Source organism: Argentina silus (genome assembly GCF_951799395.1).
Source record: "Argentina silus genome assembly, chromosome: 2".
In the NCBI taxonomy this organism is placed as follows: Eukaryota; Metazoa; Chordata; class Actinopteri; order Argentiniformes; family Argentinidae; genus Argentina; species Argentina silus.
The window spans coordinates 10,292,268-10,533,206 of NC_139656.1; the positions used below are offsets into that span (position 1 = coordinate 10,292,268).

At 41.5% G+C, this 240,939-nt stretch overlaps 17 protein-coding genes across 27 annotated transcripts; 6 read left to right on the forward strand and 11 right to left on the reverse strand.

Annotated features, from left to right (window-relative positions):
* Positions 1 to 8,062: 8,062 nt before the first annotated feature.
* Positions 8,063 to 13,727, reverse strand: ypel2a (yippee-like 2a). Its single transcript, XM_083697004.1, has 4 exons — positions 13,532 to 13,727; positions 11,430 to 11,473; positions 10,953 to 11,061; positions 8,063 to 10,114 (listed from the first exon to the last, which is right to left on the reverse strand). Exons 1-4 carry the CDS (start codon positions 13,637 to 13,639, stop codon positions 10,025 to 10,027), a joined length of 351 nt encoding a protein of 116 aa, XP_083553130.1. The 5' UTR covers positions 13,640 to 13,727; the 3' UTR covers positions 8,063 to 10,024.
* A 7,708-nt stretch (positions 13,728 to 21,435) lies between these two features.
* smg8 (SMG8 nonsense mediated mRNA decay factor) lies at positions 21,436 to 25,068 on the reverse strand. Its single transcript, XM_083696973.1, has 4 exons — positions 23,531 to 25,068; positions 23,179 to 23,324; positions 22,197 to 23,063; positions 21,436 to 21,948 (listed from the first exon to the last, which is right to left on the reverse strand). Exons 1-4 carry the CDS (start codon positions 25,059 to 25,061, stop codon positions 21,736 to 21,738), a joined length of 2,757 nt encoding a protein of 918 aa, XP_083553099.1. The 5' UTR covers positions 25,062 to 25,068; the 3' UTR covers positions 21,436 to 21,735.
* A 389-nt stretch (positions 25,069 to 25,457) lies between these two features.
* On the reverse strand, positions 25,458 to 35,046 carry prr11 (proline rich 11). Of its 2 annotated transcripts, none has more exons than XM_083696975.1 (10): positions 34,377 to 35,046; positions 30,883 to 30,998; positions 28,789 to 28,954; positions 28,467 to 28,589; positions 28,083 to 28,346; positions 27,630 to 27,731; positions 27,243 to 27,355; positions 26,856 to 26,915; positions 26,533 to 26,629; positions 25,458 to 26,406 (listed from the first exon to the last, which is right to left on the reverse strand). In XM_083696975.1, exons 1-10 carry the CDS (start codon positions 34,395 to 34,397, stop codon positions 26,347 to 26,349), a joined length of 1,122 nt encoding a protein of 373 aa, XP_083553101.1. In that variant the 5' UTR covers positions 34,398 to 35,046; the 3' UTR covers positions 25,458 to 26,346. The 2 variants fall into 2 exon arrangements, with proteins under 2 accessions (XP_083553101.1, XP_083553102.1); XM_083696976.1 differs by lacking the exon at positions 34,377 to 35,046 and adding an exon at positions 31,182 to 31,316.
* On the forward strand, positions 31,499 to 34,391 carry styxl1 (serine/threonine/tyrosine interacting-like 1). Its single transcript, XM_083697016.1, has 9 exons — positions 31,499 to 31,613; positions 31,921 to 32,045; positions 32,275 to 32,336; positions 32,495 to 32,594; positions 32,817 to 32,950; positions 33,061 to 33,206; positions 33,292 to 33,389; positions 33,509 to 33,621; positions 33,829 to 34,391. Exons 2-9 carry the CDS (start codon positions 31,943 to 31,945, stop codon positions 33,958 to 33,960), a joined length of 888 nt encoding a protein of 295 aa, XP_083553142.1. The 5' UTR covers positions 31,499 to 31,613; positions 31,921 to 31,942; the 3' UTR covers positions 33,961 to 34,391.
* Positions 35,047 to 35,603: 557 nt separating the features above from the next.
* On the forward strand, positions 35,604 to 41,626 carry tmem120aa (transmembrane protein 120Aa). 3 transcript variants are annotated; one of them, XM_083696985.1, is made up of 12 exons: positions 35,604 to 35,717; positions 36,651 to 36,769; positions 36,967 to 37,083; positions 37,280 to 37,339; positions 37,464 to 37,559; positions 37,713 to 37,802; positions 38,263 to 38,328; positions 38,583 to 38,644; positions 38,859 to 38,951; positions 39,246 to 39,310; positions 39,674 to 39,742; positions 40,823 to 41,626. In XM_083696985.1, exons 1-12 carry the CDS (start codon positions 35,640 to 35,642, stop codon positions 40,934 to 40,936), a joined length of 1,029 nt encoding a protein of 342 aa, XP_083553111.1. In that variant the 5' UTR covers positions 35,604 to 35,639; the 3' UTR covers positions 40,937 to 41,626. The 3 variants fall into 3 exon arrangements, 2 of the variants coding, with proteins under 2 accessions (XP_083553111.1, XP_083553112.1); XR_014555003.1 differs by lacking the exon at positions 40,823 to 41,626 and having other exon boundaries at positions 39,071 to 39,310; positions 39,674 to 39,743; XM_083696986.1 differs by lacking the exons at positions 39,674 to 39,742; positions 40,823 to 41,626 and having other exon boundaries at positions 39,071 to 39,383.
* A 167-nt stretch (positions 41,627 to 41,793) lies between these two features.
* On the forward strand, positions 41,794 to 56,086 carry pora (P450 (cytochrome) oxidoreductase a). Of its 2 annotated transcripts, XM_083665424.1 has the most exons (16): positions 41,794 to 41,843; positions 43,201 to 43,399; positions 47,083 to 47,131; positions 47,373 to 47,501; positions 47,602 to 47,751; positions 48,631 to 48,755; positions 48,918 to 49,007; positions 49,648 to 49,746; positions 50,166 to 50,282; positions 50,541 to 50,659; positions 51,292 to 51,473; positions 51,937 to 52,086; positions 52,338 to 52,605; positions 52,773 to 52,918; positions 53,091 to 53,176; positions 53,990 to 56,086. In XM_083665424.1, the coding sequence occupies exons 2-16, from the start codon at positions 43,224 to 43,226 to the stop codon at positions 54,132 to 54,134; spliced, it is 2,031 nt and encodes a 676-aa protein (XP_083521550.1). In that variant the 5' UTR covers positions 41,794 to 41,843; positions 43,201 to 43,223; the 3' UTR covers positions 54,135 to 56,086. The 2 variants fall into 2 exon arrangements, with proteins under 2 accessions (XP_083521550.1, XP_083521551.1); XM_083665425.1 differs by lacking the exons at positions 41,794 to 41,843; positions 43,201 to 43,399 and adding an exon at positions 45,639 to 45,873.
* Positions 56,087 to 56,338: 252 nt separating this feature from the next.
* rhbdd2 (rhomboid domain containing 2) lies at positions 56,339 to 58,924 on the reverse strand. Its single transcript, XM_083665426.1, has 4 exons — positions 58,389 to 58,924; positions 57,718 to 58,122; positions 57,270 to 57,417; positions 56,339 to 57,123 (listed from the first exon to the last, which is right to left on the reverse strand). The coding sequence occupies exons 1-4, from the start codon at positions 58,573 to 58,575 to the stop codon at positions 56,655 to 56,657; spliced, it is 1,209 nt and encodes a 402-aa protein (XP_083521552.1). The 5' UTR covers positions 58,576 to 58,924; the 3' UTR covers positions 56,339 to 56,654.
* A 2,048-nt stretch (positions 58,925 to 60,972) lies between these two features.
* On the forward strand, positions 60,973 to 68,840 carry mks1 (MKS transition zone complex subunit 1). The gene is made up of 18 exons (XM_083685752.1): positions 60,973 to 61,357; positions 61,768 to 61,889; positions 61,972 to 62,027; positions 62,157 to 62,312; positions 63,302 to 63,399; positions 64,199 to 64,327; positions 65,326 to 65,430; positions 65,545 to 65,653; positions 66,051 to 66,107; positions 66,570 to 66,612; positions 66,708 to 66,770; positions 66,898 to 66,968; positions 67,053 to 67,122; positions 67,390 to 67,497; positions 67,621 to 67,754; positions 67,920 to 68,002; positions 68,184 to 68,281; positions 68,379 to 68,840. The coding sequence occupies exons 1-18, from the start codon at positions 61,281 to 61,283 to the stop codon at positions 68,480 to 68,482; spliced, it is 1,683 nt and encodes a 560-aa protein (XP_083541878.1). The 5' UTR covers positions 60,973 to 61,280; the 3' UTR covers positions 68,483 to 68,840.
* Positions 68,841 to 91,592: 22,752 nt separating this feature from the next.
* LOC310800924 (frizzled-9) lies at positions 91,593 to 94,384 on the reverse strand. Its single transcript, XM_083664807.1, has one exon. The coding sequence runs from the start codon at positions 93,707 to 93,709 to the stop codon at positions 91,958 to 91,960; it is 1,752 nt and encodes a 583-aa protein (XP_083520933.1). The 5' UTR covers positions 93,710 to 94,384; the 3' UTR covers positions 91,593 to 91,957.
* A 27,936-nt stretch (positions 94,385 to 122,320) lies between these two features.
* Positions 122,321 to 128,370, reverse strand: fkbp6 (FKBP prolyl isomerase 6; the record flags this gene model as incomplete). The annotated part of the gene is made up of 8 exons (XM_083665158.1): positions 128,133 to 128,370; positions 126,788 to 126,905; positions 126,416 to 126,505; positions 125,723 to 125,925; positions 125,257 to 125,376; positions 124,707 to 124,904; positions 122,492 to 122,601; positions 122,321 to 122,402 (listed from the first exon to the last, which is right to left on the reverse strand). Exons 1-8 carry the CDS (start codon positions 128,205 to 128,207, stop codon positions 122,321 to 122,323), a joined length of 996 nt encoding a protein of 331 aa, XP_083521284.1. The 5' UTR covers positions 128,208 to 128,370.
* Positions 128,371 to 128,590: 220 nt separating this feature from the next.
* Positions 128,591 to 138,790, reverse strand: LOC310801068 (E3 ubiquitin-protein ligase rififylin). 3 transcript variants are annotated; one of them, XM_083665026.1, is made up of 7 exons: positions 138,756 to 138,790; positions 136,340 to 136,518; positions 135,605 to 135,742; positions 133,565 to 133,876; positions 133,053 to 133,263; positions 132,483 to 132,506; positions 128,591 to 131,943 (listed from the first exon to the last, which is right to left on the reverse strand). In XM_083665026.1, the coding sequence occupies exons 2-7, from the start codon at positions 136,508 to 136,510 to the stop codon at positions 131,762 to 131,764; spliced, it is 1,038 nt and encodes a 345-aa protein (XP_083521152.1). In that variant the 5' UTR covers positions 136,511 to 136,518; positions 138,756 to 138,790; the 3' UTR covers positions 128,591 to 131,761. The 3 variants fall into 3 exon arrangements, with proteins under 3 accessions (XP_083521152.1, XP_083521153.1, XP_083521151.1); XM_083665027.1 differs by lacking the exon at positions 138,756 to 138,790 and adding an exon at positions 137,611 to 137,731 and having other exon boundaries at positions 133,574 to 133,876; XM_083665025.1 differs by lacking the exon at positions 138,756 to 138,790 and adding an exon at positions 137,611 to 137,731.
* A 218-nt stretch (positions 138,791 to 139,008) lies between these two features.
* Positions 139,009 to 143,321, forward strand: rfc2 (replication factor C (activator 1) 2). 4 transcript variants are annotated; one of them, XM_083697498.1, is made up of 11 exons: positions 139,009 to 139,149; positions 139,901 to 139,970; positions 140,093 to 140,134; positions 140,281 to 140,387; positions 140,550 to 140,651; positions 140,754 to 140,854; positions 141,459 to 141,616; positions 141,804 to 141,869; positions 141,995 to 142,075; positions 142,650 to 142,763; positions 143,008 to 143,321. In XM_083697498.1, the coding sequence occupies exons 1-11, from the start codon at positions 139,040 to 139,042 to the stop codon at positions 143,107 to 143,109; spliced, it is 1,053 nt and encodes a 350-aa protein (XP_083553624.1). In that variant the 5' UTR covers positions 139,009 to 139,039; the 3' UTR covers positions 143,110 to 143,321. The 4 variants fall into 4 exon arrangements, with proteins under 4 accessions (XP_083553624.1, XP_083553625.1, XP_083553626.1 ...); XM_083697499.1 differs by having other exon boundaries at positions 142,909 to 143,036; XM_083697500.1 differs by lacking the exon at positions 139,009 to 139,149 and having other exon boundaries at positions 140,513 to 140,651.
* A 54-nt stretch (positions 143,322 to 143,375) lies between these two features.
* Positions 143,376 to 149,438, reverse strand: LOC310825068 (uncharacterized protein). 2 transcript variants are annotated; one of them, XM_083697503.1, is made up of 12 exons: positions 149,361 to 149,438; positions 146,601 to 146,708; positions 146,298 to 146,340; positions 145,938 to 145,981; positions 145,678 to 145,723; positions 145,284 to 145,318; positions 145,131 to 145,172; positions 144,937 to 144,967; positions 144,738 to 144,808; positions 144,035 to 144,106; positions 143,658 to 143,711; positions 143,376 to 143,578 (listed from the first exon to the last, which is right to left on the reverse strand). In XM_083697503.1, exons 2-12 carry the CDS (start codon positions 146,704 to 146,706, stop codon positions 143,541 to 143,543), a joined length of 582 nt encoding a protein of 193 aa, XP_083553629.1. In that variant the 5' UTR covers positions 146,707 to 146,708; positions 149,361 to 149,438; the 3' UTR covers positions 143,376 to 143,540. The 2 variants fall into 2 exon arrangements, with proteins under 2 accessions (XP_083553629.1, XP_083553628.1); XM_083697502.1 differs by lacking the exon at positions 149,361 to 149,438 and adding an exon at positions 146,962 to 147,034.
* A 1,380-nt stretch (positions 149,439 to 150,818) lies between these two features.
* mybbp1a (MYB binding protein (P160) 1a) lies at positions 150,819 to 166,872 on the forward strand. Its single transcript, XM_083692287.1, has 27 exons — positions 150,819 to 151,040; positions 151,424 to 151,519; positions 151,656 to 151,739; positions 151,917 to 151,991; positions 152,452 to 152,559; positions 152,696 to 152,886; positions 153,666 to 153,833; positions 154,083 to 154,200; positions 154,430 to 154,719; positions 155,117 to 155,227; positions 155,343 to 155,468; positions 157,031 to 157,237; positions 159,354 to 159,456; positions 159,578 to 159,671; positions 159,976 to 160,142; positions 160,375 to 160,488; positions 161,061 to 161,192; positions 161,476 to 161,649; positions 161,909 to 162,066; positions 162,364 to 162,498; positions 162,731 to 162,824; positions 162,920 to 163,051; positions 163,285 to 163,353; positions 163,434 to 163,547; positions 163,796 to 163,897; positions 165,435 to 165,559; positions 165,750 to 166,872. Exons 1-27 carry the CDS (start codon positions 150,846 to 150,848, stop codon positions 166,078 to 166,080), a joined length of 3,813 nt encoding a protein of 1,270 aa, XP_083548413.1. The 5' UTR covers positions 150,819 to 150,845; the 3' UTR covers positions 166,081 to 166,872.
* Positions 166,873 to 169,063: 2,191 nt separating this feature from the next.
* LOC310801164 (thread biopolymer filament subunit alpha) lies at positions 169,064 to 173,913 on the reverse strand (the record flags this gene model as incomplete). The annotated part of the gene is made up of 10 exons (XM_083665159.1): positions 169,064 to 169,083; positions 169,229 to 169,530; positions 169,680 to 169,786; positions 169,947 to 170,060; positions 170,405 to 170,530; positions 170,905 to 171,081; positions 171,768 to 171,863; positions 171,949 to 172,009; positions 172,452 to 172,663; positions 173,323 to 173,913. 10 exons carry the CDS (start codon positions 173,911 to 173,913, stop codon positions 169,064 to 169,066), a joined length of 1,806 nt encoding a protein of 601 aa, XP_083521285.1.
* Positions 173,914 to 177,836: 3,923 nt separating this feature from the next.
* On the reverse strand, positions 177,837 to 178,444 carry LOC310818512 (uncharacterized protein C11orf87 homolog; the record flags this gene model as incomplete). Its single annotated transcript, XM_083689481.1, has 1 exon — positions 177,837 to 178,444. The coding sequence occupies exon 1, from the start codon at positions 178,338 to 178,340 to the stop codon at positions 177,837 to 177,839; it is 504 nt and encodes a 167-aa protein (XP_083545607.1). The 5' UTR covers positions 178,341 to 178,444.
* A 4,183-nt stretch (positions 178,445 to 182,627) lies between these two features.
* Positions 182,628 to 240,678, reverse strand: ddx10 (DEAD (Asp-Glu-Ala-Asp) box polypeptide 10). The gene is made up of 18 exons (XM_083690026.1): positions 240,377 to 240,678; positions 240,172 to 240,232; positions 239,893 to 240,023; positions 239,563 to 239,721; positions 239,066 to 239,186; positions 238,669 to 238,858; positions 237,361 to 237,487; positions 234,946 to 235,108; positions 234,698 to 234,782; positions 231,718 to 231,819; positions 226,284 to 226,371; positions 222,680 to 222,768; positions 221,914 to 222,247; positions 210,232 to 210,354; positions 209,692 to 209,856; positions 205,553 to 205,609; positions 188,861 to 188,997; positions 182,628 to 183,235 (listed from the first exon to the last, which is right to left on the reverse strand). The coding sequence occupies exons 1-18, from the start codon at positions 240,587 to 240,589 to the stop codon at positions 183,043 to 183,045; spliced, it is 2,538 nt and encodes an 845-aa protein (XP_083546152.1). The 5' UTR covers positions 240,590 to 240,678; the 3' UTR covers positions 182,628 to 183,042.
* Between the last annotated feature and the right edge of the window lie 261 nt (positions 240,679 to 240,939).

The following is a 240,939-nucleotide window of genomic DNA, read 5'->3' on the forward strand; positions in this document are numbered from 1 at the left end:
AACCGCTTCTCTCTTGGAGACATGGCGGCACCGCGCCGCCGGAGGACTTTGATATCCCATGATGCTGCACTCAACATAGCCTTCAATGTATTCGCGAGCGTCAATTAGCGCAAGAGGAGCGCATATTCTGGGGGAAAATTGACAGTAAAGCCTAAAATACTAAAACAAACCATACTTTTGGCTTGCAGTATAACACCGTTAATTTAGGGGTAGGGTTAGGCTTGAACATGATTGGGAAATACTGTATTGTATTTACAAAAAGTATACTTTATTTGTCATGTCCTTAAATGTGTATTTCAGTGTACTTACAAATATTTTACTTTAGTGTCATCTCCTGCAGTTTACTGTGTAAAGTGTCCTGCATTACTGGTATTTAAAAGCTTCCTAATACTTCGTAAACCCAGACTATTTGTAAATTATTTTTAATTTCTGACTGTATGTAAATGTAGTTTACCTTATAGACGGTACGGAACGTTAGGTAACCTGGCTTCAACCCCAATGCAGTTGTTCCTCTAATGGGATCAATTAATTGATCAAATAGAAACTCTGTTTTGACAAGTAGATAATATTGGTAATCTTGGGCCATGAGTAAACCGTTTAGGCTATATACTGTATATTGTGAAGTCCAAATCAAAACAACTGAAATGTAATTTTTCTAGAATATAATGTTAATATAATTTGAGTATATTTCATGTCATTTACATATAACCCAGGATTCTTTTTCTTTCTTATTTTTTAGTTTACAATACCACTTACACTTTGGTTATTTATTGGATTTTGAGATTCGATTATGTATTAACAGTGCCACCCTTCAGTTATGTGTGTTTAGTTGAAACCATAACATAAACGATAAAGGCCAAGATAGGGTATACTAGTCAGGGTATACTAGTCAGGGTATACTAGTCAGGGTATACTAGTCAGGGTATACTAGTCAGGGTATACTAGTCAGGGTATACTAGTCAGATATAATTACAAATCAGAAGCCCGCTGGCCTACTTATATATGTCATTTAGCTGATGCTTTTATTAAAAGCGACTTACATTGCAGTGAGTGTATACATATTTCAGTATATATGGTTCCAGCTGGAATTGGACCCCCAGCCTAAGCATTGTTAGTGCCATGCTCTACCAACTGAACCACAGAGGACCATTTGCTTGGCAATTGACCTGCTACAAGAGTTGAACTTGGTATCATGCCAGGTGTCTTGAGAAAATGGCTGGAAAAGTGAAGGTTAAATACTGTATTGAGAATAAAACATTTACACATGTACTTAAATTCATGCTAATTGAAGTGTCCTTGTGGTATACATTGGCCATGCCAGTGACACATTATTAGACTTCTATTATACTTCATACTATTTCAGAATATCTTTGAATGTGATTATGATTACATTATATGTGTTGAAAGGACATTTAAAATAATGTAGTTTAAGTAATGTAATAAGTTGGGTCATTTTAACATTTTATACTTAGTTGACTTGAAGTATTTTCACACTACTTTAATACTTTAATATAGGCCTACTTTAGCACATCTTAAGCAGTTCCAAAATAGTATACTTAAGTACACATTAAACTCATGGCTTTGGGTCAAAGTAAGAGGTGTTTAGACACTTCTGAAGTATGGCAGACAAAACCAAGCAACCCTGATGTTTCTCTCTCTGCCAGTTTGTGGAATGTCTACACAGGAACCAGCCATGCCAGCCAGGAATTGGGCCTCAGAGCTGCACAGGAATTTCTCTGCCTTGCCAAGAGTTATTATTTCAGTGATTCAGCATTATTTGACTGATGACATAGGCCTTCTAGTATGCTGATTTTTATATTGAAAATGCAGCTTATACTTATGTCAGGGTTGACACAGCTATGTGTTATATTCCCAAACATAAACAGTTAATCTGACCTTTGATACCATATCAGAAAACGGTTATTTGCTTAGAGCTTACCTCACAGCAAAACAGAATAAACCTTTTCTTGGAAGGGCCAGTGTGGGCTACCTATGGTTGTCTGAACATGTTGTAAGGAAAAGAAACATCATCATCAGTTGAATTCATATGAGGCTAGATTGTTAGGACTGATATCTGTCTATAATTCAGAATAAATGTATCATTTGACATGGTACTGTATGATTTGTTGTTTTCTGTGACTGAACTGTTAAAGTGGCAAATTAAATGAATGATATGTAGGGATTGATTCTTGAAGAATATAGCTTCTAAACATATTGTTTTACTCCATTGTTTGTAAACAGTGTAATTGTTAAAAACATGGTATAGCTTAAAAACAAAAAAAGTTGGGGGGTGACTGTGTCATTGTTGTTTGAATCCTAGATTGCCCCTTTAAACACTGTAGAAAAAATGTTTTGTCCATCAATGGCCCAAAGAGTTGTATTGTTTTTTTTGTTTTACCAAAAAACATGTATAAGATCGATATCAATGCAGAGGCAACATTGATGCAAACTGCATTATACTTTCATGTTTGTTGCAGCACTTCAACATATGGCCACCAGATGTCAGTCTCAACCTTATTCCTGTTCCATCCCTTGTTCCACCCCCACCCCCCTTTCTTCTCTTTTACCAAACTGTTGTTAATCTAGCATTATAAAACTACCTGGACTTGTAGGAGCCTTGATATGCCAAGACAGTGGCATATGGTATTACACTTAGTATTATATTTTTTAATATGGGTTGACTCACATTTGTCATACACTGTCATAATGGCAAGAGCATTTGAATGATGTTTATGTGACAGTGGGATAAGTTGAAATTTATTTTGCCTCTCTCTGTAGCTCTCTTTATCTCAGTTAGGTTAACTGAGGGTCAGCTGTCCTATTACAGGTTGTTGGGGGCAGGTGCAGGTGTGAAGCTTATCTCCATTAAATCTGGGGTCAGGGGTCATCCCTTATATCAGTTGGCTCGTGCCGCTTTGGTACTGAGATGGCATGAAAGACATGATGGGGATGATGCTGTCTGTGGGACGGCTGATGCTGTCTCTCTGCATGGAAGCCTGTTGTTCTGTAACACACACACACACACACACACACACACACACACACACACACACACACACACACACACACACACACACACACACACACACACACACACAGCCCTCCGCTTCCCATTCTGGTACTTTCGGAGAACAAAGCCACCCCAATTGGCCAGGCTCTCACTCATTAGCCGTAATCAGCTCTGTGCAGATGGTGCTGGGCTAACCGCTAGGCTAATTGCTTTAACCTGGCTCTGCTTGGATTAGCATTCTGCTGCCAGGCCCCCAGCCAGCACACCCAGGAGGGGCCGGGGCAATAACTAAACCTAATCTGGGTGGAGGGGGCTGGGGCTCATGAGGCGGGTTAAGAAGGCCAACACCATCGGAGCTCTGGGTCACCCTATTTCGATGATTTACGCCCTCTCTCACCAACTGTTTCTGATTTCCCATTGTTTATCAACGATTCAGGTCAGAGAAAAGTACAGAATCTGTAATTAAATTATATTTTTGGGATTTCAATAATATTTAGCAATTATGGCACACATGCAGGATACCACCCTGTAGAGGACCAACAGGTACCAACATATTGGAGCAGAAATCTAGCTAGTTCAATAATGTGATCATTGTCTCCCTTTTTTTTTTTAACCCAGTTTCATGAGGGAGGGTGAATGTGTGGAGTTTGTAGTCTACAGCAAAGCAAGTTCCCGTGGTCAGTCTCTTTGCCCTGCTTCACCCAGCTGTGGCAATGGTACTTACATTAACCCCCTGCCCTCATTCCCCCCCTCCCAACACCATCTGCTACAGAGCACAGGACCCCCCACCCTATCACACCCATAACCCACCCAACCCCCCAGCCCCAAGCCACCCCCCTCTCAGTTTTGATGGGACCCCATTTCAATACCCACAACCCCCACTGTCCCCCTTTTCTTTGTTTTCAGCCCTCAAAGATACTGGATGTATTACATGGTGTGGGGTGACATGGGTTTCTTAAAGTTTATTGCATGTTCAAATTCAGAGCAATTTTACAGTTAAGTGTTATGTTGCCCATTCAAGGATCAAACTTGCATCCATGGTATTTTCTGAGCAATCTAGGCCTTCTTTTTTTCAATTGAAACCATGTTCTGGCTATATTTTGCTAAAATAGGTGTCGCGTACTTCAGCCAATAGGTTGTCTGGTTGGGGAAATGGACTTATACTTGGAAGTATCTAAAAGGCGACAAGGACTTTAGGCTTACAGTAATATTTACAAGTACAATCATTCATCAAATCATGCATGAAATAATAACATAAATTGATTATGACAACACAAATGATATTGTGATATGGCCTGGGACAAAGATATATTCGATGCTTGGCCAATTAAACTTGTCATTTGCAGGTGCATGTAACAGCCAAACCTCCCCTCCCACATAGATGGCATTGAAACACTGACAAGCTTGTCATTCTGCCAGCTGGATACCTCACATCACTGTGTGGTGTGTGTGTGTGTGTGTGTGTGTGTATGTGTGTGTGTGGGGGGGGGGGAGCAGATGGCCTAAGTGCCTCCTGAGCAGATCAGATTAGTAGTAGGCCAGGGCTGGAGCCTGTGAGTCCTTCCTAATTAGACGTGTTTATGTCCTGTGGATCGATTGTCAGAAAGTGGGCTGGCCAGTGCTAGAGCCAAGTCTCTGATGAGAAGGAAATCCAAGATACAGGTGGATCCATTAATGGGACAAGCAATGATAATCATAGAAGACGTTGAGCCGTAATAACAATTTCACAGTACAGTAATATTTGAGTAGAGAAGAGACACTCGCTGTGGTCCAGTGGTGACAGGTTTCGTGGCTGTTGTGTTAGTGTTGCACTGATAACACGTCCTTGTGGCTTGCTACGGTATAACAGCAATCCAGTTTGGTTTATAATTGTTGGCATACTGCTACTACTACAACTATGATTGACAAGTAGTAGTAGTGAAACTAGCAAGGGAGTGAAAGTGATTGAAAGTGCAGCCGTTATTTAGTTTGGAAATGTTCACGGAAACATGAACATGGAAATGAGCCAGCCAGCGGAGACACTCGCATCGGCTAAGTTTCGAACAAATCCCCTCATTCCCCAAACAAAACTCTGTAATGCTGTAATGTCAAAGAGGACGTTTACTAGGAAAAATCATCAGAATACATGTTACAAACGTATATATGCTCACGAAGGCTTCTGTTGCTTAGGTCTGTTTCCACCACTGAGAAATGTTTGCAGCTTTCAGGCAGTAGGTTGCCAAAGAGCCACACACACGCAAGTCGTAGGTTACACGCCCACAGCAAGTTGTAGACGCCCAGAAACGTCCCGAACATTTTGGAAAAGCAAATTCAGGCAGAAGGACAGGGTCTTATAGGTGTACATCACAGACTGCCAATGCATCATACTGTAAGTAATGATTCAGCATGCTTATTTAGTGAAACTTTCAAGAGGAAAAAGCTACATATATTGCACCTTTAATTTTCAATTACTTTTCAATATATTATTATAAAAATAAAAAATAGTATCTAGGTATACTGTATGTTACAATAGTCAGCAACTCAATTGTGTGTGTTCTTTACATTCTAATGTAAACTGAAAATAAAAAGCTTTGGAATTTGGAATTGTACTGAGGTTTCCTGAGTTGATGGAATGATTTCTCCCCAACCCTCCTATACATATTATTATTAAGTTAGCCGCATAAGGAGTTCCCGGACGTTTGTCCAGTGCATCACCAGAGGTGAAACCAAGATGCAGAAATAAACTCCATATTTACAAAGGAGATATTCTCTGAAATCATATCGCCTACACCGGTCCAGTCAAGTTTAACACTCTGTATTCGCATTGAAGCCTCATACTTCAGTGAAGCGAGAGACAATACTCTCTTCTCTGAGACACTACCCCCCACCCCAACACTAATGACATATACCTCAGCAACTGCTAACACACTGGCCTTCTCTGTTCCTTATTAACTTAGTGAAATAGTACTTTGTGGATGCACTGTTCTATCTCACGTGCCAGTCGTATGTGAGTCATGGTTACAGTATTGAACAATGAGCACCTTTCATGGCTCTCTCTCCAACCCCAGAGCTTCTACCTTTGCTCTCTCAGTCACTGCAGGCACACACACACACACACACACACACACACACACACACACACACACACACACACACACACACACACACACAGATTGATTCAGCCACTGCTTCCATCTCAATCTGTATAATCTGAAACCAATGCAGAGATTACAACATCTAATCCAGGGGGGAAAACACAGCGCTAAATCACTGTGATGGGTTTGGCTTTTCCATTTGAGTGCCAGAGGGAGAGGGGGGGGCATACCATACACATTACTTTCACATTTTAACTGCAGCTATATTTAGATGTTTTCTGATTTATTTACACAACAAACCGTTCACCAGGAGAAAGACAAATCAATATAAATCAGGGGAATTTACTTCCTTATAGTTACCTTTTTGTTCATCAACTGTGCTTCATTTGAATGTTTATTACTCTCTTTTAATCTCATATGAGATGAGATGTGCCTAATTTTGCCATCTGATCAGTGTAGAGTGAATTTAGTCAGGTTGAATTGTAACATGCTTGAATTGACTTGATGGCATGTGTTTGTTAATTCACAACAGGCCTTTGTATAGGAACCACTCCTGGGCCAGCCGAGAGATGGTGGTTAAAGGCTGTATTGAGAGAGGGGCTGTCCATGACTGTAGGGCTTGTGTTTGTATGACTGCTTTGCCTTGAACTTTACTATGTGTAATTTATTTGCTGTGGTGTATGGAGCACACTGTGTGTGTGTGTGTCTTTATGTGTGTTATACATGTTTGAGTGGCTGGGAGGGAAAGCTGCATGAGGCTGTTATTTTTAGCAGCTGTGGGTTTCGCTGTTGGGGGGCTTTGACCAACGTCACATATTTGAGAGTGTTCCAGCACTTACCGCTTTCTCTGCCATCCTGAACCACAGTGTATGCCCACCCTGACCTACCACCTAACCCCATCCTCCCATAATACCTCATCCAGTGTCCTGCCTCAACCACACACACACACACACACACACACACACACACACACACACACACACACACACACACACACACACACACACTCTACTGTACTGTACTGTACTGAATTAAAGGCATATCCCCTGCTCCCATCCCCCAAACAAATCCCTTTCATACATATGTTCACTCGTTCCCAAAAAGCCAACTCCACGCCCATTCGGCCTGCAGACTAAATAGCACATGTGGTCCAGGACCAAAGAAAATAGACTAGCAGCTGCAGAGGAAACAGTGCTTTCACTGCTTATGAAGGACTCTCATAGAGAACCATGTGAAAGGCCCCGGCACTGTGCATTCATTGTGTATGACTCTTTGTGTATTTGTGTGTGTTTGAGATTGAATTAGGAATTGAATGGCTGCATATGGGTCAAGTAACAAGATCAAATACACTGGTAAGTTATACAGTGTTGCTGATAGAGTCAAATTGTTTTCAGTTCTATTAAAAACTGTACAAAAAATTGTGTGATGTACATGATAGGTCTTTTGTTGGGAGTCCCGTCCTAACACACAATCAACTGTAATGAATCTAGTTGGGGGATGGCAACCCACAATTTTACAGTGGCGAGGTGCCATGATGCTCTGTACCAACCAGGGAACACTAATGCCAACCATTCACACCGTTGCCCCTGGAACCCAGTTGCTAGGAGACCCTGTCCCACCATCTGCTGCGGCAGAGATAGAGCGGGAGACCCAGACACAATGGAGAGCCTGGTGATGATAACCAGCTGAGATTAATACCTTTTCAGGACATCCACATTTCAAATAGTCAAACCCCAATCTAATCATACACATGATGTAACAGTCTAACAGTCAGAGGTAGTGACAATTACTTTTGTCCATGCTGTTATCATAGCAACTATCAGTGAATTCATAAGTATCAACCATGCCTGATTGCCAGATTGTTTTAACTTTAGCCAACTCCTTTATTGTCCTCCTACCAACCAACTACAACACAGTTGCCTTGAGTAGAAACAAACTGGCAACCAGGCTAACATAACACTTTGACCTCCACTTCAAATCGATCAAATGAGAATCTTTATTGAGTCCCCATATATTGCCATCCATACTTCCTTCCTTTACAAAAAGACACTAAAATGTTAACATTTTCAAATAGTAAAAAAGTAGGAAATCTAACTGTCCCGCGAGGGGGCCCCAAGACAGACAGCAGAGCATACACTAAAATAATCATCAATTGAATAAATGAATAAATAAATAAAACATTGAATATGGCTATTTACATCGTGAAATACAGTTTATAATAATATAATGCTTATGTTCATAGTGAATATACAGGTATTAACATTGTAATTATCTGAACCAAACAATGCATTATTTCACAGAGAAAGGCCAACCTCCAACATTGGCATTCGGCCAATCACAATCCTTAATTCTGTAAATTCCTCATACAAGCAATCTCAGTTGATACATTGTTTGGTCAACTCATTGTTGATGGGAGAGTCTTTGGTTGTTGTGCTGGGACATTTGAAACCCTGGTTGGGTACTTCCACAGTCAGTCACATTATGTGGCTTTCAATTGGTTCTCATGTTCCAGACTTGAGAAAATCAATTTTAACTGTTTCTAATTATCAGATTTTGTAAAAAAGAAAAAAGAAAAAAGAAAAATGGATAAACAAAACAAACAAGCAAGGAGGCAGTGGAGGAGAGTATTGGGCAACAACATAACTTCATAGCTTGAGAGATAGGCTGTCTGTTCACAAGCACCAATTTAGAGTAGCAACACCGGTCCACTGATCCCCATGTAGGATGGATACATCAGTGTAGTCATTTGTTTGACTGCACTGGCTATCCAGTTCAATAAGTGAATCTGTGAAGCAACTGCTTTGAGCTAAAAAAACCTGTGGAAGTTGCCTTAAGGCACAGATCTAGGATCAGCTTTCCCTCCCCAAGTCCGCAAAGTTAAACATTAACAGGACAAACTAAAGACCTTAGATCAATTTCTAGGGGCAACCTAATACCTAATGAAGTATCACCACTTAATGAAAATATGCTAAAATGCTAACTGTTTCTCTCTCTCTTTACCCAGGTGAAATGTTTACCTCTCACATTCTGCTATTGTTCCTTGCACACACCGACGTTACTGGAAAACATTCAAGGAGGGTCATAATAATAGCATACTCAGAAAGGCAAAAGGACAACACAACGTGAGTGACCTCATTTGTAAGATTGCTACCATTGGTAGAAGTGGAGAGGGGGGAACCACAAAAGCTGCTACCTTTCAACATGGGTGTGGGGGGATTGTCCCCAAACAAGACCCACTTATTTAATAAATACATTTAATAACTTAAACACATGCTCAAATAAATAAAAAAAAAATCTAAGAACAGCAAATATGTTTCTTTCGGATGAAAGTCAAGCAGTTTGATTTCAGATCAGTCTCAGTTTCATTTCTCAAATAATAAGGTGCTGATTTGATTGAAGGGAGTTTTGGACGAGGGGGGGGGGGGGGGGGGGCGGTTCCAAGCAGGGTGGTTGAGAGATTGTGGTAAGAACCAATTTGATGTGCAGAAGTGAGACTGGCTGGGGTGTTGGGACTGGGGTCCAGCCTTTTCTGTCCAGTGCCATGGTCATTGGCTTCCACCCTGGCTGTCCATTCCAGGACAAGCGTCAACATGCTGAGTGAATATGAATGCTTCTCTGTGCCACAGTGTGAGTGTGTGTGAGTGTGTGTGTGTGTGTGTGTGTGTGCGCGTACATGAATGTGTGTAAGCAGCATATCTACAGTATACAGTAGTCTGGAGGTGATCTAGTTTCTCTCAGACATGCAATGTCTCTTTCATTCTGAATCTCTCTCTCTCTCACACGCACGCACCTGTATTTGTGTGCATGGGGGGTAAAGAAGCTGTATATCAGGTGGATGGGGCCATATGTATGAGCAAACAGTAAACCTTGTACGTGAGTCCAACATAGAGTCACACGCCCTACTGCTAAGCCATGCCTCCACCATTCTGGGCCCACCCACTCAGTCCCAGCCATTATCCTTGATCATGTGGGCCAGCTCGATGATGAACTTCCCCTCCTTATACTTCTGACTGCTCTCAAACGCATGCTCCTGAGAGAGAGAGAGAGAGAGAGAGAGAGAGAGAGAGAGAGTCAGTCACAGACACCAGCGAATGGATACAACTAGAGCATTTTCATGAATGTAGACAGTGTGCTCTGACGTTTCCATCTGGGGTCAAATGTAATCTTCCTTTTTTGTTGTTTTATTCTTAATCCTAAATGCACTGTGTGTGAGTGTGTGTGCGAATTTGTGTTTGTGTCTGTATAAGTGTACTAGGTCAGCAGCACCTTTGGCAGTGTGACAATGCGACAGGAGCATCAGGCCTTGTGGAGGGATATTAATAACTCCTCCCAGATGGCAGTGCTATAAAACACTATGAGGCCGCGTGCCACCAGTGTCTCTCTCCTGACCTCCACACACACACACACACACACACACACACACACACACACACACACACACACACACAATACTTACATATGTGCATAAAATACCCACTATGTTGATTAGCCCACATAGTTAACCCACAAACGGAGCCAGGAACAACAGTAATGTAGAGCAGTCCATCATCATGTGTTTGAATGTGTGTATGTTAATTATGTCTGTGTGTGTGCTCTAACTGTTTCATTTAGTTTTTAGTGCCTACAGTGAGTCATTTCTGGGACTTCATACCTTTATTCTGGAGGGTATTTTTCAATACAAGCATATTCATAGATGATGGTATGCCAACATTTTGAACACTACACATCACCTGGATGTCAAATGTTTTCTGAGCCCCTATCTCCAAGATACCAACTTCTTCTGACACCTCAACTTAAGATCCTGTTATGCCTCCACTGAAAATCAGCTTGAATAAAGTATGTTGGTGCACTCATCTTCAGTTACTCACATATTTCCAGCCCAACGTGGTTTTACAGTTTTCACAGTAGATGTCAGCCACGGCGTGTAGTCCTGTCAACAACACCCTCTCTTCTGCTGGCCCACATCCGACGTTCACCCTGAGGGAGGAAGAGAGAGGAGAGAAAGGTGGAGAAAAGAAAGAATGAGAGACAGAATTGGAGGGGTTGTTAAAAAGGTGTTGGAAGGAAGAAAGGAGTGGATAGGAGTAGGCAGACATTGAGAAGACAACCTTATTGCTAGTCTACATATATTATCTTGCTAGATACACTACCAAAAACATTGAGAGACTGTAGCTGCAGCGTTTTAGCTAATCACTACAATTGGATGAAAGTCATAGCCAGTTTCACTGTATCAGATGATCAATGGATCTATGCTGCACAACCAACCTGATGACCACACAAAAAACGATATCTTTGTCTGTGTCAAAGGACTAATACTAGTCTATGAGGATTGTCAGGTTGCTTACACTGAGTTGAATAGGTACGCTCTGCCTTGACTTCCTTGGAAGGACTGAAAGAGAGAGAGAGAGCGAGAAAGGCATTAGAAACATCATCCACATACAGTACCCTGCGTAAGTAATGGGACAGTTAAGCATGTTTTCTTCTTTTGGCTCTACACTCCAAAAGTTTGGATTTTAAATCATCATTACAACAACTGAAGATGGCTGCAGTACAGGCCTGGCAGAGCATCACCAGAGAAGATACCCAGCGTCTGGTGGGGTCAATGGGTCGTAAACTTCAGGCAGTTATTGCATGCAAAGGATTGTCCACTAAATACTAAACATGAGTGTTTAATTTGGACATTTGATAAATCTGTCCAATTACTTTGGGGTACCCTGAAATAGGGAGACTATACACAAAACGTGGTGTAATTTATGAATGGTGAAACCAATATGCACACAAATACCATCAAATAAAAGCTGAAAATCTCTACTTTACCCTCATAGTAATTCCAATGTTTGATTTCAAATCCAAACTCTTGGAGTGTAGAGCCAACAGAAGCTTCACTGTCCCATTACTTACGCAGGGCACTGTATACTTGCATCACGGAGTGGTCAACGTGGCAAAGGTGAGTATAGAGCTCATTTCTTTTTTTCTTTCTTTTGTTTTTACCAGTACCAAACATCGATATTCGCCTGAGGGCAAACATGTGACATGGCTAATGTTACTAAACAAAATAAACCTACAATCCATTTCCTATTCACATAGTTATTATCTTTGATCCTCTTTGTACCATATCTAAATCTTATCTTTCAAATCATAGAGAGAACATTTTTCATTTTTCAATGAGTTCCGATGAAGCACATTGAGTTCCCAAGGTCGGTCCTACCATATGGCCATTGAGTAGAAGACCCCAAAGCGAGAGACATTCTAATTGGCTGCCTCCCCCGAGGGCAGTGTGATAGCTACCACCAGGACCCACTCATAAGCATGAGCACAGAACAGCCCGTGCACAGGGCAACTGCCACATCACAGCCATATGATATAGTTACATGATATCTATGCTGTCAACACTGTGTAACTGTACGTGGAGGGGTGCAGGGATAGAATAGGAATGGTTCAGTGAGCAGTTGGGCCATAGAGGTCTTGAGCTACTTCAGAGATAGCTGTTATGTTTTTCAGCAGACTGGTGCTGTCACTTGCTTTGAGACTGTTTTAGATCTGTTCAGATTGGCCAGTGCTCAATATCTACATATACAGGTGCAGTGCAATATTCAGTCTTCCCTCAGCAGTCTGAGGCTTTTCTCTTATTCTGCTAGTATACCTTTCTCTGCTTGAACAACAGACATTTTCTCATGTTACTACATTACAGTATCAAGACTTTTGTTTTTTGGTCAGACTTTTTGTCTTATAATAATAGTCAAGTATTCAATTGTTGTCCTTATTCTGGTACAGTATTATGTTGGCACAGTAAAAGTACCCAGATTTGGTACCCAGGAAGTGGCAGATGGCTGTGACTCTGGGCGTTGGAGAAACGGCTGTGTTCCACACCAGGCACTGAGCACGAGCCAATCTGGACGGGGCCAGAGCGCAGACAAAGGAAGTGGGTTTACATCCTAACGGGACCCAGTGGTGTTCTTAACACCTGCAGGGCCGAATGTCTCCATGAGGAGGATTCTGAGAATCCTGATAGGGGTACAGATGTGAGTACTTCAGTGAAGTACACTGCTACATTGAATCCTATATAATATGGACCCCATAGGGCCTCCATGGGTTAACTGGCACAGACATAAACTGTATGTTTTCAGTAGTGTCTTAACACATGATCTCAGTGTACTCTCAATTAAACACACACACACAACACACACACTCATGCACGCACACACATGCATGCACACACAACACAACACAACATGACTGAAGGACATGACTGACTTGACATAGATTACCTATTGTGTCCTCCCAACTTACACTTTAGATAACATTCATTTCAACTTAAGAGTGCTACTAAACAAATAGCTCCTGTACTTGCTTATCTATTCTGGCAACGTAGCCATCTTTGTCATTTCTAACATCAGGGACCACCATGGTGACCTCACTGAATAGCCATCTGTGATTGGTTAGTTACCTTGGAGATGAGCTCATCATGATTGGCCAAGTGCGCTCGGCAATGGATGCAGCTGTAGGTGCGGTGGCAGTTGGGAAGGTAGGCCTGGAAGGTCTTGGAGCGTGTCATGGTGGCGGTTGATGGGGCAGATCGGGTGGTCGCTGGGGCGACGGCGGCGGTGTTGGTGTTGCTGGGCGGGGTGGGGGGGCGGTGCAGGAAGGGGCTGCCAGCCCAGGACGGCTCGCAGGGGAAGCACCGCAGCACACAGGTGAGGGCCGTGGTGGGGCGTGGGGAGGGAGGCACACACCTGGGACACATACAGTACGCATACACATACAGTATGATGTTTATCGTATAGGAGTGCTTTGAGAGTAGGCCTTTTCTTTTACAATATAAACAGTTGTACAGCTACCATACCTTTAAGAAAGCCAGCGAAAAACCAAACCATGCAGTTTTGCAAAAGAGAAGTTCTCTTGTCTGGCTGATTAAAACGTATTAAATTCCCACAGAGTATCAACCGACACAGAAAGCACCTTCATTAACTCAATCTTTACATAGTTGTACAAGAAGTTCTGTCCTTAGCACACGCACGCACGCACGCACGCACGCACGCACGCACGCACGCACGCACGCACGCAGGGTGAATGCTTGAAAGAAAGATTCCACAGGGACACCACTGACAGACTTACTACAACTACACCTGCTATGACACACACACACTCACTTAACTCACATATGCACGCCCGCACGCCCGCACGCACGCACGTCTCTGGACTGAAACAGCTGTAATATATGGAAAACATGTGTACAAAGTTGTCTTTGTAAGTTGCTTAGAAGTTTCCTTTTTTGGTAATAATCAAGTCACAACGCCAACATAACACAGCGAGAGACATAAGCATGCTGTAACATATGGCAAGAAGATATGACAGAAACGTGTGACTAACTACCATAACACTATGTTCTTGTGTCTTGAATGTTCAGAGGTTTTTCACTTTTATTTTAGTGTTTCATGCATCGCAGATTCTTCATTGTTGGCATACATTTGATCTGCTGTTATGTTCTATCATAAACTGTAATAACATATATTATGTCAATCCATGCAATGACATAGTACAGAATTGGGAAACGTAATGACAACGTTGACATAATAATCTGAGAAACATCAGCATCCAATTATACAGTGTCCAATAATGTGACAAGAGCCAGCAGTTAATTGAATGGAGGGAAATGCTGAGCTAATCAAACTTACAGTATGTCAAAGAGATTAGCAATGTGTGTGCGTGGACCACAACACACACTGACACACACAGACGATTAGGAAGATAGGATCTTAGAGGGCTGTGACATCAGCACCACAAAGTCTAAAGCCGCAAAGCCAGTTGTCGAGAGAGAACAGCAGAATAGTTACGTTACTGCACTACATCCAGTTATCACATTGAACACCTCAGTGAACAAACATTTCTCAAGGACATGTGTTACGAACCCAACGTGATAAAGAATGAGTGTCAGCTTCATACCAAAATAACATTCCATATTCCATTTACAAATATTTATGTATGTATAGATCTTCCCTTCACTAGGTCTATTTTGCATTTGTTGATAGGTCTTGTTAGTAAGACAATAACAAGTAAAAGCAGACACTGACTGGCTCTCAGATTCTTATCAAAAACGTAATCTTGATTTTGACGTTTTCATACAGTGAGGGTCTACCTCATTCACTTTGCCACATACAAAGACAACATCTATATTGTCCTATGAAGTCCCTCCATAGGGCCCCTTGTATAGGTAGTGTGCTAACAGTAGGCTGCCAGAATGCTCACTCCCATGTCCCACTCAGCAGTTCACACTAGGTAAGCGGCTCATGCCATGTAAGCCTGCTGTTAAACCTGCTGACTCAGGGCCCAGTGGCACTGGCTGGCACAATGTGAAGGGGGCAGTGGGGCACCCCCTGAGAGAAGAATGGAAGTGCTGAGGCCAGACCTCTCAGGTCCGAGGGCAAGGGTCACTGTGGTGGTCAGTCAAAGTGAGAGCCGTGACATTAAGGGCTGCTCTTTTTTCTCCCAAGCTGTCACTGAAGCAGTGTGTGTGTGTGTGTGTGTGTGTGTGTGTGTGTGTGTGTGTGTGTGTGTGCGCACACAAGCAAGTGAGTGAGAGAGAGAGAAAGAGATTAACCATTTAGCATGGTAAACACAGTGACAGCTTGGAGAAAAGATAGTGGCCCTGAATGATCAGAGTCACTGAATCAGTCAAGACTGTTCAAATAAACACTTCCCCTGGCCTTTTGACATAATCAATGTTGAAAAAGAGCACACATCCTACTCATATCAAAAAGGACTGTCCTAAATGCTATCACCTGTCTAATCTGCCATCCTGCCCATTCAGTAGATTCAATCCATCATGTATTGCTTAGCTAAACCATGTCAGCCCGGGAAAGCGAAAAATGACACTCGTCTCCAAACAAAGAGCTTGGCTAGGGCTGTTGAAGCCATTCATTGTGAGCTTTGTCTATGGGCAACAGCTGCAGCACCTCACACAGCCTAAATGTGTGTGTGTGTGTGTGTGTGTGTGTGTCCACCAGTGACACCAATGGGCAGACCTCCCTCACTTTCTTTACCCTAACACACCATTGACAGCCTCTGTCCAAAATGTCTTCCCTCAGGGCAAAACCAATGAAAACAAAAAGCTGGCCTTCACTAACACGTGGTACACTGTTAATGTGACTGTCTGGATTAACAGCTACTTCTCCTCAGCATAAATACTAAACAAAGAGGCAAATAGTAAACAACAAACACTGAAACAATACCTTGATTTGTCGACATGACTAGCTAACATGGTTGATGTGTTAACAACAGACGAATCAGCAACCATTCAAATAGAACTGAGCCACAGAATAACTGCATGCCTGTCTGGCCTATCATAAACATATGCCACAAATATGTTAATATCCAGTGGAGAGAGATATGGTCAATGTCCTTTGAACTTGATGTAACACACATAGTGGCTTAGCCCATCAAAGGAACTTGAGGGGTTCCATCAAACAAACTGGATTAAGCTATGATGAGACACATTTTGCCGCCAAAGCAACTGCACATAACTCCAATTACTCAAAAGCGGTATTCTAATCATATACTTATCAGTCCCTTAATTGACCCGGCATTGACACTGTTGTATTAAAATAAAAGTAATGTCCTATTCAACCGAAGGGAAGAGAAGTTGGTGACTAATTTGAGTGAGACTCATTTTTCACACAAGCTGTCATCAGTTAACTGACAGATACTGTACATCTGTTTGTGAGGTTGTGTTTTAAATGACAACAAGAATTACAACATAAGCCAGAGATGTTGAGCCATAGATGTTGAGATGGGTATGAGAGGGAAAACACAGAAGCGTTGGGGATGAAAATGTTCATAAGTGTGTCATTAAAAGAGAAATGGGGAGAAAGATAGATAGGTAGGAGAGTGTCAAATAGGAATCATATATTGAAAGGTAAACACAGAGAGGACAGAGGTGGAGGGATACATTAACGGCTAATAGAACAAGTCAGCAAGAAAAGTAAAGGGAATGAGAGAATAAGAGAGGGAATGGGAGAACAAGAGAGAGAGTAGAAGAGAAAGATAATGAGACAGTGAGAGAAAAATAACCAAATTAAATACAGAAAGAGTGAGAGAAAAAATAACAAAAGAAAAGAGAAATGTGTGTGCGAGACAGACAGAATAACCAATGAATGAAAGAGAGAGGGAGAACCAGGTCAGTGTCTGATGCAGTGGCGGGAGCGTCAGTGTCAGTTGCAGTATGTCTATATGACCAGACTAGGCTGCTGTCTGTATGTAGGCCAGGGGCTCCTGTGTCACCAGACTGTACATGGCACCCACTAGCTCAGTGCTACTAGGCTAGGCTATATCTCTCACCATCCAGCAACACAGCCCAGCCCGGCAGACCAATAGGGTCAAACCAGAGCACTGAGCTTGGCCAGACAGCAGAGGGGCTGGGTCACTGGGCTGGGGATGCATATACCTGTACACACACACACAAACACAGACATTGACAAGTGGACAGACATACACACAAGCACACAAGCACACGCACATATGCACGCACACACACACATAAATGGACTACTACTTTTTATGTGGCATGTTTTTTTTAAGGTAATTACAATCCAGCCCAAAAAATGTTTTAAACATAGAACTTCAATGTCCCAAATCCTTCACAATACCGGCCGTGTGAGGGGATGGGAGAAGGGGGTTACTTCTCTTCAACGTCCCAGCTGGTGTCAATGACGGGCAGGAAATAGGTGTGACCAGTTAGATGTAGGTGTAAACATCCCCGATGCATATTAGCATTGGATGAATGCGAGTGTGTGTACTGTATGCAGACAGTTGGTCTGTGGATTGATTTACAGCCCATGAGCCCTCATCAATGTCCTTTCTATATGGAACACTTACACAAGAGGCTGTGAGGAGAAGACACATGGGGTCTACTGTAACTTACGGTGTGCATCGTATTGTACTGTGTTGAACTACCAATGATTTGCATTGTGAAAGGTGTACAGTAGTTATTCATAATCTTACCAATATAAATACAGTATATCCCCATGATTAACACATAACAACTAATCTGACAAGTAATTGTGTGGTAGGTTAACACAAAGTAAACCATCTAATTGGTGGAAAATATAAGTGAAATAAAACAATAATATTCTCTTTATCATGTGCATTACCTTCCTATACGCATGGGGACAATATGTTCCCTGATCTTGATAACCTTCTGCTGTGGTAATTCAGTGACAGAGTGAGCCATCGCAAACCATACTGTAGTCTAGCCATATACAAACACTGCATGCATACAGAGCAGCAGACTGACTGAAACCCACCTACTCAGACTGCCCAAGGGCTTGCAACACTCCCACACATCAATATATCTCCAGCACCACTCAACAGCATGGCACTGGTTTCATGGAACATATCTGATTCTGTGCTTTTTTTAAAGGCACATTTTGTCATGGTGCATTGTAAGAAAAGGGTGGCTGTCACTGAAGAGCTTTTGATCAAGAAAATCTATTACTTCCACAGGTTTCAAGGATAGGTCAGTTTAGTTGGTGGTTTGGTTACTTTGGTAACATACTGAGTGCATCTTCTTTTGACATTTGACCTTTAGCACTGACTGTAGCTACCCAAATTGGATAATAATAATGAAATGTGATAATATACCCAAATTAAACTTAATCAAAGTGTCTACCATCATGATAATAACCCTTTCATTTAAATTGGTCCAGTTGATATAGCTTTGCTAATCAAATGGTCAGCTGCCGCCACCTGTCATTTGCACTTTAGGTAGGTCAAGACTTGTGAATAACAAGGTGTTGGCTATCTTCTGATATGCAGTATATTAGTGAGGGAATGCTATGTATATAAATAGATTAAAAAAAAAAAAAAAAAAGCTATGTTACGTCATTAATGAAAGACTGTCTAGGGTAGGCTATAATAATGGTCTAACAAGGCAAACCTGTGCGCAATCACTGTTACATTGTTGCAGTAAATAATTGCCAACATCTTGAGTTGCTGTTGCTGCACCAAGACAAGCAAGTCAGCCGCAGATAACATTACAGAAGAGGGATAAGAGATTGACAACATTGGATAGAGAGTCGGTTGTCAACAGGCTCAGAAGCAAAACAATTTCATAATACTCAAGCTTCTCTTTGCGACTTCCCCTTTTGTAACGCGCATGCACCACAGCAGTGTTTGGATGCTGTCCTATAGCATACAGTGCAGCTGTGGTGCAAAATACGCCACTGCCAACTTTGGGAACGATGTGTAAACCAGCGCACCTAACGCCACTGCGGACATCCATCCCACCAACAAAAGAAACTCGCATGTCACATACAATGCGTAAGAGTAAGAAAACGTATTCACGTGCAGGCAGAATTGTCATCATAAACTTTCAGAGCCAAACGCAGTTTAGTTCTGCAATAACAATTACAGACCATTCCCCCAATTACCTTTGGATAAAGAAAATCACTATTAGCCCCTTGTCCTCCGTAGATTGGAACTTTATGTGAGGCAGATCCTTCTCATTCCATTTGAAGGTTTGGTTCTATGCGTTCACTTCAATGCCCGAGCAGTAGAGGAGATCCATCGGATAGTGTACGCACCACTTCAGTTGATGTTATTGCGCAAAGACAGTACCATGTCTGGGGGCAGACTGACAGTCGAGCTAACCAATCAATGTAACATTACGGCATAGCAACACTCTGCTCATTGGCCAGTGATTGCAAGAGCTGACCAATCGTTGCTCGCAGTGCATAAAGAAGCGCATTCTACTGTTTTGAGGACGTTTAGGTAAGGAACCACAACAGCCGGTGTCGTGTCAGAATGTGTTCTCTTGTCAGATAGTGTTCTATTAATTGTGTTTTAATATAAAATATTTAATTCAGAACATTCATTGATGTTAACCTGGTGTCAATTTAACAGAAAAATGAATCAAAATGTTTGACTTGAATGATATAAGATTACAGATGCAATCAATAATATGTCATCTGCAAGCATCAGCAATGTCCAACTGAATGAGAAATATGCATATTTGGAATACATAATTATATTCATACAGCCGATCTTAAGTGTCATGAGAATATCAAAATCACTGTCATAATATTTACAAAAATGTGATGAACAAGTGTATAACATGACTGACAATCATTACTGAAGTTGTAAATAATACTAATTGCAAAAGACGAGTAATATAACATTAATATGGTATTATCATTAACTGTAATTAGTCATCATGAAACTGCTTTGGAGGACCAAGTGTCATAAGTTTAATTTTCATTAGATTAATCGGGAACATTAACTGACACGACACCGGTTCGAACCTCTATTGCACCCTTATAAAAACATTTCAATGGAAATAATTAAATTGACATTCTAATGAACAAACTACGTAAATGCAATTGTCCATGACGTTGAAAGATGATTAGGTTATATTTATGATGAGGCTATTTGCACCATTACATATTATTAATGTTCTAGTCTAGACCGATTACATGCCTACCATAATTGATTATTACTCAAATCAGCAGCAGACAAAGGCTCAAGTGTTAAAATTAATTACTGTGCCTTGATGCAGAGCAAGACAATGTTTCAATAAAACACAGTCAGTAATTTGGCATTTAACTGCATACAAAGATGGTGATTTATTTTCCAAATCAAATTCTTGTCACTCAGTTTGAGGGCCATACTGAGAATTTTCTAGTGCCTTTATAGAATGTAAAACTTGGCTAACAGCGACATCTGCTGGGTAATGCTGCATCTTTGTATGTCAATACAGGAGACTCATTCTTCAAATAAAATAAAATCAAAGTTTATTTATCAAATACATATAATTCAGCCGTAGACAATGCAATCAAATGCTTAGGGCAACAACTCAACAATGCAGCAAACAACAATCACACAATCAACAATGCAGTACAATATAATAATAATAATAAACAACGACATAAAGGTGGCAAAGTGAATAGCAGCAATATTGGGCAGTAGCAATAGTAGTGGCATAGGAGTGCAATGTCTTTTGAGAATTAAAACTTGAGGTATAGTTCCTAACCCTTGATCACTGTATGGGTGTGGTGTGACCATGTTAAGTCCTCAGTGATGTGGACACAGAGGAACTTGAAGCTGCTGACTGATCACATCAACAAGCATTGAATGACGATTTAAATAAATATGTAACACAGCACTAACACACCTATGTATTTCAGTAATATATTTTACTGACATGTGAGATCAATTAAAAAAAGTAAGGTGAATTAGTGATGGGCCGGAATAAATGTCTGCACACCTAGTAGCTCTCCAGGACCGAAGTTGGAGAAGTCTGGTGACAAGATTGTTTTACACGAGTTTGCACGGTATCAGTAAATAAATCTGACACAAAAGGACAGTCCATTAGATACTTTTTATTCTCTCTTTAGTGGGGAACACAGTATGAAGACACCATGAACAAAGAAACAAAGATCTGTAAACAAGGTCTATATTTCAACATTTCAAGACCACCGGTTTCTGTTTGGGGCAAATCCTTTCTTCTTTAAAGATTGCAGTTCATAATCAATTAATTCAGTCAAACTCAATCGAGTCCATTGCGGAACCACCACAAAAACAGGATGAAAAAAAAGATGAGACTACCAGATTACAGTCCCATTTACTTGAAGCCTGGTGGTGGTATGATTTTGAGTGGGTTTACTGTGGTGGTGGGCTGGCCGTGTTGGCACGCAGGATGCCCCGGAGGACTTTGTAGCTGGCTAAGGGCTGGTTTTCTTTAGGGGGGTAGCATGGGCCACGCTCTGTGACATAGGAGTAGGGGAAGCGTAGCACCCAGAGGCCATCAGAGGGCAGCACTAGCTCTGTCTGCTCCGGGTGGAACACTGGGCAGGGAGGAGGGCCATGCTGCACCTGAGGTAGAGGTAGAGATGGAAAAGGCTGGTTCAGGCAGCTATTTGGTCAAATGGACCCAAAATGTAACTTGACAGCATGTTGTGACTATTGATAACTCAGTTCAGCTATTATTGTACCACAACTTTTATGGCTAGAGTGATAGCAGGATCACCATTCCTCTCATGTTGTTAGGAGTGGGAAACAAAACCCCATAAGGAAACATTCATAAAGACATTTTAAATAAAGCTGAAGAGAGAATAGCTTACCTGCGGGTTTAGAGTAATCTCCAGGGGGGCATCAGGTACCACAATGAACAGCCGTGTCAGTTGGGCGTAATGTGGCTTCAATCCACGGCCCTGGGCAGGGGACGGTATGTAGAGGGGCATGTCAGTGTTCAGTGCCCTGGTAGCCGGCTCCTTGGCCCCTCCAGGCCCCAACACCTTCACCACCTTATCAGGCCCGGAGCTGAGGAAACGGCGCCCCCTACTGTCCTCATACTCAAACCCCACGAAGGCACGGGCCACGTCGTCTCGCCTACGCCCCCGGCCCAGTCCACCCGCGCTTCCCCTCTTCCCTGCCAGGGCTTTGTTGGGGGCCGGCCAAGAAGATGGCCCCCCATCCAGGGGTTCGGCTAACCCCACTTCCTCCTCAGAGCGGGAGCGAATAACTACGTCCCAGGGCAGGAGGAAGGAGGAACCAGGGAGGAAGCCTGGTTGCTCCAGGCCTGTATGGCAGTTGTAGGCCTTGGCCGGGCCGAGTTTCACCAGTGACCAGCTGGAGAACTTGGGCAGCAGGCCCTTGGGGCAGCCTGAGTGGAGCATGCCCGGGAGGTACTCTACAGTGGAGGGCTGGCGGTCCACCAGGCTGGGCCTCTTCTCTTGGCCCTCAGTGGCACCATCCCCGTAGGGCCCCAGGCTGTCAGTGGACTGGCCTAGGCTGAGGGCAAGGCTGAGGCTGGTCCTGTCCCCTGGAGTGTGGGTGGTGGGATCCTTCAGTCTCTCCGTCTCCCCCGGCCCTGCCACCTCAGAAGGCCTTGGTGCTTCGTCGCAAGCTGGTGCTGGGTCTGGGGTGCTTGGCTGGAAGACAGGGAAGTCGATCCTCTCCAGTTTCGCACAGCATTTCTCCTCCAGCATCTATAGGGGATTTAAAAAATGTGTGAAAGTCACTGAAAGACTTTTGGGGCCTCAGAGGTCGTTAGCTGATGTTTATGTTGATTTCTACTACAGTTCGATTTAATAGAATACTGACCTGATAATAGTCATAATTGGCAGCCTGGATGTCAAAGGGGTCCTCGCGAGGGGCTTGTTTGCGGCCACAATTACAGGAGCTGGTGGAGCGCCCCCTGCTGTTGTGATTGAGGATGGGCGGGTTGCGGTCCATCTCTGGCTTTTCACCTGCAAAGAGATAACAACAACAACATTTTCAGGATATCACTGAACTACACTTTGAACCACTATAAGGCTCTCCTGCACCCAACAGTGTCAGCTGTGTTTTAAACTTAATGACACCAGAGCCAGAAGCAAATAACTAGTCATGGCCATAATTAATAACTGATGCTAGCAGTAATTGCCATTTCACCTGTGGGGTAGTGAGGCTTTACCTGGCTGTGGTAGCAGGTGAAACTTGTGCACACAGTGCTGGTCTGTGAGGCTGCGTTCTTCACACAACTGATGTCCGTTACTCCAGAACTTGTAACAGTCCTCATGCAGCTGCAAGGCGTAGCGCTGAAAAGCTACACCACGCGCATGCTGGCTGTAGACCCGAAGTGCTTGAGTCAGTTGGTTTTTGTGTACCGTGGTGGTGTAATTATGGGGAAGGTTAGACTGGTAGGCACTGTGCGCCAGGGGCAGGGCTTTCTGGCACCGATTCTCAGAGAACTTTGCGTCTGCATCCAGAAAACCCTCCATTACTTTTAGTTGACTCTGCACTTTGATGGCTAACTCTGCAGTTTCTTCCTCTGTGTTGGTTATCATTACCTGGTATAGTTTGAAAGCAACTTGTGCCCATTTAGTGTAGGTCGGCAGCTCAAAATGGGAAGGCTGTGGATTGCGACCCACACTGTCGTCAAAGCCTTTCTTGGTCAACACAAGCTCAACGTGCTGCCATAGGAATTCCTTCAAAGTGCAGTCCACCAATTGCCCACCTGATGACAGACTGCTGCTTTCCACTGTAAAGGATGGTTGTCTTGCTGAATGGCGCATCTGTTGGTAGCGCCTTGGTCCAGACAATGAAGTGTTTGTGTCATTTTCCCACAGGGTGCAGTTTGAGCGTAGTTGTCCAAGCAGGGCACCCACTGGGTCCTCTTCTGGCCCAGGCACTACATATACAAACGCCTGGTTAGCAGGTACAGTGAACAAGCAATTGCTGCTTTGGTTGGTGAGGACTCTGCTTTTCCGAAAAATTCGATATATTTGGTCCTCCAAGGCGTGTTGAAGCCGTCTTCGTGGAGAATGCTTCTTGGGCTTATCATGGTTCCCTCCTGAAGGATCTGTGCCATTTCCACCTGAACCACTGACTCTCAGAGCACCATTCATCTGAAATACGAAGAGCAGGCGGGGGGGACAGGGGCGGCAGTTCACCTTCCATTCTTTGGATATGGTGGAATCTTTGATGGCAGCGCGCAGTAGTGGGAGAGCTTTCTGGCGAAGCGCATCCAGAGCACGGAACAACCTGTCATAGGTGACGTCAAAAGAGGACGTAGGGTGGACTAGTAGTAGGACATGGCACAACGAGAAGAGATACAGCAATTGCAAACAGTGTTGTTTATCCGCCCCCTTCCAAAACTCGTGCGCATCGGAGTGACCGATCCCCGCGTTCAAAGACTCACATGCACGTAGAAGCTGTCGGTTGTCACAAACTGAAGTGAGAACCAAATACAATACGCGATTCTCCTGGCTGTAGTACGCCTGAATCAGACTTCCGCCGCTTAGAATGTCTGTCTCGTCGAGCCCACCGAAGAGAGGGAAGATGTGCTTGTCCGCGAGCGTGTTGATAAGAAATTCTTTTGGCGACCCAGGTTGCATTGCACTTTTACCAAATATCCCCAGAACACAGAGACCTTCATCTTTGTACAGTGAATCCTCTATAACCTCCGATTGAAGGAGCGATCCTACACTCACGGGCAAGGCCATTTTTACACCCCGATAAAAAACAAACGTAAGAAAAAAAAAAAAAACAGCGGCGCACAATACGAACTTCCGGGACGTCAAGTAAAATGTTTCGTGTAGAAACAAGAAATTCTTTCTGCCGTGACTCACATCCAATTCAACCATTTATCTCCTAAAACAGCCATCTAAACTTAGTGAGAAAAAAGTGTGAATATTAGGTAAACATGGTTGTTAATCAAAGAGAGATGTTTTTGAAAATATCAAGCTAAACATGACCATTGAACAATAACAAATGAAAGTGAAAATTAAAAATCAGTCTGACATCCATAATATCAATCAACACCATTCAAACTAGTTCAAACAAAATGCCAGCCTAAAAGAATGCACACGTGTCAGGACATTATACACGTTTTTTTTTTTTTTTTATTATTATTATAATAATAAAGCACAATAGTGGTTAGGAAACTTTGCAAGGCAATGCATACAAAATGTAAAGCCTTTTTTCTTTGGTTTCAGTTTAACAGGTCATGGAATGCAAACTTGTTTGAAACAGGGACAGATACCAATCACGTTTTTCAAAACATGAAATGGCTAACAAGCCAATCTACAAAGAAAGTTGTTTTTAGCCAATGATAACAGATCATAGAGTGGCAACTGACTTCCTTATTAACATGTCCTGTACTCACGAGGGTACTACTAGCACACAAAAATGAGTGATGCAACTCACTCGGTTCAAGTTGCTCATCATAGATTTTCCTACCATTCTCCTATTAATAAAATCTATGTACAATTCTGTGGTGCTACCACAAAATTGTATCCCAACTGCAAGTTCGCTGGCTAACCAATGTGAAGCATGGCTAAGCACGAGGCAAGACCAGTGCTTTATAATTAAAATTTATCTCTGAAGCAGCAGTGGGTTTAAACAATCCTATATTAGATAATATAGTAAGGCCATGGTCACCAGGGCAAATCCAATCCAATATAATCTGATGAATGAAAATGACTCTTTTGAATCTGCTTGGTTAAGACCTTTAGTGACTATTCTAAAAAGTGGTCCATGCATAGAATTAGAATTAGTCCTATGGGTCCAAGACACAACAGTATTATCTGTTCATCCACCATCACCCTATGAGTAACCAATTCATCAGTAGCAGCAAGCATAATAAAATTAGCATTTGGTCAATTGTTTAAGCCATAGCTTACAAAACAACATTGGAGCATTTCTTTAACAGCCTTTTCATTATCTATTACACTTAAACTTCGTCGGTCTCAATCGTCGGCCATGTATACTTCAACCAACGTCTCAGTTTTAATCAAAGCTCCAATCGACATTATTTGATTTTGGAGAGCATCCTCTCGGTAAGGCACTCTGAGGAGGGAACACAGCAAGGAACTGGTTATAAACAGGTTAGACCATTACACCTTACATACAGTAAAATGTGTTACATACATGTGTTCTGTGCAATTGTGGTTCATTGTGGATTGAGTGACATACTTGGAACTTGCGTCGCAGAGCCTGAGTCATGATGGGGGTGAGGCCAGTGCCTGTCTCAATGTTCTCCTTATCAAACAGTGGAGTGCCACCTGGACTCCTGCAGATTGGAGAGAATTACAGTCAGACAGGGAGTTACAACCATGAAAGGGAAAAACTATTGTCACTAGAGAGGTTGAGTTGTCAAGCATTGCACATCTCATATTCATGTAAAGCTCAATTTGACTTGAATACAAGTTCAACAAATGGTACCACATATATTACGCCCTTTAACACTTTGGAACATAGGAATAAGGCACTGTTGAATGTTGATATGTATTACCTACCTGTTGATTTGCACCCTCTTCAGCTGTGTACGAAGATTCAAAGGGCTTTTCGTGGGTGTTCTAGAGGTGAGATTCAAAATGTTAAGACAGGCAGCAATAGTTTCAGGTAGATAGAACAACAACTAATTACTTAATATAAACGATGACCAATAACAACAAATCCTTCAGGGAAAACAAATGTATTAACACCTTGAATGCTCTAGATACACTAGTGTAGTTGTCTTCAATCCTAGTTCTAGACACCCAAAAAGTGAGTAAAAGCCTGTAGACCACATGGGTCCTCAGGACCAGGTCTAAAGAACATACCACCCTGATAATCGGTTGTGATCTCCTACTAATCACAACAATGGCAGCAGATGAGAAAATGGGGAATCGTGACTGGTTTACCTGCAGAGACTGAGGCGGAGTTTGGGGGGCAGATTGCAGTGGGAGCGTCTCAGATGGACTTTCTGCAGGTCTGCTACAGTGACCAAAGGTGCTCGAATCTGGTCAGGAGACCTCTGCAATAAATACAGGCCCATTGTCAGACATTCAGAGTAGCTCTAACATTCATGCTATAATTACTCCAAAGTTTTTTTTCTTGCAATCTAACAATTGAGCAAATAAAACAAACATTGTTATAGCAATCAAGAAAAACTGTTAGAGAATTGCAATCTGCAATCTTATGTAACAGCAATGTTACACGTATGGTCTTTTATTGAGCCTTGGTTGATTACGTGTATTGTAAAAAATGTTCTGGTAAAAAAAGAGCCAGCTGCAATTGTTGCCTCTTACCTTTGCTTTACTGCTGTTGGTAACAGTGACTTTTCTTAGTTTGACAGCCAGCAAATCACTGAGGCTCACGGCCACAAGTCCATCCTGCTTCTCCTTGGAGCTCTGATGGTTGTAAGATATAGTAAATTAAGTATACTGTAAGAGAGATGATGAGACTGAATACTGATGCTTAGTTGGAGCACTGAAAGTCAGAAACAGTACAAGCAGCAGTCTGCAAATGCTTGTCCCTGGAAGATATAAACAATATGTCCCATTCAAATCTTTTTATTACAAATCAATTTACAAATGAATTCATAAAACAACTTAAAACTGGCTTTGGAACTGAAATGTATGTGATTTTCCCAAAATCTTAGTAGCACTAAGATCATCTTTCATCAATATCCTTCAATCGCTTTAAGATTATTAAATAGGAACTGGCCCCTGAGCATTTTCAAAATGTGAGAGAGTTATTACCTGTAGAGTATCTGAGGCCACTCTCTTTTTGGGTATAAAGGGTTGCAGGACAGTGGTGAATGGAGGAGGAGGAGGAGGAGGAGGAGGAGGTGGTGGTGGTGGTGGTGGTGGGACTTGTGCTGCAGGAGATAGGATTGCAGGGAGAGGGTCTCCACTGCCTGACAGAAGAGGGGGAGGAGGTGGAGGTGGGGGCAACAGATGGACTGAACTGCCAGCAGCCGTTCCATGGCATCGGCATGTGGTCTTAACCCCACCACCTTCTAGCTGAAAGAGACACAGTGGATTGATTGACATAGTAATTGCATGGTTGCTTTACAAAAACCGTTTTTGTAAAACCTTGAATTTTATGTGTTAAGTGGTGTCTGTTTATCTTTTGTGTCTAACCTGAAGAGTAGAATGCAGGACTCCCATCTCTCGCTGCAGCTCATCCATTTGATTTTGGAGGGTCTTAATTTCCATGGCATAACCCCGCCAGAAGAACAAGGTATTCAGGAATCTATCATACACCTGTAAGAGAGAGGTGAAAACAAAGACTGCATTAGACATGATGCATAATCACAATATTCTGTTCCTCTGTAAATGGCTTTGCATCCACATTAAGAATGTCTTGATACCATGCAAGAGTGCATACCAGGATAAAAAGATAGCAAATCAGTCTGAATTATCCGATATCCCTCTTGTACCTAATCCTATTGTAGAAACATACCTGACTAAGTCTGTTCCTCCAAATGTGGCATACACTGCCAACTGCAAGCAGCAGCACTCTGACATCCATTAACTGAACCCATTTCTTAACAGTCTTCCCATGGGTGTCTTCTATGTGGGTTTCGCTGGTTTGGTTGATCGTGTCACAATGTCCAGGTCCAAACAAACTACACAAACCACAAGGACACCATCAAAGTGTTAAAGTTGCTAAAAAAAAGAGGTTGGGTTAACATAACTGCATCCTAAGAGTGCTAGACATATGTTTGCCACGTTTGGTAGTAATGCAACCCACCATATACAGTGCCCTGTGTAAGTAATGGGACAGTGAAGCATTTGTTCTTCTTTTGGCTCTACACTCTAAAAGTTTGGATTTGAAATCAAACAATTACTATGACATTAAAGTAGAGATTATCATCTTTTATTTTATGTTATTTGTGTACATATTGGTTTCACCATTTTTTATGCATTAAAATAAAAATGTATACCCTATTTCAGGGTACCCAAAAGTGATGGGACAATTGGCTTCACAGGTAATTCTGGTTTGTCAGATGTGTTCGGTCATTTATGCAGTCATAAGACAGCTCTCTCTGTCTAGTATTGATGCTAGGCTTTTGTTTGCCTTTGGAGTCTGGTATTGGTGTCTGTCAACATGAGGACCAAAGAGACGTCAATTAATGTCAGGGAAGCCATTATGAGGTTGAAATATCAGAAAACAAATCTATCAGAAACATAGCCGGCAAACGACCTGGTAAGCCAAGGAAGACTTTTACTGTAGATGACCGATGAATGCTCTCCATGATTAAGAAAACCCCCAAAACTACTGTCCTACAGATCAGGAACACTGCAAGGTGCAAACCACTAGTTAGTCACAAAAACAGGACGGCCGGTTTACTGTTTGCTCAAAAGTGCAGAGTTCTGGAAAACGGTCTTGTGGACAGATGAGACAAAGATGAACATAAGAGTGATGGCAAGAGTAAAGTGTGGAGAATAAAAAGGAACTGCCCAATATCCACAGCATACCACCTCATCTGTGAAATATGGTGGAGGTGGTATTATGACTTGGGCAGTCAGAGTCAGAAACATCTTGTCAGCCCAAGTACAAGCAAATGCCTCCAAACTCATTGGACAGAGCTTCCTCCTACAGCAGGACAATGACCCAAAACATACTGCCATAGCAACTAGAGATTTTCAGGGCCAAAAAGTGGAAAGTTGTTGAATGGCTAAATCAATCTCCAGATTTACATCCTTATAATATTATAATTATTTCAACTTATCTCTGGTACCAGTCTACTCTGCAACACTTCTAGAATATGGATCAAGTGAGTTTGAGTCTAAACCGGTGTCTTACCCAATGTTGATGGCTTTTTACCGTGGCCATACAACTCAAAGTGCCATATTTGGTCTGCATAGGGCACATATAATGGCAGAAACAAACAAGAAGTTAATGACTGAAAAGCTAGATCCATTTATAAGTGAGACTACTCTTAAGTCTATTTTGTCAGATAATGCAACATTTGGAGATTTCAAGCATAGAACTCCAGGTAATACTGTCTTTATGCTGACTCCTGATCGGTGGGAGAGGGTCGACTGACTAAAAAGTGGTACGCACTTTAACAGATATTCATAGCAGAAAGAGGCACTACTGGACAGAGGGATGATACAACAGGAGTTATATATGTTTATGAAATCTGTCATGAGGACTCACAAAGCCAGTCTAATTGCAAGGAAAATAGAGAATACAGTTATTCTGACTCAGATATTTTGTGTATAACATCAAGTGAAAGGTTGCCCCCAAAGATTCTGGATCATGCGTTTCCTGTCTTGATATTTCAAAACCTTACAACTGCTTTGAAAGAATGCTATGAAAGACTACTAAGAGCTGAATAATTGCATCAATCTTCACAGTTTAGAGAAGTTATCTTGCAACTATTTGCATTGAACTCTCAGGAGTCAACTTCAATACATTGTTGTGTGTGACATAATAAATACAATCCATTATATGTTCCCTATGCAGTCCAAGTATGGCACTTTGAGCTGTAATATTTTTGTAGTCCATTATATGTACAGTTTATATTGCAATTTGTTTTACACTCACTTTGTGGTTATTTGTGTGATGGGCTCTTGTGTTGTCAGCGGTCTTTTGCTCGTTACAGCCCACCGTCTGCTGCTGGCCCTCTTCTTCTTGCGCCGCAGAAAAGCTTTGCTTGGTCCCTGTAAATAAAATGTCCGCATATGATGATGAGACTCCAAATTTGTGTCAATGCACACAGCACACCACCAGTATATAGATAGAAATATAGTTAGAATTGTTTGGCGCACATCTACACCGTATAGCTACGCTAGCTACTATCATGCAGACTAGCTACTAAATGGCAAAGTTAGCTAGCTACATACCCATACTCCAGCCATAAAATAGTAAATTATTAAATCAGATTTTTAAAAAAAACGGTGAATTCCTTAAACTCTTTACGCAATCTTTGGTTTACTAGCTACCAAGCAAATAATTTCAAAATCAACACCTAAATCACTTTAGCAAATAAGATAAGCTGTTACGAACATCTGGAAAAAATGCGCGTTTGGATAGGCTATTGAAAAGGGCAGGAAATCACCAATTCACCAATCGCAAATGAGCATTTGCCAACCAACCGCAATGTCGGATACTGTGTTTCCAAGCAACATAAGTAACAGAACTTAAACTCGTTTGTTCAGTTGCCTGGCTAGACGAGTTAGCCAGAAACAAACAGTCAGAATATTTGAGTTGCCTGATTTAAAAGTGGAAAAAAATCTCCTTCTCATTTTCTTATATAATCATAGCCTATGACACAGGTAAGTGTCAGTAATAGATGAAAACATTGGTTTCAGCAACTATTACTAGTCAGAATGATTCTGGTATTTAGCTAGCTTCAAACAATGTCAACAACGTAATTATTTGAGTGAGTCATGTCAGAGATTATTTATTGGCGTGCTATTAATTATTCATGCATGCAAACTAAAACTGAAAGATCCCACCTGCAGATTTTTTTGTAATTACAATTCCTTCAAATATTATTCTTCATGTAAAAAAGCTAGCTAATCAATGCTTTCAAATAGGTGGGGAGAAACACTATTTCAAAACACTCACTGTTATTTTCAGGTTGTGAGACTTCCTACAATCAATGGCTGGAACAGTTTTTTGCGAGGCCTCTGAACTGTACAACATTCTTAATCAGTACACCCGCCTGTCTAGACTAGCAGAGTTCAACTACCTCTGTTTAATTGGTAAGAGAAAGGTAGGGGTTTTGATTTGATTTGATTGTTTTCAGTTCGTCGTGATTCAATCATATCCATCATCTTCACCAACATCAATTAATCAGGATCAGGAGGAAGAAGTTATGGTGTTCAATTTTGAAAATTGGTTCGGCCTATGCCTTTTGTATATTATGCTCAAAGAAGTATTATGAAATTATATTATATTTATATTAGACTTTTCTGTTACTTCTATCCATAGATGCTCGAGCTAATGGACAATACAATGCAAGCCATATCATCACTGCCAGAAATGCAAAATGGGTACTTTGTTTACACATAACACCACCTCATCCAACTCCAGTTTGAAAATGCCAATGTCAAAAATCATATACTCTCCAGTCCTCTTGTGTCTTAACATTTTGGAATGTACATAAGATCCGTAATGCTGATAGATAAGATGTAGCTGTTTTATTCTACAGGACTTAAACGGCACATTTATTATGCCTATGGGTGTGGAGGTTGAGAGTATGAGGTATATTGTGGTTTATGACAGCAGCACCAGTTCTTTGCAAGGTTCAGGTGAGTTGAAGATCAACAGTTTGGTAACTGATTTTGATTGCTCCCTTTAATCAAACCGGTTGGGCTAACGACAATATATGTTTGGATTTCAATAATTAAGAAATAGTTTTGGAACAAAAAAGAAACTCATCTTGCACTCAACCTGTTGTATTTTATTAATGATCAAATGAGCCAATCTATGATATGAGCCATTCTTTAAAAGTAGCTTTCTTTCGTTTGTAGGATTGGCTATTGAATGTGCTGAGGCCCTAACACAATCAAGCCGCTACCCTGTTAACATTCTGAAAGGAGGTTTTCAGAGGTTCTCAGCCTTCTATCCTTTCTTTAGAACACAGACAATCCTTTACACCATCAAGGTAACACCTCCCTATCAACCATGGCATCATATTAAATCTCAGACCTTTTTGAGTGAATGCAAACCTGTTATTATGTGATATTTAAATGTTTAATGAAGGTGATATTGTAGGAGTTGGAGAGCCTGAGGCCTTATCCAGTGGAGATCTTGCCGGGTCAACTATACATGGGCGATTACAAACATGCCACCAATTCTCACATCCTCAAAGACCTGAAACTGAGCGCCCTGGTCAATGTCTCTGAAGACAACAGCTACGTGTAATTGAGAGTCTCACATTTACATGTTTAAAGTGCATGTTACTGTGTTGATGATGATTGTATAAAGATATATGTATTTTCTTAGGTTTGCAAAAGGAAACCACTCTATCCTTCACATCTGTGTGGCAGATTCAGTGGAGGCTGATTTGTACTCCAGTTTTGAGAGGATTTGCGCTTTCATTGGTAGGTTTTTTTGTTCAGTAGTTTTAGAATTAAATGTTCAGTGATGCTCAAGATTTCTGTGCCATTTTTGTGATCCCGTGAATTGTATAATTTATTTTTCAACCCTGTCCTTATTTTAGGCTCCCGTCTCAACACTGGATCTGCCGTCTTGATCTTTTCCAGTTACGGAATAAGCCGCTGTAGTGCTGTGGTGATGGCTTTTCTTTTGCATCACTTGAAATATACTTTGGGGGCAAGTTCTATTTATATATTGTACTGTCTTCTTTAGAATTTGCATTAGAAATAGAATGTGCAGTTCTGAAAGGCTGTTGTAATCTAGTGACATGATGACTGGCTGAGTGATGGACAGTAAGTGAGCTTTTATCCTTTCTATTACTTCTGTTACAAATGTTTTCTAACACTCCTCCCACTGACACTGATGCCACTTTGCTCATTGCAGGAGGCCTGGGAGCATGTTCTACAATGTAAAACCAACACAAGGCCAAACCGGGGGTTTGTGCAACAGCTCTCTGACTGGGAACTGCACACACTGGGAAGGAGAATGACTGATATTTCTGAGCCTCGCTATTGACAAAAATGTATGATTTAAATTAACAGAGAGATCATCATGGCCCTATAATTTGCTTGGATAGTATTCAATCACTGCAAATAAAAACGCATGGATATTTTCCTCACCCCTCCTACATGTGGGCCCACTTACGACATTATTTTCTTAGCATTGCCCAATTTTCCATGGATTTGCTGAAATATTTCACTCTAGGGATATTCTAACATTTAATCACACATTCAGAAATGTGTTCTGTTGATATGCTGGATCTATACTTGTTTTGACAGTTACCTCATCACCAAAACTATCACTCAAGCCACTCACTCCACCCTTGCTAACTGTCTGACATAAAGTCCAGGATGCAATGCAACTTCCTCAAACTGAACTGCAACAAATCAGAAATCATACTTGTTGGCCCAAAGTCCCTCTACCACACCTACCCAAGACTTCAGCCTCAGCATTCATGGCTTCACTGTCTCCACATTAAGCCAGGCCCGGAACCTCTGCGTCATCCTGGACTCCACCCTCTCATTTGAACCTCATCTCAAACACATGGCTAAAACTGCCTTCTTCGACCTCAGGAATATTGTCTGTCTCCGATCCACCTGTCCTTGACTGATCCAGAGGTCCTCGTCCATGCGTTTGTTACCTCCATGCTGGACTAATGCAACAGTGTTGTATTTGGGGCCACCAACAGAGTCCTCAACAGACTCCAACACTTTCAGAAATCATGCCTGCCTGCTCACTAGAACCCACATCAGTCCAGTCCCCCAAAACCTCCACTTGCTCCCAGTCCGATTTAGGATTCAGTTTAAGATTCTCCTCACCACCTACAAAGCCCTCAACAACATGGCACCCTCCTATCTCTCTGACCTCCTTCAACACACCCCTAACCGCCTCCGGTCAGCTGATGCCAACCTCCTTATCTCCATCACCAGGACTAAACAACTGACCTGGGGGGGACCAGGCTTTCTCCGCTGCAGCCCCCACTCTTTGGAACACTCTCCCAAACCACATCAAAGTATTCAGCACACTCTCCTTTGTCAAACAGTCCCTCAAAAACCATATTTTCAAACTTGCTTTTAATCTTTAACTATTTTTTATTGTTGTTTTTACTGACTGTGCTTTTGTTTTACTTTTTTTTTTTTTTTAAATGTATCTATCTATTCTTGTTTTCTCCAGGGAATAGTGTCTTTGAGTACTGAGAAAAGCGCTATACAAAATAAATGCATTATTGTTACTTTGAGAGGTGTCAGATATTTTGGAGGTATTATTTGCACCTGGCAGCTGGTAAAGCACAATCATTCCGATGTTTCAAAATGTAATGCACATCTATTAAATATTTCAGAAGAAGAAATGGTTGTTTAAAAGCTATAACATAGAAGTATGGTGGATGACTCAATTACAGTTTTTATTCAACTGCAAGTGCAAACTTTTCAGTACTATGTAACTGTAGGGACAGAACACAGTGGCATATATTGAACACGCGTTTGCTCTATAAATACAGAAGGCACTCAGAGGCAGTCCTCAAGCAGCTGTTCTATTCGAAGGCGTTCATTGGCTCATGCATGGGCGGGGAAAACTCCGTGCAAATAATCGGGCTACTTCATTGGTTAAAATAGTTGGGAATAGTGTGTCGTGGAGGTGACAGGAATTTCAACTGTTGAACATATTTTTTCCTCTGCCCACAAAGGAGTATCAACATGTTGTTCAACCCAACTGGTTTTGCTGAATGCTTACAAGAATGGGAGGGCCTGGAAAAGGACTATCAACAAGTCCAGGTAAGGGGCTAGTTAAGCAAACGTAAACGGCAAGTCAGCTGGCTGGCTACACAGCGTCAGCCACCATCCATGGCCAGACAAGGCAGTGTCAGCTAGCTAATCCGACACCCTAACGTGTGCTAGCATGTAAAGCTAATAATGGCATGAAAATAATGCAATAACATGATATCTATCAAACCAATATGGCTGTCTATCCATCGGCAACAATACTCCAATGTTGCTGGCAGAACCAGCGAACCGGTTATTACTAGTGATCATATTGTTTTGCCAGTGCATATTACCTTTCCTTGTCTGACATGAATATGACTACTCTTTCTAGAATATATACTTTAAATTTGATGGGAGTAACACAGTCATATAAAAACTTTCAGTCACTGCATATGCTGAGTCACCCTCACCAACAACAATAACTGAACTTAATCCAAACCAAGAATGTAAGATTCTAAGAGGCATTTCTTGGTTTATTCTGACCCTGCTAGTTTAAGTAGCCTTCTTCTAGCAAATTCACAGCAGTCTCTTCTTTACCAGCCAAAGCTGTTTTCATCAGGAGAGGAAAAGCCTACAGCACATTTTTTATTTTACAATGATGCCCTGTTGGTTTGGCAGAGTTGTACAGTTAGGACAACATTTTGATACAAGAGCAATACATCCACTTTAGTCTGTACAAATGTTAAGGTTATTGTGAAACAGGGAACTTGTGACACTTACGCAGACACAAAGTGAATAAGCTGGCTAATGGTACAGCTTTATGGTATGACTATGGGAGTTTCTGAACACTTTTCAGCTAGCCTAGTAGCCTCCATTCATTTGAATCCATCCCTACTGTTAATGGCCCTACAACATTGCTGTGAGGTGAGGGAGATTACAGAGGCATAGGCCCAAGTGACATAGGGATGCTAAATTGTCATTTACCCACTCTGTCATTTCCTCTAGGAGACCCACCGTCTATACAAACAGAAACTTGAGGAGGTCTCAAAGCTACAAGACAGCTGCTCCACTGGCATCGCAAGACAGAGGAAGAAAATAAAGGCGCTCACTGTGTCACTTGAAGAGTGTGTACAATTGATGTCATAAGGCATTAATTTTTAACCTTGTCAGTGTAATCTGGTAGTGACAGTGCTATATATTAGACCTATTAGGCTAGTCATTATCATTCTATTGACTTTGCACAGGTGTGCCTGATGCTATGTACTGTAAGTCTATTTGTCTGCTTTGTTCTTATATATCGATATGATGCTTTCATCTTTAGATGCAAAGACACACTAAGTCCAGAGGAAATTAATGCAATAGATGGGATCCAGGAATCTATCAAGGACAGGCCAAATGTTTTCTTTGAGATGGAAGCTTTCCTACCAAAAAAGAATGGGTAAAATTAATATTGATCTCTTTTGCATGGCAGGTATACAGTAACTCACAATCTACACCTTCAGTATTAGGTTATCTATAATCCCTCAGCAGACATTGAAACATTAGATTGTTTCGATTTTGAGTATATGCTGGTTGTGCTGTGCAATACAGCAAATATGACAAAAAAATCTAAAATAATGTCCTCTGTTGTTTAGGTTATACCTTAGTCTCGTTCTGGGAAACGTTAACGTAACACTACTCAACAAACACTCCAAGTAAGCTTTTTCGATTCATATTAATTTAATATAATGGTATTGTTATAATGCATCAACATACAAACTCACTCATGCTAGTGTGCCTCTTGGTGAACATATCCTTTCTCTCTTTTCTCACCACCAGATTTGCTTACAAAGATGAATATGAAAAATTCAAATTGATCCTCACCGTCATACTCCTCTTATTCTCCTTCACATGTAGCTTTGTAGTCAGTTACAGGTAAGAGCGACCTCTCCAATGACCTTTACTCAATTATGTTAATCCCTATATGCCTATACCATGCGTATTGTTTAACTTTTCTGCAATTAATTATTGACTTTTGTGATTTGGCTTCATTGTTTGCGCTGTTCATTCTTTTTCTTTGTTTGGCAGAACCCTAGATGCTCTTTTTAACTTCCTGTTGGTGTGGTACTACTGCACACTGACCATCCGGGAGAGTATCCTCATCAGCAATGGCTCCAGGTCATTATTCCAGTATGCTGAACGCATACTGGTGTGTGTGTATTCAGTTGGAGACACTGCACCACTGTTTGTCCTACACGTGGCCCAGAAGGACAGCACACTACTGTTTCTGCCTCATTACATGGAGTCCTGTGTTAATACCGCTTTGTCTCTCCAGCCTATGCAGTTTTGTGACACAATGTTTCTTTGTCTGCACTATAGATTCAAATATCTGTCATTCTGCTTTATCCGCCTTATATCTGCAGTGTATATTGATATAATTGTACTGAAATATATATACTTTTTCTGGTACAGTACTATTGGTGTTTATGTGTGTGCACTGCCCTACACATCAGTGTGCAGCCTGCTACATTTGAAAAACCCTGCAAACAGCTTGTTTTTACAAGCCCCAGAAACATGCAAGTGACAGGTAACTGTTAACTGCAACTGCAGTGTGTGACTCTTTTCTATGTTGTTTCAGGATTCAGGGATGGTGGGTGTTTCATCACTATGTTTCCACCTTCCTGTCCGGGGTTATGCTGACTTGGTGAGGGCACACTCTTCTTTCCTTTCCTTAAGAGGGATAGGACCACAGGGTAGCACCAGCCTGCACTGCAAAACAGTTTTTACTGTTTACTATTGAATAATAATAACATTCTATTAAAGCAATCCTACCAATATGCATGAAATAGGACATTTAGAGGGTAGCATTAATAAAACATTAAAATAAATCAATGCATCATGTATAGTTTATGGCACACTTGCCTACATTTTCAACTAACTATCCTCTCTGTCCAACAGGCCTGAAGGTATGCTCTACCAGATGTTCAGGAATCAATTCCTCACCTACTGCTTATACCAAAGTAAGAGACGAATACAACATTAGAAATAACATCATTACTTTAGAACAATTGTATGATCAGAGGCTACACTAGGGATTTCTACCAAATGGCAATAATGTCGAGCCCAGCATTTACAAAATGATTACTTTATGCTTATAAAGGGTTGTGTTTATTTTCAACAAAAGAGGAACAGTATTGGCATTAATCAGGATTTTTATCCATTTGTGTAATGTAGGTTTTGTACAGTTTCTACAGTACTATTATCAGAGTGGCTGTCTGTACAGACTGCGAGCACTGGGAGAAGGACACAACATGGACTTGACTGTTGGTGAGTAAAATAAATCCACCATTGCGAAGCATTATGACTGCCTAACAGAATTTTGTATTAAATGTGAGCAAGCGTAAGCGTACAATTATTTATAACCAGACAAGTGTCTCCTTGACCAGTGTTGTTTCAAGTGAACATGACCAAAAAGTTAAAAAGTGGAAGCACGTAACGGACATCAACCCTGAGGGAAATCAGCACTGTAGCGGAATAGTCTACAACATGTACAGGTATATTGCATGTTTATTACATTGTATTACAGATTTGTGAGTGATAAAAACATTCCTCTTCCTCAAGAGGGTTTCCAGTCGTGGATGTGGCGAGGCCTAACCTTCCTCCTGCCCTTCCTTTTCTTTGGTCATGTGAGTATCACAATGTCATCTTCCCACAGTAGTGCTTACCTGGTCAGTTTTCCTCAGTCTAGCTTGCGTGCATGGCACCACCATTTGAAACCAGCCTGGTTATACACCTTTATCTGTACTGTCTGCAGTTGAGATCAATGGAATGGCCCATCCTCTGTCAATTTGCTCAGCAATTTAGGAAGTGGGTATACACAAGGTATTCATTAACTGAGGTATCCATTGATTGCAATGGGTGTTTTGTGTCCGACTTTGAAAGTACCAATTTATTGGATGTTGGATGCTACTGGATGTTGTTGTCTCTGCACTTCTGTGTGGGTGTGTCATTCTCTATGTGTGGGTGTGTCATTCTCTATGTGTTTGTAGTTCTGGCAGCTCTACAACAGCTTGACACTCTTCAAGATGGCCCAGCTGCCGGAGTGTAAAGAGTGGCAGGTCAGTGTAGTTCACTTCACAAGTTTTCCTTTGGTAATGTAATCTTACCAACAAAACTACGGAAATCCTAAAAACACTTTCGAGCTACCAACATTTTGGCAGGTATATGTGAAGAATTGGAAATAAAAACACTGAAGAATAGAGGACGAGCTAAGAATAAAAACACATATTTACTCCCCAGTACAACTTCAGACGGTTATGGACATGATGAACACAAGTGGTCACATGACCAACTAACACAAGTTAACATTTGGTGATATCTGACTCCAAAAGATATGTCATGGTTAATAATGATTGATAATGATTTGCGCATCCCTGTGTGACAGACACTCGATCATATCGGATCCTAGATTCCATTAAGAATACCCAAAATGCTATTTTACCATGCCCTCAAGTTAAGATGAATCACAAGTTTACGCTCAAGCCAATACCTGAAGCCGATGACTCGAAGTGTCGTTAACGATGCATGTGAACATTAGACATTAAATGGGAGAACCTGGTCACGATTATGTCGTGCTGATTTAACAGAACCGTTATCTAGCGCACAACATCACATTAATGCACATAGGAACAATGAGAATAGAGTATCAACAAATTAACCAATTTAAGTTTCAAAGCAACATATGACTAAGTTTAACCATACGTTTAACGCTATGTGTGTCAAGGACAACACAGGAGACCGGTGCCCATAGGCTTAACCCGAGTAACTCAAAGGACATCTTGCTGTCCTTGTCCTTAAATACCATCCCAACAATAGAACATAGGTGTGAGATACATTACAATAGCAAAGGAATTGACAAATGGCAAGGCACGATTTCTTCAGGATGTCCAGCGGCATGCTTGTTCAACTGTAAAGAAGTATTCCGGGCTGAGAGAGGGGTCATTGATCACTGTTCGCACTGGAAGATCAAGCGATCACTGTCTTTGTCTCAGCCACATTTAAACACATTTAAATCAAATAGCAGGCACCACCTAATCCGTCTGCATATGCTTGTATACTCAAATGTTTTAAACATGGTCTTTTAAACATTTTTGTCCTGTTTAGTCTGTGTTGTGACACAATGTCCCTCTACCCATCAGGTTGTTATGTGTGGCAGTTCCTACCTGGTGTTGTTCATTGGAAACTTCTTCACTACACTCGGAGTGGTTTACCACAAGTACACGCACAACCAGGACAAATCCAAGAGCCTATAAGACTGGAAAAGAGAAAGATATTTGGACATTATGAACATAAATGTTTATGTAAAGGAATATGTGCAAATGGTGTTATATACTAATGCACTTTTTATATGTCTGTTTTATGTGTTTGAATTGTAAACAGGTTACATACCTGTAGCACCTTTTTTCTAATATGTGTTTTGCTGTGTTTTTTTGTTCCTGTTACATCCAGCATTTCTGACATTACTGTCTGTGAAGACCTGAATAAGTTTGAGTGTTAGTAATATGTATTGAACAGTAAGACAATATGTAAGCCATACAGTAAGTGCACTGACAATCATATACCCGTACAGTCAGAGACTGGGAGAATATTAAAAGAAATGCGATTCACCTGTCTGAGTGGCACCATAGCCTACTCCGCAATAATAATAACCCATTGAGTCTGTGCTATCGTTCAATAAAATGCTAAACTAAACTGCCATTATTACATTGTTATCGATATATCACTATGTAGATATTGTTAGCTTGCATACTTTATTTTGTCCTTGCCTGATTTGAGGTTTTATTTTCGGCTATGAGAGACGACAGGAAAACGTAAGAGAAGGGGTTATTATGCATTATATGATTTAGGTTAAGGGTTTAACGTTATATGATTTAGACGCATAATCAGTCTCTGGCGTCACCGAAGAATCTGCAGCTTTATTGCGATATTTATTATTTACTGGAATTTCTAACTTTACACCACGTATGAACGGCTTTTACTCCGGTGTGGGCGAAAATCCGACTTTCACTGCCAAATCGGACTTTCGCCCACACCGGTATGAATTAACGTGAGAGGCGTGACCATGCTACAAGCGACCGCTCAGCGCACATAAATGACGTAAGAACGCTATGCCTTTTTAATATTGCACAACATTATAGTGCCTGAGTACAGAAGTGAAAGGTAGGATATCGCTGTTGGATAGCTTACTCTATTGAATTACCGAATTATACAATGTTTGAATATGTTGAAGACGTTAATTTCACGTCAGGTTACTATATCATGCATAGCAAAGTTGTAGCTATTGTAACTAGGATAGCCAAGCCGGTTATGTTAACTAGCTAACTAGCTAGCTGCTCTGCAGAGCAGGTTACAAGTGCATTGTTTTGTATTTCGATTAGATCAAAATGGCTATTTGGCTGTTTTATGATAATGTGGCAGTGGTGCTGCCAACAAACCTCCACTAGTTAGGTGTTACTGTGCAGCCAGGAAACAAATTGGTACCATCCTAAGCTTGTGTACTACTACTACATTGTAGGCTACAGAATGTAGGACTAATGCTGGCAACACGATGATGATAATTCATAGTAAATCTTTATTGTCTACGTCACTTGATGTCATGGGGGAATTTAATTCAGTTGAAACTAGTCAACCAAGACAGGGTTAATTGTTTGCATTAACTTCTTGGCCCCACTCCCAGACTGCATGCGAGAAAATGTAATGTAACAAAGTCATCCATCAAACTGTCTCACAACTTTAATAGAAATACCAGATATGAGACTAGCTAGCCTATGTATATTTACCCACAGAACTGTTGATATTGTGCAAATCCTTGTCATTATTAGCCTACAAAATTACAACAGAATGCTTACAAAATTCTCATTCAGTCAACCAGTCTTCTTTGATTTCTTTACCCATAGCATGTGTTTCTTAATATTTGGTGTTAGTATGCCCTCTTCTGTTCAAATTTAGAACTCCACCTCCAATAAACTGGCTTTGTGTGTTTACATCAGTTGACAGACAAATGTTTTGCTAAACAATTAGAAAATAGTGGGGAAATAAAGTATGATCTGCTTTTAATTGTCATGCATATGGCATGAAATACTTACATAGCTCCATAGAGGAGTTGTTTGTATGACTGCATCTTAGTTATGTGTCAAATATTCATCCCCCTAACCATGTTCAGCAGTTGATTAGATTAGACCTACATGTCAAGTCATGTGTTAAAGCAATAGGAAACTTTTTAGCCTAACACTGGTATTAGGCTGACATTGTCCCCTGGCTTGTAAATGGAGCAGAATAGAGGCTTATCCAACTATTATTAAATGATGTGATGTGTGTGTTTGGCTAGTTTAAACCTTTTATATTTTAACTCCACATACCATTTGGGTGCTACGATACATATAATTACCTTTCCATCAAACTGCTCAAAGCCCTCATTGCCGCAATGCCTTGAAGCAACTGTAACTTTGCAAATACTTAGGCCTTACACCAATAGGCCTACATTTGATCGCATTATCAAAAGTAATTGTGTTCTCAGGTCTTCTCCCTCCCCTGGTGGACATGGAGGTAGACAATTTGGCCCCTGAGGCCCCTGATGTGGACCCTGAGGAAGAGGAGCCTCTCTTCAGTAACCTGGACATATTCCTCTTCTCTCTCATCATTGGCCTGCTTATCTACTGGTTCCTGAATCGTAAGAAGCCTGAAGTAGTACGTGAGTTCAAGAGGCCCACCACTGTGTAAGTGTGAATTTTGACAATGTAATATGTTGTTCTTTGCTATAAGAATTGTTTGACAGAGTTTTCTTGGCAATGATTATCTCAGTGTAGAATAACATTTTTTTAAACATTTCAAAAGATTATACTCAGTTAAATTGCTCTTTTTAATGACATTAAGCATTTGGTGGATTTAGCAGTACTTACTCAGAATGTCCCCCCCCAATAACCCTAGGAAATTCAAGCACCGACTTGCGACCAAAAGTCATTTGTATTTTCTTACCATGGAACTTGGAGCTGGGCTGAGTTGAAAGCAGACATTGGCAGTGTGCTTGTGCATGTGCTGCCTAGACCACACTGTGGTTGGACCGAGCAGGGGTTCCAGCATTTTAATGTGTTGACCTCATGTAGGCCTAACTGATGGAATGTGCGTGGTCACATTAGTTTACAATTGTTGTTGTTTTTTTTAGTAGTGGTTGAGAGCCTTGGATGCTTGTATAGCCAGTGTGATGGTTAGGAATGACAAGAGTTAGACTACATGCAGAAAGTCATGTACTTTGGCAATTGCAATTGTTTTAAATGTCATCTCACCTACATTATAGGGTTATCTGTTTGTCTACAAAGTCTTTTTTTTATGAATTAACTGCATGAACCAAATATGACTATTAGGGGAAACTATGAAAGAAGCGTTGAAAGAAACAGGCAGTCCTTTGTGTGGAGCATAAGTCAAGTGCTTAGCTTCCACATACTGTAAAAGGCAATGCTGTACTGGTATTACATAGGTAGTACAGTACTGTAGGCCTACATAAGAATTTAAACAGTCTGAATAATAAAAGCTACATCATCCTATTTTGTCTTTAACATCCTTCGAGTATTTTATGAACAAAACCATTGGAAATGGTACATAGTGTTTACTTGAAAGAGACACTCTTGAAACCCTTGTCTTGCCAACGTTAGTGAGAGCCTTGTTATTTTTATTGTCCCCTCTTGGCTGCTGCCACAGCATAGGCGGGTAGAACTTGGCATCGGACTTGATCAATAACAGTTGCCCATGTTCATCTGTAGGCATCTTTGCTCTGTGTGTTTGGATCAGTTTTCCCCCCACAGGGAAATATTCAAGCCCTAGTCTCCCTCCCTCCCTAAAACAATGGATTCAAGGGGATTTTAATTGTTGGAAATGTTTAACCAGAAAGACGCCCACAGGTCTTTCGCTCTCTCTGTCTGAATGGGAACAGTGTTGAGAGAGGCTCAAACCCACCAGTTAATTACTGGACCTAACTCAACACCCTCCCCGGCTCCCCTCCGTACCACCAAACTCCACTGAAGGAAATATGCAGGAGGAAATGGCCCACAACTGAAGCTATGAACATTCCAGGAAGGAGGTTTGTTTCGGGGGTGCAGGAAAAGGAAAGCTACCTTGGAGTTTCCTTGTGTGCCCTGGCTCGCATTTCATTGTGGTACTTTTTAGAGGAGAAGACTTTTCTTTTAGTCTTTGTGGAAGCTTTTTGTCTTTGGTCATATTTGGACCAGCACATTTCCACTGTGTGCCAGAAGACTCAACGGATGCTCTTTTCCCTTTGAAAGCTCTCCGAGGTGGAAAGTTGAGGCCAAAGTCCAGCAGCACTCTCTGTTCAGCCTTCTCTTTGCGGAAGCCATCGCTAATTTGCCTTTGAGGAGCCATGAATGGAGCAGGGCTGTGTCACAAATGGCGACCTTTTATGATAGATTAGGTAACCATAGCGACACACTCCCTCAGCCCCGGGGTTTGAAATGCGCCTCATTCAAGCTTGCCTTGTCTCTCTTTAAAAAGGAAAAAAGGGCCATATTTACGCTGTTAATGGTTGCCAGGGGGACTCAGGTCTTGTAGTCCCTACAGATTATAAAGGAAAAGAGGAGGGGGATGTAGTGTGTGATGTGTGTACAGTGTGTGCGTGTGCTGGGGCATGGCAGCATGTTTTCATGTATGCGTGTGTGTCGGCTGCTCATGAAGGAGGATTTATAGGAAATGTCACTATGTTCTCGGTGCCTTCCCAGCCTCGCTGCCAGATGTGGGTTGAGCCCGCGTGTGAGTGGGTGAGAACGGCCAACAACACGTCCGCGCTGAGGAGAACACAAGCCCTGGAGTCGCCTGGACAGCCAGCGAGAGGCTCCTGCTGCATAACAGTCATGGCTGCCTGCGTGTTCTGATTCCACCCTGGAGAGTGCAAGAGAGGGAGAGCTTGGGTGGGGGTGTGTGCGTGCGTGCGTGTGTGTGTGTGTGTAAGGCTGGGGGGGGGAGAGACTGAAAATCGGCTCCTGCATCAGCATATCGGGTATGGAGAGGCCGGCGGATAGTTAGCTCTTTCACCCCCTGTCCCCCCAGAGGGGTTTACTCACGTGCGTGATCAGATCGTGTCCCACTGTGGATCAAACAACTGTGTGGGGCGCTGGAGAACACTGCCTCTAGCAATGGGATGCGTGTTCTCTCTGCCCAAAGAGAGACAGGCAGCAGCAGCCAGGTCAGTATGTGTATATGACAGCTTCTTCTAATGGGTTTCACTGTCTATCGTGTTGATCTCAAGGGAAGCGGATGCTATTGCTGGAAATGACAAGTCAACAAGGATTTGCTGAGCTTTCTGTTGCAGTTCATTTTCTTGTTTATTTTTTCCGATCTGTAATTCAAACAACAACAAAGCGGGCTCTCTGCCACTTTTAGCAGTGTATTTTGACCATTGAGGTGACCATGAAGAGGGTATAATTTTTGGGATGACAATAATGTTGAAGAATGTTGTATGACAGCCTGTCATAGAATAGTCTCCATTGAAAGTGCAGTACACAACTGCACTTTTTCTGGACTGCAAATTCCAAGTAAAGAGTGGTCACTATGCCTCTTATTATCCACTGCTACCATTGACAAGAACATAAAAGCAATCTAGAAAATGTAGTACAATTGTCACTTTCTGAGTTATATTTGATCCTTAATTAGCCTAGTTCAGATTTTCCTATGAATAGGTAGAAATTAGAAAAAATAAAGCCATGGCTGACTGCGGAAAGAAATCATCTTTTTGATTTGGTTAGGATAGGTCCTAGATATGGGAATATGGTAAGAGGAAAAAAATGGTAAGAGGATGCAAATTTCATTTAATGCTCTGTTTGGCTGTGCAATGCTCAGAATGATTGCATGATTACATAGACTGACTCCACAGACTGACCTATGTAATCATTTATTTAAATTGCCTATTTGTGCACTTTTCTGGTTGTTTTTTGATAGTGTCAGAATGTGCAAGAGTGTCAACCCAAAGTCTTCTTGAATACTGGGATCGCATCACTTCCTCTTGCAAATTTCATGCAACAAGAGCATTAACAGCCTAAACTGTCCACATATCTCACTGATCCATTTCTTTCTTTAACATCCGTTATCTTTTTACTGAATTGTAAAAGGTATTATGTACTTACAAGGGCTAGGCCTATTTTTGTTCTGCTTTCCATTACTTGAGAACGGATTTCAACATTGTGGTACATGTGAATGGGTGTGACCCGTAAGAAAATGTCTCCCATGGGGTCAGAATGGGTGGAGAATGCCAGAGTAAAGAACGTTCTCTGCTCTCCCTCCTCAAATGGCCTCTCATTCTGAGGCAGCATAGCCATGTAGTGGACACTGAATAATTAAGTTACCATGCCAAAGTTTAGCTTGCAGCTAACTTCCGCTTCATGCCATTTTTTTTCAGAGTCACCCCACAGCGAGAAACCAGCTTCATTGAAAAGATGAAGAAAACGGTTAGTGCTTTTTGCTGTGACCAAAATAGAATGCCATTATTGTCAATCAACAGAAAATGATGTATTGATTTTGTAGGCACAGAAAAGGATATCCAAGTGCCACTTAACTAGTCAATATGTGCTTGGTGTCTGTCTAGTTCATATCCATACAGTCTATTCAAACTTTGTGGCTAGTAAGGGTCTAGATGAGAAACCTCTATTAATGATGACTATTGAAGAACCTCTTACTTTGCCTCTCCAGAACAGAAACATAGTGGTGTTCTATGGCTCCCAAACGGGGACTGCTGAGGAGTTCAGTAGCCGACTGGCCAAAGACGCCCAGCGCTATGGAATGAGGGGGATGTCAGCTGACCCTGAGGAATATGACATGGTATTAGTCTTATTGCCTGCTTTTTCATGTGTGCATTAATTAGCTTATGTCTATTTATCCAAATGTTTAATGCAAAATGTATTCTCCTTCCTTTCCTCAGTCAGAGCTGCCTCGTCTTGCCGAGATTGAGAACTCCATGGCTGTGTTTTGTATGGCCACATATGGGGAGGGAGATCCCACAGACAATGCTCAGGACTTCTATGACTGGATGCAAGAGACAGATGAGGACCTCAGCGGTGTACATTTTGCGGTTGGTAACTTATTTGAATTGAATGTACTATAGTAATAGGTTGTTATCTTCAATTCTGAATTTAGTAGAATAAGCGGCCGGTGGTAGTGCAATAAGATGCATGGACTTTTGCATTCATGAGCGGTACCACAGGGCCTCATGTTTAACACTGAAGGGATTCACACACAATGAGTCATGTTGCATCCCTAACAAGGGATTAAGATGTCTGTGAGGCTTTTCCCATGTGAAGAGCTCTTTTGGAATGCACACTTTGCTCAGTGTGCCAGTTCCCCTCCAAACTCGCTCACCAAGTGGAAACATGTGGTCCTGCCAAACAGAGCTCTGGGCCTGGCGAGCCTCAAGGCTGCTCTGGGCCTGGCGAGCCTCAAGGCTGCTCGGGCTGGAGAGCCTCAAGGCTGCTCGGGCTGGAGAGCCTCAAGGCTGCTCTGGGCCTGGAGAGCATTGGCAGTCTGTGGCTTGCAGACTATGGAGTCTCCATTTTGCGTGTTTTCTCATCGACATCACCACTGAACAATTTAAACTGTGGCTTCCTCTAGTTCTTTGTGTGACTCCCCCTGAGACAGCATTGTGATGTGGTTGTGTTTTTTGGAGTCCACATTTTCTTATTCTCAACAATGTTATGCATCCATCTATAAAAAGACATTTAGATTACAGGTCTGATCCATATGGTGTAATTTAGTAGAGGTACAAATGTATGGAAATACTGCTACTGCATTTATTGTCAACTCAAGTTTGCATCATAATATAGCTATAGCTAAGGCTTCAGATTCATATTTACATTCAAACATGAATTGTGTCACTGTGACATTCAGTTAATTGATTATTATGGGATTCACTGATTGCTAATGCTATTTTACCTCTTACTCTACATGTTTTTAGGTGTTTGGCTTAGGGAATAAAACCTATGAGCACTTCAATGCCATGGGGAAGTACACAAATAAGAGACTGGCAGAGCTGGGTGGCAAGAGGATCTTTGACCTCGGATCCGGGGATGACGATTGCAAGTGAGTTCTGAACTCCACATAGTGTAAATGGAACAAATACATATTCATAAACAATGAGTTATTGATTTCTCAAAACAATATATTGAGGATTTTTTTATGTACTGCATTTCTCTAAAATATTAGTGTTACTGTGTTACAAATCTCCCTGACCCTCTTCCCCAGTCTAGAGGAGGACTTTGTGTCGTGGAAGGAGCAGTTCTGGCCTGCTGTGTGTGAGCATTTTGGAGTTGAGGCCACAGGGGATGACACGAGGTAATGGCTAGTTGACTCTTTTCTGGTCAGATTTGTTACGAGCCACAGTCACACACAATGGCACTACTGCAGCAAATATAGTTTTAGATTTTAGAATATAAGTACATATTTACATGTTAATATGTAAAATACATATTTACATGTTAATCATTGAACTGACCAATTCAGATTTCATTCATTCTGATTCAGTACATTTACTAAAATCTAATATGATGCAAAAGTGGACTGTCTTATACTGATATTAGCTCTGAAATGCCAATGTTGAATTTGAAACAGTACTCATTGATAGAGCATTGCTTGCATGTTTCAAGACAAAACAGCCATTAGCTTCATTTATAAACAACTCCAGCAAGAAGTATCTTCAATTTCACAATTCAAATTCAGTTTATAGGCATAATAGTCCGAAATTTGAATGCCTCCTATGTGCTTTGAGGCCTTCCACTGGGTCCTGTTAAAACACATTTCTATGGCACTCTTTTGTGACACACATTTGCATCACAGAGAGCAAACCGTACGAGAAACCTGCCCCTGTCTTTCGGTCCTTAGCTGCATTGGCAAGACAGTTATTTTTAGACTTCATAGGTGAGAGTGGCTGAGATGCAGAGTGGAAGTAAACCACCTGTGCTTTTCTATCCTCTAGTATCCGGCAGTACGAGCTGGTGGTTCCGACTGACATCAACATGAATAAGGTGTACACTGGGGAGATTGGCCGCCTCAAGAGCTTCGAAACCCAGAAACCGTGAGTTTGTACACACACAAGGGGTGTGCGGACGTGATAGCAGAGCTGTATCAGCTTGGCTAATGAAATGGAAAAAATATATTATTGTTGTTGCTCAGGGCACATAAGGGAAGACTGTTGCCATGACGCTGACCTGATTCAAACAATTTATCTTGGGTTGCATCTCAATTCTCTATTATTTACATGTCCATGTTCAATCCATGTCTGAAAAACTGGCCCATAGTGTTAAGTGTCACCAACTAAGGTGTTGAATTGACATGAGAGGATGTCCATGTTAGTCCTTTTCCTGCATTTATTATCTCCCATTCATATAGGACAATTGTAAATATTAGAAACTGGAATTACAACCTATTTTAGAATAGCAACTTTTGTTAATTTACCATATGCTCTAAGTGATTAGCTTTGCAATTTGATTACAGGCCTTTTGATGCTAAGAATCCCTACCTGGCAACTGTTTCTGTCAACCGCACACTGCACAAGGCAGGGGACCGGCATCTGATGCATCTAGAGCTGGACATTTCAGGGTCAAAAATCAGGTAAGCTCATTCCAGGAAGTAAATCTTGCTATTACTATTAGGATTGCTATTAGGATATCTACTGTCTGTTAATAATGATATTTCGGGACCATGTCAATAGTGGGTTGATGAGAAATATACAACAAAAATTCTGCTTTAATAACTCAATGTTATTTCTGTCTCACTATGTGAACATCTAAATGTGTAATGACGGTGGTGTTTACTTGTTTGATAAAGATTAATGTTCACTCATACCATTGTTTCTCCCTCTCTGTGTAGATATGACTCTGGAGACCACATTGCTGTGTACCCTATTAACGACGTGTCAATAGTGAATAGAATAGGCCAGATCCTGGACGTGGACCTTGACACTGTTATCTCACTCAACAACCTGGATGGTCAGTTGTAAATTATGTCTTTGGGATATGATGTAGGCTGCTTTGCATCGATATTTGCATTGGAACAGATATCCTTTCTGTCAGCTCTTAAACAATGTGCCCACATGAAATACAACATTATAACAGTGAAAAGCAATATACACATTGCTATTCTTGTCTTAACAACATAATGAATAGAAGCATTCCTCCTCCAACAGTTAAACCCCACGCTGAGTACTAATGCGACAGTATAAATGCAATTCAAGAGATGCTATGGGATAATTTGTATAATTTCAGCCTATAGTTCTAAAAGTATTGCTTATGAGAGAAAATGGGTCCCAGTAGCGTGTCTTGCAGTCTGTGCATGTGGTGCGTGGATTACACTGAGCCCAAGCAACAGGAACGCGAGCCAAAAGTAAAAGTGAAAGTATGCTTCAAAATACTGGCGCTGATGAACTACAAATTCTGTGACTGAATTAAGTAAGACAGTGATTCTGTTCACAGATTATATTTGTACAAACTATACATTGACCATCCAGGCACAAAAGGAGAAGTTTAAAAATGATAGTTGCGAAGATCCTGTAACATCTCTTTAAGATAAAACAATGTTTCAGATTAGGTTGAGCTTTTCTGTATCTATTTCTAAATTTCAGAGGAGTCCAATAAGAAGCACCCCTTCCCTTGCCCTACTACCTATCGCACGGCCTTGACCCACTACCTGGACATCACCAACCCCCCTCGCACCAATGTGCTGTTTGAGCTGGCCCAGTATGCCACTGACCCCAAGGAGCAGGAGACCCTGCGCAAGATGGCCTCTGCCTCCCCCGAGGGCAAGGTGAGTACCCCTGACTCCACCTACAACCCACAAGTTCAGGATGACTAGGATGGGACATTATTCTTTCTACCATTTGATTGCTTATCTTAGCTTACAAGGAATGGTGCTGTCAGTTTTAACGTTTAGATATTCAATGTCTTTTCCCCCCCATTTTAAAAACATCTGTCCTTACCCATTCTCTGTGGCACTATGCTGAAGTAGGTACTGTTGCATATTGTAAGCCTGTATGATACCTGCTGTATGATATGTACACCTGGCTCCAATTGACTCAAGCCACCTCATCTTCTCAACTTCCAAATTACTTATTCAACCCCTCTATTATCCTCTGCAACTTCCTCAGGTCGTTACTATAAATGAGAATGTGTTCTCAGCTAAGTTATTTGATAAAACGAGTTCATAAACCTGCACTGGTATTAACTGTATTCTCTCTCTCTCTCTCTCTCTCTCTCTCTCTCTCTCTCAGGGTCTGTACCAGAGCTGGGTGCTGGATGCTCAGAGAAACATCCTGGCTGTGTTGGAGGACATGCAATCTCTCCACCCTACCATAGACCACCTTTGTGAGCTCCTGCCCCGCCTGCAGGCCCGCTACTACTCCATCGCCTCTTCCGGCAAGGTAACCTGACCTAGCATCCCTACCAGACCAGCTGCTTAACACCTGCACCCTTTAGAGAGAGGCTTCAGTGGCTTAAATGCCAAATATCAGAGATAAGCTTACAGTACATTCACATCAAGGTCTCTCCACTGGCCAGTTATTATTAAGATGAACAGTAAGATCTCCGTCCAGATTATATGCCTCACTTATAGTTTAAGCAAATTTTTCACATTCAGATTGACAGCACCAAGCATTACTGCTTATCATTGCAGGTCTACCCCACTACTGTCAGCATCTGTGCTGTGGTGGTGGAATTCCAGACCAACACAGGCCGCACATTCAAGGGCGTGGCCACCAACTGGCTGAAGAACAAGGTGGTGACAGACAACGGGCATAAGGCCACCGTGCCCATGTATGTGAGGAAGTCACAGTTCCGCCTGCCCTTCAAGGCCAGCAACCCTGTGGTAATGATCGGACCGGGCACGGGCATCGCCCCCTTCATGGGCTTCCTCCAGGAGAGAGCCTGGCTCAAGGAGCAAGGTACTACTACTGTATAACCAAACTACCACTGACATGGGCTTCTCTAAGTGGGTCTGTTGTAGTGCTATAGGCTTCTGCTATTTCTAGGTGGAGACGTAGACTATGGCTATGTAGGGAGCTAGTACAGTACTTTACAACCTCTCAAATGTTTTGTGTTTCACCATCAGGGAAGGATGTCGGAGAGACAATACTGTACTTTGGGTGTCGTCACCGAAGTGAGGACTATCTGTACCAGCAGGAACTGGAGGAGTTTAAGAAGACTGGGGTACTGACTCAACTGAACGTGGCCTTCTCCCGAGACCAGGAGCAGAAGGTATGGTAACAAGAGACCAACACACCAACGCCTTTGTAAATTCTCTGTATGTTGAAGTTGTGAGGTAGGCTATTGTGAGGTATGAAATCTATGGTGCGCTACACTGCATTTAACACTGCATATCATTCTTGAAATAAACTGTAGAATTGATTGTTACGTTTTCAATGCTCAGGTATATGTGCAGCATCTCCTGAAAAAGAACAAAGAACATTTGTGGAAGCTGATCCACACTGACAATGCTCATATCTATATATGCGGGTAAGAGCCATTTCATCCCACTGATTTGTATGCATTTCAACTTGTACTGTATATGTGCAGCTAGAAAAGTGCTCTCAGAGGAGATGAAGGAAGTACAACACATGCATGATATTGAACCACATTGTAAGATTTCTCAAAGAAAGAACCTCTATTGCCCTGAAAGGAATTTGCTTTAAACACAGACAAGCTTCTATAATCATTGTAAAAATACTGAACACTTTATTAGGAACACTATACTAATACTGGGTAGGGCCTCCCTTTGCTCTCAAAACAGCCTCAATTCTTTGTGGCATTGATTCCACACAATGTTGGAAACATTCCTTTGAGATTCTGGCCCATGATGACATGATTGCATCACGCAATTCCTGCAGATTTTTCAGGTACACTTTCAAGCTGTGAATCTCCCGTTCTACCACATCCCAAAGGTGTTCTATTGGATTCAGATCCGGTGACTGGGAAGGCCACTGAAGAACACTGAACTCATTATCATGTTCATGAAACCAGTTTGAGACAACTTTTGCTTTGTGACGTGGTGCATTATCATGCTAGAAGTAGCCATTAGAAGATGGGTAAATTGTGGCCATGAAGGGATGCACATGGTCAGCAACAATACTCAAATAGGCTGTGGCATTCAAGTGATGATTGATTGGTATTAACGGGCCCAAAATGTGCCAAGAACCATTAGACACCATTAGACCACCTCCTAATAAAATGGTGTGTGTGTGTGCGCGCGCGCGCGCAATAAAGAAACAAATGATACACTTGTGAAATGTGTGCCCTAAGTTAAACATGGCTGCCACTTTCCTTCCTCAGGGATGCACGGAACATGGCACGGGATGTGCAAAACGCCTTCCATGATATTGCTGATGAGGTGGGAGGCCTGACACACACCCAGGCAGTGGCTTACATCAAGAAGCTGATGACCAAGGGCCGTTACTCTCAGGACGTATGGAGCTAAAAGATATGAAACTAACACACCACCTTGTTCCCACAACCCCTTATGTCATTTGTGGTAGGGGTTTAGGGTTATTGTTCATCACCTTTTGGCTGTCTTTGGAGGTTAACATGTCATCTGCACATAATTACTAGATGAAAGATGTATCATTGAATTATTTTTATATCCAAATCTGTAGGTTTATGGCCTCACTGAAGACTCACTGAAATTTGATGTATTCATTCAGGATGAATTTTGGTTATTTAGTGTGATTTCTAATTGGTGTCATCTAAGGGTTGGAATGCACTGATTGCTGAACAGTGTGGGGCTATATGGGTAAAATACTACAGTAAATTTAAAATACTGCTGACGTACTGTAGGCATTACTGGTACATCAAATAAAATGAGAGCGGATACCTATAGGGTTAGTGAGGTGTTGGATATTGTATCCATGAATGTTACACTTTGTAAGTAAACCCAGAAGTGCATACAGTTTATATGTTTGACGGTTATGATGTGAAGCCTCTAGACATATGCGTATCATGCTGTGAAGATACTCATCCCCAGAGGTGGATTTTTATTGTATATTTTACAAGAGTTCACTCCAAAATCAAAGTTGGTCAGATGTTTTTAGACCTCAAAAGTTATCTAATGTTGAGATGATTCCATTTATTCTGTATATTCAGCTATTTTGATTGGTTGATTTTTATTGGGAGAAACACAAAATGCACACAGATTGCTGTCCCAGACAACGTATTTCCACTGCGGTCCTTGTTGGAATACACACTAGACAGACAAAAAACTAAAAGAAACATTGTAGAGACAGCCCAATTTATAACATCACACAAAAATATATTAAAAAAATTCAAAATACTATTATACAAGGAATAATAAAATACCTGCCATAGGCTCTGTATACAACTGTAAAACTGTTAATAGAAAAATTGGCACAGGCCTTGGCTGCCATTCTCCTAAGAGTTCATCTGTCTCCTGAGCTCTAACCTATCCTTTAAAAACACCCCTGGACTGGGGCTGTTTATTTGGCAGTGGGAGGTTATTCCACAGAATATATAACTAATATCCCCATTATGATGCCTGAAAACATCGGACTGACTTAATGGCAAAATGCATGGTGTACTTTATTTAATGTCCTTTTACAGATATGTAAAACATTGCTGTCTGTGAATTATTTTCATGCACTAGAAGGCTCATGTTAATACAGAGAGCAGTGCAAAATGTGTCACATATGCATAACACATTGTACCTTGTATTAAGTTCATACACATCTCAGATAATGTCAGAAATTGCAGTAACTGTTTAATTCATTAACTGCTACAGGTATGTTTCATCTAGTAGTGGTTTACTGTAAAAAAAGACCTAGAAAACAATGTTAAGATGGACTTTACCATGGCATCAAGACTATTCAAGAGTTGTTTGCAACATAATACATTAACTGTCATTTGTGTTTGTTGAAATACAGTAATCTTTATTTCTAGTATTTGTCTGAAATTCTGGGCTTTGTATTTTGTTTTCTTTTTAAATTATGCTGAGGGTTGGAGGCCTAATACAAAATGTTTACTTCAATTTTCTGAGGTTTCTGTTTCTGTATAAACTGTATGAGATGAAAGTGTGTGATCTTGCTTTCCAAATCCCATTGCAGTGTCATTTTTGCAGTGTGTCATTGTTGTCTCTTTTTCTCAATGAAACCTAAACCCCCTAATGTAGTGATGCAGTATAGCATCACATATGGCAAAGGGAAACCTCTGTGTTGAAATGTATGTCATTTTATAAAAACATTGGTGCCTTTTAACATTTTGGTTTTCTCTTTCATCCACTGATGTCAGATAACATGTTTAAACATGCCCTCATACCACTTGATCCAATTTTGTATGCAAAAATAAGTCATTTGTATATAAACAGTATAACTTGAAAGCATGTGTTTTTAAAGAAATAATAAATGGAGGTCATGGATCAGATTTTTTTAGTCTGTGATGTTGTTTATGGCTCCTCTTTACTGCACACAACTGCCTTATTTCCTGAAGGTTATAATCGTTTAGTAGTGTCACATGACTCCCATGTCTGAATCTATTATGATGCATTGAAAGGTGAAAGGCAGACCCCATTAAATTGATCTAATTTTAGGGTGAATGGATGCTATGTGTAAGTAACAATAGAAATACTGATATTACATCTGTGATATTAAAACTGCTTACCCCCTTTTAACCAGAAATGTTTCCAAAATATTTATTGTTTGATTAACATTTTCAACAATGCAAGAGTTGACAGGCCATTTGCAAGATGGGCAGTACAAAAAACACAATGACAGATTTTAAACATTGGGGGGGGGGGAGTGGTTTTAAAATCAACCTTGATTGTAATATAACGCATTTTCACAGTTTTTACATTTATAGCCTGTCTTGTTGTCTTCAAGCCAAACATATCAGTGCAGAAACAGTGGAACTTCAAATACTGCCTCAAACCCCTCCAAACATATGACATTTGTATACAGTATAGTATTATATACTGTGTGTCTATACTATGCATCTATGGAACAGGTGCCCCTGGGTGGACAGTCACAGAGGCTGGAAGTGACTCTGGCATATTTCCTGGGACATCTGGGGAAACTGTTGGCCAGAGAGGGTCACTGGCAGACTGACCAGCAAACACAGTCAGTGGACTGAGGTGAGAATGCTGAGAATGTGACTGCGGACCCACCGGTGTCCAGTGACTTCTTGTCTGAGGGGAAGCAGCAGGCAAATGCCCAAGCCCAAAGTTGTGTTCATGACTATGCCTGTGACCTTGGCTATGGCTGTGATTGTGACTGTGGTTGCAGCTGTGCTCGTGACTGTGTCCGTGACTTGCAGAGGGGGTGATAGGGCTACCCTGGGTGTAGTAGGAGTAGTGGGGCCACCCTTCAAATGTTTTTGGTATGGTCCCTGTAGCCTGCATGCTGAAGGTAGAAGACAAGGGGGCATAGGCCTGGACTGGGTAGGACCCAGGGGTTGGGATGACTCTGCGGTCAATGAGAAAAAGAGAGTAGCAGACAATGAAAATTAGGCTACATGGACGTACTGTATATTTTTAGTAATCAGTAAGCAGTATGAATGTTCAGTCACAGCCATACTGTAGGTGACTGAGTCCCCTCTTTTCAGTACTCACCGTGGATGGAGGGTCTTCCTTCTCTCCTCTAGTAATGCAGGGACATAAAGGACACCAATGCTCCTTAGAAGCCTGAAAGGCATTTTCTTGTCCAGCACTGCTGCCCTGGCCTCAGACATGTTGAAAAGTGACAACCAGCCCTTTCCATCTGTCCCACTTGCAGGTTAAGGAGAATGTGTGTAGGAATCACATGGTGGTGCAAGGAGATTTTCCTGACTGGACAAATTCAGAGATAGGGCAGAGAAATATTTTTTGGTGGCTACAGGAGGGACTCCTTTGTCAAATATATTGTCAAGAGAAAGTTGAAGATTCAATTCAAGTTTCACAAAAACATTTGTTACATAGTGTAGGTCTACACCTGACCTCAAAACAGTTACTGGGTATACTCAACTACCCTCCTAAGTGCACTTTAGAGGGAGCCTTTCTTTTCAGGTTGAAGTAAGGATACAGATCCACCCTGTCATGATGGCCATGGCATTGCAGAGGAAGACTGTGTGTGGGATGAGGAGAGTTATGATGAGCAGAAACAGCCAGGGTAAGGCTAAGGTGGGCACACTCACCCCAAAAAGAAAGGCTTTGGCCATGCGGGAGTGCACAGTGGTCACACCCATAAGGGCGAGAGACACAGGGACCAACCCCCCCACCTGGCTTTGGGAGGAGGCATCAAAAAGTAGCAGCTCCAGTAAGGTGTACAATACCCCAGTGCAGATAGAGAGGAGGAGAAATAGGAAGAGGAACCGGACAGTGCCCACACTCCTCTCAAAGCTACTGCAGAGGGGCACCAGAACCCCAATACTAAGCAGTAAATGGGTCACACTCTCGTGGTAAAAGGAGTATGTCAGGAGCTTGTGCACTGCAAAGGAATAGAGTGAACACATAAATGACAATGTAGACCTATACATCAACAAAGTGCATTGAAATAGGCAACCATAGGCTAGCAACCTGACCACACACACAATTCAAAATTCACATATATTTCACATGTAGACTAGATTATTTTCTTATGAAAAGAAGGACAAAGAATTGACAAAAACAGGAGCTATATCATTTGTGGTGTACATGCATGCAGGTCCATGTAAACGTATTCTCAGTACCTCAGGTTTTAACTGACCAACTTACCATGCCCATTGACAAAAACACTGGTCCCAAGACTGAAGACATCCTCTAATATACCAAAATATGAAGTGATAGTGAACAAAACAAATGATACTGCTATCACAGCTAAAATTCCACTCGTGAGACTGAACTCAGGAGTGAAACTCTTGAACTTCTGAAATACATCTTTCAAAACAATTCGGGAGATCATTTTACTATATAATTATATATATATATATGCTTTATATATATATAATATTTTCGTTTTGACAGTTTTACTGGTGTGGAAGAGTGTGGCCACAATAAAGCAGCCTAGCTAAAATTGGACTTCCGTGTTGGTGCATGAAAAACATGCACAACTTTTGCGCATGTAAAATCCTTTATCAATAAAATAGAGCGTGTTTGAAAGGATCAATTTTGAGCAGTTTCCAACCAGCGCCTTTCTACTTGTTGCATAATGGCTATCAAATATGTCCGACTTGCTCAAATATTTCGGTTACTTCAGATTTAGGAGAAGCTCGCGCAGTTTTTAGAACGAGGCGCAATGCAGCCCCGCATTTACTTTTCACAGAAGGGGAAGTTTATCCGAAATCTATTTTCATGTGTATTTCTGTGTATGTGAAACGCGAGCTCTGTGTTTACTCCCTAAAAAAGTCTCATGGCTTTAAAATACGTTTTTGCACTCCGACCCTCTACTATGACAGTGATTCTCAGATAGCAGCAGGCGCTTGGCTATTGCGCTGTTCAACAGAAGGACCAAGTGTGGGAGGAAGCGGAGAATCTTGGGAATTGTAGGACCAAATTGTAGAATCTTAAGAATTGACTCAAAAGGGCAATTTGGAACATCAGGGCATTCAAAGCCAGATATCTATATGTATCTATATATATATGACTAAGAGATCGTTTTAAAACTATGTGTTTGTGAATGTGTCTACTATTGACTAATGAAAACAACAAATCCACTGGATTACAGGGTAAAATGATGTGTCATGTGCACCTGAGTCAGACAAAGCCCTATATGCATCATTATGGTATTTGAGAGATCTATTGTACATAGGCCTATATGTTCAGTTGATGGTTGTGTTATGTGGTGATTATTCAAAGGTAATTCATAAGACGTTTTATTGAGGATTTCAATAGCCATCGGTAAGACAGGTGTGTTCCGTCACATCATTTGTTCAGGCATAAGAGAGCTTTCAATGTCAAGTATTAATTAGGCTTTGCATTTGCCTTTGGAGTCTGCTATTGGTGTCTGTCAACATGAGGAAAAAAGAGGTGTCAATAAAAGTCAAGGAAGCCATTAATAGGCTGAACAATCACATTTTTATACACCTTAGGCTTGACAAAATCAACAGTTTGGAACATCATTTAAAGTAAAATGAGCTGGTAGGCCAAGGAAAACTTCTACAGTGGATGACCGAAGAATGCTCACCATAATTAAGAAAACCTACAAAACAAGTGTCCCACAGATCAGGAACACTCTCCAAGAAGTAGTCATGACTGCGTCAGAGACTACCATTTGCAGAATATGTCACCAGCCGAACTACAGAGGCTTCACTGCAAGGTACAAATCACTAGTTATCCTCAAAAAGGATGGTCAGGTTACAGTTTACTCAAAAGTACCTAAAAAGCCTGGAGAGGTCTGGAAAAAGGTATTGTGGACAGATAAGATTAATATGTACCAGGGTGGAAAGTGGAAAGTTTTGAGAAAAAAAAGATCTGCCCAAGATTTACAGCATACAGTATCACCTGTCCATAAAACATAGTGGAGGGGGTGTTATGGTTTGGGCATGTATGTATGTATAGAAACATCTTGTCTGTACAAGCGAATGCTTCCAAATTCATTGGATGGCGCTTCATCATACAGTAAGACAATGACCCAAAACATACTGCCATAGCAATTAGGAACTTTTTCAGTGCCATAAGGTGGAAAGTTATTGACTGACCAAGTCAATCTTCAGATTTAAATCCAATTGAACATGCATTTAATTTCCTGAAGATAAGATTGTAGTCAAAAAGTAAAGACAGCTGCAGCACAAGCCTGGCAGAGCATCACCAGAGAAAATACCAGGCATCTGATGGGGTCAATGGGTTGAAGATTTCAGACAGTTATTGCATGCAAAGGACTGTCGACCAAATACTAAACATGAGTGCCTAATTTGGACATTATATGAATCTGTCCCATTACTTGTTGTGCCCTGAAATAGGGGGACTATGTATACATAACTAAATGGTAAAACCAATATTAACACAAATACCATCAGATAAAAGCTGAAAATCGATACTTAACCAAATAGTAATTGTGTGATTTCAAATCCAAACTTAGAGGCAAAAGAAGTATAGAGCCAAAAGAAGAAACAAATGCTTCCCATTACTTACGCAGGGCACTGTATGTAGCCTAAACAGTCGAAATAGGGCACTTTGAGCGGTATGTCCACAGTAAAAAGTCATCAACATTTGGCAAGAGACCGCTTTAAGTTGCCCATCCCTGCGGTCTCTCTGCCTCGCATCAGCACCAAAAACGTGGAGTGGGGGTGTGGCGGGGTAACTCCGCCTTTTCCCTCTGTTACCACGCAACCAGACGCTTCAGTGGACCCGTATGGTAGAAAGGCAGCTAGCTACGCGCTAGCTTACCATCCGGAATGACTTACACAGTGCATGCAACAAAGAGTTTAGCAAACATAGAAAAGCTTTCCATTTTTACTCTCATGTTTTCGTTTTACACTGCACTATCAGACAGAATAGAACCCACGCACTCTATTTCGCGCCTGCGCTGAATTAGTTAGCTAGCTAACAGTTAATTGTCGCTAGCCAGGATTAGCTAGCTAGCTTAGTAACTTGTCTGCACATTATTAACACAACACATTTGATTGGAAACCAGCCATCAAAATACTACTTGCTAGTTAGCTACAAAATATGGCAGACGGCTGGAGCACCGACACTGGAGAGGCTGTCTATCGTTCCCGGGATGCTGTCAAAAACCTCAAGATAAAGTACGTTTGTGGTAGCTGCTAGCTAATGGTTCAGGGCTACTACTACCAGGCTAGTTGGTGGTGTGGTATTGTTTTCGCTTAGCCTACCTACACATATCTAACAAGCTTTCAAAGCTGTAGCTATGAAAGAAGCATTTAACATTATCTGGCCCCCGTGGTCAATCAGTCAAGTTAACTTAAATGAAAAGTTATGCACTGCTTAGCAATTACTTATGCACTGCTTAGTGCAGTCTTCTTCATTTCAGGGTTATTTCAGGGCAGCACTAGGTAGTTAACCAATCAAGGGCTTGAGGTGTGTTAGTGACTTGGATAAATGCTGACATGCCCTGTGTCGTCCTCAGGGACAGACAAACATTACTAGCAATGTTGTGCCATCATGTTGTTCACTTTGACTATGGTGTCTGCCACAGGGTCCATATTCAGAGGGTCACCTCCACAGCAGCCCTCTCCCAACATCTTCAACAGCAGGTTTTGGCTCAGCAGGAGAGGGGCGTTATTGAGCTGGACACCCTCAGCTCTCAGGCTCGATCAGGTTGGCAACAGGATGTTGTGTAAGACTACTTAGTGGAGTCACAGATTTTATGAAAGTGAATAATAAGGGTATATATTTTCAGCTGGTGATGATGAAGAGGAGCTGGTAGTAGGCTGGCAGGAGAAGCTGTTCAGTCAGGTAAAGCAGTACTTTGACCATGCAGTGTTGTATGATTATGTGTGTAATAGTTTCTGTATATTAAGTCAGGTGTGTGTGTGTGTGTGTGTGTGTGTGTGTGTGTGTGTGTGTGTGCGCGCGCGTGTGCAGTTTGAAGTGGACTTGTTCCAGAGTGAGTCTGTGTGCCAAACCCCACTGGAGAGACAGTACCACACAGAAATCATGGCTTTGGACCGGACCAGAGGCAGACGGAATCGCAGGATTTTCACCTACACTGATTTTGACCGCTACACTAATTGGGAAGGGGTATGGGCTTTGCAATTGTCTAATTTTTACACTCTCTATTCAGTACAATTTTCTCCTCTTACAAGACTCAGGGCAACATTACTATGCAGTGTTGTATTACTGCTTAGCTTCTAAAAAAAATATTGTTCATGTCCAATGTGACTTAGGGTATTTTCACATGTATTCCTCTTGAAGTGAACCAGAGGGGTGAAATAAAAGTAAAATATTCACACTGCCCTTCTGTTTGAATGAAGACTTATGGCCAAACTATACCAACGCCGCCACAGTTTAACAACTCACGGTGATCTATGAGACATGCTAGAACACATGCAAAAGCAGCACGTCTGCACATGATATTAAATTCATGCAGCGCATCTCATCTTGCTCTTGGTGCACCGTGGAAACTGTGTTAACAGAAATATGACGGTATGCTCTCGTTTCAGTGTCGGTGTAGTTTCGTCATTAGTTTTCTTGCTGGTCGATTTCAGCAGTGATGGGGTCTCAGTCCACTTTGCTTTCACAGCGCCATCTTTCATTGGAACTCGGGCCAATTAATTGCTTTGCACCTTGGGTACTTTGATTGAGCAAGATGGCAGCTGCACTGGATTTGCAATTTGTGCATTGTTTTGGTATTTCTTAATTAAAAGAGGACTGAATTTGGTTTACCATTTGTTTGTTTGTTTTGGATTTTGTGGGTCCAGTAGCATGTGACATGTACAGCAAGTCCAGAGGGCCAGGAGCATCAGGCTAGGATAGGACAGAGTGGTTCCAATGACAAGTGGACTGGGAGTATTTTGTGATCATATTGCATCCAAAAAAGCCCTAAAGTGGAAAGAACTCAGAGCACCTCCCGAGATGGAGGGGTCTGAGTTCACAAAATTTGGCTGAAAGGGACTAAGTGTGAAAATACCCTTATTTGAAGAGCACAGTAATAGCAACATAATAGCTGTACTGTCATAAATAAACTGCCATCCTCTTGTCCTAAGCTGTTGTTCTGATCCTGCCTGCAGCACTCTCAGAGTCTGGTGACCCAAGCCAAGTCCAACCCCACCTTCCTGGCTGAGAGGATGGCCAACGTCAGACACAGACGACAGGACAGACGCCAAGTGTAGGTCATGACAGAGTGAAGCAATTGTCTCACCAAGACAAATTATTATTCATGTATCTGTAGCAATGGGCTCAGACAAGACTTCTTTGAAAAAAAACACTCAGACGCATGTTGGCATGGCCTTCGTCAGGGAGTATAATTACACAGTGTCTTTAAGCAAACCATGTTCCAATCAACCCTGATTGAAAAGAGGGAGTGGCCAGAACTGTCAAAGATATACATCACATAGTCAGATACAATAGTTCACAAGATGGCAGCACAAAACACAGACAATAAGTTGTATAAAGGGGCAAGAGGGGAAATGCACAGTAGATGGCATCACAGTTTTATCAAACTTAGACCTTACAGGAAAGGTGTGAAATCCATACTTCAATTATTCCTGGGTGTAAGGGCTTGCCAGAGTACTGTCTTGCCATAGAGTAGTCCTCATTCTCTACACATACAGTATAGCATATTTATGCTCTGCCAAGGAGACCTGGAGGCACCTCTTTGTCCGTACAATATAGAACATGCTGCACTGTGGACATTCTAATCTTTTTTTTTTACAGTTTATTGAATGCTTGACTTGATACCTTGTGTTAGAGGGTATGTCAACAAAAAACAATCTGCAATACTTCTGCAATGGTTGCACTGGTGGTATTCTTTGAATAGATGAAGACTGTTCTCATAGGTTGAGAAAATAGGCAAATATTTCATTAAATGATAATAAATTTTATTGAATTTATAGTAATTGTCCTTTAGATGTATGTGGGGAATCTAAGGTTGTTTTACTGAGATGTTCTATCCTTCTGTTTTGCAGGGACACCAGCATCCCCAAGTCCAGGCTCATCACTTGGGAGCCCTCAGAGGACTTTGTGAAGACCAGCCATGTGGTCAACACTCCCCTGCAGACCATGCACATCATGGGGGACCTGGGACCCCCGGGCAAGTGAGTAGCACAGGCAGGAAACCGTTTTGCCTTGTTATTACTATTATTTATTACTACTATTAATTACCTCTAGTGCACTGTTATTACACTATAGGTATATACTTCACCTATTGAAACCATTGTTGATGCTGGTGAATCAAAGTAGGGTTGGGCAATAATACGGTAACCTGCAGGATTTGAAAATGCCCACGGTGAGCTTTTCAATACCGTCATAAGATTTCTGCTTCATTATCTTTTAAACTCCCAAATTAAAAACTGTTTGTCAATTCGTCGACCTGCCAGCATGGGAAATAATACCAATATTATACTTGCATTGCTTTCATTTCCTAACTTATAGTTGAGTTTTTAGTCACGTTTACATGCTTATTTCTGCAGCTAGCGCAGTTAGTTGCCTTGGTGAAGTGACAAATTGGAGTTATGTCTCATGTCTATTTTCTCATGCAACAACAATGCAAGGTGATTCTCTAGGTAGGACGGCAAAAATAAACACTTAGATATCTGAGTTGGGAATTTACGTTTTGGTGCAGTATCATCATTTAATGAAAAACCCGAACATTTTCCGATGACAACCTACATTCTTTCCTATAACATGTTAAAGTAGAGAGTCATATGTTTTTGACCCTCCATGGTTTAAGTATTTTATGCTTTAACTGAGTGAAAGTGGGCGGTTATAGTAAGATAAAGCTCCTGCCAGCAACATTATTTTTTATTTACCACAGTAATACCATATACCCCAGGAAAACAGTATTAAGGTGTGAAAAAATAGATACCCCCAACCCTAAATCAAAGTTCACTTCAATGAATGACCTTCCATAGACAGTGTTAGCCCAAAACTATAGATCTATTGTTGTTATTACCTTGAGACTTACAGTTCTAGCTGCCCACTTTGATTACTGCATCATTACAGCACAAGAGGTCATACACTTTAAGACATGTAGAAATACAGTATATCAAACTGTATGGCTTTTGTTACAATGTAGTGTCTCTGTGTTTATCAGACTGGGCCAAAAGGAGAAGGAGTGTTTGCTGTGTACCATAAGAGCTGACGGCAATGGAGTGGTCACCATCAAACCAGACTTCAACAAAGGCAAAGAGCCCTACAGGCAAGTGAGCAGTATTCCAAGCACAATTATCTCCCAAATAAGTATCAACATTGAGAGCAGCAAACATTCACACTGAGCCAGACATTAATTTGTAATGACTGTGCTCTGACCCAGGGTTGAGACGGAGGGTGAGAAGAAGGAGGTGTGGCGCCTCACCCTGGAGAACATCTCAGTGGGCATCAGCCCTGAGGAGAAAGAGAGGGAACAGCGCATGTACAAAGACGTGAGTGACAGAGAGAATACCAACTGTGTACCAATTCAATATTTCCCCTGATATTCGCTGTTTCTGCTTAGCTCATTGGGATGAAGCATATCCACACACACCGCACAGTTGATTGAATGTTGTGAACTCTGTCTGCACACATTGGTTACCATGACATTTAAGGCTGCACTGTAGTTTCTTTAAATGCCACTGACAAAATGTAGCTACAGAAGTGTCTCTGGTACTAAGGGGTGAGGTGGGGACACTTTCCACAAAATTATATGGCACTACAAAGTCACCTCTATGCTGCCATATCTTCTCAGTGTTTAAAAGAGGCAACTGTTTGAGACTTTGGGGACAACCTTAATTTCTCCCATTATTTTCCATTTACCATGGGTTTTATTTTCCCCCTCAACAGCTATATGTACGTCACAAAGACTACCTCAACAGTCTCGTTGGCCAGGACTTTGAAATGGTATGTATGTGATCTATGATTATGGATTCTTGAGTACACTACTAATTTACTAAAGCGTATAATAAGAAGCAGTCAACCCCAGTAAATTATCAATGTTATCTAACAATTGTAACCGAGTTCAAAAGGTAATAAACTCACTCCTCAAGTTGAAATACCCCCACCCGCGCCATCAAATTGCTAGCTTTTCGATGGCGTAGCTGGTTAACATCGGGTGTGTCGGACGGCAGTCACACGTGTTGACAATACAGAGGACTTGGTTCGAGATTCATGTGAGCTTGTGTACGAGGAACCAATATTGTTTTGCAGCAGCGTGACACCTGTTACACAATGATGCCTGGGAACTCAAACCCTTTCAAACCCCTTATTCTGGCCTTTACTGAAATGCTACGCTGGTGTATAAAACTACAGTGGCATGAAGTACTTATCATATACACCTAATTTTTGTGTCTGTTTGTGTTCCAGCCTCCCCCTGGTATTCTGCGTCTGCTGGTTAATGGAGAGATAGGTGAGTAATCGTAGAGTCAGGTACTGAATGACAATCAGTATGTTCTGAGCATTTGGGCTCCAACAGTTCCTAATTTTCCTCTCCTCTCTCTCCAGTCTCAGCCAAAGGCTTTGAGTACGACAACCTCTATATCCATTTCTTCATGGAGCTGCCTAACAGTGAGTTAACCATATCTGTACACACATATACAGAAGCCCTGCTTCTACAGTTTAACAGTTTGTTGTTCTATTGTTGGTATCAATAAGTAGATTCTAAGTTGATTGTTATCCTGACTGTTCTGTCTAGATTGGTCCAGTCTGCCATTCCAGTCTCTCTCAGGGGTGACCCAGACATGTCGCACAAAGACCATAGGGAAGGTGGGTCGAGACCTGAGGTCTTCATATATCTAAATCTTTACACTGAGACAAGAGTTAAACCCTGTACATGTTTTATGCCTGCAGGACAATGTGGCTTTCTTCAGCTTTCCCTTCAGTGTCGAGGCGTTCTACAGTAAAGAGGATGTGACAGAGGGTGAGAGTTTACAATATTGTTGTCTTTTTTCATAATTACATTCATGATGTACATAATATATTCATTCCTCTCTTGTGAGGAACCTGAGTACTGTAGCTAGTCAGTCTCTCATGGTGGATTCAAATGACAATTAAAAAAATCCATTTGGTTGATCACAAATACTATTGTCAGAAATAAAGCCTAAAGTCAATTTGGGTCAAATTCATGACCTGTGGATCAATTTCACTTGAGAGTTAAAAGACTTAAAACAATTAATTATTCCCTCAGAATCCCTTCCCCAATGGCCAGTGCTGTACTTTAAGGTCCTCTCCCTGGACTTCTGGCAGCGCTACAGAACTGAAGGCTATGGTTACCTGGTCATGCCTGCAACCCCTGGTGCGATATACGTATCTAAAGAGCTGTGGATTCAATATTAATATATAGAGTACTACACACTGGACGGAGGACACTGTGGCTTACAAAGATTTGTCTGTCTGTCTGTCTCTCTCTATCTCACAGGCAGGCATACGATAACATGCCACACATGGAGACCCCTGCAGACGGGCACTGTGTCAGAGCTAAGGCGTTTCTTCATTGGAGGATCTCCTGAGCTGGAGGACTACAGCTACGCCAGAGTACCAGGGACCTTCAAGGTGGGCATCTCCATTAAAATAACTACAAATAAAATCTGCTACAGTATGCTCGTATGAATAGCTTTTGGAGTTAGATTATATAATTTGATACAGTATCACTAATATGGTGAAAAATATTTATTTGAAGGCAATTATAGCTTATCCTTGCCTCCTATGTCTATCTAGGGAGAAAGGCTGAGTCGGTTTGGCTTTCGTACACAGACCACAGGAAGCGTAACCTTCACACTCCATTGTATCCAACACGCCAGGTGAGTCTGGTTTAGAGTGTTGTAGTTTGTACACAAATTACAGTATGTCCATATTAGCACATAGTATCACCCTATTTTAGTATGAAAAATAGCAATGGCAGTAACTCATTCTTTTCATTTCAAACATTGGATTTCCGATGTAAAGATCACATTTTTCCACCTCACTGTCTCTTGTATGCAGGGCGTTTGTTGATGCCAGCACACTGAAGAAGAGGAGACAGAGTGTTCTGGACCAGCTAGGAGGATTCAGTCAGCAAGGAGCTGTCTATAATGTCCTGGGTAAGTTAGATGTGCCTCTGAAATGTGTATGTTCTCAGGATGGTATAGTTCTGGTTGTTAGTTGTTTTTTTTGGTTCTGATAATCTTATTTCTCCAGAGGCATTCCAGAGGGCTAGGAGACGGATGCAGGATGCCAGAGAGAGTCTTCCCAGAGACCTTATCAACACTACAGCCCAACTCAACTCTGAGTCTACCGCCTAGAGAGACTGTTGTACAGTTCACTTATATATTTTGCTGTGTTTAGATATTCTAAAAGATGTATTTTGATTGCCTTTTGATAATGTATTTTTATGACATAGCGGTATGTTTTATACATTTTTATCATAGTTTTTCAATGGATTTTATTATAAAACTCTCAGAAGGTTATTTATTCTCTTTATTTGAATAAAATAAAATAATAGAGATTTCATGAGATTTGCCTCTAGTGGTGTTTTTGAGCCAAAATAGGTCCTCTAAATAGTCAGAAATGTTGTCCAGAAATGGACATGTCCAGAATGCTTTAATAAGGCAAGAAATGTATTGATATTGTATCTGAATGAGTATGATGTATGACCATACAGTGAACACCCAAGCAAAGAAATCGAGGTAAACAATTCTATAATAATATCTAATGTAAACAACAAAACTTTCATACAGGAGGTTCTGCAGGCGATGAAGAAGGCATTCCATGCCGAAACTGAAATAAATTCACTATCTATGCAGACATCTGACTCCTCCTATTTCTCCTGGATAGTCACAGCCGTGAAGTTTTCTAGGGGGTAAGAAGTTCTACAATGCGCCAGGAAACTGTCAGTGCTGGCACTCCCCGCTGCCTGTCTGGGCGCCTGCTGCACCTGCCTCTGTCACCAGCCTTGCTGGCACGGTAACAGAGTGACCTGACGCTTGCCCGTGATGTGAACGAGGTCTGCCTCGTTTGGATAATGAAACTGTACATGGCGCCTTTTCAAGGACCTATACAGTAGGTCATACTGGCACATCTGTACATTGTCAAAGTCTGACTGCTACTGTATCTAGGATGGTGACAATTTAAAATGCTTTAATTTATTGATTTGATAGGTAATGTTGCCTTTCTCCTTGCATTACAGGTCTTGATTTCAATCTGAATAAGTGTTATGAATTAATAGATTGAGTTTAGACACCAAAATGTCATAACCTAATGCCATCTTATGCAGTGCATCTGCGATGGATTTGTTGTTTGATATACATATTCATCTTTTATGTAGGCGTATCCCAAAACTTGGACATCTTACTATGACTACAACTACTTACAGAATATGTGTTGCCTATAACTGTGGAGATGACCCCTCTCACACCTGACTAACAGTCACCATGCTCTATTATGAGGCTGATAGGGCATGATCTTACATGACAGCCCAATGAAGGGATGATAAAGTTACTACAAGCAGAGGGAGGAAGAGAGGGGAGGATTACTTTTCCACACTCCCCCTCTCAGTTTGCTGATAAGTGTGTGTGTGTTTATCAGGGCGCTAATGTAACAGAGTGCGTGCTGTGAAACATGTCTAGAGCTGATTTACATAGACTAGTCTGCTACTACCCAGCTACAGTTGTACTGGCACTCCAATCTGACGGTCGAATGTACTCCTAAAGAAGGCAAGGTTTACTCATTCACCCTGGGTCTATTGCAACCAAAAATTAGAGCGGGGAGCTCTTGTTAAATCAGATACAGGTGTGAAAGAGATTATCTTAATTGCAACCAAGATTCCCTCTGCGACTAGAGCATCAATTAGTATACACCAGGGGCTCATCTCCTTAATAGATGATCCAGTTGCTACCAAATATTTGCAAGGACAGCCCCCTCCTTTCACAGGCCTAACCATAAAAACACTTTCATTCACAGCAGCTTTGCTGTCATTAACATTATTTTCTCAAACTCATTTTTATTAATCATGCTTTCAAATAGAATTAAATAAAGGTCAGAAATGTCACAACCACGGCAGGTAGCTAAATGATACATGGGTTGCGTGAATGTGAGTGTTTTTTCCGGTGGCTATCTTTCGGAATGCTGATTGAAGTCGGGATCCCCTGCCTCCGTGGATTAACTAACCAGATGTAAACACTCAGCTAATCCACATGTCAGATAGTTTGGTTGCAAGTGGCCCTAGTGTTTTAGTCTCTGCTCACACTTCAAACTAAGACCCTGCTATCAGGCATGGAAGAACAATATTGTGATTTCATGCTGCTTCTTTCAGGTTATATAATTTAACGGCATTAAAGTGTGCTCTGATGCCCTCTCTGCATTTGAAATGCATGGCACTTGCCGCCTGCTTGCATCAGAATACTGAGAACAGCTAGTGGTGACAGCTACATTCTGGAAATGAGTGTTGCTCAAGCCAAGTGAAAACGATTGTAGGTTACCGTGACAAAGTAAATATCACATCAGAGGGTACTAAAAGTGGCACTACAAATATTTAGCATCCCATTGGAGACAATGTAGCCTCTTGTACTATGATATCTGGCTTGGATGTAATGGTTGTGGCTTCAATGGTAAATAAAATCCTCTTATGGAGTAATATGGGGTCCAAAAACAAGTCCCCACCCCCATTCCCCTTCCTCCCTCTACTTCAACAGGTGCAGGGGCACTTTTATCAGTCATGGATTCTCACACAGACCCTCTTGTTGACAGAGTTGGCACCTCCCTCTGCACACACACACACCATATCTTAGGCCAGCCTGTCAGACGTGCCAGGCATCTTCATTACAGGCCTCGCAGCACTGTGTCTCCTGATTACCAGCTGACCTTGGGGGCCCATAAGGAGGAGACGACCTGGCGCTGGCTTCTCTAGCCGGGGAGTCAGGCGACTGACTTTCATAACTCTTACTACAGTGACAACCACAGTGTGTAACCCACAAATAGCCTATGGTCTGCAGTCTGCTCCAATGTACAAGAGGCCTTATAACCAGCACTCAGAATATAGAGAACCCCCAACTGAGAACCAGGAGGAAGGAGGAACAGTACCTGCTTGAACCAAGGATCATGGTCTGAGAAACATAATGGGGATTAATCCTAGGAAGGTAGCTCCAGAGGGGGAGATATCTGATGGGACGGGGGTCCCCAGCTGTGATGATTGATGTTTCAAGGATTGTGAGAAGTCTCAATTTCTAGTGTGAACCCAGCCCAGTCAGTCCAGCTGTGACGATGTCTTGGGTTGATATGTGACAAAACAAATGCATATTTACGTCCTCTAAAAGTTCCTCACTACACTGCAGCAGAACAGGTGCTTTTAGTACTACAGTGAAAAAGCAGATCAAGAACAAGACAAACAAACAAGATCAACAAACAAGACAAAATAAAATGGCCAGAGCAACTGTGTTACTTTAAAGGAGCAGGGCATAAGTTTGCCGGAAATCTGCCACCTCTAACCATCTCGGCGAAAATCAGTTCAATGTTCCAAACAACAACATCCTCCAAATAATAATATAACCCCCCAAATGGACTTGCAGTGGCATTAAGTGTTGTGTTTCTGCATGCGCGCTTGATTAAAAGAGGCTGGCACTAAAGGTGAAAATCGGTGAGTCCACTCACCTAGAACACTCCTGGCAGTAACAATATGTACATGTATTATGTAACCGAGTGTCAGGTAAGACACTCCATTTTAGAAATCGCCTTTTGCAGACCAAAACAGCGATCATAAATGAAATATGTCTTTCAAGGGATCTCAGTCCCTGGTCGCAACTGATTAAACATAGTCATTACAACCATTAAGAAGCTTTTAGAAAGCTTGAATGTTTTCTACTGGACTTTTAATAACCCATTTCAAACTCCACAGATATAAGCAAGCAACACAGAAAATAAGTTCGTGTTATCTCCCATATACAGGCGGTACTCCTTCACAGCTTGGTACGATAATGACCATTCATGGATTTCCTCTTAGGAAATATGTTTTAAGAATGCTGTGCCGTGTTCTCATAATTACCAGTAGATGTCACTCTTGTTTTAGAGAAGTGCAGTTTTGAAATTGATTGTGGACAGAGACGGTCACGCTTACCACTCAAACCATATCCAAGCCATGGTGATGATTGTATTGCAATTATGAGTGGAAGATGATTAATCTATTGTTTATCATCAAAGCAAAATCCTGTACATTTGAGTTAACAGAGCACCAGAGAAAATACTGTATATGCAGTATGTCATATAACTATGATCAATACAATTTGAAGCTTAATCTAAAAGCTATCAGTAAAATGAACCTCCTCAACAACATATGAAAAGCCTGAGGTGTGTATATCTGTGTCTATGTGTGTGTATGTGTGTGTGTGTGTGTGTGTGTGTGTGTGTGTGTGTGTGTGTGTGTGTGTAATCACCCCAGCTGTGCCCTGAACACCTGCCCAGTGTTTAAGGACCTGGATGTCAAGGTCAGCTAAAACGCGACCTCCACTTAATTAGCCCTCTCTGCTGTGGGCCAGCTGGCATCGTCTCCACACACACACACACACACACACACACACACACACACACACACACACACACACACACACACACACACACACACACACACACACACAGCTGCCATATGGGCACTCTTCCCCACGGTAAACTTCAGACAATATCAGACCATAGCCCTCTTCATGGATAACCCATCTAATCTTATTTTCCTTAGAATGGAAATTAGGACTAATACAATTATCTCTGTTATTCTTCCAAGGAGAAGAGGTGGTCATATGATACGTTATTGTATCTCATGGCCTAAAGAGAGCCCCACCTGTACCTCACATTTTCCAAAGCACAGAACCTGTAGTTCAACAGGGTGTGTACTAGGTTGCTCAGTCAATTCAGGAAATTAATTAAAATTCAGTTAATAAATTATATCACCCATTCCAGTATGATCAATTCCATTTAGTTTTTGTAATTAAGACTAACTGGATTGATTTGTGATTCAGATGAAGAACATTTAAGGGTTTTTGTTTTATCATCTTTAGATTATCTACCTGTTTATCCTGCGACTGCACCTCTAAAATGGAGAAATTCCCTGAATACTGTTATCGAGTGGTCCATTAGGCTGTTGTTTAGTCACCCGCCCTATCAGCAACCCCAGTCTTCCCGTCTGTAGCCTCCCTCCCTCCACAGCTCTAGTGACAGCTAAGCCCCACCCCCAGCCGTTAGAAAGTGTCGGCATCCCAAACATCCCCCCTTCTGCTTATCAGTGGGCCATGTGGGCATCGAATGCCTTCAGCCAAGTCTCATCACCCCCAGAGACCCAGAGCTAGCAAAACACTGGAGCAGACCTTTGGATTAACAACTAACATTGATATACTGTACCACCATAGGCAGACAATGACAGAGGTTATGTATATGTGATGTTACGTATAAAGGGCCCCAATATGCTTCTGCTAAAGAGCGCTGCGCAACACTACATTTGTAGTGCCATGGCTGCTAAACTGGTCATTTCGTTCAGCAAAGTTTGAGTTAGTGCAGAGGCGGAGGGCAGGTTTATATTTTTTATCAAATACAATTACCACAGTTACAGTTTAAATGAAGTGCATATGATATCATAATCTAAGCACACAGCAAGCTTAGAGTGGGCGCCAAATTCAACCTGAGAGTCTCCAAGCGCTGTAGAACAGTTTAATAAACCTGATGCAACTTTTTTTCCTTCATGCATTTCATTACATTTACTTAATTTACCTTTGTGTCCTCTCTGTAAATGCTGTCATGACTGGATGGTTGTGGTTATTAGAATTGTAGCCTATTAGTGGACAATATTGTGTTGGGGACTTGCCGTTGGGCCTCTGTGTGCGTGTGTGTGTGTGGTAATGTTAAGTGTTGGTGTCCTTCAGTGACAGCGCATGGCTCCCTGCCTTTATCTGTGCCCTAAACGCCAGCCTTGATCCCTGCCTTGTAAAACACTCACTCCATACGCTATGTGACCCTAGGTGGGACTTAATCCTATTTTTGACAACGCACACACACAAAGATAAACATACACTCACAATATACAGTACCCCCATACAAACAAGCCACACACACAAACATTCCCAGTGGATACAACAAGCCACGCGCGCGCGTGCGCACACACACACACACACACACACACACACACACACACACACACACACACACACACACACACACACACACACACACACACACACACTATGGCAAGTCCCAGGATCCCAAAGGCGTTGTGCTTCACACACACAAGCCTTCCATGATGAGGGATGGTGTGAGTGGGGCTGTATCTCTGCCAACATGTGGGGATTAGTGTAGTGATGGCCCACTGCCAGGCTATTCCCTCATCATTCCCCTGCATCACTTCTCTCACAACACCAGTGCTGTGTGTAGAACAGCCCCCCTGACAGATTTTGCTCCACATCTCTATCTGAGACAGGGTGCTAACTGGTTACCATGCCTAAATTGCCACCTCTCCCTGCCCAGAGTGCATATATCTGTTTGTCTCGAAGGTCAAATATTTTGTCCCAATGCCAGCAAGCCACTCCAGACATCTTGTGGGTGAGCTTGTCACATGTATTCAACAGAGGGGTTGCCAGTCACATGGTTTGTGTGTGTGTGTGTGTGTGTGTGGGGGGGGGGGGGGGGGGGGGGGTGTTGGTGAGTTGGTGTGTAGAGTTGGGCAGAGTTGAATTTCAGCTGTATGAAATTTGTTTAGTTTCCGGGTCGTCCTGTATCAGAATTCTCAAACCAGTATACCTTCCCGCCAAAATATCTGCTACATGCAATACCTCACAAACAAATTAAGCCACCCGGACACGGCACACACGGCACAGTGGCACACGCGACTCGTCAAAGAAGCCCACCCAGAAGTTTTCCTCTGGTATTTTACGGAAGGTGCACAAGCAATCTAGTGGCCTATTCAATTAACAAAAGTAATAGAGGTAGTATTCTGTCATGTGCTTTACAGTTAATATTGAGTTACATTTTGAAAAGCTGTTTTTAGCTACGTAGGACTAGCCTCTACATTGCTAACGTTCACTAACTGGCTACACACATCGCAGTCTGCTGATTTGAATCAGAAAGTGTTGCCACACTGGAGCAGTCGCATTGCATAAGCCGTTGTATAAACGTCGGCTCCTGCGCTTTGTGAATGACCTATATGCTCCCCAAAGAGCAAAAGGGTTTAAGTCAAATTAAGTAAGTCCTGCGCTTGGCAGGTGTAGGCTAATGGCAATATGACGGTGTGGCAGGAATTATACCGGTGTAAGATGGTACATGTGTACAAGTGGTGTGTGTACTCTATGTGGGAAATTGTGGGAAAATGGGGATGATATGCTCAAAATGCAACCTCATTTACTCACATTGTAGGACAACTAGCAAACATGAGACATTGCTGATGGTAAACTTTAAATCTGACATGGTTTGTCATATGGGCCTCATAACCATTTGTAAGTTTAGTCTGTATGGCATGTTATGACAAGTCATTATGTTTTTTCACTTGTTTTTTAAGCAAACAATACTGGCATTATGACAGACCACTAAAGCATGGGCCAAGTTAAACTGAACGTCTTTTGGCAGCTAACATGAAACTGTCCTCCACAATGAGCCCAGTTCCATTGGTTGTCCACAACCTCTCTCTTTCCCTTGAGCCCCCTTTTCTCTGGTGTTCCCTCTCTCCTAGAGGCTGGGTAAGGGCTAATGGCTGGGCAGCTGTCTGAGCACCATGTGGTAAGGAGACAGAGAGAGAGACACGGCTCTCCCTTCCCTTCCTGGTGACAACTGGGCTTGCTGAACAAAACTGCTCTGTGAAAGATGGCACTGCCAGGAATGCCACGCTCATGCCACCCGCCCCCCTCCAGGCAAACTCCCACAGAACAGAGAGCAGTCTACCAGTCTTCCTCCTCACCTCAGTGTATCTCTTCTTCTCTGTTCTCCAACATTGTCCTTTCCCAACACTGGTCACTATGATTGATTCAAAGGTGCCTTCACAATCATCGCTTTGAGGTATTTTCTTTTGCCAGTGACACCTTTTGATCAAGTTATACAAAATGATGATACAGCTTTGGCTTGTGAGAATAACATTGCACAATATATTTCCACAAATCTAACAATGTTGATCGATGATATTCCATCTAAACTGCCTCTTTTCTATATACAGTCATTTTTTATACACTTCTATTTAAGCAACCAGAGCTTCTGGCTCAAATCTAAAGGGATAGATCACATTTGCCTGCTGGACAGAGGACTCTGAGTCACTCTCTCAAAAGTGATCAGGGCTAGGGCAAGAGGATTCAGATTCACTAAAGAAATCATCCGACCAGCTACTATCCGACAGAGTCCTCTGAACCTCATTATCAAAACAAACAAAAAATGACCAACAAATGTGATGCCTTCTGGATTATTTCCTTGGAGTGGTCTGGTCAATGAGAAGAGAGAAAGCAAGAGATAGAGAGATATAGCCAGCTTATTAAATGTTAAACTGGTTTGGTGTCTCAAGGGACATGCTAAACCCATTCCAACCCTGTTAGCTCCCCACGCTCTAGTCCCAAACAGCTGGTCCCGGCATTCCGGGCTATTCCCAGGGGTTGGCCTGGAATCTGCTGGCCGCTGAGGTAAAGCCATAGGTCTGGCCTAGGTCTTACTCAGCACCCCTCAGCTGGCTGGTTGTGTCTTATCAGGCCTCCTTATCACACCACTGCCACTTCCTGTGCTGCTTCCTGTCTCTGGAGACAACACAGTGTCAGCCTCCAGATTCCAGATTGCTTCATCACTTTATCACGAGGGGGACTGGCTATCGTCAGTGATTAAACCCCTCTATGGGTTTGGTTTGTGGTGCAGTGCGTGTGTAAAGAGCACCTTTATCAGTGATTTACAGAAAGTGTTAACAACAACTGTACCTTCAGAAATCCAAGTGAATCTTGCCATGGTTGACTCAATACCACTGAAACTAAACAACAATTTCATGACTTGACAAAGATCTGAAATCTATTCCACTATAAAGCTCCACAAAAAGGAACAATTAGAGTAAAACACTTAAGCCTTGGAATTGCATTTTTAGAACTGTGTTCTGTGTTCTCACTCTTAAAACACACTGATATCTATCTGGTGTCATGGTCGATCACGGGCCTTTACATACCTATTTTATTTGTTGTTTCTATACAAGGATATGCACACAATTTCTGCTATTATAAAACGTGGCATATGCAAGTTTTCTAATTTACATTGTGGCCAGAGAGGGCAACAAAGCTCAAATTCGCAAAACAACATGCTTCACCGTTAAGTCAAGTTACCTGGCTGTGAGTAACCCTGCCATGCTGTGACAGCAGCTGAATTCCAAACCACACAACACTTCTCTCTTTCTAGCACTAACGGACCACTGTTGACACTTCATTCTTTATCTACAGTTCGGTAGACTGTGGGCATAAGATACTAAAATGGTTCACAAGTGACACTTTCAAGTTAAAGGGAAACACCATTGTGTTTCCAGGCTGAATAACGGGGTCCAAAAAGGCCAGTGGTCGGGATGTACCGTTGGCTGTTGCTGGTGTTGAGGTCAATGTAGCTGTTGTTATCATTGTGGTAACATTGTTATCAATTCAACTAAATTGAGTCCATCTTAATGCAAGGATAATTGGTCATGTGATTTTGGAATTAATATCTTTGTTTTTATAGGGTCTCTGATTTGCATAGGAATCAATTACACACTGTGTGGGTCAGGTTGTCATTACAAACTGAGCAAATGGAGAGGAACAAAACTGCTCAATAATGCTACCCTGAGGCCTGGGAGACTTACAAAAATCTACGAAGTTGAATGGTGGAGAGGAAAAAGCACAGTTGATGGGACATCATCTCAGTCACTCTACAAAATTGGTCTATAACAAAGTGGCCAAAAAGAATCCCTGAATGGGAAATAATATATCTCACATCCATAATTGTGTTTGCAACAATGAATTCAAGTGATACAGCAAAGAAAGTGGCTGGAAATGTGTTTATTTGGTTTCACTACAAAGCATTAAGTTTAGTGCAACTCCAGCACAGTTGCAGTTTCCACACCATCCCTTGTGTGAAGAATAGTGGTAGCTGCATCATGTTATGGATATGTTTGTCACTGGCAGGGGCTGGAGAATTTGTGAGGATCAAGAGAAAATGATGACATTTGCTGAGTTGGTAGTGACAGCCTAATCCACACAGTGTGTAATTGATTCCTGTGCAAACCAGAGACTCTATAAAAAACAAAGGATATTCAAGATATTCATTCCAAAATCACATGAACTATTATACTTGCACTCAAATGGACTCAATTCAACTTGTTGAGTGACTTGTTGAAGAAATTTTTGCATTTGAGCAAATAATAGTGTCATAGCAAAGGGTCTGATTACCAATGTAAATTAGGTATTTCTGTATTTCAATTTGAATACATTTGCAAACATTTCTAAAATGTGTTTTCACTTTGTCATTATGGGGTATTGTGTGTGGATTGATGCAAAAATATACATTTAATCCATTTTAAATTGGGTCTATAACACAACAAAATGAGGTGCGAATACTTTCCAAAGCCACTGCATATGTATATGTATGTATGGGTATGTGTATGTGCATATGTATCTATACATACCTATAATTATAATTATAATTTTCTTTTCATGTCCTCCAATTAGGGGCAAAAAAAAGAAAGAAAGAAAAGTCAAGTCATGTGAATGTCACGCATGAAAACACACACATCAGGGTTTTTTTCTCAATCAACCGCACAACACAGACTGAATGGCCACAATTCCCAACAGTGACAACCGGATGTCACCTCATTTTAGCTGTGTCCATTTGTTTTACTCTACTTAGAAGACCGTAACCGTTCTCTTCCATAGCTCACGGCCTTAGAGAATGGCCTTCCCTTAATGTCTCAGTAATAAACAGGCTGGTCCCCTTATGTGTGCAGAGTCCATAGCCCACCCCATGCAATGCAGGCCTTGACTCACTGCTCTCTCTCTCTCTCATTCACACACATACAGTACACACACACACAAACACACACACACACACACACACACACACACACACACACACACACACACACACACACACACACACACACACACACACACATACAGAGCTTGGGCACTTCCGTAGTGCATGAGCACTGTTCTGGTACTCACTGGGTCACAGTGTAGCAGATGGCTCCTGCAGTGACTGGAGGCAAAATAACATGCACATATAGAACCAGGGCAATTAATTGATTTACATTTACATTACATTTATGGCATTTAGCAGACGCCTTTATCCAAAGCGACTTACAGCAAATACATTTGTTTAAGTAAGTGAATCATCTATCCATCAGTCATCATAAGATAAAGTAATCAATGCTCAGACCAGGGGCCATTGGCAGTCACAATGCGAGAAGATTTTTTTTTTAACAGGAGAAAAACTTGTACAGGGGGGTAGTGGGGGTGAAGAGGTCTCTAGGGTTAGGGTTAGGGTTAGTACAGGGGGGTAGTGAGGGTGAAGAGGTCTTTATGAGGCTTAGTTGATTAGTGATTAGTTGATTGATTAGTACCCTTGCTTGCAAAGGCTTAACATGGTCTTTAGTTTACAACAACCTGAACCCAATACCCATTATGGCCACAACACACATTTTTAAGTTGCAATGAAAGTGGATATGGCATACAAATGCAGTTGCAAACAGGATCTCAACATACCTAACCTACATATCAATCAAGGGTTCATGGAGACGGTGATATTAAGACCTCAGGGCCTCCTCTGCCTCTACTTGAGGATTACTGCTAGCATTAACAGTGACAACTGATGAGGGGGTTCATGACAAGGAAACAAACAAGAAATGGCTGCCCCCCACCCCAGAGCCCCGTCCCCTTAATCCAGCTTGGTTTCCTGCTGACAGATGCGATAACGTGAAACTGCAGGCTACGGCTCTGGCGCCAACCCGTTTTATTGCTCGCTGGGTGCGCTTGTAATCTCCTCGGGGTCGGGCGGTGGGCTGTGTGTGGTGAGGCGAGCGGCCGTGGGTCAGGCTACCACTGCGAACCGTTTGACCAATCCCTTGAGGGCCCGGGGCTATGCCTGCTGGGGCCTTACACATGCTCACACTTCATAAAAAGTGAAGGCCTTTGTTTTGCATTAGCATGTGTTGTGAGATTATAGTTCTCTCTATGGGAAAGAGCTATGGCAGAATTATTCTTTACTATTATTCGTTACCTTTTCTCACTAGTTATTCTCTAACCTAGATGCCAGTCTGTTTCTACTTTGCTGTTCTTTTACTGGCACAAAAACCTGTTTCCAAAATCAGATGGGTAGATGTCCATGCCCCCCTCTGCCACCATCTGCAGTGGTGCTAAATGAGCAGAATGCCAGGGGGCGAGACTGTGCCCTCCAGGCTCTGTGTTCCTTTGCCAAGATGGTACCATTTGCTCCTCTCGCTGACTGGAGGGCAGAGGACGCCTGTGAGGACGCCTGTCTGTGTGCCAACTCCTGGAAACCCAACTCGGACTGAGAGCCCCCTTGCTACAGTAGCGTGTGAGCGGGATTATGGGTAATGCAATAAAGCAAAGCGGGTGGCTCAGTGGAGACGGTGTCCTCTCTCTTGCGTTTGTGAAAGCTGAGAATCTGTTGTTGAGTGGAACTGATGGGGTGGGGGGGTATGAACCATGAGATGATGTTTGGTTGACATTGAGATGCTTGTTTGGTGTCCACATGCGAGCAGAGACGCTCAGGGGTCTAGGGGCCTAGTGTGGTCTGCTCATAAAGCTCATAGGCTGGAGCATGCAGGTTGAAGGTTAGATACCAGCAGAGAAGGACAGCTCACATTAAGCCATAAGCATGGAGTCGTCTGGTCTATGGCCCACTGTCAGCATCATTAAACTGATACCTTATTTAACAAGGTTGTCAGGTCAAGGGTACAACAACACAGGTCTGTTAGCAGGGAGAGCTACATTGACTGCAAGGTAGCAAGCTTTTGAGTCATGCCTCTTTTCCACAGTGTAAACTACAAGTATGTACAGTATGTGGGTGTATCATTATGAAGTATCGCTCAACACAAATATGATTCTATCCTCTTTGATAGAGTGAATGTTTCACATTTACTAAGTCAAATCAAAGTCATGTTGTTGTTGCATTTCTGTTGAGTAAAATCACCAAAGCGCCAAAATGTATCTCTCTGCTTTGATATTCAATTAATCTTTGTCAATACATTCATAATATCTCGCTTCAAATTATGTTGATATGTTGTGACATGGCCCACACATATTTTTTGCAAGAGAAACAAACCCAGAACATCTGGCAGGCTATCATGTTTCCCACATAACATTTGTTTGCAGCAATAATGTTATTTCCAGCAGATACTTTTAATAAATGATGCAGCTCCTGTTTTTAGAAAGGCACATAACCTTTTTTGGAATGTTGTTTTTATAGTGTTTTTATTTTGGTCTACACTCCCCTTCCATCATTCCCTCTGTGGCTATAGCATGCTCTCAAACTTCCTCTCGATTTGCACTTTCACCAGTACAGAAACACAATACCATATTTCCATCTCTCTAAGGACCAGGGACTGGACAACTGTGTCTGGGAAAGCTAGAGGCCCCTGTATTGAATTGGGACACAGATTCACTGATTCCGATGATAGCAGTTGATGCCAGGTGCCAATACTGAGGTGCTGTTTGAGAGAACAGACTAAAGGAAACCTCTCCCAAAACAAGTGTTTACAGAGACCCCCCCCCCAATTAATCTTAAATTAAAGAGTCATACCGATCTCTATACACATCTGATTCACGTCAGCTAATATTTCACCATGGCTTTTAGCTTTTGCTAATGCTTGAGGGTCAAAATATTCAGGCCTGAAAAACGTGTAGTAGTCAGCCATCTCAAACAGCCATAATGTTCTGATAAACACATGTTATAAACAAAGATTTGACAGAACAATACCGGTCTCACAAAAGCAGCTTTTCTGAATCTGCTGAGGTAAAAGTGTGAGGCCGGGGCCATGTGTGCCTAATTTAGCTAGTAAAACACAAAATAGTGCTGCCCTGGTCAGTACATGCTGTATCTTTTCCTTGTCCCGCTTTTCCCAATAACTCAGCATTCTTCCTGAGCCAGGCTGGGGTGGAGGGGAAACCACATCCTCTTGGCTGGGATTCTGTTGGAGCCAACACCTGGGAGGGAGTGAGTCCTATCACCTCTCCCCCTTTGTCCCTCCGCTAAACTGCCAGCAAGACTTGTATTCAACTTATTTCTCTTGAAGAAGCTGCACGGCAGTGCACAGGGCTTTCACCTTTTTTGTTTTGGACTTATTTCTCTGTTCAGCTATTTGTAGATATTTGTGTGGACAGGGACAGGCTCGTGCAGACACATACTGTATTTATACATACACACACAAACACACACACACACACATACATACACACACACACACACACAAAAGCACACATCCACTCAAAGGCACACATCCACTTACATGTACACGGAGACACAAGCACTCACATTCACAGTATGTATGGTTAACCGACCTAGAAGTCGTTTTGTCGTTGTAATGGGATTGTGCAAGCCACATCGTACCATAGCCCTTTATTTGAGGTAAAACCAACTAGAGAATGCAGGACACCAATGTATAGTACCTCAGACGAAAAGAAAGACTGCTCATGGCTGACTTCTCCAACAAACTACTAATCCTATGTGACTAGGTGACTGTGGCTCTCGGTAGTTTGATAAAAGGAAATGGAGGGGAAAAACTGGCAGCACTAAAGTCACACGCCACATCGTAATGCCCCTCCGCCTTCAATCAGCTAACTGTTCCAGTCCCAGAAAAGAAAACAGACCTATATCAGTGGATGCAAATGGAAGGCAGGCTTTTCAGCTGAGGTGTGAGTCTATGTAACAGAGCCCTTGATGGCGATGAAGATCTTAATAGGAAACAGTCTTGCAGATCCATAAAGACTCTTTTGAGTGGCGGGCAGCGCGTCAGGGCCCACTAATGCAGTGCAGATGGGAGAGAGAGAGAGAGAGATATTGTGAGACTAGACCAGCTCCTGGGCTGAGCGTCCTTCGAGGGCCAGCCACAGCGAGCAGTGGAAGCCGCAAACATTGGCACAGGCCTCCGCTTTGGGATTCTTGGGGTTCCAGACAATGGGATTGGCCCTCGTGTCTGGCACGGTCTAGTTTCTGGTATGTTTTTGCTGTACAGGCTCTGTGTCAGACAGGTATGGGGATATATACAGGCTCTGTGTCAGACAGGTATGGGGATATATACAGGCTCTGTGTCAGACAGGTATGGGGATATATACAGGCTCTGTGTCAGACAGGTATGGGGATATATACATGGTGTGGTGTGGTCGGCTATTTTTGGTGCTCTGAAATTTGGTCTCTGTGTAGACAAGCTGCCCTGGATTTTCCAGTCAAACTCATTGCACCATATTGGGCCTGTATGAGACATTTGATTTCAATACCTGTGAGAGCTTCCTTCACATGTACACTAAGTGGGCTGAGTCTGAGCTAATGTGACACGTATGACTCCAATTTCAAAATACATCTAGATAAGCATATCTAAATGCAATATCAAGCACACATTCTTTTATTTAGCAATTTAGTTGGCCGGGACAGTACACATTAATGAACATATCAGTTTACACATCAATGATTGACAGACCTGTCTGCCTGACCATAACATTGACTATGTATAGAAAACTTCCCCTTGAGTTTATAGTGACTCATGTGATTTATTCTGACAGAGGGACCACATTGACCACATTGATTTGTATTTTAATGGCAACTCCAGGTAGATCCTTCATTTCCAAACCATCATTTGGACAGAAAAAGGCTTCAGACATGCTGAGCTAGCCTATCCATATAATCATGCTTCATAGCTTGAGGAAATGGAATGGCTGACCACAGATGTCATGTAGCTCCTTCTCCACAGAATGTGTTGTAATAATGATGAGTGTACTGTGGTGGGCCGAGGGGGTGGGCCAGAAAAACAATGGACACATTCTATCACCCAAGGTGCTCCAGATGGGAGAGAAGCAAGAAAAGACAAAAAGAAAGGAAAACAAAAACAAGAAAGAGTTTTTTTTCACCCATCAGCATCTTCGGTGTGGCCCAGTATACGTTCATGCCCTGGGGCGCTCATTTTCGCCCCACGTCTCTACTCTCTGCTGTGGGGAAAGAAAAGCCACCCCACCCCTCTCCTTCCAGTCCTCCATTTTCACCTCATTTAATTAAACACTGATAAGAAAAACAAGCCTGGCATGAGGAGCTCCTCTAGCTCCCTGTAACAAGAGGCTTGCTGCCATATGGAGCTGTGTTTAAGATAAATACGCAGGAACTGTTCTCTCTGCTTTTCCTTCCAACATGCCTGATTAAGAGGGGCTCCACAAACACAGGGACCTGACAGGACACCTAATTTGGGCCTCGACCTAAGCACGCCACTCTGTTTACCTCCTTTTTTTTTTTCATTTCACCCCTTGTTTCTTCTGTCTGAGTGCACCAACAGTGCGTGTTTTCTATTAAAACAGTTTTTGGAAAAGGCTGTGGTACATGTTACAGTATGTGAGTGTGTTGAGTGTAACTTCAACTATACTTCAAAGTAATATGAGTAAGTTCAATATCATGATTCTGTTCCAATTTACAGTACATTACAGTACATTACAGTTACAGGAAATTCAAATCGAATTTGGTATACTATTGACCTCGTTCAGTGTATTCCCTTCCACTTTTCCCACAACATTACAAGGGCAGGAAACAAGAAACACTAGTCTGGATCTAATTAAACCACTATTAAATGTGTCTTAAAAGTTGTACAACAAATTACTGACTGAGAAATCTCTGCATTAATTCTGTGGTCACTATAAAGGATGGGAAAGGAAATGGACAAGAGTGAGATTTTGTTGGGTGGAGTAGACTCATGTTATGAGACTATTTGAGATATTGAGTATTTGAATGTGTAGGCTTCGCCTACCATAAAAAAAAGAATCACAAGCCATTAGCTTCTTGGCTAGTAAGGTCAAAATAACAGGTACCTCACTGGAAACTGTCGGTACTCTCAACTCTGCAGAGTTGCACCTTCTATGCTCTTCGCAACATTTTTTAAAATTACATTGCATCAGAAAATATAGCAAATGACCAAATCTGTACATCACCACAATTTAATCACCTGCCCCATTACTCCTTAAACGTGGAAAAATTGCACCACTGCTAATTCTCCAAAATGACCGCCTGTTAGCATTGGGACACCTTAATTGTCTTTATGTTCCTCTTCCTGGAAGCAACGGCAGCCAACGAGCTGTCTGGCCAAGCGGAGGGCAGTAAAGCAGATGCAGGACATTGCTAGCGTGTTAAACCGTCATATCGTCTGTACCTGTCTCATCCGCCTGGCAGGGCCATGATGGCAACTAGACCCAGTACTCCAGGGGATGCCATGCTGGGTGCCAGGGGAACTAGTCCGATGTTGGCGTGAGTTGAGCTAATGGGCTACATATGGCCTAGCGGGGCTGTTTTTTTTACGACCACACCAGAGTGTCTGGACTCACTAATAAGAGTAATACTGACACAACCCCCATGGGAAGTCATGTTTACGAGGTTGTGTGTTTTTCAGTTTTTTTTTTTTTAAGTGTTTGTGTTCACAGGCCCAGACATAACACACACACACACACACACACACACACACACACACACACACACACACACACACACACACACACACACACAAGCTCTAATGAGGTTGGGTCTTTCCATGCTGTTGCTAGATTCTGTATTAACAGAGGAACCGTTTTGGCTGCTGTTTTAAAGTGGATGGGAAGACCACGTCTGAGGCTGACAGGCAGGTTATCTACTTAAGATAGGTTTCTGATAAACCTCTCCAATGTGACACACTTTAGTCCTCCCATTAGGCAAGAGCTCGACTAGTGTAACCCTAACTTTTTTTACCCAAAAGTTGTGTGTGTGTGTGTGTGTGTGTTTGTGTGTGTGTGTGTGCAGCTGTGCATGTACCACAGCTCACCAAAGTCATAGGTGCAAAACTCAATCCACCGTTGTTGTCTGGCCTTTCTAACATGTCACCCTGCACCATTGACGTGCTCAGTAATTAAAGACTAAAGTGGGGGCAGTGGACAGACCTGGCAGCATCTGGCCGCTTCAAGGTTTACACTCCCTAGTGGACGTCTTTCTCCCTGTCTCTTTCCCCCTCCCTCTCCTTCTCTTTCTCAGTACAAAGCATTCTCTGTGCTATGCATCTCAGGCTAGGCCAGAGCAATGGTCCTTTGTTTCCTGGTTTTGAGGGTTGCCTAAATTACACATGCCTCTCAACCACTGTCAACTTAAAAGCACAGCCTAGCCCAATGTTTATCTCCGATCTACTTTAAGAGTACGACTTTGGTCATAATTTTGCACAAACATCCCATTGGCAACTGAGCACAAAAGTACCTTTCTCAGAGAATGACCACTAGACAGAAAACCTGGATATATCTGACCCCCACTATGAGCGAGTGACATCACCTACAGTAGTTCGCCAGGTGCAGACTGGAATGCCACACAATGACTCTACAGCTGGTGACCTCAGTTCTGAAGGCGGCAGTGTTTGCTTGTTTCATGCCTTGGCTCTAGATTGATCGGTTTATGCCGTTAATTGTCCAGAAAGTACACTCACCTGGTTTCCAGGTCTAAATCATTTATTAATAAATGAGAGATGAATGAAAGCAGGCAAACACTGTTGCTCGCAAGGACATGAGTTGGGGGCTCTTGATCTAGTATGGGGTTCTATCTGTCATATAATTGGACAGGTATCTGAAAAATGTCATAGCCATGGGTGAAGATATGTGATCGCAAAAACAGCACATTTTTAATCAAATCACATTGTACACATACAGTACAACGAAAGTGATGAGTTTACAATTTGCTAATCCCCAGTGGTATAAATCTTTCAATGGTAATATATAATCTGCTGTGCCTATATGCAAAGGTGTGCGTATGTGTCTATTAAGGATAATGTCAGTTGTAATACAGGGCTTAAGACACCATTGTGAAGTAATTCTGAAGCCCAGTCAAGAGAAGAGAGACTGAGCTGTGCCAAACATGTTCTTATTTGTTGATTCCTTGGTTAGTCCATTCCTGAATAAATTGTGTTTGTTTTATTTGGTCTGACTGCTGGGAGGACAAACAGAAAACTGGAGAAGAGGGTGTTATCTGGAGCTTCTGAAGGACAACTGTGTTTGCTCACAGAGTTGCCAAATGCAAAGGCTAAACATAGAAAGCGAGAAATTGTACACAACATTAAGAAGAGATGTACAGCCTACATAAAAGCAGTCATTGACATATGCATTACTGAATTGTGAGTATCACTGTGCATATATGCTGGAGAAAAAAAAAACAAGAGCCGGTTGGACACACACACACACACACACACACACACACACACACACACACACACACACACACACATACACTTGTGATACAGATATAAAAGATACAGCACCTCATACTCAGAAAATAACATTCACCACCAGTACACACACAAATAAAAAAAAAAAGTAGCAACAAATCAAATACATAAGTAAGGACAAAAACACAGGCATACAGGCAAGGATGGCCAGTCTAAGAAGTGGTTGGGAAGAGAGGAGAGAGGCAGAGATGGAGCTAGCTTCATAAGAGACAGAGCCCAGAGGGATGGCTTTTGATACCCAAGCATGAGATGAAAGGAATTTGGGATAGAGTGTGTGGGTGTGGGTGTATACGTGCGTATACACAATGATCCTACTGCATCTGTCTCACTCAAGTTATACTATAACAACACCTATGGAGACATCCAATAACCCCACCTGTAGTCTGTGTTTGTGTGTGTGTGTGTGTGTGTGTGTGTGTGTGTGTGTGTGTGTGTGTGTGTGTGTGTGTGTACATTCAACTGTCAATCTGTCCTACCATCTTCTAGAGTAAAAAACACACTTCAAACAGCAGCTAAAAAGAAAACGTACATCAAAGGTGTAGTTGCATGGATGGACAACCTATGAAAATGTCATGGACAGCAGTTGACAGCCTCACTGCAAAATAGGGTGGGTAGGAGGGAGAGGCTGGGCTCTTGAGCGAGTAGTTAACAGCATCACTGTGTTACATTTCTGTTCGCCTTTGAAATTCTTTATAAACAAGTCATGAATAGAGCAAGCACTGCCTTCATCCACTTTAGACCTCTCTCTCCTCTCTTCCCTCTCTCTCTCTCTCTCTCTCTCTCTCTCTCTCTTGCTCTCGCTCTCGCTCTCTCTCTAGGGGGAGACTTTGTTATCAGAGTGGAGCGAGGAGCTGCCTAGCAACCAAAATCAAAATGGCAACTTAAGAGGGAGCAAACTCCCAAACATCTGACCTAGATAATGTGATGTCTTTGATAGTTGTCTGTGATTAGGAGATGAGAGGCTGATGTGTGTGTGTGTGTGTGTGTGTGTGTGTGTGTGTGTGTGTGTGTGTGTGTGTGTGTGGGTGTGTGTGTGTGTGTGTGTGTGCGTGCGTGTGCGTGTGTGTGTGTGTCACTTGGCGATAAATATCTGCTCTGTGCCGGATGGCTGCCAAAACGACAACCAAGAGATACCTCCCTGAAATAAACAAAGTTTGACATTGAATTGCCTGCACTATATAAACGATAAACAATGCTTGGCCTGACATTTGTATCTATATACTTACAGTATGCACTGCCCATAAGAAAAAGGTTATTTGGCTTGTTCTAGTAGAGAAACTCTTTGGTGCCTTTGGAGTCCTCTATGGATGGTACAATGTTGGTAGGTGCATGCATGCATGCATGCTCTTGTGTGTCTGCCTGTGTTGGAGAGTGCAAGTAACACAAGGGTGCACAGCAGGTGGGACGTGGCTGAGGATGAGGCAGTGGCACACAAGACTCTGGGGGATGGGGGGTGGGGGGGTGGACACATTTTGGCGCTACACCCTTTTTAAGGGCCTGCAGCTTTTCAATGGGCTTTTTCAATAGACTCATTTCCACATCAAAACCAGTGCAGGAAAGGGATACTGTCTGGGGGTGGGGAGTAATGAGGAGCTCTCTTTCTCTCTTTTTCTGGATTTTTTCAAAGAGGGGGGAAAAAGCCCAAATGCTTTAATGATCTCCTTTAATCAAACACATGGGCAGACATAGGCTTTTCCTTTCAGAGAGCAGACAATTACACAGATACTTTATCTTGTCCGCTCTCTTACAATGCCATTAGGATTCTCTATTATGGTGGTGCCTCCCTAAGGGCTTCTTTGTGAATAGTTTCAGCTTAGATGTATCATAAAAGCTAAAATGTCAATGTGAAACATTTCAGGGGTTTTGATTGGCTGAATAAAGAATGCTGTTAAGAATGTTTAACTTACAAACTCTGAGACAGTAAATTGCACATTATTGTGTTCCATCGTCATGTGATGTGATCACTATTATTAGAGAGTGATCAGAATGTATAAAGGTCTGTGTTGGGAATGAATGCCCCCCAAAATGTATTTATCATGACTTCAGCATGCAGTGACTGTGTGAGTTATATTGCTCAATTCCTCTCCTAACATTACGATGGAGATCTATGGTTATATTCCCTTTGGGAAATAAAAGATTTCTGGATTACAAATAATGGAAGGCCTACTCTTAACTCAACTAAAATAATGGCCACATTTATTTAAATTAACAAAAGCTTAAAACTGACGAACCATCTCTTTTTTTTTTTACAATGGTATGCTAATTCTGCCAAACAAACATATTTTCAATCTGTCCAACATCCCCTCACCACAAAACTAGGAGCAGGCGGCTTTAGTATCTGATCATTAAAGGCTTTGTCAGTTGTAACGCTTGACGCAGAACAGACTGTTATTGTTATGAGAACTGAGTGTTTATGTATGTCGCCTGTGTATAAACTTGAAGGCAGGCATGCATTAATTGTGCTTTATTGTGACTGGTACATGTGGTTTACACACCACATGGTCCCAACTCGCAGCTCCAAGACAAATACAGCTTTTTATGATGAAATGTAACAGTGGTTTCAGCTCCAGGGAGGGAAGGGTGCTGCCAAGCCATGTACAATGTCTGCACAAGCAGGAGGCAGCCACCAGCGACAGGGGAGAAGGGGGGGGGGGGGGGGGGGGGGCGTGCAACTCAAATGGCCTTCGTTAAGGATAGGCTGGAAGGAACAGCACAAAATGTAAACTTCATCAGTGTTAAAGGCCGAAAGTAAAATTATGAGGTGTGAAATAAGACTGCCTGTAATACAGTAGCAGTTTTACATCTATATAACAAAGATAAGGTAATGTATACAGTTTAAGGCCCAAGATTACGGATTTCATCACAGCCAACTGTTGTATTTTACATATGAAAACTCCAACATGTTCACTGTTAGTGTTATATTTGGGCAACAAAACAGACAAATGTGTTCTTAAAGACAGTATCATGACTCACCAGCAAAACTACTGCACTCTCTTTCTCTCACCATGGAATGCTGTCACCCCATGTTAGTTATTATTGCTGGAGCTGATGATGTTTCAATGGAAAACAGAGAGTTCAGCATAACTTCACAAACACGGGCAAGGCAGAGATCTAGGCCTGGAGGCGCTGACGAATTTCCGCCACAAGCTAGACTGCAGGTTAGAATAATATTAATGCTTTTGTCAACCGACCAGAAATTTGGCTGGAGACTGGACTATGCTGAACACACAGCTTTTTGTTCGTGTTTTAGTCAAGCCTTTTGAATTCCACAAATCTGACAGTATACTGATGCAATGCAAGGACAGAGTTAACATGAAATGACATACCACATTAACATCTGATGTCACTTGGGAAAATATGACTAGTTCTGCCAGTAGAGCTTCATACTCTAGGTGGGTCCACAAGGTCATTAAGTTCTAATGAATAAACACAGAATTACATTTTTCTCCAAATGTGTGCCTGAACATCATACTGACATAATGACCATAGTGTATTGAAACAGTCAAGTCTGGTTATTTTCTTGAACAGAGATCATTGGATAGGGGAACAGAATAATTGCCCTTTGAATATATATGTTGTATTAAACAGTCATTGTAGGATACTTTTCACTGATGAAAATGAATTATTTTGTGTGTTTTACTGTGCAATGCAAAATAATGAAATGTCTATTTACACATCTTGTATCGTTATATCCTATGCAGTTTGGCCGAAGCACAGATTGTATTATTATTACACTGGCAAATTAAGATTCAAAACTTCAAAAATGAATTACAGTAGCTTAATACTTATTATATTATATTTTATATTATATTTTTTGATATTTTCAAAGCAGACATTCAAATCATAGTTATAGAGGGACTTTTGTAAAATCATAAAACGCATGTTTTCAGGCATGACAGCTTTTTGACCATTATCTCTGTAATGCATAATTTGCTAAACTGTAAAACTCACTTTGAAAAGATCAAGTTAAGTCATTGATGAAAATAAATATGTTTAATTGGCAATCACTTTTCTGAAAAATATGACATTTCAAAGGCACTTATACATCTCAACAGGCCCCATATCAAAAACGCATAACTCTTCTTGTAACATGTGCTTATATACAATATACAAAAAAATATAGAGAACCTGCAATTAAATATTCAACACAATAAATAAACATAAAGGATGGACAAACAAACCAAATGTTGATACATCCATGCAAGGTCTCTTTTGCATTTATGTCCAGTTTGTCAACCATAAACAACCAACTCTATGGCATGCTATGCAGGAACTGTTCCCTCTCTTCCTGTATCTGTAGCTGACACTGGATAAGTGCCCACTTGAGGTTACAGTCTCAGACATGTGTGGGGCTCTCTAGATAGGAGTCTGTTTTGGACATGTGGAGCACCACGGCTGGAGCCTTGTAGTGGCAATGGGAGCTGCTGCAGCTGACACTACCGCAGGGCTTCCTGCTAGTCCGCATGGCCAACTTCCTATTACACAGGCCCTGCCAGGTCTGCAGGGTCTTGGAGCTCCACACCCACACACCACTGGTGATGCCCACCACCAGAGACATGAAGATCTTCAACATGAACACAGCCACAGTGGGAACAGACGCGTCCAGAGAGCAGTCCTCGTTCCGGCGGCCAGGGAACGCCACACACTTGCTCTCCAGTGCCCGAAACTTCCAGTAGTCCATGTTGAGCCTCTCGTAGAAGTAGCAGATGATGACGCATGTGGCAGGGACCGTGTAGAGGATGGAGAACACACCGATCTTCACCATGAGCTTCTCCAGTTTCTCTGTGTTGGTGCCGCCGGTTTTCATGATCTTGCGAATATGGAAGAGCGCCACGAAGCCTGTGAGGATAAAGGAGGTGCCGATGACAAGGTAGCAGGAGAGTGGGATGAGCACGAAGCCTGTCAGCGCATTGACGTCCAGACTGCCCACGTAGCACAGCCCCGTCAGTTCATCGCCCGCAACCTTCCTCATGGTGAGGATGACGATTGTCTTCATGGCAGGGATGCCCCAGGCAGCCATGTGGAAGTAGCTGCTGTGGGCCTCGATAGCCTCGTGGCCCCACTTCTTCCCTGCAGCGAGGAACCACGTTAGTGTGAGGATGACCCACCAGATGGACGAGGCCATGCCAAAGTAGTAGAGGATGAGAAAGACAATGGTGCAGCCTGTTGACTCCAGCCCTTCCTGGATGATGTAGAGCTCACCATTCTCACGGTCACAGGCGATGTTCTCCGCCCCGGCCACCGAGCGTATGACAAAAGCCACCGAGTAGACATTGTAGCACATGCTGAGGAAGATGATAGGCCGCTCTGGGTACTGGAAGCGCTGCGGGTCTAGGAGGAAGGTGAGCACAGTGAAGGCAGTGGAGACAAAGCACAGAGTGGACCACACGGCCATCCAGATGAAGGCAAAGTCCTTGTCCCGCCGCGACCAGAAGACATCCACCGCTGAGGAGCAGCGTGGCGCGCATGACTGGCTCTTCTCCACATACTGGAATTTTTCTGGGTTCTCGCACGAGCCGAGGCTGGTGCCTGAACGACCGACACTGCCCGAGCCTGGCTGTCTGGGCCTGGGGGGCACTGGGAGCATGCCTTCCCCCTTCTTGGTCTCCTGCTTGGTGTCATTCTCGGGAGCCTCCATGCAGAGAGAGTTGGGGTCGTTTTTGGTGGGCAGTTTGGAGCAGTCTAATGAGTCAGGCCAGCCAAAGCTGAACTTCTCCATAATGGGGGAACACTTCTGTCTGGCCTGCTCACACATGGGCCGGCAGGCTGGGATGGTGGTGGACACTTTGTCAGTGCACATTGGAACGTAGAGGGAGCAGAGGAAGAAGCGAAGGTGCACGTCACAGCCGTACTCCACCAGAGGAGAAAATTCATTCAGTTTGATGCTGGCCTCAGCTTGGCTTTCGTATTTCATGAAGTTGGGCATTCGAGTCATGTTGTAGCCAATGCCCTGACACATGGGGATGGTAATGGGTTCACATTTAGCAGGTCTGCCCCTTTCAATATCATATGCTCCGATCTCCAAGCTGGAACCAGTAATAAATTGGCACCAAAGTAAAATGACAATCCTCAAATGAAAAACATCCATGGTGATATCAGAAAAATTAATGTATCACTTAATACAAAATGTATCAGAAAGAAAATAATAAAGTAGAATATTTCATCCCATGAGGAAAAAAAAAATATTATTAGGTGAGTAGACTGTTGCAACCCAATTCCGAAGTGAAGACCCAAAATATGCTTAACTGTCCTCACTGTCAATTCTGATGAAATTACTGCAAGTTCAAAGGTGGCAAAAACTTGATGAAACAGTTCACAGTAAGTCCCCGATCAATGCGTCTCCTCTGGACAGACTTACACACCTCCGCAAAACGTGTTTTCTTTGGAAACCGAATCCGAATTACAAGAGGGAATAAAATGTACGTATCATTACAAGTTCCAATTCGAGGCGAATTTTAAACCAGGGTAAATTCCTCATATTTAACATCGGCGGCACAGGGATATAGCCTATATGCTGTGCTGTATCTAGAATGGAAAACAATTAGCCTATACTACCGGTAGCACGCATATTAAAATCTCTAGGCAGAATGTCCAGTTGAACCGTTATTTAGTAAACCTTGGTAGTCCTTTGTTTCCGAACAGGATTGACAAAAAAAAACTTAAAATCCCTTATTTCTACTTCTCATATCCACATGAGCACACAGAAAGCGGGATATTCGGTCGTTTGAAAGTAGTTCTCCAGCTACAGTAGCATGTTACTCTCCCTCCATCGCCTGAGTGCATTATAACTTTCCCTCTAGCCTGCTCTGCTCTCTCTGCCTCTTCAATAACGGGGCGGGAGTTGGGTGACGAACTTGTTTCGCCCCGCCTTTAAACTCATTCTGAAATGCCCTTTTCTTACTGCCTTTACGCAGAAAATACGAGCCACGAGCCATAGGGGACCACTATATTTTGCTGGAAGGTGTGAATTAAAGAGTTGGCCGCATTCTGATTTGGTTGCCTCTGGCGTGGCAATGTAATGAAAGTGCGGATATTACTCCCTGTTAAAAAATGTAGTTAGGGCATTCCACACAGTGGCATTAGAAACAGCCGCATGTATTAAACACCGTTATACGGCCAAAGATTTATAAATAGTTTACCATTTATTGCTTAATGTGACTTTGTGACTTATTTGCAAATGACTGAAATATCTATTCAAACTTTGATTTGATATTTGTTGAAGCACCCTCTTATTATGTGTTAGAAACATAGATTATTAAGACCAAAAGTGTTATAAACATGGATGCAGTTATAGATAAAACTGTAAGGATATAGAAACAACAGGCATCTTAGCTATGACATTCAAAATATATCCAAACCTCTCACACCTTATTATTATTACTATTATTCCAGATGCTCTGAATGTATGACTAATGTTTTGGGCTGTGACTAACACTAACACTTCATAGACAGTGCTTCAAGTAATGTGTGGAAACGCTTTGCATCATGTCATCTCTATACCTATGTAATAATGCTGTATTTACTGTAGTAATAACGTTGTAATAACATGTTGATACAGTATTTAGTCATTATACAAGTGGGATAATAGTCCTCATTCTACTTGTGTTATAACACAAACTTCTTAAAATGTACTATAAAACTATTTTGTGTCAACTGTAATTACAGTGACTACATACGTAGGCTATAAGGGGAACGTAATGTAAAGTATGACCTAATTGGGGTAACTGACTTGCAACAACAAGACTTGCCCCAAAACACAAACTTCCCTGCTTCCTGACAGACTACAACCTTTGGCAATTATTAAGACAATCTGTGCCTTTACAAAACAGACATGGTCTTTGACGACATACAGAGGACATTAGCATTCCAGACCATATGAAGTATGCAACAGCTGACAAATGTAGCTAAAGGAAACATCAGAATACATTTCAATTAACATAGAGCCTGCAAAACTCTTCTGCTTGGATGCAGGCTTTGCCTTTCACAGGCAATAGATGATTGCAATCTAAATTAGTGAGTAAGCTCAATAAAGTTAGGACTTTAATGATGGCTCTTTCTATTTTCTCCCAGTCAGATCGCTGTATAACTCAATTACTGTACAGGGCATGGCATGCAGTGGGTTACATAGAAGAGTGATTGTTAGGAGGCCTGATAGGCTATTGTTCCCATCTAGTGGTCACTTTTCACACAGCATCCCTCACATTGAGTGTTACACACAAGGAGGGCTGTTGACAGGCATACCCTCCTCAAGGAGAGCCAAAAGGTGCGTAGGCTTTTGCTGTAGCCTAGTGAAACACACCTGATTAGACAAATTAGCTGCTATTGTGGACCGTGGCCCTTTTTTAAATTGTTAGAAACTCGATTCCAATCCAATCAAGTTTCTAACAATTGAGAAAAGGCTGTTGATTAGCTATATCAGGTGTGTTAGTGCATGTCTGGAACAAAAAACTGCACAACCTGTAGTTCCCTAGAGCCACTTTTACACTGAAAAGACACGGAGGCCCAGATACGGCACTGTACCGCTATATAATTTTGTGCAAAGATGACCAGCCGTCCAAAAGCCGTCCTAAATATCAAATATCAATAAATATCAATAATAACAAATCGAATATCAAATAATAGTGTATTTAATGAGGGAAGAGCAGAGAATAGGAAAAGCAGGGTGGAATGGCAAACGGGGTAGGGCAGGCAGGCAGGTAGGTCAGGCAGACAGGGCTGGCAGAGCAGGCGGGCAGGCAGGCTGACAGGCGGACAGGCATGCAGGTGGATAACTAGGTTGAGGTCCTGGAGCATAAAGAGATAATGATCAGACAGAGTACTAAGACACTAGGATTTTAGAATCAATACGAAACTAAGCGGCAGAGAACGAGACTAACCTGGAAACAACAAACAACGACCTGGCGAAGACTGGATGGGAAGCAGGGGGTTTAAATAGGTGATGAGGAGAGAGGGAGGCACTGGCACGGACTACGTGGAAGTGGAGGGCGTGACAATATCTTCTTAGTATAAAGATGGCTCTAGTACCAGAGTACTAGTACCTCTGTAGTGGCATTTTGTCAGTGGAAATTAAAGAAGCTACAGTGCAGTCTTAAATGTCATGGTAACCTTTGTACACAGAGTTCACGTTCTATTGCGAGTGGATGTGTTTTGTCCCAATGAGCTAGTTGGGACGAAACATGCCTCCTATGCCTCTATTGTACTCTTCTACAAGTTGTCGAAGTTGTATTTTGATTTTTGTTTGTTTACCGTGCGATCTCAACCACTGGCAACATCAGCTTCCAGCATCAGTGTGTTCGCGAGAGATATTGTTACCTGCGATTAGTTTGTATGTGGAAAGACATTATGCCATCTTAAATTGCCGAAATAGAATGTTATAATTACAGTGGCACTGTGATGGCTTTTTATGGCGGCTCAGCAGTGTAAAGATGGCTTAGGAGTAGAGTTGGCCCAAATGGCCACCTCTGTTGCAGTCTACTACCGGTCACCCCACTATTGCTCAATGGTTTTATTCAAATGGGAATGTATGAATTAAGGAAAACTGCTATCTGCTTAGTGACATCTAGTCCAACTGAACATTGGCTTTGAAAATCAATAAAGTGGATCTGACTATCTACTACTCAAATGATTCTTATTTATGAATACTGGCCTGTGGAAATGTAAAAAATCTCTGTTTAAATAACATAACCATAGTCAAGAGACCCTGCAAATGGTGGCAGAACACACTCTTTTCTATGGGCTTAGTCCACATGCCTTCCCCTCTCTCTTCCTCCCTCAATAAGACACATTCACAAAATCCCCAGTCTTTTAGTGGTAGCTTCCTTACTATATACACAGGATTGCTTCATTATAAAACATTTTAGGACAAAATAACTTGGGTCATGTTTTCCATATGAAAACCTCTCCCACTGTCTCTGTCCCTATGTCTAGGCCTATATGAGGCCAGGGTACCGTCTCTTACACTCTATATTAGCCCATATCGATTGCTCGCTCAGCCAAACTCAAGGTTGTTGGGGTGACGAGAGCAGCACCTGCTTCCCAGAGCCCATCTCTCCACTCCATTCTCATGCTAAATAGCCCTTGCACAGGGGAGCACATTCTAAGTGCTGGAGCGAGGATTCACTCTTCCCCCCAAAAACGACCCGTTTCCAGAAGGCACTTAGGTAGCAGGCCACTTGTCACGTTCCCACAGACTACAGGATCGGTTCCCCACTCTTTCAGCTTTTTTTGCTCTCTCTCTCTTTCTCCGACGGGTCAATTTCCAGCTCATATAAATGAAATGGGATTCCTTTTGGCGGCTGTTTTTGTTTTGGCTAAGAGCTGTTTAAGCAGCGCTTTCCACGTCCTCTGTGAGTCTCCTTCAGCTTGCCATGAAAGGGGCTATTCTCTGTGCTCGCTGAATGAGGAGTAAAATAAAGAAAGGGAAACCACAGCTACAAGGGCAATCAGTCAATGTTACAATAGTAGGCACAGGATTGGATTGGGAAGAGCCTTTTCCATGAGCTTAACTATTAGGCAAGATTATTTAAAACGAATAGGCTGGTGCACCGCCACAAAAGGTATGTGTGTGTGTGTGTGTGTGTCTGTGTGTGTGTGTGTGTGTGTGTGTGTGTGTGTGTGTGTGTGTGTGTGATCTTGGAGGACTAATCTACAGTACCTATGTGGGGGCTCATTGGTGTGATTGCTGGATTTCAGAAGGGCTTTGATGAGTACACAACAAATGGTATACCCAGTCTATATCAAGATGTACTGTATACTCAGTTCCAAAAAAACAGAGAGTATGTGATAGGCTATGTAACAATAGCACACAATTAAACAATTATGTATTATGTGTTGATGGCAGAGCCACAGGTCAGATACTTCAGCATTGACCATATACCTACATGCTCATCTTTGCCAATTACAAAGTCTGATAGTGGCCCTAACAATGTTCATAGCTATGCTATGCTTATCCTATTAATAGCTAAACCTCTGGCTCATATTTTCAACATCACAATTATCCCCAAAGTATGGGAGGCGGCCAATATACTCTTCATAAAGAGGGTGATCGCAGTGATTTGAATAGTTACCGCCCTATCTCAAGGCTTTCTTGTTTAGCTAAAATATTGGAGTCCCTGATCAATTCTCAGATGCAGTCCTTTTTAACAATAAATTGCATTTGAATTGTGCACCAGTTAGGTTTTAGGACTGGACATCGCACCATCTCCTATGCTTCCCTTGTTATAAATTATATTTCTCTCTGGATAAGAAACAGTATTGTGCAGCCCTCTATATTGACCCTTTTGAGACTGTTGATCACGCCCTCCTATTGCAGAGGTTATCTGCCATTGGTTTGGATCAGTTGGCCTGTAATTGGTTTCAAAATTACCTGCAGGATAGGACTCAGTGTATCTCAGTTGATGGAGTTCAGTCTAGTTTTCTCAATATTAATAAAGGTGTTCTGTAAGGTTCTATTCTAGGTCAACTGCTGTTTACCATTTACATAAATAATGTTGGTTTGTCCTTAAACAATTGTAAATTACATCATTATGCTGATGAAATTGTTGTCTACTCCTGTGCCCCCTCAGCTCAGCAGGCCATTCTTGACCTTCAGCATGGTTTTGATTCTATTCAAAAATCACCTGTTGATCACTTGCTGGTGCTGAATTAGGACAAAACTAAGTTTATGTTTTTCTCTAGATCCCGTAATATTGATTACAGTGATCTGCATATTTGTACTTTGATTTGTACCTTATTATAGGTACCTGGGTATTTGGATTGATGATAAACCTTCCTTTAAAACGCATGATGAAAAACTGATCAATATTTCTTTTCTTTTTTTTTAATAAGTCCAGTTGACGCTCCTCCCTGTCCACGACTATGGTGAAACAATTTACATGCTCACGACAGTCTCAGTTCTTAAACCACCTGACTTGGTTTATCATTCTGCTCTGCGGTTCATTTCTCTGGATATTTTCCCCACCCACCATTGTCTTTTGTATCAATCTGTAGGTTGGGAGTCTTTGACTTACAAAAGGGCTTATAATTGGATTTTATTTGTATATAAAGCAGTTCTTTTAAAACTCCCATTTTACCTCACATCATTGCTTTCATGGCTACCTACAGTAGTGGTGATCAGACACACTCAGAATTAGGAAAAACTGCTTTTAGCTACTGTGCTCCTCTGACTTGAAACGATCTGCAGGGTAGACTGAGGTTGGTCCCACACAGTCGTTTTAAGTAGTTGAATAGGGACCAGCTCACAGAGGCATGCTCTTGTTTTGATTAATTAGAGTGTATATTTTGTATTTTATTGTGTTATATATTGAATGTGTTGTTTTGTAATTGTATTTATATTGTACACAGGGCACACCTGCAAAAGAGACCTTGGTCTCTGTTTTCCCTTGATACATAAAGGTTAAATAAAAATCAAATGGGGCGCTTAGTGGCGTAGCACACTAATGCGCATACCACGTAATCGCAAGGTTCCTGGTTAGATTCCAACCCCCGACATATCTTGCATGTCATCCCTCCTCTCTCTCCCATCCTTCCTGTCATCTTTACTGTCTCTATCCCAATAAAAGCAGAAATGCCCTAAAAATATATATATTTTTTAATATAAAAATCAAATATGGAGTGTTACCATTATTCCTATTAATTTGAGGGTGAAAAGATGTGTATATTTTAGTTTGCGGTGTAAGATTAAGACAACAAACATAAGTCCAGAAACAATTTTGATAATGTCCAAATCATATAATACATGATATTGCTTTAGGGAAATGAAATAATTCCTGTATCTCTTCTCCCTTAACCCACAGCGGAGAAACAAAAACACTCTCAGAGTAGCAGTTGGCACATAACTTTTTTTTAAGCCCAGAGAAATTTGACATTCTAATTGGTCGACACCCGTGGTAGCTAGGATTTCAAGGGTTAATCTCTTCACCACCCCATTACCCATCTGCCAGCTGTCATACTCTCAAACACTAAACCAAAAGTGTACAGAACACAACATAACACACAAAACTACACACACAAAGGACCAACTGTCTCAATAAGAGTGGAAGTATTTACAAGGCAAGTAATTGGTGAGACTGGAGGTAGGGAGACATGAGAGCAAACATTGGTGAAAAAAGGCTGTAATGTTTTATATGAGGTTTAGAATACAGTACACACTGTACAGTATGATCATGAATGAAGCTAGATCAGTCATTTAACCTCTGAGTGAAATTAAATTGTTTAATCAAGATTCAAAGTCATAATTGGAGTTATTAGTCCTCACTGCCTCTGTCCATGTTTTAAAGAATGAAAGTTTCCAATAGTGAAAAGTAAACACTACTTCAAACCAAGGACATATGGTAAAACCTTTGGCAATAGCTAATTAATCGCTTCAGAACCACTCCTACTTATTAACTCCTACTTATTAAAGCCAGTCCACCCAAGACAGACGACATTTCAAAAGGTTGTTTCCATTTTGGCTAAATGAAAACTCAATATACCGGTATTCCTAACAGAAGGTGTCTCCAGACAGACCTGCCTTTTACAGTATGTGGTGTATTTTTCCTGCCACTTGTTTTCATAAAGGAAGAGCCTGTTCATGTAGTGTCTCGCACTAAACGCTTTAAGAATAAGTCATCGATTTCCCTCATGAGTGACGGGCCAAAAAGTGAGCCAATTTGTTGTGAAAACACATCTGCCTTCTTAATCAAACTTGGTGTGGCACCACAATTACCTGTATGGCTTTAGGTCTGGGGGGCAGATCAAGTGGAGAAGGGGACTCATGAATATGCATATTCTGACCATAATAAGCCAGGACTGCATGGTACATTTGGTCTTCTGTTGGCCTCTGCTGCAAAAGAGAGCGACTCTGGCACCCACCACACACTTTTGGCCTCCATAGAACTATGAACAGAATGCAGGATGCCAAGGAAAGCAAACACTTTTAGGAATTTGAACAGAAATGGGCAGAAGTAGTCTGGGGCTCTGGATGTAGACTCCATTAAAACGTTACTGGAAAAAAAGTATCTTTGAATATGATATTTACACAATGTATGAAACAAATGCAGCCCTCTCTTTTTCAGGTCCATTCAAAGCAAGGTTGGGAGAAGGGGCAAAACATCGCTGTCTAAGAGGTCTCAACTCCTCGTTTGGAAAAGGCAGCACTTCCTAAGCAAACACACACTCACTCTTGTCCCCCACTGGGACCTGAGGGATGGAAACACACACTTCTGTATGGCTGTGGCTGCAGCAGCTAGCCAGACAGAGGAGAGGACAGACAGAGGGAGGGAGAGAAGGAGGGGAGGGGGAGAGTGCACAAGGCAGCACTGAGTGCATAGTGGAGATGCCTGGCAGTCTTTGGAGACCTCATATTTCCATGCACTCTCATAGGTTGGATAAGTGAGGAGAAACCAGCCCCACTGCGCTCACTCTGACGACCTTTGGCCTGGAGGAGAGACATGTTCCCAGATAGTACATGCTCCGCAGGGAGGCCATGTTCATTGACTCAGGGCACAGTTAATTTGACCTTTTGGTTGTGGGCTCAGGAAACAGCTCCCATTCTGGCTCTTCCCAGGAGGCCCTGGTTGAGCCAAGGTTTGAATGAGCCAATGGGATGGGCCTATTTGAGGGGGGGGCAATACTCTGACGACTGTGGTCCCTGTCACCTGATTGCAACCCGAAAGTGTTGCACTTGGGACCCCACAAGTGTGTTTCCTGAAAACAGGTTAATTGCAGGGACATTCCTGAACTGTGGGAACTTTCTCCAAAATACATGTATTACTTTTGTAGTTGTTCAACCAAAGTTGATATATGTACAATTAAATTCAAATACTGTACATGGTTGATATTCTATTGTGTCTCATAAGGACTTCCACAGCCATTGATTACTATGTCTACTATTGTGTTGAGAGGTGAGAAACCTGAAAAACTCTGTGGGGGGCTGAACAGGCCAAGGCCCAAAACGCAATAATCCAGCAAGCCTGTCCGTCGTTAAATCATCCCCCACTGTCAGAACTGTAAATAGCTGACAAATCGGTCCAATTAACAGGAAAATACCTAGAATGGGTGCCTCTGGCTCACCCGTCACCGCCTCTAGGGCTGTCTCTTTACCCAAGGGCAGTCTATACATGGCACGCACACGCACACGCACACGCACACACACACACACACACACACACACACACACACACACACACACACACACACACACACACAGTGCTGTCTCTCATGCCTGAACAGACAGCAGATATTTATATCACAACCCCGGGAACACATTTAGATCATGAGTCGGCCTGTCGACTCCATAGGGAGTTACAGACACTGGGCATACAAGCTCTTCTGGAGCGTTACACGGCAAACGTGTTTTTAAGAAGAATATGGGTGAAAAAGAGTGATGCTTTTATAACATGTGTATGGATCAGCTGACTAGACATGCATCAGTTAGCAGAAACTATGACCACTGTGTTTCAATTAGTTACTCAATCAACAATACACCACTTACAAATATAAAAATTAAGGGAATTGATGAAGCTAAATGTAGCCATAGGACTAGCATTGCACATGATCACCAGATCAAAATAACCTTATCCATATAATGATCGTAAAAAAAATCACTTTCACCATTTCAACTAACCCTATTAAGCATAAATATGGTAGGTCTTCTACACTTGTACTATTGTTTTATTCGGCATACAGCCTCAGCAGGGATAAAGACAAGAGCAGAGGTGAGAACAGGGGCTGTGTGGTGACAGGGTGAGGGGCAGGCTGGGGAGTTGTGGGCCAAATGAGCTCCAGCTGATGTAAAAGGACACTGGCACATGAGACGGTCAGAGGACAAGAGAGGACTGCCTGATGGCAGCTATATTTTACAGGCAGATTAAAATAAATCTCCCACCTACCCTTTCATTCCCCCTCCCTCTGTCTCTCTCCCTTTCGCACTCTCCCTCTCTCCTCCTCCCCCATCTCCCTCTGTCTCTCCTGTCCACCACCAACCAACCTCTCTACCCCCATTCCCCTCGACCCCCCAGATTAGGTTACCAGCAAGGCAGGCGCACCAAACAAGTCCTATTAATACAGTGTGGACGGACAGATGGGTCAGGTGGCATCTCTCTGGGCTGGCAGCGGCTTGGCGAGGGTGTGGCGGGCGGCAGCAGCAGGGGGGGGCAGATGGTGACAGGGGGCCAGATATGTGTCAACGAGGCCATATACAACCCACCGCTCTGTTACTGGGCTGACATTTACAGGAGAGGGAGAAGGAGAGAGAGAGAAGAGAAGAGAAAGAAGTGTATAGTTTGTGGAGACATACAGTATGTGGGCATCTTTGGGGGGAAATACTTTGATAGAATTAAAACACCTATAGAGCACCACCATTCAATAGTGCTACCTCTTCTAGTGACACATGATTCATTGTACTTTTTCATCTTAAAAATAATTGCTGTGATAGCAACATTTGCCACACACTCACTCACAGATGCAAGCACACACACACAAACACACCCACACACACACACACACATACACACACACACACACACACACACACACACACACACACACACACACACACACACACACACACACACACAGTGGACTGTGTAGTTTCCCACCGCTAACCTCTTCTCAATGCTGTCTTTGACTGAAACCTCGGCGCCATCCCTCAGCTCTCAGGGTGTTTTCCTTGGAGCAGGAGGCTCCTACACCATTTCAGGTTCCCAATTTACTGTCACTCAAAGAGGCCTTTCTCCCTCTCTCTCTCCTCTTCCCTCCTTTTTTTCTCCCCACCCTGTCCCTCCATCTCACCTTCCTTCCTTTCCCAATCTGGTGCCTGACACCCCCCACCCCCCCCACCCCCCTCTGTTCCACCTACCGGGGCTCTTGCATAAACACCATGGCTCTCGCTCGCATAAAGCTCCAATTCTTTTCTTTCGTGTTGAGAAAAGGGGGGGAAGCAAAACATATATGGTAATTTTTGGCATAGGATGGCGGGGCCATACAATGTCACCCCTTGTTCTCGGGAATTGCTGCCATGCTTTCAGCAGAATTATGAAGTAGAATGAAGTCTATGTTGCCTGCTAAAACTTTATGAGTTTTAGAGTCAAATTGTTTTTCTTCTCATTTGTTTCAGTGTGGGACACAAACTTGGAGAGTTTCTGAACACCTTGAGGGTATTGTGCCTTGAACAGATATAAGATTGTTTTCAGGGTGGCCATGTGGGACAAGGAGTGGAAGAGAGAGGGATTGTGCTGAAAGACAAAATTCATTATTATTACTATGTAATGGGTGAGTAAGGTCTTACATAAGGGTTGAAATGTTGAAATGTAGTCAAGACATTTAGCATTAGCATTTAGCATTAGAGTTAGCATACTAATAATACCTCTTTCGCTGCGCTTCAAATTTGAAAGATGCGAGTGGCATGTTCACTTCTCATAACAACAACACACCAAAGCAAAGTTGCACCAGCTGACAGGAAGTTATAATGCGCCAAACATGTTGATAAGTAGTTCCCACTAGACATGTCCATTGAATACGTTTAAACCATTTTGGGGGTATATTTATTTATCTAATTACAGCATCTGACTGAATACATCGATATATGCCATCATATTGTTCATATTGTTAAAATTCAATGTTTTTGTAAGTAGACCCCTTTCGGGTCTTTTTGAAGACGCATTCTGAATGTCGACATTAGGGCCAAAATAGAGGCCAGCCAGCACGGACGCATATAGGACGATATTTCGATGTCCTAAGTCCGTCAAATGTTTGTTGGTGAGGTCACTGCAACCACAGCCCGTCTGTACAGCCAAGCTCAGTGAGGAGGCTGCTCTGCTGGCTTGGCAAGGCTGTCTGAACATGTCTGTGATAACACTGATAACATCCTGCTATCTGATCAGAGAGGAGATGACACCCTGTACACAGATCCCTGCTGTTTCCAAACTGTGCCAACATCTCCGCCCCCACAATTGGGCACCTCCTTGGACTAGTACAGCTCAAACCTTACAGTTTGGACCAATGCTTCATAGTTTGGGAGGGGGTTAAACATAAATGCCAAGAAATCTCATTTTGAACTAAAGTTAACATTGCAGGTCACTAATACTGGACACGTGATTGGAACAATTATTCTGCTTTTTTATTAAATGGCCCCTTTTTATAGGTTATTGAATACAAAGCATGTATTCAGTTGGAGCCAGTAGAAATGGGGCAGTTGTGCTGCAGGGGGCATGTAAAACAGAAACTAGTCTTACTCTGGTAATTGTCCTAAATGCTGGTGACTTGAATGGGTATTTAAGGTGGGAAAGTAACAGTAAACATAGGAAATAGACCCAGGGCGTAATTTTACCATGCTACTTGCTGAGAAAATCTTGTTCATTTTGATGTGTCTGTACATAGGCAAGAGCCTCAACAAGTGGTCTCAGATGGCCTAGGAAAGCTGTGAGGGGGAGTTTTGGCATTTGGAGTAATAACCTCACTCTAGACCAATCAAGAGGTTGAGGTGAGGACTATCTACACTACAGTATATGTGAGCCCTTAGGGGTACATTAGACTGTTTTTCTCTAAACCTCTGAATGCTTTTAACATTGATACTGCCAAGAAAGAAATCACAATAACCTTGCACAGACTAAATATTTTTCTTCCTTGCAAGCATTTTGGGATATCTGAAATTGACATTCCATTACTGGGTATACTCTTAAATTTCTTGTTTATTTTCTTTCTCCTAGTCTGCCCATCTATCCTAACTTTATAGAAAGGGCCCAGCCAGGACAAAACTGACATTTCACCCAACCTCAGTGGATAATGCTTGTTTAGCCCCTAGTCTTGCAGTTAAGCTTTTGGGCCACGCTGGATTTTGCCCGAAATTCAATATGGCAGGCAAAATCCAATATGGCTGCCATAATACCATTAAATGGAGGTCTAATCATCTACACCTACTTTAAAAGAATTGTGAAATACTGTATATCTGTGCCCATACAGTCTATTTTGGTGTAAGTTCTCATTACTGTGAATCCAATATGGCCACCATAATGAGCTGTACCTCTGCCTTTGTACAAATTGCCTTTGTGTGTTCAAGACTAGATTCTCATCTCCTGAAACATTTGCTATATGGTTTTTGTGACATGTTGGAGAAGTTTTTGCGCAAAAAAGAACAGCCGTTTTCTGCGGTTCACCTTCAACGGCCTAACCTACAAATTCTTAGCCTTCCCATTTGGTGTGTCCTTGGCTCCAAGGACAGTCAGGAAGTGTGTAGAAGCCTCCCTAGACCCCGTTGGGCGAGAGGCTTACGGATCCACGTGTATATAAACGATTGGCTCATATGCACGGACACCAGGGCGCAGGCTGCAGTGCACATGGCAATGCTGGTGGAGCATCTGTCTAGCCTAGGCTTCTGGATAAATTATGCCAAAAGCCTTCTCATGCCGACCCAGTCATTGGACTTCATAAGTCTCTATTTGAACTCAGGTTGTCTAAAGGAGATGAAGGAGACCCATCACCTCCATGCCCCTCTTCCCACAGGCTTGTGAAGAGAAGGTTTGCAGAATGACGGCAGTGCTTATCAGCATTCAGCACTGGGAGGGGCGACCGTGCCGCAAAAGCCTCCTAGCCTGTGCCTGGCGTGATTGAATAGTGTTTCAGGGAATTAGGAACGTGTAAGAGTGCAGTCCCATAGTGAGGGGTCTCCCGCATCTCCTTCAGAGAACCTGGGTTATTCAGTGCCCTCCACAAATATTGGAAAGAGGAAGCATTTTGTCTTCTTTTAGCTCTATACTCCAGCAGTTTGGATTTGAAATCAAACAATTACTATGGGGTCAAAGTAGAGATTCTCAGCTTTAATTGAATGTTTTTTCAATGGGACAACATCATCTCAGTCAATCTACAAAATTGGTCTGTCACCAAGTGGACAAAAAGAAGCCCTTAATGAAAGGAATCTCTCTCATATCCACAATTGTGTTTGCAACAATAAATTCAAGGGATACAGCAAAGAAAGTGGCTGGAAATGTGTTTATGTGGTTTTACTACAAAGCATTTAGTGCAAATTCATTTGCATTTAGTGCAAATCCAGCACATGCAATGCCGTTTCGGCACCATCCCTTGTGTGAAGTATAGTAGTAGCTGCATCATGTTATGGGTATGTTTGTCACCGGCAGGAACTCTGGAGTTTGTCAGGATCAAGAGAAAATTATGAAATTTGCTGAGTTGGTAGTGACATCCTAATCCACACAGTGTATAATTGATTCCTATGCAAATCAGAGACTATAAAAACAAAAGATATTAATTCCGAAATCACATGAACTATTATCCTGGACTCAATTCAACTTGTTGAGTGACCTGTGAGCAAATTTTAAGAGGGTCTGAATACTTATGTACATGAGGTATTTCTGTATTTCAAATGCAAACATTTCTAAAAATGTGTTTTTCGCTTTGTCATTATGGGGTATTTTGTGTGAATTGATGTAAAACATTTATTTTTATATAATTGAGTCTTAAATTGAGTCTATAACACAACAAAATGTGGAAAAAGTGAAGGGGTCTGAATACTTTCCGAAGCCACTGTATATTACAACTCTGAAAATAGTCTTCATACATGTTTTACATTTGTAGGTTATTGAATCTCGATTCAATGGTACTATGGCAGCCATATTGATTTTGGCCACTATATTGAATTTGGGGCAAAATCCAGCGTGGCCCAAAAACTTAATTGCAAGAGGGCTAGACATGCACAACACACTGAGAAAACTTTGACTGGACGAAATGCCAGTTTTGTCCTGGCTGGGTCCTGTCCCTCTCCAGCATCTTTCCATCCACAGGCTGGCAGGGGGCAGTGCCACCCAACCCTAGGCCAGAACAAACAGCACACCAAAGAAGCAGCATCGTTTACATCAACAAAGACCCTTTGTGCCCAACAAGGTACCCATGTTGGCGTCAGCCCGCTCTCAAGAACCAATCGCCTTTTTGAAATATGAACATTCAAGATGGAAAGGTTGCAGTCTTTGTAAAAACTAGCCTAGCTCCATTTGAAATCATTCAAGAAAAACATGAGGAAAAGCTGAGCTGTCAAACCTGCAAGTAATTATACAGGGGTCCTTAAAAAAGGGGCCCTCCGCTTCATATGCAAGGAAAAAGTTTGAACAAAAACACCACTGTTTTGATAATGTCCCCCTGTAGGGTTTCTCCGCCTCCTAACGTCTGCATATACTTAACCCCCCAACCGAGAGGGGAGCCCTCATCCCATATAGGCTTCTGTAATGGTGGCAGGAACTGAATCTCTCAGATAGGACAGATAAGCAATCGTCTCCTTGACAAAGTCACTGCTGTATCTGGGACAGGGAGAATCCTCTTTTTTTCGTCCCTGCCTCCCTCTCTCTACTCTATCTTTAGAGCGCTTGCTATTGCAAATGGCAGGGAGTGTGTTTAATCAGTAGTGGGAATGCAGTGAGAGGAAAAGAAAACAAAACCTTTCCTAAAACCTGAAAAATTGGGGGGGTGGAGAGGCACCACTTTAGATGTTATGAATAGGACATTGATCTGCCAAAAGGGGTTGGAGTGGGGGGGGAATGTGCGCAAATGGCTAGGAGTGTTTTCATAAATTATGACTCTGTGAATCATAATAATGCCAGGCAGTGTTGATTTACGAATGGGCTTTGTGTGTGTTTTCTCTCCTGAAATTGTTCCCTGTGTGCCTAGTTTGACATGTTTCGGAGGCTTCTGCTGAGAGTGGTTGTCTTGGCCATGGTGCTGGGGCTGTATTGGCTGGCTGACTGACATGGTTGGGTCTCTTGCCCTGTGTGTGTGCCGCAGCCCTAATGCTCTCTCTGGCTCATTGACTCCAGGGGAGTGAGGGGTCACTTGTATACACACACACACACACACACACACACACACACACACACAAGACAGCGTTGTGACACTGCATAGTGAAAGAATATACACACAGACAAGAGCTCACACATCTTAAAAGGACATGTTTCTGTCAGCACTAGGGGCATATTAAACTAGACCCAGCAGAACAGGCTCCTCTGGTCATCCAACTCCCAGGACAGAGCTAATCTTAGGCCTTCACGCCAGCTCCCTTTGATTTGCCATCATCACTTGGGTGACTTTGAATGCACAGCTACACATCCCAGGAGAGAATAAGCCATTGGCTGACGGTAAAAGCATTTGTCAACTAAACTGGCATTGGTCCTTGCTGTATGTTTCTAGTGGGACAGTTTCAACTTGTTACATTATAGGCAAGGCACATAAGATTTTGCACATAAGGTGCAAGACATTAGAAATTAAGTCCAGCCCTAACATCATGTCTCCGTTTGGTGCAGCCTTCCTCACAGAGAGTGAATGGTATCTTAGGCTAGCCCTGATAGCATATTTACTGTTGTTGGTTGGCTCTGCCAGTCCTGCCTTCCAGCAGACTAACTGGCAGTGCTATCTTATCTTGCTAGCCTTGCTCTATGGTTGCTCATTGGACACCGTTGTCTCGCTCTCATGAACAAACTAGAGCCCAAGCATGGAGCTGATCCCTTTGTGTCGACCTTATCAGCCTGTTCCATCTGAAGGTGCTATCAGCTCAGGGTTTGCACGAAGGCCTGTGTACACACATACACAGATCTGGCTGTGTTGTCTTGGTGATGACAGGGTCTCGACATGCCACAGGCTCACGTTAGTAGTAGGTCTAGGTTTAACCAATTGCATCTTTATATATAATATCATAATGATGAACAGTAAGTATTGAGACTACAGTGGCACACACAACAGTAGGGTGAATCTTAATAGTTAACCATCTGCACTGTCAGGTGAAAGCAAATTCCATGCCACCTCGTCAGATAAAGGAGAGGAGACAAACAAAGGGAGTTACTTAAGACTATTGATATTTCCCCTCCCTTCCTAGAAAACCTACAGTAGGTGCTTAATAGACAGACCAACCTTTTAAAAGGGTGTCTGAAGGAACTACAGTATTCAAGCAAAGAACCATTGGAACAAAAAAAGAGGACCAAAATCTAATCTCAGCTCTTTGGGGTCAAAAGACACAGAGGATATGGAGGGGCCTGGGGTGACAATTTAGGCACACTTTGAGAAGGCTTAAGATGCAAATCCTAACTATATCCAACTTTGTGGGCAAAGTCACCTGTGATAGCCTTCTCAGCTTAAAAGGGAACTTATTATGTTAGAGTAATCGGCTTTCACAAATCTTGAATAGGTTAGTAACTTGATGGAGCATCGCGAAAGCTTTAGGGAACCTTTCCAGCAATAAGAAACACATGCACTAAGCCTCTTACGCAGCAGACAGTCTTCTAAGAAAAAGGGGAAAGGGGGTGGGGTATGCCTCTGCTTTAAATGAACCTACCTTTAAATGAAAATACAGTATATAGACCTCCTAAAGACCTCTTCACCCCCACTACCCCCCTGTACAAGTTTCTCTCCTGTTAATAATAATTTAAAAAAAGCCCCTGGTCTGATTCACTTAAATATGAATATACGTACCTAAATAAATGTATTTATTGTAAGTCGCTTAGGATAAAGGCATCTGCTAAACGCCAATGGTGAACACATTCCAAACTGTAAATTGTGGCAACCGTGAAATATTGCTGATGTTCAGGTATTCCTTTAATGTGGTTAGGGGGGAGAGGGCACACTTTTGTTGGCATCCTCAATTTTGGATGCCAACAAAACACAATGCCCCCCTGCCGTTCAACTGCAATCCCAAAATATCCAGTATTTATTTGAAAATACAATTAGGACCAAAAGAAAACAAGGTTCCATTCAACTTAACTGCACAACCCCTAGTAGGACAAGACTTTCCTTCAACCTTCTGCAAAACAGCCCTAGGGTACCCCAAGTAACTGAAGAGTGGCTTGTCTGACTGGGTTAACACCCATCACCCCAAATGTCTTGGTGTGTGTGTGTAAAGGAATGGTGTTGAGAGTTCATAAAAACAGCATTATATGGACTGACCTCTAACTAAATGTGTTGTAAGGGACACGGTCACACACTGTCCCTGACTGCAGAGCTAGCAGAATAGAGTGGTTGCGCACCACCACTAGCAAATGTAATGCATGCAAATATATTCACAACGGAGGAAAAACTCTCCTCATACAAAAGACCTGAATCCAAAGCTTTTCAAGTCCCAAAGATGAGGGTACAAAGCCTAGTGTTCTGTCTTGATCACTGAAAGACAAGCGCTTCAAATGCTTTATGTTAATGGTTAGACTTCCTAAATCTCATACTACATCCTACCTAAGCAAATTCCCTGTCCTACTTTTATCCTTTACAGCACTATTCAATACTGTATATAACATTGAAATATATCCCTAAAGCAAAATCTAATAAGGGAAAACAGAACAGTTTTTTTTCTTTTTTAGTTGATAGCCTGTAATCAACTGTAAGAAATCTCAAGTAATAAAACTGTAAATAAGCAAAAATCTGATTACAGAGTTTAAAATGATGAAAATAATGTAGTTTACAGGAACTCGCTAAAATACCAGTTGCTGGATTTCTTTAGTCTGGGGCAGATTAACACAGTTTCCAGTCATTGAACAGGCCTTTATTACAGATCATGCAGGAAATTAGTTACTCCACATGTAAGCAATGATTTATAAAATTATTTGGATGTGCACCCTCTAATACAAAACACAATGTTTTCACTCATTCATTTGAAGTCCACATTGACAGGAACAAAACGGGGTGACAACAAAATCAACAGGATAATTGCATTGAATATAATGGAGAAAACAACAGATTCAAAATTATAATTTATATTTCTTATTTAACCTTTATTTATACAGGGCAATCAAATTGAGATGCTGGTCTCTTTCGCAAGTGCAACCTGCCTGAACAATATACAAAACACCAAATACACACATTAAATACAAAATACACACATTAGGAAACAGCTAATCAATCAAAATGTGCACTCCTCCATGAGCAAGTCTCACATTTAAAAAAATGTTTTAAAACAACCATAGGGGTCTAGGTTTTCTAACTTCCGTCTACTCTGGAGTTTATTCCATGTCTGAGAGGAACAGAATTCAAATGCGGTTTTCCCTATAGGGAGGTACGAGGAACATCAAGGATAAGCCAGTCCTGTGAGTGTCTAAGAGATGTCTCGATTCAGAAGGGATGTGAAACACATTAGGTAGGGAGTTTCTTTAAAACTGCTTATACACAAATAGAAACCAGTGTTGGGACCTTCTAGCGGTCAGAGAAGACTAGTCTAGCCAAAAGTGAACTTTTTAAATCCTCACCTGAACTGGACTGCAAGTCCTATGCCTTCAACAAAGACATTTTGTTTCTGCCTTTTATTTTCTTTGTGTGAAAGACTTGTGTCTTGTGTGGTGGACTGGTGGCATGGTAGCCCTGAACATGCCCTAGAGAAAATTGCATGTAGGCATGCAACCACCTATTCATGGTGCCTGTCTCACCTTTCTAGAGACCTTTTTGGACTGCTAGCATCCTTAACGTTAGATATGTTTTTGTCCAAAATTGAGCAGCAAAATTTTTACAAGCATATTTTGTTTCCTCTTTCCTCTCTCAAGTTAATATTCTGCTTGCATCCTCAACTCTGTATCGTTTGACATTTTAATGTCCAGCAAACTTTTCTGAGCATATTTTGTCAACTGCTTCTGCAAATACAGTGTCCTTCATAAGTATTGGAAAGAGGAAGCATTTTGTTTTCTTTTAGCTCCAGACACAAACAGTTTGGATTTTAAAGCAACAATTACTATGAGGCTAAAGTAGAGATTCTCAGCTTTAATTCAATGTTTTCTTTTTTCAGATTGTTTTCACCATTTACAAGTTACAACCCTTGTTATACATAGTCCCCCTATTTTAGGGCATCAAAAGTATTGAAAAATTGGCTTTATGGGTGTTTCTGGTTGGTCAGGTGTGTTCCGTCACATCATTTGTGCAGGCATAAGAGAAAGAAAGCACTGGTGAGCTCAGCAATCGCATAACAGACTGGTAGGCCAAGGACGACTTCTACAGTAGATGACCGAAGAATGCTCACCATAATTAAGAAAAAAAAAAAACAACTGTCCCACAGATTAGGAACACTCTCCAAGAGGTAGGCGTGAATGTGTCAGAGACTACCATCCGCAGAATACGTCACCAGCTAAACTATAGAGGCTTTACTGCAAGGTACAAACTGCTAGTTATCCTCAAAAAGGATGGTCAGGTTACAGTTTGCTAAAAAGGCTGCAAAGGATTGGAAAACACTTTTGTGGACAGACACAACGAATATTATCATGTACCAGAGCGATTGCAAGAGGAAAGTTTGGAGAAAAAAGGATCTGCTCAAGATTTACAGCATACCACCTCATCTGTGAAACATGGTGGAGGGAGTGCTATGGTTTGGGCATGTATAGCTGCCACAAGATCTGGCTAACTTGTCTTAGTTGATAATGTTACAGCTGACAGCAGCAGCAGAATGTATTCTGAAGTGTACAGAAACATCTTGTCTGCTTGAGTACAACCAAATGCCTCAAAATTAATTGGATGGTGCTTCATAATACAGTAATACAATGACCCCAAACATATTGCCATAGTAACTAGTGAGTTTTTCAGGGCCAAAAAGCGTAAAGTCCTTGACTGGCCAAGTCAATCTTCAGATTTAAATACAATTGAGCATTTAATTTCCTGATGATAAGATTTTAGGCAAAAAGACCCCAAAACAAACAACAACTGAAGATGGCTGCAGTACAGGCCTGGCAGAGTTTCACCAGAGAATATACCCAGCATCTGGTGGGGTCAATGGGTCACAAACATCAGGCAGTTATTGCATGGCAAAGCATTGTTGACCAAATACTAAACATGAGTATTTATTTGGACATTATATTATTGTTTTCCAATATTTTTGGAGCTCTGAAATAGAGAATATGTTTAAATGCTGTACATTCTAAATGGTGAACCCAATCTGAAAAGAAAACATTGAATTCAAGCTGAGAATCTCTACTTTAACCCCATAGTAATTGTTTGATTTCAAATCCAAACAGGTAAACTCCAATACTTATGGATGGCACTGTAGATATCGGGAAATGGCATGTTGTGCACACTGTTGTCTCTGTCTGTCTGGCTGTTTGACAGTCGCTCCACTGAAATATCACCCAGGTTTAGTTTTGCGCTAATATTTTCAAATGGTGACCAAGGCATTTCACTTACACAACACTAAAAACCACAAAACAGTGGCTGGGTGGTGGCTGGGTACTGATTGCGTGGTAAAGTAGAATGACCAGGCAGATCTCGATAATCATCCATGGTGGGTCGCAGACTTGCTTTGTGAACTAGGAACTCGCACAGAACCATGACATGGTTTCCTGACATCCCCTGGTCAATCCTGAAACGTGTAGGAAAGCGGTGATGGATTCACTGTAAAAACATAGTTCACAAGGTAGAATATGCCCATGTACCAGATAATGTAGTTAGTATCTGCTTCACAAACATCGTATGGGTGCTGACGAGCTTAGAGTCAAGAAGCAAAAATGGCGTCTCTAAAGGGTTGTAAAGTATTAGAAGACCCTGCCCTATAATACTGATGAGAAGGACAGCAGAGAGGTCGCTGTGATACATGGGTAATAGTGAATAGTTGAGGTCACATAATGCTAGAATGACCTGTCTGATCCAGGTGGCAAAGCCATTTGTCCCTGCACTGAAAAAAAAGGTGCAGGGGGACACCGGAAGGGTCGCCCTGCTAAGCAGGCACCGGGATTGGTTCAGACACATAATTTTAGATTCACATAATGCTAGAATGACCCCCCGTCTGACCCAGGAGGGAGGGTCACCCTGGTAAGCAGGCACCGGGATGGACACACAGTTGCATTGGTGTTGGATGGTTCTGTTGTTGGGGTGTGGAAAGTTTATGGGCTCCCCACTATAATCCCCACTATAATATTGTATTTAATGTTTTTTTAAGCTATTACCTGACTGAAGTTTATGAGCTATGGCCTATTACAGAGCGAAGCCATCCAATTACGCCAAACCTAATATATTACCATTTTCATTAAACTTATTAAAACAACGCAAGTGTCCTGACTGAACTGTGACCTGTCAATGGAAATATTAACAAAGCAAGGACCCATTTAAATGATTGAAAACCTAGATGAAGTCATCACAAAGAGGGAACCAGGTCCTAGAGGTGAAGCTGAGAAAGACCCTTTGTATTGTTCACAGCGCATTGACTCATGCATTGATAAAGCAAACTTCAATATCAAACAAACCACAACCTAACTGCAGAGTGAAATAATTCAGTTAAATTTCAGGAAAAAATGATTCTTGAACATAGTTCAAGTTAATTTTGAAACCCACGTTCAGAGAATTCCAATAATTGATCATATCCCAGCAGAGACCCAGAATGAAAAGGTTGAGTGCCTGACCTGACCTGCCTGACCTGATTGACCTGATTGACCAACGACTCAAATCACCACCACAAGCGGCCACCTTAGCCTTCATCTGCTGCAGTATTTGATTCTCCTCAAGATCACACAGAACACACTGAAATATATGTAGATATTCTACATGGAAATGTGTCAAGATAAAGCCCAACTATACCCACGTTCCCATACACTCACATAAACCTATAATTAAACCTATAGTATATCAAGACACCGATTTAAGACATGCATTAAATGAGTGAAGCAAGCATATTGGAGGTCCGACAAACTGCTTCAAGATCTTCAGTGGAGTTTTTCAATTTCCCTCTCATCCTGAGCTGTAGCTCTCTGACAGGCCTCTCAGAAATGTGAGTGATCTAGTGTGATTGGAACCCAGAGGGAATGGAGAGTGGCTCTAGTCTCCACAATGTCTTTAACCCTAATGTCTAAGGCCTCTTACAGTAGGTCTGATTACATAATAATCTATTGCCTCCATCCTGCTTCATAGACATTGAAAAATGAGTGCCTGTAGCCTCTTAGACAAGACTTCATTTATTCTTAACTCCTAACAGTAAAAATGTCATGGTTTCCTTTCCAATCATAATACAGAGTAATTGGAATGGCTCTGGGTCCATAATGATGAATGAGCCATCTCACGATCCGTAACCACTTCAAACAAACACAGGGTGAGAGTTTTTCTCTGCCCAACATGTGTGGTTAGAAGCCAAACACTGTTTCAAAGAGAATCTCCAACACAGATATTCTCATAGGCACACTCTGACAACAGGCATGGCACGATCACTTCAGGATGACGGCGGCAAAGGGAAGCCACATTGTCCACGGACCACCAGCAATCCTGTCCTACGGCCTATTGGGCAAAACAGGTGAAAGTCGAGTTCCTCCCCCGTTGAAATCATCTACGCCAGGCTTGGGGAATAGGCTCTGCCAAGGCAAATGGCATGGCAGGAAGCAGAATGAATGGGGTCTTCTTTGAAAGACCTGGCCCAGGTCTTGAGGATGTAATTAGGTTCAGGGGTACCACTATCGAAATAGAGACATAGCTTCCACACTGCACACACATATTGAGTCAAAGAAGTGAGAGTCAGACTGAAAAAGGTCTACAGGACCACCATTGAATCGATACCTGTAGTGGTGCTGCTCTGGTAGCGACTGGCAGCAAGTGTGTTTGTGTCTACATGTCTTTTGTTTGTTTGCTGTGTACAAAAGTTGGTTTTGCCGGTGTTGTATGCAAATGACATTTGTTTTTACATCCAGTTTGTTGAAACAAATCGTCAACATGCATCTGCTTTTCATAGTCACTTTATGGACTTTAATTTATCATGCCCAGAGTTTGGATCCTCAACCACACCAACCGATAAACAGAATCTGATACTCTCCAGAATTGTTAATGAAATGGGACGATCCGAACCGTGTGAACATGCATATGGACCCACTTTGTATTCAGGGGTTAAATGCAGAGATCCTGAGACACAGAAGTTAGGATGGGACAGAAATTACTGTACTAAAGTGAGAAAACATGGGAAAAGGCAAAAACTTGGGCACATCCCTCTGAGTCTGTCCCTGCACTGGACTCCCCCCTGTTATCCTTGGAAATGTCCAGTCCCTCAGAAACAAGACTGACGAGCTGCAGGCAAACACTGACCATCTACAGTGCCTTCGAAAAGTATTCAGACCCCTTCACTTTTTCCACATTTTGTTGTGTTATAGACTCAATTTAAAATTGACTAAATTAAAAGAATTTGCCATCAATCCACACACAATACCCCAGAATGACAAAGCGAAAACAGGTTTTTATAAATTTCAGTAAATTTATTAAAATTGAAATACAGAAATACCTCATGTACATAAGTATTCAGACCCTTTGCTTTGCCCTTGAGGTATTTCTGTATCTCACGCCAGGTCTCAGACTCAGACTATTAGTGGCTTTGGGGCAGTAGGACAGGGACGCAAAAGGTACAGGGAAATCTCAGGGAGGCGGCATCTGTGTGTACATAAATCAGCAGCGGTGCAACAATGTTACCATCAGAGAGACAATATGCACAGCTGACATTGAACTGTTGTCAGTTTCTGTCCGTCCTCTCTATTGCCTGCTGATACCATCTACAGAGTCACACATAATCTCTTTCTCCTGATGCCCCTAGCTTAATACTGGGAGATTTCAATCACTGCAAGATGAATAAATCAATGAACTACCAGTATATCACCTGCCCAACTAGGAACAGTTAGACTCTGGATTTATGCTATGGGTCTGTAAGAGGGGCATACAAGGCTTCTCCTAGACCTCCCCCTTGGTTTATCTGACCACAGCACCATCCACCATACCCCTGTTTACAGGCCAGTTCTGAAGAGGGAGAAGATACATACAGAAAAGGTTAAGGTTTGGTCTGATGATTCTGCTCTTGAGTTACAAGGATGGTTTGCACACATCAGTGTTTACGGACTCCACTTCTGATATTGATGAACTTAGTGATGCTGTTTGTAGCTATATTACATTTTGTGAAGATGCTGTTATTCCCAAGAAACATGTAAAAGTGTATCCAACAAAAGGGAGGCAAGGATAGAGGTCAGATCAGAGATTAAGAAGGCCAAGTTACAGTTCAAAGACAAACGAGAGGGGAAATTATACAGCAACAATCTGAAGGCAGCATGGGATGGAATGAGGAAAATGACAGGTCAGCAAGCAAGAGAAAGCCTGTTAGTATTGTGGGCTATGATTGCAACCCAGACCTAGCTGAAGCACTTAATAGCTCCCCCCCTTCAAAGTCGATGTTGATGTTTGATGCACAAAGTATCAAAGCTGTATTTCATCAGAATAAGACTAATAAAAACTCTGGGCCAGACAGTATCACAGGAAATCTCCTTAAGTCTTGTGCTGAGCAACTCTGTGAGACTTTCTACAACATTTAGGAATGTCACTCGACCAGCAAAGGGTCCCAAAACTGTGGAAAGAGTTCATAATTGTCCCGGTAGCAAAGTGTAGATCCCCCAAGGAGTTAAATTACGTCAGACCAGTTGATGTTGACATCACTGGTCATGAAGTTATTTGAAAGGCTAGTCAAAAAAGTCTTCTTGGGAATGGTTGAGGAGCCACTGGACCCCATGCAGTGCAGTTCGCCTATAGGGCTATTAGATTGGGGTGGAACGGTAACCTCAACTTTCTTTATAAACACCTACAATGTTCCAAAACACATGCTAGACTTTTACTTGTGGATTTATCGTCTGCTTTTATTACAATCCAGCCACATGTAATAGCCAACAAATTGCTTGCCAATTTTAATCTTGATGTAAACCTTGTGGGCTGGATTAGACTTTTTAACATGCAGGTCTCAGAAGATGAGGGTTAATGGTGTTCTGTCAGAGCAGCGCTCCTCCTTAACAGGCTCTCCTCAGGGCTGTGTCCTGTCCCCAATACTCTACATACTTTACGCCAATGACTGTAGAAGTGAGTATGGGGACAGGCACATCCTGAAATTTGCTGACAATTCAGTCATTGTCAGTCTGCTCCAAAATGCCAAAACTGAGCATGGGCCTGTGATGGAGGAGTTTGTTGAATGGTGTGATGAAGCTTTCCCCCCAACTAAATATTACTAAGACCAAAGATATGTCTATTGATTTTAGGAGACAACCACTCCTGCCATCTCAGACCTTTATCATTGAATTTGTCGATCAATATACAAATCTTGGTACAGTAATTGATGACAAATTGAACTTTGATTCCAACAGTGACGTTGTCTGTAAGAAGGGTCAGCAACTTCTTTATTTCCTTCGAAAGCTAAATGGTTTTAATGTAAATAGGACAATGATATCGCTGTTTTACGAGTCCTTTATTGAATCTGTTCTTACCTTCTCCATGATTGCTTGGTACTGTAACCTTAATATCAGGAATAAGAACCACCTGAGCTCTATTGCCAAGGTGGCTGGCAAAGTTATACGTGCCCAACAGACCCCCCTCACTGTCATCTTTGACCAGCATGTTCTCCGTAAGGCCAGGTCTGTATTGGACAGTGAAGGCCACCCCCTTCACTCTGAATTTGAAACACCCGGGTAAAGTGCAATAAACTTGTTTAATTTGCACATGTAAACTTGCACTTTACATCACTGAGGTCCTCCATGATTGTTCTGTTCTGCGTAATTGTATTTGTATATCGTATGTTTTTAATGGTGACTCCTGACTGCAAGCCAAGTTTACCACCTGAGACAATAAAGTAAACTGAACTGTAGTTCTCTCCAGAAACCTGATATGATCTTAGAAAAAAAGCCAGACTTAACATTTTAACCGGCTTGAAGCAATTCCCTGTTTATGGCTTCTGAAACAGCAATGCTAATTTGGTAGATGATGTGATAATCCTTAGCCACAGTCAATGCCCAGAGTTGTGTAGTTTCCAGTGCTCACATCACATTAAGGGAAACCACTGTATGTAAGCTAAGCTTAGAGACTAACTGGGTAACACACCAAACATAGGACTACACTGACATACACAATCAAAGACTTACCTACATTAACATGTTTAACCCAGGTTGCACAGGAATACATTTTATTGTTCTCTGTCAAACATTACAAAACCTATTGGTAGATTTATTCAAATGTAAAAGGCATTTGAAATAAATAACAAACTGGCATTGGGAAAGTTGGCAATATCTGTTTTTCAGAAAACATCTTGAACCAGAAAACTAGAATGAGACTGGAAAGAGGCTTTTACTTCTTGAATATCTCAAACAATAATGCCACATGAAAATATCACAAGATGAACATACAATTAGGATGTTCATTATTAAGAACTTTCACTTGGTGAATCCAAAGTTCAATGTACAAAATAACTTTGTATGAATTTTGGTACAATAACTGTGTCCATTGCACTATTAGACATTATTAACAGAAACATTTGAAAGTAAACATAAACGTTAACATATTTACAACTTGCAGGGCTGGAGTGACTCTTTGGCGTTGACCTGACATCCCCTTACACCATCACCGCCTCGCCTGCAACATGTGATGTTGGTATGAGACTAGAAATCAAAGCTTGTCATTTCATCTCAAAACACTTTCTCTCTGTGTGTTAACACTAAAACACACCGGGTGGCACGCACGCACGCACGCCGCCACACACACACACACACACGCACTTTCCTGGCAGGCTAACAGGATAGATCCCACCTAGTGATAACGGTGAGGATGCCTCAGCAGAACTGGAGTGTGCTAAAGCTCTTTAAAGAGCGCCCAGAGTGTGTGGTAGTTAACATGATTCCCAAATTACATTCTGAAGCCTTTGATCTGAGCGAGAACGCTGCCACTTGAAGCTGAAAGAGAAAGCAAGGGCCCTTTCTGCCCGGCTGCCATTTTCCGCTGTGTTGGGCATATTGTGTACAAGTGCCCAGGCCCATACACAGACATTATTTATGTACGGAAAAAACATGTTCAGACAAATCACACTCCGATTTTGTCTGTCATCGGGTTCAGTGCAGACTCAAATATCTCTTCATGTGAGCCTGCCAGTGGATCTCATGTTGCATCTTCCAATTCCACATGATCTCTCTCTAAGCTCATAGCACACTATCATGGCCATTACACTTCTTAGCACCACTATCTTGCCTCTCTGTGGAATTATCGGTTGTAAATATCTATAACCCTGAAAATGTCACAGACGTTTTTCCACTTATTAAATATGAAAGATGCATTGATCCATTCGTCATGTTTTACATTTCAAACATGTTTTTTTCAGGGTTTTCGGTTTTGGTGATTGGTTTTAGGTTCAGGTCTGGGTATTTTAGCCTGGGCGCATAGTGAATATTTCTCATGCATGATTTCATAACAAATCAGGACAGAATTCCAATGCATTACAGTGAAAGTCCAAAGCTCACTTCAAAGCATTGCAGATCAAAACAAAAAAATCTGACAAGCTCTAGTATATTGTACTGTATATTCTTAAGGCAATCCGATACCAGAATGTATCTACTGTATATACAGTTAAACATTAAATATTTCCCTAAAAACAATATAATCTAATATTCACACTAAGAATATATTAAACAATGGGGAACATGAAAATATAACTAGAAGTTATGGTTGGGACAAATAGGGCTGGAATCTGGATAGTATTATAATCATCTTCGGTGCACAATAGACCTTGTTTGAACAGCAGCACAGGGTTGCATCGCAAAATGTTTAGTGTGGAACGCTTCTGTGGCAAACATTAACCACTGCTTTGGGTTGCACAATCTGTTCATATAGCTCCATCCTGTGGTAAGCACAGAAATAACAACTACAGGCAACTTGTAAATTGCTGCGCAGCATATTATGAATGCATGCATGACCATCAACAGTAGCAAAGGACATATTCTAATTACACTAAGGCTTACCTTTACTTCTTCACTGTGCTATTTAGGTCTGCAAACATCTTGGAGTACATCTCCTTCTCTTTGTCCAAGCAGTCCTTGTACTGTCTGCAAATATCATGACACATTGTTATGTGTGCTAGTTCTCAGAATAAGCCTAGCATTAACAATTAATGCAAAGAAAAATAGAAACTTGCATGGCAAGCTTCCTTAGTAAGTTGTTGATGTCAACGTCGAAAGGCTTCTTAGCCTGAGCCATCATGAGGTAATCCTGGGCCTTCTCATAGTTGTAGATCTCCAAGTACGCCTGAGGAAGAAAGTGTAACTGTCTCACTGTAAGTGTAGGTTATATTTAAAAAAAAACATACCGGTAGTCACATTAAATGAGAAAATGCATCACATAAAGTTGCACATTAACTAGGTGTGTGACAGTATGAAATATTCTCAGTACGACAATTCAGTCACAATACCATATTGCTATATACAGTGCCCTGCGTAAGTAATGGGACAGTGAAGCATTTCTTCTTCTTTTGGCTCTACACTCCAAAAGCTTGGATTTGAAATCAAACAATTACTTGTTTAGAGGTTAAAGTATAGATTCTCAGCTTTTATTTTATGGTATTTGTGTACATACTGGTTTCACCATTCTGAAATTACACCACTTTTTATGCATAGTCCCCCTTCATTGTACCCAAAAGTAATGAGACAGATTTATCAAATGTCCAAAATAAGCACTTATGTTGAGGAGCATTTGGTTGACAATCTTTTGTATGCAATAACTGCTTGAAGTCTGCGACCCATTGAAACCACCAGACGCTGGGTATCTTCTCTGGTGATGCTCTGCCAAGCCTGTACTGCAGCCATCTTCAGTTGTTGTTTGTTTTGAGGTCTTTTTGCCTAAAATCTTATCATCAGGAAATGAAATGCATGTTCAATTGGATTTAAATCTTAACATTGACTTGGCCAATCAAGATCTTTCCACCTTTTAGCTCAGAAAAACTCCCTAGTTGCTATTGCAGTATGTTTTGTTTTACTGTATGATAAAGCAAGCAATGAATTTGGAGGCATTTGCTTGCACTCAAGCTGACAAGATGTTTCTGTACACTTCAGAATACATTCTGCTGCTGCCGTCAGCAGGTACATCATCAATTAAGACAAGTTAGTAAGTTCTAGTGGCAGCTATACATGCCCAAACCTAGCACCACTTGCACCATGTTTCACAGATGAGGTGGTATGCTGTAAATCTCGGGCAGATCCTTTTTTCTCCAAACTTTCCTCTTGCAATCACTCTTGATAATATTCATCTTATCTGTCCATACAACCTTTTTCCAGACCTCAGCCTTTTTAAGTACTTTTTAGCTAACTGTAACCTGGCCATCCTTTTTGAGGATAACACGTAGTTTGCACCTTGCAGTGAAGCTTCTGTAGTTTGGCTGGTGACAAATTCTCCGGTTGGTAGTCTCTGACACATTCACGCCTACCTCCCGGAGAGTGTTCCTGATCTGTGGGACAGTTCTTTTGGGGGTTTTCTTAATTATGGTGAACATTCTTCAGTTATCCACTGTGGATGTCTTCCTTGGCCTACCAGCCTGTTTGCGATTGCTGATTTCACCAATGCTTTTTCTTTTTTTTAATGATGTTCCAAACTGTTGATTTTGGCAAGCCTATTTGTTTTGGCTATGTTTCGGTTTCAGATTTTTCAGCCTAATAATGACTTCTTTGACATTGATTGACCCTTTTTTGGTCCTCATTTTGACAGACACCAATAACAAACTCCAAAGGCAAATGCAAAGCCTAGAATCAATACTAGACATTGACAGCTCTCTTATGCCTGCATTAATGATGTGATGGAACACACCTGACTTACCAAAAACACCTGTCAAGCCAATTGTCCCATTACCTTTGGGTACCTAAAATAGGGTGCATAAAAAGTTGTAATTTCTGAATGGTGAACCAATATGTACACAAATACCATCAAATAAAAGCTGATACTCTACTTTAACCTCATAGTAATTGTTTGATTCAAAATCCAAACTTTTGGAATGTAGAGCCAAAAGAAGAAAAAATGCTTCATTGTCCCATTACTTGCGCAGGGCACTGTACATCCCATATCTATTGCAAAAGCGCAATTACAGTCTAATATGGACAACAAGGGCTTCTTGGAACAATATTGCTGGCTTCCAATAAAGTTTCCTTATCCCGAAGTGTGCTATTGACTCATTCACTCTCCTTCATGGATTTGCAACAAATTAATTGGTGTAAAAAATGTGTTGAAAACTCCCTCTAGCCAATGCTTACACGGATCCAAAGCTTTTAAATCCATGCTGGAGAGTGAACAAGTGCACTCTTCAAGAGGGATAGAGAATTGGAATATCAATTTCAGCATGTGAGGCCTATGTCAGATGGTCTTACCTGTCCACATCGGAAGAGAGCCTTGATGTTCTTGGGGTCAATCTCCAGGGCCTTGTGGCCGTACTCCAGGGCCCTGAGGGGTCTGTCCAGGCGGAGCTGGGTCAGGGACAGGTTGAGGTAGATGGGCAGCTGCACCACCCTAATCCTCTTCTTCTCCTCCTCATCAGCTGCCTCCCAGTTCCCCAGCAGAGTCACTGCCTGGATTAGGGTCAGATATCATGCTAACCTCATAGAGAGATCATACAAATTCATAAACTCTCTCCCTGAAGACCTTATCAACCGCTTGCTCTTACCCCTAGGTACTTGTATAGACCTAAACTGATTGGACAGATGAGCAAGTTAGCGAAAATGATATTACCAATCTAAAATCTATCCAATCCCCTCACATCTGCACATGTGTAGGGGGTAAGGGTTTAGAGTCAGGGTTCCTCTCTTATGCCTAAATGAGATGAGGGAAGTCTCTAATATTCTGGATACTGTGCCAATACCCACACATTGAATGAAAGGGTTCATATAAGGATATAACAGGGCATGTGTTTCCTAGTGCTACCTGCTTGTAGCGATCTTTGGCATCATCGAAGCGACTCTGGTTGAAGCAGCGGTTGCCAAAGTTGCGCTCTGTGTCGACCACATTGAGGAGTGTGGACAGAGGAACAGTGTTCTGCTCCTCCTGAGGAGAGGGAAAAGCATGACATACAGCCAACATAACTATCAGGAAGAGAGAGACTATTCCCAAATTGATTCAGCCCAAATTAAATGGTACAACCACCAAATGTTTAAAAATAAATGTGATTACCATATCAATTAATTTAGCTACTTGTTTTATGAGCTAGGTTAATTGAAAACATGTTCTTTACTTAAAAACAATGTCCTGACCAACAGGTCATAGTGATAAACCACTTAAGATTGAAGTTAAGAACACCATAAACAATAGTGAACAAAAAAAGATTTGTTTCATTTTGTTCCAGTTTTTTTTACTACCATGAAGAATGCAATTACAAAACCTTTGTCCTTACCAGACTCAAAGCAAAGAACTCATCCACTTGTGCAGAGTCAAGGAAGTCGAGGACCTGCACCTCATACAGAATAGTGGCTACAGGAGGGATGAGTGGAGGGCAGCCCATCTCCCCATAGGCATACTGAGGCAGGATGAGGAAACGAGAGAGCTCTCCTTTCCTCATGGTCAAAAGACCCAACTCCAGGCCACACAGAGTAATATCTGTGGAGTATAAGGTAAAGAGAATAGCATCTGTTAAAGGAGCTGTGCGTAAGTCTATTTGAAATGTGCCACCTCTGGACACCGAGGCGAAATTCAGTTTGAAGTGCCAAACAACAACATCCTCCCCAATAATAATATACCCCCCCCCCCGAAATGGACTTGCAGTGTCAGACATTAGCTGTGGTGTTTCTGCATGCGTGCAATATTTAAAGAGGCAGCAACCAGAGACAGAAAGGTGACACTCCCATAGAACACCTCTGGTCAATTGAAAACAAACTTGTGTCGTCCCTAGACACTCAATTTTAGGAAGCACTTTTTGGGACCAAAACAGCATTCGTAAATGAAATAAGGATCTCATTCCCTGATCACTACCGATTAAACAGTCATTACAACCATTAGAAAGCTTGAATGTTACATATGGCACCTTTAATAAAGAAAGATTGTTTACAAAACTACTGCTGAAATATAGTGACATGGCAATATATCTTACCCCTCCCAATTTTGAGCATTCGAGGATACTTCAGGTGGTTTGTGGTCTCGAAAGGTCGGTCAGAGTATTCCAGAAACCCAGAAAAATGGACTAAGGACAGATATCAGCAACTGTTTCAATTGTGTTTACTATGGAACATTCACAAAAAAATGCATATCACATGTACTTTCCAATACTAGGGGAAAACACAGTAGCCTTCACTAAAACGACCAGTTTAACAGTAATAGGAAATAGAAAACATGGGTCTACATGTTACTAAACTGTAGGCTCAATTGATAATCATGGATAATATCACAGCCCTTACAGTATATTGACATCCCGTTACAATCATGTCTCATTGTGAAACAGATATAGATGGAATAATATTAGTACTTGACACTGATGAATCTCTGGGTATTGGGGGGCCCTCTCCAGGTTGGACCACTTCTTTCAAGATTCCTCCATCTCCCAAAATGTCCTGCATCTGCTGGGCCAGGAGGTGAAAAGGACTCTGGCAATGGCATCAACAGAAAATGTTAGCCAGCTAAGGTTGCCAGTGCCCATGATGAACATTGATGCTCAACCTAACTTGCAACACATTAAGTATGGGTCACAACAAGCAGAACTTAGACAAATAAGATAGATAGCTACAAGGTATGTTGAATACTGTAGGCCTACTGTACTTTGAAATAACTGGGCTGCACTTGATTTAGTTTGTCTGGTGGAACAATAACAATCTATGATAGTGCCAAAACAGTCCAATCTAAATAATGCACACCTCCAATACTTCCAAGTATTTGCCATGTCATGTACACTCACTGAACACTTTATTAGGGACACTATACTAATACTGGGTAGGGCCTCCCTTTGGTCTCAAAACAGACTCAATTCTTTGTGGCATGATTCCGCAAGATGTTGGAAACATTCCTTTGAGATTCTGGTCCATGATGACGTGATTGCATTGTGCAATTCCTGCAGATTTTTCAGGTGCACTTTCAAGCTGTGAATCTCCTGTTCTACCACATCCCAAAGGTGTTCTATTGGACTCAGATGCAGTGACTGGGAAGGCCACTGAAGAACACTGAACTCATTGTCATGTTCATGAAACCAGTTTGAGAGGACATTTGCTTTGTGACATGGTGCATTATCATGCTGGAAGTAGCCATTAGAAGATGGGTAAATTGTGGCCATGAAGGGATGCACATGGTCCGCAACAATACTCAAATAGGCTGTGCCATTCAAGCGATGATTGATTGGTATTAACGGGCCCAAAGTGTGCCAAGAAAACATTCCCCACACCATTACACCACCTCCACCATGAGAAGGTGTACAGGTGTTGCTAATAAAGTGCTCAGTGAGTGTATATGTTCCAAGTTTGTTGTCATTTCCTTTACTACTTTCAGTGCAACTGAGTTTGCCAATAAACTCCGCAAGGTGGCACGCGCCGTGGCCGATTTTAAACTACATCCGCGTGGCTGTTTGAACATAGGTTTGGACAAAGAGGTACTCTTTGGTTTGGACCATATATGATGTTTCAATAGAATGTTTTCGACAGGATTGTGTCCACATCTGTAATTAAAGGCTATGATCTGCTTGCGCAGACGTCCACGTGTGAACGTGTTAAATGATACAAACAAAAAACTTTACACTATAAAATATGTTATTACTTTTCAAAGAAGTTTGTGCTGAATGACTGACATGTAGCTAATTAACATAGCTAACAAGCTCGTCAGCTTACCTGATCACCTGCTCTCATCCTCTCATAGGGATCTAAAAACTGCAGGACTCTGGACGACAATCCGTTTACGGACATTTTCGTTCGATGGGTGATTAATAAAATGTTTTATTAGCTTTGAATACTTGGTATAATTCCTTATATGCGACGATTAACGAGACTCGAACAGCAGGATCTCGCACAATAAAAAGAGATTACCAACTGCGGATAAATGCTCAAATCACGTGCGGCCCTCTGAACTACTCAATTGACACTAGTGTTCTATTCAGTCAAATCCGGAAACAGATTATGGGGTTAACTAAAAACAACAATATTCAAATGTGGGTTATTCAATTTAAGTAGGCTTAACCAAAATGTTACAAATTTACTATAATTTAATTATATCAACGAAACTAATCTAACATTGCCATTTCTTTTTTTTATACTGGTTAATAACAATTATAAATAAATAAAGTGTCAAGTGTGTTGTAGTACTTTATTATACCTTTAGCAATATAAAAATGTCAAACAAAATATATGCACAAGAGAACATCAATATCATATATTACATTTTCAAAAATATATGTTTTTCTGAATTATAAATCCTATTAGCTTCCATTGTAGTTTTCAGAACAGATCCAGCATTTTGCTCCTTTAGTGCATACAGCTGAATACATTTTCAAACTACAACAAAGGCAATAGTCCATGCTCGTAAATTGACAAATGTACAACACACTCAAACATATTTAAAATGATACTGTGGCATGGGATCATTTTATACAATTTCACAATTGGTGAACAACAAAAAAGTTAAATATGAGTTTACCAAAACACAACAAAGAATTATCCACATGTACAGACAAACAAGTCATTCCAGGTGTCTCAGAGCCTTTTTTCAATGCATGCAGATCTCTCCATTGAAGTTTAACTTCATACTAATAATGAACCTTTTTTCTCCCTGGGGAAGGATAGTGCATCACTTAATTTCCATCCTCTAATCTAAAACTGGTGGGGGTGTTATTTAACGCTTCTTGCACAGCACTCCAAGGCAATACATTTGCTAGAATTTCGACTCACTGATACTGTAGCATCAAAGATACAATAAATGTAGTCTGATTATCAATATAAAGACCAACATGTCAAAAGTCAAAAACAGTACATTGTCTTCCAAATTCAAAAACACCTGCATTTTAAAATCACCAACCACAAATTCACATGGATATCTAGTCCTCTGATAGCAATAAGAACTACAGAACTCTCAGGACAGATTACACCCACACACCAAAATTCAAATTGAGGCCTAAATTCAACATTACACTGAAATCCCATCAGAAAAAAGGCATCATTTAGAAGCCATTGTTTTAAATACTTGAATAGGTCTGTCACACATTTGATATACTTTAAGAGATATCAACAGACCTTGCCTTTAAAGTAAATCTGATACTCAAGCAGCAGTAGTAGTACCATACTACAACATTAAGTATACTGTATGGGGAAATTTCTCATGAGCTGTCTTTATTGAGTGAGTGTTCTGGAGGTCTGTAATTTGCTGAATATCCCAATGTTGAGTTGTTGCAAAATGTACTGTATACATTCCTGGTTTTAGCTTCTCACATGTAAGGGCAACTCTCCACAAAAATAGAGTGACTTAACCAACAGCTGATCCTGTAGACACTGAAGACCCATGTAGTGGGTAAAAACAAAATAGGAAATGAGATGTGAAAAGATCCATTATTGTCCTTGCATGATATGAGCATAGTCATTGACAACAAACATATCAAAACGGGCTATTGTAAAAATCTATTTGCGATATTGGCAGTCACAGTTGGAGCGTAAGAAACAGTTTTGTTATTGAAAACAACTTAAAACCAGTTACATTCAGTTCAGGCAGACCAAGTATTTGGGATGAGTCTATCCCATTAGAAATGCATTCCTAAAACAGACATAGTAATTAGTATGTTCATTTTCCCATATGAGTTTTGTAGTACATTCATTACCTACTGGACATGTAGAAAGACCATTGAAAAGTAACCCATTATATTTCTCCATGATTTAAACAAAGTTTGACAAACCACAGTTTGAGAGTTGGGGTTGATACCATCACAATATTGAATTTCCACTCATAAATTGAAAACCGACCCTAATACTGTATCAATTAATTTCTTGAATGACCTGAAGCTGGAATGGAATTGACCCCAATCCTACTAAAAACCATTCACAAACTTATTCAAGTGCAGAAATAGTTGTTTCCACAATTCATTAATTTGTCATTAGGGAATGAGTGTGTTCTGTGGAAGATATTTGCCAAAAAAGTGCCTGCTTTGCCAATGAGCATTCTGTTCCAGGGCACTTGCTGAAAGGAGAGAGGTCGTAAAAGCCTTGAAATTAAAAATGTTGCCAAATGACGTCAGCTCTCTTTACCCCAAACTAAATTTGCGGTAAGGTCATGGCACCCACTTCAAACTACAGCAAACAATAGCGTGGGAGTCGAGACCAAATGACGTTCGAAGAACAGAAAAACAGCATACAAGTTTCTACAGTATATAGTTTGCATTTTAGAAAAAAAATGTTTGCTTATGCACAGTACAGAAGGGTGCATATTATATTCCAGTTTGGATACAATATCTGCCTGTTAAAGGGTAGGTTGACGCCTTTTGGATGAAAGGGCAAAAGAAACCAAACCTTATCACTCCTTGACCCTCAAGTACTTTCGATGAGCTACAAGCAGATACTTGTATTTAAAGGGTTATTTTCCCTCCTGGGATTCTATGTCCCACTACGAGCACAAAGCTTGTTGTATCTAAAGGATAGTGAATAAGAGAGATAAGACCTGGGTTCTATGCTTAGCAGAACTGTAACCTGAAGATAGCTCCAAACCAAATAACACAACAGCTGGGCTGCAGGTATTGAAATCTGAGGGTGACATTTTTGGACGATGCAAAAAAAACTGCTGTCGTCAAAATGGGGCCCTGAGTGTTCTTCACTGGGCAGATAGCACCATTCCAGTCACTCAATCTCAGTTTTATTATTGATATGTATAGCAGAGCAGCCTCACTCTCTTATAACTATGAAGATTCAGCGCACGGTTATGTGTAAGTTCTTCAGAGTGAGAACATTGTTCAGTTACTCTCTACACCCTCTCTTGTAAGGCCCCCCATGTTCCTCAGCTATGAACCTCTCGATCCATACACACTTACAGGCATATAGACAAAAGACAGGAAAATGCAACGTAGCCTTGTGTTGTTTAGAGAAAGATAGAAGCCCTTCCAAATGAGCTCATGCCTCCCCATGCCAAGTGTCAGTATTGTTAGGTATGTGGCACCAATGAGGATACATGGGATACCTCTAACACCATGAAATCTGCTAAACTTTTTCGGAGAACAAAGTTGATTTAATTGATATGGTAAGGTCATTCCCAAAATCGCTTTTACAAAACTGAACATAAGCCACCACGATGCTAATTGTTATTTTTGAAAAATTTGTGGATAGACAGGTAATTGCTCTGGAATGCTATTAAGAAGGTGTAAGAGTGAATGTGTGTGTGTTTGCTTGCTTTACTGTAAAATAAGCCATGAGCCATCTCTGAGCGGCGATGGCAGCAGTGCCATTGTATTTTGTGTCCAACATGTCATTACCCACGTGTCCCCCATGCATCAGGACCTGAAGACGTGCACGGCCCGAACCACATACTGCCTGCAGATGGGGCACTCACTCATGCGCTTGCCACACTTGCTGCAAGTGACCATGTGGCCGCACTCCAGCAGCACGCAGTCGATGGGTGAGTCCATACATATCCGACAAATGTTCTCCTCTAGGCTCTTGGGTGCTGCAGAGTCTGAGTGATAAAGACAGGGGAAAGATTTCCACTGAGGAATTTCCAAATAACTCTATTTGGGTCATCATCCTCCATTGTTTCAGATTTGGCAATTTTCCCTTAGCAGAATAATTGTAGGCACTGACTGTGAGGGATGAATGCTTTGAGATATATGCATGTACAGAGCCTTCGGAAAGTATTCAGACCCCTTCACTTTTTCCACATTTTGTTGTGTTATAGACTCAATTTAAAAAGGATTAAATTAAAAGAATTTGCCATCAATCCACACACAATACCCTAGAAAAACAATTTTTTAGCGAAAACAAGTTATTTTAATTTAATCTATTTTAAATTGAGTCTATAACACAACAAAATGTGGAAAAGGTGAATGGGTCTGAATACTATCCGAAGGCACTGTATGTACATACTATTGACAGAAGTGCTTGATTCAAGTTACGTGAGTGGCTCTTTAATTAGGATTCAGACCTTCTCAAGTAGACCTGTAAAATGTATTTGATGATGCTAGTTCCTTGACAGTATATGCTTAAAAAGACACTTACCTTCTTTATTTCTGGTATTTGAAACTGTAGGAAAGAAACAATATTTAATTTTAACACCTCAAAAACAGGCTCAAATTCTATATCAACGCGCAACTGAATTGTCGCCTGACACTGCAAATGAAATGCCAAAGAGGAACAACTACTTTTTTTCTTTTCATTGTTTGAGGTCAATTGTTTTTTGTTTTTTTAGGTCAATTGTTTGTTGTAGCGCAACAGGGGACAGAACTTAAAGGGATGCTCCACCTTTTAAAAAATGTTCGTTGGCTGTACTTGATTAGCCCAGACAGTTTTAGTTACATATTTTGCTTTCTTAGATACTGAGTGGCCATTCAGTGTCTGCTAGGTGTTTTGGACATATTTTCAGAATGAATGGGGCCCTATGGGGCCAAAATATGACTACTCAGTATCTAAGGAAGCAACATATGTAACTAAAAACTGTCTGGGATAATCAACTACACCCAAGGTCAGGGCCAAACCAGGGAAAAATCTTAAAGAAGTGGATATCCCTTTAAGGACTGTATCTTTACAGATCAACAGATGTATTGCTGGATACACAAAGAAAATTCTCACCTAGGTTCTGGAGGTCTTTCTGGTCGTTGTAGAGTCTGGTTACTCTCTCCATCAGCTCCCACTTCTCGCAGCAGCCCTTGAAGTTGACAAAGTTGCGGGCCAGGATCTCCTTGAGCTGACGCACACTCAGACCCTCAATGTCCTCCACACGGTTTAGGTCTGAGAGGGAGGCCCTGCGGCCTGGCACCAGGGTCTCCTCACTGTCTGATGACTACAGGTACAGAACAGGAATGGAGGTAGGTCAAAATCAAGCTGCTTTACAAGACTAGATTATATTACAGGGAGGTCTGACTTTGACATGCCTGGTAAACAGACTGGCACAGCCCCATGGGTTAAAGTACAGTTGTTTGGGAAAGTCAAAACCAGGACCAACTTAACACTTTAATTTGTCTGGTATGTTTGTATTTTGTTTGGTCTGTTTGCAGCCTTTACTGCTGTCTGACATTGAAGTTCCCTAGGGGGTCATTAAGAATCCATCCATCTAACAGCTACTAATCAATCAATTTGTACACAACTTTTACCTCCTCATCCTCCTCTTCATCCTCCTCCTCATCAGAGATCTGCTCCGACTCTGGCTCAGCCTCAGGCTCCAGTCCTGGTGTTTCTTGCTCCTCTGGTGGTGAATCGTGGCTGGTGGGGCCATCATTAGGTGTTGTGTCCAGGGAAGGGACGTTATTGTGAGCGCCGGGATGAGACACAGTCTCACTGCTGCTGCTGCTGCTGGGGGTCTGCTGGCCCAGAACCAGCTCCACCAGCTCCTCCTTCTCCCGACACGTCTGCGTGGGCACCTCATGCAGGTGGAGGTAGTCGCGGAGCTCCCGCACCTGTTTGTGAGAAATTATTTCCTTCTTCATGTTGAATTTCATATGAAATATTTAATGTTTCTAAATGTACAGTACATAATCAACAAAACATAACAGACATGCCAAAATCATACATAATCAACAAAACAAAGACATGTCAATCAAATCTAACATATTACAGACAACACAAACATACAGTGCCCTGTGTAAGTAATGGGACAGTGAAGCATTCTTTTGGCCCTAGACTCCAGTAGTTTGGATTTGAAATCAAACAATTACTATGAGGTTAAAGTAGATATTATCTTCTTTTATTTGAGGGTATTTGTGTAAATTACACCGCTTTTTATGCATAGTCCCCCTATTTCAAGGTACCCAAAAGTAATGGGACAGATATATCAAATGTCCAAATTAAGCACTCATGTTTAGTATTTGGTGCACAATCCTTTGCATGCAATAAGTGCCTGAAGTCTGCGACCCATTGACCCCACCAGATGCCAGGTATCTTCTCTGGTGATGCTCTGCCAGGCCTGTACTGCAGCCATCTTCAGTTGTTGTTTGTTTTTAGGTCTTTTTGCCTAAAATCTTATCATCAGGAAATGAAATGCAGTATGTTTTAGGTCATTGTTTTACTGTATGATGTAGCGCCACCAATGAATTTGTAGGCATTTGTTTGCACTCGAGCAGACAAGATGTATCTATACACTTCAGGATTCACTCTGCTGCTGCCGTCAGCAGTTACAATCATCAATAAAGACAAGTCAGCCAGTTCTACTGCACCATGTTTCACAGATGAGGTGGTATGCTGTAAATCTTGGGCAGTTTGGGCAATCCTCTTGCAATCACTTTGGTACATGATAATATTGATCCTATCACTCAACAATACCTTTTTCCATAACTCTGCAGGCTTTTTAGGTACTTTTTAGCAAACTGTACCCTGACCATCCTTTTTGAAGATAACTAGTGGTTTGCACCTTGGAGTGAATTGTGTGTAGTTTAGCTGGTCAAGTATTTTGCAGATGGTAGTCTCTGACACATTCACACCTACCTCCTGGAGAGTGTTCCTGATCTGTGGAACATTATTTTTTTTATTAATTTTGGTGAGCATTCTTGGGTCTTCCTTGGCCTAACAGCCAAACAGTGTTTGCAATTCCTGAGCTCACCAATGATGATCCAAACTGTTGATTTTTGGCTATGTTTCTGATAGGTTGTTTTTTTTCAGATTTTTCAGCCTAATAATGGCTTCCTTGACTTTCATTGATACCTCTTTAGTGCTCATGTTGACAAACTCCAAAGGCAAACCCAAAGCCTAGAAGCCATAGTACATATTGACAGCTCTCTTATGCCTGCACAAATGATGTGACAGAACACACCTGTCTTACCAGAAACACCTGTCAAGCCAATTGTCCCATTACTTTTGGGTACCCTAAAATAGGGGGACTATGCATAAAAGTGTAATTTCTGAAAGGTGACACCAATATGTACAGAAATACCATCAGATAAAAGCTGATAATCTCTACTTTAACCTCATAGTAATTGTTTGATTTAAAATCAAAACTTTTGGAATGTAGAGCCAAAAGAAGAAAAAATTTCCCATTGTCCCATTACTTGCGCAGGGCACTGTACATCCCATATCTATTGCAAATGTGCAATTATAGTCTAATATGGACAACAAAGACAACGTTTCAATCAGTTTAACAATCAACATAGCATAATGGATTGTATTTGAAACTGCTGAATTAGGTGACAAACCTTGAGCCTCATCAGCTGGGCGCGGTCGAAGAGGGTGCCATGGAAGCGCTGGCATGTGTGGCACAGGCGGGGGCGGGGTGGCTCCAGCTGCACTGAACAACGTCCGCAGAAGCTCTTTTTACAGTCCACACACACATGCTGAGGAACAGGGACAGGACATGATAGGTACTGAATTATATTAGGTACTGTAATCTTCTCCCACAGGATGAATACAATTCTAACCTGAAGCAGAGATCCAAATTATGTTGACATGTAATTTATTACAAAGACGCGTTAATGACCTGACATCAATGTAAATTGACATTGTTTATACAACAGAATCATGATATGCATTACAGTATGATCCTGTTACAAGTAATTATAAGGTGATTTGTGTACTTTGGACGTGAACTTGTTTGTGTTAGGCAAACATGTTAATTGCAATACAGTAAATGTTACAAACATGTTAATTACTGTACAGTTAACAGTAAAATGTACAGTAAATGTTCTTACGGTGTCATATATGACTTTCCAAAGAAATAGAATATACAGTAACTGTTTAAACATTTGGGCCCTGTCATTGGCATAGTGAATCATAGTGACTCTGGTGAGATGATAAATAGTTGCTTTGGAGTCTGACACACTTTATGCTTCCATTCCATTTCAAGTCACTCTACAACCCACCTTTGGAAAGAGTTGGCCTCACTCTACAATATTTATCAGTGACACATTACCCATTGGTTGGGTAATTCTTACCTTTCTAGCAATGGTGTCAAAATGGCCTCCACAGGCCTTGCACAAATGTTCGGGGGAGTTTGGGGATTGGCTGTAGCCCGAGTTTGTGTAGGCCTGGCGCCATGAGCTACCGTTTTCATCCACTGTGGCGGTGGTTTCCAAACAGGACCAGCTACAACAGGATGTCCACATGCTCCTGCCTGTCCACACAAACACACACATATAGGAAATGACTTTCACTTTCTTGTTACTCTGATGGGGACATTTGCATACAAAGTTTAATGGGAAGATAAAGTGGACCAGAAGCAAAATTCAGTGCTGGATAGTGTGTCTAATGGCTTTCAGGTGAATTATGCAGATTGCATGTGATGTAATCTTGTGAAAACATTACTTATAACAAACTGACTTGATACACATAACATTGAAGGAGCAACATTTCAATAAACCATTTAAACCCACTGTAGTCAAGAATTTTCAGCTTTAGCAGTTTAAAAACGTAGACTTTAACTGCCTGTGATTAATTGCATGCAAGGGAACGATTGTAATTAAGTACTATACAACATTTCCAAGAAACCTTCAGCCACCATTTTAGATCTGAAAGTCAAGAAAATGCTGAGGTGATATATCCTGTGGATTCTATATGTGACTTGAATGTACACAATTCTTACTTTCAAAAATAATACAAGAGCCTTTCCACAATGGCCTGTAATATTCTCCTACGCCACTGAAACCACACCATGGGAGAAAACAGGAACAAGTGTCGGATCAGATCTGCAGCCAACTGAGTTCAGGAACAATGAGAACCCTGTGTGTCATTGTTCTCAAGGCCTAGAATTATGCATGGAAATGCCAGATCCTCTCCCTCAGTGGAGAGGGCCAAATGGACGAGTTAGAAGAGAGCTCTTGACTGTTGTAAAGTAGGGGAGGGGAGTACATGCTGATAGCTAAATGATCTGAAGGTATACTATGGCATGTGTGACGTCATATTCAAATAGACTTTGGTTAGGGTTAGACTTGTGGAGCTTTCATTTTCATTATCAAATGCTGTCAATTATTTTATAATTTCTTTAACCCAATGAAACTGAACAAATTTGACCATGGATTTCTTGCCCCTGCAACTTTTTACCATTACAGGATATGCGTCCCAACTTCTGGCACTGAACCAACTGGTTGAAGTTCGATTCCTGGTATATCAAGTTGCTTGTTGCTACTTGCCAACTGAACTGTACACTAACAATGTATCTGTAGCTCTCCAAAACAAACCTGTCGACTCGCCAAGTGAAAATTCTTACCTCAGCGTCGACAGGTAATCACACAGAGAATATTAACTTCTGATTCACAGAAAACAATAAAGTGTATTTTCCTAGAGTCGTTTTAGGAGAGAGGCAACCAAACAACTTTTCGATAATAGCGAGCTCCAGGAAGAGGGCGACACAACAAACCCTGCCTGCTCCCTCTCCCCGCCTATCAACGCCTCCCAAGACGCACACGCCCCGTGAAATTGCCTCATTGGAGGCTGCAAACTTGGCCTACAGTGCGCCAGAAAAAAAGTGCACTTGAGAGTCACAAACATGTCTCGCCCTTTCGAATTGTGACATTATTTATTGTCTCTCGGCTAATTGGTATGGCAGTACATCTGCACTGAAGCCCATTCTAGACATAACTAATAAACTGACCATAGGCTGCATAATTTCTCTTGATGAATGAAACATCTTTAGTAAAAAAAAAAAAAATTTAGGTGTATTTACAACCTACTGATATGATCATAAAAGATGTCATGACTTTTTGCATCTTCACCTAGAACTGTGCAGACATGGATCAAATATCCACAAGGGCGACTGGCTATACCTTCTGGTGCATTGGAATCTTTTTGAAAAAATGTCAAATTACATGTTCTAAATAGGCCAACACCTAAATGGGCTATGATAACTATTTCCATAATAGGGGGGCCTACTAAAAACAATACGTCTTTCGCAAGTCTCTTATTGTTGATGGAAATGTAGGGTAAACCGGGTGCATTGTGCAGCAGAATTGTATTCATAGCCCAAAGTGCCTCTACAGTGATCAAGCAGTGTGGGCATATGAAAAACCAACTACATTTCAAAATAATGCATACAAAATAGCATTTACTATAAAGAGATACATCAATTGGACTATCCATGTACATGACGGTCTGAGGGTGTGATCGTTTCTTTGAGAATAGTACTGAAGCTGCATGATGTTTCATTCCACCCATGCCATTTCGAAAGGTTCTATCCATATCACAGATTCTTGCAGACCGTAGGGAAATTATGGGTGGAATCTTAGAAGAATTTGAGATGTTCAATTTTCTGATGAGTCGACACGATGCATTTAAAAGAACATCTCAGTCACTCCAATTTTTTTACAAGCCAGGAGTCGCCGGCTTGACAAACCACTGATGTGCAAGCGACCTTACCTGGGTGACCCGGAGCAAATCCTTTTTGTAACGGCCATCTCTCACTGTTGAGTTCAGGTTAGCATTAATGTTGAATCAATTGGACACTTGCGTGCTCTAAATAACACGATCTTGCCCTTGACTTGCTCACTGTGTGCAATGTCTGGCCATAACTGGCTGGCACGAAACTCTACTGATGGAGGGGGACGGCTCGCATCTTCAAGGAAGTGACGCATCCTTACTGCCAGCTGTTTGGTTCCTGTCGTGGCGGGAAAACGTGTTTACTGCTGCAGAGCTGCGGAAATATGGATGCGGAGATAAAAGAAGCTGATTCTGACCAAAGTCAGACAAACGTGCAGCCGAAGAAAGATGGTGCCTCGGCGAAAGGATCAAACAGTGCATATGAGCTACCATGGTAATGTTCGTGTTTTGAAATGAGTTTATGCATAGTTAGGTCTTGCTGGCTAGTATTGGCTTAGGTAGCCATGTTAGCTCCATTTGTGTGACTAGACTTACTACGTTTTACATTTGGATGTTGTATAAGTCTAATCACAGATTGGTAGGTACGAGGGGATGCGGTTATTTAGAGTCAAAGCTAGCAGGCAGTTAAACGACGACTCACATCGCGGATTTTAAGACATTTCTACGAGTAATATCGCCTAAAGCATTCCGAAAGATGGCCGGCGACAGCGAAAATAAAACCTCGCATTCACGTGACCCCGCATTCACGCCAGCTTCGCTGTCATTAACATTATATTCTCGAAGATCTTGTTTATCAATTATCAAAAGTAGAAATGTCACAACCACAGGACAGGTATGTAAACTATGCACCTGTCACGTGAATGCGAGTTTTTTATTTTTTCCGGTAGCCATCTTTTGAAATGCCAATCGGTGACTAGGGTTCTACAACAGCCAAATGTAAAACGTAGTATGTCTAGTCACAAATGGCACTATAGCCTTGTTATCTGAACTAGCAGTGGCTGCTTGACAGTAGACAGATTTTAGAGTTAGTTAGCTAACTAGGTAACTCGCTCACAACTGTTACAACTGATAAACTGATAAAGCCACAGTTTTTTTGTTTATCCCCAAATGTTGTATAAGTTCAAGTTATTGTGTGAACTGTTGTGTTAGTATGTAGCTAACTCTTCATCTTGGATATCTCACAGGGTTGAAAAATACAGACCTCTGAAATTGAATGAAATTGTAGGCAACGAGGAAACTGTTAGCAGATTGGAGGTGAACATGCTGAAATTCATCCCTTTGCTTTTCAAGGCTGGCTTGACGTCACTTTATATTTAATGAATATGAATTTATATCTAATGCTCATAAAATGTGGTAATGTTGCTTTTTTCTCTCAGGTGTTTGCCAGAGAGGGTAATGTACCCAACATCATCATTGCAGTGAGTGACTCAAATACTGTCATAATTGTTTGGCATAGTGACATGTCTTATCACTGATATTCTACTAGACATCACACTACTGATGGCACAGCATTATTACCTGCTAGTTGAGTGCAAAGGGGGGGGGGGGTCTCTGTGTGTTATAGGGTCCTCCTGGCACAGGAAAGACCTCCAGTATCCTGTGTCTAGCGAGAGCTCTTCTTGGCCCATCAATGAAAGATGCAGTCCTGGAGCTCAATGCCTCTAACGACCGGTGAGGGCTTCAGAGGTTCTTCTCGCTTATAGCAATGCACTATTCTAATGTCAAATTAAGGCTCAGCCAAATCCAAATCTTTCTTGAAGTTATTTTTTCTAGTTTTCTTTTCAACAATATTGAAGGTGTCCGATCTGAATGTATTCATCCATCTTCCTCAAGAGGCATTGATGTGGTCCGAAACAAGATCAAGATGTTTGCCCAGCAGAAAGTCACCCTCCCTAAAGGGAGACACAAGATCATCATCCTTGATGAGGCTGACAGGTAAGGCCCATGGGGCTCTTAGTTCTTTAGTTGAAAGCTGTTCTATATCTATGATCGCAGTGTCTGTGAAGGGATGCCCTCAATGATTGTGCTTGTCTCCAGCATGACAGACGGAGCACAGCAGGCCTTGAGAAGGACAATGGAGATCTACTCTAAGACCACACGCTTTGCTCTAGCTTGCAACGCTTCTGACAAGATCATTGGTGAGGGTTCTTTTTAAATAATGCTGTGTCGATGGCATGGCAGTGAGGATAATTCTGGCATGAAGACAATTTAAGTTCTTGGTCACCCATTACTCAAATAAGACTAGAAAAGAAAAAAACTTCAATAGATATTTCATGCAATTGTGTACTATGGTCCATGCACATCCAACTCACTCTGAGAACTGGTAGTGTAGAGCATTTTATAATAATATCAGTTTCCGCGCGAAGGTTTGTCTTAGACTTTTGGCTATATTCTGTTAATGGCAACGCATATCTAATATTGATAATCTGACTTGAATGTAATTATCACCATGTGCAAAGAATTGAGTTTGTGCTGATTTAGTGCAAGAAAGGTCAAATGGAATGAATCAAATTAGGCTTTAATGATACTGTAGGCGAATACTTAATAGAAAAATGTTACATTCTGAGAGAGGGAGATCGGGGGGGGGGGGCAGAATTGATTCTCCCCCTTCAGTAGCATCTACATCTGTGATTGTTGTGGCTGAGGTGTACTGTAGAATGATTGTGTTGTGGCTGAGGTGTACTGTAGAATGCAACCATAAATTAACCAATCTCTCCTGTGTATTGATCTGATGGAGCACAGAGCCCATTCAGTCACGTTGTGCCGTGCTTCGCTACACCAAGCTGAGGGACGAGCAGATCATGATGAGGCTGCTGGAGGTGGTGGAGAAGGAGAATCTTCACACAACCAATGATGGCCTGGAAGCAATCATCTTTACCGCTCAGGGGGACATGAGACAGGTTTGTAGCTTTAGGCAGACTGTCCTCCATGTTGGCATTTAACACTATGACAACAACATTCTACTCTTAGACAGAAAAATGTAATTGGCTGGGAACTATTATTGCCAACATGGAACCCCAGTAATGTTAAGGCCAGCTACTATGGGACATGCAGAATAGGGAATATAAACTGTCTTGCGTTTCTCAGGCACTGAATAACCTGCAGTCCACCAATGCCGGATTTGGCTACATCAACAGTGAAAATGTTTTCAAGGTATGTTTTACTTTTGTTACTTTCTTAATATGTTTAGAGGACTACATTGGCCAAGTGTTTAACTTAGTCACTGTCTAATTAATGGATAACAGAGTGCTTTGTGTGAAGTTTGTTTAATTTTTCAGGTGTGTGATGAGCCACACCCCCTCCTAGTGAAAAGCATGCTGGAACATTGTGTCAACAGCAACATTGATGAAGCTTACAAGGTATGGCAAAAAGTTCCATATTCAAAAAGTCTAAACCCAAAAAAGCACAACCACTTGATTGAGTAACAGGGAATCTATTTTACAGAGACAAGAGTGTACCGTCATAGTTTCTTCATGTTTTTCAGGGTATGTGACCAGGGGTGTGATGAGAGGGACAATATGCTATCTGAAACAATAATGCTTTTTATTTCTATTTTATTAGTGCTTCTATCATATACCCAGAGCACTTCTTGGGTCAAGCAAACAAAAATATAAGTAGGCTATCTGAAAATAATTTTGCCTACATTTCACAACTGGAGGCTATATTCTTGCAACTTAAACAATACATCAGCATGTCATGCATGCTTTGGGGTCCAGTGTGTCACATTGAGTTGTTTCAACTGCGGCTCACGATTCAAAGTCCGTACGGTGTCGTGATGGCGGTGGTGTAGTTTGGCCATAATACTGATCAATATTTTGATTGCCTACACCACGGTCTGCTTTTCCCTGTTAATGTCATCACATTTGTTTTATTATAGTTTAGCTGCATATCTTTTTAATTTAGCTGATCATATGTAATGTGTGTCTCTCTCAGATTATTGAGCACCTCTGGGCACTAGGTTACTCCCCTGAGGACATCATTGGCAACATCTTTAGAGTGTGTAAGACTTCCCAGATGCCAGAGTATCTTAAGCTGGAGTTTATTAAGGTAAGAGCCATACCCACTTACTGATTAATAAAGTAAACTAAGGATTTGAGCCCAAATTCTGTCACAATTGTAAGCATACATTCTATTTTGTTATGCCTTCTACAGCAACTACTTTGCATTAATGGCCCATGTGTTCCTTCTGAAGGATTGAATTTGGAGGACAACATCTTAACCTACTTGTCAGATTAATTAAAATGAAGTTGAACCACTTCACTCCTGCTCTCCTATCTATATACACACTCAGGAGATTGGCTACACCCATATGAAGGTTGCTGAGGGCGTCAACTCCCTGCTGCAGATGGCAGGTCTCCTGGGTCGACTGTGCAGCATCCCTGGTGCCAGCTAACACCACCACCCACAACACTGCACCTACCACCTGTCTCCCCAACCTTACAGACAGCCTTGATGCATACCTGATATGATGGGCTTGTGTGTTACCTACTTGGGAATTGTTTGCTAATGAAAGATGTTGTACAGTATGACACTTTTTTGTATTTTCTGCAAGTGTAAATGGCCTCCTCTTGAATCACTTCTGTAATAAAATGTTTTTCGTCCTCATGCCTGTACATGCATATTTGGCAAAACAGATGAATTAAGAGTTTTACAAGAATGTTAGTGGTTACGGATTTATTTATGAAAAAGCCTCTCATTTTTACAAATGTCTCCTGTTTTCATTTTGTACCACTAGACAGTGACTGCTACACTGAGCTTTATTAAGACCATTCCCAAGGATCATCTGCTGTACCTGCTGCATGTGGTTTGTTATCAGGCAGGTTCTTAACTGTCAGGCCCAGCATTCACATAATCTGGTTCATCTGTGGCAAAGAAGAAGTATTTCAATTCCTCGTTTACAGCATTAATGACATTTTGTTTTAGAGTGAAGAGCGGGCTTACCTTCTTGCATCTTCACTTGCTCAAGGAAATCAGAGTTCTCGTAATCTGATGTATCTGTAATTTAGTTGTATGATGAAGAAATGGCTTGATTAAAAAAAAACATATCCAAATAATAGCAGTCTCAACATTTAATGTTGAGTAAATTCAGTAATTAAAAAAACATCAATCAATATGGTCTGGACTGGGGTCACTTGGTCTGGGGTCACTTCAGTCAGTACTGGAGAATGGCCATGACAAGTGCTGTTTATTATTTTACAAGATGATTTTTCAATACTTGAATTGGAATTTCAATTACATGAAATTTAGCCCTGAAAAATTATTCTAAAATAAATGAAGGATACATGTACTATCCACTATACTGTAGACTCTGCACATACCAGAGTCAAGGTTGGTTGTATCACTGATGGGTAAAGATGGAAAAACATTCTCATATGGACACAGATATGCATCTAAAACAAAGGAATACATAGATTTAAAATGTAATTTCACATGTAAATTTGACTTAATATTCACTTTGAAATGGAGGCATAGTAAATAGTGGGGCAGAAAAGGAAATATTTTGGAACAAAGATTTACAACACTGAGAAACAATATGTAAATACACCAATGCATGTGTTGATCACCATGACAGTGAGTATTGTGTTAACCCCTTTATCAAGATTATTATGCATTGTTGTCTGTACCTCTTGATGGTGTGGTTTTGTTGAAGCTCAACATTTCTTTCAACTGCAGATATCTTTACCTGAGAGGATGTCATCTGACTACGTCCCCCATGGGGCCCCAACTTGCTTGTAAAAAATTGGTAAAATTGCCTTTAGCCTTATAACAACACCTTTACTGATCAAACTGCAACTGCAACCAAATGTCATGGTAGCACTTACACAAGGGACCATTCACCTTTTCATTGTGTGTGATTCCTGTTGTCATGTTGAAAATGAATAAAGAATGTGATCACAAAAAAGTATGTGTGACTCAAATGTGAATGTCAATAGGGGTTAATAAAAAGAGAAGAGTGCAGATGCTGATATCTTTTTTTGCCAAATTGATTATTTAAAGACTCATTCATGCAATTGTACTTACCGGTGTCAGAATTTCTTCTCTCTGCATTGGTCTCATCAAGATTCTGGTACACTAATGTTGGGATTGGATCTCTGTAAAAACACACATATTTCTAATTTATTTGTATTAAAACAACATTTAATAAGATTAATGTGAGTGTATCATGTTTAATATTTTCAATTGAAAATGTATACCATCAAAGAATAAGATGAATACTCACACATATGTTGGCTCAAAGCTTCCCATTTGAGCTGATAAAACACAATTTAAAGGTCACAAAATTAGTACTGAGGCACATTGTGAGTACATTGTTTTGGCAATTGTTTGTTCAAAATGGAAATATTTTACATTTACAGTATACTGTAAATATAACTTATACGTTGTATAATTATTGATAGATAACTATCAACTTACCATTTGTGACATTTTGATACTTGGGTTGGTCCTCACTTACAGCTGTTAAGGTAATTAAGGGTTAAAATACACAGGTACACATTTCTGTTGCAACATCTGTCATGGTAGTAATGTTAAATTAATTAGTTAATGTTTAGGTTTAAACATGCTTACCTTGTGATGTTTGTGGAGATACCACTGGGGGCTCCCTAGAAAATGTATACAAAAATTAAAATAGTTTCCCACCTACAGTACCTAGAGTTAACCTATCTATTCACTTTCTTATCTAGTGTAGATCAACCACTATGCCTCAGGCAAAAAGACCCTAGTCAACATGTGGTCAGGGTAGCAGGGAGGCCACAGTGTCAAACAATACACACAAATAAGGACATGGGCAAGTGGAGGGCAAGGCAACCAGTGAAGAAAAAACAATACATTTGTTTGAGTAAGTTATATTTGTTGTCACTATCAATCTTGTATTCATGAGTTTAACAAATATGTGACTGGAAAATGTAATTTCAGCTGTCACTATGATGGAACTAATGAAAAAAACATTTATAGTACTTACTCTGGTGTTGGAGGCAGTTGTCTTACAATCTGGTTTGTTTTTGTGACTAGAAAAAAAAAAAAGATTAAACATATGACATATGTCTCATAGTCAAAGAACAATCATTACCATAGACTGCTATGCAAATCAATAGTAATAGAGACTTCACAATGACTAAGCAGAAGTTTGTGAAGTACCAGTTCAACTCTTTTGCACCCTGAGCATTACTCTAAATTCTTCCTGAAAGTGATCTTTAAGGTTATGATTAATCACAAATGTACCTGTTTTAGATCTCATTACTGCAAATCTGCTGCCTTCACGGTGGCTGTGGAGACAGAGTTATATGATGGAAAAATCACATTTTAATTGATTGTGACACTGTACTTTTTTGTATTACTTACAAGTCTTCGTTGCTGTCTAAAAATGTATGAAGAGCCAATAATGAGGATTGATGATTTCAGATGACTGGTGACAGTTAAACTTTTTAAATTTGTAAATCATGTAAGGTGTTTATGGAATTACTCTTCTCATATTCAGTTTTAACCTTTACCTTATACCAATACCGTACATATTTGGTTTTATCATTTACATCATATTTACATTTGTTTTTGAATTAATAGTCAAACTGTATCAATACTTACAATATTTGGGGGTCATAAATTTGATTTTCTTCATGTATTATATCTACAGAGGAAGAAAAGGAGTACAATTCTGTCTTAAGGTACACTCAACAATTCACTATTACACCAGGTTGTCTTCTATATTGTTTCACAACAACTGGCAAAATAGTTGTTAGAAAGAGTTAACTGACTTTAGTTTTACATGACGTGACCATGACAACTGTGTGGAATAGAGGTACAGGTAGAAATTATTGATATATAACACATGTGATATGTAATAATAATATATAAGATAAAATATGTGAGAAAATGACTCTCACTCACTGGATTTTCTCCTGCACCACAGACAGAAAGCAGATAGCATACTCAACGAGGCCACAGACACAGCTGCCAGTACAGCCCCTTGTGGGCTGAAGAAGATGGTTATCATTCCTAAGAAGAAGATAAGAAACAACTCTTTTTGGTTAATATTATCCATGTTTGATCCAAAAACCTTACATGAATAAATTCACAGAGATCCTTCTTACTACCTTTTTTTCTTGCTAAAAATTACTGACCAGCCTACATTAATAATGAATACTTGTTATTAAAATGCACTATAGCTTCCTCTCTTTTGCAGTTGTACTGTATGCTGAGCTTGTTTCCACAGGCTACACAACTCTGACAGTTCAAACCTCCAGCGTACTCATTGCTTTCTGAAGAGACTTGCAAAGATTCCAAGATTATTAGATGTTGTGGACTATGTCAGCTTCAATGGCCAAGGGTGTAATTAAAGCTGCGATGAGGACTAGGGTACTAAAGTGTAGGCACTCAAAACGAAAGTAAATAGAAAGCCCCTCACTTGGGTGAACAAACTGTTTTCCTGTAAACAGAATACAGCTAACCACAGGATGTGTGTGGTCATAACAGTACTAAAGCCATAATGCGATTGTGTACAATGTCACGTCTATTCAGAATTGTGTCATTGTTTCAACTCCCCGTTTTTTAAGGGTAAATGAAAATGAAATTGTGTTAAGTAATTCAACCCTGATTCAACCAAAGATATCCATGTGTAACGTCTCACCCTGCTCCTTAGTTTATGTTTGTCTTTGTTTCAGAATCAGAATCAGAATCAGAATTCTTTTATTTGGCCAAGTATATTTGCACATACAGGAAATTGACTTGGTGAGGACATAAAAAACAAATAGCAAATATTGACAAGAATTTTACAAAATAGCAAAGTATTAACAAAATAGCAATAACAAATTTACAAATTTACAAAAGAGAGCAGCAGAACAATACATCTTGTAGGCACAAGAGGCTGTGAAATGGTTGTGGGGCATGTACACTATAAGTTAGAATAATTTTAAATAATTACAAATTACACTGTCAGTGCATTGTTTGTGTGACAGGGTGGTGGTGGGGGGGGGGGTCAGAGAGAGGCAGGGGGCTTGGTTGTGAGTCCCACTGCCATGGGGAAGAAACTGTTCAGGTGGCGCAATGTTTTAGTCTTGATTGACCGGAACCTTTTGGCGGATGGAAGTCTCTGGAAGAGGTGGTGACCAGGATGGGAAGGATCAACGATGATCTTTCCTGCTCTCTTACTGGTCCTGGAGTGGAACAGGTCCAGGAGAGATGGCAAGTGGCAGCCGATGACCTTCTCGGCTGACCGAATGATCCACTGCAATCTACCTTTGTCCTTGGCAGTGGAGGAAGCGAACCAGACGGTGATTGATGAGCTGAGGATGGACTCAATGATGACCGTGTAGAACTCAACCATCACTTTCTGCGGCATGTTGAATTTCTTCAGCTGCCGCAGGAAGAACATCCTCTGCTGGGCCTTCTTGATGGTGGAGGTGATGTTCTCCACCCACCTGAGGTCCTTTGAAATTATTGTCCTCAGGAATGTGAATGACTCCACAATGTTAACTGGGGAGTCACACATGATGAGGGGGGCGGTTGGGGCTGGGCTTCTCCTGAAGTCTACTACCATCTCTACAGTTTTCATGTCAGTCATTCATTGTTTCCTGTTTTATGTTATTCTCACCTCATCTCTCGTTTCAGATACTTCACTTCCTGCCCTTGTGTGTGACCCTGTGTGATCCTGCCCTGATTGGTGTCCCCTGTTCCTCATCATCCTTCCCTGTGTATTTAGTCTGTGTGTTCCCCTGTCTCTGTGCCAGTTCGTCTTTGTACCTTCGTGTCATATGTCCCAGCATTTCATGGTGATAAGTATTCCTGGTTTTTGATCTCCAAGTGTATTTCTGGCTTTGCCTTTTGCCTACCCCTTTTCAGATTATCTGCCTTTTTGAACTGCCTACCTGTGTACCAAACCCTGCTTTGGCTACCCCCTTCATGGATTATCTGCCTACCCATTGACTGCCTACCTGTGTACCGAACCTTTTTGAAAGTAAAGACTATTGTATTGGATTTAAGTTTTTGTCTCCGAGTTGTGCATTTGAGTCCTCTGCCTAAGTACAACAGCCATTACACTCTGCACACTATTGTTAAAACAGTTAGGAGATTACCAAATGTATTGCTCTAATAAAATAATTAAGTGGTATATTTTGAGGTAGTTAAACAACTGTCTACATTTGGATATTTATCAGTTTTGGGAATCAAACATTATGTGATCTGCATCTGCAATTAGTGATTAATAATATAAATACTTGCATGATAAGTATGTTTACACAATTTTACAGTTAGTGTACACATCCTAATATTAGACTGCTTAAATTGTAGGAATGTAATTTTAAGTAAGTCCATTGTATTAACCTTTAGCATCAAACCCCTTAAAATTCTTAAAAGACTTAGGTGATCTTGAACCAACCGTGAACCATCATAGTAAATCAATGTATTATACCTTTAGGCTGATGAGGATGCTACACACTTCTTTTTGACAAAGTCCAAAAACATTTGAGATGTCATAAAACATGAAGAAATACACTAAGTGGACTTCATATTTGGTGTTAGGCTGAAAAACACACAACACATCCCTCTCTCACTGTACCTCCTTAAAAATAATGCATCCTCAACCCTCTCCTACACTTCAATTCACCTGTAACCTTAGACATTTTAAACATGATGATCTTGGCTTTGTTTTACCTTCAGTGAAACGTCTTCAGACTGTCTCCATCATCCCATACAGCTACACTGTATGTGACAGAGCTGTGGGGTAAGCAGAAAGGGCTTCCTGTTTCAAACTGAACTATTCACCACATCCGTCCCTTAGCGCACTGGACAGAGAGGCGACCACCATGAAAGGGTGCCCTTCATACCTGTTGTGCAGGGGGGAGGGCGCAATAAATATCATCAGAACAAAACATCCAGTTGTAAGGAAAAGAAATATTAAGATTAATTTGTTACCTTGATAGACAGAAACAGGTATAATCACAAAAGGCCAAAACAGGCCAAACAGTTTGAAGACTTTTGTTCTCCTGTGTTCTGAACGTTTAGGGGAGTCAATAAATCATATAATTTAAATGTCATAATATATGTAATAATTTAAAGAAAATAATCATTGGTATCTTTTACCAGGGGAACACATATCAATATAATGCTTCAGGAGTCAAGACAATAAACTAAAAGTGATGGTTAATTGTATTCATGGGGCCAACATGTCTTACTGAATATGTGAGATATTATAAATATTATAGATCTCATAATTATAAATATCATATAAATCAGGTCACAGACATAGGAGAAGCTAAAAACGTCTATAATCTTTGATCAGGTACAACTGTATCATTGAGAACGCACAAGTATCACAGGTTGACTGCACAGTTTAAACCTCTCTGGCAAAGTGCAGAAAAGCAAGGATGGGTCCCATGTACCATTTGTTCCTCAGAGAAGGAAACCCTTGAGCACATGTTTTTTCAATCCCCCTTTTCAAATCCTGATCTTTAATTGTTCTAAATTATCTTTCCACAGAAATGAAATATAGGCAATGTCATACTAACAGACTTTCATCTCTATGTAAGACTACACTTTTGATTGTAAAACCTGCTAGCATTATGCTAAATGAGGTTCTCTGGAATAACTTATATTCCTCTTTTTACGTACTCACATATTCGTTTTTATATAGAAGACATTCAGGTCGATAATTCAGTGAACATCATTATTATAATGGTTAAATATCATATTCATGTTTGCAAATGGAAAAGTATCAGACCATCTTTCACCTTTTTTTATTATAGATTTCACCAATTTTAAATCCCAAAAAATTTATGAAAAACATGTCTAGAAATTCGAAAATATATCATTATATATCAATTTAATGTGTAATTTAATGTAACGTTAAATCGCTCATTATAGTTATGTACCTTATTGTCACAAATGTATGTGTATCTGTTTTCAACTTGATGTAACCCCCCGTCTTTGTTTAGTTGTTTTGTTTCATTTGGAAATGTATTGTAAAATGTAGTTTGTAATTTGTCTTGTATTTTATGCATTGCAATAATAACGAAAACAGACTAAGATATGCTCGAGGAGAAAAATAGTGACATCCGTTTAACCCGGAAGAATAATCGTTTTTTCCTCTCCTGCGGGTCACCCACGTTTTCTGTCCACAGTCACACACGGTACGCATGCATGGCAACGAATATGCATGTAGACATGGGGGAGATTGAAAATGAACCAGTACGACCGAAAATCATCGATGCCAAAGGTATTCTCCAGCAGAATCGAGAGTTTCTTGACTTCTTCTGGGACATCGCTAAACCTGAACAGGACACACGCCTGAAAGCTATTGAAAATCTCATACAGTATTTGAAAAAGAGTGAAAAGGTAAGACTAACTTTTGCCAGCTAGCTTACCTACATAGATAGCGAGCTACATCGCGAGTATCTTGCAAGCCATGTGATTTATTGTTTTGTATGGAATAGTAATATTCGCCTCAACATTTAACCAGAGATGGTACTAGGAACATACTTGGAAGTGTAGGTAGCTAAAGGCGCTGTCGGCTAGCTAGCCTCAGCAGTTACCGTCACACCTGGTTATCATAACTAAAGTGGAAGGCTCTGACATCAATTCATTGTTTTTAGGCAGGTCAAGCGTTCTGACCGCAATACTATCCCAATAATACAACAGTAGCTATATGTACATTTAATGTAAACCATGCAGCCTGTGTGATTGATGTCTTGCCAATGTATCTGTTTTGTCTACTCTAGCCGGATGAGTTGAAGTACACCCTGAAGAGACTGGTGGATGGCCTAGCTCACACCAGAGAGGCTGCCCGACCAGGGTTCAGCTTGGCTTTGGGACAGGTAATGCTATCATCAACATCAGTGCAGCAGCATCATCATCAACGTCAGTGCAACAGGTTCATTTTAGGTGGTGAGCGAGGTGAGCAGAGAAGGGATTTACAGGAGGAGTCATCACGGTTATTGTTTTGGTTCTCAGGTCCTGAGCGTGTTTGAGGAGATCCCTCTGCGTACTGCAATTGACCAAATAAAGGAAAAGCACAACTTGGAGACAGTGAAAAAGGTAAGCGTGTACAAGCATTGAAGGTATTTAATTCTAATGACTCGTCCTAATTAGTAATGTCCAACAATACCACCTGTAAATCCATAACATTTCACACAAAACTTTACCCTAACTGATGTCTTGAAACAATATACCATTTTGTCTTGTCTTAATTGAAATATCTGTTCTCATTGGCAGAAACTCATAAGAAATGCTACTTTTGGAAACTTCTTTGGTGTACTTGCCCTGTATCAGTCCACCCGCCTTCCAAAGGTAAGAATGATTTCCACACTTGTCTGTCAGAAAATGAAAACGGTTTGCTTAATCTGTAATTTATGGATACAACAGACTAGTGTGGCCTGCATAAACTGTATATACAGTACACATCACGTACATATCACAATATATTGTAAACAGAACTTAGATTGAAGGCTGTGGTAAGACTTACGGTGCATTTTGGAACCATAGCCATGTATGTGTCTTGTTTGACATGAGGGGATATGAAGGATTTTTATAGATTCCCAGCATGTGACATAAGGCACAAATTAATAATAATGTGGTTAGCCTGACCCAGAGCAGGTTAGAGCTTGAAGATTCATAGTAATTTACCGGGCTAAAAGGTGAGCCACCTTTGTGACATGGGTTAGCCCAAGTTGGAGCTAAATTAACTTGTTAACTCCCATAACTCCTTATTTTGATTTGTGACGGACCCGTCTGTCTGTCTGTCTGTCAGGAGCCTCTGGTGGTGCTGGAGTGTGTCCAGCTCCTTCAGAGCCTTTCACAATACACAGAACACCTGAGGGATCTCCCCCGGAAGACCATGGTGGACATCCTGTCTGAGGTGAGTTAGTCCATATCATTCCTCTTACAGTAGTATGCTGGTAGTCTTTGTGACATGTATTCACAAAGACTACGTTCACAGGTTCATCTCAGATGATGTTTTTTCAGCATGAAATGTGTGTTTGTGTGTGTGTCAGACATCAGAGGAGGTGTTTGAGGAGGTGCTGCTGGGAGCCCTGCAGAGCGACCTGTCCTCTGCCTTCAGCACCCCAGAGCAGCTGCAGCTTCTTCTAGTGGCGATGCAGAAGTTCCCCCAGGTCCTCAAACCCAAGAAACTCAAGAAGCTTCTGGGCACCTCCAGTATCATCACCACAGAAAACATCCCAAAGTAAGCCCCCCCAGCATTATTACAATCTCTTCAAAACCATCAAGTCATAATATTTCATTTTTGCTGTCACGTTCATCACAACTTTGAGTGCGTGCATAAATTGCCTTATCAGAATAAGCTGTTTGTTAATTCAAAACACCTCCTTCATGGAGGCCTTCTTTACAGAGGTACAGAGGTAAAGAAGAGAGGGAGGAAGACTATTCCTCAAAATGTAGGCTACAGTCAGTCTGTAAGGACTATAAAGCACTATTTGCTAAATTAGCCTACTCGGGTATAATCAGGTCAGGACTAGAACCATAACGGGTTTCGGGTCTCATTGTTCACGGGTCCATTCGGGTATGACTGTTGACAGGTCTGTTCGGGTTGGGGTGTCTTTATTTCAAAAATAAGAACGGGTCCATTCCGGTAGGAAATCCACATTTCGGAACTGGTCCACATTTTTGGACCTGTGAAGACCTCTACCTCATACATTGCAGGGTTCTCCCTAGGATTTTTGAACAGCATGGCGCAGGATTTCATTATCAAAACTCGTGTTTGTTCATGTCAAAATGCGCAAAAAATACAGAAAACTATAACGCTGAATTCACAGAGGAACAACGATGTCGTTGGCAATCAAAGACAGTAACTATCATTACTAAATATATAGTTTAATTTGCCTTGTAACGTTTACATAGTAAACATGTTTACACAGCTTGGTGCAGCAAAGTAAATTTCTTGCCCTGCTTGCATTGCAGTATATTTACCATTAAACCGTTGTCTTCTTGTCTTGTCCTTAACAGGTTAATTGAGGTTCTCAAGATGGCGGCCCAATCGGTGAAGAAGGACCGTCTGCTGCCGGCCGTGGCAATAGATTTGTTGCAAGTGTCTCTGAGGGAGGACAGCTTTGAGCTCTTTTGGAGGGAGACCATCGTCAATGGCATGCTGAAAGACAAGCCTGGGCCCACACAGTAAATATTGGACCAGGATTAAGAGATTTGTCTCCCCATCTGCATTTAAAACCCCCAAACAGAATCTTACATGATTCGACTAACCCTCCCCCACTCCTGCCACTTTCAGCTTTCCAATAACACCACCTCTATTTTGAAGCCTCTGCATTTTCCCGAATATGCATTTCTACAAACAATACATGCAGATCGCCCTCACAATGCAAAATGCCCTCACCTGTGTAATAATGACGTTGTCTGTCTGTGCTCCAGTTACCTGAGCTACCGTCTGCTGGGCAGTGCCCTGCCCCTGTTGTCTCTGGCTCAGCTGAAGCAGGTGATGTCAGGGGAGGTGATGAAGTACTACGGAGAACATGTGGTGTCTGCTCAGGTTGGTTCCCATCTCCTGGCCTTCATAGAAAATTCACAGTAAAAAGCTCATAAACAGATGAGCAGAAATGAGAGCAATGGGATAACGTCAGTAGTGAGGAGTTTGTACTACTCATCACTGACCCTAACCATGATATTCTAAATAATGTGTTGTGCTACAACAAACTGAGATGGCTGGGTTGTTGACAACTGACTTAAACACACTTTACGTTCCGTTCCCCTTCTCTTAGCTCCCAGACCGTTTCAAGTTTGCCCCAGAAATGGAGACATATGTTGGCGACTTCCTGCAAGGCTGTGACGACCAGGAGAAGCAGCTCACGGTCATGTTGGGCTTCTCCCTGCTCACCAACCAGGGCTATCCCGTCGTGCCCTCTGTCTGGAGGGTTGTGCAGCACCTTCGGCCCCCGGCTCTGCAGAGCTACGTCGACTGGCTCAAGGACATGTTCCTCCACCCTCAGATGGAGATGTGCCTGGACTTCAGTACCAGCAGGCAGAAAGAGAACCAGGAGGGGAGAGCCCAGTGAGTAATAGTCTAGGAGGACATCATAAAGTTTAAAAGATCCACCAATCCATCTTAAACATGAGAAACAATTCTGGAAAAAAAAGGATGGTGATTCCCAATCGTTTTGTGGCCTGACCCATCTAAAGCCTTTCAAGTTCACCAGAGACCCCAGACAATGAGAATCAAAATGTTGATTGAGCAGCCCTCTTACCCAGTGAATTGGCCTTGTCCCACAATCTAGGGAACACTCGAGATACCCAGACCAGCACATCACTCCTCTCTATTGTAGAGAATTTTATCATGCTCAATCACGCAGTACACAACAATACTTACTCACCTCCCACTTATACCAGCTATCACTGACTTTGAAGTTTATGTTTGTTTCTCAGCTCTCTCTTACTAATTTTTTCCTCAGGAAAGATAACTGTATATTTCGCCTGAGGAAGTGGATTATTCCACGCCTCATCTCCATCGTGGAGAACAACCAAGTGAAGAAAGAGGAGGATCTGGTCATGGATATAGCCAGGTGAGAAGCTGTCACATGTCATGCAACCAATACAAACAGGATTTGCTTTCACTAAGTTTGTATTCAGTCATATATCATGGATGCTAACCTATCTTTTTGTCTGTCATTGCACCAGGTTTGTCTTTTTCCATGCATTCTTCAATGCAAAGAAGGCCACCCCTGACATACCAGAGACAGAGGGCACACTATTAATACCCCTGAATGACACAACCAGAACCACCCTCGTCAACTCCTTCTTTGGGTGAGATTATCAATCCTTGCTATGCTTGCAACGATCACTTCAGTAAACACACACATACTATGGGGAATGAGGCACTTGTTACTAAAGGCTAGGGAACATTTCAAACTATAAATTGTGTTCACCATGGAGCCACCAACAAGCAAGAGTTTCTCAAACTGTTTGGGGGTAGGGGGGATTATTATTATTTTTTTTCCAATACAGTAGAAATACAAAACCTGTGACAGTAGAGGTTCTGGGTTGCTGCATAATTCAGCTCCCACACCCAGACCTACCACCGCGGCGTGAGTGTCAGTACTAAATATGTTTGTGTGATTAAAAAAAACCCAGTAGATTTCCGCTGCATCTTACCAAGTTGTTGAAAGATCTGTTTGAGAAGGGCCTAAAAGAACCTCTACTCACCATGCAAAGCTAGGTACTGTGCTGGTCCATTACAAAACGGCTCTTATTGGTTGGGCAAACAGCACACCCGTTATCTGCACAGTTAAAGGTACCATTAAAGGTGCAACATGTAGCTTGTAGCTTCTGCTGTAAGGTGCAACATGTAGCTTCTGTGACAGTGCGTGCACCTGCCAAGAGTCTGCCCTTCTTCCTGAATTTGCTTTTCCAAAATGTTTCTGGGCGTCTATCATTTGCTGTTGGCATGTAACCTGCAACTTGCTCATTGGCTACCTACCGCCTGATCTGCAGGCAAGCATTTGTCAGTGCTAGAAGCTGACCTAAGCAACTGAAGCTTTGTGTGCAAAAACTTTTCTAACATTGTATTCTGATGATTTATCCTAGTAAGTGTCCTGTTTGCCATTACAGCCCTGTCGGAGTTTTGTTTGGGGAATGAGGGGATTTGTTAGGGTTAACTTCGGGATTAGCGGGATAAGTTAGCCAGTCACGCACCCTCGCCTTCGGTGACTGACACGGCTTCACAAAGCTGAGCTGGCGAGTATTTTAGGGAGATAATGGGACTTCGGAAAGGCGTAGTGTGCGGTATCCGTGACAGGGTTTTCTGTCGCAGTATGAATGCACAGCTGTTGGTAAAGCACTCGTTTCATGTGAAATGTGAGTGTCTCCACTGGCTGGTTAATTTCCAAACTAAATAACAACTACATTCCAACCATACAGGTCCTTTGCTAGGTCTGTTGCAAGGTCATGTAACTAAGACATTCGCTGGATAAAAATGTAAAAATGATTGACATACATTGTTTCAGAAGTAATTTGCATTGAGTGAGGGGGGGAGGGAGAGAGGAGGAGACACTTCTGAATTGACATTGCAATTCCCATTGCAGTGAAAAGAGGGCGCATTCCTGCATATGGTGCCTTTAAAGGCAAACATCTGCATTTGTATGTCAGACTCAGCATAATATAATGCATCAATGCATGGTGTTCTGAGTGTACAATTTCAAGTAATAAAAATAGAATTACCACACAAACTGTGTATTCACATCATATAGTGAAATTAATATTGCTTGAATACACTGCAGTTGGAGTGGTTATGTACACTACACATTACAGGTAATTTAGGTCACATTCCATGGAGTATTCATGGGCCTCTCTGCACTCCCACTCCACAGACTCTTGCACTACATGAACCACCTGCCGGTGCTGGGAGACTCCACTGAGGTGGCAGCACTCAACCAGAGGCACGTCCAGGGCGTGACAGCTGACGGCAACATCTGGATCTACTGCCTGGTGAAATACGCAGACGCCCTACTCAACCAGCCCAAATACGTCCAGAGTACCCAGCCCTTCAGCCCTGCACAGAGACAGGCCTGGGACAAGTAAGGATCATAATGTATAGAGAGGAGAGGTGGTTTCGTCAAAATGTTGTCTGTGAACTTACTCCGGTTTAAGCCAAAAATCCCCATTCATTTTTCCCATCAGGATTTTTTCAAAAACAATACAAGTGTTGTGTTACACAGGTATACACTTTGTTGTATGTTTTCTTGTCCGATTAACTAGCGTTTGGTTCTGGTAATGTTTCTCAATTATTTTATCTCCATGTCAAAACTTGAAAATCAGTTAGCTAACTTAGAGACTAATCAAACTCTAGTTAATCATACAAGAAAACATACAAGAAAGTGTAAGCCTTTATGCAACACAAAGCTTATACTAGCACTTCCAGATGGGGAAAATTAATGAGGATTTTCGTCTTGAACCGGAAGTAAGTAAGGACGTTCTGACGGCACACTTTAGAACTCTAAGCAATGCTGTCTAAATGGGTGGGGGTTAGGTTGTCACATGAGAGGGAGATGGCAGAGGTTATACAGTGCACTCCATAAGTATTGGAAAGCATTTTGTCTTCTTTTAGCTCTATACTCCAACAGTTTGGATTTGAAATCAAACAATTACTATGAGGCTAAAGTAGAGATTCTCAGCTTCAATTCAGTGTTTTCTTTTTTTCTCATTTAGAAATTACAACCATTTTTATACATAGTCCCCTTATTTTAGGCCACCAAAAGTATTGGGAAGTTGTCTTGACAGGTGTCTAAGGTGTGTTTCATCACATAATTTGTGCAGGCATAAGAGAGCTATCAATGTCTAGTATTGATTTTAGGCGTTGCATTTACCTTTGGTGTCTGCTATTGATGTCTGTCAACATGAGGACCAAAGAGACATCAATGAAAGTCAAGGAAGCCATTATGAGGGTGACATATCAGAAATATCCATTAGAAACATAGCTAAAATTCAACAGTTTGTAACATCATTAAAAAAGAAAGAAAACACTGGTGAGCTCAGCAATCGCAAATGGGCTGGTAGGCCAAGGAATACTTCTACAGTGGATGATCAAAGAATGCTCACCATAATTAAGAAAAAACAAAAAAACAACTGTCCCACAGAACAGGAACACTCTCCAGGGGGTAGGCGTGAATGTGTCAGAGACTGCCATCCGCAGAATTAATCACCAGCCGAACTACAGATGCTTCACTGCAAGGTGCAAACCACTAGTTATCCTCAAAAAGGATGGTTAGGTTACAGTTTGCTAAAAAAAAAAAAAGTGCTCTGTGTGTGTGTATATATATATATATATGTATAGCTGCCACAATAACTGGTAACTTGTCTTAACTGATGATGTTACTGCTGGCAGTAGCAGCAGAATCTATTCTGAAGTGTACAGAAACATCTTGTCTGCTCGAGTACAAGCAAATGCCTCCAAATTCATTTTATGGCACTTTGTCATACAGTCAGACAATGACCGCAAAGATACTGCCATAGCAACTAGGGAATTTTTCAGAGCCAGTCAAGAACTTTCCACTTTTTGGCCAAGTCAATCTTCAGATTTAAATCCAATTGAACATGCATTTCATTTCCTGATAAGATTTTAGGCAAAAAGACAAAAACAAACAACAACTGAAGATGGTTGCGGTACAGTCCTGGCAGAGCATCACCAGAGCATCACCCAGCGTCTGGTGGGGTCAATGGGTCGCAGACTTCAGGCAGTTATTGCATGCAAAGGACTGTCAACCAAATACTAAACATGAGTACTTTACTTGGATATTATATGTTGTTGTTTTTTTTTCTAATACTTTTGGAGCCCTGAAATGGTATGTTTAAAAAAATCAAAAATAAAATGGTGAACCCAATCTGGAAAAAAACATTGAATTAAAGCTGAGAATCTCTACTTTGACCCCATAGTAGTTGCTTGATTTCAAATCCAAACTGTTGGAGTATAGAGCAAAAAGACAAAATGCTTCCTCTTTCCAATACTTATGGAGGGCAATGTATACCATGCGATATAGCAAGTGAGAGGGTGTTCAAAGTATGTTTTCACTTTCTAATGCTTGCACCTCTAACTTAGTGTTACTTAGTCAATACTGATGACCAGAGTTGTGTTCTTGTGGTTAGTGTAACAAAAAGTGTAAAAGTTGATAACCTGTGATTTTGATGCGTCTACAGTATGCTGGCATCTGTGGAGACTCTGATAAAGAAGAAAGGCCCGACTCCAGCGACGTCTGCTTTCCAACAACTATTCCTGCTTGTTGGCATTCACCTCTTCAATGTAGGCTAATCTACTCAGAACAGATGTGGATAGAAACCAAAGTATTCTAGAAAGTTGGGAAGTCAGCACCCACTAGTTCCAGAGATTTTTTTATTTTAATTCTATGTTTACTTCTACGTAGCCCCCAGAGGATTTGGTGGACCTGATGCAGGATTTGCAGAACTGCATGAAGAAGGCCCAAGAGAAGAAGTCTAGGAAGAAAAAGAATGCCACAGGTAAGTCCCAGTGTCAACAAACAGTGGCACAGAATCAGTTTAGATTAACCTTCCTAAAGCTGAAGATGAGCCTGAAGATATGAGTTTTACTAACTATTTTTAATCAGCAAGAACTCATCAGTTTCTACTTCAATATTACATTTTTGGTCATTTTGATGCCATACTGCAGATTTTGTGTGCTATATGAACACATGTTACTTAATTTGAACCTACTGTGACCATGTTGATGAAGTTGGAACAACAACAACCCCCACTATGTTCAGTGCTGCAGCCATTGATTCTATCCCTCTCTGTCCTTCCCCAGGTGCAGCAACAGAAGAAGAGGAGGAGCCCCACTGGGTGGAGGTGGTGGTGGACATCCTGCTCTCTCTCCTGTCCCAGCCCAGCCGTCACATCCGCCACGTCTGCAAGACCGTCTTCACTGGAATCTGTCCCCATGTCACTGCCAGGGCCCTGACAGCCATCCTAGATGTAAGTAGTGGCACAGAGCTCGCAGGGACAAGAGAATGTGGAGGTGCGCTGTGTGAGGAAAGAAGAGAGTATTGTTATTGTAGCACAGTTGCTATATTTGTGATGCACCAAGAAAACCTAAACACCATATGCTAATATTATGTTGTCACTGACACAAGGCTAATCACACAAAAAACAACTTTTATTTCTTTAAATATTGTATATCTTAACATTTGAAGCATTTTATCCACAGGTTCTTGATCCAGATAAGGATGAGGAGGACAGTGCTGTTGTGGTGATCGATGAAAAAGACTCAAAGAAAGGCATAACAAAGAAAGGAGAGGAGGACCAAGATGAGGAAATGGAGGTTAGTTCTTTCTCACCAGTCTTCACATTAATCTACTGTGTATGCTAAATATTTCCAACATTTCCAAATTCCACTGGTAACCGAATGCTAGTCATTGTATTTAGTTCTGCTTATCTCTAATTGGAGGAGGTATGCACATCCTACTGTAGCTACATAAAATAAAGAAATAACACACAAGGGTGTGCTAAAAACAGTTTCAACGACCAGCTCAGCTGTGCTAAAACCATGATTTAGCACACCCTCAAGTGTGTTATTCACCAGATGTGACTGCTGCTGCCACTTGTTGCAGATCAGTATGACAAGAGAATCACTGATGCACCCGCGACTCAAACTAAATTGGAAACATTGTAACCAAGGTTTGCTGTGCTGGTAGCCACAAATCATGCTGATGTAGTAAGCAGCCTGTCTTTATTTTCCATGGAGGCAAAGTAGACATTTTGTGAGATAATCCTAGGAAGGGAGAAATTATTATGTTGTGCGCACTGATCATTCAAATAGAACGATAGAGGTTTTGCTGTTTTTGTTTCCCTCTCGGCTAATCATAATGCTTGGTTGTGTAATTGCTTTTACAGGATGAGTCTGACACATCAGATGATGATGACGAGGAGGAGGGGGATGAAGCCATGGTGGAAGAGGAGAACGAAGAGGTGGACCAGAACTTCCGTTTGGAGCTGATGAAGGTCCTACAGAACGAGAATGCTTTGGTAAGTGTCTTAGCCTTGAGATTTTTCCTAGACAATTGTTTGGTTTCACTTAATGCAAGCATCACAAGAAAAACCTTATGTGGTTGCCTGCTTCCTTTGAATGTACCTAGTTGCTCCAGATAAGAACCTACCCACTGTCAATTACTAAAATTATCACTAATATAGTATTTTTATAATTCCATGCAGTGGTTTACTCAAGTGCTGTGTGAGGAGGAAAGTGTGGAAAAATAAGAGATGCATGTTATTGAAGATAACTGGACTGGTCTTCCTTTCTCGGTCTCAGGCCACTGAGAAGGATGGAAGTGATGATGACGAACTGGACGATGAGGCCATGATGAAGCTAGACGACAATATCGCAGCGCTTTTCTTAGAACAGAAAAAGAAGATCCAGGCTAAAAAGGACCAGAAGGATAAACTGCGCAAGGAGAAGACCCTGGTCAGGGACTTCAAGATTAAGGTAATTACAAGAGAAGAGACAACATCGTTTCTGACTGATCTGTTTGGAAAGCAGAAATTGTGATCGATGATTGGCAATGCCAGATATTCCACTCATCTAGTTTCCCAGGTCTGAATCAGGGGAATGGTGAAAACCAGTATTGCTATTGGACCTGGATTAGAATACCCTCGCTACAATAGGCACAATGTTAGTCTCTGACTGCTGCCTTTCCCATTGCTGCCTCTGGTGATGTGGTCCTGTGGTTATATGTGGTGTCCAGGTGCTGGACCTGTTGGAGGTGTTTCTGGCCAAGCAGGGCAGCAGCCCCCTGGTACTGGGCATGGTGGAGCCCCTGCTCAGTGTCATAGAGAGTGGCATGAGCTCCGAGAGTGACCAACAGGAGCAAGACTTCCTTCGCAAGGCTGCAGACATCTTCAGGTACTGTAGACAGACTAACAGTCTAATACACACAGACACACACCTCTGTCTCGGGATTTTACCTAGGCTAGCAACCGCTGTAACTCTTCTCTTAGTTTGGTGCATTTGACATGAGTGAATATGTTAGTGTTTGTGTCTGCCCTTGGAGTGTGTAGTCAGCTAAGTAGATTAGATTGCATTACAGAACTGTCACACCTTGCAAACAACGCTGCCTTTATGCAAACACCAGTGCTAATACCCCCACCGTTATCATTTTGATACAAATGTTAATGATTGAACAAAGTATCCTTCTTCCAGGAACCAGCTGTGTCGGGCCAAGCAGTACTGTAAGACTGTGGGTGACAGGCAGGGGGAGCTCCACGACCTGCTGGAGAAGCTTATGACTAAAGCCCAGAGACTCTCTGACTCCTCAGTCTCACTCTTCTTCTTCAGGTGAGACAACCAGCCTGTTTTAAGATTGGATGGATGGATGATTTAAGCGTCACTCCACAATAATACATCAATTGACAGTACAAAAATACAGATTTAAAAATCACATTGTGAACCACAAATACAATGATTAAAAGGACTTTTAGGCACAGGCATATTTTTACCTCATCAAATTTCACATTAGAACAAAAGAAATCCTGTCAACCCATTTTTTTTTTAATCCTGTGTGTCTCAGTGCGGCTCTATACCTGGTCAAAGTACTGAGAGGCGGTGTGCCCACCGCAGTGGCCTCAGCAGACACAAAGACAACAGATGTCACTGCTGAAGAGGTAAGCCCCATAGAGGGGATGGGATTAGCTGATATAAAGGTATGGGAAGTGTGTTAACCTGTTGAAATGATGACCTCCCCTCATTATGTTTCCAGTTGAGATACATGGGGAACGTGGATGTGGAGAGGGTGACAGCAATCTTTAAAGAGGCGCTCTGCTCCTTCATGACGCGCAGGAAGAGTCCTCTATCAGGCCTCATGTTCATAGACCTCTTTACCCGCTTCCCAGTGAGTCAATCCTGTCAATACACACACCTGGCCTCAGACTGTCTGAATCAGTAGACAGCAGTTAACAAAGTGCTATAGAAAAATTTTAATTAAAAAAACATAACATGGGTTCATGTGTTCCACCTATTCGATTAGCTTAATAATTTTAGCATACAGATGATGCCGTCAATATGCTGGTGTAAATGTAATACAACTTGATCATTGGATGTTTTTTTATCTTGTGTACATGGCAGGTTCTCTGTGTAAACCTGCTGGAGACTACAGTGGAACACATCACAACAGGAGTCAGAGAACACCAACAGGTGGGGTGTGTGTATGTATGGGTGGGTCAGTGGCATCTGTCCATTGAGGGTTTCACATTGATTTGGTGTGTGTGTTGCAGAGCCAGGCCTGTGCCATGGTGCTGCGGGCTCTGCAGAGCAGGGAGGTGCAGCAGCTGTTGGCGGGCGCCCCCTGGGCAGAGCTGTGTCACAAAGCCGTGGGCCAGGTGTCAGTGGTAGGCATCAAACACCATCACTATCTCATACCAGCCCAAACATGAAAGAATGTTACAATAGGAAACATGACAGCTCACTGCAAACCAGATGAATCTATCAATCTCTATCCAACATAACAAATGGTAACCCCAGCAATGGAGATTTCATTTTCCTCTAATTTCATAAGTAAACATACTTGATTTGAATGTGACTAACATGTCTACAGCTGACAAATGATGACTACAATGTTGTTCTTTCTTGTCGTCAGAGTCTGCAGTCTGTCGTCCAGAGTAAGAATAAGGTGGTCCAGGAGAAGGTGCTCAAAGCCTTGGAGCTCAGCCGGTTCCTTGTCAACAATGTCCACCAGCAGGTAAACAAACTTCTTTACAGCATTGTCCCTTGGAAATGGGATTGTTATTTATAAATTAATATACCCAGCAGGGTAAAATAAGATTATCATCACCACTTACACTTCTATGGTGACCATATACTGTACAGTGCACTGTGTAAGTAAGGGGACAGTGAAGCATTTGTTCTTCTTTTGGCTCTATAGTCCAAAAGTTTGGATTTTAAATCAAACATTTACTATGAGGTTAAAGTAGATATTCTCAGCTTTTATTTTATGGTATTTATGTACATATTGGTTTCCATTTAGAAATGAGTCCCCCACATTAGTCCCCCATGTAGTCCCCCTATTTCAAGCCACCGTAATTAATGGGATTCATATATTGTCCAAATGAAGCACTCATGTTTAGTATTCTATGGTGATGCTCTGCCAGGCCTGTACTGCAGCCATCATCAGTTGTTTGTTTTGAGGTCTTTTTGCCTAAATTCTTATCAGGAAATGAAATGCATGTTCAATTGGATTTCAGTCTGAAGATTGACTTGGCCAGTCTGCTTTTTGACCCTGAAAAACTCCCTAGTTGCTATGGCAGTATGTTTTGTGTCATTGTCTTACTGTATGATGAAGCGCCATCCAATGAATTTGGAGGCATTTGCTTGTACTCAAGCAGACAAGATGTTTCTGTATACTTCTGAATACATTCTGCTTCTGCGTCAGCAATAATCAATTAAGACCCTTTTTCTCCAAACTTTCCACTTGCAATCACTCTGGTACATATAATATAAGATAATATTCATCTTATCTGTCCACAAGACCCTTTTCCAGACCTTTGCAGGCCTTTTAGGTACTTTTTAGCAAAGTGTAACCTGACCATCCTTTTTGAGGATAACTAGTGGTTTGCACCTAGCAGTGATACCTCTGTAGTTCCTCTGGTGACATATTATGCGGAAGGTAGTCTCTGACACATCCATGCCTACCTCCTGGAGAGTTTCCTGATCTGTATTCTTAATTACGGTGAGCATTCTTTGGTCATCCACTGTAGTCTTCCTTGGCCTACCAGCCCATTTGCAATTGCTGAGCTCCCCAGTGCTTTTTTTTTTTCTTTTTAATGATGTTCCAAACTGTTGATTTTGGCAAGCCAAATTTTATTGCAGCCTAATAATAGCTTTGGTCTTCAGACACCAATAGCAAACTACAAAGGCAAATGCAAAGCCTAGAATCAATACTAGACATTGACAGTTCTCTTATGCCTGCACAAATGATGTGACGGAACACACCTGACTTACCAGAAACACCTGTCAAGCCAATTGTCCAATTACTTTTGGTGCCCTGAAAAAGGGGGACTATGTATAAAAAGTGTTGTCATTTCTAAATGGTGAAATATGTACACAAATACCCTCAAATAAAAGCTGAGAATCTCGACTTTAACTTCATAGTAACAGTTTGAAATCCACACCTTTGGAGCATAGAGCCAAAAGAAGAAATACTTCACTGTCCCATTACTTGCACAGGGCAATGTACCCTATATCACATTAACCATGCATGTCTGTCTTGTGTTGGACAGAAGTTGGCAGTGGACCTGGAGCCTCTCCAGCGGGTTCTCCAGTCCATGACCCAGGTGTTGGGCTTCAGGAAGACAGGCCAGCTGGGTGACATCTACTGGGCCAACATGAAACACTTTGGAGTCACGTGAGTAACACAGTTATGTTCTTTAGAAGAGTTTACAAATGTTATTTTTTGTTTGTTGTATGTGCACCATACATTAAGAGTAGACAGCAGTAAATGTCTGTCTCCCTTTTGTGTGGGGTCTATAGTGCAATTATATCAATATATGTATTGTTATGTTTTGCTCCTGTTTTTTTTAAATATGTATATACAGAAAACCCAAAATTAAGAAGACCAAGAAACCCAAGGAGGAGCAAGGCCAACAGAACGCCCTCAAAAAGAAGAAAGGCTTCCTGCCTGAGACCAAGAAGCGAAGTAACCGCAAGAAGCAAGTGCCAGTCTCTGAGAAGGGTGCTGTAGCCACCTCTGACTACCCAGAGGGAGGAGAAGAAGGACAGGGAAAGAACAAGAAGAAGAACAAGAAGAGGAAACAGCCTGGAGGACGAGAGACTCCTGCACAGCCAAGTCCAGCCAAGAAAGCCAAGACACAGCCCACAAGCCAACCCAAGAAGAAGAAGAAAAAGCAGCAGGGAGGTGGAGAATGATATGGACAGAAGTGCAATCTGTGTTTGTGTACAGAAGATTGGCCCCTGTGCTCTGGTTTTGTAACTTGCTCTGTGAAGAGCTCCTGTTCAATATCCTTTACAAGGGCCCTAATTTGCTTCCGCAAAAGAGCTCTGCACACCACTAAAACCATGTGCAAAGACTGTTTTTGCTGTTGAGAGCCTTGATCAGTGTAGACAGAGTCGCACTGATGTGAGAAAATGGTGAAATCCTGATTGGCGAGGACAATGGATATCTTCATCTCATATTCAATTATGACGTTAAGTAAAATTTTGCTGAAGGAAATTACAGATTTAGCCATTAAAAACTAAAAAGTGTGTTGCGCAGCACTCTTTAGTGGAAGCAAATTCAGGCCTTGTGTTCTGGTCATTACTAGTTACCCCCCCTCCCCGGTTTGAACCCTCCCAATTATGTTTGTAGTCAGCTGATATGAATTAAAGTAATTTGTAACAGTTGCCTTATTATTTGTGGGTGGTGTCTTTGTTGCACAAGATAAGAGATCTTTTAATTGTCAAAAAATGTGGCTGGAGTAGTCTCTGCTGGTCTCCTCACCAAGCTCTCTTGCTGATGGATGCAGACTTGTATCCTCATGTGAAGAGTTTTAATGCATTCTGATTACGTGTCAAACCCACGGCCACCTTTCGACAAAAGTTGAACCTTTTGTGGGGATTTGGGACAGACACGCAAATGTGAGTCCACATAATGGGACTGTAGGCTTAAAGTATGGACAGTCATGATGGTAAATAAGACTGATGTGCAAGAGAAAATAAACATTAGAAAAATAAGTGTTATTGTGTGTAAGTGTGTATTTGGTAAATGACTGGTGGGAGTTCCTGACCCGATACGGTAGGTGTGCAAGCATATGGATATGGACTTCAATGATCAAGATGTTGGCTAGATTATTTAGTAAAACCTGATGAAAAAAAATTATATATACATATGGAAATATGAAAGGCTACTGCAAATTGGAATTCTGGCCTCATTGGGTGGAGTCATGAGTCATGCCAATGAATCATACAGAGCTTCTGTTCTTTTTCTTGTACATTCGAATGGAGCTAAATATCCAAATTCAATGAAAAAGATTAGATCACAGATACAGGCAATTCTGAAAGATGCATTTCAGAGTTAGGCAATTCCATGCTCATAACAGTGAAACTATGTTTAGGAGCTCAATAATCCCCCTACAGGGACTGGGAGCGATGGTGGGGAGGCTACAGTAGACACCTGGCAGTGGTTCATTCCCATGCATGAAGCAATTGGGGACAGGCTATCAATGGTGACATCAGTGCAGATCGGTAGCTGTGGACCTGACCCTACACTACCCCACCCTACAAGCCTGGCCCCAGTAGCAGCCCTGACCCCAGCTGCAGAGGCATCATAGGTGATGCTGATAATCGGGTAACTGAACCATGTACAGTCGAGCTTTGAATAGGGTTCCTACCGTCTTCAAGTCATTGAATGTGAATACAATTAATACGAAGCCTCAACACTTGCAAAAACGTCCCTGGAAACAAACAGGATTGTACCATTTACTGTTGAGTTTACTGCCGTTTACCTGCACCATAAAAGAGACAATTAGCACCTATCCTGCCTTCCTGCTTCGTATACTTTAGATATAGTTATTGACTTAGTACTCTTATTGTGCCTTACAGTATTGTCTATTGTGTATTTAATTTGTGCTTCTGTGATATTACTGCACTGTTGAGAGGAAGCTTGTAAAGTAAGCATTTCATTGTACAGTTTACAACTTGTATCCTGTGCATATGACCAATATACTTTGACTTGACCCCATTAACCATTAGAGCCACAAAAGCGAATCAATACAGCAGGACTACAGAAAGCACTACATGAATGCAGAGTATTCAACGTACTGTAACAGGATGTTGTGTGGGTGGGTGTTGTAGGGCCATTCTCTTTATAGGTGATCAGTAGAATTACATTGACATTCACTGTGAATAGCACAGGCAGCCAGTGAATCAAAGACTTCACCTTGTGTTTGTTAGAAGGCTTGAAGCAGAATGTTCAGCAACATGAAATTCCAGGACGATCTTTGTTCTAACCAATACAACTAAGATATGTGAAAGACAATAAAAACAAGGTAGAAAAGCTTGCAGGTGAGGTGAAAAATCCATGAGGGCTTGTGATAAAAAAAAAAATATATTAGTCCAGCTACCACCCCCTACCCCCCCCCCCCCCCCATCGCAGGACCTACAAAAAGTACTTTGTTGTATTGGATTTTACAAATACATTTTAACATTTTTTTATTATTCTATTTTTCACACATTACATTTCTTTCATATGTGTAATTTCAGTCCTTTATGGTATATTTGGTATTATTTCTGGTGTACATGCAAAGATATTTTTTCATTTGAACTGAGAGTTTATTTAATCCCACACCTCAGCCCATCCCACCTCTCTCGCTATACCACTCTCTTAGTTTCCTTGTGCCATATACATTTCAATTGTGCTGTGATGTCTCAATGTAGTTCGTGAAACTTTCTAATTGTAGAGCTTGCACAGATTTAAATGAGATAAAAATGAATATTTTGCTAAGAGTATAATTATATTGATTATTGATTGTCCATCAGATACTGTCACTCAATAGTGCTCTTTGTAGGGTTATTTTTAGGTTAATATTGTTTTTTGCCAGGCATTCATGAACCTTAGACCAAAAGTCATCCACCTGAGGGCAATACCAAAACAGATGTTCATCATGTGAAAACTTGTTAGAAATGAAATACCACTGTCTCCTACACAGCACTATGAACAGAGAGACAGCATGGTGGTGTGCATGTTTATTGCACTTGGAGAGGCTTATCTGAAAACCAACAATTGCCATTGTATAACAAAAGGGAATACCAGAAAACCATCAGAACTGGAAACAACTCCAAGGTCTTCAATGTTTCAAAGATGTCTCAAGCATTGACAGACAACAGAAAATGTTTTGTTTATTGTTTATTTTCCTTAGTACACTGTTGAGGACACTGGAAGAGAAAAGAGTTGTCCAAATTGAGTTAGGCTGCAATAAGTTGTAAAACTTAGCTGTATTTGTGATTAAGCCTATGAGAAAGCATTCAGGTTTTTTTTAATATAAATGTAAGTAGTTCAGAGAGGAAGAGTTGTACTCACGTGCACTGCTGCTCAGACTGGACATAATGCTGCTCCCGCCCCCAAAGGAGCCGGCCCCTCCTACCAGACCTAGACCTCCGTAACCTCCTCCAAAGCTACTGCCTAGACCTCCTCCTAGACCGCCTCCCAAGCTCAGGCCCAATCCGTATCCACCATCGAGGCCCAGGCTGCCACCGCCGCCACCGCCACCACCACCACCACCACCACCACCAAAGGCAAAGCCAGCCCCGCCTCCACTTCCACCACCTCCTCCAATGGCTGACTTGGACATGTGAACAGTCACGCCTCCTCCCGACTTCAGTCTGTAACATCACAAATACCACATGTTACTGTTACTTTGGAACGCAACTATTATAGATCAATTTATCAATATCACTTCAGTTTGCATCAATCAACACAGACGTGATTTGTAAGCATGATGATATATGATCTAATGACCATATTTGCTTACCTGTTCTCCTCACTGTCTAAGAGTTTCTTGTATGCAGTGATCTCAACATCCAGGGACATTTTACTGGCCAGGAGCTCCTGGTATTCTTGACCATAGTGGGTTATTTGCTGTAGAAAGTGCAGAACACATTACTTTTACCTTAAGAAGGAGCGCTGCTCTTTCAAAGTAGATTTGAAATCATAGTAATTATGTGCCTTGTCAGTGTTCCTGTATCTGTACAGTATGTTTCCATTCAGCAAGAAAAATCACTGTGGACACAGTCCTTACCTTTCTGATGTCATCAAGCTGTGACTTAAGTGTCAGCACCTGCTCCTGATAGGTCTCTGTGTGTGAGCTGGAGTGGGACTCGGCCTCATCCACCTGGGACTCCAACTGGATGTTCTGAAATGGAGATGGAGTAAAGTCATGAAATAATCAAGACAAACAGAACTGTGACCATGAAGTAACTGTGGGATTCTCATATTCATCAAGACATCATAATATTTTCCTCACAAAAGCCTTCAGCTGGCATTATGTCCTATGTAACCTCTGTTATATGTTCATTGTTTGTTCATTATTCATTGTTTGTTGGAGAACAAATAAAACATCTTTATCTTTAAAAAAAAACATTGGCACTTTAATGAGTATCATATACACAGCTATGAATACATTGCTCAACTTGGATGTGGTCACTACAACTGGAGTGCACTGTATCTGTGTTTGGTTAGATCAAGTAATAATCTTACCAGGGACTTGAGCCTATCTATCTCCCTCTGCACTGAGTCGATCTGGAGTTTGTAGACACGGAGCTCCTCTTTGGTCTGGGTCAGAGACTGGGTGCTGGGCTGGGTTGTGATGGACATCATGGAGATCTGGGTTGGAAATGAGAGAAAAGGTTCATAGAGTGTCTTGATATGTGATAGATGTTTTAAAGAACAAGAGATATCATCTCTTCCATATAAGTTCTAACAGAGAGGCCTGTGATGCCCTGTGATATTGTGAGCTGAGTTTACGACCAAGTCTACTGCAATACCAAAAACATCCACTTGAAGGAGACATACACATATGAATAGGATAGACACAATGAACATCACCACATCCTTTGGCTTATGTGATGTTTCAGAAGAGATGATGTACAGTAAGTGTAGTCTGTGCAGACAGAGATGATACCTGACAGGCATGAGATAATGAAGAATAGACTTGAGCTCATGCAAGATAGACTGTAGGATACTGGGAGGCAACCTACACTGTCCTGCACAGATGCCATGGCATCCTGTTTGCTGCGCTGGGCCAGGGCTTCGTAGTGACTCTTGACGTCCGCCAGTGCTGAGGTCAGGTCCTGGGCTTGCGCCGTGTTGTCCACCGAGATGGAGAAGGCTGACTTCACACTGCCCGTCACAATGTTCCTCACCTCCCTCACTTTCTGAAAATCAAACCACAGCAAGACAGGCAGGGTTAGGGTTAGTAACTAGTGAATAAAAATTATGTATTCATAATTTCCTGTCTCAAAGATCCACAGCAACAATATAGTCCATTTATTTCATAGCACCAATATTTCCCTGTTTATATCAATACAGCTGTGTTGGTATGCAGAATGGCTTCTGAATGAGTCATAGTTCGTGTGATGTGAATTCCTAATGTTGTGAACACACTTCTGGAATGTACATTGCGCTGTGATCATCTGGGTGGTTTTAGAGAGAGAGAGAGAGAGAGAGAGAGAGAGAGACAGAGACAGAGAGAGAGAGAGAGAGAGAGAGAGAGAGAGAGAGAGAGAGAGAGAGTAGCGGGAGAGAAGGAGTGACAGAAGGGAGAAGTAGTGGGGCTTAGTGTTGAGTGCAGGCTCTGGGCTTGTCTGAATCTCCATAATTGATGGGGAGACATTTTAATGCAGTGCCTGGGCAGGGGGGGGGGGCATCTCTGGAGCACTGGTAGAGAAACGCTTTTACTGTACAGGAGCAGACATGAAACACTGCATATGTAGAATTCTAATAAAAATACATCTTCAAGATGAACCAAGAAGAAAAATTGTTTTGGAAGGGAGTGTAAAATTGCTCTTCTGAATAATCTTACAGTAAAATAGTTGGTTGTCACACTGTATACAGTACTTACAGCATTATACACCTGCTTTGAGAGAGTGATCTGATCTTCCAGTCCGCTAATGTTGGTCTGAAGTTCAAAAATGCTCAGGTAAAGATTGTCGACCTCCTGTAACAGCACACAAGTCAGAGACAAGTCAGAACTATATAATTCTTTGTTTTGATCATTTTATGCCAACATTTTGAATCCCTACCTCTTTGAATGTGGTCCAGTCCATCTCTAATGACTTGGTCTGGCCTGACTCCTCTTCATACCTTTCAACAGAGTCAATAATAGGTTTTCCATCAACAAAATTCCAATGAAATTGCTACTTACTTTTGTAGCCTCATGTATGAAGCTGCATATTGATGGGATACAGTTTCAATAGGTGAAAAGGCTCCACATCTTGCTTGAGAAATGAGTAAGCTATTGGATTCTTCTCAGCATTAAATCAATTGGTTAGCTGAGGTAATAATACAGCACAAATTAACATTCTTCAAGAAGTTGAGCTTTCCTCCTAAAATTTGCTGCAGATTACTCAATTGGCCATTAAATTGTTGAGCAACACAGGCCAGCAGACTATCTGGAACAAGGTTATGAAATACAGCCCACTGTACTGTACCATGGGGTCACAATTCACTATTTTTGTGGATCATTGTATTTAGTGCATTTTAGGGTCACTTAACTTTTTTGTGGGCCACTATTCACACCACCAACCTGGTCTGGATGTCGTCAATAATGCTCTTATAGTGCTCAATCTCTGCAATGATGGCCTCCTTAGTGGCGGACAGGCCGTCAATCTGTGTCTTGTAGGTGCCGATGGCGGAGGTGAGGAGGATTGTGGTACTGGCTGGACCACCCTGCTCTGGGTTGGTAAACATGGAGATCTTGGCCCTCAGCACGGCGTTCTGCTGGTCCAGAGAGCGCGCCTGCAGAGGAAGAAGGAAATAAATAAATAATGAAAAAAAGCACAGAGATTGATTTAGATTAGATTTTCACATATTATGATGAGTTTCTCCACTAACTTGGGACTGACTTTTGATTAGTTTGATTGATTCTGAACATTGACGTTCATGCATTGCTATCAGCCTCATCTGATCTTATTTTTGTGAGATTGAATCATATGCAAATCGTTTTCCTCGGTACATTCATATTATAAGATTCTTGCATGTAAACAGTGTTGACTGCCAACATAAGCACTGCTATCAATTCCAAACAAGGACAATCTGATTCCACTCTCTCTATTGGGTTTGATTGGAGCACAGCATAAGTATAAATTATGTATGAATCAATCAACATCTGTATGAAAAGTCCTCACAGGTTAGAGTAGGTCATGTCCTCTTGGGTAAAGAATGTTGACAGGAAGAGGATACCGATCAACATAACATTGATAAATGTGCTTGTTCAAGCAGATACACAGATATTGGATTAGATTAATTTGTTTGTTTCAGTAGAAGTACAAAAATTTAGTTTGTAAATTTGTTCCCATAATAACATTATTGATGCATGAACTAGATGCAAAAGCCTAGCTAATGCCTGCCCTGAATGGATGTGTTTTGGCACGGGTTTGTGTGATGACATACTGTACCTTGTCGATGAAGGTGGCGAACTTGTCATTGAGGATCTGCAGCTCCTCCTTCTCCTTTAGGCGGGTAACCTGGACTGTGTCAAGGGAGGGCAGTGAGGGGTCGATGCTGGGGACGGGGCTGACGCCTGTTTCCACACTGGTGGTGGTGCTTAAGAAGGAGGGGTTGAATCCGTAGCCCCCGATCTTGAAGACACGACCGCCCATGCGCGCCCTAAGAGGGGCCACTCCGGCCCTGAACCCTGCCCTGCCACCTCCGCCCAGGCCTAGTCCCAAGCCGCCCCCTAGCGCCAAGGCACCTCCACCCATACCCAGTACCCCTCCTCTACCACCACCACCACCACCACCACCAATCCCCATCCCAAGCCCCAGGCCTCCACCCATCCCCATCCCCATCCCTAGCCCCATGCCTCCCCCTCCTTTCATGCCGAGCCCCACACTGCCTCCTCCCCCTCCCATCCCGAAAGATCTGGAGAGGGCCAGCCCGGCTCCACCGCCACCTCCGCCATTCCTGCCCGAGAAGAGCCTGTTTCCCCCATAGGTAGCCCCGAACCTCACCGCCCCCCCACTGATTCTCAGGTTAGTCTCTGCCATGTCTACAGCAGAAGCAGCACCGTGTTGGAGCTCAGAGAGTAGACTGACTCTATGCAGCCCAGGGACTTATATACAGTACACCTAGGTGCTCTCAGGGGGCAGATCGCCTCCAAGGCTGCCTATTCGCTGGGGTGGGCTGCCCACGTCACTCCAGATAGAAGGGGCTGACAGATAGGCCAGCGTCTGCCCGACAGGCACACAGCTCCCACTGACATGCTGGGCGTGATTCCCCTGCCCCCAGGCAACCAGGAACTGAAGCCTGTTACCAGAAGTCAGAAGTTTTGCCTCCCTCAACTGACATTGGGACTGCACTGGTAGGATGTTTATCATGGTTTCCTCTCTCCACACGATTGCTGCATTCTTACCTCAGCTGGCTCCTTTGCTTAAGTCGTTAAATTGCCTGGCAAGGACTGATTTCCATTTTATCTACCAGTGTCGTGCTATGAAGCAATCTTTTTAAGAGATTGTAGCGCCTCACTGACAGCTTGGCTCATAAATCATTCCCCATGCTTCACCAGTGAAGGGCAGGTGAATATTATATCACTACCTGCCCCTAAGGATCAGCAGCAGGGGTTTTAACAGGCATATGGTATGCAACATACTGAAACAGAATGAGAGTTGTGGATTTATTCTTGTAGCATTGGGTCGAGTTCAGTTCTAGGTCCTTTTCCCTATCTGATCCACTGAGTTCTCACTTGGCCTGATACTGTATATATGCCAATCTATGGTGAAAAATAAAGAGCTTCATTTCTCTAGTGAATTTCTCTAGTCACCTTCCCATACGTAACCTTGCCATGCAATGCCATCACAAAGAGTAAATACTGGTGCTTTATTTGTCCCCTCAGTCCCCAAAGAGACTGTCTCACATCAGCTCCATTGGGAGACCCACAGGAGCAGGCAGCATACCCAGTAGGAGCTGGAGCCCAGCCAGAGACAAACGCCCAGTTTGAGGAGACAATTAGGAACATGCTCTCCTGGCACCTGACCAAAGTACTAAGTCTGAGTCTCACTGGGTACTGTAGGTAGTGGCTGCTCCTGGCCAACTGCCATAAAGTTCGACTAGAGTAGATGTTGTAAAAGGACACCACTACCCAATGAACCAATAAGAGCGAGTATGGGCGTGGCTATGTCCCACTGTGGTGAAGATAAAGCTTAGGGCTGAAGGTGAGGTTAAATTGGGTTCAGAATGGGTGGTGTTACTCACCTTGAGGTTATATGATCTACACAGGCAAATGGTCATGACAAACTGCACTCATAGGATAGGGAGGCACTACAACATCTATTGGAGAGGATACAGTATCCTGCGTAAGTAATGGGACAGTGAAGCATTTTTTCTTCTTTTGCCTCTATAATCCCAAAATTTTAATTTGAAATAAAAACTAATACTGTATGGTTACAGTAGAGATTCTCAGCTTTTATTTGAGGGTATTGTGTACATATTGATTTCACCATAGAGAAATTACAACATTTGGAACATCATTAATAAGAAAAAAAGCAAAGCAATCAAAAATGGGCTGTAGGCCAAGAAAGACTTCTACACTGGATGACCGAAGAATGCTCACCATAATTAAGAAAAACCCAAATCAACTGTCCCACAGATCAGGGACACTCTCCAGGAGGTCTCTCTGTCAGAGACTACCATCCGCATAATACGTCACCCGTCAAACTACAGAGGTTTACTGCAAGGTACAAACCACTAATTATCCTCAAAAAGGATGTTCAGGTTAGTTTGCTAAAAAGTACCTAAACAGCCTCTAGAAGTCTGGAAAGAGGTCTTATGGACAGATGACACATATTATCAATACCAGAGTGATTGCCTGTGGAAGGTTTGGAGAAAAAGGGATCTACAGATTTACAGCATACCACCTCATCTGTGAAACATGGTGGAGGGGGTGTTATAGTTTGGGCATGTATAGCTGCCACTAGAACTGGCTAATTTGTCTTAATTTATGATGTAACTGCTGACGGCAGCAGCAGAATGTATTCTGAAGTGTACAGAAACATCTTGTCTGCTGGAGTACAAGCAAATGCCTACAAACTCATTGGATGGCGCTTCATCATACAGTATGACCAATGAACCAAAACATATTGCCATAGCAACTAGGGAATTTTTCAGGGCCAAAAAGTGGAAAGTTCTTGACTGGTCAAGTCAGTCTTCAGACTTAAATCCAATTGAACATGCATTTCATTTCCTGATGATAAGATTTTAGGCAAAAAGACCTCAAAATAAACAACACCTTAAGATGGCTGCAATACAGGCCTAGCAGAGCATATATCCAGTGTCTGGTGCGGTCAATGGGCAGTGATTGCATGCAAAGGATTGTCAACCAAATACTAAACATAAGTGGCCAATTTGGATATTATATGAATCTGTCCCATTACTTTTGGTGCCCTGAAATAGAGGGACTATGTATAACATGTGTTGTCATTTCTAAATGATGAAACCAATATGTACACACATACCATCAAGCTGATAATCTATACTTTAACCTCATAGTAATTGTTTGATTTCAAATCCAAACTTGTTTCACTGTCCCATTACTTACCCAGGGTACTGTATAATGTGATTCAAAAGGGGGAGTTCTTAAACTCTACTTACTTGCAATCTTTCACTTTTTTTGTTTGAAATTATACATGTTTTGGCAAACCAAACTTCGCCACAGTGGCAGTAAGCAAGGTGCAGAAATGTCTTCTTTTGAATCAAAGGAGCTGGTTTTGCTTCCACATGCATATCAATGAATCCCACATCTAAGGAAATATATGTTTACCAGTAGATAGGATCATGAAAATAGAATTTCTTGTGAGATATGTTGTAATCTGGTAAAAGATACCTAATGTGATAGATTTATATTTCACTTTGCATGGGAATGAAAATAAAACATTAAGAAATACCTTTTGGTTTCAATGAGTCCCCATTTATTACATATCAGAGGATACATTATAAATACTGAAAAGGAAATATTAGGGCTTAAGTTCACCATCTGCCACAGTAAAGTAAAATCTGTAACTGTGCATTTAGGCCTACTACAACATTATTAGTTGTGTCCTACACGAAGTAAAACGTGCTACCAACAGTACTTTTTAAGAGCAGATAACGACATACTTTATATCAAGTCATTTGAAAATATCTTAACTCTGCAAACAATTATTTGAGGCTATTTCTTTGCAGTTTGGACTGCCTAGGATCACAACACAACAAAAAGCTCTGTGAAGGGTGTCATAGCACATGCCAAGGGTACTATGGAAAACATAGTAGGCTACAACACAGGATCACCACAGCATGTTACATAAAATGTACTATGTCACCCATTTGAAGCATGACAGTAGTTTATAAAGCAAAGCCGCATATATGGTTTAAGGTTTAAATGACTTGATAAGAGTGAACCTTTTAGGGAATAGTCCTTTAAGCAGAAATCAAACTTCTACAATGTGCAAGTCTAAGTCTACTATATGCTAGTAGTTAAAACAGTCCCTGAAATAAATACTCTAGAATACTTGGAGAACAACTAGCAATTTACATCTACACAACGAAATGTGCCAGCTATAGCAGCACACGGATACGTGAGGAAAATGTATCTACATTTCAACACCTTGGACAGCGACCCCTCAATTTACAATGGCCTCCTGTCCCAAGTTCCCCGCTGCTGAAATTATCCCACAAAGGTACTCTAATATATTCACTTACTCTACTTTTATACACGATTTACAAACGCGGCACAATATTAATCCGATCATGAGTCATGATGAAAATGTCAAGCATAGGCTAATAGTTCCTTGAGGTCATGGTGTTATTGTTGTGCCATATTGCTTTTCCCAGTTATTCCAAGTAATTGTCGAGAGTATCTTTCAGTCAGTCACCCCTGAACTATAACGTGGATATTTGGTCTATTTACAAAGTCCCATCAGTTTCGAACGCAGCGTTATCAAGACGAGGCCACAGTTTCCATCAGTTGTCCATCTCCCTGTTCAACGTGTACAGTATCCAATTCCGGTGCGTTCTCTGTAATCGGTAAGATACCACGCTCCTCCTTAAAATGACAACTGGTATTCTGGTCACCTTTCTGGACAGCAGAGGAAAGTGGCCGGTGCTCGGTATCTCTTGGTGCCGGTCGGACAATGATGCACGGTCTCACGGTCTCCCTCTTCCCTTTGGCGGACACGGGGCTGCGGTTGTCGCGCTCGTATTCCTCCTGGGCACGTTGAATCTTCCTCATCTTCATCTTCCTCTTGTGAAAATGAAATGTTGCCAGGGAAACGAGTATTATCCCAATGATCATGGCCACCAGCACGATGAGCGCAAAGGTCGAGGAGAAGGGTTGGAAGAAGCGCTTCATTTGGTCCATGCAGGTGCCGTTGGTTTGGGAAGCCCCGCTGTAGATGCACAATGGTATAGAGAGCCCCACATCCTCAGACGCTTTGGTCGTCATTTAGTAGATTTTCGGTGGGCTTCGATTTTCACTTCGGGATGGGTAGGCTGATGTCCTTCTCTCCAACCTCAGCGTGACGAGGCAAACGGAACCAAACGCCTTAACTGTTCCATTAGATATCCTAAATGGAAATTTAAAAACCCCATTGAGATCAAGGCGATAAAATGTTTCAAAACGTCAATTACATTGTCTATTACAAGGACTACGGTGCATTTCGCCCTTCAGTGCAGGCTACATCACGGCACGCCCGATTGAATGATTTAAATAATTGAAAGGCGTGGGTAATTGCGCGACATTTTGAGATGACAACAAATTCATGGCTCTAATGAACACAAATTAATTTCCTAACAATTCTATTGAAACACCATTAAATTCCATACACGTTTATCGTTTTAACGTAGGCTAAAAGTTCCAAGGTGAACACTAGGAAATGTGAGAAAAAGGATGCAAGGGACTCAATAAATGTGGCTATACATGCAATACAGTAGCCTGCATTCCCTCGTAACAATAGGCTACTAAGGAACAAGACATTCTTCAAGATGAAATTTCAAGAGGCAAACATGAGTAGAGAACAACATGCAGTCAATATGTATTTCAGTCTCTCAGATTTCATATTTAGAGGAACAATATATAGGTTTTTTTTGTTCATACCTGATGAAATTGTCTGATGGAAGCCGTTTCAGAGCCGAGGACCGTCCGGAGTGGCGATATGGGGAGCGGAGAGAATTATCACGGATCGCAATGACGTATCACACACTGTGAAAGCTGTACCCTGTCTACACACACACACTCACGAAGGATGCACATCTGTGTCCAACATTCATCACTTGAGTCTGTATTGGAGGCTCTGCTTTTTCCAAATCATGAAAGAATATAAGAATGAAAGAATATAAGACACTGAAACACATTTCTGAAACAAAGAATCCACGGTAGCCTAATACACAATCAATAAAGTATGAAATATTACATATATTTTTACTAAAATCGTTTGCACCTCGTAACCCACGTAGGCTACCGTGGCCATTACATGCGCACGCACTTCAGCACTACCATATAAAGTAGTGTGTGGAACTGTTCCTGCGCCGGTGCTGAAATAATCTGCACAACGTCACAACCAAACACTCAGCTATGTTCATTGCGTTTCGCGCCCTTATATTAGTGTCATGCATACATGATCACAGATGATTAGATTGGGAAAAACCAACGCAAAGGCATTGACCTCAAAGTGACCTTATCTTAATGTATTCGGACTGTCACGACACAGGTTGGCTAAAACATATACATTTGATCTCAGCGTAGTTGATAGAGATTAATTAATTTATACACAGCATGGTTAGTGAAGGAAAGTGTATGCAAACCTTGAATTCAACTACTACCAGACCAGTGATCGATCAAATTATCAAGTAAACGTTTAGTAGGATTCTATAGCTTGAACACAGTACAGGACCATGTTGCTATATGTGAAACAGCTCAGTAGAATTACTGACAGAGCTGAGTGGCAGATATATTTTGACATGCCCCATTGAGATATCAAAACATTAGTGGGGTACATGACCCATTGTAGAAATACGATTTAGCTGAACAAGGCCGATCTCAGAACAAGGCTATCATTCCTCAACCATATTCTGTCTCTCCATTCTGTCTCAGAAAAAGAAAATGCCAATGAGTTGAAGGGAGCTCATTAAAAATTAAAAGGAACTTTACTCCACTTCATGTAACACATGACTGGGCAAGTAAAGGAGAGAAAGTGGTCTATGAATTCAACTTCATCTAGCCTTTAATTAGTAATTTTCCCAAAACATCCCTTCACCTTCATATTTCACTGTTATTACTTGACCAATATGAATAAGCACTGTGAGTGTTCCCAGGCACTGTTTACATAATCAAACCCTTGACATCATCATATTGTGCATCCTCAAAGTAGGCCTTATAAACATACGACAAAGGGAATAAGAAAATAGCGGAAATATAAGTCTTCTTGATACGATGCCAATGCTACGAGCCCGACATGGGGCCTGGTCCAGGGCCAACAACGTCACCCTAACATAATGCATTAGTAATATTAGGACAAAGCGCCTATTCAAACAAACAGTATTTGGTAAACAAAGTTGGGCTAATAAGCAGTCATATGACAGGACATCCAGACATTCCTTACACCAATATGTGGATTAGGGTGGGTTGAACTTGCCTTCTATTCAATGTACATTAAAGGCCTGTGTCTCAATGGTGTGTCAAGGCATCTGGCTGTCTGGCTGGCTAGCAAAAGCGAGTGGATAGGGCACTTCATAAACACAACACCCAGCACTGATGGATGACTGTGGACCCAGACAGTCACAAAATAAAGGAACTGGCTCTATCTGCCTTCCCCCTTGCACACAAACAAACTTCATCAGCTCCATTCGTCACTGCCGTGAGCTGGGCTTCTGACTGTTTGCAGCTCCCGCAAAGTTTGATAAGGTCATTGTGGGAGAAATGCACTTCACTGCTCCATCTTCTGCAGTCTCCAACCCCCCCTCCCTCTATAATTATGTAGATGTATTAGTATGAGAGGACAGACAGAGGACTCTGCGCTAAGACCCTCTAATCCAGCCTTCCCTGAATCACTCACTCAGAGCAGAGCAAGGGGTGGGGGTGAGAGTCGATGCTACTTCTGCTTAATTTTCAAAAATTAGGGACTAACTTCAAGTGGTTAAGATATACATTTTGCAAATGACACAGGCAGGACACAATTAAAATGAAAGGGTAGCATCAAGACGTTTTGCTTTTGCTATAGAACCTCTCCTGCATTTAATTGAAAGCTTTTTATAATATTCTGCTCTTTTAAGAAGTGTTTAAAAGAGGACCCAAATTGCTATGCACTTGTTATGAGAATATATCTTTGAATGGCCTTCCCACTAAAATGATACAATTACAATGATAAAAAGGAGGCCATTTTCGGCAGTGAGGAAACAATTGCAATTTGGTGCCTTTCTATTTTGAGAGTGCATTACTGTAAAATGGCTGTGTGGATGATAATACTGCTCCCGTGTTTAACTGAGAAACTAACAGACTACAAGACTGTGTTACAAGGGGAGTGAGAAGATGAGTGCCTATGGGTTCTCAAAGACAGAGAACGTAATCCAGAGGAAGGTGACCTCTCAGGTACACAAAGTCAGATATTACGGATAAGTTCCAAGTTCCTAGCATACAGTATCGCCATGGTAAATTCAAGTAACCTTAACACAGAGTATGATGAAAAACCCCATACCAGTATTACAGATCTTCTAAATTAAGTTACGTCAATCACAGGCGGATTCTGGGCAAGGCCTACGCCCATGTAATCTTTGAACATGAAGTGCTGGAGCAGGTGGTCTGAAAGCTGCCCCTCCTCTGGCTCTAAGCCAGAGAGCTTCAGATGACTTCAAACCACTTCCTCCTCTGTGAGAGGAATCATCACTGCTGCCAATAATAGTAATGGAATACCTTAGAGTCCCCGTCATCAACTGTGCCCCATTATCCTCAACAAATATCTGGAGTATCTCTTGAGGGGGTGTGATTGAGTGGTGGGGGTGGTGATACAGAAAGAAGTGGCTTAATTGTGAGGTCCCTCCATTTCCATCAAGCTTTGTCATACATATTTTTATATTATTCCCTTCCCTCAAGGAAGACAACAGCCAAACAAAAACAACTTTAAAAAATAAAAGCAATGACAGGTAATAGGGGACAGATGGTGACTGGGACTTAGAGGTATTACATTAGTTTGTTGGCACCAATGGCGCAGCCTTTTAAGCTTCACACAGGAAAGGAAGTGTTTTGCAGTCATCTGAGGCAGTGCTGGCTTCAGGCCAGAGGAGGGGCAGGCTTTAGACCTGGAGAAATAGGACACAGAGCGATGGAGGGAGAAAGAAAGACATATAAAGTGAAGCAGAGAGAGAACAAGTGAAAGAGAGAGAGTGTGAGAGAGAGATGGAGAGGGGGGGTTGGGGGGGTCGGGAGGTGATGGGGAAACAGTGTGATGGAGTAAAACAAGAGTGCCACTAAGGCAGCAAGAGGGAATTTAACACAAAACAGTGAGAGAGGGAAAAAAAAACTGGTCTGCATAATGTACATCTGTCAGCCTGCCAGTCCCTCCTTGTGATGTGTTGGAGGAGATATACTCTGATGGGACCACAGGGGGTCGAGGAATTCGAGATGAATTCCCTTCTAGAGTGCCAAATTAATTTACAATTCAAATTCATTTGTAAAATGGAAAACATGAAAATGGGTTACAGGCTTTATCAAGTAACTGAATGGAGGTCGCATTACACCTGCATGGGGATATGATATATTTAATAATTTCAGCCAAGGTCCAGCTATTATATAACAATATAATTACTGAATACATACATTATATAACCATCATTAGTGAAGTAGATTACTGTTATTTGTTTGAGAGAAGTCTACCACAGTGAACTAATAGACACTACGTTAAAACACCCTTCAAGAGCCAATTTGGTTTACGTTAAATAATGTTAACATGGAAAAAATATCACAGGTTATCTCAATACAACAATCTCAAGTTACTTGACTGGAAAACCTTTATTTGACATGGAGAAGAATGTCTCTAAATCTTGATAAGGTTCTACAAATACTGAAAAACCTCTGAATAATGACAAGACATGTATCTTCAAATGTATCCTCAAATACACAGAGCGCTGGGTAAATGTCCTCCATTTTGGGGCCTCTAGCTCTGGTTCCCCAGGAGATGCAGCACCAGCTCCTCGTCCTCAGCCAGGGACAGACCAGTATCCAGGGGTTGAGCTGCAGAGGGGCCATCATGGTGCCTGGGTTTCTTCCTGCTTCCTGCTGTTGGCTCCTTCTCTTCCTCATCACTACTGTCACTGCTATCACTGTGGCCATGTTTCCCACCAGGAAGGCTTTAAACAGAGAGAGAAGCAATGGTTAACACACAATGGTGTGCATCATCTGCAGCATGATCTGCAGCATCATCTGGGAATGGGCACTGAGCACTAGTAGATGGTGATGGGCTTTGAAAGACATACCCTAGGTCACTGGGAATCTGTTTAGGACAGATGTGTTGGATGGTCGAAAATACAAAGCTGGGAAGCATCTTGTTAAAAGTCTTCCCATGCCATGATGGCTTGGGCTGCTCACTGTTGTTCATGATATACTCTTTGTAATTGAGAGGGAAATGGACATCTCTTCTCATCTGTCTCTACTGATGGGGAGATTGCTTGGCCTCAAACATGGGAGATGATGCGGAAAACAGCAGCTCCGCTGTAGAGGAACCCTGGACTCTCTTGTCTCTGGACGATTGGCCACCAGCAATGAAATGATGGATTAAATTAATCGAATGAATGAGCCGAACAAAACATGTCTAAAACTTGGTGAACAAGACTAAACTTTGATGAAGTCAAATCGTTAATAAAGGGAGAGAGGAGCGCCATCCTGTAAACAGGGAATAGAGTCTAGTGCTGAGTCACTGCTGATAGAGCCGTCTCTCCCATTATGAATGACATACTCAGGTGTTTAAATTAGTGAGATGCGGGTTACTTTTACAGTAGCTTTGCCTACCAGACATAAATCTGCCTGTATGTACACAGACTTTTCGCTATACATAATTAGAACTGATTTCCACCTGAAGTAAAAGAGAGGGGGAAACCTGTGGTACATTTATCTTGCTTTGATGTTTGTTAGTGCTGACAGGGTGGTTTTCCCTAACCTTAGTGCATGGTGAACACCGTGCCAAAATGAAAAACTGGTCAAAATGAAATTTTGAATATCTGTTTGAAGTACACTGCTCAAAAGAATTAAGGGAACACTTAAGGGACACATCAGATCTTGATGAACGAATTATTCAAGTTGAAAATCTTTACTGATGTACATTGTATAATTTGTTGAGAACAAAATGACGTGACAACGGTCAATGGAAACCAAAATCATCAACCCATTGAGGGCTGGATTCCAAATCACACCGAAAATCTAAGTAAAAAATTCAAAATCACAGGCTGATCCAACTTGTGTGAATTTTATCACGGCAACTCATGATGTGATTCAGTAGTGTGTATGGCCCCCGCGTGCCTGTATGCACTCCTGACAATGTCTGGGCATGCTCCTCATGAGTCGGCGGATGGTGTCCTGGGGGATCTCCTCCCAGACCTGGATCAGGGCATCAGTGAGCTCCTGGACAGTCTGTGGAGGTACTTGGTGGCGTCGGATGCACCGATACATAACGTCCCATAGGTGCTCAATTGTATTTAGGTCAGGGGAATGAGAGGGCCATTTAATGGTATCAAGGCTTTCTTCATCCAGGAACTGCCTACACACTCTGGCCACATGAGGCCGGGCATTGTCCTGCACTAGGAGGAACCCAGGGCCCACTGCACCAGCGTAAGGTCTGACAATGGATCTGAGGATCTCATTCCGGTACCTAACAGCAGTCAGGGTACCGTTGGCTATGACATGGAGGTCTGTGCGACCCTCCAAGGATATGCCTCCCCAGACCATCACTGACACCACCGCCAAACTGGTCATGCTGGATGATGTTACAGGCAGCATTACATTCACCACGGCGTCTCCAGACTCTTTCACGCCTGTCACATGTGCTCAGTGTGAACCTGCTCTCATCTGTGAAGAGAACATGATGCCAATGTCTGACCTGCCAATTCTGGTGTTCTCTCGCAAATGCCAATCGAGCTGCACGGTGCTGGGCAGTGAGCACAGGTCCCACTAGGGACCTCATGCCACCCTCATGGAGTCTGTTTCTGACAGTTTGGTCAGACACATGCACACCAGTAGCTTGCTGGAGGTCATTTTGTAGGGCTCTGGCAGTGCTCCTCCTGTTCCTTCTCGCAGATACCGGTCCTGCTGTTGTGTTGATGCCCTTCTACGACCCTGTCCAGCTCTCCTCGTGTAACAGCCGGTCTCCTGGTATCTCCTCCATGCTCTTGAGACTGTGCTGGGAGACACAGCAAACCTTCTTGCGACCGCACGTATGGATGTGTCGTCCTGGACGAGCTGGACTACCTGTGCAACCTGAGTGGGCTGCAGGTACCGCCTAATGCTACCAGTAGTGACAAGGACACTAGCAGAACACAAAACTAGAGAAGAATCAGTCAGGAAGGATAAGGAGAGAGCAATTGTCTGTGGCCACCACATGCAAAACCATTACCTTTTTGGGGGTTGTCTTGCTTTTGCCTCTCCAGTGCACCTGTTGTCACTTTCATTTGCACCAAAGCAGGTGAAATTGATTCACAATCACTTGTGCTTCCTAAATGGGCAGATTGATATCCCTGAAGTTTAACTGACTTGGTGTTACACTGTGACAATTAAGTGTTCCCTTAATTTTTTTGAGCAGTGTATAAAGCAAGACTGAGAAGTTGGAAAATGGTCTACATATATTCTTAGTAATATAGTTACAGTGCCCTCTGTAAGTAATAGGCCAGTGAAGCATTTTTTCAAGTGAAGGCTCCATAGTGCAAAAGTTTGGATTTGAATTTAAACAATTGGTATGAGGTTAAAGTAGATATTCTCAGCTTTTATTTGATGATATTTGTGTACATATTGGTTTCATCATTCAGAAAAGACAACACTTTTTATACATAGTCGCTCTATTTCAGGGCACCAACGGTAATGGGTACAGGCATAAATGAGCTGTCAATGTCTAAGTAGGCTTACCAAAATCAAGAGTTGGAACATCATTAAAAAGAAAAAAAAGCACTGGTGAGCTCAGCAATTGCAAATGGGCTGGTAGGCAAAGCAAGACTTCTACAGTGGATGACCGAAGAACATAATCACCATAAACCCAAAACAACTGTCCCACAGATCAGAAACGCTCTCCAGGAGCTAAGCATGAATGTGACTACCATCCGCAGACTACCATCCACAGAATACGTCACCAGCCGAACTACAGAGGATTCACTGCAAGGTGCAAACCATTACAGTTTTTCTAAAAAAGGAGGGTTCGGTTACAGTTTGCTAAAAAGTACCTAAAAAGCCTGTAGAGGTCTGGAAAGAGGTCTTGTGGACAGATGAGACGAATGCCATCATATACCAGTGACTGCAAGTGGAAAGTTTGGAGAGAAAAAAGGATCTGCTCAAGATTTACAGCATACGACCTCATCTGTGAAACATAGTGGAAGGGGTGTTGGTTTGGACATTTATAGCAGTCACTAGAACTTGCTAACTTGTCTTAATTGAAAGTGTTGTAATATCTGAATGGTGAAACCAACATGTACAAAAAATATCCTTAAATAAAAGCTGACAATCTATACTTTTACATCATAGTAATTGTTTAATTTAAAAACCAAACTTTGCAGTATAGAGCCAAAAGAAGAAACAATACTTCACTGTCCCATTACTTACAGAGGGCACTGTAGATATGCACATAATGTACATGATCAAGCAGTCCAAGGCATTCTTCTTATATGTTCATTTACCCCGTTATCTGACATTGTTGGCTTGCACTTCTCATAAGTGGTTCAGCTGTGAGGAAAGAGTCAATTGAATACCTGTAGCCTCTAGGTCCTGTGTTCTCAGTGTTAAGTACACTCCAGAGCACCATATCATACCAGTCAAGTAGTGTTTTACACACAGACACACTTGGTTGAGAACAAGAACCAGACCAGTGGAAAATAAACAACCAACAACTGTTTCTTGACCAAAAGTCCCTAAGGAGAGCTCTCAATAACTGGTTGGCTGGTTGTAAATGCTGATGTATGCATGAGTGCAGCCATACACTATATATTTCTGCCTGGATTGTTTGGTGAAATCATGCTCAACATCATTTCACTGTTGAATGATTTAAGGCGTTTTCTCTGGTGGATCCAGATGGTATGTGGTGGTATATAATGTAGAGGCTAGATTGAGGTCAACAACTGATAGCAAGAATGTTTCATTTGATATGTATGGTATGGCCCTTGTGTCAATCAAGGCTAGGTCATGCCGCTATCCCCCTGGTGGTAATACATAATTAACACAGAGCTAGAAAGTGTGGGAACGAGAATTGCTGATGGCTGTACATTGATCAATTGCTCCCCTATGGTTAGAATGTTGCAATACCACATGCTTATTATTGTCAATCCATGTAAGACCAATTGGCGTTGCGTCCTGGGGAGTGTGTGTGGTATTAGTGACATCAATCCATCCCAGTTCCTATACTACCCTATAATTCATTTTCCTGCAAGCCATGACCAATAGGCTTAGACTCTGATGACATCAGCAAGCAGCAGTGCCATCGTCATTCGTTACCACAGGATGCTAGCGATAGTCTGAGAAAGAAATGGCCAATGCAAGCATGGAGTCGGGGAAGTGCCAAGAGTGAATGGGCAGTGTAGTATATCCTCGCTGCACTGTAACAATGGTTAAGCCATAAAATAGCAGCACAGGGGGGGGGGGGGGGGGGGGGGTTCTGTGGGTGTGTGGAAATGTGCCAGCGGAGAGCTCTAGAGGTGCTGTTAATACACTGGGAGCAGGAGTGAGCAAAAGAGAGAGGGGATAGAAGAAAAGAGAGTGAGTGGGAGAGAGAGGAAGAGAAATAAGAGAGAGACTGGGGAGAAGGTGACGGTCATAAATAAGATGGTGGTGTTCTGAGAAGCCCTGAGCTCCATCCCAGTTATAAAACACCCTCCCAGGAAGAGGGGCTGGCGGTAGATCTCCGTGGTAACGGGCCAGCATGGTCATGCAGTGAACACTGGGGAGCAGAGTAGGAGCAAGACTGTAAATCTGCCTCTGGACTAGGTTTACAGAGAGAGAGGAACATCATCTACTCCTACACACAGTGTGAAAGAGTAAGAGAGCGAGAGAGAAAGAGAAAGCAAGACAGAGGTGGGTTGGGGAGTGAAGAGAACATTTTTTAGAAGGAGATAGGGAGAAGTGTTGATGAGGAACTGAAAGAGAGAAAGGTGAGAGATTGAGAGGCTCTGGAGAGATTGGTGGACAGCTCACAGAGAGAGAGCAGAAAGAAAGAAAGAAAGAAGTACAGACCAAGAAGAGACAGAATTCTCTAGGAAAAAAAACAGAGCAGGAAACCTGCCTGTCTACCTTCTAAATTCTTGGTGCAGTGCCCTGTAGCGAGAGGCCACATTGCCCTTCACCCTCGGCTGCCACTTTAAATCTGCCTCTAATTACACACTTTATAGCCTATCTGCTGCCCGCCCCGCGATCAATGCTTGGCCACGGCAGGCTACAAAGAGTCCTCCCTCATGTAGAGGTATAATTCTGCTCCAGAGGCAATTATACCCCCCAATCCCAATAACCCCAGGCAGCCGAGCAGTGATACAATGCTGCCGAGCTAATGAATCCTAGGAATGCTCGATAAAAACAAGTCCTCTACACAGACTGCCAGGCTTATAATGCTGAGCAGCTCATTATTTCCCGATATGGATTCTTTGAATAACGTTAGACTATTGTCTAATCCCAGACCCATCACTAGCTGAGCACTTCTTGATACCCTTTCATTGTTTTGAAAGTAGTGAATATGGCATATTGCGTTGCATATTGTGTAGCCCTTTTTAAGCCTAAATCCCCATTGTAGTTATTACCTGCTCTTGTTATCCTCTTCTTCTGAGTCTGAACGTAGTTTGTCTGGGTCAGGTAGTGTGCTGGGGTCAAACACCTCTCCATCAGCACCGTCCAGGTATGCCTCCATCTCCTCCTCCTCCTCATCAGACTTCTGCTCCTGGGACAAAAAATAGAGATACACTGTTAAGTCAATGGATCGGTCAAATAAGCAGTAGACCAATTGTGTGAATGTGGCTCGACTTAGCATTGGCAATGACATCACTAAATTAATTAAAATGGCAGGGGTTGAAACAACCTAACAGTAATGTATGAGTTCTGATGTTAGTGTACCTAATTACTGGAAGTTATCTTTCATAAGGAAGCAGCTTGCAGGCTTGCCAAGGCACACCAAATTAAACCCCAATATGAACACAGTGATATACTGTGAGCCTAAGGCTGGCAACACTGCAGGACTGACATAATAGCATGAAAATGTATTCACAGTAAAAGCTAGTGGAATACAAATACCTCCAAGGTTAAGGCAGTATAAGATAAGGCAGACTTCATCTCTGCCTTGTCCAAGAGTAGGTTAAAAGCACAGGGTGAATGATAAACACAAGTTGGAACAGAGGTTTACAGAGATGGGCATCATATCGTACGCAGTGTAAACACAGAATCTGGAACATGACACGATTCTAATCCCATAAGGAGGTAAAGTGTGTGTGTGTGTGTGTGTCTCTACACTATGTGGCTAACAACCTGTGAATCTCCAAATTGCAGATATAGACAAGGTTCTGTGTGTATGTTTTTATATTGGTCTGTGTGTGTGTTAGGTGTGTAAGCCTGCATGTGTGTGGCAAACATCCTATAGATCTTTGTTACACACATTGAATGGCCTATACTGTATATAAATGTCGACATTGAGAGAGCAATAAACACAGTTTTACTGTGGTCTTTAATCCATTGAGAGAACAAGAGATGAGGAGGGAGAGAGAGAAATAATTGATCTACTTAAAATGGATGAAACTGCCCAGTGGAACGCTCTTGTTAATGAGCTCTGGTTCTTAGAGCCGCCAGGCCTCCATCTTGAGAAAGATCTAGGACAAAGAGCGGCTGTGGTAGATTTCTCTATGGACTGCTATAATGAGCGGCCCCATGTTTGTTCCACATACGTGAATCCCTGTCTCCAACCATTATTTTGCCCCACTAAGCCAAGTCAGACAAATGGATTCTGGAAAGTCCCAAAAAATAAAATAAAAATGTTTTCGCAACCTGATGAAACCAGACGATTAAACTTCGTTTTCTCAAGGTGGTCTGTTGAATTTCACCTCACAACTATTATTAAAATACTGCTTTCCAAAGCAACTGCTCTTTCCAGACGAAACATCTCATCAGGCCATCCTACTAGTATATTCATTAGAATAACAGCTGCCCCCTGAATGTTTAAAAGTGACAAAGATCAAAACATATCATGACACAGGCCATACAACAATCAGATAAATGGCTTTACTACAAAGGATACTGCAGGAAACAAAGAACACCATGATCACTTGCTGTTACGAGAGCTAACTGAGGCAATCCACTCAACCCCCCTCCCAGCTCCGAATAAGAACATGCAGCATCGATTTTCAAACAATCCTCTCGATAAAGAAATCATGTCGTCAAATACATCAATGAGATGTTGCCCTTTCTTGATTTAACCAAGTGGTGTCCACATGAAATGGTACGGAGCGGTCTAAAGCATAGTGACATTAAAGTTACAGCTTCATAGGTAATACTGTCCATATCATTATATAAAGCTAGTATGCAGCTATTCCAAAGGCCACTGAACACAATTTATCCCTTTTGTTAGAAATCCAGTCCACACTCTTCTACTTTCACTCTGTCACACATTCCACACTCATACACACACAGCATTCATTCTTTAAAGGGGCAATCAGGATTCAAACAACAACAAAATGTACCAATCTTTGATCCCTTTAAAAAAACATAACTATGAAACTTTTAAAGTGGGTTAGCGGGGGGTGAGGATTTATTGTAAAGATGCTATCGGGGATGACATCTAATCTTTGCTTTATCTTAAGTTAAAACAGTAAGAACCAATATCATCTGCTCTTTCCTGTGGCCAATCTTGATGTGCAGGGAGGGAGATTCAGTGTCTGTGTGTACGCTGTAAACCAATCTTGTCTGAAGACCTGGCTTTTGTGCGATTCATTTGAAATTCTGCTGACAGAGACTTGCGGTAAGAACAGTCCTGTCTGCGTGGAGGGAATAGAAACAAGAGTTCGCCCTCCCGCATGCTGACATCAGGGAGATTTAAAGAAATCAGCTCCCTTAAACAGAAGAAGAAGAAATTCAATGATATTTATTCAGCACACTGCCTTGGTCTGTCTCTGGTCATTGAATGCAGATAAGATGACTTTGACCTGATCATAAACTACTGACTATACAATTACAACTGACACTTTAGGCCATATGAGCATATTTCATCATTCATATCCTTTCACTTCACCAAATACCTTAGTATTGTTAGTAATAACAAAGCCAAAGCTAAATATCAAAATGTACTGATTTAGGGGAAGGATATAATTCCATATCACCATGTGTAAGCAATGTCTCACTCATTGTCTTAAACACGGTCTTGTAGACGGATTGAGGTGACAGCCATTTAGTCAAGTGCTTGCTTGTGTGTGAGAACCAACAATTTTTTGTCTGTTTCTTTGACCCAAGCGAAAAATCTATTGAAAATAGATTAAAGGAGTAATTCACGTACATCATGTTTTTCTAGACTTACTTAAAGTACACTAAAGTTCTACTGACTTTGTACTTTTGTGTACTTACTTGAAGTATACTTTAATTACATGCTCTTCAATTTATGGTTTAGTGTACTAAACGTATCCTAGAATTGAATGTACTTTCAATTATACTTTAGTAGACTTAACCTTCACTTTAGTATACTTACAAAAAGTATACTAGAATGGAATGTATTTTAAATTGTACTCATAAAAAGTATACTTTATTGTCATGTCCTTAAATATGTATTTCAGTATACTTACTTAAAAGTACACTTGAATGTCACATCCGTAAATGTGCAGTTTATTGTCAAGCTCTTAAATATGGCTGGCAGTATAGTGACAAAATATATTTTGTCATATGCCTAAATGTGTACTTCAGTATACTTATAAAATAGTGTATTTGTATTTCAAAGATTCGTAATCCCATACTGTACTTACAGTGGCTTCGGAAAGTATTCAGACCCCTTCACCTTTTCCACATTTTGTTGTGTTATAGACTCAATCCAAAATGGATTAAATCAACATTTTTTTGCCATCAATCCACACCCAATACCCCATTATGACAAATGGAAAACACGTTTTTAGACATCTTCGCAATTTTATTAAACTTGAAATACAGAAATACCTCATTTACATAAATATTCAGACCCTTTGCTATGATACTCGTAATAAGTTTCTTCAATAAGTTGAATTAAGTCCATCTGAGTGCAAGGATAATAGTTCATGTGATTTCAGAATGAATATCTTTTGTTTTTTTATTGGGTCTGTGGTTTGCATATTAATCAATTACACAGTGTGTGGATTAGGCTGTCACTACCAACTCAGCAAATTTCATAATTTTCTCTTGATCCTGACAAACTCCCCAGTCCCTGCTGGTGACAAACATACCCATAACATGATGCAGCTACCACTATTCTTCACGAGGGATGGTGTGGAAACTGCATTGCATGTCCTGGACTTGCACTAAACTTAATGCTTTGTAGTAAAATCAAATAAACACATTTCCAGCCACTTTCTTTGCTCTATCACTTTAATTAATTGTTGCAAACACAATTATGGATGTGAGATAGATTATTTTCCATTAAGGGATTATTTCTGGCCACTTGGTTATAGACCAATATTGTAGATTGACTGAGATAATGTTGTCCCATCAACTGTGCTTTTTCCTCTTTGTTCAACTTTGTAGATTTTTGTAAGTCTCCACAGGCCTCAAGGTAGCATTCCTGAACAGTTTTGTTCCTCTCCATTTGCTCAGTTTATAATGACAACACAGTGTGTAATTGATTCCTATGCAAATCAGGAAACCAGAGACCCTATAAAAACAAAGATATTAATTCCAAAAATCACATGACCTATTGTCCTTGCATTAAGATGGACTCAATTCAACTCATTGAGTGACTTGTTGAGAGTGTCAGAGCAAAGCGTCTGAATACTTATGTAAATGAGGTATTTCTGTATTCAATTTTAATACATTTGTAGACATTTTTAAAAACGTGTTTTCGCTTTGGCATTATGGGGTATTGATGGCAACATTTTTTAATGGAATCCATTTTAAATTGAGTCTATAACACAACAAAATGTGGAAAAAGTGAAGGGGTCTGAATACTTTCCGAAGCCACTGTACAGTATATACAATTATTTTTCATTGACAACTGAGTCCTTCAACTTTAATGCAGTTGAACCTCTAACCCATCTCAGCAACAGCTTTGAACAAAAACATTTATATAATATCCTGAAAAAGTCCCTATAAAGAAATATGAAATTAAGTATGTTTAGAATATAATGTTACTATACTTTTAGTATATTTCATGTCATTTACATATTACCCAGCATTCCTGTCTCAAATGTAAGTTGTGTTAACAATATCACTTACAGTTTGGTTATTTATTGGATTCAATGGTCATTTTGAGATTGGATTATGTATTAACAGTGCTACCCTTCAGTTTTGTTTACTTAGATTCCTGCTATCCCTCAATTATGTGTATTACTGTAAGTTGCTCATCATAACTGCAAATAATTAGGATAAATAATTAAGACCAAGACAATGTATGCCATTTAGCCCTATGCACAGTACAAGTCAGAAGCCTATCTGCCTCCTTGTTTGGCAGTTGACCTACATACATCATTTACAAATACAACTTAAATACAATTTAACCTGGGTCATTTTAGTATCCTTAAATATATTTAAGTGATATGATATTCTCATTCTTCCTATTTTGCCTCAATCTAACAGTGTTAACAGTTCTGCTAAAACAGCATGACATACTTGTGACAAGCTTTTAACATAGGTTCACTTCATGTCATTGGTTAGTGTAAATAGTCTTAAGACTTTAGGTATTGCACTCAGTACTGTACACTAATAGTTGATGACACAGATGGTCATGGGACTAAGGTGTACTTGTATTTCACTGAGTATTCACTGATTTATTGCAACTCTTGCACAGCAAAAGCATATTGCGATTCTGGTCTGTAGCCTATGCTCAGGTATAAGTGTCTGTCACGCAGGGATGAACGAATCATTATCAATCGTATTATCTTTTGGAGTCAGATATAACTTAATGTTAACTTGTGTTACTAGGTCATGTGACCACCATTATGTAGAGTCCGCTTTATCATGTCCATAAATGGAGCATAGCGGTAGTTCAGGAAGGGCACCCAAAAGTCAAACGGCACAGCTGTCCATGCCATATTGTATATTTGTATGTTGTGGTCGTTTAACTCCAGGCAGGGGGCTCTACAAAGCGGAGCCATCAAATTACGACAAGCTTATATGTATTACCATTTTCATGTAATAAATGGTTAAAATTGAGGTGAGTGTCCTGATTGAACAGTCTGAAATTTATTAGGGAATAAATGGACAGCTTTTTTGCACTACTGTGCTTCAGTCTCAGATGTTCTATACAGCCAAAAGATACCATTAGTGAGTGCAATCTGAGCCACCCCAAAGGAGACTTACACTCACCGGCCACTTTATTAGGTACACCTGTTCAACTGCTCGTTAACGCAAATATCTAATCAGCCAATCACATGGCAGCAACTCAATGCATTTAGGCATGTAGACATGGTCAAGACGGCCTGCTGAAGTTTAAACCGAGCATCAGAATGGGGAAGAAAGGTGATTTAAGTGACTTTGAACATGGCATGGTTGTTGGTGCCAGACAGGCTGGTCTGAGTATTTCAGAAACTGCTGATCTACTGGGATTTTCTCGCACAACCATCTCTAGGGTTTACAGAGAAAGGTCCGAAAAAGAGAAAATATCCAGTAAGCGGCAGTTCTCTGGGCGAAATGCCTTGTTGATGCCAGAGATCAGAGGAGAATGGCCAGACTGGTTTGAAATGATAGAAAGGAAACAGTAACCCAAATAACCACTCGTTACAACCAAGGTATGCAGAAGACCATCTCTGAACGCACAACACGCCGAACTTTGAAGCAGATGGGCTATAGCAGCAGAAGACCACACCGGGTGCCACTCCTGTCAGCTAAGAACAGGAAACTGAGGCTACAATTCGCACAGGCTCACCAAAATTGGACAATAGAAGATTGGAAAAACGTTGCCTGGTCTGATGAGTCTCGATTTCTGCTGCGACATTCAGATGGTAGGGTCAGAATTTGGCGTAAACAGCATCAAGGCATGGATCCATCCTGCCTTGTATCAATGGTTCAGGCTGGTGGTGGTGGTGTAATGGTGTGGGGGATATTTTCTTGGCACACTTTGGGCCCCGTAGTAATTGAGCATCGTTGAAATGCCACAGCCTATCTGAGTATTGTTGCTGACCATGTCCATCCCTTTATGACCACAGTTTACCCATCTTTTGATGGCTACTTCCAGCAGGATAACACGCCAAGTCACAAGGCTCACATCATCTCAAACTGGTTTCTTGAACATGACAATGAGTTCACTGTACTCCAATGGCCTCCACAGTCACCAGATCTCAATCCAAAGGAGCACCTTTGGGATGTGGTGGAACGGGAGATTCGCATCATGGATGTGCAGCCGACAAATCTGCAGCAACTGCGTGATGCTATCATGCCAATATGGACCAAAATCTCTGAGGAATGTTTCCAGCACCTTGTTGAATCTATGCCACAAAGAATTAAGGCAGTTCTGAAGGCAAAAGGGCGTCCAACCCGGTACTAGCAAGGTGTACCTAATAAAGTGGCCGGTGAGTGTATGTCCAGAGTCATAACAAGACTGCCATATTTTTCTGAATACGCATCAGTGTTTCCTTAGAAACTGAAAACCATTTAGGAATACCACAGATACTGAGTAGAGAAGAACTCTAAAAATACCCTGAATACTTTTAGTTAGAAATGTGTTTGTTAAACACATGATATGGCATGTGTGGTCAGGATATTTATCACTGTGCCTCAGAGCAATTTCATATTAAGGTCAAAGTAAAAAGCTGACATCAAAATCTTGCAATGTTTATTTCCCCTGTGTGATATTTTGCGTGCACACAGCCTTCTTTTACAAGCATTTACTGTGTCAGCTGCTTTAACACACATCCCCTTGGGATGTTTCTATTGATTAAGATGGCAATCTCACTCACACGTGCACACACACCTAGTGCCAGTCAAGAATGGCTCCAGAATGGCTCCAGCCAGCACTATATAACCTATGAATATTTAAATAAATGCTGTAATCACTTAGCATTTAGGACACCATCAAACGTATGTGACGCTTTAAAACGCTAGAATACCGGGCATGAATTTTTCAGCACACGCTCATCCACAGTGAGTTCATCATCCAGGGAGCCTCATTTCTGCCTATTCATTTTTCATGGAACAGAACCCTGCTGGAGCCACAGTATGTCTACCATTAAAGAAGTAGGCCTGGGAATTCTTACAAAAAGTGTAACAAGGTCATTGATACAGCACAGGGAGAAAAAGGTGGATTGCAATTGTTCAGAAAAAGTCTATTGACACACAAATGGGCTGTGTCAGCAAACCTTCAATACGATCTACTGAGTGCACATTTCTGTTTGTTAGTTCCAATTTAAATACGTCTTACTTGCTGCATTCTCAGTGAGAGAACACATTCACAACAGTCCCCAGACATTCCATACTGTACATCGGGTGTCATCTAATGTCTATGACAGCAAACAGAAAGTACTTTAAGTGAACACAAACACTACTACAAATGACATCAACATTCTAATCTACTATGGTGAGCAAACAGTGCTGTCTACTAGTTACTCATGTGCAGAAGCAATTGCTACAGAAAAACATCAATACCAACCTCAATAAAATGTGAACTTAAGAGGTTTGTGTCACTACTAGACCGTGCCAAGTAAGTACCAAGAAACACTAATAAAATGTTGCCACGTCAGGTTGAAATCCCACCGCAGGAGCCATGAATGAGATGGACAGTTTGATGCGATAAGACCTCTGATAGCACGGGCGTATTTCTGGAGGAATTCTGACATGCCACCACAGCTCACTCTCCCTGGTGTACTTTTATCAAATCTCTTCAGGCCCCTGGTGAAGGATTCTCATTTAGAGCCTCATCTCTGAAAACTCAAATTCCAAGAAAGTTGAAAGCATTTTTAAGCAGCATGGAAAGGACATTTATTCCAGAAGTGTCAGCCTAACCCACTCACAGTTCATGTTACCCCAGGCATTTCACCTGAGGATAACATAAAAGTGACAAGACCTATCACTTGACTTATATGCAGATAGTAAATCAATGAGGGTCTGTTTAAAAAACAAAACAACATAGATAGATGGAGAGAGCCGTTTAAGAATATTTCTCAAAACAGTCATGTCTACGAGTTGTGAGTAAATATAGACCAGATATCACAAAGATCCGTTCAGCAGTTTTCATTAAAACAGATTGTGTGAAAATGTTGCTTTTTAAAAAAAAAAATTATAGCAAAGGTTTTGCGGACATATAACAAAAAAAATACATACTGTATAGGCCACTAGAAAATATGGTAGTAACATAAAGCAGTGCATCGAAATGTCTAGAAGTTCAAATATGCAGCAGTTTTCATTAAAATCTATATTTTGCCTTTGCCTTCTCATGTTAACTCAATGAGCAAATTATGTTTCCATGAAAACAAATGCCACCATAGCTAGCCTGCACAACTCGGGGGTCGGTGCCATCTAGTCCCCTCCCTGGATAAAACCATTAGTTACAACAATAGCCAACCAACTCACTCATAAGATGGTTCATGTAAGCAGAAATTACTGTGACTGTTGTTGGCAATTATCAATTTTATTTCCATGGCTTCCCACCATAAGAGGGACCATATCGGCAGTGGTCATAAGTGTGCTAGCTACTGTCTCAGAGCAGACATAGCACTGCCTAGAAATTATCATCAAGCCTTCTTTGCAGTAATATCACTCACACAGACACAATTTGCTTTGCACCAACATACACAGCAATGTTATGCTGCTCGCTAGAAGTACAGTAAGCCTACTGCTGGCTACAACTTAAGCTAGCAATGACAAAGCTAACCAACGGTCAACTAGGGGGACATACTTCAAGTGGAGATTTGCCATAGCCAGCAAATGATATGAATGGTGATTACAGTAGTATTGGCCAAATATCCCTGTGTGGCAGTACACCCTTACGATCTAGCCTTTAATTTATGATATCACATTAGGCATAACTTCTTTAAGGTATCTATTCTAGAATCGCTGTAGATACTTTTGCCACAAGACCATCATTGTTGTAGCTACTTGTACAGAAAGGCTTGTCATAGGATGTTGATTGAGCATAAGGAGTCACACAATAGGATATTATTGACCAATAATTTATTTCACCAGTTAACGGTATCACTAGTTAACAGTATGTCAAATTCAAGCTTGCTAAAAGCTTCCTAATGGTTGTAATGACTATGTTTAATCGGTAGTGATCAGGGAATGAGATCCCTTGAAAGAAATATTTCATTTACGAACACGCTTTTGGTTCGGAAAAAGTGCTTTCTAAAATGGACACTCGGTTTGCATATAAACATGTTGTTACTGCCAGGGGTGTTCTAGGGGAGTGGACACACCAATTTTTCCCTTTCTGTCTCTGATGCCTGCCTCTTCGAATCATACATACAGACAGAAATGCAACAGCTAATGTCTGATACTAAGTCCATTTCTGCTGTGTTATATTATTATGAGGGAGAATGTTGTTTGGAAGTTCGAACTAATTTTCGCCAAGGTGGCAGATGTCCAACAAACTTATGCCCTGCTCCTTTAACATAACTAGCGATATCCATCATTTCAGAGACAGATCAGACAAACTATCAGTATTCTGACATTCTATCGGTGTCACAGCAGCTTGAGGGAGGGCTTGGATAAATCATTATTGGAAATAACAGAGTTTGGCAACAAAAAACATGTTTTCCACAATGTACTTGTTTTTGGGAATAAAATTAAACTTCTACAATTTAGTGGATGATCAGACTATGCCACAACATAGTGATTTTTGCAGTATCAATGTGCAGTGCACTGAACATGTGAAATTCCCATTTGGCATAGTAACTATGCACATACATGACAATCAACATCAATATCAGACCTTCTGGTTAAAAAAAACCTGGAAATGGAATGTAAAAAAAATTGTTTTAAGTGATAAGATTTTATAGCCGAAAAATACAGAAAATTCAATAAAGCCCCAGAAATCTACATCCTATGTGCAAGGTTTTCCAGCACCCAAGCTTTGACTCCTGCTACAGTAAACTAAACAACATACACCTCTCAAACACCTGAATATTTACACTTCAGAGAGGACCTTACAGTGGACTGCTTTCAGAACCTAGGTTTGCATTTGGGTATATGCCAAAGAACAGATTTGTTGTTATTCTGTGGTCATCCGTAATGGTTCATAGGAGTGCAGTAGTAAACAGCAGCTAAATAAAAAGTATGCAACTTATAGAGCAGCAGTAGAATGTGGCACTGGCTCAGGTACATAAGACACATCTGTGATTATGAGCTCAAGAGCCACTTAGACATATACATCACCGCTCTGAACACCAACCGTGAAAGCTAGTGAGAGTGGTCTGTTGAGTGCTGGGATGAATACCTCTTCCGTACAGCAATGCAGATGCATCGATCGGATGATTAATTACTGCGTCCTCACACCTGCATTTGCATTTTCTTGCTCTGCGAGTTATCCCCCAGTGAGGGTGGGAAAAGAATAGACATGACAGCTGCCATCTTGAAACAGTGGACAGGCCTCCTGAAATGGATGACAACGGCTGCTTTCCAGGCGTCTCTGACTCTGTCAGATACGACTATTCCGGTGGGAACAGAGCAGCACTTTGGATTGGCTAGAAAGCTGCTGCCAAAATACTCTGCAAAGCTGACTTTTAAATGGCGACAAAGAGCGGCGATTCCCTTCCAACTTCATCTTCTGATGCTGAGAGCTCAGCCATTGTGCTCTTTTGGCATGTAATCACGCTAATACATTTTTCCTGGGTGGAAGTGAGTTGAGCAAAATGCCATCTGTCCAATGTAGGGGGCTTTGTTTGATTATTCTTGGTCTTGGGAGATCTCTATTTAAAAAAGTGAGAGTGAGTGGTAGTTCATCTGCTCCCATTGGTGCTTTAATCAGCTACACTCAAATGTCAGCAAGCTAAGTACACTCAATACGACTGATACTGTATCTAAATGTTCATGTTAGTGTATCTCTGTTTGAGGATAAGGGGTCATTTAGGTTTGTGTTAAAGTTATGTTACTTGTCAAATGTGTTCACACAACCTGTCCTGTCAACATTATCAATATGACATAAAGCCAAGATGAGAGAAGGCATGAAATGAAATGTTACCACCTATTGCTTTGAATATCATCCTCCCCCTTTAAAAGGCACCAAAGCTCTTTTCCAACATGTCTTTCAAATCCCTTTCCTCTGCAGATCAACAAAGAAAGCAGCAGTGGAGTTCATAAGAGCCATATCCCCTTGAGGATGGTCAAAGAGGCCAGGAGGGGTGTGCATATTTTTGGCTGCCTCCCACTGCTGACAAAAATAACAAGGCTGGGGAAGAAAGACTAAAGGACCCATATAACTTTTAGCTGCGCACCACAGTCTGCTCTGCCCTCCCTACCATCAACCTACAGTAGGTTTTTCTCTCACTGTCATCAGTCTTGTCTGATAGGCTACACAGTAATATGCACGACAGGTTTGCACGGGCCGCCTCCAAGACAGACGTTGCAATATTCTCCAAGCCACTTGTTGCTATGTTTCTATATTCTCTAGGGCTGTGTAGGCGGAATGTTTCCCTTCCCTGGCAAATAGCTATAATACAGAGAGGCAAAAATTAGCTTTTTTTATTAATTCAACTATATACTTATTTAAAACTTCTATGAGTAAATAAGTTGTCATCAATCCAGATGCCAAGATACTTGTAAGCACACACTTTCTCAATTTGGGAACCATCTAAGATGCAGATCTTTGAAACAATGGCCTCAGATTTGTGAGCCCTAGCAAAAAGAATATACTTTGTTTTGGTTGCATTCAGTACTAATTTGACGTCAATAACTGTACATTGAATGGTATTAGACAAGGCACTATCTGCAGGTTAGACAAGGCACTATCCACAGTAGAGGTTGGAGAATCAAGAACAGTATTATCTGCATAGAAATGCAGTTTACAGTCCTTAACTAAAGGAGACAATATTATTTATATACAATGTAAACAATAACAGACCCAAAACAGAGCCTTCTGGCACTCTCTTTGTGACCTCTAGAAATTGTGACTGAACATTGTGAACATTGTGACTGAACAAATAAATACAGAGCCAATGACTTCCTCCTCTTCTAAAACTAAGACAACATTCCTCCATCTGTTTTTAGAAGAGCCACCATAACTTAACATAGAGATAATTTATTGTTTTAGGCCACAGGTAAAGACAAGCTGCTGTAGCCCACTGGCATGCAGAACTGCTCTGAGGTTGGTTGGGCCTGGTGCCTAGGTGACAGATTGGGTGGCACAGATTTTATGTGCAGGTGGCCGATACCAAACACATGATTAATGATGCATCAATCTAACGGCTTCAACATATTCCTGTGGCTCAAAGAGACATGTGAGATCGAGTAAAGTCGTTTGTCAGAGTCAAATCTCCTATTCGGCTTTTAAAAACAGGCAACTCTTGTTGTTTGCTTTAAGTAAATTAGTTAAAAACGGTATGTGTCATGGTATGTTTGGTCGCACATCACATTACAGTGCTTGTATTATTATGTAATTACTTTTGTAATTTGTAATTACTCATTGTTACACTTGTTATACTGTACATTGTACTGTACTTATGGTTACTATAGGGTTTGGATTAGGGCTAAGGTCATTGCCGTTAGTACAGAGTAGTGATGAGTTTACGATGATTGTTGCACTGATGTATGTACCGATGTATGTGAGCAGGTAAAGAAACTTGCATTGAAACTTAACACACTTCTCTAAGTTGATTTAGAGGATACTAAACTGCCTTAACACAAACTATATCTGACCTGAAGCCTTCCTGATTCTATCCAAATCCTTAATGAACCTTTGAAGCAATAACACTTTACATTTCTTAATCTGCTTTAAATCTGGCTAAATCTGGCCTCCTGCTTTATTGAGGCCACCCTCGTTGCCCTCCCAGGCTTTAGGGAATGTGTTAGCGATGATAAATGAGTGTATAGTGGAGAGCTGAAGGCCTGTTGCCCAGTGGAGACAGCCTGTAATACTCTAATTGTCTTTGTCTGCGAGTGGGAGGACGGCAGCCGCAGAAGTGTTCAGCATGGTGGAGCATGGGTCAATACGCACAGCATCTCTCTCTGGGAGCAAGAGATTGGGGAAACGTCCCAGTTTGCAATGCCCTGATAAAACATATGAACAGACTTTTGAGGCGAAAGAAACTAAAGTAGCACCATTAAAATGAGAGCAACTCTACCTGTGAAAGGGAAATGTGACTTCTGAAACGATTGAGAGGTGGGATATTTGGGAACTGTTAATCAATGACTGACCTAACCCAATAAAAGCTCTTTGATCGGGAGGCTTGCTGAGTTGAATGAGGTCAGGGGGTACAGGAGGTGTACGATAACCCCACCCATCATGCCGTTCAGATGTAGCCTTTTCCTCTTATCCACCCTTTCTGTGGATTTGTCTCCCACATTGCTGACCAGGCTAAACAGAAGGGCTAGAGAGAGCGGGAGACATGAGGCATATACACATGTGGGCTGGCTGCAGGCATCAGAAGGCCAGATGAGCTACCGGAAGATGGATTAGAGAAATGCTGCACTAACAACCTTCGGGAGCTTCACTACACTCACAAAATGTGATAATAATAATGTATAAAAAAATTAGAGAAAACTACCTCTGAGGAAAGAATAAAATGTGCTATACATTGGCTGCACTCTATATCAGAGCCTGCCATCAAATGAGAGAAAAGTAATTCGATAATCTACCGCATTCCCGATTGTGTACGTCTCCATATTTTACGATAGCATTTAATTATCCAGATATTCACTACATCCATGTTTGGGTGATAATTAGCTATGTAGCCATTTATTATTATTTAAATCATAACTGTTACTCGTTAATACTCACTATTTCTTGAGAGAGAGAGAGAGAGAAAGAGCACGAGATAGAGAGTGAGAGAGACAGAAAGAAAGATAGAGGGAGTGCAAAAGAGAGTGAAAGAGAGAGACAGTACTGGCATGGGTAATCCTGCTGGGGCTGAACAGTTTCGCTTTTTACATTACGCAAGATGAATCAAGCAGGATTGCAGACTGACACATTGTGGAAGGGGATTTTAATACATGGAGAGGAAGAGAGGCTCTCCTCTGTTGAGGACCCCCCAGATGCTTTCTGACAGGGGCCTTACATAAGACAAGGTTTTTCTCTCCCATAATCTCTCCATCTGCCCCTGTCTGAGATATCAGGAGTGGGGATGCTGTGGCTCAGTGGGTGATAGGAAACATCTCACACAGCTACAGTATAGCATGCACCCTTCGGTGAAGATACAGTCATGAGAAAAAGCTAGGACACCCCCCAAAATATTAAGTTATTCTCTTAAAAATATGGACATATCAATATGTTATCTTCTTTCTAACAATGTCTATAGATAAAGGGGATGTAATTGAACAAAAAACTATGAAAATGTAACTTTGTAATCATTTATTTAACGAAAAATTAACAATAATGCCAATTCCTACTGAGGAAAAAGTTAGGACACCCTATGCCCTAATAGCTAGTATTGCCCCCCTTGGCTGAAATAACCTCAATTAGACGTTTCTTATAACTGTCTACAGGTCTCTGACATCAATTGGGAGAAAGTTTTTCCCACTCCTCCTTGCAGAATTCTTTCAGCTGTGTGATGTTCGAGGGGTGTCTTGCATGCACAGCCAGTTTCAAATCAATCCACAGCATCTCAATAAGATTAAGATCCGGGCTTTGACTTGACCATTCCAGAACTCTCAATTTATTTTTCTTGAGCCATTCCTTGGTAGATTTACTGGAATGTTTTGGGTCATTGTCATGTTGCATGGTCCACATCTGCTTCAGCTTCAACTTTCGAACAGATGGTCTCACATTTTCCTCAAGCACCCTCTGATACAATACAAAATTCATAGTGGATTCTATGATGGTGAGCTGACCAGGCCCTGCTGCAGAAAAGCAGCCCCAAACCATGACATTTCCACCCCCATGCTTCACAGTTGGTATGAGGTTCTTGTTCTCAAATGCTGTCTTGGTTTTGCGTCAAACATGTCTACTCTTACTGTGCCCAAATAGTTCAACTTTGGATTCATCTGTCCAAAGCACATTGTTCCAGAAGTTCTGGTCTTTCTCTAGGTGTTCTCTGGCAAACTTTAGTCTTGCCCTGATGTTTTTTTTTGACAGCAGGGGTTTCCTCCTTGCACACCTCCCATGTAATGCAAACTTGTTCAGTCTCTTTCTTATGGTGGATGCATGTACTTTGACATCAATTGTGGCAAGAGATACCTGTAGGTCTCGTGATGACATTCTGGGATTGTTGGAGACTTCTTTAAGCATCTTTCGGTCAGCTCTTAGGCTGAACTTGCTTGGGCGGCCTGACCTGGCCATGTTGGTGGTGGTTTTAAATGTTCTCCACTTGTAAATTACTTTCCGGACAGTGGAATGGCCAATTTCGAATAGTTTGGAGATCTTTTTATATCCCTTCCCAGACTCATATGCATCTACAATTTTTCTTCTGAAGGCCTCAGAGAGCTCTTTTGATCTCGCCATGGTGATGCAACTCACTTCAACAATCAAGAGCAAACCAAACTAAATATCTGAGGCTTAAATAGGACAGGCTCCTCCAAAATCCTCTGTAACGCTGTTCTAATCATTTGCACCTGATGTGGTGCTCTTTATTATAATTTTAGGCATTTTAAGTGGAACTAAATGTGGGGGTGTCCTAACTTTTTCCTCACAAGAAGATTGCATTTCTATTAATTACATTTTACCAATCATTTTTTAAATAATTTGTTTCAGTTGTATTTGTTTAGTTATATTACCTCAATTTTTCAATATTGTTCAAATGAATATCAAATGTCCATATGTTTGAATATGTTGAAGAAGACAAAGGTTTTCATAGGGTGTCCTAATTTTTTCTCATGACTGTATAACACTTCAGTATGACTCATCATGAGAGGGGCTGACACTGATAATCCTGTAGTTTACCATTGTGCAAGTCCATTCTCCCTGATATTTAATTGAAATCTAAAAGCTAAGTGCTACGTGACAACAGGGGACTGTGTTCAATGTCTGACATAGCAAAGAGGAGAGAATGTTGTGAAGTGTCCCATACTTTTACCTTCTGCTTCCTGTGGAGCTGGACTGTAGTTCACTGGTGGCATCCTGACAGTAGTATCGCTTTAATAGTTTAATCTAGCATGAGTGAAGTGGAGCTAGTTCCTGGAGTCTAACCCATTCAGGGTGTAATTGATATGCTGTTTAAGAAGGAAAAAAAAACCTTGCTGTAAAATGGAGGACAGAGACTTACCTCTGTGTGCTGCTTGCTGGCATCTCTTCTGGCAGCCTTCTCCTTCAGCCTCTTCTCCTGTGGAATAAAGGAGAAGGAGAGAATGAGCAAGGAGCAGTTTTAATCATTATTTTTCAAGGCAGGTTGTTTGCAGAGAAGTAGAGGTAGGCCTCAAATCTGACTGGATTTCATAATTGCGTCAGAGCTTTGGTGATAGCAGGGACACTATTGTTTTTGTGACCAAATTTGTATTGCTTTTTAAAACTATTTTCTAGGCCAGAGCAAATACAGAACAATAAACAAGATTCACAATTAACATTCTTGCAGAATCAACAAAAGCTATAAGAGGGAAAGAGAAGGAAAAGAAAAACAATAATGAAAACAAATGATAAGAAAATAGTGTAATACATTTTTTTTTTTTTTTAAATAAACCACTACTGCTATTTTACAGTGGATGCATTCATCCCATATGCTCTACCTGCACCCCCCATTGTAGTTACAACCTCCTCCCATTCCCCCCATATACACATACAGTGCCTATATAAAGTGTTTCACCCCATTTCTAAATGTTCACCTTTTGTTGCCCCAGTGCCTGGAATTGAAATACATGAAATTATGATTATTATTTTATTTATTTATTATTATTATTATTATTTTTCATGGATCTACATAGCCTACTGGACACCTTTAAAGTGAAAGAACATATATTTTTACACTTTCAATAATTTCTTAAAAATGAAGAAAGAAAAAGTCTACACACCCCTTGTTGTGGCTCTCCTACAAAGAGCTTAAAAGCAAACATTTCTTAAAAAAATTCAAACTCATTTAATGTATTTCGATTCCAGGCTCTGGAGCAACAAAAGAGGCTGTAGACTTTCTATAGGCACTGAATGTGGGTCATTTCCCAATTAGACATGTCATATTCTGGGTTAAAGCATTACATCGTACATTCAATATATCCCATATTCAACTCATACAGTTTGTTCCCCTCCAGCAGAAACCTTTATTAGAGACTATACATATTTTAATATTTTCTACTGAAAACTTGTCTCTACAGTTTTTTCCTTGGATCCATTCACCGGAGCAATACAGTAGAAAGCTCTAATGAAAGAATGTCAAGGAAAGACAATAGCCATTGGCTTGTGGAGAGCTTGGGCACCCCCATTTTAGGATTAGGGTTCCATCTTAGGACAACCACAGTCTTTTTTTATGTATATTTAAAAGGGAAGGGAGGACAGGTCACAATCAGAGTATTGAGAGGTGACAATGTCCTTTATGTGGGGAAATGAAAGAGCAAACAAATCTCAACAAAATGCTGGCTTGCAAACAGTGCCCAAATTAAAGCTGACCTCCGCCATCACCATTTGGCTCAAAACTGCACATTCAGGGAGAAAACTGACCGCAGCGAATGACTGCAGGGAGTGAAATCCCTGTTTGATGGGGAAAATAAGGCTGGAGTGTGAAAACAGAGGCCTAATGAGATGCATTGGGAGACTGCATTAGGATAATGTCAGGAGCTGATTCATTTCTGCTCCAAATGTCTCCCAGTGAAAACCATCTTTTGCGTGAGAATGTGGGAGGAAAATGTCTGCCTGACCTTCAGCCTGTGTCTCTCTCATTTGTCCCTGGCAAAGGGAAGGACGGCAGGGGCTAGCTCAAATTGGTGTTCGGTTCGAGGGTTCTATGAGAGACGGTGTGTCTCAGGGGTTTCTAAAGCTTTTATGTCGCTGGTGAGGAGCACTCCGCCGTGACCAAATCAAAATATGGTAATCTACCCTGGCCCAACCTGGAGAGATGAGGGAGAGAGAGAGAAAGAGAGAGAGAGAGAGAGCATTAGGATAGAAGAGTAGAAATGGAGAGAGAGAAAAAGCAAAAGCAACAGAGGGTGTTGTGACTAACCAATAAGTTAGGCCTCTATTAGAATGGCCTTAAGGAATGAAGGGAGGAATACCAACTCCCCAATAAACAACCCCTCCCTTGGTACAGTCCTCCACTCAGCCAATCTAATCAATCATCTGTTTACTGTAAACCATCTTAGTTTACTGTCATTACTATAGTCTAGACTCTAGAGTAGTGAGTTGGCAATATCAGCTATTGTAAGGCCTAAAGTAAAGTAGAAATTAAGAATTACAACTATCCCCTAGTAGTCAGTAAAGTAACAGTCTGTGTGACAGCCTGTCAGCCAAGAAGGAATGATTCATGTGCTGGTGCGTGCCGCTAATTGATTTGTCAGAGGCAGTGAAGCCACGCAAAATTAAAATGGATTTTAAAGCGTCCGTTTTCTCCTTCTTCACACGTCGGCCGCCCTCACAACACTTCTTGGCAATGCTTCCCGCACACGACAATTGAATAGGACAAGGCGTTAAACACAAAAGCTCAGCCTAATAGACATGAGTGCGGGAGGAGAACCTCAGACATAACTTAATTTTCAAGATGACGGGCCACTTGAGGTCCGTGCTTTACACCTACACATTGCTTTAGCAGGGCCAATACATGTGTGACATTGTTGATGACCGACAACCCTCAACAAGCTAGATTGATTTGGCTTAGTTTACAAGCATTTTTGAGGTCTAAGGGATGGATATAGGATTTGAAATAAAAGCCTCCCATAATACCTCAGATAATATGGGTAGGCTTTTTCGCTTTGCATCTTTCTTGAGTGAGAGGTCATTGTGTATTTGAAAGCATAAGAATTCTTCCCTTACCTACTAAAACAACGACTCCACTTTGCTCACATTTCATAAACTATGCGCAATGTTTTGGCTCATCAATATTCACCACACAACACTAGGCCAATGATTACTGCCTCCAATCAAATCATACGATAATCGCTTCATTAAATCAAAATAAGGTAGAAGTCGGCAAGGGAGAAAAGATAGAATCCAGCAGTCAATATTTATCCACTGGCGAAAAAAGTACTTTCTCTGCAAATCAGATAACCCAGGCAAACTTTCTGCAGCTCTGGGGGGGGGGGGGGGGGGGGAATGAAGCTAGTTCTCTCCAGCCCAATCTCCCTCAGTCTGCCTGCAGATTCCCAAGCTGTGTGCTAGACTCAGCTATGTCAGTTATTTTCATTTTGGTTACAACCTGCAATATATTGGGATATATTGGGTTATATATATAGCTCAGAGTGGGAGGGAGAGGGGTGCGCCAGGACAGGCTTTGCCTTATCCTCTGGGCAAATCTAGAACACTAGTATGCAGGAGTTTGGGTCACGGTACAAACAGAAATGTGAGCTCTTACATTGCAGTAGATTAACTTTTTGAAGCATACTTAAGTATTAAGACGAATGCCAATGAAAATATGTGTATTCAATGAACGCCAGTTTGCACGTAATGACAGACAAATGATACTAGATATCATTAATCTAAATGTTTGTGCGCAAACATAAGCTACCTACATGACTAATGAAGACTACCTGGTCTGTAAAAATGTGTATTTACTCCCCTTATCTGACAGGTTATTGAAATGAATAAGCATTTTGAACCTCAATGAATGCTCAGCCTCTGTCTCCCTCTCATCTGATCTCTCCTGGGGCTGAAGCAGCTGCTTGAAGACATTCCAGAGACCCATCTGGCCTCTGCCTCTCCTCAATCACTTTGAGGTAATAACCTCAGGGTGTGTGTGTGTGTATGTGTGTGTGTGTATGTGTGTCACAGCTGTGACATATCTTTTTCATATCTGCTAGTACAAGGGGGAAGATTAAGTTTGAGCCTTCAACTGGCTCTATTGTCAATGACACCAAGACAGCTGAAGATACCTGGGATAGTGTGTTCTACACAGGTTCTGAGGAATAATGTAAGGGAGAAAAATATATAAAGTATATTAAGAAATATATTGCATAATGTCCATTGCGATTATGAGGCTGCACTGCTTCTACAAAGTTTGCTGTGCAGTCCGTTAGCAGCATTAATGAAACTGAGACCAATGTTTACACCCTTGTGATGTTGAGCCTTCTCTCCACAGAGCACCATTAGGACAACATGCTGTCTGCCCAGTAATGCACAGCAATTCTAGACCCTTCTATTCCACCCTCAGGCTGCTGTATGGGCTAGTGGCACAACCGAAAGTTGTTGCAGCTGTACTCAGTAGAATGACTTTGCAGTTGTACCAGTCTTGCCCTGTGTTTCTGTTGAAGTGTATGATTGAACTAGTGTTACCCTGTGTTTCTCCTTGACTTTGCGGCTGTATTCCTGTTTGTCAAATGCCTGGTCCTCTCGGCGCAGCCTCTCTCTGGCCTCTTCCACGTTGATGCCTGATGCCCCATCATCTTCCTCTGTGACTGGCACGGCTGTCCTCTGGAGCGGGGGCCACTGCTGCACCATCTGGAGACGGCATTGATTGACACACACACACACACTTCACTACACGACACTGCAATGGTGCCATCTAATTTTCAGCTGGATAGGTTTCAACTAACACGCTCACATTAAAAGTGTCTCGCAGAGACACACATGAACTAACAAATGCATGCAAGCACACACACGTATAAACATGTACAGTTACAGTTAGTGGGCCTCAATAAACACACATCTGAGTCTAAACATCACAGGTGCCACCTAATTTTCTCTGAGTGAAAAGGCTAACTTATGACAATAGGTGTCCCTCTTGTGATGCAGTGTGTATCAGCACTATAAAGGGCTATGATTGCATTTCGCTCTTTGTGGGGGGAAAACAAATATAAGAATGATTGTACAAACCTCTCCCTCTTCAGTGAAGGTCATTTTAGTGTTGACTTGGAAATTTCTTTTTAGGACTTTCTTGGCCTCTTTGAAGATTGTATCTTTTTCAGTTTTCTTTTGGATATTGTCACTGTCACTTTCCTGAGATGAGAGAGAGAAAATTATTAGAACATATCTCTGAACACAGTTCTGTAAATCAAACATAACAGCAATTTGAATCATTAATAAGGTTGATAATAGTAAGAAAATATTAGATCTTAGCCCACTACAACCAGTATGCTTTACAGGGTTTAACATCAAACATCATCCCAATGCATCCCAAGCAACGACACTAGGGTTGGGCGATATCCACATTTTATTATTCACAATATTACTTTAAAAAATATCACAATATCATTCATTGCTGAAGTATGGTGGAGACCAGCGTGAGGAAGAAAATACTCAACTGCGGTGCATAGAGTGTATGGCTGGTGCAGTATAGATTCTGGTGAAACAAAGGGACATTTTCTCACTGTGAGATGTGCCTTGCCTTGCAGAGAGCGGGACACTGCATACAGTGCCTATAGAAAGTCATCATACCCTGTGATGGGTATACTCCAGATCAAAACACCAGGCTAATTGCCCCCCACCTGACATCAATTGTAGTGGTTTTGATTACTTCAGAACAAAACCAGCTGTTTCTTGAGGATTCCACTACTAGAAGTGCAAAGAATTCACCATGGTTGGAAAAATACTTTCAAAAGGCCACCGGGATAAAGTTGTAGGAAGGCACAAGTTAGGTGAAGGCTACAAAAAGATTTCGAAGGCTTTAGCTATCCCTCTGAGTACCGTTCAGAGCATCATTAAGAAGTGGAAGGCGTATGGCACCAACACCTTGCCTAGATCAGGCCGTCCGTCCAAACTGGATGACCGAGCCAGGAGGACATTGATCGGAGAAGCTACCAAGAGGCCAAAGGCAACTTTGAAGGACTGGTCTGTCTGTGCATGTGACAACAATCTCACAAGCTTTACACAAAGCTGGCCTGTATGGCAGGGTAGCAAGAAAGAAGCCTTTTCTGAAAAAGTGCCACACTCAGTCTCGTTTGTGCTATGCAAAAACACACCTGGAAGATTCTGTTGCCATGTGGAAAAAGGTTTTATGGTCAGACGAGACTAAGATTGAACTTTTTGGACTGAACTCCAAGCGCTATTGTTTGGTGAAAACCAAACATAGCACACCACCCAAAAACACACCATACCTACTGTGAAGCATGGTGGTGGCAACATTATGTTGTGGGGATGTTTCTCTTCAGCAGGGACTGGGCAATTGGTCAGGATGGAAGGGAAAATGGATGCTGCCAAGTACACCCAAATTCTTGAGGACAACCTGCGTCCCTCTGCTAGACAGCTGAAGATGGGCAGGTCATTCACCTTCCAACACGACAACGATCCCGCCAATAGAACAACGCAGTGGCTTAAGGATAGAAAGGTGAATGTCCTTGAGTGGCCAAGTCAGAGCCCTGACTTAAATCCAATAGAAAATCTGTGGATGGACTTGAAGAGAGTTTTCAGGCTGTACGACAAATATAGTAACTATTTCAAAGCGGTATGATGACTTTCTATAGGCACTGTATATCTGGGGTTTTAAACACGTGTACAGACTATTTTCTGTAAGAACAATATCACAATATGCTCCAAATATCACAATATTTGATAACACAGAATATCGGCCCAACATAACATAAACAAAGCACTCTGAAGTACTTTCAACTGTTCATCTTTAATTTTTATGCCTGTATCTGCATTTTCAAGAATTCCTTTACATGAAAAGCGAGTATGTGTCCGAGAACACATGATTCTCTTGACAAGACCAAAGCTGAGGGTGAATATACTTTTCTTGGCATATTACAGCTATAGTCCTCTCATATCCAGAGCAATATAGAGAGTGATTTTGCCTTAGGTGTTAATAAAACAAGCCCTTGGAATAGGACTTGAGTTTAACCAGCAGTAGACTCTGCTGAGTTGGCACTCAGCAAGAGGCAAAAATACTGCATGCAAAATTATTACGACACTGTTTTCAATCTTGAATGACCCAAGGCGATGGTTCATCTTTGGCTGGGTTTCAGACTTGCACATTTTTACCACACAATTTATATCAGAGCACTTGCTAAACCATATATTGACGTATTTGGGGCCAATTGGCATGGTTATGCATTTTACGGTTCAATAAATGATGTAATTTCTCCCTTGGGGACATTGATCGCCACCCTCAATTAGAAATAACAGATTTTTGTAAATGCATTTGCAACTAAGAAATACGAGATTCAAAATGATGCAGTATTTCACTGAATTAAATACAGCCAAAAGAACTTGTGAAATATGAAACAATTATTATTATGTTGGGATGCTCCGTCATGTGAAAAGATGCTCCATTTCCCCCAAACCGAAATGAAGAGAACTATTGTTACTACTGTTTCTCTTCTCACCATCAATCTAATTAAAGCTCACTTTACAGTCATTTTCATAGAAATGGATTGGAAATCTCCAGATTGCACCATCAGGAGGTAGTGCTAGTGCCATACATTCTGAGAATCCTATTCAAAGCCACATTGGCCATTCAGAATACATTAAGAAATTAAATGAACTGCTCTGAACAACAATGGACACTGGCAAAAGAGCAGAGATTTGTGAGAACATGAGGGGAAGGCAATAACGTCTGTGGTGTTGCCTCATTTAACGTCTGCATTCTGTGGCAAAGGTCACTTCACAGACTTAGCAAGGTGATCACATCAGCAGTACCTCATAATCTGAAATTCTCTTTGTCCCTCTTCTCTTGTCAATAAGTAGGAATCTACAAATCCTTATAACTCCCTGTCATCCTCCTCAGTTTCTATCTCCCCACTGAAAAACTCACTGGGAAGAGGTGGAGTTGTGCTTCTCACCTCAGGACCTAATTTCCTTAACCCTCCCCGTTTAATAAGAGCTTCCCACAGGAGGCACAGAAACTCCTAGAGATTCTGAATGAGTCGATGGAATCTCTTTGGGGGAGTTATTGCACTGCATTTTTAATGGCAAAATTATGGGCCCCTTAAATAAAAATTCTTGGAGAAACCAATTTGAAAAGAAATCCAATATCAGCAGTTTCCAAAGGCGCACAGCTTCTGTATGCATTTGAAAAGATTTAAGGAGATACAAGCCATGAAGTAAATTCTAACCCCTCTATATTTCATCATCTTTAAAAACAAAAATAGTGTGAGAAATGTTTGATCCTGATTTAGTAGAGCGTCCGATTCACAGTGTTCCTGAAGGCTTTGGGATAGGCAATGCCACAGGATTGCTGATACAGCCAGAGCCATGGAGACATTGGTTTTGGCTACATGATCAAATGCCCTCAAGGTCAGTATGTTTGCATCGGCTAGTAGATATAATATAAACAGATATGACAGGCAGATCATGCCTCGTCACACAAGTCATGTAAGAGATGTCATCCATAACTTTCCACCACATCTACAGTTTTCTAAAAATTAGTGCTGTCAAAATTAACGCATTAATTCTTGCGTTAATTCTAAATATTTAACGCGTTAAAAAAAATGTAACACAATTAACACAGCTGCGTTTTGTTTACTTCCTGTGGCGGCTGACCTATGTGACGATGTGTGCCACCAAACCATCCTGGCTAAAGATGGATAGGGACGAAGTTTTAGGCGGAAAGTTTCACTTGCCCGACGGATCTTTGGAGAAAACAAAAGTAATCTGCACAGTTTGCAAAGTCGAATTTAATTACCACAGAAGTAATTTGTCTTTGAAATATCACTTCAAAGCAAAACACCCTACCCAAACTATCTCTACAGGGCTTCGCCAATCTACATTACAGGAGTGTGGTACTCGTGGGCAAATAACAAAACCTGTAAGTGAGAAGGTAACTAATGCTTTGGCTAACTGGATAGCTAAAAACTGCCGCCCAATTAGCATAGTAGAAGATGATGGACTGAGAGAAATCATTCAAATTGCATCGGGAGACAACTCTTATAATCTAGCCTCGACAGGAACCATCATGTCAAGAATACACACTTTGTATGAAGGTGAGAGGGCACGGAGGATGAACATGCTTAAGCAAGCAAAGGACATTGCTCTTAGAGGGGACCATTGGACTCCTGTGAGCAATGACAACTACTTGGGCGTCACAGCGCACTTCACTGATTAAGAATGGAATCTGCAATAGTTTGCACTAGCTGCGAGTAAAACAGAAGAGCGACACTATGCTGAGGCATGTGCTGATCATTTTCTGGATGTCGCAAAAGAATTGAAAATCAAGGAAAAGTTAACCACACTTGGTACTGACACTGCTCATAACATGGTTGCAGCCGCGACACTACTTCCATTTGAACACCTGTCCTGCACGGCCCACAGTCTGCAACGAACGGTCACGGTTTCCCTTCACGACAGTGGATTCTAAAGTGTTCTGGCCAAGCATAGTCCATCACATGCTCAGGAATTAAGAGAACAGTAAGTTGCACTTGGACAGAAGCAAGAATCACTCGTTCAGGACGTTGCAACAAGATGGAATTCTACCCTAGAGATGGTCCAGCGTAACAAATTTCCACTGACCATTTCCATGGTTGCCATGTTGACTGCACAGGAGCTTGCCAAACTGCAAAAGCTGGAGGAACTACTTGAACCTTGCAGGTAAGTTAATATTTCTTTCTTCTCTCTCTCTCTGTCTGTCTTCCATGTGTGTGCTGTTTTTCCTCTCTCTCCCTCTGTCGTGTGTGTTCTCTCTCTCTCTCTCTCTCCCCATCTGTGTTGTGTGTGTGTGTGCTGTCTGTGTCTTCATTGTGTGTGCTGTTTTTCCTCTCTCTCCCTCTGTCGTGTGTGTTCTCTCTCTCTCCCCGTCTGTGTCTTCTGTGTGTGTGTGTTGTAGCTCTCTCCCCATGTGTGTTCTCGCTCTCTCTGTCCTCTTGTGTATGTGTGTTCTCACTCTCTCTCTCCCTGTACATGTGTTCTCGCGCTCTCTCCCCCCCTGTATCTCCTGTGTGTGTGTGCGTGTATGTGTAGCATACGGACAGGAAGGTTGTGAGTGTCTTTCTCTGTGTAATAACAATTTACTGACATGCTTAAAACATCTTGTGCTTTCCATTGCCAATATGTGACTTAACTGCTGGGGGGAGAGCAGTATGTCTCCTGTTCAGTGGTGTTGCCAGCCTTGTGCCACTTGTTCAGAGTTATGGAGCCCTCAGACGATGATCCAATCTACATAGTGAGGTTCAAGACAGTCTTTACCACAGACCTAGCTAAACGGAAGGACAGCACCAACCTCATGGCTGAAGATCACTACTGCACTTGACCCCAGGTTTAAGGACCTGAAGTGTCTTCCCAAAGTTGAAAGGAATGAGGTCTGGGCTTCAGTAAGCAACCTAGTGATGGGAGAGAGGCATGCACAACAACCATCTGCAGAGACAACAGAGAAAGAGCCGCCAAATAAGAGGAGGATGTCCGTCTTCTTGTTGGTTTCTTCTGATATGAATACAGATGAAGGGGAAGAGTCCATAGAACAATGTGTGGACCGCTACGAAGCAGAGCCCAAAATGGACATGGAGGGGTGTCCACTACAGTGGTGGTCAAAGAGAGAAGGAACACATGCCAGGCTGGCACGCATTACACGCAAGTACCTGTCAACCCCTGCAACCACAGTGCCTTGTGAGAAGTTGTTCTCACTCTCAGGCCACATCATCCAAAAGAAGAGAGCTGCTTTGTCCCCTGATAATGTAAACAGACTGGACTGTCTCAGTAACTGGCTGAATGTAAAGGAGGACTAAGCTGAAATATTCAACATTCTGAACTCTCAGCAGAATCTTCCCTTGTTCTTTTTTCATATTTGCATGGACTATTGTGGACCTTTTTGAAATTCAACTGGCACGTGAACATGGAACACATTTTTTGTTGTTAATTATCATTTATATTAGTGCATATAAGAAATGATTGCCTTCTAAGCTGATATCTAATTTTAATTCCTTGATGGTTTTGAAATTCAACTGACACTAAAATCCTAGAAAGCTGGTTTCACAAACGTCTTATAAAGACCCCAGGGAACAGTTTTAAATACGCAAAAAAGAGTAAAATATGTCCCCTTTAACATACAGGCCTGTTTTTTTATTATTATTTCTATTGGTGCATATAAGAAATATGCCTTTCAAGCTGACAGTCAATTTTGATGGACTTAATGGTTTTATTGGAAATCTGTAGTTCACTGGAGATAATCTGTGTTCAAAGTTAAAAAGATGCTATTAAACAATAGTATTTGAATTTAAATGTACTTCCTTTGTGTTGATTCTCCGTGATTTTACATTTAAATATCCATTATTACAAGCTTCAATCTTAAGTAGAAGAAAAAGCGCTTAATCACAGCAAATTGTGCGATTAATTAGTTTTTTAATCGATCGACAGCACTACTAAAAATCATTGTTAAAGAAATATTTACTTTTCAGTATTTTGACAAATATATTCACACTTAAACAAACAAGCATTCAGAGATTCAAGACTAGAGGCATAATGAAACATAATGCTTGGACACATTATCATAGCATATCATATCATAGTAGAAGTTTACTAAAACTCATGGAAAAGGTGATTTATTGTTTGTTCCATCCTTGGACAATTCTGCACTGAGAAACATTCCTCTCCTTGTCAGCTGCGGCTGCCTGTCCTGACACAAATGGCTAAGGGCCAATTAATCAATAATGTAGGAATCAGACACTCATCAATCAATGGATGAATCAATCATTGGACCAAACCAAACAACATTGTCAATTGGTGGTGGTGTTGGTGGTGATGGTGATAGTGGGGTGGGGGGGTTAGAATTACTCTTATCTTGTGGTCTTACCTTTCCTAAGACCACTGACCCACCCACTCCTTCACCTATCACTGGAAAATAGATTCAAGGGGATGAAAATAGAATCATGTAACACTATTGAGATACTGCCCAAGTTCCTAACACCAGTGTTACTCAAATTTGAGAAATGCCTAACTTACATTAATAGTCTCTACCCCAAATACCTGCTTGCAAGTCAAAACACTGCATACCTGCGCCTCGTGCCCATGACCGCATCACAGCCCTTCAGATATCCACAATATAGCACACCCTATTGTATGGTATTGCTTAAACATGCCCTGAAGTTTGCAAGTGTAACAAATGCCACATGTGAACTTTAGCATTCCCCAAAAAATGTTGATACTGGTATATTCTCTAAATGACTTGGGAGAGATCTACAGGATACTGTATAGGGGAGGATGATGTACAAAGGGATTTGGGGTTTTGGCAAAATACAACTGTCTCCTCAGAGTGAGGGTGTGAGGGATGACAAGAGTGCAATTAGCATAATGGAATTGCCATGCAGTACGTTCTCGATGAAAGGTGTCATTTGACACAGAGGACTGCAGACAGGCTCCCGTCCTCTCCTGAGATTGTTATTGCAGGCTGAGGGGCTGCTCTCAGTAGATTGCTTCAATCAATCTTGCCCTCACAAAAGCTGCATTTTAAAGGACACATCTCCCAGGATATGAATGATATCGCTTATTATGTAGGACTGTCACCACCCAAACTCGGTGACCGAGAAAAACGACAGCATCCAGATGCGAAACATTAATAGCATTATCGACATAAACATATTGAAACAGCTGTCCAAAAAGCACTGGCTATCAACTAATGCTTATCAGATTATTGGATATCATAACGCTAATAAGGCCTATCGATATCAGACACTGCACATATGCAAAACATTAACAGCATTATATGACTGACTTATTTCCTTCAAGCTGTGAACAGTCGCTCATGTTGTAGAAAGATTCTACCTAAATGCCAGGAACACACACATAAACTATAAATCATTATTGACATGTTTGATCGTTAAAGAGGTATCAAGTAGCAAGCAGTCAATCAATACAACATAATTCTTGAGACGCCTCTATCTAAAGGAACTTCCTAACCCCTCTAGGGCCAGATCAGGCATGGAGACAGTGGAAGTAAAGTGAGGGGGCTCTGTTTCCTTCAGTCCAATGACAATCTGAGGTAATTGAGCTGAACAGATTCTGGCGGCTGGGGATGAAAGGCTGGAGTGATAGGGGTGAGAACACCCTGATCTCCTTTATACAGAAAGAGATGAAAGAGCTCCTCTCCTAGCCCATTGAGTCTTGACAGAGTGATAGAAAACGCGCTTTGGTGATGAAATTTCACTTCCTAATGTTATAAAAATAGGTTTTACCAAAACCATATGATCCTTCATGTTGTGAATCGTTCAGAGGGGGATTTCTCTAACCTTTCATTAACATTGTATCCAAAAAGTCTGATTTTGTAAGCTAATACATCCGATAATAATCATTGACCACTGACCATTGACAGAGTGGTGGTTGTCATGTTGTGGTGGTCATCTTCAAAGTTGTTTCTGCTGGTCACAAAAAGCTAAATAGGGATGATATGAGCTGAAGTAAAAGGCTAAAAAGAAATCCTCGGCATATGCTCAGTTGACAAAGAAACATCCGTTTTTGTGAGAAATCTTTGAAAAAGAAGACTCATTCCGCGTTAATATAAAGGCTTATACTAGAAAATACTATACGTCATGTCTCAAAATCAATATCGATCTTACCTCTGTATTGCTTTATATCCTACAGATTCAATAAGAAAGATGACGAGTTCAATAAGAAAGTGAGCCTGTCAGGTAGCCTAGTAGTAGTAGCCTAGAGCTAATTAGTTGGGATGCTATTTTCCAGATTTTTTACCACTTTTTCTGTGGCCTCATGTCACCCTTATTTTGTCCATTCTTCAAGGGTAAACACTCAAACAACTTTTTTTATAAAGCATTTCTGCTTTATTCATTGGGATAGAGACATTAGAGGTTGACAGGAAGGATGGGTGAGAGAGAGGAGGGATGATATGCAAGATATGTCGAGGGTCGGAATCGAACCAGGAACCTTGTGATTATGTGGTATGCGCATTAGTTTTGCTACGCCACTAAGCACCCATACACAAATAACTTTTGAAGGGATTATGATAAACATGCAGTTTGGACCATTGGTTTTCTTAGAGGAGAGTCCACACAATGAAAAACGTATTATCTTACCCATTGGTCAGAAAAATGCATTTTTGATTGAACAGGTTGATGGCTAGGCTTTCAGAGGAGATAGCTTACTTAATGAGATTGACGTCAGTATCACCTTTAATAAAAGTTGGGCAGTCAATTATAAACACTTCACCATGTCCATTCTTCAGGCTTTCATTTGGAGAGTAGAATTGCTACTAAAACGGTCTTTCCAAATACAACAAATTAAGTTAATTGAAATGAAAAGGGGTCAAGTCAACAGGAGACTAATTTCATATAGAATGCTCCCACGGGACATGCCTGTACAAATTGAAGAAACTGCACAGTAGTTATGTAATGCAAGTGGTACCATTGCCTTCAATCCATACGGATGAGGAGCAGAATGTAAAATCCTCTCCACCTTGTTTGGAGAGTGAATCATGTCTGACTAGAACACCACTCTATAGCCTCCCACACATCAGCTGAAGACACACTACAGTAGCAGCGACCCTCAGCCACCTTCATCATATTCTTAGCCCACTGCAGAGGAGTCAATGAAAGAGTGAGCTAAACTCCCCATGACCTCTACTCAATCTCTCTTTCTCTCTCTCTCTCTCACACACACACACACACACACACACACACTTTTTGCAGGATAACTGGGATGTTTTATTTCAAACTTCACATGGGAGCTAGCCCAATTTGTTTGCCCCAAGGAGCACAGCAACTCCAAATATAAAAGCAAGAAAGGCTTGGAGGGACCCATTTTTCTTCCAAAAAGGAGCAATTCTGAGTCGGCTGACCTCTATTCCTGAGAAGAAGTTCATGAATCTGAATCAGACAAATGTACACTAAACTCATGTCACACTTGAAACAAGTGCAGCTTGGTCTGAATGAGTAAATTAGTAGCCCACTTCTACATGATGAAACGTAGTTGGGCACCGATAGAGATAAGTTCTCTCTCCAGGAGAGAAGTACCCTCTATCAAGAATCTGAAAACTGACATCAATGTGTATACACTGCCAAATATGCACAGTCATTAAGGCCTCTTGTAATATTATGCTTTGATGAAGGAGCTTGCTCCAAAAAGCGTCAGCAATAAAACATTTTTGAAGGGATCAAGTTTCCGTCCAGAATCTCTTTTCTATATACAGTGCCCTAAGTAAGTAATGAGACAGTGAATCATTTTCTCTTCTTTTGGCTCTACACTTCAAACGTTTGGATTTTAAATCAAACAATTAATGTGAGTTTAAAGTGGAGACTCGCGCTTTTATTTGATGGTATTTGTGTACATATTGGTTTCACCATTCAGAAATTACAACACTTTTTATGCATAGTCCCCCTATTTCAGGGTACCCAAAAGTAATGGGACAATTGGCTTGACAGGTGTTTCTGGTAAGTCTGGTGTGTTCTGTCACATCATTTGTGCAGGCATAAGAGAGCTGTCAATGTCTAGTATTGATTTAGGCTTTGCATTTGGAATTTGCTATTGGTGTCTGTCAACTTGAGGACCAAAGAGGTGTCAATGAAAGTCAAGGAAGCCTTTATTAGGCTGAATAATAGAAAAAAAACACAGCCAAAACCTTAGGCTAACAAAAACAACAGTTTGGAACATCATTAAAAATGAAGAAAAAACACAGGTGATCTCAGCAATCGCAAACGGGCTGGTAGGCCAAGGCAGACTTCTACAGTGGATGACCGAAGGATGCTCAGCATAATTAAGAAAACCCCCAAAACAACTGTCCCACAGATCAGGAACACTCTCCAGGAAGTAGGCGTGAATGTGTCAGAGACTACTATCCGCAGAATACTTTACCAGCTAGACACTTCAGTGCAAGGTACAAACCACTAGTTATCTTCAAAAAGCATGGTCAGGTTACAGTTTGCTAAAAAGCCTGCAGAGGTCTGGAAAAGGTCTTGTGGACAGATGAGATGAAAATGATTATGTACTAAAGTGATTGCAAGGGGAAAGTTTGGAGAAAAAGTGATCTGCCCAAGATTTACAGCACACCACTGTGTGTGTGTGTGTATATATATATATATATATATATATATATATATATATATATATATATATATATATATATATATCAATTTGCTAGAAAAACAGATGGTTGTAGGTGTGTACTAGAAACGCATGTAAAACACTATTACAAATGTATAGCCATCTATGTTTCCAGAAAAACCTGGACAGAGAATAATGTTCATACTTGAAATAGCTGAATCATTGGCCATGGTTATAAACAGATGCTTATTTTGCCTGACTGTTGAGATGAATGTTTCTCGTTTGGCAGTGGGACTGGCTCCTGAGTGTGCTTTGACGTTAATTGTGGCTGCTCACTTATTTGGGCATGCTAATTCTACTGTTCCCAAGGCCTCTTACTGTTCACACTGGCTCTGCTGCATTCCAAAATTAGGCACAAAAAAAAACACACCAAAAAAAGCCCACACTTTGAAATGAAGCTTGAAAAGTGATAGCGATATAAAAAGTAGGCCTTGGCTATCAATATAATCTGCTTAACTGAAATTGTTGAAATGTGATGATGTCAACGGTAATTGTTCTTTTGGATGATAATATTAGTTAGGACTAAGCAAGAATTGAGCTACATTACTATTATGATTGACACTACATTAGTAAACAGCATCTCACCTCATGGTCTTGTTCACCCTCCTCCAGACTGAAGACGTCTTTTCGTTTAACAGTCAGCAAGTCCAAGTCCTTCAGATCATCATCCTCCTCATCCTCATCTGGATCAAATAGGAGACCCGTCGGCCGTTTATCTTCTCCCCCCTCCTCCTCCTGATCATCATCCTCCTCATCATCTGAGCTCTGTGACTCTTGGCCTTTCAAGCTGGGGCCCTCTCCTTTGAGCTGGGCCTGAAAGCTCTTCAGGACCTCTTCCTCCTCTTCCTGCCCATCTGCCTTTTGTTTCTGGGCTTTGTTTAGGAATCGCACCCTTGGAGCTACCGCCAGGCCCAGTGAACTGTCAAAAGAACCAAAACAAAAACAAAGAAGCACAAGTAAGACAATCTACGGTTGGTTTTGTTCATTTAAGGATTGATGACAGACAGTGATTGATAAATATGTGTGTCATGTTATAGTCAAAAGGCTGCTCGAGCAAACTACTGCTAAGGCAAAAGCTAATTCTGTGGGAGGCCTCTCCTAATGTACCCCACCATATTCTCTAAAGATTCTCCTCTGCAAAATGCAGTCAGGCCTTGTGCATAATGTTGTGCATTGTGCTCAGTGAACCATGTCATGCACAGCTAACAAGCATATTGTGGCCTGTGTGACATTCTCTCAGGATTGGGACTGGGAGGGCTCAGAACAATTAGAACAAGATATAAGGAAAAGGCTTCAACCAGCAGAGCGATAGCTAAGTGTTTAAAAATGACTTTGTCTCTGCCATACTCACACTGCGTACTCCTGAAGCTTGAGCTGGAACACATCAAAGACATCTTTGTTCTTCATAAGGTAGACAGAGCGCAGGTAGGAGACAAAACACTGCAAATGAGAGCGTGAGGAAAGGTGAGCAAAATTGACGCTGCAATCTCCACATACAATACAACACAGCCAGAACAGGGAGGCGATGAATCACACGGAATGGTGCAGGACTGAGATAAGGCCCTCTTTTACTTCAAGTGAGCTCTTTTCCTCAATAGAAATGTGTTGCCCCATCTCAAATTATGATTAGATGCCTGAGATGAAACAACCCGATGATGCATGAAATGGTGTAAAATAACATTGTTAAAAGACCAAAAAGATTGTGTGCAATGATCATAGCGTCCATGCAGGGATGTTTGTGACTAAGATAAGTGTAATTTATATCAAATCTCATATAAGACATAATGCAGCAACAGAGTGAATGAAGGCAACAAGGTGTCTGCGCTGGAGTATTGTACTGTGTGGAAACATCTATGCTGCTATAAACATCTATGCTGCTATGATAGAATCAAAATTACCCTGCATCATTGAGATGAATTAGCCAATGTGTGTTGAGTGTTCTTCTGCCAACATGGCTTGCGTACAAATCCAGGTGGGAATGTGAGGGCGGTGGATAGGGTGAGTTACAATGATTTTAGCCAGTCCTAAATGGAACCCTGACATCTACCCCTCAGCATTTTCTGGAAATGAATTTCATAGGTGTAAGCACTATGAGCCAAAACACCACCTAGCCTACCAAAGTGCTTAGGTTAAAAATATTACTGATCCTTTCAGGTCTACAAGACATGACTTGGAGCAGGGGTTAGGGGTTCCATTTGAACTGTGGCCAGGTGATGGGGCTGATCATCTGCATTGACAAAGAGATCTAATTGTGTTTCATCGGTCACCAGAACATTTTCCCAGAAGGTTCTGTGCACCAATAAATTGAAATTAGAGCTTTTTGGCAATGCAGATCAGCACTATGTTTACTGATGACCAAATGAAACATTCAAAGAAAAGAACTGTTGTGGGGTTGCCTTGCTGCCTCTGGTAATGGAAGCCTTGAACGTGTGGATGGTATCATGAAACTAAAATATTATCAGGGCATTTTGGAACAAAATGGACACAACCAGTGTCTAAAACCTGGGTCTCTGTCGAAACATACATCCAAAAGCAATGGTTCCGAATGAAACACTGGTGTAGTCTGGAGAGGCCAGCAATGAGTCCTGATCTTAATCCCACAGTATAGCAAAAATCTACAGTATGGCAAGATCTAAAAACAGCAGTTGGTCAAAGGAACCCTTTAAACATCCAAGAATAGGAGCGGTGTGCCACTGAAGAGTGGAAAAAGTGGAGCAAATTGCCAGTAGCAAGGTGCAGCAAGCTCACTGATGTAAGATGCGTTTTGAGGGAGTAATCTTCGCCAAAGGCTGTGCAACAAAGTACTAGCTCTTAGGTGGTAACACTTATATCCAGGCTAATTTGGGCTAAAATGCTTAATTCTAGTTTCAGAATGTTATTTTTGTTCTGTACAGTTATTAAATTAATAATTGTATGAAGAACAAAAGTTAGTTCAATTTTTACTTATTTTTGAAGAAACAGCTAACATTCTGGAGGGTGCCAACACAACTGGCCACAACTGACTATGAACTAAAACCAGGGGATCAATCGGCTGTCTGGCGGGCATGCCACAAAACCTTGTGGCCACTCGTGGTACCGTTGTAGTTCTCACTTGTAGTTCCTGGCCAAATGAGGTTGGTTCCAGCTGGACTTTCATGTTCTACAATTACTTTCAAATACATAAATTCAGACCTTGGCCATCGTAAATGTTTATAGCCCAGATTAGACGATAGAAGCATTTCTCTTACTTCTATAAAGTGCTGACGTCATATGTTAGCACTTACGCCAGCCAGAGCACACACAGAGAATGTGTGAGCAGCTTGAACAGCTGCAACTAGTAGGCTACTGTACATTATATTCTCTGTGCAGTATAGGCCACTATATGAAGCCTAATTATCTTGTATGTTCTCAACAATGGTTCTAACTTGCGACTGCAAGATCATAAGACTAATAGAAATTCTGCAATGATGAAGGAATGATTGTATGATGTCCTGATGTTCTAAAATTACAACTTTGTGATGATGAACCAAGTTGTGAAACGATAATAGAACATTCAATATTATAACGACATGCACAGCTTCAGAATAGTCAGTGATGGGTTATAAGTTTCATAACCAGGCTTAGAAGAGAGACGTTTTTAATGAGTCGACTGATCTAATAATCTTGTCAATCGATGAAGCAGGCCTTGCTTGACGCCATTCGTGAAATCAAGGATATTTGGACCATTAAACTGTGGATTACTTTGCATGATGATAATGGATTATCACCCGTACACATCTGAAGGGATATGAGAGATTATTTTCCATTAAGGGAATTAATTAAAATAATTTTTGGCCACTTGGTTATTGACCAATTTTTGTGACTGAGATGATGTTGTCCCACCGACTGTGTTTTCAACTTTGTAGATTTTTGTCTCCCCAGGCCACAGGGTCGCATTCCTGAGCAGTTTTGTTCCTCTCCATTTGCTCAGTTTGTAATGACAACCTGATCCACACAGTGTGTAATTGATTCCAATGCAAATTCCAATGCAGAAGTCCTATAAAAACAAATATATTAATTCCAAAATTACATTAACTATTATCCTTGCATTAAGATGGATTCAATTCAACTTAGTGAGTGATTTGTTGATGACATTTTTGCATTTTAGCTAATTTTAAGAGTGTCATAGCAAAGGGTCTGAATATTTATGTACGAGGTATTTCTGTATTTCAATTTTAATACATTTACTTTTTTAAATACGTGTTTTTGCTTTGTAATTCTGGGGTATTGTGTGTGGATTGATGGCAAATTCTTTTAATTTAATCCATTTTAAATTGAGTCTATAAAACAACAAAATATGGAAAAAGTGAAGGGGTCTGAATACTTTCCGAAAGCACTGTATGCTCGTTGTGATTGTTATTATTGGCTAAGGCATATTTGAATCATAACATGAACATTAATTTAGGATAGATTATTGTTTAAACATTGAATATGCTTGCATAGTCTACACTATAAATTAGATAGTTATTATTAAAGCTGATCAAACTTAATATCTCACTAGAATAAAGGCTGTGCTTTGGGAGTTGGAGCTCCATCTGTGCCTTCAGAAGGTCTCTCTTTTTTCGCCAGCTTTAAGTTTTTTATTTCTTTGCCAAATGTCTATTTTTGATGTAAATAGAATGCTGTAGACCGGTAATGACAGTTTTTTGTGAATTTGCTTGGTTTTGAGAAACTTAACCCACCAGCAATACCCCTCATCAGGCTACAATAGAAGCGATAGGAGTCCAGATGAGCCTGATGAGGAGCATCACTGGTGGGATACATTCATGAAAACCAAGCAAATTCACAAAAAAAAAAAGTGTCTGTACCCTTCTACAGCATCCCATTTACATAAACATTTTTTAGATTTGTTTATATATATAAAACATTTAAAAAAGTTAATTTATCCTTTAAACCAGGCAGTCCTAGACCAACATTAACACTGGGGAGCTACTGACCCTCTGTGCCCTCTCCTTCTGCTCTTTCTCCTGGGCTAGGAACGCCTCCAACTTCTGCCCCACGCTCTGCAGCTTCAATGGATTAACCCTGAAAACAAACCACATGCACACATACAGTCATGAGAAAAAATTAGGACACCCTATGAAAACCTTTGTCTTCTTCAACATATTCAAACATATGGACATTTGATATTCATTTGAACAATATTGAAAAATTGAGGTAATATAACTAAACAAATACAACTGAAACAAATTATTTAAAAGATTATTGGTAAAATGTAATTAATAGAAATGCAATCTTCTTGTGAGGAAAAAGTTAGGACACCCCTACATTTAGCTCCACTTAAAATGCCTAAAATTATAATAAAGAGCACCACATCAGGTGCAAATGATTAGAACATCGTTACAGAGGATTTTGGAGGAGCCTGTCCTATTTAAACCTCAGATATTTAGTTTGGTTTGCTCTTGATTGTTGAAGTGAGTTGCATCACCATGGCGAGATCAAAAGAGCTCTCTGAGGCCTTCAGAAGAAAAATTGTAGATGCATATGAGTCTGGGAAGGGATATAAAAAGATCTCCAAACTATTCGAAATTGGCCATTCCACTGTCCGGAAAATAATTTACAAGTGGAGAACATTTAAAACCACCACCAACATGGCCAGGTCAGGCCGCCCAAGCAAGTTCAGCCTAAGAGCTGACCGAAAGATGCTTAAAGAAGTCTCCAACAATCCCAGAATGTCATCACGAGACCTACAGGTATCTCTTGCCACAATTGATGTCAAAGTACATGCATCCACCATAAGAAAGAGACTGAACAAGTTTGCATTACATGGGAGGTGTGCAAGGAGGAAACCCCTGCTGTCAAAAAAAAACATCAGGGCAAGACTAAAGTTTGCCAGAGAACACCTAGAGAAAGACCAGAACTTCTGGAACAATGTGCTTTGGACAGATGAATCCAAAGTTGAACTATTTGGGCACAGTAAGAGTAGACATGTTTGACGCAAAACCAAGACAGCATTTGAGAACAAGAACCTCATACCAACTGTGAAGCATGGGGGTGGAAATGTCATGGTTTGGGGCTGCTTTTCTGCAGCAGGGCCTGGTCAGCTCACCATCATAGAATCCACTATGAATTTTGTATTGTATCAGAGGGTGCTTGAGGAAAATGTGAGACCATCTGTTCGAAAGTTGAAGCTGAAGCAGATGTGGACCATGCAACATGACAATGACCCAAAACATTCCAGTAAATCTACCAAGGAATGGCTCAAGAAAAATAAATTGAGAGTTCTGGAATGGTCAAGTCAAAGCCCGGATCTTAATCTTATTGAGATGCTGTGGATTGATTTGAAACTGGCTGTGCATGCAAGACACCCCTCGAACATCACACAGCTGAAAGAATTCTGCAAGGAGGAGTGGGAAAAACTTTCTCCCAATTGATGTCAGAGACCTGTAGACAGTTATAAGAAACGTCTAATTGAGGTTATTTCAGCCAAGGGGGGCAATACTAGCTATTAGGGCATAGGGTGTCCTAACTTTTTCCTCAGTAGGAATTGGCATTATTGTTAATTTTTCGTTAAATAAATGATTACAAAGTTACATTTTCATAGTTTTTTGTTCAATTACATCCCCTTTATCTATAGACATTGTTAGAAAGAAGATAACATATTGATATGTCCATATTTTTAAGAGAATAACTTAATATTTTGGGGGGTGTCCTAACTTTTTCTCATGACTGTATCATTACAGCCAACATGGAGGGCATTGAAGCAGGCTACAGTATTTGCTTGGTTCATGACTGCATACTTTATTCTTGGTCATCAGGACCACAGACAGGATTCTTTGTCAATAATTCTACAGTTGTAGTTAGGGCTGTGACAGTTACGTGGTTAAACGGTTACATGAGGACGACCGTGAAAAGAAAAAACAACGACCATCATAACCGTTGAAATACATTGATTTTAGGATTTTCACATGGATTTTTATTTTCATGTAGATATTCTTTACCTAATATCATGTGTAAAATAATTATTATTACCAATTGTTTTGCGAGAATAATCAGTCTATCAAACTTTTGTATTTTGAGGGAGAGAGAGTATAGTTCTTATAGTTCGCCAATTTTGCTATTAAATAGCATGTGTTTATTTTGCTCTTTTAGTCTGTTATTTTAAAAGGACACGCACAACAGTCGATTTGCACTGACTATGGTAGACTTAGCGTGTGTTTTGTGTTTGTAATTGTTCTATTTATCAAGCGCCGGCTGCCTGCTATTTTATTTGTGTAGACTATTTATTAAAAAGCAATATTTCTATTCCACGCATTCACATGGCAGGCTCTTTTGTTAAATATGTGTGCACTTTATTTTATGCCTGATGTTCTTGCTTTCTGTTGAATCAATAATGACATCTTCTTACGGTGAAACGGTTATGACGGTTATAATGATTATTTGCATTCCATGACCGTCACAGCCCTAGTTATAGTCTGCGGAATCACTTCACTACATACTACCTGCAGTCCAGTTAGTGCAACACTATTCGGTTGAGTTTAATTAACTTCCATATAATTTCGGACGGAAATGTTACCTTTCCATATAGAACACGTCTATATCCAAAACATGGATCCAACACTTATTTCTCTGAGAAAACCCAGCCCGGCTCAGGCCATTTGTGACAAATTGAAATGGATCAACTCCCTCTCTGTCAGGGTCTAGTGAGTCACACACTGCCACAATGGCACCTTGTGCCAAATCTGCGGGAGAGAGGGCACTTGTAGAGGTCCATTTTCCTCTCCATTGCCCACCTCAATGTCAAAGAGGCCACAGGAGACAGGGGGAATACCATGGTAGGGATGGCATAGAGGAGTTTTCCTCACTGTCCAAAGACATTTACAACAACCAGTGTGGCTATGAATTGGGACCAGGGTAAGGGTCCATAGCAACTCAAGTCTACATTAAAAAAAAAAAAAGTACATTTTCAATTCATGGCATTAATATCTGTTCATCTGCTGAATTGACTGTACACACACCGAAACAGATGAAATGACAAAAGCATCCGCATTTTCTAAACATAGAAAATTCAACTCATTCTGAGTTGACAAATGTACAAATGGTGGATGGTTGTCTGTCATCTCAGCCTTCAATCAACATGAGAACTCCATAGAAATATTTTTGGCTCAATCTGTTTTTGAAAGATACTAAATATCTGTGTGTAGTGCCCCTGAGTTGAAATGGAGTTAACCCAAACCCTGATTGTGTGTGCTCTTTGTTTCCCGACAGCAGCCTTGTGGTGTAGATTAGTGATCATATCTGTGTGGTCGAAGATCAACAAAAAGAATAAAAGAGGCTGACATGGAGGTTAATTAGATGGTACTCGTCATCATCCATCTCCCAGAATGAATTCAACATTCATCTAATTTCAAATAACTTTCCTAACCTTATGAGCTTGAGATAATTGGCAGACTTATTAAAAATACAATGCAAAGTTGAGTAAGTGCCCCACTAGCTGATTCGCTGGGGCTGTAACCATAAACTTCTTCCCAACTCCCCCCATACAAAGCCAAGAGCCACAATTAGGAAATAAAACACTTTGTTGTTCTGTCATACATCAGGTATTGGGGTGCAGAATGGCTCAGAAGAAATGGTTGTGGGTTGGTGGGGGGGGGTGGGCGGTTAATGTGGACTGGGTAGCTGGAGTGGCTTTCACTTGTGTGAAATATGTTGTATTTTAATAAAATGTATACTGTATATATTTTTCAAGTAATTCAACAAAAGAAAGAATCTGAGGATGTTTCATCAGAAGACTATTCCTATGCACCGAAACACAAACACAGACAGACAATCAGACACACAGGTAAAGCTGCATTAAGCACTATCCATCCTGAACGTCCCCCGGCCTCATTCCCATTCTCCTCACGCAGCTCCACTGCCAGGTGGAGAGACGCTGACGACCTTGCAGCCTGCTGATGAAGCCACACAGGCCGAGCACAACACGCACCCTCAAACACACCACACCACATTACACAAGCACTAAATACCGGTACACACAGACGGATGCACGGACGCACTTCCCTCAAATCCTGCCCCATAACCAACCACAAACATCTGAAACCTTATACACCTCACAAATTAATTCACTTGCATATTACTGTACGTCCACATAACCCTAACCCCACAAACATCCCACACCAACATCAGCAGCCCCCCCCCCCCCCAACCCAAACACCAGGGAAGGAGGACAAGTTCTCAGTGATAACCTGATCTCAGTGATAACCTCATCCTTATTCTCAATCAAAACAGATGCTCCGACACACACCTCACTGGAGGCTACTCTACTCTGCCATTACCTCTCTCTCACTCCACCCTCTCTCTTTCAATAGAGGCCTGTGGATTTTCCATTAGATAAGCAACTTATTATGTCGTAGCTGCCATCAGGCCAACAATACAATCAATATGAATAAAAAAACCATCAGAGACAAAATTTTCCCCAATAATACATTTTCATCTTGTCTGTGTACATGTGTTGTCTGCATTATGCATTAATAATAATAGAATGGATTTCACTGCATACCAAAGTGGCAGTGAATGGCAGTGTCTAATCAACCGTAATGAGAGTGTGCTTGTAAGGCATGCATGAGAGACTGTGTATAGCGTGTGTATGTATGAGAAAGAGAGTCTATGTTGCATGCATCTGTATGTCTCTGGTGTATATGTGTGCATGCATGAGTGTGTGTTTAGACGAGCGAGAGAGAGAGAGAGAGAGAGAGAGAGAGAGAGAGAGAGGTGTGTGTTTGACTTACTGCTTCTGCATAAACAAGTGTGCCTGTGGAGGGCACCATGCAGGGCCCAGTGCTTATCAGCATTTAGCCAGAGGGGCTCAGGTCTGGTCTCCACTGTGAGAGCAGAAACACACATGCATGCACGCACGCACGCGGCCTACTTACTACACTGCTTAGAGACCCTCCCATATCCACTCAGCCTCTGACTGTCTCACAGTCTCAAACCAGACCCCAGTCTCTTACTTTTAGACCTGAGTGGTCGGACACAACAGTGATGGCACGCACTAGACTGTCCCTTAATCACACACTAGGGATGTATTTCACAAAACGGGATAAACACATTTGCCAGCTGATAAACCTCAAAGCACAGTATGATAAAAGAGCGATACGATATAGGCTATAGCATAAATACAGAGTGGCTCCTGAACAGAGAAGAGAAGTTAGCTGGCTTACATGTTGACTCTGCTTTGTTAAATATCCCACTATGCAATGAATTTCAGCAGGTGAAAGAGCAGCATATGGTAAAATGTCACTATTCCCACAGGGCTTTATTTGTTTGGGAGAGAGCAAGGAGATAATAATCGTACAATAGTAGTAGAGGAATACAATTATTGGCCAGATAACTAAGGTGATATTGTAAGGTGTTATACTGTAAGGTACCTACTGGATTCTGTTGATGGGGACCTTCTTCTCCTGGAGCTGAGTGATCATGCCCTTCTCCTCTGAGGGCAATAGGACCAGCAGAGCTTCTCCTCCCTCCTTATATCTGTATCAAGAAAAGAACAAGTATGTATTATACATAAAGACAGAAAAGAGCAGGAAATAACTATGACTCACTCAGTTATGACGTTGGTAGTCTCAGACCAAAAAGGCACAGCAGTTGTGGAAAGAGACTGGTAGTATGACAACAATGCTTCAATAAATGCCCAAAGAGAACACTGCAACAGTAGTGTAGCTACTTAGATGCCACTTGCACACAACATTGAGTGAACTATTGCACAGTGAGGTGATTCTTCTCGTCAAGTGCCTCATTGCAAGGGTGTGTAGGTGTAATGAAATCAGGATACTGCTGCAACAGAGAATGAGAGAGAAAGAGCAAACAAAACATACAGGAAAAGACAAGAGAAAAACAGAGAGTGCGAGAGAGAAAGCATTGCCTACATTCTTCTTCTTCACGCCCAGAGGGGTCTGGAAGACATGCAGAGTCAGGTTTCTCTGTAAAGCTAGAGCTGTGAGTGAGGTTAGCAGTCTGGCAGCTGCTACTGCTCTAGCTGAAACAGCCAGCCAACACCTGCACGGCTTGGCCTGGCTTCAAATTCACTCACTCACTCACTACCCCCCAATCTAATAACAGCAGAAGCTACTGGGGGCCAAGCTCCACTCCTCCGGCAGCATATTGAACAGCCTCCAGACAAATACAAAAGCCTGATAATGGTGAGCCTGGATACAGTGTAGCCTCCCAATCCTGTCTGCACAGGAGAAAGCAGTGGCACAAAGAAAGCACAAAAGCAGCGGCCAGAATTCCTGAGCAGTTTTGTTCCTCTCCATTTGCTCATTTACAACCTGATCCACACAGTGTTTAATCGATTCTTATGCAAATCAGAGACCCTATAAAAACAAAGACATTAATTCCAAAATTACATGAACTGTTATCCTTGCATTAAGATGGACTCAATTCAACTTATTGAGTGATTTGTTGATGACATTTTTGCATTTTAGCTACTTTTAAGAGTGTCATAGCAAAGGGTCTGAATACTTATGTACATGAGGTATTTCAATTTTAATAAATTTACTGAAATTTCAAAAAACGTGTTTTCACTGTCATTCTGGGGTATTGTGTGTGGATTGATGGCAAATTCTTTTAATTCAATCCATTTTAAATTGAGTCTATAACACAACAAAATGAGGAAAAAGTGAAGGGGTTTGAATACTTTACGAAGGCACTGTACATGTTGCACACTTCCATAAAAAGGACATCAAGGGATTTATCTTCATCATGAAAGAGTGCACTGGCACATATGGTGTGATGTCCCTTAGACAGACTCTGAGGATCCTTCCCATACCAGTTGCAGACAAAAAACATTTTCATTTTTCAGGCATTTCTTGGAGCAGATTGGGTGTGTCTGTGTGTGTCTACACATGACATAAGCCTACTTGTAAACTTGTTTTTTTTGCTGCCAAAGGTGTCGGCTATTTTTTTAATATAATGAAGAAAAAGACACTGAACCACAAATGTCATTGGTGTAAATGAGAACCTTGATGAGAGTGTCTATTGTATATGTATACCTTTGTACATGATGATGTAGCTAAAATAGGGAAATAGAAAGACATATAAAATCCAGAAATTATGCATTTCTGTAGGGGACCCGTTTAGTAAGTAAGTAGTCATTCTGTTACCAGATCTAAATCCACTTCACTTATGGAAGCTAAACAACCAAAAGAGATATTTTCAACTCAAGGTATCATATGATACCTAACACCCCACTCTTTCTGCAGACATATTTGAATCTTAATTTGGAGCAGATATTTTACAGAGTTTTGGGGAAACGTGTTACATAAACAACCTAGGGAGATTTTAAAGTCATTCTGTTACCGAACTTTGAAACTGCAGTTCTGTGTTTTTTTTTTCTTTTCTTTTTTTCAGTTGTTAGAAGTAGTCCTTGTGCATAGAGTTGTATAGTTTGTTAGACTTTGCTATCAAGGGTTTTTGTTTGGCATACATTTGAAAGTGAAAAACCCCAGGGTCATTCTGTTACCGTGGAATTGCCCACTAGTCTTTTTCACGCCTCCCTCTACTCCCTCTGAGAGCTGCTGCATTACCAGGGTGCTATCAGTGTGTGTGATCACTTCACCCCCCCGCCCACCCACCAATGAGTCAGCACTGCAGCTGGGCCAATAGTCAATCATGGTGGAGATATTCTCCTTACCACTCCACTGCTTCCAAGTGTTATCTATGAGTAGCATAGCATACTTGAGTATACTTGAATGAAACACTGATGGTACCATGCAGCCAGAAAACTGATCTTCAGAATCAGTATATTGTATCTATGAGGCTATTTGGTGTTTTTCTCTCTATTAGCACGATATACTGCTATGGTACCCGCTCATGGTTGTATCTGGCACAATGGTGCAGACTAATGCATTGCCAAGTTGAAGCACAGCCCTGTATTTCCCTGTTCAGAACAGTATTCTATGTCACCTTGGTGCCAGCAGGTTTTAGAGACAGACACATTTGAGGTCCAGACTCTTGATAACACTGATGCAAAACAACTGCGTGAAGCTGTGAGATACGTTCAGATCAGGTTATAAGAGATGGGCAAGGCAACACTGCCATCCAGTGGGTGTGTTCACCATTCGTGATTTGTGTGATATGATGGGCTTTAGATAGGCTCTTTAGGCCTCTAAATATCCGTGTGGAAAGTAAGCCCTGAACTGTTGTCAACTGGGTTCTATGCATTCCAAAAGTGTCCTGAGGTAGAAAAACAATGTTGCACAGTGCACACTCTGCGGGACGGTTTCCTGGACACAGATTAAGCAAAATCCTGTACAAAATCACACCTTCTAAATTGTCGAGTTAGGCTTAACCTACATCTGGAAAAAGAGCCCATTGTCTTGTCAAGGTACACACAGTGATGTGGCATTACCTAGCGGTTCGTCCCACTCGGTGGATGTACGTGTTGGCGTCCTCTGGGCAATCAAACTGCAAGACCCAGTTAACAGCAGGGAAATCTACCAATGAGAAGAACCAAGCACTCACAATTTGACCATCATGACATTTTACATAACCAAATTTGCCAAATGTAGACTTTTTTTTTTGCACCATGTGTCTTTATCCCAACTGAATAAATGAATTTCAATACAGCCAGTAATCCAGACTGCTTATGTGTCTTACCCAGGCCTCTGGCGGCGATGTCGGTGGCAAAGAGCACAGCATTCCTTTTCTTAATGAAGTCTTTGTAGACCTCCACCCTCTTCATCTGCTGCTGTTTGCCGTGCAGGGCCAGGATGGGCATACCCGGCCGCAGACGACAGAACACACGAAACATGTATTGCACCTATGAGCAAAAATATGACAGCAGTGTTCAGCACTGAATGTGTATGCTAAAAAGGTGAATCCATTATTTTAATGTGTGTACACATTAGGAGAGTACACATGGCTATGTGCACATGGCTATACACATGGCTATGCTAGGCTATGGCCAAGCTTTATATGGCTGTCGCAGGCAAAGCTGAGGGTTTAGGTCTGTGTCAAGAGACTTTGTAGAAGCATTACTCTTCATGTTTATACACTGCGTGCACAATTATTAGGCAAGTGAGTATTCTGACCTTATCATTATGTCTATGCACATTTTCCAACTCTAAACTTGAATGCTTAATGGATTAAATCATTTTCAGGTGATATTTACATTTACGGCATTTAGCAGACGCCTTTATCCAAAGCGACTTAGAACAAATACATTTGTTTAAGTTAGTGAATCATCTATCCAACAGTCATCATAAGACAAAGTAATCAATGCTCACACCAGGGGCCATTGGCAGTCGTAATGCCAGAAGGCATATATATATATAAAATTATTTTTACATTTATTTATTATTTCTTTTTTTATTATTATTTATTAACAGGAGAGAACTTGGACAGGGGGGAAGTGGGGGTGAAGAGGTCTCAAGGGTTGGGGTTAGGGTTAGTACAGGGAAGGTAGTGGGGGTGAAGAGGTCTTAGGAAGGACTGTTAAGATGTAGCCTGAAGAGATGAGTTTTCAATCTACGGCGGAACTTGTATGATATGTATTTGTGTAATGAGGGAGGGTTTGGCCTAAAGTGATTAACACCTTATATTAAGGTGTGCATGATTATTAGGCAGCTTCATTACCTCAGGTAAAATGGGCCAATAGATTTAACTGACACTGAAAAGTCACAAATTGTAAAATGCCTTTCGGACGGATGCAACACTCTTGAAATAGCTAAATTATTGAGGCGTGACCACCGGACAATCAAATGTTTTGTTGCGAATAGTCAACAGGGTCTCAAAAAAGGCATGGAGAAGAAAAGGCTCAAATTAACTGCAAAAGACTTGAGAAGAATTAAACGTGAAGCTACCAGGAACCCATTATCCTCCAGTGTCATCATATTCCAGAACTGCAACCTACCTGGAGTGTCCTGAAGTACAAGGTGTCAAGTGCTCAGAGACATGGCCAAGGTAATGAAGGCTGAAACACGACCACCACTGAATAAGATTCACAAGTTGAGTCAAGATTGTGCCAAGAAATACCTGAAGACAGATTTTTCAAAGGTTTTATGGACAGATGAAATGAGAGTGACTCTTGATGGACCAGATGGATGGATCACTAATGGACACAGGGCACCACTTCGAGTCAGGCACCAGCAAGGTGGAGGAGGGGTACTGGTATGGACTGCTATCATTAAGAATGAGCTAGTTGGACCTTTTCGGGTTGAAGATGGACTGAAAATCAACTTCCAAACCTACTGCCAGTTTCTGGAAGATACTTTCTTCAAGCAGTGGTACAGGAAGAAGTCTGCAGCATTCAAGAAGGCCATGATCCATCACATGCATCCAAGTACTCCACTGCTTGGCTAGCCAGCAAAGGCCTCAAAGATGACCGAATAATGACCTGGCCCCCTTCCTCACCTGACTTAAATCCTATTGAGAACTTGTGAGCCCTTCTCAAACATCAGATTTACAGTGAGGGAAGACAATACACCTCTTTGAACAGCATTTGGGAGGCTGTGGTTGCTGCTTCAGCAAAAGTTGAGCGTGAAGAGATCAAGAAACTGACAGACTCCATTGATGGAAGGCTCATGGCAGTTATTGAAAAGAAGGGTGGCTATATTGGTCACTGAATATTTTTGAAAGGCCAGACATGTTATTTAATTGTCATTTTGTGTTAGTTATTTGTTAGACTTACTTGTTTAATTTAGTTGCCTAATAATTCTTCACACTAATAGTTGCCTAATAATTCTGCACACTTATATATTCCCCTGAGAAAGACAAAACTCACTTTTCCTTTGTTAAACATTCAGGTTTGAGGTTCAATAACATTTTGGATTGACTGAGAGCATTGTATTTGTTCAACAATAAAATTAATCCTGAGGAATACAATTTGCCTAATAATTGTGCATGCAGTGTATATTCATATTCCTCTAAACATCGGCCAATGGAAGTGAACATGTTTTCTAGGACCAATGTTGCAACATTGTCTATAGACTCACACACTTGTTTATTGGTATCCTACCAAGATTAGGCCATACTGTCTACTTGCAGTTTACACAAGTTAGTAGCTACCCTTACCTCTTTGCAGCAGGCGAAGAAGACAATGACTTTCTTCTGCAAGTGGCTCCTTATGAAGGAGAATAGCATGTTGACCTTCTGGTGCAGCTCACACACAACATAGTTCTGCTCCAGCGTGGCTGGTGTGCTGGGGGACACAGAGTAACAGGAAGCTCAGGGGGGGAGACACACACACACAATTGGCTAATTGAAAATGGACAATTATTGTTGGGCTCGAGAACTTCAAGAATTTAAAATGCACATTGTCCCCAAACACTTTTCCAGCAGATGTCAGGTTCAATAGATCAGTAGTGTCTTTGGGTAGCCATCCTTATGTTAACTATGGTAGACTAGTAAAACATGTTTTTAGACTAAACACACTACCTTTCCTGAATTTAACAGAAAATGAAATGGACCCTGGTACTAACAGTTAATACAACTGAGGCTTTCTGAAGACTTCAGGAGAGCTGAACCATTTGGAGTTGCAGCAGCATTTCATTTTGCAGTGCTATTGCACCAAACATGTATACAGTAGAGAATGCTGGCTAAAACACTGTACAGCCTGAGGAGCCCTGATAAGGCTGACTCAGAGAGAGACTGGTTTCTCTATCTCAAACACAAACCCAGCTTATAAGCAAAGATGGCTACAGAGGAGGTAGAGATGGAAAGTGGCATAGAACAAGAGATTTAGTATGATCAAAGTGTCAGCATCTAAGGCTGTGGATTGAAGCTGCTAACATTCAGATAACACACTATCTTGGTGTGAGACCTAATTTACACCCAAGCCTGGGGTTTTAAAGGGACAGTTCATCTTTCATAATTTCAAAATAACTTGCATGTTTTCTTATAATATTCAATTGCCATGTTGATTTGTGCATGTACTTTCACTCTTGACATTTCCTGGTAGCAGTTAGGGGTTATGAAGTGTGGATGTCTCTCTCCTAATCCACTGACTACTTTAAAGCAAAGGAAACATATAGAGCAATCACTTTAATCCCCTTCATGGGAGAGAATCAACACTGTCAAAAGAGCCCATTTTCAGTAGGGCTAGTGCCTCCCAAGGCAACACAATCACTAAGACACTGATATTATCCCACACTTTTGCCATAAACTAGATGACAGTTTGTATTGATAATAATCAATACAATTGCAATGCAACTGCTGATCAGGAACAGGCATGTGACAAAGTATTGCAGGAAATAAATTCAACTTAATTTTGAGGCAGGCACTTCATAATGGCACTTCATAATGAGTTGACAAAGACAATGGCAAGTTCATATAATCGTAATAATAATAGAGAACTTGCATTGTGCCTATGATTGCTCCTACCTGAACTTAGCCTTCTCGTGTACCCAGACATACTCTGGGTCTTTGAGGCTGAGTCTGGCCAGATCCTTCACTGACTTGGTCTGTGTTGCTGAGAAGAGCATGGTCTGACGAGTCTTGGGGAGATTTTCCACTATGGCGTTGATAGTGTCTGCAAAACCCATGTCCAGGATACGATCTGCTTCATCCAGAACTGGAGTGAAAGAGTGGGGTTAATCATCATGACACCATATTCCATTCCTCACATAGCTAATGTCTTTGTCCATTTCAGTCCATCAGAGTCAAAAGCCTAAATGATGTAACAAGCAGTGATCAAAATATTGGAACAATCGTATGGTGCATATACATATACAGTGTAGAAACCGAATAGCTCTCATATGTGAGTAAAACAGCTGTATACCTAGCATATGCAAATCTGAGGCGTGGAAGGTAGCCGTCTCATCCATGTGCTGAAGCAGGCGCCCTGGTGTGCAGATGATGATGTTGGTGCGGTGGATCTTTTCAGACTCTGTCTTCAGGTCCTGTAACAAACCACATAACAGCGGTTTAACTCAACTACGGTACAGACGTGCATGATTCTTACATGAATGTCCTTGTGACCACTGTGCTCAGAGCAGGTGCGTCAACCAAAATGCAGTAGATCTCCAAAAATGTGTTGCTGATTCTCACTCAAAAAAAGAGGTTTAAGGGTTTCTTTTTGTATTTATTTCATTCAGGGATCAAAAGTCAAACGTTTCTGCCTTCAGGCCATCGTAAGTGTCATTAGTGTCTCCTCTGAAGGTGAGCTCTATAGGTTACAGGCTCATTGCAAATAACAAGCGGCATGTGTGCTCCTGAAATTCAGGTACATTTCAACAAAATATCCTCCAGACATAGATCATAAAAACAAAAAAGTACCTTTCCCCCAATGATGAGGCCAGCAGAGAACTCATGGTTCTTGCCCACTTTGCGGAGCACCTCGAAGGTCTGATAAGCCAGCTCTCGTGTGGGGGAGACGATGAGGGCTCCCAGGCCGTCCATCGCTGTCCACTGCTGACGGTACAAACACTCTAATACCTGGTGACACAAGCACAGAACAATAAAACTGTTGGCATCAACAGACTGATGTTCTGTGAAACAGGCAATGTGGTAGACAGATTAAAATTAAACTGAAATGCAGCAATGCCACCAAACACAAGTAGGATCTGCTAGTTTGATATTGTGCAGATAAGTATGTTGTTTACTTACAGGAATGAGAAAGGCCAGTGTCTTTCCAGAGCCAGTCTTTGCAGCACCCAGTACATCCTTCCCTTGCAAAGCAAAGCCAATTGTCTGCCTCTGTATTTCTGTGGGCTGTCGATATTGCGCTTCTAACAGACCTGGGGTAAAACAAAACCTGTCAATGCCATACAAAACACTGCCAATGCCAAAGGAGTTTAGCATGGCATTAAACTGGCACACTGACTGATAAGAGTTATTTGACAACACTACAGATAAGTGTCTGTCGCCATGACAAACTGATAGTACCTCTCAATGTATTTTTTGAGATGGGAAAATCGGAAAACTTCACAGCATCCTTGGTATTTATCTAGAAGAGAAAGTGTTGGAGGTTATGCCCTGTCATTTAAGAAACTTGCTCACAGAGTGAGGATAGTGACAATGACGGAACTATTTCATCCCTCGCTGATAAAAACTTAGAACATTAGCTTGCTAATAATTAAAATGTTTTCACCTGATTATATTTGCTGACAAGCCTTTGGATATTTTCCCTTTCCACCTGCCATTCAGGTTTTCTTTTTTCTTTTTTCTCCCGTTTCACTCGTGTTTTCGTCTTGTTGTATTTTTTCTTCCATAGCTCGAAGTTCTTTACTGGATCACTGGTGTCGTTTTTCTTCCCTGCGTTCTTTTTCTTAGAAGAGACATTTGCTCGTTTACTCTCGTTCATGATTCCAAAAACGATTACTAAATGTTATGTTAATATACAAAAATGTTCGATAGTTCAGCCAAACGGCATGTGGACACACAAGACAAGCATGTGGTCGCAAGAATATGACGTCATAAATTTCTTTTTACAGTATGTTGTCCCTCACGAATGATGTAGCGCCCCTCCTTGTGTGAATTGTTGACAATTATTCAAACGTCTGGTATAGTATAGTTCTTATTTGATTCATCATCAGTCTTGTTTCTTATAGCTTTGCTTATTTGATTAATTTCCAATAATTTACAGTATTAATTTAAAATGAAAACAATTGCTCGAAAGCTCTTAAAACCAGCGTGACATGTCTATAACAATTA

Bases quoted from the DNA above. Each gene is read 5' to 3' on its own strand.
- ypel2a (XM_083697004.1), bottom strand. From the start codon at position 13,639: ATGACACGCTCCAAGACCTTCCAGGCCTACCTTCCCAACTGCCACCGC. The intron at 11,062-11,429 runs GTAAGCAACCTG...TTCCTCCCTCAG, and splicing joins GCGTACCTATTCAACTCAGT to GGTGAACGTCGGATGTGGGC. The intron at 10,115-10,952 runs GTGAGTAACTGA...TCTCTCTCTCAG, and splicing joins CCACGTTGGGCTGGAAATAT to GAGCATGCGTTTGAGAGCAG.
- smg8 (XM_083696973.1), bottom strand. From the start codon at position 25,061: ATGGCCTTGCCCGTGAGTGTAGGATCGCTCCTTCAATCGGAGGTTATA. The intron at 23,325-23,530 runs GTAAAGCCTCAC...ATCTCTTTGCAG, and splicing joins TCACCTGCTACCACAGCCAG to GTGAAAAGCCAGAGATGGAC. The intron at 21,949-22,196 runs GTAAGCTATTCT...CCTCTACCTCAG, and splicing joins AGATTACTCTAAACCCGCAG to GTGCAGCATGGCCCTCCTCC.
- styxl1 (XM_083697016.1), top strand. From the start codon at position 31,943: ATGGCTGGAACAGTTTTTTGCGAGGCCTCTGAACTGTACAACATTCTT. The intron at 32,337-32,494 runs GTACTTTGTTTA...TTTATTCTACAG, and splicing joins CTGCCAGAAATGCAAAATGG to GACTTAAACGGCACATTTAT. The intron at 32,951-33,060 runs GTAACACCTCCC...GTGATATTGTAG, and splicing joins CAATCCTTTACACCATCAAG to GAGTTGGAGAGCCTGAGGCC.
- prr11 (XM_083696975.1), bottom strand. From the start codon at position 34,397: ATGCTGAGGCTGAAGTCTTGG. The intron at 27,732-28,082 runs GTAATAACTCTC...TACAACCATCAG, and splicing joins TGGCCTCAGATACTCTACAG to AGCTCCAAGGAGAAGCAGGA. The intron at 26,916-27,242 runs GTAAACCAGTCA...TCTCACCTCTAG, and splicing joins CTCCGCCTCAGTCTCTGCAG to AACACCCACGAAAAGCCCTT.
- tmem120aa (XM_083696985.1), top strand. From the start codon at position 35,640: ATGTTGTTCAACCCAACTGGTTTTGCTGAATGCTTACAAGAATGGGAG. The intron at 37,560-37,712 runs GTAAGAGCGACC...TTTGTTTGGCAG, and splicing joins AGCTTTGTAGTCAGTTACAG to AACCCTAGATGCTCTTTTTA. The intron at 38,329-38,582 runs GTGAGGGCACAC...TCTGTCCAACAG, and splicing joins TCCGGGGTTATGCTGACTTG to GCCTGAAGGTATGCTCTACC.
- pora (XM_083665424.1), top strand. From the start codon at position 43,224: ATGGAGGTAGACAATTTGGCCCCTGAGGCCCCTGATGTGGACCCTGAG. The intron at 47,502-47,601 runs GTATTAGTCTTA...TCCTTTCCTCAG, and splicing joins ACCCTGAGGAATATGACATG to TCAGAGCTGCCTCGTCTTGC. The intron at 52,606-52,772 runs GTACTACTACTG...TTTCACCATCAG, and splicing joins AGCCTGGCTCAAGGAGCAAG to GGAAGGATGTCGGAGAGACA.
- rhbdd2 (XM_083665426.1), bottom strand. From the start codon at position 58,575: ATGATCTCCCGAATTGTTTTGAAAGATGTATTTCAGAAGTTCAAGAGT. The intron at 58,123-58,388 runs GTAAGTTGGTCA...ATTCCTTTGCAG, and splicing joins TGTTTTTGTCAATGGGCATG to TGCACAAGCTCCTGACATAC. The intron at 57,418-57,717 runs GTATCCTTACTT...CAAGTGGGACAG, and splicing joins CATCATGACAGGGTGGATCT to ATGGAAAGGGCTGGTTGTCA.
- mks1 (XM_083685752.1), top strand. From the start codon at position 61,281: ATGGCAGACGGCTGGAGCACCGACACTGGAGAGGCTGTCTATCGTTCC. The intron at 66,969-67,052 runs GTGGGTCGAGAC...TTATGCCTGCAG, and splicing joins GCACAAAGACCATAGGGAAG to GACAATGTGGCTTTCTTCAG. The intron at 68,282-68,378 runs GTAAGTTAGATG...TTATTTCTCCAG, and splicing joins AGCTGTCTATAATGTCCTGG to AGGCATTCCAGAGGGCTAGG.
- LOC310800924 (XM_083664807.1), bottom strand. From the start codon at position 93,709: ATGGATGTTTTTCATTTGAGGATTGTCATTTTACTTTGGTGCCAATTT.
- LOC310801068 (XM_083665026.1), bottom strand. From the start codon at position 136,510: ATGTGGACATCCTGTTGTAGCTGGTCCTGTTTGGAAACCACCGCCACA. The intron at 133,264-133,564 runs GTGTACAAATTG...CTGTACCTGTAG, and splicing joins AGGATGAGGAGGTAAAAGTT to TCATCAGACAGTGAGGAGAC. The intron at 132,507-133,052 runs GTGAGAATTTTC...TCTTTCCTACAG, and splicing joins GAAAGACCTCCAGAACCTAG to TTTCAAATACCAGAAATAAA.
- rfc2 (XM_083697498.1), top strand. From the start codon at position 139,040: ATGGATGCGGAGATAAAAGAAGCTGATTCTGACCAAAGTCAGACAAAC. The intron at 141,617-141,803 runs GTTTGTAGCTTT...TGCGTTTCTCAG, and splicing joins CTCAGGGGGACATGAGACAG to GCACTGAATAACCTGCAGTC. The intron at 142,764-143,007 runs GTAAGAGCCATA...ATACACACTCAG, and splicing joins TTAAGCTGGAGTTTATTAAG to GAGATTGGCTACACCCATAT.
- LOC310825068 (XM_083697502.1), bottom strand. The intron at 146,341-146,600 runs GTGAGTGAGAGT...CTTCCTCTGTAG, and splicing joins GTGGTGCAGGAGAAAATCCA to ATATAATACATGAAGAAAAT. The intron at 145,982-146,297 runs GTAAGTATTGAT...CTGTCTCCACAG, and splicing joins ATTTATGACCCCCAAATATT to CCACCGTGAAGGCAGCAGAT.
- mybbp1a (XM_083692287.1), top strand. From the start codon at position 150,846: ATGGCAACGAATATGCATGTAGACATGGGGGAGATTGAAAATGAACCA. The intron at 155,228-155,342 runs GTGAGAAGCTGT...TCATTGCACCAG, and splicing joins CTGGTCATGGATATAGCCAG to GTTTGTCTTTTTCCATGCAT. The intron at 162,825-162,919 runs GTAAGCCCCATA...TTATGTTTCCAG, and splicing joins CAGATGTCACTGCTGAAGAG to TTGAGATACATGGGGAACGT.
- ddx10 (XM_083690026.1), bottom strand. From the start codon at position 240,589: ATGAACGAGAGTAAACGAGCAAATGTCTCTTCTAAGAAAAAGAACGCA. The intron at 240,024-240,171 runs GTACTATCAGTT...GTTTTACCCCAG, and splicing joins CTCAAAAAATACATTGAGAG to GTCTGTTAGAAGCGCAATAT. The intron at 209,857-210,231 runs GTTTGTACAATC...TGCCGTCTCCAG, and splicing joins CCTTCACTGAAGAGGGAGAG to ATGGTGCAGCAGTGGCCCCC.